At 49.8% G+C, this 250766-nt stretch overlaps 4 protein-coding genes across 12 annotated transcripts; 3 read left to right on the forward strand and 1 right to left on the reverse strand.

The window, feature by feature from the left end:
• Positions 1-5334: 5334 nt before the first annotated feature.
• On the reverse strand, positions 5335-100262 carry ST7 (suppression of tumorigenicity 7). Of its 4 annotated transcripts, none has more exons than XM_078876465.1 (17): positions 100080-100262; positions 71392-71474; positions 69764-69929; positions 67642-67696; positions 67018-67145; positions 62326-62418; positions 57272-57350; positions 56535-56597; positions 37127-37281; positions 36087-36184; positions 32699-32813; positions 31960-32032; positions 31205-31307; positions 17185-17335; positions 11312-11404; positions 8622-8761; positions 5335-5920 (listed from the first exon to the last, which is right to left on the reverse strand). In XM_078876465.1, the coding sequence occupies exons 1-17, from the start codon at positions 100228-100230 to the stop codon at positions 5825-5827; spliced, it is 1842 nt and encodes a 613-aa protein (XP_078732591.1). In that variant the 5' UTR covers positions 100231-100262; the 3' UTR covers positions 5335-5824. The 4 variants fall into 4 exon arrangements, with proteins under 4 accessions (XP_078732591.1, XP_078732593.1, XP_078732594.1 ...); XM_078876468.1 differs by lacking the exon at positions 100080-100262 and adding an exon at positions 82543-82806 and having other exon boundaries at positions 5336-5920; XM_078876466.1 differs by having other exon boundaries at positions 5337-5920; positions 67030-67145; positions 100080-100261.
• A 1518-nt stretch (positions 100263-101780) lies between these two features.
• On the forward strand, positions 101781-109604 carry LSM8 (LSM8 homolog, U6 small nuclear RNA associated). The gene is made up of 4 exons (XM_078876440.1): positions 101781-101885; positions 104757-104797; positions 106166-106293; positions 106987-109604. Exons 1-4 carry the CDS (start codon positions 101855-101857, stop codon positions 107075-107077), a joined length of 291 nt encoding a protein of 96 aa, XP_078732566.1. The 5' UTR covers positions 101781-101854; the 3' UTR covers positions 107078-109604.
• A 16390-nt stretch (positions 109605-125994) lies between these two features.
• On the forward strand, positions 125995-224523 carry LOC144947244 (protein kinase C delta type-like). Of its 6 annotated transcripts, none has more exons than XM_078876461.1 (19): positions 125995-126127; positions 139222-139277; positions 188565-188705; positions 193151-193350; positions 194189-194249; positions 201678-201828; positions 202905-202936; positions 203636-203721; positions 205390-205519; positions 209415-209524; positions 211009-211096; positions 212873-213027; positions 214131-214304; positions 215879-215970; positions 216859-216921; positions 217808-217946; positions 220687-220875; positions 223080-223208; positions 224292-224523. In XM_078876461.1, the coding sequence occupies exons 3-19, from the start codon at positions 188594-188596 to the stop codon at positions 224445-224447; spliced, it is 2067 nt and encodes a 688-aa protein (XP_078732587.1). In that variant the 5' UTR covers positions 125995-126127; positions 139222-139277; positions 188565-188593; the 3' UTR covers positions 224448-224523. The 6 variants fall into 6 exon arrangements, with proteins under 6 accessions (XP_078732587.1, XP_078732588.1, XP_078732589.1 ...); XM_078876462.1 differs by having other exon boundaries at positions 125995-126122; XM_078876463.1 differs by lacking the exon at positions 139222-139277.
• Positions 224524-233280: 8757 nt separating this feature from the next.
• On the forward strand, positions 233281-248291 carry RPN1 (ribophorin I). The gene is made up of 10 exons (XM_078876441.1): positions 233281-233607; positions 237557-237621; positions 238614-238920; positions 240219-240428; positions 241594-241786; positions 242028-242127; positions 243360-243498; positions 243970-244089; positions 244435-244680; positions 246568-248291. Exons 1-10 carry the CDS (start codon positions 233356-233358, stop codon positions 246748-246750), a joined length of 1815 nt encoding a protein of 604 aa, XP_078732567.1. The 5' UTR covers positions 233281-233355; the 3' UTR covers positions 246751-248291.
• Positions 248292-250766: the final 2475 nt, after the last annotated feature.

The following is a 250766-nucleotide window of genomic DNA, read 5'->3' on the forward strand; positions in this document are numbered from 1 at the left end:
TTAGGTTTTTTCGGTAAAGTCACGTAGGTAAAAATAAAAATAGTAAATAAAAATATAAATAATAGAACATTTTACGGCATTTCTAGGCTTAAAAAAAATTAAAATTAACATTTAAAAAAAAAAAGTTCTCACTTTTTTTCTCCCCTCGAATCATTTAACCACACACTTGTTGGTGAACATGCAAACAAAAAAACAAAAAACATGCTCGGATGCCATATATAATAATCAGAGCATGTATTTTTTTTAAACTGATTGGTCCACACTGGAGACAATGCCATATATAATAATCAGAGCATGTATTTTTTTTTTAAACTGATTGGTCCACACTGGAGACAATGCCATATATAATTATCAGAGGATGTATTTTTGTTTGCATGATCACCACAAAGGACTGTGTGTGGTTAATGCAGACAGGATTGGTTCTTTCGGTAAAATTAAAATAAATCATGACGTTTCGAACGCAACACAAGCGCTTGTCTTCAGGTGAAAATGGCTTAAACCACACAGAGGGACATCACACACAGAGCACACAGAGCACGGCAAACTCCACGGAAGGTTTCTGTTCGGTGTTTTAACATCTGAACACAAACTGTTTTCATTGCCAGAAAGGGGTTACACTTATACTGGTAGGAACCTCTTGGTTACACCAGCCCACAGGGGATTATTGTGTCCGTCCGTCCGTCGTGCATCTAAAAATGGGAGGGGTGGGGCTGGGTGGAGAGGGGAGGGTGGGGAGGGTGGGGCTGGGTGGGGCTGGGTGGGGAGGGCCTGGGCGGGGAGGGTGGGAAGGGGCTGGGTGGGGGGTGGGGCTGGGTGGGGAGGGGCTGGTCACCCCGTTGTGCCCATATAAAACTCAACGTTTAACCTACTCACGCCGGCTTGTGCCCGCCCTCACAGTCGGGCATATTTGCGGAATACACCACGCCGCCGTTGACCCTGCAGGCCATTGACGGAGCAACCCAACGTTCCTACCAGCTCCCTCCGCAGGAAAATGTGTTTGTTATATTTTGGGCGCGATTTTTCTATTTTTTTTTCTTTTACAGTGGGGGCGAGCGAGCTTTGTTGAATCGTGGTCACGTCCCCTTCAGGGCGGCATCTTAACGAAAGCCACCAGCAGTCACGCCGTCCCTCAGATAGATGCCGACCCAGTGGTTGCCACTCGCCGTTCCCTGCCCGTCGCTCCTCACCCACTACCCGCTTCACGAAACCTTTCCGCGACGCACCGCGACTCGGCCCTTGCACGCACTTTCCCCCCCTGTCATCTAAACTCATTCCAATTTTTTTGACATAAAACTTTCGTGACTGCGGGCTTCTTTAGTTGTTTCGGTGAAGCCACGTAGATAATACAAATAAAATAACCACATCAGCCTTTCCTGATGACGACCGCCTGTGTTGCGATCGAAACGTCGTGGTTTAAATTTTTGTTATTTTATTATAATTCTATTTTGTCACCGGTGGGTTTTTTTTTATACCAAATTTTAAAAACGACGTCGAGCAAACCTTTAGCGAAGGCGCGCTCCCGTAAAAACAAATTAAGATCAGGTTGTGTTATGCTGCCTGCCTAATTGTAACGTACGCACGCATGCGTGTTGAACTTCTTTCGCACCGTACGTAGCCTAACCGCGCTAATCGGAGATGCGGGGGAAGGACAAAAAACTAAACACAAACAGCAGCTCTAAATAAATGAGTTCTCAATGTAGTTTCGTGGAGTAGTGTATAGTGTAGTGCAGAGGTGTGGACTCGAGTCATGTGACTTGGACTCGAGTCAGACTCGAGTCATGAATTTGATGACTTGCGACTCGACTTGGACTTGCATAACAATGACTTTGTCCCACCTATGAGATGTGGACTCGAGTCATGTGACTTGGACTCGAGTCAGACTCGAGTCATGAATTTGATGACTTGCGACTCGACTTGGACTTGCATAACAATGACTTTGTCCCACCTCTGGTGTAGTGTATAGTAGTGTAGTGGATGCATGTTGAACTTCTTTCGCACCGTACACAGCCTAACCGCGCTAATCGGAGGTGTGGGAGCAGGGCAACAAAACTAAACACACACAAAACAAATAAACCACAAGAACCTGTGCAAAAGCACACGTCTCTTGAGCACGTTCCCTTCCTTGGCTGCCACTCGGTTGATATCCCCTTGCCCAGCAGACACCTCGTGCCTCGCAGTCGACGTCTCCTGCCCCGAATTTTGCTAAAATTTTGCCCAAATTGTGGCCACGCACTTGGAACTCCCCATAGGTGACACGGCATTCTGGTGGCGTGTGCGGCCATCCATCGGGACAGAGCCACTCGTCCACATCTCCGCGACATCCGAGGGCAATCGCAGTCCACCCAAGAGGGCCCAACGATTCGGGGCAGTACGTTGCCAGAGGACAGTCGAAACTACCAACTTAACGATGGGCGAACATTTAAGCCAAAATCTGCCCGAACCCACCGGGGTCTTAAAACTCAGATTTGCAATCTGAAGGTCGCTTCGAAAAGGAGGGCCCTCGGTTAGAAATGACGCAAGTCGCTGCAATCTGGCATGATCGATCACAGTTATTCTGAGCACCCCCGCTGGGATTTCGAGCTCATCTCCATGGTTCCCCCACGGTTTCTCCACGACCTCCTTTAACAGAGAACAACCATCCACTCTTTAATGGAGAACAACTGTTCACTCTTAAGCCGGGCAGATTAACCCAAAGCCACAAACCCTTCCTCGCCTCTTGCGTAATTGCTTGCAACAACCGTGCCGTCACTTGTTGCTCAAGCGAACACATTTAAAAATATATATATGAAGTTTAAAAAAAAGAGCAAATTTTTGTATTTGTCCGAACCAGTGACTCTTCTTTATGGTAATTTGTTAAAGTTGCCTCATACAAGTTGTTGTGAGGGTGAATCCTTGATAAAGTTGCCTCATAGAACTTGTTGTGAGGGTGAATCCTTGTTAAAGTTGCCTCATACAACTTGTTGTTGATGCATCCTTGTTAAAGTTGCTTCATACAACTTGTTGATGCATCCTTGTTAAAGTTGCCTCATGCAACTTGTTGTGAGGGTGAATCCTTGTTAAAGTTGCCTCATACAACTTGTTGTTGATGATGCATTCTTGTTAAAGTTGCCTCATACAACTTGTTGTTGATGCATCCTTGTTAAAGTTGCCTCATACAACTTGTTGTTGTTGATGCATCCTTGTTAAAGTTGCCTCATGCAACTTGTTGTTGATGCATTCTTGTTAAAGTTGCCTCATGCAACTTGTTGTTGATGCATCCTTGTTAAAGTTGCCTCACACAAGTTGTTGTTGATGCATCCTTGTTAAAGTTGCCTCAAAAAGTTGTTGATGCATCCTTGTTAAAGTTGCCTCATACAACTTGTTGTTGATGATGCATTCTTGTTAAAGTTGCCTCATACAACTTGTTGTTGATGATGCATCCTTGTTAAAGTTGCCTCGTACAACTTGTTGTGTTGATGCATCCTTGTTAAAGTTGCCTCATACAAGTTGTTGTTGATGCATCCTTGTTAAAGTTGCCTCACACAACTTGTTGTTGTTGATGCATCCTTGTTAAAGTTGCCTCATACAACTTGTTGTTGATGCATTCTTGTTAAAGTTGCCTCATACAACTTGTTGGTGATGCATCCTTGTTAAAGTTGCCTCATACAACTTGTTGTTGATGCATTCTTGTTAAAGTTGCCTCATACAACTTGTTGTTGATGCATTCTTGTTAAAGTTGCCTCATACAACTTGTTGTTGATGCATTCTTGTTAAAGTTGCCTCATACAACTTGTTGTTGATGCATTCTTGTTAAAGTTGCCTCATACAAGTTGTTGTTGATGCATCCTTGTTAAAGTTGCCTCGTACAAGTTGTTGGTGATGCATTCTTGTTAAAGTTGCCTCATACAACTTGTTGTTGTTGATGCATCCTTGTTAAAGTTGCCTCATACAACTTGTTGGTGATGCATCCTTGATAAAGTTGCCTCATACAACTTGTTGTTGTTGATGCATCCTTGTTAAAGTTGCCTCATACAACTTGTTGTTGTTGATGCATCCTTGTTAAAGTTGCCTCACACAACTTGTTGTTGTTGATGCATCCTTGTTAAAGTTGCCTCATACAACTTGTTGGTGATGCATCCTTGTTAAAGTTGCCTCATACAACTTGTTGTTGTTGATGCATCCTTGTTAAAGTTGCCTCATACAAGTTGTTGTTGATGCATCCTTGTTAAAGTTGCCTCGTACAAGTTGTTGGTGATGCATTCTTGTTAAAGTTGCCTCATACAACTTGTTGTTGTTGATGCATCCTTGTTAAAGTTGCCTCATACAACTTGTTGTTGTTGATGCATCCTTGTTAAAGTTGCCTCACACAACTTGTTGTTGTTGATGCATCCTTGTTAAAGTTGCCTCATACAACTTGTTGGTGATGCATCCTTGTTAAAGTTGCCTCATACAACTTGTTGTTGTTGATGCATCCTTGTTAAAGTTGCCTCACACAACTTGTTGTTGTTGATGCATCCTTGTTAAAGTTGCCTCACACAACTTGTTGTTGTTGATGCATCCTTGTTAAAGTTGCCTCATACAACTTGTTGTTGTTGATGCATCCTTGTTAAAGTTGCCTCATACAACTTGTTGTTGTTGATGCATCCTTGTTAAAGTTGCCTCATACAACTTGTTGTTGTTGATGCATCCTTGTTAAAGTTGCCTCACACAACTTGTTGTTGTTGATGCATCCTTGTTAAAGTTGCCTCATACCCCCTGTACCCTCACAGTTGAAGCCTCTCCACTCACGGTCCCATCGCTGGAGCTCCCTCAAGATAGCTTCTTTTGCTTCACCAGACGAGATCTCGGGAGACACAAGAGAGAGTGATTCCACAAGAGTGACTTGGGGCATGAATCTCCCCTTAGGAGGAGTGCGACGATTGCCCAAGCAGAAACTGCTGTGCGCTTGTGCGTTGATTTTTATTTTGCGCCGTACGTAGCCAACCTTGCTAACCGGAGGTGCCCGGATGTCAACAGTTGTTGACATGCCGGATGCGGTACACTCATTTTACGAATCTTAGAGTGGAAGATTGGGAGGAGGGGGGGACAGAGTAGTCTGCCACAGTACCATGTAACTAAATATGAGACCCTTGGGTGAATCTGATGGCTAAAGTGGTTCATGAGACTTGCATATGAAATAAAACGTGCGATAGGAAAGTTACTCAAAACTCCTACAGGGATGTTGATAAAAACGAACATTGCCGCGTTACTTATCAACTTAGTTTCTCTACTCGTGGAGACTGCACGCTAAAAAGCAAAAATAAAACCGGCCACCACAATCTTTAAAACAGTTTTTTAAGCAAATTTTATTTCAACATTTTCCAAGCTAGAGGTAACTTCAGAAGTAACCAATGTGTGTTTTAATTGTTTATTGTTGTAAGTTGTCCAAAGGTGAAGAAGCGGGTGGGGGGGGGGGGGTCAGAGGGGGGGGGGGGGGCACGTGTGGCAAGCCAGCCCAGTCTGAGAAGCTGCTGCATGCCCGGACCACCACCACCACCACCGGTTCCGTTCCAAGCTCGCTCGCCGGCGCCGCCATCACGGAAAGGAAGGGGGGGGGGGGGGGTCGCCGCCGCTGCCGTCGTCGTCGTTCATCTGCGTTGAGAAATTCTCCTCGTCGGTGGAGGCCGTTCACAAAACGTCCCAGGCGAGTGAGTGTGGTCACACAGATCGGGGGGCGGCCTGCCCCGTGGTCGCTGTCGCCAGGCCGGTTCGGGCCGGAGGGCCGCCCCCCACCCCAGCACCACCGCCCCCCCCCCCCGCCGCCTGACCCCTTCACCCCCCACGCGCCCCCCTCCCGCCTACGTCGTCAGATCCGAGTGAGATGGTGCCACAGGCTGGATGGAAGAAAGCTCTCGATCTTCTCCACCATGAAGTTGAACGGCGCGAATAATGTGCTGAAGAACTGCAACGAGACGAACGCACGCGGTCCCACCGGGCGTTTTCGCAAACCGCGCGCAAGAATGAGCACGCAGGGAACGCGCACCGCCAAAAAGTCGTGCAACATGTTGCTAATTATGATATCTATATATATATCTCAATCGGCTAAAGCCTCCAGTAATCAGGGGAATTTGTGTGTGTGTGTGGCCACACCCAATCCGAATCCTTCCACTCTCCCCGCCAACAGGAGACACTGCTTCCAGTACCAGAGTGAACTTAATAATAATAATACATTTTGCATTCAAATGGCACTTACACGCCTTAGCAATGCAATGCACCGGTCGTCAGATCTCATCGCAAACAATTCCAAGGGCACTCCTCCCCCCAAGCGGCAGATGTCCCTGTGCGGCGCAAGATGGCTCGGCACCGGCCTCAGTGCCGGATTATCCTAGTAGCAAAAGTAGCTACATATGTAGCTACTCATCTATATGTAGCTACACATGTATATGTAGCTACACATCTATATGTAGCTACACATGTATATGTAGCTACACATGTATATGTAGCTACTCATCTATATGTAGCTACACATGTATATGTAGCTACACATCTATATGTAGCTACACATGTATATGTAGCTACTCATCTATATGTAGCTACACATGTATATGTAGCTACACATGTATATGTAGCTACTCATCTATATGTAGCTACACATGTATATGTAGCTACTCATCTATATGTAGCTACACATGTATATGTAGCTACACATGTATATGTAGCTACTCATCTATATGTAGCTACACATGTATATGTAGCTACACATCTATATGTAGCTACACATGTATATGTAGCTACACATGTATATGTAGCTACTCATCTATATGTAGCTACACATGTATATGTAGCTACACATGTATATGTAGCTACACATGTATATGTAGCTACTCATCTATATGTAGCTACACATGTATATGTAGCTACACATCTATATGTAGCTACTCATCTATATGTAGCTACACATGTATATGTAGCTACTCATCTATATGTAGCTACACATGTATATGTAGCTACACATGTATATGTAGCTACACATCTATATGTAGCTACACATGTATATGTAGCTACTCATCTATATGTAGCTACACATGTATATGTAGCTACTCATCTATATGTAGCTACACATGTATATGTAGCTACTCATCTATATGTAGCTACACATGTATATGTAGCTACACATGTATATGTAGCTACACATGTATATGTAGCTACACATCTATATGTAGCTACTCATCTATATGTAGCTACACATGTATATGTAGCTACTCATCTATATGTAGCTACACATGTATATGTAGCTACACATGTATATGTAGCTACTCATCTATATGTAGCTACACATGTATATGTAGCTACTCATCTATATGTAGCTACTCATCTATATGTAGCTACACATGTATATGTAGCTACTCATCTATATGTAGCTACTCATCTATATGTAGCTACACATGTATATGTAGCTACACATGTATATGTAGCTACACATGTATATGTAGCTACACATGTATATGTAGCTATTTGTGGAGCTACACAAGTAGCTACAAATGCTACGGGGCCCGCACTTTCAAGGGCCCCGCGCTAAATGCTTTCAAGCTATCAATTCCGGTTCAGTGATTTTGCACTTGTTCTATTACTATAGTACTATACTGCCTTCAACTTTTATGAACGACTGGGTGTTTAAGGTGAGCGATTTGTCCTATTATCTGGCTGTATAGCTAATGAAACAATACAATTACTTTACAATGCAAGTAAAAAATGTGTTTTAATATTTACGTGTTTTTATTTTATTTAGGGCCCCTTTATAACATATGCTACAGGCCCCGTGCACTACCTTCATCCGGCACTGACCGGCCTGCGAGTGGACATTTGGTCTGCCTGTAAGGGGGGGCAGGGGAGGGGGGGCGACGACGATCGCCGTGTGCAATCCCACCCAAGCGGTCATTTTTTAATTCGGTAAATATGAACGACGCCGCCGCCGACGCACGGTGCACGTGTGCACGGTGAGCTAAAACTAAACAATAGCTCATTTTCTCACGAACATTTCTGGTTTAACAAATTTAAATTGTATGTCATTGATCCAAGGTTGCACAAAACCTAAAGGGGGGTAAGACATTTAGGTAGGTGAGGAATTGCAAACACAAAGCGGTTCTACACTCACGACTGCCAAACACCACCCGGCATGTACTACAACAACTCACCTCTGCATTCTAGCCTCATCAGAATTTGCAGCGGTGAAGGCTAATCTCAACCACTTGCGCTCTTGGGTCTGTTCGCTGGCGATGACGCTCGCCCTGTCGTGAATGTAAAACTAGAAACTATATTTTTATTTGACCAGGTAAGGCCCACTGAGCTATACAGCTCTTTTTTTCAAAAGCGACCAGGCTATCACCAATTATAGATCAACGAAGTGGGGGGACTTATCACGTGGAAATTTATAGCAGCCAAATAACGCTAAACGCACGTTTGTACACGTGGAGGGAAACACCGGAGGACCCGGAGTAAAATCCACGCGACCACAGGGAGAGAGAACACGCAAACTCCAAATATACAGCAGGCATCGGGGTCAATATCGAACCCACGACCTCCTGCATACCGGGCGAGGCGACTAACATCTCGCCACGCGCGAGGGGGCTACGCGCTGGTGGACGCGTGCCGGGAGGACTCACAGCCTTGGCGAACACTCCCATGAGGTCCGGAAACTGGTGGGTGAGCAGGGCGAGCATGGCGGTGAAGGAGCACAGCCCCGCTGTGAAGAGGATGAAGAACGGCAGCTCCTTCTTCGGGTAAACAGATACCTCGTGGAACACTGCAAGACACGCGGGGGCGCGGGCGGCAACGCACGCCCCACACGCACACACACACGCTTCATTGCGCTTCTCGCGAGGGCAGGAGCCACGCGTCTGGAGGCGTGCGTTCGCTCGCTCGAGAGTAACGTTTAATGCGCAGGAGGCTTATCGCGCCCGACGTTGTTCATGGTGAAGGTTTTTTGGGCCCTTCATTCGTCACGCAACGGCAGCGAAGGACCGTACCCTTCGTTCTTCACGAGGGTCCTGCATTGAGAGATGTTTGGCCAACAGGAATTACATTGTACTTTTTTTTTATAATTATTAATATTATTATCTGCAACGTGCTGGACATTCCCCCACCGTACCAGCTACTACTCATCTGAGGCGAGTCGACCTAGGGGAGGCAAAGGACCGCTTCAGATAATCGTCATTGGTGTTGGGCCGTGAGTGGGAATGGTGATGGCCGTGAGTGGGAATCGAACTCGGGTCACCAGGTTTGTAGCGAGTCGCGCTAACCGCTACACAACCGCTCCACACTGTTACTGTAAAACACAAACACAAACATAGGCAATCATACGAGGCCACACACGTGGAATTACGCGCAGACGCAGGCACAACAGAGCAGGCGCGATATGAAGCGATTGTGCGGTCAGCATCTGTGCGGATGAGCTGAAGATCGGGTTCTTGGGCTGAAGTTCATCGCCGGTTTAACGAGAGATTTACATCGATTTAAAGTGCATTTTGTTTAACGAGTGATTTTAAAGTGTATTGCGTTTAACGAGGCAAGGACTCGGGAGACCGGGGATAGGAGTCTCTTTTGCAGAAGCTGACCTGGGTCACCACAATGACGATAGCAAGGAACAAACAAAAACACAGTACGGCAAAAAAGTAAAGCAATCAGGTTTTTTCGGTAAAGTCACGTAGGTAAAAAATGTAAATTAATAAAAGTAAAATAAAACAAATTTTTTTTACCTACGTGACTTTACTGAAAAAACCTAAGAATATGAATCCTTGCAGTCACGAAAGCTTCAAATCTAGAATTAAAGCAATCAGAACAACAACAAAAACTGAATCAGACGAAAAAAGGAAGAAACCTCAAACATATATTCACGCTAAATCGCTGCTAAATGTTATAATTCCCTGCGGCGCAAATCGTCACCTTTCAAAGCCACGGCCACCCAGAACGAACTTGAATCTATCGGGGAAACTTAAACCCGAGACTCCTGCAATGCAATCGCGTAACATCTTGCTTGCGTGTAAAAGATGGCAGTCTCTGCTCAATGGAAAACTCCCCCTTGTGCCCACGCACATTTCCCCTGTACCGTTTGCACAAAACAGGAAGTTACCTGTAATTTAGAAATATAAGAATATAGGTGTTACCCTTTCTGGCAATAAAACAGGTGTTAATATGTTCAAACAAAGAAATAAGTCCCCATGACTTGTAGCTGCTCAATCCAAGCTATAAATGCTCTGACACTTGCAATGTCTTCGTAGTGTTCACCTTTTGGCATTCTCTGATCTAATTCTGGTGAGACTGGGCCATGAAGAAGGTTGTCTCTGGCGTAGGCCAATCAGTTTCAGAGACAATGCTTCTATTACCAGTGGGTGTTTGTTCGCCACAAGTACGTGTGGTTAACGCAGACTTGATGCCTCGCAAGAGGTTTCTATTTGGTGTTTGGACATTTTAACACGACTGTTTTCTTGCCAGAAAGTGTAAAAACCTATTCTCATTTTGCGTACTTTCATACTGGCAAAAAAAAAAATGCCCCACGATACCTGCCGTTTTGTTTGCGCGTAAAAGATGGCAGTCCATGCCCAATGGGAAAAAAAACGCCACACTCACGCGTGTCCCCCTGTGCCCACGCACATTTCCCCTGGACCGTTTGCCAAAGACGGGAAGTCACCTGTTCCTTGTTCGGAACGAACACGGCTGTTGGGCGAATAACAACGTTGACGTCTCCTGCCCTCCGCTCGCGTAGGCGGCAGTTTGACGCAAATTGTGACGGGGGGAGGGGGGTTATTTCCCTCGGGTTAACGGTGCGGGCAACATCCTGACAACTTGCAGCACCAGGTGCTGCAAGGTTACCTTTCGGGCAAGTTTAAAGTATATTTGTTTAAGCAGAGGTGACAACTCAAGTGACCAGGATTGAGTCTCACTTTGCAGAGGTTGACCTGCGTCAACATAACGACTAAAGCAGAAACAAACAAAATAAATAAAAGCTCGGCAATGAAACGAATTGGAGCAAACACAAGACTGCGTCCACGTGAGAAATTGAAAAATGCTGCACGAACCATGAATCAACGTTAAGTCAAAACATTCCCTGTAGCGTAAAAGTCGGCTCGGGCAGATTATGTTCGGATTGATTACGAGCACAATTACAATTAGAGGTCACGGAAACATTTAGTGGATATAGGGTTGGCTTTCAACGCATGTATCATTCGCGACCAATATTACGATTTCTTGATAGATCTTTGGGGTCAGTCCGTGCCAGTAAATTGGATTGCTCTCCAACATGCCGGTGGTGCTACTGAAGCAATGGCAACGGGCGCGAGGGACTTGCGGTGTTTACCTGGCAACAGCTCTCGGTCTGCACTCTCAGTGCAGCTGGGGTACGGGTAGAAGAGATGCCCCTTCTCCAGTGGGTAAGGAATCATTCGAAATGCTGCAAGAGACATTCAGATAATACAGAGAGTCAGAACAAATTACCATTGGGTGATGATGCTGCTGCTGCTGTGAATTTGCAGCGGTGCACAGGCACAATTAATATGATAAAAAAAGCTCAATACATTCGTCAATAATACGGATAGCATAAATTGTCAGCCCAGGGGTGTTGTGTCGTTTAAAAAAATATAATGTTAATGTAACGACAGTTACGTGAGGTCTCAATCACTTCGAATGCCTCCACCCAACACTCAAAACTCAGACACATGGGAACCCAGATTTCTGGCTGCCTTCGTAATAATTAAAATTGGCTTGGCATTGGCTGAAACCAGTGACGTAGCTGGAATCAATCGCACATCTTGACCTGTCAGTAAAAATAAACTTTTGTGCGCAGCAATAAAATTGGGCTACGTGGTTTTCCATTTTCTTCACTACACCGAATAACTCAACTTTGTGATGTGGATGAAAAAAAAATCCGGCATCATTTCTGTTTACAAACACATCAAGATGTTTTATTGAAATATAAAAAACAATTAAAGGAATGTGGGAGCTGCTGCTGCTGCTGCTACTCACTAATTGCTATGGGTCACACTGACAAAGACCCCCCATGTAGCCTTAACAGACTTTTGCGGCAAGTGCTGTTAGCGAGTAGCACCTATGAAAGCTGGAACGGCACGCAGTCGTCAGGGTCAGGAACGAGCCAACGACCTCCTGTATACCAGGCGAGGGAGTTAACATCTTGCCACAGTGGCGCCCACACACACACGCACACGTTATTACGCTTGTTTACCCAGCAACGCATCGCTGAGACTTGAGACATTTTCGGGAGGGTGCTGCCAAGTTTGACCGCAGTAGAGGAGGCTGACATGGCCGTGCGCAACCCAAATTGAATGATTCGCGTGTCATTTTGCAGCATCGGAATATTCTGGCCAATACCCGACAGAAAGCAATGCGGAACTAGGCGAGGACACACACGCGCACGCTCCCCACAGGGAAAGACGCTGGAAATCAAACTCAGGTGCATCTTGCCGCCGCTGCGAGACGTGCGAGCGTCAGCACCGCGCCGGCCGCCACCCACGCCTGCGTCCATCACGGCGGTTCGTGTCGAGGAACCGGAGGAGGCCACTGTTCAACCCCCACCCTGCGTTGCATCACCACGCCGCTGAAGCGCAACGCAATCTTCGGAGGGTGGGGGGGGGGGGCACCACGTTTTGGTTGGCAAGCGCCGCGCCGGGCCGGGTCAGCTTGCGGTGGGGTCACATATTTTTTAGGGAACGAGCTAAAAAAACAAAATGCAGGTAGTAACACCTGGGACGGCCGCCATCCCCGAGCGCACTTCTCACGCGTGTGTTAAGTGCTCGGCTCCGCCAGCGAACTCTGACCTCGGTAATGTGTGCACGGCCGGGGTGAGCTGTGGGTGAGGAGGCAGGGGAGAGGGGATGGAGTGCGCGGGCTGCTGGTGTATTTATCAGGTGTCGGCAGTCGGGAGGGGGTTTCAGGAGGCATGTGCACTGTGGCAGGCATGCATGGCCTGCGGCTGAGCCACCAGGAATGTTTGCCAAAGTCTTGTGCGATGAAGGACAAACTGGGCCGTGATGTGTAAAGAAAAGGTGATTTATGGGTATTATTAGTTTACAAACTTGAGGCTACAGACAGATGGGCACCGGCGGTAGCTCTCGGTACCATCGGCTGTGAAACTCAAACGGGGCCCACCTACCCCTGGGGGTGCCCAGAGCCTGAGTGCGGTAGAGGAACCGCACGGCAAACCACAGCGGCCACAAAGTGGGTTAATGCGCAATGAAAACATTGGCGCACGGAGTGGCGAGGCCAACCACGTAGACGGGCGGCTGTCGCCTGGCACAGTCACCCGCACGGCTGATTAACTGCGGAATATTTGGCAGCGGGAAGAAAAAAAAACGCCGCTCTTATTTTGCGGTTTACTGCCTGGGAATGACGACAACGATGGATGGAGGGCAAAACGGCACAAGAGTGGAACTAATACAACCGGTTGCTTCAGCTCCAAATGTGCACGGCAGAGTTTAGTGCGTGTCTGTCAACCACATGATGGAAGCAACCATAACGATATGAATTGTAGACACATGTAAAAAAAAAAACACACAATTAATGTATTCCGATGGCAAAATAAACACATATTTGTCAATTATATGACAGAAAATGTCTCCAAAAAGTTGCGATTTGAACGTCTTGATGGTAATTTGCATAACACACACGGCAAGTATGAAGACCCTGCGGATGCCACACAGCTACTCAGCAGTGCCCGACAAGTAGGGATGCACGTTGAACTTATTTCGCACCGCACGTAGCCGACCGTGCTATTCGGCGGTGCAGGGAATAACCCGAAGCACGCAACACAAGCCGCCCCCCGTCCACAGCAATGGGACGCACGCAGCCAGCGCCGTCGAGGGTAACCTTTGAAAGCACCGCTGCCCCGGCTGGGTTACTCGACGGCCTGCAATGGGGCAGCTCGCACAGGTGTGTGGTGTCCGACACGAGAGAGAACGCTCGCAAGCGCCCTGCTCGTACCGTGTCCACTGGAGGCGCAGCACGGGCAAGCCGCTCTCTTACCCCACCCCCCTCCCCGCGCCTTTCCTCGTTCCGACGAAGTCTGCAAGTTGCGGGGTGGTGGGTGCCCCCCCCGTTCATCGCCGAACGTCGGAACGCGCAAAGCGGCTCGGAGTTTAACTTCCTTCAGAGTAGGCGTAGTTGCGCCCGTTGTTTGTAAAGACGTTGTACTCACACCGCATGGCGGCACGACCGGCGCACGCCCTCCCACGTGGCATTTTACTTCCGATTCTGTTCCGATGACGCACGCGTACGTCCTCGCAACAGATTAGCCTCGTGCGATTTGGAACTGTACACGCGACTGACCCGCATCTACCGAAAATTCACTCGATCGTGAGGTTTGAATCCACTCATGTGCGGATACGCGCTACTCGGGACGGCAGCTATCTCGTGCGATGCATTATTTAAAATGGAAACGATTTTCATTTTTTATTTTACCAGCTCAGAGACGCGGCACGCAATGGTGATTGGTGGCAGCATCGACGATCACGAGAGAGGCACATGGCTGAGCACATCCGCCCTCGAGCGACACCTTACGTGAACATTCACGACGGACAACGCCAAACAGCGGCCTCAGTCGTGCGACAGGGCACCAACAGCCCTCCTGCGCACGGCTACAGCCACAAAGGGGCTGCGCTCGGGGAAATTAATTTCTCCGGTCAGCGTTCAAGTATGTAAACATGCATTCGGGCGGGCGGGCAGGTAGGTTTGACTTAACATGTCTGAAACAGGAGCTATGCATGACACGGAGACTGCAACAAGGGGGTTGTCGGACTCTCGCGTTCCGACCGAAGGCAACAGACTGATTAATTACTGCGCGACAAGTGGCAGACTGCCGGGGCGGGCATGGCCACCGTACTGACATGCTTAATTTAGTGGAAAGCGGAGGAGCACTCTGCCACACGGAGCCAGAGTGTCTTCTCCAGCCGAGCGCACAGAGTCGGGAGGAGCATGACGAGTGGTAAAGCCTCTCTTTTACAGACGTCCCAGTAGGGGCAGGTCAGAACGTCACAACCAAAAACAAAACAAAATCACGATAGGGGCGGCAAAGTATAGGAAAGGTAAGCAAATCTCTTTAAAATATATACAGATACAAACTAAACTGTCATTATCTTAGCAGGTAAAGCCTACTGAGTTATTCGCTTCTTTTTCCTTGCACATGTGTGCAGCTCTTTTTTGTGTTTAGTTTGTTGTCCTTCCCCCGCACCTCCGATGAGCACAGTTGGCTACGTACGGTGCGAAAGAATTTCAACACACACACACACACACATGGACACATCGAGCGATCTAACGCCCGGCTGTCCGTCATGCTCCACCGCTCGCCGAGTGGGCGACGGGGACGGGACCCCAGCGACAGCGGCCAACGAAACCCGGGGAGCGGGACGGGACGACGGAGGTCGGGAAAACACCGACCCCGTTCATTTTGACATCGCCAACAGCAACAGGGCAAAGCAAAAACAAACAAGGTCAAGGTTAAGAAGTCATCACGGCTCATGTCACAGATGCCACCACAACCAAACCCAACAGCTTTCTCACCCCCCCCCCCCCCATTGCCACATTCCACAACCTGACCACCTCCCAAGGGCCGCTCCTACAGGACCCCCACCAGTTGAGCTTGAGGGCTTCCCCCCTGGTCACTGAACTCTTGGCTGCCACTCCAACGCCCGTCTCGGTGGGCTGCCCCCCTCCTACCGCCATCCCCCCCCCCCCCCCCACAAACTCCTCTTGCACACGCGTCCCACCCGTCGCTGCCAACGTGCAATTACGCCTGCAATGTTGTCTTACCACCTTGTAATCCTCAACTCCCAGGTCGCTTAACTTGCCGGGCCGTGAAATTCCAAGTGTTCTCCGCGTGCACGCAGGGATACGCGCGCGCACGTGCCCATGTTTAAATGCCAGAAGCGGCTACGATAGCTGCTTTGTTGAGGTCAAGGTGTGTCCGGGTGTCTGACCCATCCAGTCACACGGCCGTTACTCCTGCCACAAGCATCCTCCTTTTGACACCAACATTGAGCTTTGTAGTCTTTCAAATTGATTAACATGGAGTAAGATCCTGTTGCCAAAGCACTGCCAGCTTCCAAGCCAGACCACCTAAAACTGCCAATAAGCTGCACTACCTCCTGCGAATGTCACAGCTAAAACAAAAAACCCCACGTCGCTTGCAAAAAAGAGGAGTGGTGACGCGTCACGAGAGGCTACCCCCCCCCACACCGTCCAAGAGTAATGCCTCCCCCCCCCCCATGTGCTTCTCAACAACATTTACGTCGACCTCGTGGCCACAAAAAAAACGTTCGATATTGCCGAATGATCCATCTCTTTATTTATTCGTGAGTGGGTGGGGTGGGTCGGTGGAGTTTGGAGAGATGCTGCGCCGAAGGGGTTCCGCGTCGTCACAGCCCTCGAGCGTCATCCACACGTGGCCCTCTGAAGGAGATGACCACCTCCCAACCGTCCAGTGGGATACGGGCGACCGACCGACCGAGTGGCCCCGGTCAGATGGCTGCTTACTGCCCCTCGGACGTGTGATTTGAGCTCGCGACCTCCTCTTTACAACCACGCTAGGGACCAAGGGGCCCGTTGCCAGAAACATCGCCTGTTGAGTATCTTTCGTCTGAAGACCACGGTGTTGTTGACGAATGTGTTGAGCTGCTCATAAACCTCCTGACCTTTACACCACACTGACAGTGCTCGCATTGGTGGAGGTGCGGCATTCGCTGCGGGCTGAGAGAGTGCATGGCAAAAGCGAGTCTAGCGGAGAGAGAGTGTGGCGGAGACAGATCGAGAGTGTGGCAAAGACAGAGAGAGCGTGGCGGAGACAGAGAGAGTGTGGCAGAGACAGAGAGAGTGTGGCAGAGAGAGAGAGTGTGGCAGAGAGAGAGAGAGAGTGGCAGAGAGAGAGAGTGTGGCAGAGAGAGAGAGAGTGTGGCAGAGAGAGAGCGTGGCAGAGACAGAGAGAGCGTGGCAGAGAGAGAGAGTGTGGCAGAGACAGATAGAAAATGTGGCGGAGGGAGAGAGCGAGTGTGGCGGAGGGAGAGTGAGTGTGGCAGAGACAGATAGAGAATGTGGCGGAGGGAGAGAGTGTGGCGGAGAGAGAGTGTGGCGGAGGGAGTGTGGCGGAGACAGATAGAGATTGTGGCGGAGGCAGATAGAGATTGTGGCGGAGGGAGAGAGCGAGTGTGGCGGAGGAGCGCTACTCACTGCCCTCCCACGTGCAGTGCAGTAGATTGAGCGCTCCCTCCACCCGCTTCCAGTGCTGCAGGTGGAAGAAGGCGTACGCGATGGCCTCACTGTCCCCGCGCTTCAGGATGTGCTCCGGTGGCAGGATGAGGCTCTTCATCTCCAGCAAATACTGCGCACCGGACACGGAGCAGCGGCGTGAACGTCAAGACGAGGCGGACCTGGTCGCGTGAAGCAGAGGTCGCAAACGGGTTTTGATTCCTTACCCGTACCCGGCCGCACCAGGGTCGCAAATGGGTACCCGTACCCGTATCCGGCCGGGTACGGGTACCCGTTCCCTACCCGTACCCGTACCCTACCCGAAATGAGTGACAAATGGTTACTCACCAGTGACTCACGGCCTACCCGTAACCGTACCCGGCCGCACCAGGGTCGCAAACGGGTACCCGTACCTGGCCGGGTACGGGTAGCCGGGTATTGGGTAGGGTACGGGTATCGGGTACCCGGTTGCGACCTCTGGCGTGAAGGAGTCGCGTGGCCCCGGCGGTTCGCGCCGCGTTCGCAGGCTCGTCGGCGCGGTTCGTGGTTCGAAACCGCGGAGGCGCCCACTACACGGGCCATCACCTGCGGGCAGCGCCGTCGGGCCCGCACGCCCCGCCCGCCCGCCCGCCCCCACCCCGCCCATCTGCCCGCTTCGTAGCGGACATTTTTTGATCAGCGGTTCTTAACCTTTACAGCAGCCTTGCACCCCCGCGGTTCTCAAGCGTAAAAAAAAAAATGTTTCGTGTTAATAAATACATAGGGCTTGATGAAACTAAGTAGTTGTTACTTACGTGCCAGTGATATACCTTTAAAAAAATGGCCGTGTCTCGCACCCCGAGAAAGGGCATCTCGTTCCCCCAGGGTGTGCGTGCACCTCGGGTTAAGAAGAAGAACCACTGGTTCAGACGATCCCCGGAACGTCGTCCGAAATGGAGAGGGCCATCAGCGTCGCGGCGTGAATTGGCGAGAGTAAAAAAAACTAAAAATTGTCCACGAATTTAAGCAACAAAGATTACGCACACACACACAGCAACATCGCCCCCCACGGGGACACACACACAGCAACATCGGGCCCCCCTCCCCCCTACTGGCATGGCTACAACACAGCGCCTTCCCTCACGCGCGCTAGAGAGAGAGCCCCGCGCTATACGGATGACGCAAATACCAAACGCGGTAAATTACTGAGACGGTCACGAACGCACGCCACGACCGCAAAGACAAAGTGAGCCCACGCCGCAAAACGCACTTTGTGCAAACAAGGCAGCGAGAGACGGACGACTGCGTCGCTCATTTTCTCACGAACATTTCTGGTTTAACTAATTTTAATTGTATGTCATTGATCCAAGGTTGCACAAAACCTAAAGGGGGGGGGGGGGGGGGGGGAAGACATTCAGGTAGGTGAGGAATTGCAAACACAAAGCGGTTCTACACTCACGACTGCCAAACACCACCCTGGCATGTACTACAACAACTCACCTCTGCATTCTCGCCTCATCAGAGTTTGCAGCGGTGAAGGCTAATCTCAACCACTTGCGCTCTTGGGTCTGTTCGCTGACGGTCACCCTGTTGTGAATGTAAAACTAGAAACTATATTTTAATTTTACCAGGTAAGGCCCCACTGGGCTATACGGCTCTCTTTCAGAGGCGACCTGCCCACCAATGACAGCTCGGCGAAGTGGCTTTTCAAGCGGAAATTTCTCGCAGCCAAATACTGGAAATGCATGTTTTCTTTGATGTGGAGGGGAAAAATCCACACGGCCACGGGGAGAACACGCAAACTCGAAATGTACAGGAGTCGGAGTCGGGATTGCACCCACGACCTCTTGCATACCAGGCGAGGCAGTGAACATCTCGCCACCGCGGCGAGGTTGAATCTGTCACATATTCGAATACGGTCCATGGTACGGTTATTACTACACAGGAGGTATGTACGTACGTACGTGTGGGAACTTCTTTCGCACTGTACGTAGCCGGCCATGCTAATCGGGAGGTACCCACGCTACGAATGGCCTAGTGTGTCGGCATGAGTGAAGTGTGAACAAATAAACTGCAACTCCGCCATGAAGAGAACAATTTTTTTAATATCACATGTTTCAGGCCACTGACCCTTCTTCATAGCGAACATCCGATGAAAGTCGCGGCGTTACTGACGAACGTGTTCAGTTTTTTTTTTACGTTGGCTGATTTTGTGCACCGCTGCCAATGTAGCGGCATCGCCAAATCATTTGTGAAGTGTTGTATCAGTGTGGTGTATATTAGTGTGTGGTATAGTGTAGTATTAAGGGAGTAGTATTAGTGTGGTGTAGTGTAGTATGAGTGTCGTGTGCCGTATTTGTCGCCAACACAGCAGGTAACACGGGATTCTATACAGCAGGCAACTCCTGGTGCAACCAAATTGATTGCCAGACTCAACACACAATTATGACGGTGTCAGCTGCTTCCAACAGCCATAGTAAAGCAGATAGAATTCAAAATTGTCATGACCTTAACTTTTTTATTTTAACACGGTTGGCTACGTACGGTGCGAAAGAAGTTCAACATATCCGGATACATTTCCCCCCAACAACTTTTAATTAAACGGCCTTGCACTGATCTTTACCAATGGTTTGTTTCCTGTTTAATACCGTACTTTATTTACAAGTTCAATTCTATGGTTGACGGTCGATTCAACCCATTATGGCGCCGGGCCAATAGTAGTAGTACTCATCCTGTGGATAGGCCAGGCCCTCGCCATGGGACTGTGGAGTTTCCACCACTGGAACAGGGAGAAGCGTGCCGCCGTGCATCCACACGAACTCTGTGACGCTTTTGACTTTGGGAATGATTTGTCCACCCTTCGCCCAAACAGAAATCAAGTCCCATGGCGAAGGAAGGTCCCACTTTGGAAATTTGGCAGGTGGAAAATTTACGTGCTTTGCCGCAGTCCAAGGATTGTGAAACCACGCGCCGTGCGCATTTTGCTGTGCCCTAAAGCCGCTTGAAAAATCGCTGTGTGGTGGTCCACTGCGCTGGTCATGCATTGAACAGAGAGACAAACACACACACCACACACAAGTATGGCTCAGATCCTGGGGGGTAGGCGTACGGCGAGGTGATTTTGTTTGCGCAGTCGTGAGCAAAGGTGCAACCATGCCCTCGACTCCCTTACCCACGCCGGACCTGACGGCGACCTTCTTCCCGAGGGGTCACCGAGAACTCAACCTCGGCTTGGTTAGCCAGGCCGCTGTTTAAAACTCCTCTTGTCACGCAAGCCGGGGGCTGACGTTTCTGTGCCGAGCGTCGTCACATCGTTGTTGTTGTTGTGTCGCTGTACGTGCAAGGAAATGCGCAATATGAAATTTGAAGGCTTTGATGTCTAACGATGACACAGTTGAAAGAAAGGGTTGTGACATTTTTGACGTATAGTTTTTCAAAACCAACACATGCCACTGCTACACGCTACATTGCTGGCAGGGGGACCGGTCTTAGTGTGACTTGGAGGTGGGAAAAAAATTACCGTGGAGACCGCCTCGCCAAGTTCCGTGATGAAAATCAAACCCCAGTTCGCTGTGGAACTTCCAACATGCAAAACCCGACGCACAAACCACGCAAGTTCAAATTGTCTCCACGCCCCACCGAGTCCGGGCGTGCTGCTCGTATCCGGCGGTGGCTCTCAGTCGGTGGTAGAAATTCAACATTCCTAAGGCAGGGGCCAAGTTTATTCCTAAGGCAGGGATGCCGCAGTGGCGAGTTCTTAACCACCTCGCCTGGTATGCAGGAGGTCGTGGGTTCGATCCCGACCCCGATGCCTGCTGTATATTTGGAGTTTGCGGTGTCTCTCTCACCGTGGTCGTGTGGATTTTTCTCCAGGTCCTCCGGTATTTCCCTCCACATTTAGAATGAGCGTGCGTTTGTGTGTGGGGAGCAGTAGTGTAGCGGTTAGCGAGCTGCGTTCCGAACCCGGCGACCCGAGTTAGATTCCCGCTCAGTGACGATTATCTGAACCGGTCCTGGTCGACTCAGCCCCTAATGAGTACCTGGTGCAACGTGTAAACATCAACACAAGGGAATAAAAGCGGCCGGGCGTGGTGTTGGCCACCCACCTCCCTTGTGTGCCGTGCCGGCCTAACAGCGCTTACCCCAACAGTCTGTTAAGGATACACGGGGGGGGGGGGGGGGGACCTTTGTGCGTGTCTAAAACCTCGTGTTACTCCGCCTGGTTTCATGAAGGGAGGCAGCTTCTGCCTGCCTGTACGCGTCCACCGTTGCCCACGCACGTGGACGTGCGACGCGAGGGAGGAATCTCGTGCCGTTTCCCAAAAAATAAGGGCCGGCCGGAAAAATCGGGGGGTGGCGGAGACCTTGGCCGAGTTTTACAGACAAACGTCTGCGACCGCGCTAATGGCAGATTTGGCAAAGGGAACGAAATATCCACCCAAGTCAGAAGTTAATGGGGGAAGGGGGGGGGGGCTGCTCAATCTCCAGCCATAAAACTGGCTTGACAGTGTTATGGTCCGGGAGAGACAGCGCCTGTTTGCCAACTGTAACAAACCTCATCTTGCGCAGACCACCAACAAGCAAAGCGACCATCCTCCTCCTCCTCTCAAAAAAAAAACCACAACTTGGAAATACGTTACATTTTTTTCTTGTTGCTTTGCACAAAGTTCCCGACCCGACAGTGGGAATCGTATTCTCATAACTCTTTGTTATGACAAATCGCCTGATTTGCTGAGCGTGGCCCGTCGCAGGGACAATGCCGTGAATCACGTCCTCAACCCAGATGTACCGCAACAGCGGGATCAACAGCTCACCCCCCGTGAGCGCTCTCGCATCTCTCTCAAGTGCAGGCAACCTACCCCCTACCACCCCGACGTCACATCGCAAGTGTTCGCACGGAGACGTTTCCTGCCACTCGTTAGGGAACCAGCTAGAACCCCCCCACCCCAGAGACAGCTCTATCTGGTGTGGACCATTCAGTTTCAAAGACAATGCATCATATACTACCAGAGCATGGTTTTTGCTTGCATTTTCACCACACGTATATGTGGTTAATGCAGATAATGATTCCTCGAACAAAGGTTTCAGTTCGGTGTTTAAACATCTTAACACAACTGTTTCATTGCCAGAAAGGCTAAGACCCAGTCTTAAATTTTGACACTGGCACGGGAGGTCCCGTGATGTACCCACAGAATTGTTCGCCGCGCGATCAGCTGGCGTGGGGTCCCGGGGTCCGGGGGGGGGGGGCTCTCTTATCGAAGCAAATCTGACACACAACACCGGAGATGTTGTCACGGGCACACACGCCCTCATACCCAACTCCGCACGTGTTTGCGGCGCACGCAGCGGTGCGCGCCCTCTCTGATACCATTCATCTTCCGCGGCATTTCGGAGGGCCGCCGACAAACCCCTCCCCTGTTGCGTGTGCAAGGGGCAGCAGCGTAGGAGCGTGAGAGAGCCTCGCGCGTGAACGCGACGCTTTCGGACCATGTGCCAGTGACGGCCGCGATGAAGATAATCAAATATGAAGATGAAGACCGACCCTTTGCTTAACTAGTTATAATAATGATGATGTGATCAAGGGGACGTTTCATAAGTCTACCCGACTGATTAATGATACATTTTCTGTATTGTCCATCCCCTCCCCACCCCTCCCCTCCCGCCATCCCATCCTGCCGTCCCATCCTGCGATCCGGCAAAAGGTTTGTTCGACTATAGTACACGATAAAACACTCAACACGTCCGTCCATAACACCGTGGCTTCGAAAGGTAACATACACAATTCCCGACTTATCAGGGGCAATGTCTCTTCTCCGTAGCACGCACGCGGAGAGGCCACAGAGAGATGAGTGGATAAGATTGGGAGACTGCCACTTGACACCATTCTCAGTTCTGCCATCTCCAAGTTGGCTCACATCGCCAGCAGGCTCGGATGTGACTCGGCTGTGATCCACCAACGCTCTCGCAGTGGGCTACGTGCGTACGCCAACGTGCCTGGCAACGCGAGCTCCCACCGAGGGTCTTTTAGAAATCGTAAGCATGTAATCATCTCTGTACATCTTTGACCCTGGTCACACCAATCCATGTTTCTGTATAGACAAAAAAAAACGTATTTTACTGGTGCCTGAAGTGTAAATAAAATGTTTAGTTTCCAACAACGGAACTGTTTATACTGTAGTAAATTACACGGCCAAAGGATATAGCTGCTTTATTAATGTATTACACTCGGTCGCAAACATATAACTAATTTATGAGCAACTTGACCAAACTTGTACACGCATATACTTGCCGTCAGGCCAGCAAATGCCCATGGCGATCATCGGCCGTGAACGATCAACGGTAACGTCGAGCGCTGAACGAAGACCTGAACACGGTGGCGTTGTTCACCTCCTTCGACCGACCGCCACTCTCGGTCATTGGCCTTGAATGGCAACACACCGGGCAAACTCCTCCGATGAGAAGAGAAAGCGCAGTTTCCACTGCCAGAACATTGTTTACCTTCATCCCGGGGCAGATACCAACTCCACCCTCCTTCAAAAGCTCTCCACTCCCCTCCCACCACACCCCGATCACCCCCCACATCCCCGCCCCAACATCAAAGTAACAGGTGTGACTTTTATTGTTTTAATGCACACATCTGCAAGAGGTCATTCCGTAAAAGCCATAGGCGTTTTGGTACTAAAGCGGAGCGAAATGTTAACGACCTCGCCTGGTTTGCAGGAGGTCATGGGTTCCGATTCCTGAACCCTGATGTATGCTGTATATTTGGAGTTTGCGTGTCTCTCTCTCTCTCCGTGGTGGCGTGGATTTTTATCCGGGTCCTCCGGTTTTAACCTCCACATTCGGAATCAACATCACGCGTTTAGAGCAAATTGGCTTCTGTAAATTTCCACGTGGTAAGCCACTTTGTTGAGCCATCATTTGTGGCCAGGTCACTTCTGAAAAAGAGCTATAAAAGCTAAGTGGGCCTCACCTGGTAAAAATAAAAAGTTGAGTTTAGTTTTATTTGGCGCTATTAAAGCTATGGTTCTCATAAACCATGCCAGCCAGCACAGACGTCAATTCCCCGGACGGTCCAGGTCAAACCCGGCCAGGGCTGCAACCTGAGAAACCCCGTTTGCAAATGCCAGTGCTTCACAGCAGGCATACGACCGTGTGCCATGGTCACCCACAGCATTTTTTGTCGTTGTAAATGGGCACTGGTGACTTCAGCTGCGCTGCTTGGGTGAAGACAGGCCATGTGGAGAACCGTGGGCAAGTTAAGACTCGTGTCAATAACGCATCCTCGAGGAGAGTGCTAGCAAACGTTACCATGGACGCCGTGGAGTGCGTGGGCCATCTGCATATGATGCACGGCGCGGCGAATGAGTGACCTGCGTGAAAGCTCTGCATATCCTTCAGAGCTCTGCAGCCATGCAAAACATATTTGTACGTGACAACGCGGACAAGCTGACATTTTTGTCTGGTTGCGTGGCACTGTGGTGGGGTAACGTGACCCACAATCCAGAAGGTGGAGTGTGTGCACGTAAGAAATCCTAGTTGGGGGCTCGATTCAGCTCATCATCTCTCTGCGGCGGTTCGATGAAGATAGAAAGCAGTTTGCGTGAAATCAACAGCGATTGTGCTACAGAGAGGCCGGTCCTGGCAATAGGAATGTGGAATTCCCACCAATGGATCAGAGCAGCCAACATAGGCATGGGTGCAACCTAATGCTGGCTGGAGCATGGATACAGGATACAGAATTTCTCTTATCTGCAAATACCACAGACCTGTGACTCGAAGTGTGGCAGACCAACTGGCCCCACCTGTGGATATGGGGAGGTTATATTGCAGTAATTATAAAAATAATTAAACTAGCCAGAGTAAATGCAAAAACATGAAATGTATAACCAGCTGAGAGGCCACCGAGACAGAAAAAGAGCTTCTTTTGAAAATAATTTTTTTTATTAAAAGCATAAATGCATTAGCCCTACTCTTTGGTTCTTTCGGTAAAGTCACGTAGGTATAAAATAAAATAAATCACGACGTTTCGGGCGCAACACAAGCGTCCGTCATCTGTGTCGTGATTTATTTTATTTTCTACCTACATGACTTGACCGAAAGAACCAAAGAGTATGGATTCCTGCAGTCACGAAAGCTTCAAATCAAGATTGCATTATCCCTGCCTGCCTCCTTCTCTGTCCGTACTTCTGTCTGCACAGGGGAATCACGGTAACTCTCGTGATGATGATGATGATGATTCCACAGGAATTCCATTTGATTGCAAAGCTGCGTTGCTAACAGGGGACTTACCCGACAGACAAGCGAGCAAAACGATTAATCGGGTGAAATGAGTACACACATCATAAATAAGGTATCACGCACAAATTGCATGCTCTGCATAATCTTCTCATTGTGCATGATGGGATGATGTTTTCTAAATAATTTGATCGATTGTAAACGTTCACGCGCTTGAGGCCTAGTGTCGCTGGCACCAGGCCTGGGGTGCCTGATTTGCCTGCCCAGGTTCCTGTGACTCCATGGGCAAGGGAATCTAGTCAAGGCTGGGATATGCCCAAGTCGTCATCGTCACCATCATGGGCCATGATCTATCCAGTTCTGAATGATGACCAATACAATGTCTAGTTTTTTTTCCTCATCCTCTTTCTGTCTCCCAGTGTACATTCCAAGCACGCATCTATCCAATCTTTCATCACATTGCCCATGCTCTATCCACTGCTGCATTACGAGCAAAATTAAGTCTCTAAAAACTTGTTCTGATCCACGTGTTCCTGTCTCTTTACCTCCCGATACAATTCCAGACATGCATCTCTACACGCTTCTGCACGCACTTTTAGCTTTTGTAAAATTTAAATTTATTACTGGTAGGAACCTCCTGGTTACACCAGCCCACAGGGGATTATTGTGTCCGTCGTGCAGGGAGGGGCTGGGTGGGGAGGGAGGGGCTGGGTGGGGAGGGGAGGGTGGGGAGGGGCTGGGTGGGGCTGGGTGGGGAGGGTGGGGAGGGGCTGGGTGGGGAGGATGGGAGGGGCTGGGTGGGCAGGGTGGGATGGGTGGGGCTGGGTGGGGAGGGGCTGGTCACCCCGTGGTGCCCTTATAAAACTCAACGTTTAACCTACTCACGCCGGCTTGTGCCCGCCCTCACAGTCGGGCATATTTGCGGAATACACCACGCCGCCATTGACCCTGGCCATTGACCGAGCAACCCAACGTTCCTACCAGCTCCCTCCGCAGGAATGTGTTTAAAAACTCTGCATTAAAACACATTGGTAAGGTAATATTTGAGTTCAGAATTCCAAAAAGGTACTCCGACACGCTCTGATCCACACTCTCCCTGTTTGATAATATTGATCCAGGTCCACCTTGAGCACCTGCCCTCGGCACACGCGGCCGCCGTGCGTTGTGTCCAGTCTACCCGATCAAATGCCACCGCCAGGGATGGAGCAGAGCATGAAGAATGAAACTAGCCACTAAACTCACGAACTTACGAGGACAATGACGTGTCGGAAAGTGTTACCGAATCCGTGCGTGTGCAAGGTTTTTCTTCCCCCCTGTTGATTATTTATCGCAGCTCGGCAACTGCGAGCTGTTTATGTCGGCGTGCACGGACGGCAAGGCTGTAGCAAATCACGCTTCGCTCAATTCGCGACTAGGCCCGTCAGCAGTCCCACCCCTCGCTCTCAGCTCTCCAGCGCCGGTCACGCTGCATACACCACTATTGATCTATCGCCCCTTCCAGTTTACTTAGAGAACTTCAAAATCCCCGCTGTGGCAATATAAATACACACTCAAGCGCACTCTCATACATGAACTGCAACAGCTGCCATTGCTATTAAGTTATTGTGATGTCACCATGACGACTGCGCCAGGCTAGGTGCATTTCGAGAGCACTTCAACTGCTGGAGAAGGCTAGTCGACAGGGATTCATAGAACAGAGGCAGGTATTATGGGTGGCTTCTTCCTTCTCGATTTCTTTCAAACGGCCGATGTAGATGCAGAGCGACGACTACAATTTCACATTCAGGTAGTCGAGCCAGATAACCGTGTCGGAAGCAGCGGAGGAGTGTATCATTGCTGCGATGTCTCCTCCGTTGTTTGCGGATCAATAATAATAATAGTTCAATTTGTAACGCGCGCAAATTTGCAGACGTAGTGGCCGCAACTCAGAGGCGCGGAGCCAAGCTCAGAGTCGCTCGAAAACACGTGGTTGTAGAGGTGAGTTTTAAAGTGTCTCTTGAAGGAGGCGATTAAGGTGATGCTGCAAATGTGCAGAGGGATACCGTTCCAGACTGTTGGGGCTGCCACCGAGAAGCGTCGCATAGACATGACCATCCTGGATCTTGGTATCAAGAGGAGGATCGGGGCATTGCGTCGTTATGCGTTGTGCTGCGGTCCGTTCTGGATGACCACAGTCGCACACTACTGCCGGAGAGTTTTTTACTTTCCATTTTCGCATCAGGTATCCGCGGCTGCCATGGTTCTTGCGGATGCCGTTTAAGGTGGACCATGAGCTTCGTGGAAGATCGCAACCCGGTAATCTTCCGCGTTGGGTCTGTCACAAGGGTCGCTGATCTCGAGCGAGCAGGAGCGACGCACCAGCTGCGCACGCCCCATATCAACTCTCCGTGTTCCATACACCACCACCAGTTGCCTCCGCTGGATTTTTACGAGCGTCGCTCCGCAGTCGCCCGTTGTGGCTCGAGAGGGACCGCCACTAAGGCCACCCAGGGGCATATCGTCATCCGCAAGCCTACGCCAGACGCCCAAGCTGACACCGCTGGTACCAACCAGTCTGCGGCAAGAACAACAGATGACGTTTCCCGGTAACCACAATTTGTCCAATCGCCATTGGTCGATGACCCACCTGTTTATTCGGTCCGCTCTTGTTCAATCGAACACAAGAGTCGTTTTGGCCATGCAATGGCTTGGCAAGCCGGCCTACACGGACCAGCCAAACGCAGTCTCACCTGTCTGAGGGGAGCCACAAGGATTTAGTGAAGAGCTCTCCTGTACTGTACCTTGAAACCGCTTGCACAATCGAAGTATCATGAACACAATACGCAGCATCGACCAAGCCTCAACGTTCCCGAAGCTGGTACGTACGTTCCCCCCATCCTCCTTCAAGGGAGCTCCGAGTTTCACACGCGAAACGAGGGCCATCGCTGCGGCCAAAGAGACCCGGGGAGTGGAACAACAAGCCGGGCAGCTTCCTCGCGGAGCGCGGCGTGAACACACGCACGCTCCCCCCGTGGTGACGAGGACACACGCACGCACACCCACACAAGCGCACGCACACGAACGTTAAGTCGTGAAAGCGACATAAACAGGCTTGACCAGAAATGTTTAGAGAAAGTGCCCTAAAAGAAGACAGCTTTACGGCTTCCCAGCCCCTCTTCATCACAAGTATGGCCCATAAAGCAGCAGAAAGATAAACTAGCCTTGCGGGGGCCTGCATGCAAGGCTACGGTCACGTGCTGCCCATGTCCCAGACCAGGTGGCCCAACGCAACCACGACACTTCCACTGTAACGACGGTGCATTCCTGGTACACCCCCTTGGTATGTAAAAAAAAATTATAATCTACCAAAAAAAATACATCTTACACCGACGCACGCGCGAGATACGACCGAACAAATGACCACCGAAGGAAGATGGTATTCCCATTTGACATAAGAGGCTCGTCTTCGGAATGTTTGACGAGAAAGACTGGGCTCTGAAAAATGCATCACCGTTACGGCATAGCCAACGCAATAAGGGAACTAAGACAAAACTGAGTGGCTGAGAGTAAAACGTGAAAATATGCGCACAAACAAAACAGGAGATAAGTTAACGACAAATATTTATCGTTACAAAAGACGTCCCTTTAAAAGCACCGTGACGTTGTTTTGAAGTGCAAATGCCATCGTACAGAGTGTACCAAAGGCAGCGTGACAAATGGCCAATGAGAAGCTGAGTGAAACACGACTTAGCAGTGACCTGCGATGGAAGTCGGACACTTCTTCCCATTTTAAAATACCTTTACGAAAATCTATATTCAGATCCCATTAGTGGGGGGGAGGGGGGTGGTGGTGGGGGGTACTGCCAGCAAAATCTCCTTTCGCACCGTACGTAGCCGACCGTGCTGATCGAAGGAGCGGGGGAACGACAACAAATAAAACACAAAAAGCACTTCCAAAGAAATGTGTTTTCATACAAGGTCCAATCAAGAACGGCGCGACTCAAAATTTCGTGGGCCAAGCGGAGACACGTGAGTAACGCTTGTTCTCCAATTCACAAGCCGGGAGGGGGGGAAAAAACGTGGAAAGATGTACTGTGTGTTTGACTAGGCCTGGATTTACCCATACCTGTACCAAAACAGGAGGGATTATATCCGTAAACACCATTAATTGCTGGGTAATATTTAGATCTTTCGAAAAAATTTAAAGCTTTGTTGTAAAAGTGACAGAGAACATTTTAAACACATTAACAAACAGTACAAAAAAACTAACTTTCAAGAGCTTACAGAAACAAGGCAATAACATTTTGGTAAAAAAAAAAACAGATAATAAAAACGTTTGGATCGAATATAAGTGTTGTTTTTTTTTGTTATTTGAGGACTTGAGGTCAAGAGGTCATTAATGGATTACCACCACACCTGAGCACTGCTTCTTTTCCCCCACTGCTATCCCCCCCCTCGTCCCCCCCCCACCGTATCCCTGGCCGTCCCCCCCATCATCCTCCTGCCCCCCACCGTCCCCCCCCACCATCCTCCTACCCCTCACCCCCCACCACCGTACCCCTGCCCCCCCCATCATCCGACCCCCCCCCAACCCCCCATCAACCGTCTCTTCTATACGGGATAGAATGTCGCCACGTGACGCGGGGGGGGGGGGGTTCTCTCCGTGTGCGCCGATGTCCTCTCACTCGCGCTTGTTCGTTGCCTGAAGTACATCGTAGTATATGTGTGTGGACAGAGGGTTGTCGGGCTTCGGGGCAACTGTCTGTATCGCCAGCTAACCCATCCTGGCTGCCATTGCATCTTGTCCGCGGCTCCTCAAGGGACCGTGACAGAGGCAATTTGCAATGAACGACGGCGACGCTGTATAACAGTAAAAACATTATTATATTGAACAATTTAAGGAGCAAATAGTGTGCGTTAGTGCACACAAGGCCACAGATGAATAAACACAGAACCATCTCTATGTTTAAAAATTTTTAATTCGGGCTATTATATAATAATTCTATTTTTTTTACATACCTTATTTTTGTTCAAATTGCCATTCAAGAACCCAGGATACTAAGTAGATTTCAGAAAGAGGGTGGAAACCAGCGAGTAACGTCTAACAAAAACTCGGCTCAATACATCCCCCTTTAAAGTACGGGATCGACTGGGGGACTCTGGGGCTCACCGCCCTCTCGCGGTCGTGGCAACGATCGGGAGCAGCGTGTTTCACGTACATTGCTGAGATGCAGTGACATGCAGAACACGTTGTTTCTGCGTATATATATTTTGTCATCCTTGTCGCCCCCCCCCCCCCAAAATCCCTCTCCTAAAATCACAAACCACTAAGCCACGTTGGAACTTTAGAGGATCGCTGACTGAAAGTGGTTCGCCAAATACCTAAATGAAGCTTCAAATCAAGTTTTTTAAAATTTACTTTACCAGGTAAGGCCCACTGAGCTATGTAGCTCTATTTCAGAAGCGACCTGGCCATCACAAATGATAGCTCAACGAAGTGGCTTTATAGCAGCCAAAGACCCGAAACGCTTGATGTTGTATCTAAATGCGGAGAGAGAAAAACCAGAGGACCTGGATAAAAATCCACACGACCACGGGGAGAGAGACACGCACGCTCCAAATATACAGGCGTCAGGGTCGGGATCTCTTGCATACCAGGCGAGGTAACATGAATATAAAGCCCGCCATGCTTAAAGAGAGTTGCTGGTGGCATTTGAATAGTTTGTCAAATGAAAAGCGATAGGAAACAAGGGCCACACCTAGCGCGCAACGGTGCGGTGAAGACCCCGACCAGACATCGGCTCACCTTGGGCACATGGGGGTTGAACTCCACAGCTCTGTGAATCGCCTCCACTGCGTTCATCTCTGCTGTGCTGAGCCCCCGCTTGGAGGCCGTCTCTGGGGAGAATCTGCACGGGAGGAGGGGGGGGCACACGGGGGGGGGGGGGGGCACACGGGGGGGGGGGGGCACACGGGGGGGGGGCAAGCGGGAGGAGTGCCGCACCATTACCGGCCGATCGAATCTTAATTCCTAGACTTCAGTGCACGGGCCGCGAGTCTTAGAAAATGCGTCCAGAAGGGCTGAGCCGTTGTCAGTTCTTTGCCGTTGTGAAAACAGAAAACTTTCCACAAAAAATGTTTTCCATAAAAAACTGATTTCGGAGAGTCAGATGGGACTCTACGAGCGAAACGAAGACGTTTTTAAACCACTCAGGGCTACAGAAACCGGCACGGCGGCTCTGTGTGTGCGAGTTCTACGCTTGGCGTGCGCCAACGCTCCTAGCACTGTCCTTACTACCAGTACTGCCCGCACTCGCAGCACAAGATGGAGGCATTGACGGTTGAGCACACAGTGGCAGGCGAGACACAGAAGCCATCGCAGCCGGCATCACCACCACCACCATCACAGCCAAGATCATCACCCACCACCACTATCACCATCACAGGTGGCATGACCATCACAGGTCGCATCACCACCGCCACCATCACAGCCAGCATAACCACTACCACCACAACAGCCGACACCACAACCACCACCGCCATCACATGCAAACTACTCACTTGTCGCAGACCGCCCTGGCTTTGAGCAGTGCTGCTGTGTAACATATTGTTGCTGACTTTGGCAAACTTATGTCTGCAACAAGAGGACAAAAACACAGACACACACAACAAAATTACAAAAAAATATACAACATTGCACGTGAAAGTAACTATATACACAGCAGCGTTAACGATCTGCATCGCGTATCAGCGTCAAGTCTACTCAAAACACAAACTGAACCCGGGTAGAATCCGCCAGGGAACCAGGCGTCAATGTAAGTCCGAGCGAAGAAGCCTTCAATAGCGAAAGGCGCGACAGAGATCCGTGTGGCAAGAGGCAGAATCGACGAGAGAGGCGTTGGTGGACGCTTGTTCCGGCCTTAACGCAACCACTCCTGAGACAGTGATGGCACGGAGAGCGACCCCCTTACCCGGTGAGCGACCCCCTCACTGCCCTCAGTCGCAGTGCCACACTCACTGCTGCCCTCACTGGCCTCAGTCTCAGGTTGAAGGTGCAGTGGCAGATGAGTGAGCCACACAGTGGCAGAGACACAGGAGTTAACACAGGCGGCATAATCACCATCATCAAAGCCGGTATCACCACCATCATCACAGCTGGCACCACCACCACCACCACCACAGCTAGCATCACCACCATCATCATCACGGCCATCACCACCACCACCACCATCATCACAGCCAGCCTCATCACTACCATCACCATCACAGCCGTCATCATCACCATCACAGCCGGCATTACCGTCATACTTGGCCAGCACGGCTTGCACATCTGCGTAGGCCTGTAGCTCCAGGAGAGCTTCCAGTAAATTTTCATGAATATTTAACACATTTGGTAGAGGGAACTCTTTCATGAGCTGCAAAAAAAGAAGCAAATATGCAATTCGAAACGTGAATTATGAACAACGATCGTTAAAGAACACCTCCCATTTATTTATAAACGTTTTATTTAATTATTGTAATTAATTTTTCGATTTAAAGCTTTCGTGACTGCAGTGATTCATCTTCTTGGTTCTTTCGGTAAAGTCACGTAGAAGGGAAGTAATAAAATAATAAAATAATTCTCACGAGGTTTCGGCCACAACGCAAGCAGCCGTCCTCAGGTGAAACCAGGTCTGTCGAGGCGACAGCCGTCGTGAGAATTATTTTATTATGTTTTATTTGTATTATTTTATTACTTCCCTTCTACGTGACTTTACCGAAAGAACCAAGAAGATATTGTAATTAATGTTTCTTTTTGTCTTTTTGTGCAACACAATTGCCGAACGCAGGCCCGAAAGGGCCCAGAATGTTAAACGGTCAGCAACTTAACATCATAAATAAATGTTGTCTTCTTGACATTGAGCAAGGTTAGTCTACGAGCTTAGGGATGGAAAGAGGATGGGAGAAAATTCCAAAGCGGAGCAGCGCACGAGAAGAAGCAGAAAGTGTTGAGACCTGCGGTGTGGTGAGTGGGTGTGGTGAGTGGGTGTGGTGAGTGGGTGTGGTGAGTGGGTGTGGTGAGTGGGTGTGGTGAGTGGGTTGTTGAGAGCGGTAGCCTAGCAGTTAGCGCGCTGCGCTATGAACCCGGCCACCTGGGTTCGATTCCTGCTCACGGTCGACACCAGTGACGATTATCTGAACCGGTCCTGGGCCTCCCCTAGGTCGACTCAGCCTCAAATGAGTACCTTGGTGCGGTGTGTAAACATCGCCACTAGAGAGACAAAGGTGGCCAGACGTGGTGCTGGCCACCCACCCGTGTGCTGTGCCGGCCTTCATCGGTGCTACTCGCTATGACCACTTGCCCCAACAGTCTGTTAAGGCTAAAGGAGGGGATTTTTATCGTTGTCTTGTGTGTTGCTGAGACCTGCAGTGTTGTTAGTGAGTGGGTGGGTGAATTGTTGTGAGCTGCAGTGTGGTGGCTGAACGCGCTGTGGATGAGACGGAGCGATCAGTCTGGTCGCGGGTGTACGGGTGTGTGGGTGTGCGGGTGTACGGGTGTGTGGGTGTGCGGGTGTACGATTGTGGGTGAGCGCAGATGTGCACACGCACTCAGAAATAAATAAGTGTGTGTACGCATTAACTGCTTGCCGTCAATGTAATGTAATACAGGCGGCCCTCGAACCGAAGTCAGGTTACCCTCCTAGAAAAAGTGCCGTACGTTGGAACGACGCTAAAAAACAATGATATAATAGGGCGTTACGTTCCCGATACAAACTGCATATTTAATCAACTACCAATCACGCAATGAGGTCATGAGCGTCACCCCACACTGCACCACCCTGCCCTCCCAGGTTCAACGTAAACGATGCAACGTCTGCGCCGACGTTCCGTACGTGCGCGCTGGGCATATACAGGGCGTCCGCGAAGGTACAGCCCACTACAGGAGGCAGGCATTATAATGAGAGAGGGGTCGGTAAAACTGTAAAACTGGAAATGAACAAAGACAAAGATCCCCCGTACAGACTGTTGGGGCAAGTGCTGTTCGCGAGCGCCAAACAAGCAAAGGCAACAGATAAGGCGATACACGGGGGATCTTTTTTTAAATCCTTTATATTAAGTTCACTTGCTTGCTTGCTTGCGCGCTTACGACCGTGCAAATCTTTCGGTCGTTTTTTTAACCCACTTCCCATGATCCAATCGAGCTGACATTTTGCACACAGACTCGTTGTGCGTGACAATTTATTTTCGTGAAAAAAAATTCCCAAATTTTCCACTTTTTAGGAAAAAAAAAATTTCATATTTTATTTAAAATACCAATGTGATAAAAATGAAACTCTTACTCAAGAAAAACAAAAATGAATAATAAAATAAAACCGATGCCACGCATATAAAGGATTTATAGTGAAAAACTTTGTTTTTACGGGTAAATTTTTTCTTTGTTTGTTAGGCGCTCGTTTGTGGGGAGGTGGTAGCGTAGCGGTGAGCGCTACGAACCTGGTGACCCGAGTTCGATTCCCGCTCACGGCTCACGCAGGCGTGAGCGCTCGGACAGTTGTGTGTTCGCGTGAGTCTGGTTCCTCTCAGCCCGCAGTCGTGCGGCCCTGCCGGCAGCGTGAGCGGCGGACGTCGACGTTTGACGCGATCGCACGTGTGCTCGCCAGACATGTCGCGAGCGTGCGGTCGTTTCAAATGCCTCTCGTTACGTGCTCTTGAAAATCACTCAAGCTTCTCATTTTTTGGCAAACTTTTCCGCCACATAAACCACAACATTCACCCAACGCCGTTCCAAACTGCTGTCGAATTATAATTCTTTAATAATAATGGATGAGATCTTCATGGATACCCTGTGTATATATATACAGTGTGTGAATACAAAAACAAATATCGTCTTCCTGGGCCCGTTCACTGACACAAGGCGATGCACCCCTTTCGTCGCATTGTGCTCCGAATGGTTCTTCTTTCTCGGATGATACGACACCGATAGCAGGAATGGAAGTGAATTGGGACCAAAAAGAAATAACTTATTAAAGGGTTTCTGATGGTAAAATATTATTTAAATGTAGATTCAGCACACCTTAAAGCCTCCATATATATCCCATTGAAGACCTAGGGCTGCCCAAAGCAAAACAAATTGTATTTCTAAGAATAGTCTGGGCTATAACCATTTGAAACCTAAGCTCTCTGGCCGATTTTCAACAAGAAAATTAAACGCATGCCAAGAACGAAGGAGAGAGATGCATGTTGGGAATTCAGGAGAGCGAGAGAGAGAGACAGAAAAAGGAGCGCATGGATCAAGGAAGTAACGCAAATGATAAACATTTAATAATCCAGGAGAGGACGCTTGGTAGCAGGACAAAAATAAAACATGCTTAAAAATCACGAGCAATGCACACAGAGGTTAAGAACCGGAGCGCCGTGCCGGCAGGCAGACCGACTGGCCGATGCATGAGAGACAATGGAGAAGTTCCGGAGGCAGACCGACTGGCTGAGGGAGACTGAATGTGGCATCGCAGGACTGCCATCGACGGCATCGACGTGACGAGGCCTTCACCCGGCATCAGCGCGCGCTGAAGGCCTCGCAAAAGCACGCCGCGCGCGCACCATGTGTGTGTGTGTGCACGTGGCGTCGAACTTCTTCCTTCGACGCGGGGTTCGAGCGACGCGGCGATGAGCATCCGCGCGCGGAGGGAGAGGCCCGCGTCACTTACGTCTCTCATCATTTTGACGGCCTCCCTCGTGCGGCCCAGCTTGCGAGCGCACATGGCGAGCCGCCGCTTAATGTACACCAGTACGTTGGTGTCCCGTCCTGCCACGGCACGCGCGCGCACAGGGAATCATCGTCAGCGCCTATCGCCCGCTTCACCACATTTATTCTTAATATTCTAATAAAGGTGCGTTTATAGAGTGCCTTTCCACAAAGTTGCTCACGGTGCTGTACATCACGATGAATACCAAAACCTGTCCGCCAACGGGAGGGAAGACAAAGACGTTTAGAAGCGAATTAAGAGAACCGTCAGCGAGAGAGAATCAATGCGTCTTGAGGTGGGGTTCAAACCACGCGGCCCTCGTCTCAGAACCGCAAACAACGCTGGGCAGGGCGCTGCACAGCCGGGGAGCAGCACAACCGTGCGGGGTTCTGGCAGCAGTGCTCCGACTTTGTAACGAGCGTAAACCACCACACTCGCCGTGCGCTCCACGCTCAGTGCGGAGTGCTGTGCGGAGCACCCTACACCACGCACTCTGTGCGGTTCACCCTATACCACACCCTCTGTGGGGTTCACCTTATACCACGCCCTCTGTGGGGTTCACCCTATACCACGCCCTCTGTGCGGTGCACCCTATACCACGCCCTCTGTGCGGTGCACCCTATACCACGCCCTCTGTGGGGTTCACCCTATACCACGCCCTCTGTGGCGTTCACCCTATACCACGCCCTCTGTGCCACGCGCTCTGTGCGGTGCACCCTATACCACGCCCTCTGTGCGGTGCACCCTATACCACGCCCTCTGTGGGGTGCGCTCTGTGCCACGTGCTCTGTGGGGTTCACCCTATATCACGCCCTCTGTGGGGTTCACCCTATATCACGCCCTCTGTGGGGTTCACCCTATATCACGCCCTCTGTGGGGTTCACCCTATACCACGCCCTCTGTGCGGTGCACCCAATACCACGCCCTCTGTGCGGTCGCTCTGTGCCACGTGCTCTGTGCCACGGTCTCCGTGCGGTGCGCTGTGTGCGGCGTGCGCTCACTGTGCTGCGCTTCGTGCTGCGTGCTGTGGTGCTGGAGTTGCTGGCTGCGCCTGTAGCACGATTCTCCGGCCTTGAGCGCCAGCTTGAAGAGCCGCTCCGCCTCGACGATGGTCGTGGCTTCTTCCTCCGCCAACAGGATGTAGGCGGAGGCGCACCTGGCGATCGCAGCACAGACACACGCCATCGACTCCAGCACGATGACCTCCAACCAGGCATCGCTGGTACACATTTGACAGCCCATCATACGGTGGCGAGATGTCAACTACCTCGCCCGGTATGCAGGAGGTCGTGGGTTCGATCCCGACCCTGACGCCTGCTGTTGTATATTTGGAGTTTGCGTGTCTCTCTCCTCGTGGTCGCGTGGAATTTTGATTTGACATTTAGAATCAACATCACGTGTTTAGAGCCGTCCCCTTCCATGCCCTCTGTCCCAGCAACCAGCGCAACCCGGGCAACTTTCGGTCAACCTCTGCCTCGAAAAGTTTGGAACTTCTCGTCTCCGGCCATTCAGTCCCAGCTTCTTTAATTATATGAAAGTCCAGGATTTAGACTTCCTTTCCCTCTGCTCTAATGAACGGACCTCAACTCTGCCCTGCTCGAGAAACTTTTCTCCAAACTACAAAAAAAAAACCTCCCTTACTCCCTCTTGCCCGACCAACGTGTTCCAGTTTCTCCCACTCTTCTACGGCGTCCGGAGAAAAATGTTCCCGATTTAGAAAACGGCGAGAAAGAGAGTTCCAAACGGTGACGTTGTTGGAATGTATTCACTTTTAAACCGATCGACATTGTCAACTCCACCATTGGAACCTCATTTGCCAGTAAAAAATATGATAATTGGTTAGAGCGCCTTTTGGCGTCATCTGATCCAACCCATGTGAGACTAGGCTCTAAGGAAAGCTGACTCGGGTGTGGACCAATCAACTTCAAGGACAGTGCATACATTATCAGAGTTATGACTTTTGTTTGCATTATGACTGCAGGTATTGTGGTCTATGCAAACATGACTCCTTGTAAAAAAGGTGTCAGTTGTGTTGCCAGATGGAAGGGTAAAAAAACAATTATCATTGTCAACTCCGTTCGGCTTCTCCGAGGACCTCCAGAAACCCGCGAGAAGGATGACGAGCCCACCACCAACGCACGAGGTGACGGCCGCAGGGCTCGCGGTGTTTAATGGCAACAAAACAAGGCGCAAGCGAATCGGATACAGACGGCGCAAAGGCATCGCGAGGAGGCGCCAGCAAACGTAAGCGCAGGTGCAAGTAAGCGCCATTTTTTGTCGTCTTATAAACGGTGACATGACGCGCACGCTGGTCGAAAGAGATGGCGCAAACGCGTGGGAGCAACGGGCGCCAGAAGAGAGTGGGGTGCAGGTGCAAGTAAGCCTCCGCGTTTTTGGTATAATAAAGAGGTGGGAAGGGGGCGCGCGCAAGCCGATCTACATCCATTCCTCATCGGCAGCCAAGCAAGGCGCACATTTGTTCTGGGAGCAGAGGCATCGCAAAAGTCAAAACTACCCCGAGCAAGGTCAGATACAAAAACCAACCGCGCACAACACACACAACAATGCTTAAAGTACAAACACATTTGAACCGTGTTAAAACGCGCCACGGATGATCTCTTTTTTCTCCGCGTTACAGAATAAACATTATTCGAATTTTTTCCCCCAATTTTTTTTTTGGTGGAAACTTCCAGAAATGCAACATTTGCGACGCTTTGTACTTTTTGACAGCAAGGACAATTTCATGGAACTTGACAGAGCCGCCGGAGAACCCGGGGCAATGACAGCGCCCGGATTAAGGTTCTTGTAGGCCCTAAGCACTTCTGTTTCGTTAGGCCTTTAGTGATAACTTTCTACAATTGGGACTGCTGCCCCATGTCACTACCGCGGTCGCTGTCACTCCGCTTGTTCCACGCGGTACTTCGTCCAGCCGCTGGACAGATGTCGTCCATCTACACACAACCATTTGAAGATGTTGCTGCTAATTTTTAAATGAAAAAAAATCTCGAAAAGTTAATCTCTGGTTGTTAATTTCTCGCATCTTATGAACAAATTTTTTTTTTATTTGGAAATACATTGTGCCTATCCTTGTTATATATATATAAAATACATTTACTTATCATACAAAAAACAAGGTCAACATTTTTTTTTCCTCGCCTGCAAGTGTTGCGATGGACGGCGCTCTGGGTGGAACAACGCAATAAACGGGGCCCTGGGTGGCACCGCCAGATCTGTTTTCAACACCCAACGCCGAGAAAGAACGCTCAGAGAAGACGATTCGTGTATTCGATGTTGAAGATTGTTGAATTTAGATAATTTGGCTGCATTGACAGGCCGACACTTTTTTGTTGAAATATCGTTTGTGGCCAGGTCACTTTTCGAAATAGAGCTATGTAGGCTCAGTGGGCCTTACGTGATGTAAAAAAAAAGCTTAGTTTAGTTTGATGTTTTTATTTGGCCAGTGATTGCGAGTGAAATTTTTGACCGGTCCTCTAACCTCACCCCACCACCCCCCCTTCCTGCCTCTTGACCAACCCTCACTGACAAGCGTGGTGAATTGTGGCCTAACCCAAATATCTGTAATCAACAATGAATACTTGATTGATAAAAAAAATCCACAGGTTAACTTACTTAAATGTAGCAACTTAACTGGAGTAAAATATTACTGTGTCTGTTCGGCAGAGGCTGACATGAAATTGCCACCATTGGCTCGGGACCACTAACATGGGCGACCACTGTACCGCGTGAGGGAAATGCTTATTATTATAATAACTATTTACAAGTGCCTTTTAAAATTAATATTTAAATGTTGTATTTTCAATTTCCAAGCACTGTATGTTTTGGGCGCCACGGTGGCAAGATGTTAACTACCTCGCCTGTTATGCAGGAGGTTGTGGAATCGATCCCAACCCTGACGCCTGCTGCATATTTTTGAGTTTTCACGTCTCTCTCTCCCCGTGGTTTCGTGGATTTTTTCTCCGGGTCCTCCGGTCATCCCTTCCACATTTAGAAACGTGCGTTTAAGAGTAGTTGGCTGCAAGACATTTCCACATCCCCTAAACTTTCAACAATCTGAGTTCATCTTCTTGGTTCTTTCGGTAAAGTTACGAAAGAACCAAGAATTCCTCTTGATATGCAAATTATTTTGTCAAGGCGCCCTTCACCCCTCCATCCCAGCTTAAATAGTCGCTCCAAGTCTGGAGTGTGTCATTCAGACTATCTCTCGACAGACCTGTTCTTCACCTAAGGACGGCTGCTTGCGTTGTGGCCGAAACGTCGTGAGAATTATTTTATTATGTTACATTTTTATTATTTTATTATTTCCATTCTACGTGACTTTACCGAAAGAACCAAGAAGATGAATCCCTGTAGTCACGAAAGCTTTAAATAGAAATCTGAGTTCAACCACCCCGATGAAGCTAGGAAAGCTGAATGGAGTCCAAAACAACTCACAAACACCACCTTGTGAAAGAACCAACGCAGAAGATCCCTGGGGGTTTGATCTTCCACAAAGCTCATGGTCCATCCTAAACCGCATCCACTGCACAAACCATGGCGGACGCAGACACCTGATGCACAAATGAATTAAAAACTCTCCGGCGTGCGACTGTGGTCATCCAGAACAGACCGTACAACGTATAACGCCGCAATGCCCGATCCACAAATACGAAGGAGACATCATTGCAATACACTAGGCCGCTGCTCTTGACGCAGTTATCTGGCTTGACCCCCTGAGCGTGACATTGTAGTCATTGCTCTGCATCTACATCAGCCGCACGAAAGAAGATTTCCACGCGATAAGCCACTACGTTGAGCCATCATTTGTGGCCAGGTCACTTCTGAAAAATAGCTATCTCGCCGAGTGAGCCTTAACCGGTAAAATAAAAATGATTTACCGGTTAATGTTTACGTGGGTACTGAAGTGTTGCCGGTTCTATAATGGTTTACATTGGCTCAAACAAAAGAAAAATGCAGAGATGAGCCGAGTGTAAATTCTGTTTCTCACTGTATATATATAGCCATTTCCGAATGTGACAAAACTTCCTCAATGTTTTCCCAACGCGGACACAAAATAAGGTAGCCAGCGGAGGCGATGTCTCTACATGGCGTCGGCAAGGTACTCATCTCCGCAGCATCACCCGGGAACATCATGAACGCTGCAAAGCATGTGCTGTCTGTCAGCAAACAGTATACCCCACCTGTCATCTCCAGCATGCCCCATGAGCAAGAAAATCATAACACACACTCATCTGCCTCCAGAGCAACAAGCACTCAAAAGTGGCTCTCTGTCCCGTCCCGCGAAGGAGGCCGCAAAAACGTTGTCAAAATACTGCCCCCCCCCGCCCCTCCCTCCCCCCCCCCGCGTCGGAAATGTGCGCACGGCACGGCACGCCACGCCAAATGGATCCAACGTGCGCGCTACCGCGCCGTGACGTGGCACAAACGGCTAATAATGTTCATTCCTGTTCCGGGCGACTTCACAACACAGACATTCCCGTGAGAATAGGCGTGCTACATTTATGAAACGCTCACCGGCTCCCAACCCAACGCCAATCCCTACCGCCCCCCCCGCCCCCCAAATCAGTCAACAAAGAGGTACCGGTGTGGTCAGGCCACGGCTCCAGGGGCCGGCTGCCACAGCTCACTGGCACCGCCACGGCGAGAGGCCTTGACGACCTCGTGCCGGCGCAACGACCGGCTCTCTCCACCGTGGAAAGACGGACAGCACGCACCCCACCACCACGCCACACACAACCACCCCACCACACACAACCACCACCACCCCACCACACACAACCACCACCACCAACCCACCACACACAACTACCTCATGCACCCCACCACCTCACACACCCCACCACGCACAACCACCACCCCACCACACACAACCACCACCACCACCAACCCACCACACACAACTACCTCATGCACCCCACCACCACCCCACTACGCATGCACCCCATCGCCACGCAACCCGCCACCACGCCACGCACCCCACCACCAAGCCACGCACCCCACCACCACCCCACTCACCCCCACCACCACACCACCACTATGCCATGCACCACATCGCCACGCACCCCACACACGCCACTTGCTCTTCATCTCGCCCTACCCCAACCGCCACCACCCCCCCCCGCCCTCCCTCCTTTTCTCATCTTCACTCTTTTTAAATACTTTTTGTGTTCAGTTTGTGATCCTTCCCTCCCGCCTCACCTCCGATTAGCGACGGTTGGTTGGCTACGTACGGTGCGAAATAAGTTCAACGTGCGTACGAAAGTGACGGCGGCATTTTAAATTTGTCATTGCCAACCCACGCACTGCATCTCGCCCGGCCGCCCGCGCGTAATGAATAACCGGGGCTCGAAATCCCGGAGATGACCACTCGAAGCCTGCGTCACATGTAGTAGGGGGGGGGGGGGGGGATCCCCGCAGGGGGAAAAAAATTAAGGGCTGATTAAAACCGTTCAATAGTCGGGAGTAAAACTGGAACCATTTCCAAAATGTTGGAGAGATTTTATTGAACACATTCTACAATAACACTGCCCTTTCCTTTCCAGGCCACACACTGCTGTTATTGACAAGTGTGTTGAGGTGTTGCTATTTGTGCTTGAGCACCGATGCCAACACAGCAGCAGCATCACCAAATAGCTTAGCTACATCTACAGCGCTCAGGAAGGGCTCTTGGTAAATGGAGCGCTACACGAAACAGCGTGATAGGTCACTACATTATGGTTCCAATGGAGATGCGTTACCGACAACGCTATAGGAAACAGCACTATAGGAGGTCACTATAACATGGTTCCAATGGAGATGCGCCCTCTTCGTAACTCCGTGGCAACCATGCATCGGACCCTCCGCCCGAACACTCAAGGTGTTGCCGATTAAACGTGCCAAGGATACGTGCCGCCCTTGGTCGCTCCGTCACACGTACGAGCCGCTGAGCAATTCATTACAGAGCATTGCGGTTAGAGGAAACGTCATCGGGAACGATGGGGTCGACGATTCGATGTTTCTCGTTCAACCGGCGCAGGGCACGGCCAAATTTAAACGCAGAATACGGTGGAATATGCTCAGCAATTAAAAATAAACTATCGATGAAGCCAACTTATTGCCAAGTATCAAGCACCACATCGTCTCTGTACGATTGCATGGATCCAGCCAATGGAAGTAGGAAAACCATAGCAATGGTTAACATGCCAAACGAGCTTAAAATACAGCCAAGCAATGCGCCAACTTAGTTATTGGCTTTTAAAAAAATCTATAAATTTGTGTTTAACAATCACCGTCACGACGTGGATGATGAAGTTGAACGAGCAGCAGGATGATTTTGTGCATGCAAAAGCCATCCCGTCAAATTAAGGCAAAAATAAATAATAATTCTGACCCACAACTTGTATTAACCTTCAACGCTTTGGCGGGGATAGAATGTGCCTGTGGACTACGCGCAACCGTGCAAGCTGTAATGGCAACCGCATGTCGAACGCCCTATGAATAAAGCCATCCCCTGTTTCAATGTTCCCACGGGGAGAAGGAGGTAACTGTTTGCCTTTCCGACATCGACTCCGCCGCTGCTTACGTGACTCCGTCCACCGAAAGCGCGTCAACGATCGCGGTCCCACAACAATTACCCGCGCAGCCTCGTGACAGCACGCGGCTTGTAAAGAGCTGCTCAGCTCAGTGGAGCTCGGCGGTTGAAGTCCGGTGATACGACGTGAAAAAACAACATCGCACACTGTTTTTTTTTAAATGTGTCAGGCTTTCACGAAACAATATTACGATTCGTAATCGGGGATTTGTTTTGTTATTTGGTTAGGTCGTGGAAGAAAAAAAGTGTCGGAATGCCCTCCTCCGACCCGACACGGCCACTGAAATAAAATTGTCACACGTGAAACAAACGTGGCCAAGAGTACGACCGCTTCAGCAGCACTCGGGGTTGTTCGTGTTGTTGTTGGACAGCGATCTCACAAACGCTTAAAATGGGTAATGATGTTTCGCTGGAGGTTACATCCAGAATCCTCCGGTTGTTAATAACAGGAGCTTCAGATCTCGAGATCGTACCGACCCAGTTAAAACACAGGGTGCTGCTGAAGCACTAACAAATCTGGCCACGCTTGATTCACGCGAGGTGCTTATTAATCGGCCGTGTCGGGTTGGAGGAGGCTTAACGACGCACGATTTTTTTTTTACACGACCTAACCCAATTAAAAATCCAACAATTGCACAAACTCCTCTCCGTGACTTGTGCCGTGATACCCACACAAGTCTTGTGCTGTACACATCAATAACGCTGTGACCTTAAAATAAAATATAAATAACAGTTAGATGTTTCGGGCAATGGCCCTTCTGTGGCATTCAGGAAGAAGCGATACACGATGAGATAATAAAAACGCTTGTGAATACATTTCTACATTTTTGTTTGTTTAATCCAACGGAACTCATTCTGTTGAAGACTTTGGCTATCGCGACCAATACCATCCATATAGGTTTTCTGGGTTAGAGCGTGTAAATTAACATGATCTAATTCATGCGATCTAACCCAAAAAAACCTATATCATGGGAACCCATTCTAGAACGAGCAACAATTCCGAAACCCACTTGAACGCGGCGTGAACAAGCGCAGCCTGCGAATCAAATCCACTCCCTCCTCTGGCCTCTCCAGTCACGTGTGACGGAGAAGGGTCGGCCATTGCCCGCAACGTTGCCCGTTGCACGTTCTCCCCCTTTGAGAGCACGGCGCCGCCGACGGACGCGTGGCGAGCTCCGCGTTTCATATCCGCGGCAGGTCCGCGTCACACGCTTAGCACGCAGCGGACAAGGCGAAGCATCGCGCCGAGGGCTGCCAACGTCGCTCTCCGTACTTGAAGGACGAGAGAAGGCCGATTTTGTAAAGTGAACGCGGCGATGAGAAGGCGGGTCATGTAGTTTGCGCACATACGCCAAGATGTTCTGATATATTCACGGAGCTGCAAAAGAATTCGAACTTACGGTCGAGCATCGATAATTATTCGGCGCGCGATATATCCGGCTTCCGACATAATCCAGCAGGTCTGGGCCGATCCGGCGAAACCGGCAAAATCACTCCAAAGGCTGTAACCTGTCTGGCGATCGGTACCGTGTGGGTGTCAAAAATTATATACAGTACATTATACACTACATACAAAATAAACAATGAAAATACTGCACGTATTTATACATTTTCACGACTAATAACTACGGTAATAAAAACTAAAAATACACAGTGCTATCCGGCGAGAAGTTGCGTTGTATAATTTGGCATTCGCCGGAGCACCAGTCTCAAGGCTGCATCAGTCCGGCGATCGTCAAACACATGTCGTTGAAACAAGAGCGTAGTAGAAGTGCTACGCACATCACCCCTTGCAGAGTCTTCGGGATTGGAGCGGTAAGTACGGTACAGTAAATACCGTAACTTTTATAATATGATGTTTATTGTTGCATATTTGTATGTTTATTTATGACAATTTCACTTCGTAAACACAACACCTAAAAACACGTCTTACAAGATGTGTAAAATATAAGCTATTTATAATAATGTCGTGATTATGCGGCTTTTTTGAAAATCCAGCGCCCCCTTCCCTTCCCCAAAGCCACTGGATTATAATCAATAATCTACTGTATATATAGAAAAGACAAAGGCCCCCTGTATAGCCTTAACAGACTGTAGGGGCAAGTGCCGTTCGCGAGCACCTATGAAGGCCGGCACGGCACACGAGGAAATGGGTTGCCAGCACCACGCCCGACTGCCTTTGTCTCCCTAGTGGCGATGTTTACACACCGCACCAGTGAGGTTGAGTCGACCTAGGGGAGGCCCACGACCGGTTCAGATAATCGTTATAGGTGTTGGCCATGAGCGGGAATCGAACCCAGATTGCTGGGTTCGAATCGCAGCGCGCTAACTGCTCCACTTCCCCTCTTTATATACACACACACACGTATAAAAAATACGAGTTAAATTAGCAGCCACTGTGCTTATTTGCGAGTGGTGCGGTGGTCACGAGTCGTTTGGAGGAATGAGAGACGGTGACAAAGCAACCGGCTTAAGAGGCAGGGCTCCGACGGACAGCGCTACTTAACGCGAGCCCCACAGGCCGACCGGGGTGTCACGCTCAGACGAGTGAGAGCTCGCGCTAATACGGGGCAAATGTCACTCCGATCAAGATGTGCACTGGCTTACGGTTGCCGAATGAGTACGTTGTGAGATGGCACTCATTACACACAAAGCGCTCGCCACAAATGAACCACAATAACTTGCCGATCTTGTCCAGGAGCATAAAAATAGCGAACTCCGGTCGCTCGCAGTGGCTTTTAGCTGGTCGAACAAAGACGGTCACCGCATCATGAGCTTTCAGATGCACTTCTGCGGCCGTCTGGAACGCTCTTCCCTCCGATATTAGGAAGCCACTTGAGCTATGCACTTTTAAATGATCTTAGATTGAAAACTCATTGCTTTAAAACTGCTTTTTCTGTTTAGTTTGTTGTCCTTCCCCCGCACCTCCAAATAGTACGGCTGGCTACGTACGGTGCGAAATAAGTTCAACATACGTACGCACGTGACAGCGGTATTTTCAATTTGTCATTCCCAACCCACGCCCTGCACCGCACCCCCTCGCCCACCCGCACGCCCACCCACCCACACGCCCGCCCCTCCCCCTGTGAAGATGTGAATTGTTTTTACACATACAACAGCATTATGGCAATTATAAAAGAGATGCTGACAATACTTTGGTACACTCGCCTACGCTGTCAAGCGATTTGTAAAGGATAAGTGCGCAGAGTAAGCCAGTAGTCCGTTACGGAGCCTCCTACGCAGCGTACCGCATCGTGTAACGACGAGGAAATGCCACCGAGGTGACCGAACACAAATGCCTCGGGTGTTGTAGAAGTTGGCTTCTGATTATACACAGATTTTGGGCATTAATTTAACAAGTTTTTGCACCAGCTGGCCAGGATTGGGCAAAAGCTAGCTCACGTTTCACCCAGGAAACTGGAGAGCACAGACTAAGTGATTAGTAATCTAACATGAACACTAACAAATTACATATTTAAGAATCACAACTGAAGAGACGAACAACATATACAGACTATAAATAATAATTATTAATTATTAAACTTAAAGTAATGTTTAAATTTTAAATCTTATTTACGTGTCCTCAAACCATCCGGGACACAGTTGGAGTGCCCCAACCAGTTTATTGTTATTAATAGCATCATCATTATTATATTATTCGTATCATTCTTTAATTGAAAACACCGCGAGAGCCACCGACTGAACGTCGCGAGGGAAGTATTTGCGATACAAAAGCAGTGACTTGAACGCCATGGGGCAAGTGGCCTGTATGTCCGCAAGTTCTCCGAGCTGCGGAAAGTCCAATTCATGAGGGGCGGTTTTTCTTGACGACGCTGCTGCCTCGGCAGTGGTGCGCAAAGCACGGCTAAGAAAAAAATAAAATACGATCTCTGCACGGTCGTCAATAACGCTGCGGCCTTCAAAAGGAGGACGATATAATCGTTGACGCTGTGAGGCGACGGGTCCCTCCTTCGTAGGGTTTACGTTTTCCTTTGAAGGCCAAACAGCATTTTTTTTTTGATTTAAAGCTTTCGTGACTGCAGGGATTCATCTTCTCGGTTCTGTCGGTAAAGTCACGTAGAAGGGAAATAATAAAATAATAAAAATAAAACATAATAAAATACAGTGAGAATTGTATTTTATAAAAAAAAACATAATAAAATACAGTGAGAATTGTATTTTATCATGTTTTATTTTTATTATTTTATTATTTCCCTTCTACGTGACTTTACCGAAAGAACCAAGAAAATTAAGTAAAATACAATTCTCACTGTATTTTATTATGTTTTATTTGTATTATTTCCCTTCTACGTGACTACCGAAAGAACCAAGCAAGAAGACCAAACAGCATTGTTGACGAATGTGTTGGGCATTTACATTTTCTTTGGCCGTCAATATTTGGTCGTTTCTGTGTTTACGAGCAGGCGAGTGTACGCACACCGCAGACACCGGCGAACGTCTCGCGAATGCGTGCGCGCGTCAGTAATTGCTACATTGAAGCCCGCGTGGGAACGCCAAAGCGTTAATGGGTTGCCTCTGCCGCAGAAACCTACTCCCCAACAACGCCGCGCGTTACGGCGATCATTTACAAAACACACCAAAGCCTGGAACGCGTACGCCCGTGGGATTCGCAACACCTGGCTGTGCACTCACAGAAGCCGCCCCTCTTAACAAGGCTCGCGCAGCGCTCTGCAGCGGCATGCTCTCCGTGCGTGCCACGGTGCGCTAAATAACGACCTTGGTAACGTGTGTGTGTTTGCACAGGTATGTATGGCAACTGTCAGGGGGAATTCCAGTCAGAGGAGGCCAACGCTGCTCACAGCTGCCAGGGAGCGACGATGGGCACCGCGTCGCTTTACCTCTCTGCTCGGCAGCCTTCTTTTAGTTTAAACACGTCGGCTTTCGCGACCAATGTCATCCATAATAGAGGTTTTGTTGAGTTAGAGCGCGTAAATATAAATGTGTCGTTCAACCCGCCACCACCCGGCACAGCCAATTAGTAATGTTTGTCACGTAGACAGAACTTGGCAATTCGTTACTAGTACAGCACATCGGCGTGTTGTGGATTTGTGTTGTGGAATGTTGAGGATTTGCTCTCCAACAATCACCTGTCAAATAAACAAAACTGGACTCGAATGTAAAACACATGTCCGAGAACGGGTACCTAGAGCCATGAAGATGGGTCTGGATCTCAGTGATGACATAACAGGTGTGGCTACATACATCCCGCCACGGTGGGGAGATGTTAACTCCCTCGCCCGGTACACAGGAGGTCGCTCCATCCCGAGCCCGACGCCTGCTGTATATTTGGAGTTTGCTCGTCTCTCTCCCCGTGGTGGCGTGGATTTTTCTCCGGGGTCCTCCCGGTTTTTCCTCCCACATTCACGATCAAAATGCATTTCGAGCATTTGGCAGCTGTAACATTCCCACGCGATGATAAGCCACCCTCGTCGAGCTCTCATTTGTGACTGCCAGGTTCGCTTCTGAAAAACAGCGACGCAGGCTCAGTCAGGGCCTCACCCGGTAAAATAAGATGGGCAGGAGGATCGGCCTCAGGCCCTCCGAGACGACCCTCTGCATTTCAAGCTCAAAAGAACGTGGGGGGGGGGGGGCTTTCCGATTGACCCAAGTGGTTTAGTCGCGTGCTGCTGTGTTGCGGACACGATCGGAGGTGCGGGCGTTTTCAATTGGCGGCATTTCTCAACGGTTTTGAGCGCGGTTGAACCTTTTGGCTTCACGGGTACCGGGGTCGTAGCAGCGTGGTCTTTGATGCACGTCACAAAAGCCACCGTTTGAAGAGGAGACGAGGAGGAGATTTTGTTTTGGAGAGACGGGTGTCAAAATATGGGCCCAAAAACGATGGGCTATAATGAAGTAGTAACAAAAAAAAAGTGGATCACCTGAGACTGTTGAGTGCACACAAAGGCTGGTGGGAATTTCATGGCGGGGGTTCGGGTATGCAATTTGTCAGTTTCGGAAAGAATGGGTGCGGTATTTTTTTTTTTTACTTAAGAGAAGCGTGGTCACCACATCTACGCCTCGATATAAGGAACGAAACAGGTGGACTTCCCCACGAATCTGGCTGTCGCCTGATGAAGCTAGTTGTAATTACTGGCGAAACGTCGTACTCGGATTGTAAATGTTGTGGCTTGGCTCTCCAACACACCGGTGTGCTGTACTAGTGACGAATTGGCCACGTTCTGTTTACGTGACAACCCTTACTAGTTGGCTGTGTCGGGTGGTGACGGGTTTAACGACACATTTATATATTTACGCGATCTAACCCAAAAAAACCTCCTATCATTATGGAAATTTGATTATGGAAAAATGAGATATCAAGGATTGGGGTGGGTTTGTTGTTGGGTGGTGGAGGAGGGCACAAGTTTTCAAATGCGCAATGGAGTGGATATATAAAGACAAAGATGCCCCCCCCACCCGCATAGCCTTAATCAACTTTTGGGGCAAGTTCGTTAAGCCAGCACCACGCTCGGCCGCCTTTTTCTCCCGAGTGGCGATGGTTAGACACCGTACCCGACACTCATTTGAGGCCGAGCCGACCTAGGAGAGGCTCAGAACCAGTTTGGAAAATCGTCACTGGTGTTGGCCGTGAGCAGGAATGGAACTCGGACGGCCGGGTTCGTAGCGCAGCGCGCTAACCGCTGAGCCAGCGCTCCCACACACCACACACACGCGCACGCACGCACGCACATTCTTTGAGCGTGTACAGGAAAGAAGCGATAGCATCGATGTAATTGCATATTACACAGAGGCTTACGCGGTGCATGTCAAAGCCGGGAAGTATTGGTACTCACCTGGAAAATCCAAACATCACACACACACAAAAAATAAAAGAGGGGGGGGGGTGGTGTGGGGGAGGAATTGCCCTGGGGTGACCTGATGCCTCTTCCCTGCCGGCGAAGCTCCACACTCGCCTCGCCATGGTCGGGGAGACGGGCGGCTCTCCTCCCCGTTACTTCTACGTTTGAGTTGTACTTTTTGAAAATAAATAAATCAAAAGCTCAATCACTTAACTTCCTCAAAAGGGATGTTCAAGCTCTTATGACTGTCGCCCCCCCCCCCACTCCCCCCAACTTGGCCCGCACGCTAAACGTTGCTTTGATGCGGCGAAGACTCAGCGGAGCGCCGGAGTGGGGGTTGTTGGTGTAGGGTACCGGGAGCCACCCCCCCCCTCGCTTTGTACGAGCGCTCGGTGTTTACTCTCGTGGAGACAAAGCGAGCTGCAACGTCGCGCTGTGTGTGTGTGTGCCCCCCCCCCAACCTAGCGCACCGCGCTACGACCACCGGCGACCCGAGTTCGATTCCCGCTCACGGCCATTCACCGGTGACGAATGTCTGAACCGGCCCTGGGCCTCCCCTACGTCGACTCAGCCTCAAATTAGTACTTGGTGCGGCGTGTAAAACGTCGCCGCTCTGGAGGCAAAGGTGGCCGGGCGTGGTGCCGCCCACCAACCCCGTGTACCGCGCCGGCCTTCATCGGTGCTCGCTCACAGCACTTGCCCCAACAGCCTGCTAAAGGCTATACGGGGGATCTTTGTCTTTGTGTGCCCACCCTAGCGGTGAGCACGCTGCGCTACGAACCCGGCGACCCGAGTTCGATTCTCGCTCACAACCGAGAACGGTGGCGAACATCTGAACCAATCCTGGGCCTCCCCTAGGTCGACTTGGCCTCAAACGAGCATCTGGTGCGGTGTGTAAACATCGACCGCTCGGGAGACAAAGGTGGCCGGGCGTGGCGCTGGCCACCCACCTCCTCCCGTGCCGTGCCCACCTTAATTAGGTGCGACACGCGAACAAGCACTTGCCCCCGACAGTCTGTTAAGGCTACACGGGGGACTTCTTTCTTTGTGATACTCGAGCGCCTTCTTCGCCGCCGCGCAGTCGAAGGTCCGACCGAAGCGGGAGAGGCGAGGTCGCCACGCTGGGGGCGCCGCGTCCCACGCGCCGCACCTCTACCATCACCCCGCCGCAGCGGCCTCGGATGACCCGCGGGCTTCCACTGCTGTCCCATGCACCACGCCCCGAGCCTCGTCCTTGTCACGTGGCGGCAGCGACGTCCGTCGCTCGTTGCAGGGGTCCGCGGCTCCAATTTGGCGGCGCGGTGGACGAGATGTTATCTACCTCGCCTGGTATGCAGGAGGTCGTGGGTTCAATCCTAACCCTGACCGTCTGTAATATTTTGACTTTGCGTCTCTCTCTCTCTCCTCGTGGTCGTGTGGATTTTCTCCCCGGGTCCTCCGGTTTTTCCCTCCACATTTAGAAACGTGGCGTGTAGAGTATTTGGCTGCTGTAAATGTCCACGTGATAAGCCGCTTCGTTGGGCTACCATCTGTGACCAGGTCACTTCTGAAAAAGAGCTATACAGCTCAGTGGGCCTTACCTGATAAAATAAAAACAGTTTCGTTTGGAATCCAGCAGGCCGCGCCGTTTCATGCTGCGGGTGGATTAACCCTGAAAATACTGTGTGCCGTCAACTTCACTGTGGACATTAAAGAACCCGGGAAATAATTCGCAAGAGGAGGCTGCCGCTGTGCATCGGCGCCACCTTCAAAATCCTACATTTAAATAAATAAAAGATTACCGCAACTTAATTGGGAGTAAATACAGCAATCATCATCCCCCCTACTGTGAAAACTTGGCAGGACCCTCCTGAGTCATGAGACTCAGCGAGGCATTGCTGGGTAAAGTGGAATGATAACAATAATAACACAAAAAGCAACGTGCTCATCCCACTGGCATAAAGTTGGTAACGGCATTTTGCAATCGCGTGAGTCATGAAAACCACCGATTACTCCTGCGTGGCGGTGCCCATCAATCCGACACAACACCCAGGATGTTATTGTTTGACTCAGACTAAGTAGAATCTTATCTCCATCCATGAGCCGCCGAAACTGGACATCTGCGGAAAATTTGCTTCATAGCTCGTCGGATTCCTCCGGTCTAAATAAATATTCTATTTCTTTTTTTGGGTCGGGACACACGACAGTTGTTTCATGCCAAAAAATCTAGTCATGAACCCCCCCCCACAACACTGACAAGATTGTCACGTTTACAATGCATCTACGTAGAACTTCTTTCGCGCCGTACGTAGTCAACCGTGCTAATCGGAGGTGCGGGGGTGAAGACAATAAACTATGGGTCTCGTGTGAGTTTATAGCAGAGGTCGCAACCGGGTACCCGATACCCGACTACCCTACCCGATACCCGACTACCCGTACCCGGCCAGGTACGGGTACCCGTTTGCGACCCTGGTGCGGCCGGGTACAGGTAGGCCGTGAGTCACTGGTGAGTAGCCGTTTGTCACTCATTTCGGGTAGGGTACGGGTAGGGAACGACCCTGGTGCGGCCGGGTATGGGTAAGGAATCAAAACCCGTTTGTGACCTCTGGTTTATAGGTCTCCGGACGAGTAGTCTATGTACGTAGGTTGAACTTCTTTCGCACTGCACGTAGCCAACCGTGCTAATCGGAAGTGTGGAGGGAAACACACCAAAACTAAACACAAGAAGCGGTTCTAAAGAAATGCGTTTTCAATATAGATGATTTAGAAGTGCATAGCTCCAGTGGCTTCTTAATATCGGAAGGAAGAGCGTTCCAGACGGCCGCAGAAGTACATTTGAAAGCTTGCGATGGGGTGACCACCTTTGTTCGACGGGCAGCCAAAACGGCCCACTGATATTATTTGTAGGTGGAAACGATCCCGCTGAACTGAATGGCAACTCAACAAATTATGATTCACCGTTACATAATGACACTCGCCTTGAGTTACTGGTACGAGTGTATGAATATGTAAGCTCAAAACTGGAGTATGAATCCGCGTTGAAGCTGCGCACAACCTTCGTGCCTTACGAGCAACGGCGCAAGAACGGGAAAGAAACACCACGTTTACGAATTTAACAACGGAGTAGGCTTTCGCGACCAATATTTTTCACAATCAAGGTTTTTGATTCAGATCACGTAAGTATAAATGTGTCGTAACCCTCCCAACCACCCGACAGCATCGTCGGGCAAATCGCCTGATGATGCTGGATGTAATTACCAGCGAAACGTCGCACTACTCAAATTGTAAAAGTTGTGGATTTACTCTCCAACACACCGGTGGGCTGAAGTAGTCTACTACACTACACACTACACTATACATTACCATATACACTACCCTATACACTATACACTACACTATACACTACGCTATACACTAAACTACACTATACACTACACTAAACACTACACTATACACTACACACTACACTATACTAGTAAACTAATTTGGCGCGTTTTGTTTACGTGATATAAACCAAAAAACCTTCATTATGAACGTTTACGAATGCTTAATCCGTTTAACACGTAGGCTTTGGCGACCAGTATCATCCATAAGAGCTTTTTTTGGGTTAGATCGCGTAAATATATAAATGTGTCGTTAAAACCCGCCATCACCGGACACAGCCAACTAATAAAGGTTGTCAAGTAAACGTTGACGCGATCTAACCCCAAAAAACCTCTCTTATGGATGCTTCATCCGTTTACAAAGTAGCTAATCGGGCTTACGAAAGTCCGATGCGTATATATATCAAAGAAAGCGCCGCGTTGCCAACAACCACCGTCCCCCCCCCGTACTGCCATGGACCACCACCGCCCCCTTCTGGGCGCATTGCGACGCACAGCCTCACGACACGTGGGAGCACGTTCATAATGCGGAAAATCCTCGACTTACGCGCACTCGACTTACGAACTTCCTCGAGATACGAACAAACCCGTTCCGCATGTCCAGTCGCCCGTTCGGACTGAGAATCGTAAGTTCAACCGCCGCGCAATAGAGGGCGGTGGTGGCATCTACATCTGCAGAACGTGAAGAACCAGTGGCATCTGCATCTGTAGAACACGAAGAACCAGTGGCATCTACATCTGTAGAACACGAAGAACCAGTGGCATCTATATCTGTAGAACACGAAGAACCAGTGGCATCTACATCTGCAGAACGTGAAGAACCAGTGGCATCTACATCTGCAGACTGTGAAGAATCAGTGGAATTTACATCTGCAGAACGTGAAAAACCAGTGGCATCTACATCTGTAGAACACGAAGAACCAGTGGCATCTACATCTAGAGGAGATGATACAACCTGGAGAGAACAAAGCGCGTGAGGGAACAACGCTCGATCCCCATGCGGATGGAAACAGACGGCGGTTTTTCCCTCCCTCTACATTTAGCAGCACGCGTTCAGATCATTTGGCTGCTTCTATAAATTGCACTATCACGCGTGGCCAGATTGCCTCTGATAACGAGCTAGGTAGCTAAGGTGTTTCCTTTGACATCGACAAGATCTGTAAGTCCCAGGCGATCCGCAGACCAAGGGAATGAACCGTGGATTAGAGGGGAGATGGATGAGAGGCGTTTCACTGCAATATGGAATAGCGAGTGTGTGCTTTCTCAGCAGCAACAGCAGCAGAACAGGAAGCAACAATGTGCTGATAGGTTTACGAAGCGCTCAGTGTGTTTAGAATGTCATCAAATATCTCACGAGCTGTGAGAGGGTAATCTAATAAAAAACTGACAGCATGCTGCATTCATCCAGCAGTGGATCGATCATTGTACTTAAGCACGAGCAGTCAATCTCCCTACGATCATTGCCACGTCCACTTCTGGCAGGAGAGCGCTTAACTCGACGAAGCAAAGACGACGCACACGTTTGCTTTACTGGAGAGGTTTTACCACTCTAGCCCAAGGTAAAGGCTTCAGACCCTGCAACACTTTACTAACAATCAGCGTGCATTCCGTCGACACTTGCCGAAGATGACGCGAAACCGAAGCCCGCTATTTTTAAATCCTTTATATTAAGTTCACTTGCTTGCGCGCTTACGACCGTGCAAATCTTTCGGTCGTTTTTTAACCCACTCCCCGTGATCCAATCGAGCTGACATTTTGCACACAGACTCGTTGTGCGTGACAATTTATTTTCGTGAAAAAAAATCTCCAAAATTTTCCGCTTTTTAGGAAAAAAAAGAATTTCACATTTAATTTAAAATACCAATGTGATGAAAATGAAACTCTTACTCAAGAAAAACAGAAATGAATAATAAAATAAAACCGATGCCACACATATAAAGGATTTATAGTGAAAAACTTTGTTTTTACGGGTAAATTTTTTCTCTTCGAGAGAGAGGACGCTGCACCACAGCGGAGTAACGGGAGAGCATCACCGGCAGTCTCGGTCGAGAGCAAGCCGGTTCCAACTCCATCGCCCGGACGCGGCAATCCAAGCAAATGAAGGGGGCATTGTCCACCGGGCAGTATAAATGGGTAACATTAATGCTGCCTGGTGGTCGATCAGCAGATCGTGTGTGGTGGGGTAAAGTGTGGGTACGGCCACCTTTTCCTCGACGTCCGGGCCAGCGTGTAAGAGAAGGCTTATCTGTTTTGTTCCTGAGAGTAAACTAAACGACAAACTATTGTTTTATTTGACCAGGTAAGGCCCACTGAGCTATATAGCTCTTTTGCAGAAGCGACCTGGTCACAAATTACAGCTCAACGTAGAGGCTTATCATCATGTGGAGCGGCGAAATATTCTGAACGCATGTCGATTTTAAATGTGGAGGGAAAAACCGGAGGACCCGGAGAAAAATCCACGCGACCACGGGGAGAGCGGGACACACAAACTCCAAATATACAGCAGCAGGCGTCAGGGTCTGGATCGAACCCACGACCACTTGCATACCAGGCGTAGTTGTTAAAATCTCGCAACCGTGGCACCCCACGTACATGCATGACCTTACCTTATCAGTGTGTACACGCGCGATCAATAACCTACCTGCTCCAATTGGTGTTTTCCGGTCCAGTTTTAGTGGCAGCTGTCTTTGTTCCACCCACCGATCTATGGCAAGTGGAACAAGACAAAGAGACTCAATGAGGCCCTTCAGAGATGATGCTCTACGCGCGAGCGTTGAATACCTGCAAAGTGGGCAAAGCAACCACTCCCGGTTGTCTCGCCCGAGTCTTAACCTCTCATCGCACTCCCATCTCCATCTCATGACTTTAACGCATCTCTGCCAATATTCCTCAAGTGCCCTGTATACTCGTTCTCTGCAAACGTCGACGTCTTTTTGTCACTGTTAGGTTGCTGTCGCCGCTCTGCTCACGCGGAGCCACGGATCTGCTGTTTAAAGTAGCCGGGCAACTGGCTAAAACGGGAACTACCTGTGCTCCAAGCCAAATAAAACTCAAACTTTGGCGTGCACGCAGCAACTCGGCACCCACGTGCACCCACGTGCGCCCACGTGTGCCCACGTGCGACCACTAGTGCCCACAACTGTGCCCACCTGAGCCCACGTGTGTTCACACCTGTGCCCACACCTGTGCCCACCTTGTGCCCACCTGTGCCCACCTTGTGCCCACCTTTGTCCACCTGTGCCCACACCTGTGCCCACCTTGTGCCCACCTTTGTCCACCTGTGCCCACACCTGTGCCCACCTTGTGCCCACGTGTGTCAACCTGCGCCCACCTGCGCAAGTGCGGGCACGGTGCGGGTGGAGCGTGCACGTGGCTTACTCGTTATTGAGTTCCAGCGCCTGGTGAGCGGCTTTAATCCGGGCCTGGGGGTTCCTCTCGCGCCACGCCTTCTGCATGGCTGCAGCACACAGGAAGAGGACGGAGGGGGGGGGGGCACGGTGTGTCTGCATTAGCAAGGCCCGGTGTAATCGGGACAATCCTATATCTTAATCGCCGCGTGCAACACGCTTGTCTATATACGATGGCGGCAACGCGCACTCCAGAATGCAACAAGAAGCTCGTGACGCAAACGCAAACACGATAAGTCTTAGCCCACAGTGCATAACGCCAGCACCCCAAATTTAAGAAAATAAACACATTTTGGTGGCGTGCGCACCCCGAATTTATGCCACAGCAGCCAGAGTGCCGTACCTTTGATTAGCACGGTTTAGCGAGGTATGGTGTGCGAAAGACGTTCAATATACATACATAATCATCTCAACGCCCAAACCAACCCAGTTGAGGATATCCACCCGCCACCCAATGCCAATCGCAAGGAGCGGATCAAGTCTACCCATGTGATTCCAACTCAAGCTTGTTCCGGAGTGATCAAAATTGCTTTCTGGATCAGGCCACGTAATGACGTAGCCACATATTTTATTATCGTGCGGAAATTCAAAGCGGCCAAATACTCGAAATGCGTGACGTCGATTCTAAATGTGGAGGGGAAAAACCGGGGGGGGGGGGAATCGGAGAAAAATCGACACCTCCACAGGGAGAACATGCAAACTCAAAATATACAGGCGTCAGGGTCGGGATCGAACCCACAACCTCCTGTGCTGTTTGCCGACAATATTGAACCATGTCCAAGCAGCCCACTGAGCCCCCATCTCCAAAGCAAAGCTACGTTTGGGCACACAGTCCTAGGTCCGTGTAAAAAATAAAACATCTCACAGCAGAATGTAGCGCGACACGCTTCAACGCACTGTAATAACAAACAAAAAGAACATTACAATGTATGCTCAAGTTTATTTTCCTTTCATCGCATGGGACCTTTAAAGTCAGCAGCCCATGATGCCATAACGATGCGCTCAAAATCGTTCCAACACGTGGGTCGAGTGCCCTCTCAAGTACCACGAATATGTTCGTAAAGAGTTGTTATTGTTATAAGCCTGCGATAGACGTAGAATAAAATTCCGATTCTTTAGGCAGCACCCATTCGACCACAGAGAAACAAAATCACTACCAGGACAAACAGCAGCAGCCACTAAGCGGCGGTGACATCACCATAGAGCTTGTGCCAGGCTAGGTGCACACTGAGGCCATGTGAAAGTGTTGGAAGGCCTCGCTGGCAGGAGGACACGGCACAGACGCAAGTGCTATGGCTCGACTGACCGAGATGGACTGGCAGATGCACCACCTGTACTCCCCCCCGCTGTGCCAAGTCGCTGCGTTTTAGCCGCCCGGCGCTCCGTGCTCGCTGATGTTAGCGTCGCTGCCGGTACCACGCACTCCATATGCGCCACAGCGGCCACACACAGCTGCCTTTCCAAATAAGATAATCACCTCGGGCATCCGCAGCGAGAGAAATAGTCCTCGCCAAACGTGTTCGAACGGTGGCCATGCAGCCGACTCAACAGCTTAGCCTCAAGTCAATAACAGAAGTGATTACAGCTTCGGCGAGTCACAGAGACCACCAACCGACATGGATTTGTGCATTTAGAAAACTCGGGCAACGTCAAAACCAGAGCCTCATAAAAGGAACGAGCCAAAAGAAAAAAGACGAATATCGCACGGATAAGGCAAGACCGATCAAAGAGGCGGCCATCTGCAAAGAGACCGCCCCTTGCAAGACAAATGAGTGCGAACCGGGGAGCTGCTGAAGACATCGTTGTGAAATAAAAACTCCGGGGAGGAGCTCCATCGCCCAAACCAAAAAAAAACCTCTTCTTGGTTCTTTCGGTAAAGTCACGTAGAAGGGAAGTAATAAAATAATAAAAATAAAACATAATAAAATAATTCTCACGACGTTTCGGCCACAACGCAATCAGCCGTCCTCAGGTGAAGACCAGGTCAGACGCTGTCTCCCCGACAGACCTGGTCTTCACCTGAGGACGGCTGCTTGCGTTGTGGCCGAAACGTCGTGAGAATGATTTTATTATGTTTTATTATTTTATTACTTCCCTTCTACGTGACTTTACCGAAAGAACCAAGAAGATGAATCCCTGCAGTCACGAAAGCTTTAAATCGAAACAAAAAAAACCTGCTCTGGATGTTCAATCATTTCGGATGGGCTGGGGGGAATGGTAGGATCCGCTTACCGACACACTACGACTACAACAACAATTGAAAAACCTCCCAAGCCGCCCTTATATACGCGCACACACACACACACACGTGCCAAGTTGGGAGCCAGCATCAATTCCGATTAAGATGTCTCCGAGCCTCCCGGATCCAAACGCAAAAAGCACCTCACCCGCCCTTGCAAGTCCCAAGCTGTCAAGGGTCAGGTTATTATCTGGAGATGAGAAGCAGACCGCCTTTCGCGTCGGTAGACTTGCAATGAATCGGCGATTGCTCAAAGCTGGTCCCTCCAAACCAGGGGTACAAAAAAAAAAAGTTTGACATCCAATAGCTCCTGGGCCCTGTCGGGAACGTCTACAACGACCCATTCACCTCCCTCGGTCTTTCTGCAGCGCTTTGAGAATCGGGGAAAGGCAGAAGGCAGGCAAGAGGATTGCCAAATTCATCAGAAGCAGCCCGTGGCCTCGACTGACAACAGGCCCTTTGCTGTTTCTCTTAAGGTCACGAATTGCTTCTCCAGAATCCCCTCGTTCCCAGAACAATATTCCCCATCTCACGATCACTTTCAGAAGAAGGCAAGATGATGACCAGAAAAAAACTGGTACGTCTTTCTTTTTTCTTCACACTCTGTCCTATTATTTCGCCAGGGCACCCCCTTCCAAAATAATAGTGTCGACCCCCACCAACGGTATTTGAGCTGGACCAACAGTCGGAAGGTTACGTGAGAAGAAGCGTCTCTCACAACGCGAGCCTTGCAGCCGCAAGTGCGGAAATCTGACACGAACGTAGTTTTTTGAGCGTGCCAACACACGTGACATTCATAGAAGACGACGTTCTATCACGGCATCTGCATGAATCTTGGTGGAACGGGTGGAATGGTTGCAAATTCTGTGCCTTTGGGGAGCGGTGGCGAAGCGGTTAGCGTGCTGAGCTGCGAACCCGGCGGCCCAAAAGTTCGATTCTCGCTCAAGGCCAACACCATTGACAATTATTTGAACCGGTCCTGGGCCTCCCCTAGGTCGACTGAGCTACGAATGAGTACCCGGTGCAATGTGTAAACATCGCCACTAGGCAGAGAAAGGCGGTCAGACGTGGGGCTTGACCATCCACCCCCTCGTGTGCCTTGCCAGCCTTCATAGGTGCTCGCTAACAGCACTTGCCCCTACAGTCTGTTTGGGCTATACCTTTCGTGACACAGAAATGAATAGGGTCATGGCAATGAGGCCCTAGAAATGAAAACGCTCTGCGGCATTCCGTTGCCATCCATGCCACCCAAACAGATATTCTTGGTTCTTTCGGTAAAGTCACGTAGAAGGGAAATAATAAAATAATAAAACTAAAACCAAAAATATGAATCCCTGCAGTCACGAAAGCTTTAAATCGAAACCCAAACACATGTTTGTTTTAAACGTCTCTCTTTTCTTATTCAAACACCCTTCATATACATTAATACACGTCATACATTATACCAGGCTTGCCACTGGCCAACATGAACCTCGCCTGATTATCCTCATGTAAGGCAGGTTAAAAGTTATCAACTGAAATGCAAAACATTTCATTATAAAGTGTGAATGCAGCATGCGGTCTCATTCTTTGTTCAGTGTCTATGCCTGTAAAGTTGTTCCATTACTGAAATAACCGCATTTGTGGTCTTCCCTAATTAAACTGGCAGATGCCTTAACAAAACAATGTCGATGCTTTCAAAAATTGGCATATGCACCGAAGGCAAAAGTAACTTCCTCGTTCCCTTACGGATTTGCAAACATCACATTAAGCGTGCAACTAACCCCTTATTGCTAACCACAGTAACACTGCAAACGGTGCTAACATTTTCGAGATCCGAATCTGGGAAGGTTCCACACATTTCTCTATATTCACAAATGTAGACCAGTAACCTCCACTAAGTGTGAATGGAGTTTGTGGTCTCGTTTTTTAGAATTGTCTATGCCCCTGCAGTTGTTCCATCATTGAAATAATCGCATTTGTGTTCTGCCCAAATAAAACTGGCAGATGCCCTAATAAATTTAGTAGATGCTTCAAAACAATTGGCATGTGCACCGAACGCAAACGCAACTTCCACGTTTGCTTAGGGATTTGCAAACATCACATTAAGCATGCAACTAACCCCTTGTTGCAAACCACAGTTACTGTACATTCTAAACGACGCTAACATTTTGAGATCCGAATATCGGAAGGCTCGACACATTTTTCTCTATTCACAAATATACACCGGTAACATCCACTGAAGAGTCCAATACTCCAATTCGGATTTGTCTTTTTTTTACCACGCACTTCTGCATCTTAAATTTCGATTTAAAGCTTTCGTGACTGCAGGGATTCATCTTCTTGGTTCTTTCGGTAAAGTCACGTAGAAGGGAAATAATAAAAGAAAAAAAATACAAAATAGAATAAAATAATATAATAAGATGTTTTATTTTTTATTTATTTTATTTTATTATTTCCCTTCTACGTGACTTTACCGAAAGAACCAAGAAGATTCTGCATCTTAATCACTGCCACGCGCGCGCAAAAAGCGTGGACCGAGTAACGCAGTGCTTTGGCACGCCATCGGCCCAAAGGCATTAAGTGAAGTTGATTAAAAGCATCGGCCGAGCGGGTCACGGCTCGAATAGCAGTGGCGACGTTTACGTTTATTAACAAGGGATGTGGTTCAGTAACGACGAGTGAAGAACGGAACGTCGACGCCGGCCGCGCTGTGTTTATAAACAAATGGAGAGTAACAACGGTGGTTGATTGGCGATCGCCAATCCGGGCCAGATGCATTCAAGCGAGGCCGTGTCCAGTCTGACCTTGCCAATCGCCCTTGGGGACAGGGGAAGAGGTAGAACTGCAAACTGAAGACTTCGCGTCCGGGGAACAATGATTGTGTCCATTGCCAGAGCCTGAGGGTCATACATATGGGTTCAAAGTTCAAGACGGGCGTGTAAAATAAGGGGGAGGGGAGCGCAGCCGTCCACAATCAGAGTGTAACATTCAACATTTTTAATAGACGTCAAAGTATAAAAAGTCTGAGCATTTCTCACCGCGCGCTCTTACGGGTGCAGTCCATCACGAGTGCGCGCTAATCACGCGTTGTAAACTCTTTGGAACAACAACGGTTTGATTCTCCTGCAGAGGTTTGAGGTTCGAATCCAACGGGTTGACCCCGATTAATGCTGTGGCGTGTATTAACCGCGACAATGCGAAGCGGTGGGCGTTAAAGATCCCACCACCCCCCCCCGACATGATTCTGAAGGATCGGTAATTAACAGACGGAGGATTTTTGCAAGCCGCTGATCGTGTTTGTTTGTGATCGCGTGCAGTGTGAAGAGTGGCCCGGCTGGTAAGACTAAAACAGTGGATTGATCTACCACAGCGCAGTGTTGCAGTTTGAAATCATGGTTATTGCATTTATTTTATACTATCTTAAGGTTTTGTTGCTGTTGTCGCTGCAACCAAATTAATCGGTAGAGAACTACTCATATAAATTCAAGTCGGTAATTGCCGGTGTATTCAAGGTATCGTAAGTCAAAAAAGCTCTCTCTGAAGTCAGTCAACACGTCCTGCATTCCATACCTCTTACTGGACTTCTGCCCTAAATAGCTACTTGCATATCATGCTGTTACATAACAAACCTCTCGGCTCCAACCTCACCATATTTAATGAAGTTCAAAGTTAAGCAATCAGGTTGAGCGACGGATCCAGCGATCGCCAATTTACCCGAGTAACTCAGTCGCTGGATCAGCAGTCGCCTCCTAGTCACTCTTCTATCGCTGCCACAACCACGGAGTCACCGTCGTTACAAATTAACTTCACTCACTGGCTCCTCCTCCTCCCTACGCAGAGTACTCGGCCTATCAGACGGACTATCGTCTCATCCGCGCCGTGTTCCACAACCACCGGCACGCATTGCGTGGGTTATCGACGCTGCTCCTTGTGCCTCCTCTCCTTGCCGCAGCTCGAGAGCGGGACCTCCCTCCCGTCGTCTCTGCCAGAGCTCTCTCCCAGTTGCCGTGCTCAACTCAAGAGACGTGGTCAACTCGTATCCGTGGCAACTTCCGCCGCGCTTGCGTTTGTCGCCGGCCGCTCGACATTTTGGGCCTAGTTTGGGCCTTTCGGGCCTGTGCCCGGCAACTTAATGCCGTGTGTTGGTATAACTGAACTACAAAAAAACTAAAATAATTATTTTTCATTTATTTTACCAGGTAAAGGCATCTAAGATATATAGTTCCTTTTGAGAAGCGACCTGGCCACAAATGATAGCTGAGTGGGGGGGGGGGGTGGTGGTGTATTGGGGTGAGTTGGGGGGGGTGTATTGGGGTGAGTAGGGGGGGCGGTAGATTGGGGTGAGTGGGGGGTGAGTGGGGGGTGAGTAGAGGGAGGGGGGGTGGTGGATTGGGGTGAGTTGGGGGGGGAGTTGTGGATTGGGGTGAGTGGGGGGGCGGTTGATTGGGGTGAGTAGAGGGGCGGTGGATTGGGGTGAGTTGGGGGGGGTGGTGGATTGGGGTGAGTGGGGGGTGAGTGGGGGAAGGGGGTGCGCGTCTCTCTGCTCGTGAAACTGAGCGTCTTCTCGTCCGTGGAGAGGGACGCTGCGTCGCGGTGTCAACCGTCACGGGAGAACGCACAGCGGCAGCATCTGGCGTTCGCTAAAGCCTCTAAACTAGCAGTCACAACCAGGCAGCATCGGTGTATCCGAAACATCCACTGCTGCTGTAAGATACCTAGCTTGAGTTCTAAGTACTAGGGTTGCAGCGATATCGATGGGATGCGATATCAATTTTCACGACGGGATGATTATCGCAACGTCGGTCTCAAGTATCTGTGTCGTTGTTTATCGCAGGCTTGTTGCACGGTTTTTGTGCCGTTCGCTGCCTCCCCGTGCAAATAAAAACCGCTTAATATCTCTTCAACTGCAGCTCACTCAACGTTAAGCCCCTGCCGGCTATCCATTCATTACAACTTGCGATCGTCATTTCCTTGTTATTTCTCTATTCATCTTACATTTTTTTTACTTGAAGTGAGTGTCGGGTTTGTTTTTGTTCCATCTGTGTTACGGGACTGGCTAGTCGATGTTGCGGCATTGTGGGATTGCACTTGCATGAATGACGCTATGTAAAATGTTTTTATTATTATTGTTACAATCGACAACACTGGGCGAAGACCCAGGACACGCTGGTGGGACGATGTTGCTCCGCTGGCCTGGGAATGCTTGGGAATTCCTAGGAAAAGCTAAAGTCTACGTATAGTAGTGTATAGTGTATAGTAGTGCAGTGTATATTCACTTTTTTATTTACAAATCATCAAATGAAGAGGTTAAAGTGCCATTCTTGGACAACTTTAATGAGCGAATTTGATGTGTCAGCGAGTAGAAAATGTCATACAAACTAAATGAACCACTAAGGCCTTGATATCGCAACACTTAGCAAGACAGACGATACGATTTTTCACAGATCGTATATTGCGCAATGTGTCACCGTACAAGCATATCATGGCAACCCTACAAATTAGAGACTCACTCCTGCCCAAACTGTGACGCCTCATCGAGACTAGCTGTGCTGTAATTCAGCAGACACTCTTCACAATTACAGTACAACCCCTGTTAACGACTAATCACTTAACGACGGGCCTCCATAGAGCCCAATGTGTAGTATCTAGTAGTGTATAGTGTAGTGTATAGTAGTGTAGTGTATAGTGTAGTGTAGAGTGTAGTGTATAGTGTAGTATATAGTAGTGTATAGTAGTGTAGTGTATAGTGTATAGTAGTGTAGTGTATAGTGTAGTGTATAGTGTAGTATATTGTAGTGTATAGTGTAGTGTATAGTGTAGTGTATAGTAGACGGGCCTCCATACAGCCCAATGTGTTAACATACCGACCATCCCCCGGTTAACGACGTGCTGTTGTAGGTACAGTAAATATTAATTGATGCATTGATGAACCGTCTTTATTCTAATAGTATGTGTTTATACTCTTTGATTATTTCGGTGAAGTCACGTACCTATGAAAACTTCAAATCAGTATGCGTTTAGAATGTTGTTAGCGTCTTTATGTATGAATATGCATTGTTTAAATATTATCAAGTACTCTTTTTGGGTGAAAAAGGGGGGTAACCTTCGATGCTATCGGAACGAATTAAGCCTTCAACATGCATTTCCTATACTCACTTAACGCGACCAAATCGCTTAGCGAACGGTTTCGTGGGAACCAATTACCGTCGCCAGGAGGAGGAGGCTTTCTACTCTACACTATTGGACATGAGGTATGCTGCTTATGACACATGTTGGACGAATATCGATACGTGAAACACCAAGCAACGGTTCGCCTTGTTAACGGTGCAACAATGAGCATAGCGTGGGGTATCCATGGGCTCACCGAATTCCACACGATAGGCAAGTACACAGTCTTAGAATTGCTTCTGCACAGACACTTATCAATTGTTTGGTATTTATTACGATGTTTGCGAAACTCTTTTAGACTTCCTAGTGCTGACAGGCGCGTCACAGATTTTGTACACATGATTAGCGGAGACATTTAACTACGCGGATTGACTACAGAATGCAAAACCCTACCTTGGGCAGTTTAATTATCGTGTATAATGTGCGCTCCGGTCAAATAACATTCCTCTTTTTGGAATATGTATGTAATTGCTTATTTATTTGGAGGCTTACCCCCAATTCCTCCTTCAAAAGATGTTACTGTAGATCAAAGCAAAATTGAAAATCAAAGAAAATCCCTGAACCATAATGTCACGTCGGTTTGTAAGCCTTTGAATTTTCATCTAAATTTTCACCAGACCATAATTCCCCAACAGAATTACACTGGTCAACACACTTTTTCTGGCATAAGGTATTCCAACGGTAGTAAGGTAATTTTGGGGTGCTGATTCCAAATCTGTCATCAGTTTTTGTCTATCACATCGGGTTTTTGAGATATCAAATATTGGATTTTCAATAAAAACTGCAGAAGAAAAATATTAAATAAATGTGGATATCTACATAAAATGATATTATAAACACACTATCCTAAAAATACAGCACCATATTTTAACACAAAAGAAGTCAGTGACTCGCAACAACTTGCAATCATAAGTGACAGAGTTAATTTCGCGAAAAATCAATGAAAATGGGGTATGCCGATAGCATAAAAATGAGACGTGATAGAGCAAATCTGAGATCAGATTTGGAATCAGCACCCTGAAATTAATCTAAAACAGCTGTAAAAGTCCAGGCCAGAAAAAAATGTTTTTTTTTGTTGACCAGTGTTATATTTCCAATGTAATGAACTTTAAAATCAATGCATTCATGTCAAAGATGTCCTTCCAATGATTTAAGGCTCCCGTGCGTGCGAGACTCTGGGGCTAAGGTGACGCCCATTAGAACGTGTCCAGAGCTGTTTCACGTTTCCCTACACGACCCATTCACGGCGCAGAAGGCAAACCGGCGTCCACAACACTTGAAAAAGCCCCACATCGCAGACCAAAAGGGATTGTATCAAGAATGCTCACCACAGTACTTACTACAATCAGCTGACCGAAGGTTGTCAGTCTCACAGGTAAAGAACGTCTGGTGGTCCTGTGCCGACAAGTTCATGTCATAGTAGGTCAGCGGCTCCCGCCCCGTCACCCACGTATACCTGGGAAACGAGAGGGGGGCGGCAGTGAGAGGGGGGGCGGCAGTGAGAGGGGGGGGGCAGTGAGAGGGGGGGGCCGGCAGTGAGGGGGGGGCGGCAGTAAGAGGGGGTCAGGAGATTTAGCGAAAGCTTGGCTCTCGTGTCAAAGAGCGAGCTGCCCGATTCGGGTCCTTAAAAAAAAAAGAAATCCCCATTACAGCGATAGTTTAAAATAACACAAAGACAGCAAAAATAATTACACTCGCAAATTCACGGCCGCAAAGCAAGAGGCGGGGGAAACGTGGCCTCAGTCGGCGTCGGGCGTCAACTTAAGTAGCGTCGCCATGACGCGGCGAATGCATCCACCTCCGCTCTGCGCAAGCGGGCCACTTCCATCGGCGTTGAAAGGGTGGCGACAGTGCTGTTCGTGGCTCCGAAACGAAGGTGCAAATTACACGTTTTATTACGTCTGGGGAATCAGTAAACGCTACAGGACAACCACCGTTGTCGAAATGCTTACCTGTTATATTCCGCACCTCTAAATAAATTCAGAGGATTTCGCCAGACCTTGCATTCTGAAATAAAAACATGAAACAATTACGCGAGAGTTCTCATTAATTTTTTTGACAATTGCCAGCGGAGAGATGGGGGAATTACGGATGGTGAAAGGTATACCTGGAGACACATCGTGCTCCCATCCTAACACGCCAATCACTGCCAAATAAATGTAACAATAATACCAAGTGTTCAAACTGTCCGCTGGAATACAAAGGACTTTTTTTCGTTATGAAACATGTCAGATATAAATGGGCGAGCGATAATAATGGTACGGCCGTATGGAACGCTCTTCCTTCCGATATGAGGAAGCCACTGGAGCTATGCACGTTTAAATCATCATCTCGATTGCAAACTCATTTCTTCAGAACAGTTTTTTTAGCGTTTAGTTTGTTGGCCTTCCCCCGCACCTCCGATTAGCACGGTTGGCTACGTACGGTGCAAAAGAAGTTCAACATACACACACGTAATGAGAAGTTGATTTTTTTAAAGAAAACTACAAAGACCACCGTGCGAAGAAAGTCACACGAAAATAAACCAAGTAAAGTGGTTTCCTTGCTTGAGCGCCCGTTAATGAAGAGAAGTAGATATATCTGGTTACAGCCATTAGCAAATGGTGAAAATTATTAATTCTTGTGATAAAAGTCAACAGCATGGAAATCGGCTTCTGTGGAGGAGGCTCGTGAAGGAAGCTGCTGGGCAGTTGGTGCCAGCCGCACTCCGGCAACAAGTTTATCCAACTGTTCTCATTGTCTGGAGAGGAACAGTTACAGGATATTACCAGATTTTCAAAGTTACAATGTTAAGACTTGGACAAGTGAGATACGCGAGAGAAAAACATGATTTGAACAGAACGTATCGAATCTAACTAGGCAAACCCAGCCAGGGCTCTGATGCGAGTTAGACATTTTATTTGTAACAGAAAGCATGAGAAAAAAACATTGCATTTAATTATTTTACTCCAATTGAGTGGAAATATTTATTAAATTATTTACATCTTTTGCCGATCACTGCTGTATGAAGGCCTTCCCCAAACACCACGGCGCAGGTCAGTGTGGGCTGGCAAAGAAGGTGGCCAGGATCAGTTCAGACATTACTCACCAAAGAGTTTAGCCATGACCAAAAAGCCAATTCGATTCGCCGGGTTCATAGGAGCAAAGCGCAAACCCTTGTATCACCGCTCCGCTACAAATTCTGTTTATGCGTTTAAAACTGTTGTATAAGTGTGAGTTTCCATCGACAGACTTGTTAACAGCGGCGCCACGGTGGCAAGATGTTAACTACCTCGCCTGGTATACAGGATATGTTGAGATCGATCCTGACCCCGACGCCTGCTGTATATTTGGAGTTTGCGTGTCTCTCTCCCCGTGGTCACGTGCATTTTTCTCGGGGCCCTCCCGTTTTTCCCTCCACATTTAGAAACGACATCACGCGTCTAGAGTATTTCGCTGCTATAAATGTCCAGACGATGATAAGCCACTTCGTTGAACTGTCATTTGCGATAACCAGGTCGCTTCTGAAAAACAACTACGTTGCTCAGCGGGCCTTACCTGGTAAAATAAAAATAGTTTTAAGTTAGTTACTTTAGACAGACTCAAACACCAATGTAAAAGCGAGCTCCACAACCAACCCTGCATGTATGTATGTTGAACTTAAATTTCGATTTAAAGCTTTCGTGACTGCAGGGATTCATCTTCTTGGCTCTTTCGGTAAAGTCACGTAGAAGGGAAATAAAATAATAATAAAAATAAAACATAATAAAATAATTCTCACGACGTTTCGGCCACAACGCAAGCAGCCGTCCTCAGGTGAAGACCAGACGCTGTCTCCCCGACAGACTCTGGTCTTCACCTGAGGACGGCTGCTTGCGTTGTGGCCGAAACGTCGTGATAATTATTTTATTATGTTTTATTTTTATTATTTTATTATTTCCCTTCTATGTTGAACTTCTTTCGCATCATGCATAGCCGACCACGCCAATCAGAGGTGTGGGCCCACATGCATTGCAGGGCCCCACACACCCCCCACCACCACCCCTCTCTGTGTGCGGTGCGTGACAGAGGGACGTTCGCAATAGGCGCACGCACCTGGCACGTTCTGCCGACTGGAGTCCGCATCGCCCCCGTTGCTGCTCGATGACGACCCTGGGGAGTTGTTGTTCTCCACGCCGCCCAGCAGAGGGCCCAAGTGGTTGACCGATACCTGCTCGATGAACGAAGTGCCATACTTGCGAAAGTACCACCACTCAAATATCTGTGGGATAACGCCGGGGAGAGGGGGGGGGGGTTAGAAAGTCAAAGACAATAGAACTCAGAATATTGAGTTTGCTACTTTTGCTGGCGTATATATATATGTGTAGTTTATCTATGAGAACGTCTTTTTGTTCACAACAGTAATTTTGCTGTGGCGGTTCCACCTGAAGACGGAGGCTTGTGTTGCTTCCGAAACGTCGCGATTTAATTTAGTTGTTTTAATTAAAATTTATTAAAAATTTTACCGACGTGACTTTACCGAAAAAACCAAAAAGTATGGATCCTTGCAGTCACGAAAACTTCTAATCTAGAATATGAGACCGTTGTTTTGCCAGCATCAAAATGATGATAAATATAAGAATAGGTCTTACCCGTTCTGGCAAGATGTTCAAACACCAAACACCTTTTGCAAGGCATCAAATCAGCACTAACCAGACGGACTTGTGGCAAAACACGCAAACTCTGATAATTTATGCTCAACCCGCGTTATAAATGCTCTGACAATTGCATTGTCTTTTTTTTTACTGTTCGCCTTTTGGCATTCTATGGTCTGACACTGGTCAGACAAGGCCATAAAGAAGGCCGTCTCTGGTGTAGGCCAATCAGTTTCGGAGACAACGCTTGCATTATTAGAGCGTGCTTGTTTGCATGTACTGTGTGCGGTTAATGCAGACTTGACACCCTGCAAAAGGTATCCGTTTGGTGTTGAAATATCTTAACACCTCCTGTTTTATTTGGCAGAAAGGGTAAAGCAGCCGATTCTTGCATCATAACGTGTAGTACGTTGGCATTTCATGCAGCACGTAGGTTTAATTAACATGTTATTATTAAATACATAGGCATGTTTACCCAGGAAATCCTCACCGAGTCTCAATACCCCTTTTTACAGAGAGAAGCCAAGTCTCTGTCCACCCAGCAGTATGGGTGCCACGGTGGCGAGATGTTAACTACCTCGCCTGGCCTGCAGGAGGTTGTGGGTTCCATCCCGACCCTGACGATGCCTATACATTTGGAGTTTGCATGCATGCGCCGTGGCCGCGTGGATTTTTTCCGGGTCCTCAGGTTTTTCCCTCCACACATTTAAGTTTTTGGCTGCTATAACATTCCACGTGATGAGCCACTTCGCTGAGCTATCATTTGTTGGACAGGTCATCTCTGAAAAAGACCTACATAGCTCAGTAGGCCTTACCTGGTATAATACAAATAAAACATTTTCCCATAAATTCAGATACCGTCTTGAGCCGATCGCAAGGTCACGCGCGGTGTATGCCGGCCGCATTCAACACGTCTGGACATCGTGGAGGAGTAGGCCATATACCCTCTCGAGTTCGATTTTGTGGAGGCCCTTTCACCGATCGTGGCGTGAGCGAGCAATTCCAGGGAACAACATTTAACCTTTTATAGTGTACTCGAGGAGGCGCATGAGAGATGTGTGTTATGGGGGGGGGGAGGAAATTACTTACCAGGATGAGGCCTGATATTAGCGAGGATGTGCCTGTCAGAGCCACGTAGAACTTGGGAGTCAGCGTATTGAGGAACATGGCCACTGCAGCACACACAGAAGTAAGAAGACACGTCAGAAACACGGCCGCCACCATCGCCAGCGCCACCACCACCGCCACCACCGCCATAATCCCACTTCACGATTCGTTACTGACCAATAGTTTACACAAAGCAGAACAACAGCACAATGCCGAATATGGGTAGCATAAAACGACAGTAAAGTAGTCTGTGGAGAGTTTAGCTTGATGAAATTAAAGTGGTTGCAAATCAATATAATTTATTATAATTGTTATATTATTTACCACAACAGGACATCGCTGCCGGTGGAATCGCCTCCGTTCGAGCGGACTCTAAGAGGGCCTTTGGCCTACTCTTTCACACTGACTCGACGCGATGGAAGAGATGGGCGTGCCCACATTTTAACCCACCACACGTGACCTGCCGATTGACCAACTGCTGCGGTTGTACCCATTTATACCGTTGGGTGGATAAAGGCGGGGGAGGTGAGGGGGAGGAGTGGGATTTGATATCTGTACCGTTGTTCCAAACTGCCATGCCTGGAGATGGAATCGAACCGGCAACCCTCTGGCTTGCAAGTGCAGCGCACTCACCATTTACACCAGGGCAGCTTGAAGTTGGCAACAACAACAAAAACAATTCCAATTCTCCATCCTATCTCGACCCTAACCCTGCCCCCTTTGGTTGGCGATTCTGAGGTCACATGAAGAATACGTACAATGCACTCGAATGTCAGGCTTGAAGTTGAGCAAGCAGTGAATTCCCACAGGCAATACGTACGGAACCACAACATTGCACAATGGGAGAGTGGAGAGTTTTACAATGTTTCGCATCGCAGTCATAACCAATCATTTTCTCCTTTCAAAGTGCCACAAGTCCTCTTCCCCCCCCCCTAATGTGTGCAGATACTAATGCCTACATTGTATGTAGGGTGTGTAGGCATATATACCTACACACCCTACAAATAGGGTGTGTAGGCATATATACCTACACACTCTACAAATAGGGTATGTGTTGCAACGTGCCCCCCCCCCCACAAACTGGACAGACCGATGCATGCGTGCCAGACGGCACCCGAGTCACGTTATGTCGCACAGGGCCAGCTGATGCTGGGGGTCCCCACTAGAAAGTTTGAGACTACTGCGGCGATTCCGGCCGGCGCGGTACATCCCACGCTTTCGTCATGAGTGAGCGGAACCCGGGTGATCCCTGGCGATTCACCACTGCCTCCGCTGTTGTATGTACGTATGTACGTATGTACGTATGTAGGAACTTCTTTCGCACCGTACGAAGACAACCGTGATAATTTATAATCGGAGGCGCGGGGAAAGGACAACAAACTAAACACAAAAAGCAGTTCTAAAGAAATTCGTTTTCAATCTCGCTCCAGTGGCTTCCAAATATTGGAAGGAAGAGCGTTCCAGACGGCCGCACCATTATTATCTCTCGCCCATTTATATCTGGCGTGTTCCATAACAAATAAAAGTCCTTTGTATTCCAGCTGACAGTTTGAACACTTGGTATTATTGTTATGTGTGTGTGTATGTTGAACTTATTTCGCACCGTACATCGCCAACCTTGCTAACACTGGTCTACAGCCACAATGTTTCTGAAATAAATATAATCAGCGGTGAGGGGGAAGAACAACAAACTGAACGCAAAAACCAGTTCTGAAGAAATTAGTTTTCAATCTAGATGATTTAAAAGTGCATAGCTCCAGTGGCTTCCGAATATCGTAAACGAGAGCGTTCCAGACGGCCACAGAAGAGAGAGGCTTGTGTCTGTCCATGTGTCTCCGTGTCTGTGTTTTGTCTCTCTCTCATGCCGACGCAAACACCCCCCGACCGACCTCCTGTATACCAGGCGAGGCAGTTAATATCTCGTCACCGCGGCACCCGGAGCATCACCCGTGGTGGAAGCCACATGGCCCCGGTGGGATCAAAACGCCCCTTTGCCGGGCAAACGGCCTGCCGAGCAGAGCTCGGGGCAAGCCGAGTGAGGAGCGGCCAGATAATCTCTTTATTTAGCAGCTTTGAATTTCCACGTGATAAGCCGCTTCGTTGAGCTATCATTTGTGACATCCAGGTCGCTTCGGAAAAAAATAACTAATAGCTCAGTGGGCTTTATAGGGTAAAAATAAAAATCGTTTAGTTTTCGTTTCAGTGATATCATTACCTTTCCTAAAATATGCACTCCTATCGTTTTTCCGGTATTGTTGTTGTAACTTGCAGAGCCATCCCGACTGGACATCTGTGAAAAGGTGCTTCATAGCACCATCGGATTTCTCCAAGATTAATAAAGATTATGATTTTGATATGTTTCTACAAAGAGAGAAAGTCAAAGCATCATATAATCACATCTTGGAGGATTATGCTTATATGTGAAAATGCGTGCGTCTCTTTTTGTGTGCGTCTCCGTGTCTTTGTTTGCTAGTGTAGCGGCTAAGGCGCTGCGCGCTTCAAACCCGGAGGCCCGAGTTCAATTCACCGCTCACGGCCAACAACAGTGACGATTATCTAAACCGGTCCTGGGCCTCCCCTAGGTAGACTCAGCCTCAAATGAGTACCAGGTGCAATGTGTAAACATCGCCACTAGGCAGAGAAAGGCGGTCGGACGTGGGGCTTGGCCACCCACCCCCTCGTGTACCGTGCCGGCCTTCATATGTGCTCGCTAACAGCACTTGCCCCAACAGTCTGCTGAGGCTGCACGGCGGTTCTTTCGTCTTGTGTGTAAGGACGATCGGTCCTGGAAGGAGCAGAGTTTGCTCTGACGCTGTGGCTAAGAAATGATGGCCGATGCTCTCGGTTCACAGCCATATGTTCCTGACAGCTGCCACACATGAGAATCACAATCACCGACAGCTTCAAACATTACCAGCACACACAGGAGGCCAAAGCCTCCCTCATTCTGTCTATGGGCCTGTCATAGGCTAATAGCCTAACGGTCACAGCAGTGACAAATGTAAAAGATCACGTCAAATTCGCCGCAGCAATGCATTGCACTTGTAGATGAAATGCTTCATCAATACAAACTCAATACAAGTAACCGGATTAAGCTGGAAACAATATAAATTGATGTACTGTACAGTACAACAAATGGAAAGGCTACCGGTCACTGCTGACTGTTTTTATCACGCGAAATTAAAGGAAGTTCCATAACCAAACAAATTTTAACTAAAACATAAATTTATCTAATTAATCATGATTAATTCCAGAGCTTATGTTTTTCAGTGTTACTTTTTAAAACGCTGCATGCAGTGGATTTCATAGTCATTTCCTTGCCTTTATATATTGCGTACTAGTCCATGGCGCTACTGTTTTAACATTCATGAGCAAATAATTCAGATATAAACTAAAAAAACAAGTTGCTTTAACCCTCCATAACAAGCGTTTTATTGGGTTAGATCGCGTCAATATAAATGCGTCTTTAACCCACCAACACCACCACCCACCACAGCCAAGTAGTAGGTAGTAAATGTTCGTAAATTAGTCAATGTTGTGGATTCACTCTCCAAAAAAAACCGGTGTGCTGTACTGGTGACGAATTGGCCACGTTCTGTTTACGTGACAAACCTTACTAATTGGCTGTGTCGGGTGGCGGGGGGTTCAACGACACATTTATATTCACGCGATATAACTCAAGAACCTCAATTATGTATACTGGTCGCGAAAGCCTACGTGTTAAACCAATTAGTAATGTGTGTCACGTAAACAAAACGTGCCAATTAGTTACTAGTTCGGCACACCGGTGTGTTGGAGAGTAAACCCGCTGCAAAATCTCTCATTTGATTACTGTGACGTTTCGCTGGTAACAAAATCCAGCACCATCGAGCGATTTGCCACATTTATACTTGATACTTGTTTTTATTTCATTGGAGATTAAAATTTAGCGAATCGCCTGTCGACAGGATTCATCAGAAATGTGAAGCGGTCCTCCAGTTTCCGGTCTTAATTCCGGCGCGTACAATGCAAGAGGCCAAGGTGAATCAACGCACGGTGAAACGAGTAGGCCAATAAATAGGTGGGCAGAAAAAAACCATGCTGTATAATTCACTCCGATTAGCCCCCATTAAGTTTGGATATTTATCCTCAACCTGCATTCACAGACGACGACAAGAGAGTTAATTCCGCATGCTCGGGTGGAGTCAATTAGAAATGTAGCGAGACGTCTATTTATTGATGACATCGATTCTTGCACTCGTGATACGCGGGCATCCGCTTGTATCTGTGGGAAACACATTATTTTGATTGCTATGCTGTAATCAATTCACATGACCCCTGTAACTATCAGAAAGCACGACATTCACTACACTGGTAAAAACAACAAGTGGGTCCCCCCCCCTTGACCCTTGAAGGGGTACGGAAGGCCACGGGGGTCAAAGGTAAAGGAGGGCAACTGAGAAGTCCGCGGGGGTTCTACGGAGGAAACGTTAAGTCCACGCCAACAGACCAGCAAAAGTATCCCTCTCCCCTCCGTTCACTTCCACGCGAGTACGCGTGCACGGTGTACGCTTTTACGGAATCTGTTCCTCTGTAAACGCGGTTGCAGTTTACGCGTTCCTGCAGGGCACCGCGTTACGGGGGGGGGGGGGGGGGGGAAATCGCGTTGCAATAAATAATGCAGAGGGTAAAGCACGGTCCGCGCTAACACGTGAGATGCTTAACGCAGGACGAACAAACACTGAGGCGCCGTGGGTAGCGTCTCGAAGCATCCAGCGGCGTCCCGCCCTGCGTGATGCTACGCCGAGGTAGCCGTCGCAACCGCGTACTCGCGCGACGCAGTTCTGTTCACTCGATCGCGTTACGTCCAATTCGCATATCCACGTGATAAGAAAACTTTTCCGCAAATGCATTTGTCGTGTTGTTGTCTCATTCGCGTTATTAAAACAACACGCGGCGTGAAAGGAGAACGGACTGCATGTAGAACTTCTTTCGCCCTGTACGCAGCCAACCGTGCCGACGCAAACACCACATCTCTCACTCTGGGGCTGATGATGATGTTGAATTGTAAATGTTGAAGGTTTACTCTCCAACACACCGGTGTGCTGTACTAGTAACCAATCGGCACGTTCTGTTTACGTGACAGACCTTACTATTTGGCTGTGTCGAGCGGTGACGCGTTTACGCGATCGAACCCATAAAACCTCTAATGTAAAATGCGTCACTCAGCATGTCTTTTCAATAATAATTAGACGGGGGGGGGGGGGGGATTGCCTACATGTATATAACGGGCACAGCGTGTGTGAGAGATGTAGGCAATTGAAACAATTCCCCCGAGTGGCGAGGCTCGGGCTGTGACGCACACACACGCACCTGCTAACGCTGTGTGCGCGCGTCACAGTGCAAAGCCTCACCGCCAGGATCTCACCCAGGGGACTCGGGGTGCTCCAGGAAGCCCGCACGGCGCCTTGCGCAACGAATAACAAGATGCGCAAGGGCACAATTCGCCTCCTTTATGCCCGTCCCTCCACGTTAAAATATAAATGTGCGTATTTTAACGGAAGCAGCTCAGCATACATGCATACAGTCGGTTCCCGCGTAACGCCGCCTGTTGTTTTGCGTGACGTGAATTGGTGACGACGCGATGGATGTATTTTTTTTACATAACGCGATCGTGCGAACGGAACGACGTCGCGGCGTGAGTCGGAATAAGCGGTCGTAACACGCAAGGCGGGATTGCTGCTGGCTGCTTCCAGATGCTACCCACGCGCCTCAGTCGTTGTCCGGCCTGCATACGCATCTCACGATGTTATCGCCGACTGTGCTTTACCCCCTATGTAATAGATCATTTATTAGAACGCGATTTTTCCACAACGCGGTGTTCATCAGGAACGCAATTGTCATCAGCTGCATGGGCCTTCCGGCAGCGCGTAAATTCAACAAGATTAGGCTCAGCAGAAAACAAACTCCGGACCGGTTTCGATATTCAGGGTCTCATCCGCAGTCTGGCCTGCTTGAGCAATGCTAACAGCGAGACGCTTAGCGAAGATGCAGGTCCAAATCAGCATCGCGCTTGCCTGGAAATATCGTTTATGCAGACCCAAGCAAAGCTTTTGCCCCAAATTATATCGCGACACACCGGGATTATTTTCAACACCCAATGATGGTACGGTTTGTAATCTGAAGAGATACGTCGTCGTAGAAAATTGCCAAATTCCGCTCCCTTTTCCACATTCCGGTTATGCTAATGAAACCAAAGCGATTGCCACGTTTGCCCAAGCGACAACTTCATTTGACCTGCCCTGTGGGGTCGTTGAGGGTTACCGTTGAACGCTGACATTAAAACCAACACGACGATCGGATCCCGAAATACATTTTCGAATGTAATATTGGTGACGAAAGACTGCGCGTGAAAGTAAAAGCGATACTCAATGGGCCAACAAGAAGTACACTCCCTTGGGAATTAGACCCAACGACGGTGACCGAGAACATGGGGACGCTTTCTCACAATGGACAAGAGACTTCATCTGTCAGTGCATTGGACCGCCTCACCCCCAACCCCCTTGTTGCCTTCAAGGAATCTACACCGGCAAAATCATCTATATTCGAGTTACGTTATGCTACTTTAATGCCTGAAAATCCCCACACTCTGAGGATGGCTTCCAGCCACCAAGTCATGTCCTCAGATTAACAAAAAAGAAGATTCGACTGAACAAAAGTGCCAAGGTTGCAGCTTTACTGGAAAATACCGCTCTTTAAAGCCAAGATGCCAATTAACAAACAAAAACGTGTTTCAAAAAAATGTAGTGAATACTTTCACTTATTTTATATCCATCCACCAATACGAGCTCAGAGGGATAGCGGACTCAGCTAAAAACAACAGACCCTTTCCCATAGATTTCAAAAGATGTATTTTCCGTCAACATAACCGTTCCTCTGAAACAAATCAGCACGTTTGTCAGCACCCCAACGATCGTTACACGGGCGCATGCTCATCCCAGTCGGTCGCTGCGTGCCATTGGTGGGATACCTGCACTGCTCTCACGGGGGCCTACCAGCGGTCTCTTGAAATGGAAATCACTGTCGACTTCCCACCGGAGTGGGCCCACTTGACATCAAGTCGTGGCGTAGATCACGGCCACGCTTGCCATTCACCAACGTCTCCGCTCATACGACCGCGACTGGGAGGACCGCTGCTGTCGTATCAAACGAGCTGCGCGCCGGATTTTTTAACGACAGGCGCATGTGTCGATTACATCACCGGGATATGGGTAAGAATTAGAACTAGCACGGTGCTCCAGACAAGGTATTGTCGCCGTTTCCCATAACGCCTAAATAGCTTCTTTGCATATGCACCGCTGCTGTGCTGCACTGTCAGCGCAACTGTATGCAAATATCATCTTCGTAAGAGGTTTTTGTGTTAGATCGCGTAAATATAAATGTGTCGTTAAACCCACAATCACCGGACGCCACCAATTAGTAAGGTTTGTCACGCAAACAAAACGTGCCAATTCGTTATCAGTACAGCACCCCAGTGTCTTGGAGAGTAAACCCACAATATTTACAACTTGAGTACGTTTCGCCAGTCATTACAACCAGCATTATCATTTGATCATCACGTAATCACTGGCGAAACGTCGCACTCGAATAGTAAATGTTGTGGGTTTACAATACAACACACCGGTGTGCTGTATCAGCCACGAACTGGTACGTTTTGTTTCCGTGACAAACCTTACTAATTGGCTGTGTTGGGTGGCAGGGGGTTTAACGACACATTTATATGTACGCGATACAACCCCAAAACACCCCCCTCTATTATGGATAATATTGGTCGTGAAAGCCTACGTGTTAAACTTCATACACCTGATGACATAAACACGAAAATATATCATATTCTTGGGTCTCTCGGTAAAGTCACGTAGATAGGTTCAAAGAAAATGACAAAAAATAACAAAAAAAACTACGACATCGCGAGTAACAAATGAGGTTATAAACAAATTGCAACCGAGACAGCCGTGGGCCTGGCCGTCAACCGCTGGACCGGAAGTATTGGCGACGATGCCGAGGTGCTACCGTGCGTTAACTTGTTAACTTGGTAACGCCACGGTGTGCGGTGCGACCGCTATTACGATGGGCAGCCACGGAGACGGGGATCTACCCTCACTCCGACGCACGCCCTCGTACAAGCCCTACCGCCATTCACAGCACCACACTGCCCCACTGTCCCTCTGAGATTGGTGTTGGCTTCATTGCACACAAAGTGCTTGCCGCAAATGAAGCACAATACCTTGCTGATCTCGTTAAGCAGCGTAAAAACCATCGCGCGAAATCCGGTCATGCTCGCCGTTGAACAAAGACGGTCACTGGCATCGCGAGCTTTCAGGCGCGCTTCTGCGGCCTTCTGGAACGCTCTTCCTTCCGATATTAGGAAGCCGCTGGAGCTATGCACCCTTGAAATCTAGATTGAAAACTCATTTCTTTAGAACCGATTTTTGTGTTTAGTTTGTTGTCCTTCCCCCCCACCTCCGATTAGCACGGTTGCCTACGTATGGTGCGAAAGAAGCTCAACATACATACGTGTTTGAACCTTTACCGATTCAGACATCACAAACCCACACGGCCCATCGTGGGTAAAGTAAAGTAAAACAATACCACACGGTCAACACAGTGCCGGGCGCCTGCTATTGAGCACTGGATCTGTAAATTGTTATTCGAATGCTCCCAAACAGCACCAAATGAGCATTTACAATCAAATGCCTCCCCGTGGAATCCAGAGACCCCAAACGAGAACATGAATTCACGTCGGTATAAAAAGGAACCTGTCAGCGGAGTACCACATCTTTGCATGCAATGTAAGCCGACGTGGAAGATTTGCCTGTGTCATTCACAGCACGCCGACCCAAACGAGGCCACAACGCACTCGTAATAATGAATAACAATTCAGGACATTCGCGATTCGTGCCGTGTCTGTGAAACAGAGAGAGCTCTGTGTTTCACAGACACGGTCTGCGGTAGTTTTGACAGCAGGGGGCGAGTTTTCGCCACGTGCAATCCCCAATTGAGCAATTTGCAGATCTTTCAAATCTGGCAAAATCTGGGCCATGACCACTATCTCACAATGGCCTACTCGTTTTGAATTGCGTCACTGCATCTTTGAGCGTCCACTGTGAAGCCCACCGAGCATGTTTTTACGGTTAACGCACACCGCAGCAGTGTTCATCGGGGGAGACGTGCCAGATTAGAACCGCGGAAACCTTTGCAAACGAGCGGCGAAACGGCGGTTACCCGCCGGGCAGCGCCGTCACGACCTCCGTCAGAACCACGGCGGCACTACTCTCGTTTCTCGAACAAACGGCTCGGCAAAAAGCACTTGAATGCACCCCCCCAACAGTGGCACAACGCACACACCGAGTGCGAGCACGAACGCGCGCCCACCGGCACCATTAACAGTTGGCAACGATCGTTAAGCTCAGCAGTCGGGGCCCGCCGAAGCCGTCCGGTGGGAAAGGGCGAGCGGGTGGGGCGAGGTGCGAGCGAGTGTGCACACCGCCGGCCCAGAGACGGGACCACAGGCCACGAGGGAGCAAGCCGAGGGGCTACACCTTGCTGGGTGATCGCGAGGCTGGTGGTCGTTAAAACAAATGAAGACCCTTGGTAAAACGGTGACTGGCGACAAAATGGCAACGTTTTGATTTCGGCGTTACTGCGGAGGAGACGCAGGGAGTATCCTGGGGGCGCGTAGAGATGGCCCAAGATGATGAAATAAAAGGGCCCAAGGCCGTCCATAGTAATGGCAGCAACTCGGCTGATTTGTTAAAACTGCATACGGGAGAGTGGTCTAGATATCATTTCAGGGATGCCGTATGCACAAACACGTGACAGCACGTCAATGGCTTTTGGGAATACGATGCTAAACGGATGCCTGTTTAGGTGAAATCCTTTACTTTCCTCTACACTGGAGTACGTTTGATGGGCTTATTATAAGAATAAGCTTTAAAACGAGGGACTTCAGAATAAGTTTATAATGAAGGTTTTGGTGACAATTCATATTTCGGTAGAAAAACGTTGCTGTTAGTGTGATATTTTTTTAACCGTAGATTTTTTTTTTAAGCACAAAATATCAAAGTGAGTTATTGCTCGAATGAGCACCCGGGCAAAGCTTGGCTCTTTGTTTACAGCCCTGAGCCAGGTGGTGGAAATTCAACATTCTTACGGCAGAGGTGAGTCTATCCACAGGGCAGCCACTTCATGGCTTCCTCATCAAGTGGTACCTATTTTATCAACCCCGGTCGGATGATGAGCCGAGTCAAACCACCAACCAAAATTCGAATTCGCAACCTTCAGATAGCGAGCGGGAAAACGCTGTTCCGCCCCGCCAGACAGACTCCATGTGCTCTAAAAACAAAAATACCGTAGAGGAACCTCGCTTTCACCTCCATCTAAATCACATCCAAATACATCAATAATATATTACCATGATCAATAGATTCGTGTCCAGTTCACGTAACACATACATTTCTGTCCAATGCGTGCGGTAGCGTAATACCACGAGACTGTCCACAAATGCCAGTGTGTGTGTGTGTGTGCCCCCCCCCAGTTTCATCTGACGAGACATTTACTCACCTCTGAAGGGGTAAAACGAAGAAAGCAACGGTACGATACGGAGCCAACCGTGAGCAGTGCAGCCGAGTATTTATAATATGGCGCACGCATCCCTTTCATTGACAGCACAAAGAATAGCAAAGCCACTTGGTTATTTATAATCAAAAGATCATGGCTGCTGTCATAGCGTGCCACGTCCTTAACCAAGCCAATTTAACGTCAACCGAGGATACGAAAATTAAGCAGCACAAATTAATCCGCGGCTCGACATCGTGGAGCAAAATATCATATTCCTAAGGCGTCAAAGGGACGACAGCGCACCACGGCCAAGTGCCTGCAACAGCAAAATAATCAATGGTCTATTGCAGCAGGCACGGCAAAAAATGTCACCGAAATATTCCCTCCATCATCGCAAGAACGGGACAAAATCGCCGAACGCTCGGCAGCGACCTAGAAAGTGCGAGTGCATGCAAGGCACATTAGGCGCAGACAAAGGCGGCGGCGCGGACAAAAGGGTGTTGCGGGAGGAGAGGAATAATAGAGTATACTGACGTGACGAGTCGGCGCTGAACATGGCTGCAGCAGCAGCAGCAGCAGAAGAAGAAGAAGCAGCCAAAAGCAGAATAGCGCGCGCACACGCCCACGATTTAACCCCACCAAGAGCTCCTCCTCGGGCAGACCAGCGACGGCTTCACAGGAAAAACCCGCCCGCGCTCCAACCGGCTGGCGCCACGCGTCGGATGCTCGCGACGACGGCGCCCGGGAGCCGGTCGTTGCCGCTCGCTGCAGACGGAGGCACCCACCCACCCCGCCCCGAACCCCCCCCGCGCCGAGCGTAGCGGCAGTATCGGCGGTGGCGGCGGCGGCGGCAGCTGCCGAGGGTTTGTGCGGTGCCACACAATGGAGGCCGTGCCTCAAAGAGGCCGTGACGTCAGAGCCTGTGCAGCCGAGATTGATTTCTCCTCCTTTATGACCACATGTGCGTCGTGCACCGTGTGTTTTGAAGGTTATACGCGATGGGATAATTCCTACGGACTTGACGGCACACCGCGTGATTATATAAATACCTGCGATTTTAATCACTGGCGAATCCAAATTTCCGTCAGAAGAATTTTTTGCTGGGTTCACAAAGTGCGGGCCAATGGGGTGAAGGATTGAAAAAGGTAGCAGGGAATAATTGGGTGCACGGTCTCCTTCCTTTGACGTGTGGTTCTCCATGGTTACCAACAATCGCTCTGATGCCACCCTAAATTGCGAAAGAAAAAAAAGATCAGATTGATGTACGTGCGCTAGCGGCTGCGCCAGTGCATCATCGACATTTACGTATGCACTGGGTATTTAAATGTACACAATTTCACGTAATTTTTTTTTTATTACAGGAATAAATATGTATAAATCACTACAAATCTCTATATATATATTTTAAAGCACATCACTGCACAGCTATTCCGTGTTAGTATATATTTATTTTTAAGGAAGAGATAATTTCATCGACATTGCATCTAACCGATTGTGCCCTCTTCAACATCAGCTGACTCAACGGTGGCGACGCAGCCCCGGCGGTGGCGCTGCGTTCGCCGCTCGTCACAGAGGTTCGAATCCAGCGGCTGCCCCTGGTTAACACTGCGGTGCAATAACGGTGATCACACCACGACGCGCCGTCTCCTTCACAGCACAGACGTTAAACATCGTCTGACGTCATTGGCAAGGGTGCGGGGGTGCCGCTGTCTGCCGCCGGCAGGGTAAAAATTTTGCCAAAATTCGCAAAATTACCCGAAAATTACTCAATTGGGATTACACGTGGTGGCAACCCATCGCCCCTTCGCAAATGACAAATTAATCCATCGTGGTCGCTGCGAGTCCTCGCGCCAGATTAAACAGAGCAAAACAACTTCGCGGGAAGTCAACGTTGGCTGTCCTATCAAAGGTCTGGGCCGTGACAGGAATGTGGAATTTCCGTCGCGAGCTCAAGGCCACCTTTGTAAATGACTGCCACCCCCACCGCCCCCCGTCGCATAGCACGGACAGGATTGTAGGAGGGATCTTAACGAGACCAGATTGCATTCACATCAAATTCGCGTAAATCGGGAGTCATCGTCGATTAATTATCCCGTCAATTGTGGGCACGGTCATCGGTGAAACTCTCCAATCATCTTTCTAAAGTATTATCCTTCCACCACACTGCCCCAGAAACTATAGAGAATGCAGCAGGAACCATTTGCCGTCGTGTTCTCTGCTGCAGTAGAGCAGTGCTCCGGCAAATACGTCTCCCGGTGATACGAACCGAGCCACCGCAACTTTTGCGTTAGGAGTGCATTTCGCTGAAACTTGATCTTCTCCGCTTGTGGTTAAACTAGGGTAGTTGAGTTGATGTTCTCAGCTCAGTCAGCAATGGCTGCACACACAAAAAAAACCTCATCGCATTAGATTTACATCCTTGGGACCTTTCTTGGCCAGTATCCATTCTTATTTTTCATCACATTAGATGTGTTTCTGCATGCAATTTGGCTAAATAGCAGCGCTTTAAAAATGAACTCCCGCTTTGACTGCCAAGAGACGAACGTCACTCTCACATGCAGAGTGGGCGGGAACATGATTCCGCTTCTCTCCTGTGCGGACTAAGTTGTCTTGTGGTTGTTGTTGTTTGACTTGCATCCCACTGGGATTTTTGCACACAGTGTTGGTGTACGGTGCTTTTTCTGCAATATTTTGCTGTCTTTTCTTGGATTTTCTGTTTGCACAAAGTCACTTTAAGATGTTTTCTTGTTCATGTTTTTAGTTTTTTTGTTTGTTGCGGTTGCACCCGATTCTAGAGCCGAATGGCTCACAGGGCTGTACCTAATAAATGAACTTGAAACTTGAAAACTTGACCAGAGAACACTCGAAGAGCTCTACGATATCTACTTTGTTGAAGCGTTCTCCAACACGAAAGCGCTGCACTGCACTGCGAGAGGTCCGAACGAAACACTTTAATACTCTTAGGCTTTTTCGGTAAAGTCACGTAGGTAAAAAATAAAATTAATAGAAGTAATAATTGAAATAAAATAATAAATGACGACGTTTCGGAGGCAACACAAGTCTCCGTCATCAGGTGGGACCGTCACATCCCCGAAACGTCGTCATTTATTATTTTATTTCTATTATTACTTCTATTAATTTTATTTTTAACCTACGTGACTTTACCGAAAAACCCTAAGAGTATGAATCCTTGCAGTCACGAAAGCTTCAAATCTAGAAAGAATCACTTTAATCTCACGACGTGACACCGAATTCAAGGTTGTGTTAAATTGCGGGAAAATGGCCTCAAAGAAAGAGAAAGGAGGAGGAGGAAGTCCACCAACAAATGGAGGCAACGAAATCCGCTCATGCGCAGGCGCTCGATAGATATTTTTGCATCGCCAAATCACGAGGTGGCGACGGACGCTTAGCGAGGCCTTTATCCAGTAATGGATTAATCATGACGGCTGTGGCTTCTGCTGCTGACGATGATGATGATGATGCTTTATACATTACTTAATTATTTACACTGTCACCCATCCCCCATAACCAGAAAGGCTCGCTCCCCAATGAGTCCAGCTTCAGGTTTTTTTTTTACTGCACCACTAAATCAGTGGGATGATAAAGTAGGTGACGATGACAACTATGATGACCAGACGACCACCGGCGATGAGTTACCGCGACAGTTCAGCCGAGACGCATGCGGCTCTGAGAATCAGAATCATGATTCAAGACTGGAGGAATCCGATGATCTACGAAGCTCTTTGTTCACAGATATCCAGTCGGGGCACGGGGTAAGAACGCTACAACAACAAACGGTACAAAAACACGATAGTAGTGCAAATTACAGTAAAACCTTGGATTGCGAGTAACTTGGTCTGCGAGTGTTTTGCAAGACGAGCAATTTTTTAAATAAATATTAATTTGATAAACGAGCGAGGTCTTGCAATACGAGTACTCTAGTACGTACAGTATGCGCTTTGTCTGCCGAGCGTCACGTGATCACAACTGAGCCAATGGTTCTTCTCTCTCTCTCGCTGCGGGATTGTGGGTAATCGTCTCCCATGCTCGGTCTCAGTCGGCATGCCTCACTCGTAAAGCCAACATCCGTGCGAGCGTACACTGTTTACTATAGTGTTGTGACCACGTGTGTGTGCGTAAAGCATTTTTTTTATTTTGTGTCCAAGTGTAGTGACTGTTCTTTAGTAACTGTACTGCAAGTGAAAGTCGTCCTACACAATAACCCTCCTCTCCTCTCTCTCGTCTCCCTCACACCAGCCACGATTAAATTTAATTAACACATTTGATTACTTTCTATTAAATTTAAGTATAAAAAATATTAAAAGGTATTTTGGATTAATCATTTTTATATGAATACAGTATTTTTGGGTTGTGGAACGAATCATCTGAGTTTCCATTCTTTCTTATGGGGAAATTCGCTTTGATATACGAGTGCTTTGGATTACGAACACGTTTGCGGAATGAATTGTGCTCGCAATCCAAGGTTTTAATGTACAAAAAAAGTAAACAAATCACCCAAACACATACAAATAAAACCAAACCATCCCTATCCTACCAGGGCTCATTGCGCTCTCTCCACTGTGCAATATCCCAAGCCTTGCCCTTGCCAATTAAGTCAAGGTCCGATTTAAAGCTTTCGTGGCTGCAGGGATTCATCTTCTTGGTTCTTTCGGTAAAGTCACGTAGAAGGGAAATAATAAAATAATAAAAATAAAACATAATAAAATAATTCTCACGACGTTTCGGCCACAACGCAAGCAGCCGTCCTCAGGTGAAGAACAAGTCTGTCGGGAAGACAGCGCTGCTTGCGTTGTGGCCGAAACGTCGTGAGAATTATTCAATGTTTTATTTTTATTATTTTATTATTTCCCTTCTACGTGACTTTACCGAAAGAACCAAGAAAATTAAGTCAGGGTTCGTCAGAGCTACATTTTCACCATTCTGGCGAATTGCCCGATGATGCTGGATGCAATTACCAGCGAAACGTCGTACTACTCAAAAAATTGCAAATGTTGTGGTTTCACGCTTCAACACCGGTGTGCTAAAGTAGTGAACTATTTTGTCTTTTTTCTACGTGACACTTTTTTTTGCTGAATGGCCGTGTCGGGTGGTGGAGGGTTATGACACATTTATAAATAACGCGATCTAACCCAAAAACGTTGATCATGAAGAGCTACATTTAAGTCCATCTTGAAAACTCGCCTCTTTAAACTGGCCTTTAAACCCCCACGCGCTGAGCCTGTTTACCCCAAATGTGCCCGTGCATGCTTTCCATGCACGGGCACATTTGGGATCTACGGATGAAACGCGCCCTACAAACGTACATTATCGTTATTATTATTAAAAGATTAACATTTACTACAGCACGCGTGAGTGTATTTGCAACGTTTTTACCGCGATCGTGTTTTTCACCGCAACTTGACAACAAAAATGATCCACTCACTTTTTGCTGGAATTGCCAATGAAAGAAATAAACGTGCAACTCTCTGGTTTCAAGATCGCCGTCAGCCGAACCAACGGCAAACGCCGGAGTCAAAGTGATTTTCCTGCTCAAATGAGCATTAAGGAATCGGTGCTTATCTTACAAGCGAGTTGGTGGAAATTACAAAGGCCTATGGTGGGCGGTGAGCTTTAATCTTATCTTCAGGACAACTTCTGTTGACTTCCCCCACGAAGTTGTATGTACAGTAGAACCCCGCTTAACGACCACCCCTGTTAACGACTAATCGCTTAACGACAGGCCCCCATAGAGCCCAATGTGTAGTATATAGTAGTGTATAGTGTAGTGTATAGTACTGATAGGAACCTCCTGGTTACACCAGCCCACAGGGGATTATTGTGTCCGTCCGTTGTGCAGGGAGGGAGGGGCTGGGTGGGGACGGGAGGGGTTGGGTGGGGAGGAGAGGGTGGAGAAGGGCTGGGTGGAGAGGGTGGGGAGGAGCTGGGTAGGGAGGGGAGGGGAGGGTGGGGAGGAGCTGGGTAGGGAGGGGAGGGTGGGGAGGGGCTGGGTGAGGAGGGTGGGGCTGGGTGGGGGGTGGGAGGGGTGGGGCTGGATGAGGAGGGGAGGGGCTGGTCACCCCGTGGTGCCCTTTTAAAACTCAACGTTTAACCTACTCACGCCGGCTTGTGCCCGCCCTCACAGTCGGCCATATTTGTGGAATACGCCACGCCGCCGTTGACCCTGGCCATTGACCGAGCAACCCAACGTTCCTACCAGCTCCCTCCGCAGGAATGTGTTTGTGTATAGTGTAGTGTATAGTGTAGTGTATAGTGTAGTGTATAGTGTAGTGTATAGTAGACGGGCCTCCATATAGCCCAATGTGTTCCCTTACTGACCATTCCCCTCTTAACGACGGGCTGTATTGTCCAGTAATTATTAATTAATGCATTGATTAACCGTGTTTCTTGTAATAGTTTGTGTTTATAATGTTGTTAGTATCTTTACGTATTGATATCCATCATTTTAATATTATAAAGTTAGTTTTTTGGGGTGAAAAAGGGGTAACTTTCGATGCCATCGGAACGAATGAAGCCTTTAACGTGTATTTCCTTTACTCGCTTAATGACCAACATCACTTAACGACCGTTTTCGTGTGAACCAATTACCGTCGTTAAGAAGAGGTTCTACTGCAAAAGCTGTCAACTCATCCAGTTTACCCGTATTCTTGTATCGACTAATTGAGTTTTCATGTCCATACGGCGTACAGCCCGTTTCAATACGGGCAAAAAACAATGTGTCTGCTTGTGTTTCTCCCTTGTGATGTAGGATGAACGTGGAGATTAATAAAGGGCACGGGGTGACCAATAAGCTCTGAATTGGTCTGTAAGAAGGTAGGGCACTGAGAAGGGGTTGACAGGTTTGTAGTGTCGTTCATCGGCTCAGGAGGATGTGAACTCGTAACCTTTCCAATGTGGAGCCGCTCGCTCCACCGTTGAACCGTCGAGCCGGCTACGTGGCAAGAGGCACTGCCGGCAGGTTCTGCTTAAATATGTTCTAAGTATATACAGAAGGCATTTCACTACCAGGCGCGTGACAGTTGTATAATTGATTTATTTACGTGTAACGATAAACATTACTGACTTCTGGGTATACAGTAAACTCGGGGGACGTGAATAACACCGGAGTTATAATGGAAAATGCGTGTGTGTGTCCGTACTCAATGCTACATTCATTCGTTCAAGCAAGCCTGACTGATGGGGAGCGGGAGCGAAACGGTTAGCCAGTTGCGCTACGAACCCGGCGACCCGAATGTGTGTCTTGTGTGTGTCTTGTGTGCGTCCTTGTGTGTCCGTGTGCATTCGTGTGCGTCCGTGTGCGGCTGTGTGCGTCCGTGTGTATCAGTGTGCGTACGCGTCTCCGCGCCCGCGTGCGAGTGTTACTCGTGTGCGTGCGTCCGCGTCTCTCTGTGCACGGTCCCCCTGGTTCGTTTCTCCAACTGAGCATTCGCAAACCGAGGCAGCGGAGAGGGCTGGGGGTGCCGCACTGTGCCGTGGCCAATGGACAAGGGGCGGGAGGTGGAGGCCTGGATCGCCCACTTAACGCGTCATTTGTGCGTGTTGTGTTTTTTTTCCCTCCGGGAGACATCGATTTGCATACCCGTCAACCCCTTATCAGCGCTGCCTACCGTATTACAGACCAATTCAGACCTTATTGGTCACCTCTTGCCCCTTATAAATCTCAACGTTCATTCAACAACGTCCCATCACAAGGAAGAAACACCAACAAATAGACAATTTTTTCGCTCCGTATTAAAACGGCTGTACGCCGTATGGACCTTCAAACTCAATTTCCCTGTACAAGAATACGGGGTAAACCATACCGTGTTGACAGGCGTGGATTTGCCCCTCAGTAGATTCGTGTGCCGTGTTAGATTGGCCTTCAACAACTGTATCATGCAAATCCTATTTGCACCACACGGTGTGATGTTTTCCCCATCTGTTCCCATTGAAACTAAACGTAATACTATACATTTTTAGTTTCTCCTGATAAGGAAGACACTTTTACCATCAATTTGAGGATTGACTATCCATTCTACAATTCTTTACACCTCTAACAATCGATGAGATGAAGTGATATATATCTTATACTCCTACCTAAAATCGGATCGAGGAATAGACATCCAACAATGCGTGAATCATTCAGTCCGACTGCTCTGCCAAAAATCCTGTCCACAATACCACACACACACACAGAAGCCACCTGCCCAGGTGATCTGCTGAATGCAAGCACCTAAACACGGTGTCTCCTGTGCAAGGCGCTGCGGCTCAACAAAATCTCTTTTGGTGCAGCAAACCAGCTGTCGACACAGCACATGTTCTGCACAATACAGCGTGCCACGACGAAGGAGGAGTTTTCGTTTACACATCTCATCGGCCGCACTTTTTTTACCAGGTAAGGCCCACTGAGCTGTTTTTTCAGAAGCGACCTGGCCAAGACAAATGATAGCTTGAGGAAGTAGCTTATCATCACGTGTACATTTATAGCAGCCAAATGCAGAGGGAAAAGCCGGATGACCCGGAGAAAAATCCACGCGACCACGGGGAGAGACACACGCAAACTCCACATATACAGTAGGCGTCAGGGTTGGAATCGAACCCACGACCTCCTGTATACCAGGCGAGGTAGTTAACATCTCGCCACCATGACACGGTCTTCTGGGAAGTGCATAATTTCAGCAGCATTGGTTCAACGCGCATGCAAACTGTCGGCCGGTTTCGACATGCAATGTCTCAATAGCGGAGTCAGCCTTCAGTAAACCAGAACGTCTGGTAGTCCACCAGCATCGGTCCTAGAAAGCCTGACTCTCCTGACGAGAGGCTGCAAGTTGAAATCGATCCAGAGTTTGATTGTGCGCTGAACCAACGCTGATGAAATTATGCATTCCCAGAAGCCCATGTGGCCGATGGCAGGGACAGATATGTGAAGGTGCATTGTCTCTTTCTGGTTGGCCCATTGCTCTTATTTAGTGGTTCTTAACCTTTACCGCAGCCTTGCACACCCACCCTTCGGTTCTGAATCGTAAAAAAATATATGTTAATAACTACGTAGGTTTGATGAAACAACGTAAGTTGTCACTTACGTACCCGTGCTTAATTTGTGTTTTTCGATGATTAACTAACGTTCTTTAAAAAAGAAAATCTGGCCATGTCTCGCACGCCCAGAGAAAGGGCATCTCGCACCCCCAGGCAAAGCACTAATGCTCTTATTCGATGCATTGTTTCATATTGTTGTGCAGTTTTACGCTTTTTTTCTCTCGCTTTGTGCAAAAATAAAAACCACCGCACAATGTTATCGTGTTTTTGTCTATCGTTTGTTGCTGTTATTATAATATTAATTTTATTATTTTTCTATCTACGTGGCTTTACCGAAAGACCCAAATAATATGAATTCCCACAGTCACAAAAGCTTTAAGTCAAGATTTAATGTTATGCTATCCTGCGCGATGAGCATAGGCGTGAGAGGACATGTTATAACGGGCGCGTGCTGCCACGCGTACCTTTCTTTGCACGGTCGAATGCCACCAAAAATAAACCGGCACACACACGTCACGAACACACGTTCGTAGAAAAATGGCAGGGCTGAACCGTTAAAGTGTCGAAAGTGAAAACTTGCATTCCAACCCCATATTGATCACATCCCAAAGACAAATAAATTAAAAGCAATAGTTTTTATACAGAATCAAAACATTGGTTTTCCCCCATACGATTGCGCCTGCAAATTGTCCAAGCCCTCATTGTACCACTCTTTTGACAACTGTGACGCTGCTACCATACAGGACCTGCCATTGTGACCTCTACTTAAATCTTGACTTCTACTTAAAATCCAATCTCACATCACTTGATGGAAGAAGAAATCTACATGGGTCACTGTTCATCTATAACATTCTTATTGGCAAAGCTGCGCTAGACTTAGCTAAATCATTAACCCCATTGGCAAACCCAAGAAACCTCAGATGTCCATCGAATTGCCTTTTAAACACATTCCTGCAGAGGGAGCTGGTAGGAACGTTGGGTTGCTCGGTCAGTGGCCAGGGTCAACGGCGGCGTGGTGTATTCCGCAAATATGGCTGACTGTGAGGGCAGGCACAAGCCGGCGTGAGTAGGTTAAACGTGGAGTTTTATAAGGGCACCACGGGGTGACCAGCCCCTCTCCACCAAGCCCCACCCCTCCCACCCCGCCCCTCCCCACCCTCCCCGCCCCTCCCTCCCCACCCAGCCCCTCCCCACCCAGCCTCTCCCTCCCCACCCAGCCCCTCTCTCCCCACCCAGCCACTCCCTCCCCACCCAGCCCCTCCCTCCCCACCCAGCCCTTCCCTCCCCACCCAGCCTTTCCCTCCCCACCCAGCCCCTCCCTGCACGACAGACGGACACAATAATCCCCTGTGGGCTGGTGTAACCAGGAGGTTCCTACCAGTACTATCCCAAGAACAAGAATAGGAATGGGTGACAACGCCTTTGCCGTTGCAGCACCAGCATTTTGGAACAACCTCGCGTCCTCCCTCAACATTGTAAATCTTCCTTAAAAATCTATCCTGAAACAGAAGATTAACACTGTGTGATATGACCGCATTTGCAAATGAGATTTGTAAAGTTTAATCCTTTCCCGTGTATCGATAGTTACATTTTTACGTGCAAGTGTACTGAGTGACTGCGTGTTGCGTTGGTGTGGTCTGAGACCGCTGTTGATTTGCTGCCTTGCCAAACCTTGGGAATTTGTGTACTTATGCAATTTAAACATATACAGTACTGGATCTATTTTTACGTATATATATATTTGTAATTTGCTTTCCTTTCCTGTATTTAGCACTCAGATAATTTTTTTTTGCCATCGTTTGTTGTTCTAACTTTATGACCTCCCTCTACTGGACATGTGCGAAAGGGAGCTTGAGAGCTCATGGGATCCCTCCAGGGAAGAAAAAATAAATATTCTGATTCTGAAGCTGCACTCACACCGACAGTGAATCCCTGGCAGGAGACGGAAGAGTGCTGCTCCCTTGAGCTGTCAGCGCGGCCCCGTACGCATGACACGGGTCGGGCAGAACAGCGCAGAGACCATGTGGCAACACGTCACAGGCAAGGGTCAAATGCTCCCTATACCCCCCCCCCCGCACCGTGTGCCTCCCCCGTATTTGAGGGCATGGCGCAGAGACCACCAGGTTATCAGAGCCCAATTCCGCTCTGGTGAAGAGCGAATGGCGCAAAGACCGCCAGGTTATCAGAGCCCAATTCCGCTCTGGTGAGGAGCGCATTGCGCAAAGACTGCCAGGTTATCAGAGCCCAATTCCGCTCTGGTGAAGAGCGAATGGCGCAAAGACCGCCAGGTTATCAGAGCCCAATTCCGCTCTGGTGAAGAGCGCATTGCGCAAAGACTGCCAGGTTATCAGAGCCCAATTCCGCTCTGGTGAAGAGCGAATGGCGCAAAGACCGCCAGGTTATCAGAGCCCAATTCCGCTCTGGTGAGGAGCGCATTGCGCAAAGACCGCCAGGTTATCAGAGCCCAATTCCGCTCTGGCGAAGAGCGCATTGCGCAGAGACCGCCAGGTTATCATAGCCCAAAGCCTCTCTAGTGCAGAGCGCATTGCGCAAAGATCGCCAAGTTCTCACAGCCCAATGCCTATGGTGCAGAGCACGTGGCACAGAGATTTCCAGGCTCTCACAGGCAAAACACACACACACACAAAGCTACGTGTGTAGCGTGCCCCCTCCAGCTGCTTCCTGGATTCTGCCCAAACAGCTCTGCAAGCACCTCCAATAGAGCTCCCTGCACAGCTGTGCATTCGTTTCCCAGGTATACAATGGGTGGCAGGGAGCCACTGACCTACTAAGACATGAACTTGTCAGCACAGGACCATCAGACGTTCTTTACTTGCGAGACTGACAACCTTCGGTCAGCTGATTATAGCAAGTACTGTGGCGATACACAATCCCTTTTGGTCTGCGATGTGGGGCTTTCTCAAGTGTTGTGGGGAGCGCGGGGTGACCGGCTGGTTTGCCTTCTGCGCCGTGAATGGATCGTGTAGGGAAACGTGAAACAGCTCCGGCCACGTTCTAATGAGAGTCACCATCTCTTAGCATCACAAGCACGGTGGCCTTTAAATCAGTGGAAGGACATCTATGCACCTCCGATTAGCACGGTTGGCTACGTACGATGGGAAAGAGGTTCAACGTGCATTCGCCAAAAATGTGCTACACGCTCCCGCAGCGCTATGGGGGATTGCACACCCGCGCCGACGCGCCAAACGTAATTCTGGAGGAGTGGAGATCTCGGGAGGTCAATCGTGAGATGCTCACGCAGAGGCGACGGCTTCCTTTCCGTAACACCGTGGATGAGCGGACGCTTTCCCCGTTGGAAGTTCACTAACGGATGTCCACTCAACCCCAACCTCCGCGGGCTGTCAGAAGCGCACTTACAAGGGTAATCTCACGGCAAAGGTTATAGAAGCCAAAACGGTGTGATTCTTGAATGAGATGGTCAGCCGAACAGACGCTTGCTGTTTGTGTTGAAAGTCAATGCAGGTTTGCTTTGCCAATAAAATGGCCCTACCATGGCAATGTGGAACTTTCATTTCTATTTCAGAGCTGTCAACGCATGCCAACAACGCCGATTGCTCAAACGAATACACTTTAAAGTTATAATAGATTTATAGCAAAGGTGTACTGCCAAACACTTCATATGCAAATTGAATTAAATGCAAGTTGTACAAGAATCGGCATTAGCAGTGGATTTCAAGGTACCTCCTCGCTTAACGAAATTCACAAAACACATTTTCGCTACAACGCCGATTCTTCCAATTAGGGAACGCTTTTCGAACAAATGCGGAAAGCGCCCTCCTTATAACGCGGAAGGCGCCCCGTTATAACGCGACCTCTCTGCGCGGTCGGCAATGGAACTACTTTCTCGAGCTGCGGGGCTGAACGGAATGAACAGTAACGCGGAATGATACAGTAGCGCACCGGCCTAACCTTATCTCAGTTCAATGCCCCGCCACGTTTTGACTTGCAGGCCGGGTTTACAGTGCAAGCTTACGATTCAGTAACTCGCAGGTTTTCGCCGAACGCGACACTTTTTAGAACCGCATCTACTGCTGCGTTAAACGAGGGAACTGCTGCATACATGTTCACGTGAGCAAGGGTCCACCAAACGGGGAAAGACAATCAGTGCAGCGTCTCCTGGTGCAGTGAAGGAGCATTATACATGCTTTATATTCGAACCCATGTGGAGTAGCATTAAGGACGGTCTCACGTTCAATTGAGATGTCAGCTGTGCTCAAGAACAGAAACCCGGTAACATTTTGAGCCGAGCAAAACAATAAAACTAAATGTTATATTTGTAAACAATCATAACAATGAGACACCCTCTGCTGTAAAAGGTTGTTTTCTAGATATTCGCGATGCAAGGGTCACACTCAGCAAGCGGTGCAAATGAACGATTTAGCAAGAGTGATTTGTGTTAAAATTGCATTGCATTTCGTTATAGCGGGAAAAGCACAGAAAGCAGGCTCAGATCGAGGTGATTAGAACTTCGCCCCATTTCTCTCGGACAATACCACGTGGACGGTGCCAAAGACAGCAACAGGCAAGATCAAGTTGATAGTCGAAACGCGTCGCACAGTCGAAAGTAGAACATAATTTTGAGTCGTGAGTGTTAAAACCCTCTTCTTAGGTTTTTTCGGTAAAGTCACGTAGAAAGTAAAAAAAAATCACGACGTTTCGGAGGCAACACAAGTCTCCGTAATCAGGTGGGACCGTCACAGCCAGATTAGCTGCATCAAGGTTAAAACCCTTCCCGTGGAAATTGGCAATAGCAACCACCAGATGACGGTGGTGGGTGGTGATTTTGTAGATAGTTTTTTAAGCAATCGGCATTATGCGCAATGTTTCAAGCTGTGGTTCTTCGTAACCTGGGGTGCACGAACTCACTGGTGGGATGTGAGATGCTCCTTTCTGGGGGAGGGGGGGGTGTGTGCGAGACGTGGGCAGATTTTTTTGTCAGAAGATAAATCATCGAAAACGCAAATTAAGCAACGGGCACGTAAGTAACAACTTACTTTGTTTCATCAAACACTATGTATTAATTAACATTACATTTTTTTTTAACGATTGACAACCAAAAGGGGTACAAGGCTGCAGCAAAGGTTTAAGAACCGCTGGCTTAACGCCTCGAGTCTTCGTGCGTGATCAGCGTTCACAAACCCTTAGATTCCACCCCCCCCCCCCCCGCTGTATTCCCTGTATTGGGACATATTTTTGGACATAATGTCTCCTGTCTCCGTATAAACCCTCTCTCTAGGTATTATATTAAATCCTCCCACTCGTTTACAAATACGCTTCCCCGTGTCCCCCACTCCTCCCGCCCTATCCAATGTGCCTGGGCTAGCTGCATCAATCGGGTCGTGTTCCTCTGCTGCTTGCCTTGCAGAGAGACAGAGAGAGAGACAGAGAGAGACAGAGAGTCAGAGAGAGAGACAGAGAGAGAGAGAGACAGAGAGAGAGACAGAGCGAGGGGTCGAGAAGGGCTGGGTGCAGATGCAGCACTTGTAAAAAAAAATTACATTAAAATTATAATTTTACAAATATTACATAGAAAACATAGGGGGAACATAGACATGGAGTAGGGAGAGAGGGGGTAGAGAGAAAGGGGGGGTAGATAGAGAGAGGGGGGTAGAGAGAGGGGGTAGAGAGAGAGAAAAGGGGTAAGGAGAGCAGAGCGTGAAATCTTTGTGAAATATTTCATTTAAAAAGGAGGGGTGGGTTTTACATAAAGCATTAAAAAAAACGAAATGATGAACGAAACAAAGTGCCGACTACACCGAGCATCTTCTTGTTTCCTCTGATCGTAAAAAAGAGAGAGGTCTTTTTGATTTAAAGCTTTCGCGACTGCAGGGATTCATATTCTTGGTTCTTTCGGTAAAGTCGAAACGTCGTGAGAATTTTACTGTTTTATATTTGTATTATTTCATTATTTCCCTTCTACGTGACTTTACCGAAAGAACCAATAATAAAAAAGAGAGGTCGTTCGAGTGTCTTGACTGTAAGCAAATATAAACTTGACGGGAAACCCTTGAATATCGCGGGTTTATCGTTCACGGGTGTCGACCAATCGCGGGCAACCAGCAAACCGGTTACTCCCCACACCACACACCACACATCCTCGTGGTTCAAGAAGCGCTGGGTGGGGACGTGGGGGGCGAGGTTGACGTTTCCCGGCTGATTACGGTATTCCTCGTGGCGTGCCCACAACCACCGCAGTGGTAAAGATGGGGGGTGGGTCTCTAATGGGCTGGTAACCCCTTACACACACAGAGCATTTCATTATCAAGGGGGCGGACTATCAAGGGGGCAATGAAGGAGTAGGTGGGGAATGGATGGTTGAACCTAAGTAAGAATGTGCCGGAGGCCCTAGACTCGAGAGATGCTGATCATTCAAATACTTTCTATGACCTCCCCAGGCATTGTCTCAAGTGGCATATGTTGTGATTAATGGTCTAGGCGGGGGTGAACTACAAATGATGATCACATAGCATTGTGGCTAATCAGCGTTGGACTACGCAAATACATCGTGGACGCTGATAGCGCTCCAATCCAAGGCATCTTCATCCAGGATATATCCGCTGCTAGATGACGATGCTGCCTTTTCCGTATTCGGCAGAGATCTGGCTCACGAAAACAACTCAATCGGCATTCGGGAGGCAAAATCGGCCTCCCAAGCAGCAAAGGCGGGTTGCGTGAGCGAGGCTCACAACAACGAGCAGAGCTGTGGGGCGGATAAAAAGAAAAACACACGGCACAACGTCGGCAGCAGTGATGGGAGCAAAATTAAAACCCATAACATCTGTGATGTGAGATCAGGACATAATCCTGGATCACCTCCCCGAGGTCGAATCAAACTGAAACGAGCGCGTTGCATAACACGGCCCTCCTCCTGGTGCGGTGTTGTAAAACTCTAGCGGCTGGGGAGACAAAGGCGGTCGGGCGTGGTAAGCGGCCACACCAACACAACGCGTGGTGGGGAACCATAGGGTTTTGTCTCTCCTACAGCAGCAGCAGGGGGGGGGGTTCTCCTACAGCCTGTGCATGCTACACAGCGGGATGATGTCTGTGTGATGATGATGATAGCGTGCCAAGTTAAAATTAATACCGAGGGGGTACGAAGCGCGTGGAAGTTGTTTAGGAAGCACGCGGAGTCGCCGGCACACGGGTGAAGACGTGCATGAGTGACAGTATATGAGTGACAGTATATGAGTGACAGTATGAGACAGTGTGTGTGTGAGAATGTGTTAGGGGAGCGGTGGTGCAGCGATACAAACCCGGCGACCCGGGTTCGATTCCCGCTCACGGCCAACATCAGTGACGATTATCTGAACCGGTCCTGGGCCTCCCCTAGGTCGACTCAGCCTCAAATGAGTACCTGGTGCGTGGTGTTGGCCATCCACCCCCTCGTGTGCCGTGCCGGACCGCATAGGTGCTCGCTAACAGCACTTGCCCCTACAGTCTAAGGCTACACGGGGGATCTTTGTATGTGCGGTAGTGCAGCGGTTACGAACCTCGGCGACTCGAGTTCGATTCCCGCTCACGGCCAATACCAACCTCAAATGAGGAGGTGCTCGCTAACAGCAGCTGCCCCAAGAAGCAAGTTTGAGTAAATGAATGAATGAATGTATGAGTGACAGCAGGTAAGAGTGAATGAGTGACAACAGCTATGAGTGTATGAATGAGAGCAGGTAAGAGTGAATGAGTGAGTGAATGAGTCACAGTAGATATGAGTGAATGAGTGACAGCAGGTATGAGTGAATGAGTGAGTGCATGCGTGAGTAAGTGACAGCAGGTATGAGTGAATGAGTATATGAATGAGAGCAGGAATGAGTGAATGTATGAGTGACATCAGGTATGAGTGAATGAGTGAGTGAATGAGGGACAGCAGGTATGAGTGAGAGAGCCAGTGAGAGTGAGTGTGTGTGAGAGAGCTGTATAAAGTGTATGAGTGTGAGAGAGCTAGACAGAGTGGGTTCGAGCCAGTGAGAGTGGTGTATGAGTGAGTTTGAGCCGGGGAAAGTTTTGCATGAGTAAGAGTCAGGGAGAGTGGTGCGTGAGTGAGACCCATGCAGAATGGTACACGAGTGTGTACCATTCTGCATGGTGAGTGAGAGTCAGGGTGAGTGGTGTATGAGTGAGTGAGAGTCAGGGTGAGAGTGGTACATGAGTGAGTGAGAGTCAGGGTGAGTGAGTGAGTGAGAGTCAGGGTGAGTGGTGAGTGAGTGAGAGTCAGGGTGAGTGGTGTATGAGTGAGTGAGAGTCAGGGTGAGTGGTGTATGAGTGATTGAGAGTCAGGGTGAGTGGTGTACGAGTGAGTGAGAGAGTGAGAGTCAGTGTGAGTGGTGTATGAGTAAGTGAGAGTCAGGGTGAGAGTGGTACATGAGTGAGTGAGAGTCAGGGTGAGTGAGTGAGTGAGAGTCAGGGTGAGTGGTGAGTGAGTGAGAGTCAGGGTGAGTGGTGTATGAGTGAGTGAGAGTCAGGGTGAGTGATGTATGAGTGAGTGAGTGAGACCCAGGGTGAGTGGTGTACGAGTGAGTGAGTCGGGGTTGTGAGTGTGCTAAGAGCTCTCAGTGTTGCCCGGACCGCGTCTCTCCTCGTGCGCGCTCCCTCGCTCCCTGTCTCTCTGTCTGTGTCTCTCTGTCTGTGTCTCTCTGTCTGTGCATCTCCCTGTCTCTCTGTCTCTGTCTCTCTCTGTGTCTCTGTCTCTCTCTGTCTCTCTGTGTGTGCGTCTCCCTGTCTGTCTCACTGTCTCTGTGTCTCTCTCCGTCTCTCTGTCTGTGCATCTCCCTGTCTCTCTGTCTCTCTGTGTCTCTCTGTGTCTCTGTGTCTCTCTCTGTCTCTGCGTCTCTCTCTCTGTGTGTGCGTCTCCCTGTCTCTGTCTCTCTGTGTCTCTCTGTCTCTGTGTCTCTCTCTGTCTCTCTGTCTGTGCGTCTCTCTGCTCACTCACGCGTGGAGGCGACCGAGAAAGACAACGCGCGAACGATCGAACGAGCGAGCGCGCGCGCGCGTGAGGCAAAGATCCACCCCGACGGACCCACCCGTGTTGATGTTCTCGTTGATCCTGAGCGGGGCTCTGAGGATGTAGACGAGCAGCAGCACCATGAGGAACCAGAGAGCCCACAGGTAGCTCCAGGACCACGCCAGCGTCGCCTTGGCGCGCTCCACCAGACTCGCGGCGCCCTCCGCCATCTCAGCGGGCGGCGCGCGGCACTGTGTGACGTCATCGCGGCGGTGGCGGCGGTGACGTCATCGCGGCGACGATTAATTTTGTCGTTGCAATGACGTCATCGCGGCGGCGATGAGGTTTTGTTGTCGCTGCGGTTGAAGTCGTCACGGCGGCGATGAGGTTTTGTTGTCGTTAACGCGGGGGGTGGGGGGTGGGGGGTTGCGGTGACGTCATCGAGGCGATGAGTTTTATTTTCGTTGCGGTGACGTCATCGCGGCGATGAGTTTTGTTGTCGTTAACGCGGGGGTTGCGGTGACGTCATCGCGGCGATGAGGTTTTGTTGTCGTTAAGACGAGGGTTTTTGTGACGTCATCGATGCGATGAATTTTTACATTAACGCGGGGGTTGCGGTGACGTCATCGCGCGTGATGAACACTCGCGCGGACGTCATCGCCAGAGGTTTGCACCGCGGCGACGTGGTGACGTCACCCACGAGTTTTGTTTCACGCCATGTCGGCGACGTCATCGCGCGTCGTTTGCAACCGCGCCGGCGCGATGACGTCACATCGCGAGAGTTGTCGGCGATGCCGATGCAGCTGTCACGTGCAGAAGCAGAACAACAACATCAACCACCACCATGTGCATCAATAATAACACCGCGCCCTATGAGGAAAAAATCTATATAATGCGACGTTTCGGGAGATATGCCCTTCGTCAAAGCACACGATGATGTGCTATTGAAGAAGGACCATCGCCTAAACCGTCGAGTGTTTGATGTGTTTTTTTGACCCAGTGGGATTTACACTTTGCTACAGTATATCCATCTAACAACTACAACCACACTTGACTTCCTCACACAGTGGTGCCGATTTTATCCGCCCCCGTGGGATGATGGGCTGAGTCAACCACCCCAACCAACATTCGAATCCGCAAACCCTACCGATTACAGCTGCTCGCTCGACATATCGAATCGATATCTATACCGCAGGAGGAATCCGATGAGCTATAACGATATTTTTCCAGTTGGGGTTGGTCAGAATGTTAACAACAGCAAACAATACAAAAACACGATAGGAGTGCAAAGTATAGGAAAAGTAAACAAAGCACTTTTAAAAAATATATGGAAATTAAACTAAATTTGTATCTTACCATATACACATTCGAATACAATAAAAAGTGTTCCTCGTGTTAGAACGTATTTAAGCACCGTTCAATACGGGCAACATTTTTATTTTATTTTATGTGTATTTGTTTGTGTTTCTCCCTTGCGATTGGACTTTGTAGGATGAACGTTGAGATTGATAAGGGGTCACCAATAAGGTCTGAATTGGTCTGTAATTGAATAAGCAGCACTGATAAGGGGTTGACGGGTATAGCATTGTGTTTGTTGTTGTAACGTCCTTACACCCCGTGCCCCTACTGAACAACCTGTGACAAACAGCTTCATAGCGCATCGGATTCCTCCTTCAATACAAGATTCAGAATTTTTTAAAACATAAACAATTCTCATCCCTTAGCAATATGGCGCTCGCCACGTGCGTCGCGCGACCGGGCTGACGTCACGGCCGCGTCACGGCGCGTCACGCCACGTGGGGTCACAGGGGTCGCGGTGCCGGGAGACGCGTGGTAGTGGAAGCAGCAGCTGTAATGGCCTCCGCTTTGGAGACGTACGTCAATCGTATCCTCATGCTCGCTGCTGCTGCTGTTGTTGTTGCTTCTCCTCCTCGCCCTCCTCTTGCGGGGAGACAGGGGGTGCACGTGGGGGGGGACAGGGAACGCGGGGACGATTGAGAGGGTAAAGGGGGTCGCATCGGAGTTCATCACAAAGAGCGCGGGTTGGAATAATTCGCCGTCGTTTGAGGGGTTTCGTTGCCTCTGCTTCGTTAACCCGCTCGCTGACCGGGCAGGGGTCAGCGAGGGGGTGGGGGGCGAGGGGATACTACTGCGACTATAGTCGGCTCTGTCCCGTGGTTGCCCGTCACCCGCCTGCTCACAGCCGGGGCTCGAACCCGGCTGTGGGCCTGGCAGAGCCTGGCAGGGGGCGGGGATGCGAAGAACGTAGAGCAGCTGTGGTGTGGGGTGTGGTGTGTTGTGGTGTGCAGTGGTGTGTTGTGGTGTGCTGAGGTGTGCTGTGGTGTAGTGTGGTGTGCAGTTGGGTGGTGTTGTTTGCTGTGGTGTGCTGTGTGTAGTGCTGTGGTGCAGTGTGTTGTGTTTTTGTGGTACTGTGTTGTGGTGTTGTGTGTTGTTGTGGTGCTGTGGTGTGTTGTGGTGTGCTGTGGTGTACTGTGGTGTGTGTTGTGTTGTGGTGCTGTGGTGTGGTGTACTATGAGGTGACCGAGACTCCTCGTAACCGCACGCAATACATCATTATAGACGCCTCGTGTGATCAGCCGGCGTACGGACAACTATTGAGAGGCGATGCTTGCGGATCGATGAGAAGATGAAATTGTCTGCGGGTTTTTGGAGAAACGACGATGTCCCTGTCAGCTTGGTGCAGAACTTGACTTGCCTCCGAGATGATATGTAGCAGTAACTTGGGGTACCGCATTCACGTCCCCAATATGCAGGCGCTGCAAGTGGCAGATTATCCCAGTAGCACAAGCGGCCACACGTGTGGCGGCCACACGCGTGGCGGCCACACGCGTGGCGGCCACACGCGTGGCGGCCACACGCGTGGCGGCCACACGCGTGGCGGCCACACGGGTGGCGGCCACACGGGTGGCGGCCACACGGGTGGCGGCCACACGGGTGGCGGCCACACGGGTGGCGGCCACACGGGTGGCGGCCACACGGGTGGCGGCCACACGGGTGGCGGCCACACGGGTGGCGGCCACACGGGTGGCGGCCACACGGGTGGCGGCCACACGGGTGGCGGCCACACGGGTGGCGGCCACACGGGTGGCGGCCACACGGGTGGCGGCCACACGGGTGGCGGCCACACGGGTGGCGGCCACACGGGTGGCGGCCACACGGGTGGCGGCCACACGGGTGGCGGCCACACGGGTGGCGGCCACACGGGTGGCGGCCACACGGGTGGCGGCCACACGGGTGGCGGCCACACGGGTGGCGGCCACACGGGTGGCGGCACTTTCAAGGGCCCCTGCACTTGCTCTATTACTATAGTACTATACCGTCTTAAAGTTTTACGAACGACGGGGTGTTTAAGGTTAGCGATTTGTCGTATTATCTGGGTGTATAGCAAATGGAAAAAAAACAATGACTTCACTGTGTAAGTTAAAAATGTATACTCTTTGATTTTTTCGGTAAAGTCACGTAGGTAAAAGTCAATAAAATAAATGAAAACAACACCTGATGAAGAAAGCTTGTGCTGTCTCCGAAACGTCGTGGTTTAATTTAGTTGTTTAAATTTAGTTTTCATTTATTTTATTGTTTTACCTACGTGACTTTACCGAAAAAAACAAAGAATACGAATCCTTGCAGTCACGAAAGCTTCAAATCTAGAATAAAAATGTATGTTTTGATATGTGTTTTTTTTTATTTAGGGCCCCTTTATAACATATGCTACAGGCCCCGCACTAGCTTCATCCGGCACAGAGGCACTGCGGCGTCCTCGTTGTGACGCGCCGGTAGAGCGAACGGTTGATGGCGAAACCACGTTGGCACGTTGGCTGCCACGAGGAAGTCTGGCATCATCCGATCTCGCGCAAAGGCCCGGTGCAGAGGGACAGGTTGGGCGATCTTGTGGTCTCCCCGTGTGAGTGTGTGTGCGTGTGTGGTAGAGGTCGCAACCGGGTACCCGATACCCGTACCCTACCCGATACCCGGCTACCCGTACCCAGTCGGGTACGGGTAGCCGTTTGCGACCCTGGTGCGGCCGGGTACGGGTAAGGAATCAAAACCCGTTTGCGACCTCTGCTGTGTGGTTGGTTTTGTTTACAGGTGTCCGCGTTGAGCGAAGGCATCATTCCGCGTTATAACGGAGCACGTTCCGCGTTGTACGAATATTGTTCCCTCATTTAATAACCGCGTTATAGCGAAATCGCGTTGTGTCCAACACCGGGCGTTGAGCGAGCGCTTGCCGTACCTATTCACCCGCCCTTCACGATTGTGTTGTACTATTGAAAACTGCATTGGCACGAAACCGGACACGATAAATGGGCGGTATGATTACGTTATTTCATATAACGTACTTATGTTGAACTTCTTTCGTACCGTACGTAGCCAACCGTGCTAATCGGAGGTGCGGGGGAAGGACAACATAAACACAAAAAGCAGTTCTAATGAAATTAGTTTTCAACTTCGATTTATAAGTGCACACAGCTCCCAGTGGCTTCTTCACATCTGGAAGGAAGAGCGTTCCAGACGGCCACAGAAGCGCATCCGAAAGTGCGCGATGCATTGACCGCTGCCTTTGTTCGATGGTCAGCCAAAAGCCGCCGCTGCGGAGGATTGTCGGAGTTGGCTTGACGCTTTATGTCCTGCCTTGATGCAGTTTTGTTAACACGTGGATTCACTTCGTTGCCAAGTCGAAAATGTGCAACTTACCCCTGGCTCCGCCAAGTTTGTCCTTAACTCTAGGATCCCACAGACACGGTCTCCGTCATCACTGCAGACGGGAGGATGATTGTGGTAAGCGGAGTTTGTGCTCGTTTTTTTTTAAATCTCGCTCGTCAAACGGTCCGCTAAGGAGTCTGCGCTTCCTGAGGAGAAAGCGCAGAAATCTGATGAAAATGTGTTCAAGTTTTGTCGTTGATTAAATATAATCCTGGAGTGCAGCGGCGGTGGCTACGCACGTGGCGTGTAATCCGCCACGGAGGGGAGGGTTGGCGGATCATGAACATGTTGCTTAAATAATCGCCATCTGTTTCCATCTGTATGGGCATAGAGTGTTGCCCCCTTGCACGCGCGCATGGGTTTTCTCGGGGTGCTCCAGTTTCCTTCCATTCGTATAACAATCGCGCGTATATTACGAGTCCATGAAGCCTGTCTTCGCCGGGAAAAAGTTTTCAATGAATAAGATTTTTGTTAACAATTGTTATCTACGATCAGACCACGAACAACTACTCCAAAAATGTGTTTTTCCGCAAAAAAAACAAAAATTGTTGATAGCTTGATTCAACTTCTTATATTTAAATACGTACCCATGGGAAACCACTCAATTTATAGATTCCGTTTTTTTAATGATAGAAAAAACTCATATTCACTAACTTAATAGTCTATGGGGGGAAGCTCTCCTATCTTTTACCGTTTTCGAATTATTCAGATTTGAACATCATAAAATGCGGATTTTTTTTATTGAAACGGAAAAATCTCAAAAACAATAAAAGATAGAACAATGTTTCTCGATTTAATTCTACTTGCTGTTTAACGCTCTTATCAACCGAAACAAAACGCAATCGTATATTTTCAACGGTTTCTGAATGACACCACGTGCACAAACATGTTTATGGGGCACTAAAAATCAAGATTTGGGGACGTTAAAATGTAAAAACCTCGTATTTTCATATCTTTCCTGTTGTTTGTGTCCTAAAAGCTACACGTGTACCACATTTTCAGCGTTCCACCTTGTCGGGAAGTACTCTAAGAGGTTTTTGAAACGGACATACAGATTAAGGTCTTTACTTATATAGAAGATTTCATGTGGTGCTGGGGGTGTGCGTGATATCGCGAGGAGATACACGAGACGATTCACCTGTGCGCACCAGCATTTCTAAAGCCCTACACTTACCCGTTGTATGGGATTCAGCAAACCAGCGACTAATGGATAATGCATTATAAGAAGTGATCAGCAGCAAAGGAAGATGCAGCAGCACTTAAGCCAAAGAGAGAGAGAGTGTGTTCATTGGTTTTTGGTTCTTTCGGTAAAGTCACGTAGAAGGGAAATAATAAATAAAATCAAGAGGATGGTGGTGGCGACGATGGTGAGCGAGCGACGGGTGTGAGTGTGGGGCGGTGATTGCTGGCGGACCGACCGGCGCTTGTGTGCGGCTGCGGCAGGGGACCCTCAAGGGCTTCGACCAGACCATCAACCTCATCCTGGACGAGAGCCACGAGCGCGTGTTCAGCTCGAGCCAGGGCGTGGAGCAGGTGGTGCTGGGCCTCTACATCGTGCGTGGAGACAACGTGTGAGTAGCCGCAACGCCGCGCACACACGACGCCACTTTTATACACACATAGACAAAGATCCACCGTGTAGCCTTAACGGACTGTAGGGGCAAGTGCTGTTAGCGAGCACCTTTAAAGGCCGGCACGGCACATGAGGGGGTGGGTGGCCAACACCATGCCCGGCCGCCTTTGTCTCCCTAGTGCGGCCGGGACGCTTCTTGAAAAAGATCCGCACAGCTCAGCGGGAACTTACCTGGCAAAATAAAAAATAGTTTAGGGGTATTTAGTTGAATGCATTCTTTCACACTGGCTGGGAAACACTTCCCCCCGTAGGTCACGGCGTATCATCCTTGCCGTTGCAGTGACCACTCGAGCTTGTCGCCTGACCCGTTCTGTGCAAACGCAGGTTCGATTTTGAGAGTGGGCGTTTGAGGGAGTGAACGAGGTTGCGTCCACTATTGGAACCTTTTGGCATCATCTGGTCCAACACCATGTGAGACTAGGCTCTAAGGAAAGCTGTCTCGGGTGTGGACCAATCAACTTCAAGGACAGTGCATACATTATCAGAGTTATGTTTTTTGTTTGCATTATGACTGCAGGTATTGTGGTCTATGCAAACATGACTCCTTGTAAAAAAAGGTGTCAGTTTTGTTGCCAGATAGAAGGGTAAAAAAAACAATTATCGAGGTTGCGTCCGTGTGCTGTGTGCGCAGGGCGGTGATTGGAGAGATTGATGACGACACGGACGGAGCGCTGGACTTGGGCAACATCCGCGCGGAGCCTCTCAACCCAATCATCCACTAGCCCTGTACCCCACCCCCCCCATTCCCTTCCATAACCCCTGACCCTATACACACGAAGATCCCCGTATAGCCTTTAACAGACTGATGGGGCTATAACTCTTTGGTCTGTTCGGTAAAGTCACGTAGGTAAAAATAAATGAATGAAAAAACAACGAAATTTTTCACTTATGCATTTTTACCTACGTGACTTTACCGAAAAAACCAAAGAGTATGAATCCTTGCAGTCACGAAAACTTCAAATCTAGAATAAATTATGGGGCTATACCCTATACACACACAGACAAAGATCCCCCCTATAGCCTTAACAGACCGATGGGGCTATACCCTATACACACACAGACAAAGATCCCCCAGTGTGTAGCCTTAACAGACCGTTGGGGCAAGTGCTGTTGGCGAGCACCTGCGAAGGCCGGCACGGCACACGACGGGGTGGGTGGCCAGCACCACGCCCGGCCGCCTTTGTCTCCCAAGTGGCGATGTCCCCACGTCGCGCGAGGCGCTCAATTGAAGCCGAGTCGACCGAGGATCGGTTCGGATAATCGTCACTGGTGCTGGCCATGAGCGGGAATCGAACTCTGGTGGCCAGGTTCGGTAGTGCAGCGCGCTAACCGCTACACCACCGCTCCCCACCGGATACACGGAGCACGCACGCACGCACACACACGCGCATTCTTAGCAAACCCTCGCACTCATTCTACACAAGACTCTCCTCGCATCCTCCTCGCCGGTCATCACTGCAGCCACACTCGCGCTGCCGCCCCCCCCCCCCTCCCCACAGCATCGCACGCTCGTCCCATTTGTCCGCTCACGTGGCTGTGAGCATCGGGAGCGGGGCGGGGAGGGGAGGCTCACGCGGAGATCTCTCCCCGCCCAGAGATCCGCCCCCGTCGCCCGCCACTCGTCGTGTTGTCGTTTTCATCATTTTCCCGGCCACGCTTTGGGATCGTGGGCAGAGGCGGCGTGCGGCCGTCCCGGGAAGTTGACCGTGCACGGCAGGCAGGGAGGAGACTCGCCTTGCGACCGAATGACCGTTTTCGTCGGTGCGCGGAAAAGCGCGGCGATCGACCAATCCCCGGTCCCGCGTTAAACGCGCGACAGGGAACAAACAAAAATACCGCGGTCTCAATTTTTGTATACGAATTTTTCTAAGGGGCATACAGCGCACACGGATGGCGTCAACGTGGAGAGTTAATGTCCGTCCTCAACCGTGAATACAAAACTCAATTTTGTCGTGGCAGGGAAGAAGAAAACGTCGCCGTTGATGGTCGAGTTTTGCCGGCCGCAGGAACGAACACCACGGCTGGTGGGCGGGCACGTGAACATCGCCTTTGGGAAGCGGTTTAGGTTGCGCAGAACAACTTGGGGTCTGCAACGCTTCTTGTTATTCCAGTTGTTGTCCATAATATACGGGGTTTTTTTTTGGGTTAGATCGCGTAAATATATAAATGTGTCGTTAAATCCGCCACCACCACCCGACACGGCCAACTAGTGAGGTTTGTCACGTAAACAGAACGTGGCCAATTCGTCACTAGCACAGCACGCCAGGTTTGTTGGCGTGCAAAGCCACAACATTTACAACCTGAGCACGACGTTTCGCCAGTAATTATAACGAGCTTCATCAGGCGACAAGCCAGTTTTTTTTTAAATTAGGAGCCTTTCATTCTCTCAAAGCCCTCGTCGTCGCCACTGCGCAGGCCGCGCGACTTGTTCGCGAGCGGATGCGGCGACGGACGCTCGACGTTCGAGGTCGCGAGGGCCAGAGCGGTCGACGTAGCCGGAGAGCGTTCGTCAAGCGTGGCGTGGGGAGTAGTCCGTACGACGATTCGTTCGACTCGGGACGTTTGGCGCAGAGTATGAAATGACCGCGGTGCGGTAAAGCGATTCCCACCGTGAGGCGGAATCTGTTGTGGGGAGGAAGGGCGACTGACGAGAAACCACGCCGCGCCCGCCCCCCCCTCCCATCGCAACGGAAACTTTTTGGCAACGCGCGAAAGTGTTGCGGCACTGCTTGTACGAACAGAACAAAAATCTCTCGGCCTTGTCCAAACCACCAGCTCGCAAAGAACTAAAACCTGCGGCCATGCTCGTCGGTGAGAACCACCGACTCGGAGCTCGGAAAATGTGGCTCCTCCCAACAGGCAGCAGCGGAACGACGACGTCAACCGTGGACCGGTTTCGCCTTCGACGAGACTCGTCAGCACAGCCCGCAAACGACAAAAAGGCCGCGTGTTGGCAGTTCTTTTGAGCTGGTGGTCTGGACGAGGCTAAGAGCTGTGATGATGCGTGCAGCGCTGGTCACCTTTGTGTTGGTCAATGTAGGTGTCGGCAGACTGCTTTGCTCTTGAGATATTCTGACTGCCCAAAGGTTTGCGTGTTATTTGCTAAGGCAGGCCTGCTACCAGGTGTGTTTTGAAATTAATTATATTTTTTTTAGACCTGTTATCCACGTTAACAAAAAGTACATTTGTGTTGTCTGGACATTTTAATTAATTTAGGGCTTTGTATTAAAGGTAGAAAAAAAAATCCCATTTAAATACTTTGCCGAGACTTTTGAAACTCCAGTGTGTGCGCGTGGCAATTGAAACACCAGTGTGTGTGTGTGTCAGTTGAAACACCAGTGTGTGTGTGTGTGTCAGTTGAAACACCAGTGTGTGTGTGTGTGTGTCAGTTGAAACACCAGTGTGTGTGTGTGTGTCAGTTGAAACACCAGTGTGTGTGTGTGTCAGTTGAAACACCAGTGTGTGTGTGTGTGTCAGTTGAAACACCAGTGTGTGTGTGTGTGTGTCAGTTGAAACACCAGTGTGTGTGTGTGTGTGTCAGTTGAAACACCAGTGTGTGTGTGTGTGTCAGTTGAAACACCAGTGTGTGTGTGTGTGTCAGTTGAAACACCAGTGTGTGTGTGTGTGTCAGTTGAAACACCAGTGTGTGTGTGTGTGTGTCAGTTGAAACACCAGTGTGTGTGTGTGTCAGTTGAAACACCAGTGTGTGTGTGTGTGTCAGTTGAAACACCAGTGTGTGTGTGTGTGTCAGTTGAAACACCAGTGTGTGTGTGTGTGTGTCAGTTGAAACACCAGTGTGTGTGTGTGTGTCAGTTGAAACACCAGTGTGTGTGTGTGTGTGTCAGTTGAAACACCAGTGTGTGTGTGTGTGTGTCAGTTGAAACACCAGTGTGTGTGTGTGTGTGTCAGTTGAAACACCAGTGTGTGTGTGTGTGTGTCAGTTGAAACACCAGTGTGTGTGTGTCAGTTGAAACACCAGTGTGTGTGTGTGTCAGTTGAAACACCAGTGTGTGTGTGTGTCAGTTGAAACACCAGTGTGTGTGTGTGTCAGTTGAAACACCAGTGTGTGTGTGTGTCAGTTGAAACACCAGTGTGTGTGTGTGTCAGTTGAAACACCAGTGTGTGTGCGCGTGGAGTAAAACGCGTGCGCTGCCTTACATACACATCGCAATCATCCCAAGCCCTCCTCCCCAACTTGCTTGATTCACCACAAGTTGATCGGCACAGCATTCACTCAACTCGGAGGAGGGGATGGCTCGCGATGCACGGGGGAACGACAGCCGGAAAGTGAATGCCCCAGGCCAGGCGAATTAGCCGGTGCCGAATTCCTCCCAAACTCTTGGAAGTCTTTACATTATGAGACCTCCTTTGACAGTAGCAAGATATAGTAATATGTTTTTATCCTTTTATCTGGCAACAAAACTGACACCTTTTTACAAGGGATCACGTTTGCATTAACCATAACACTTGCGGTCAAAATGCAAACAAAAAGACAACTCTGATAATATATGCACTGTCCTTGAAATTGATTGGTCCACAACCGAGACAGCTTTTCTTAGAGCCCAGTCTCACATGGTGTTGTACCAGATGACGCCAAAAGGCGCACAACTCAAAGACAACGCACCATCAGAGTATTGAGAGCTCGGGGTAAGCATTTACATTATGAGACCTACTTTGCCAGTAGCAAGATATAGTAATAGGTTTTTACCCTTTTAGCTGGCAACTCTGATAATGTACATTTTCAGATGTACATTTTCAGAGTTGTATTGCGACCCTGGTGCGGCCGGGTACGGGTAAGGAATCAAAACCCGTTTGCAACCTCTGATAGAGCGTCGCTGCCGCCGCTGTCTTCTGTGAATTGTTCGAACGAATCGATTAATGATGGTGTCGATGTAGTGGGTTGGTCGGTAGAGGGCAGTACAGCCCAATACATTGGACGGTGCGAGGCTTTGATGTCGAGTGGCATTCGCGAAATTCGCACGTGGCCATCCTGGTGGAGGGTCGGTCAAAGTCAGAGTTCTAGATTTGAAGCTTTCGTGACTGCAAGGATTCATACTCTTAGGGTTTTTTCGGTAAAGTCACGTAGGTAAAAATAAATAATACAAATAAAAGAAATAATAGTTTTTTTTTTAATAAATCACGGCGTTTCGGAGGCAACACAAGTCTCCGTCATCAGCTAAATTTACTGTATCACCTTGATACAGTAAATTTAGCTGTGACGGTCCCACCTGATGACGGAGGCTTGTGTTGCCTCCGAAACGTCGTGATATATTATTTGATTTCTATTATTTTTATTATTTATTTTTACCTACGTGACTTTACCGAAAAAACCGTACACCAACGCTGTGTGCAAAAATCCCAGTGGGATGCAAGTCAAACAACAACAACAACAATCACAAGACAACTTAGATTAAGGCCATCAGTCTAACTCTGTACTACAACAAACAAACATGGCTAAACCAAACAAACTGATCGAAAATCACCAAAATAAAGCCATGAAAGCAATGAAACAGTGATCATGGGAACTGATCATAGGAACTGGTCTGTCACTCTCACAAACCGCACCAAACCCAGAACTCCTTGCAGCTCTGCCCAGGAGTTTAATCTCCACGCCAGAGAGAGAGAGAGAGAGTCAAGGACCACGATCGCCACAGCGTCGTTTTCTACTTTGTCGGCCCCCTCTGCTACCTGAAACCACGCCATCCCACCATCAACAACAACAACAACCGCCATTCGCCACTAAGTGGCAGTGACGTCACCACGACGCTTGTGCCAGGCCAAGTGCACCTTGAGGCCACGTGAAGTGTCGAATGCCCGCTGGCAGGAGGTCACGGGGCAGACCCAGCAGGTGCCACGGGTCGACTGACTGAGATGACCGAGATGACTGGCTGATGCACCACCTGTGCCCCCTACTGTGCCAACTACCATCACCACCACCTCCACACTCGCATCTTTTTTTTTATCCATAATGGAGGTTGTTGGGTTAAATCGCGTAAATATATAAATGTGTCGTTAAAACCCGCCACCACCCGACACAGCCAACTAGTAAGGGTTGTCACGTAAACAGAACGTGGCCAATTCGTCACTAGTACAGCACAAATGTATAGTAGTGTAGTGTATAGTGTAGTATACTAGTACAGCAGTAGTGTATAGTTTAGTGTATAGTGTAGTATAGTACAGCACTAGTGTATAGTGTAGTGTATAGTGTAGTATACTAGTACAGCACTAGTGTATAGTGTAGTGTATAGTGTAGTGTATAGTGTAGTATACTATTACAGTAGTAGTGTATAGTGTAGTGTATAGTGTAGTACACTAGTACAGCACTAACCGGTGTGTTGGAGAGCCAAGCCACAACATTTACAATCTTGAGTACGACGTTTCGCCATTAATTACAACCAGCTTCATCAGGCGACAGCCAGATTTGTGGAGAAGTCTTACTGTTTCGTTCCCAAAAACCTCTGTTATGGATGATATTGGTCGCGAAAGCCTACGTGTTCAACTATTTTTTTTTATTTTACTTGAGCGCATCTCTCTGGGCTGGGCCTCACGTATCGGGGGGCAAGTGAGCATTGTGCGCGTTATAAATTAGCATTGTTATTATTATTAAAATTGATAAATTAATGGTTTGACGTTCTTCACCAAGTAACCGTCTTGTGTTCACATTCATTGCGGCTCTAGGAATATATATGCATTTTTTTAAACCGAATTATCGAATTAAAGGGCTCTTATTATTGTGTTTGCCAACTCCCCTGGGCCTTAGAAAAACACATTCCTACGGAGGGAGCTGGTAGGAACGTTGGGTTGCTCGGTCAATGGCCTGCAGGGTCAACGGCGGCGTGGTGTATTCCGCAAATATGCCCGACTGTGAGGGCGGGCACAAGCCGGCGTGAGTAGGTTAAACGTTGAGTTTTATAAGGGCACCACGAGGTGACCAGCCCCTCCCCACCCAGCCCCACCCCTCCCACCCCCCACCCAGCCCCACCCTCCCCACCCAGCCCCTCCCCACCCTACCCACCCAGCCCCTCCCCACCCTCCCCTCTCTACCCAGCCCCACCCCTTCCATTTTTGGATGCACGACGGACGGACGGACACAATAATCTCCTATTGGCTGGTGTAACCAGGAGGTTCCTACCTGTAAAAGTAACATCGCTCCTGGAGCCAGCCTCGCTGACGGCATTCAAACCCAAAAATATATATTTTTCCTGACCATAGGTGGCAGCAGCAGCAGCAGCATCATCATCCCTCCGAGAGGGTAAATTACAGCGGCGGTAAATTCTGCCCACCCCCCCGTTCGCATGCAGAGAGATACCAAGGTGGAGGCGAGGCCAATGCCGCAGGCACTTGGGAGGTAATTAACTGTGGTGTCGAGTTGCATTCGTATTGTAAATTAAAAAAAGGTAACATTTGGTTATGCTAATCATTCTTGAGATATTTAAAGTTGCAAAGGTCGTGTTTGGTTTTCTAAGTCTCCATCATCATCATCATCCTCACCAGCCATGATCAATCCACTGCTGCATCGGGGCTCTTGAAATCGCGGGTTTGTTTCTTTTATAGAATTCTAAAAAAAATGTCTCTTGTTGCCAAGCCCTGGACCGAGCCTGTTATTTTAAAGGTTAGTTTTACTCTCGTTTTCCGTTTCGTTATTCACGTGCTAAGTTTACCCATCCGTGTTGATTTTTCAGTTTTGTACCCCCATAATAATTGGCATTTGCTCTGGACAAATCGGTTGCCACCCAGATACAACAACACAACTACAATTACAGGGACTCCTCTACTTACGAACAATTTATGTTCCATAGGTCTGTTCGTAAGTCGGTTTGTTCGTAAGTCCCAACTTTGCTCCCGTCGATTCCAAACGCGTTGTATGGCGTGCACACTAAACACGGGGAATGGCTTTAAAAGTTGTATAATCTCCTGTAGATGTAGATGCAACCGGTTCTTCATGCTCTGCAGATGTAGATGCCACCACCGCCATCTATTGCGCGGGGCGATTGAACTCACGACTCTGGTTTGTTCGTATCTCTGAAAGTTCGTAAGTCGAATGCTCGCAAGTAGAGGGGTCCCTGCACACTGCTTTTTCTCCTGCCGTGCGTGCTACTCACTCCCCCTTGCCCCAATAACTCCTTCCATTTCTTGAGCCAACCTCACAGGCAACATTTCAAAATCATTCTATAGAGCCACGCGCGGTGGGACTTTCCACGTAACCACCCTACAGTTTTACAAAATATACGAATTGTTTAATGGAGCTAAGTCGGTGGTGTGACGTGTAACACACAACTGAAGGCACGGCCACCAATCCCATCCCGGATGAATGAGTCGGTTGTTCTCAGCGTGCCCTACGCTGTTTTATGACCGTTTATTGCCAAGAAAGGTGGACATTATGTTGAATATGAATCGCGGTTGACATTTCATGCTCGATTGAAGAGCCACTTAACGATTATGATAAAGATGTTGCCCACGAAAGCCGTGCAGGCGAGATGCTAACTGGCTTGCCATGGGACTCAGTATGGACCTGGTGATGTCCCGTTGTATATTTATATTCCGCGTGCCCCCCCGCCTCCACATTTAGAAACAACAAGCGCTTAAGCTTCAGAATCGTAATATTTAAACTGGAGGAATCTGATTAGCTAAAAAGCTTTTTTTTTCACAGATGTCCAGAAGGGGTGGGTACGAACGTTACAACAAGAAACGGTGCAACAACACGATTGTGGTGAAAAGTACAAGAAAGGTAAACAAATCACCCAAACATCAAATAAATAAAACGAAACCATCACCATTCTTACCAGGCAAAGCCCACTGAGGTATTCACTTATTGTTCAGAAGCGGGCCTGTCCACAAATGATAGCTCAACAAAGTGGCCCATCAATTGAACATTTATCGCACCTAAATAGTCTAAATAATCTGAATGCATGTTTATAAATGTGGAAGGAAAAACCGGAGGACCCGGAGAAAAAAAAATCCACGAGACCACGGAGAGAGAGACACGCAAACTCCAAATATACAACAGGCGTCAGTGTCCTCTACTCTCCCCCTAGGTCGACTCAGCCTCAAATGAGTACTTGGTGCATCGTGTAAATATCGCCACTAGGAAGACAAAGGCGGCTGGGCTTGGTGCTGGCCACCCACCCCCTCGTGTGCCGTGCGGCCTTAATAGGTTCTTGCTAACAGCACTTGCCCCCAACAGAATGTTAAGGCTACACGGGCGATCTTTGTCTTTGTTTTTGTTTCCTGGCGAGATAAGAGAAATGCAGAGGATGTGGTGAGCGACAGATCGAACTGTCGAGGAGAGATGACAGAAGGGAGATACAGGTGACAGAGATGTCACGACGGGAGAGATGTGTCGATCGAGAGACGTGGGGATGGGGACTGAATGGAAGTAGAGAGACAAAAAAACAAGATAAGCCAGTGAGAGATTAATTCGCTTTTTTGTTGTTTCGATTTGAATTCGAGGTGATGTTTGGTGCAGTCCTATTTTTTTTTTATGAATCCCTGGGTCCCTGAGTCAAGCCAATTGAGTTGACCTTGGTTTGAGTGTGCTAGATTTGAAGCTTTCGTGACTGCAGCTAATCTGGCTGTGACGGTCCCACCTGATGACGGAGACTTGTGTTGCCTCCGAAACGTCGTGATTTTTTTTATTTTATTTTCATTAATTTTGATGTTTTACCTACGTGACTTTACCGAAAAAACCTAAGAATAGAATTTGAGTGTGCTGTTTGTTTCTGCGTGGGGCCATATAAATATATTAGCTGTTGTACAGTGTCGCGAGATGAAGTTTCGCATGAACGTCGATATCGCCAGTGCGCTGTGCTAGTGACGAATTGGCCACGTTCTGTTTACGCGACAACCCTCACTCGTTGGCTGTGTCGGGTGGTGGCGGGTTTCAACGACACAACATTTATATATTCTTAGGTTTTTTCGATACAGCTATCGTGCTATGACTGTTCCACCTGAAGACGGAGGCTTGTGTTGCTTCCGAAACGTCGTGATTTTTTATTTTACTTTTATTAATTTTCATTTTTTTACCTACGTGACTTTACCGACAAAAACCTAAGAATATGAATCCTTGCAGTCACGAAAGCTTCAAATCTAAAACAACATTTATATATTTACGCGATCTAACCACCCCCCAAACCCCTCTGTTATGAACGTCGGGGGTTCTGTTATCAACGCCGTGCAGTGCATCGCTGCCACACAGCACCGCCACGTCACCTCGGTGGAAATCAATTCGTGCCACCGCCCGAACGAATACAACAACTGCCCGTTTTTCAGACCGTCCCGGGCCAAACCCGTGTCAGTTGTGAGTGGTTGTTCGGCCATACTTCACCACGGTGGTGAGTGGGATTTCGGCAAATGGGTGAGGGTGGGGTAGTTCCGATTCAGATATCACTTGCCACTGGGGTGGCAGCCAAAGGAAAGGACCACAACAACACAACAACCGCCATTCGACACTAAGTGGCGGTGACGTCACCACGACGCTTGTGCCAGGCCATGTGCACGTTGAGGCCACGTGAAGTGTCGAACACCAGCTGGCAGGAGGTCACGGGGCAGACCCAGGTGCCACGGGTCGACTGACTGTGATGACTGGCTGATGCACCACCTGTGCCCCCTACTGTGCCAACTTGCTGTGCTTTAGCCACCCGGCGCTCCGCTCGTTGTTGTGAGCGTCGCTCCTCCCCCCTCCGTTGTTGTTGGAGGGCGACTGCCTCCAACTGCCCAGTAGTAGAGTCCTTCACGAGCCTCCTCCACAGAGGCCGATCTTGACACCGCTGGTACCAGTCATCGGCAAGTCCACTCAGCTCCACGTCCTCCTGTACCACATCACTCCATCTCTTCTCTAGCCCGTGCCGCGCCCGTTTAGCCCCCTCGATCCGGCCGAACAAAGACAAAGATCCCCGTATAGCCTTAACAGACTGTTGGGACAAGTGCTGTTAGCGAGCACACACACACGGGTGCGCGGGAAAATTTTCAACCGCACATTTATTGATACGTTCGAGAACTCATGCGGGCCCGTTGAGAGATACGTAGGGGGGCTGTGGGTTTTGGCAAGGGGTGAGCAGTGATCAGTGAGGGTCTTGATTGAGGGCCCACCAAACCAAGACAGTTGAGAACCACTGAGCGAATGACATGGCATTGTGCTTCAGGTCACGTGCCACAATGGTGAGACGTTAACTAGCTCGCCTGGTATACAGGAGGTTGTGGGTTCAATCGCGACCCATGACGCCTGTTGCTGGATATTTGGGGTGTCTCTCTCTCTCCCCGTGTCATTTTTTTTCTCCGGGTCCTCCGGCTTATTCCCTCCACATTTAGAATCAGTATTTGTCTGCTGCTATAGATTTCCACATGATAAGCCTCCTCTTCGTTGAGAAATCATTTGTGGCGAGGTCGCTTCTGAAATAGAACTACCTGGTAAAATTGAATAAAAAATGTTTTTCAGGTCGTAAATGGCCAAAAAGGAAACGTAACATTGTGTATTATTCTTGGACCAGGTGGAGTGAGTCTGTTTTCCATCCGGGCTGTGTGGCATTTGTAACAAGAATCCCAAAAAATATAATCCCGTGAATTCTAATCATGACATTTGTTCTAACAGAGTGTTCCATCACACTGCGGACGCGGCCGAATATAGCGACGTGCTCGGTAACATTAAACCCTAAGCGGGATTATTAATGCAAGAAGCTTTATTGAGGCCTACGCGAGTCAAATTAGTCCCTGTGTCAATCCCACAGAGTATTCAATCACACTTTTGTTCCACACAGCAGCGGATTACTTACATTCTCGTTAGGAAAATGGAAATATAATTTTAAAAATTCAACCAGAATGACATTAAAGCAAGTACGGCACTCCATCTAATTTTGATGTCTGGGTTTTCTTAAATATATAGAATTTATGAACAGCAGTGCGTGTAATGCGGTATACACTACACGCTTCCTGACATTTTAAAAACATCCAAACAAAACTTATTAATGCTACACTCACACGTAGATCGCTGGACAACCACTTCACAGTCACGCCCAGTCCTGTGATGTAACATTTAAAGTTACACATCGATGGACTTGAATAACGACGCGCCTTAATTGTTGGTAAAATAAGATATAAAAAAAAAAATTTGTACAAATTTGCATAATTGTTGAGAATATAAAGTACAAGATAAATGGCCAGATCGCGCGTCTGAAATCTTTTCAGGAGGCTTCTTGTTAGCTCGCTTATTTCATAACTGTGCTTAACAACAATAACACCCTTTTGTACGTACATATGTACATTGAACTTCTTTCGCACCGTACGTAGCCAACCGCGCTTATCGGAGTTGCGGGGGTAAGGACAACATAGCTAAACACGTAAAGCTGTAAAAAAATATGTACATCGCCAGGTCTTGATTTTTTGGGGAAGCTGGCCATCTTTACGATGTAACGCGGTTCACACGGAGAAACAGTCGAATATATCGTTTGTTAGCCGTGCAATATTCCTTAAGGATCCTGCTGTACTCATTCTTTGCAATGCCTCTCTGCTCTGCTCACGCACCACGGATCTCCCGTGTACCAAATCGAAGTAAGCTCATGAAGCCTTGTTGCTAAGTGAGGTTGCTTAATTATCCATGATATAAAAATAATATAAATATTTTTTTTATTATTTCCCTTCTACGTGACTTTGCCGAAAGAACCAAGAATATGAATCCCTGCAGTCACGAAAGCTTTAAATCAAAAGATCATAACCATGATTATATTTTATTCGCAGTATTTCTATTTCACCCACTGAGCTACGAGCGCTTTGACCGGAGGCGACCTGGCCACACGTGATGAAAGCTCATCGCCGTGGCTGACATCATCACGCGTGGGAATGTATAGCAGCAGCGGCCAAATCATCTAAGCGCGCATTCCTTAACGTGGAGGGGATCAATAGAGGAGGTCGGAGAGAACAAAAAATCCACGCGACCACCACGGAAAAGGAAGAGAACTCCAAACTTACAACGCGATGGAAACCACGACCTCCTGCGCACGAGGCGAGGGAGATAACATTTTCATGCCACCAGGGCGCCCCGAGTATAAATACTGCGATGTATTTCAGTATGTTATCATCACCATGTGTCATATACAATCTCAATACGTTCGTTAATAAGAGTGTGTGGCTTTAATACATTTTTTTTTATGATAAGTCACATTACATGCAATGACCCTTCCTCGTAGCATATCATCTGGGCATGACCACCTGGATGTGAAATTATAGTTATTGCTCTGCGTCTACATCAGCCATACCAAAGAAGATTGCATGTACATGATATTACGATGTTATAATGCTTCATAATCTTACCTTATGAACGTCATTTTTTTGTCTGTCTGTATCGTCTGTCTGTCTGCGCACGCATATCCTTGCAACGCTTTTAGCGGACAAACCGGTGGGTTTACGTTTCAACAAAATGCACAGATACAACACACTAAGCCCCTGGACGAAAACGCGCTATTGGTTTTCCCCCTCGATCAAATGTAAACTAATACAATCGCACTTTATAACAATGAACGCTGATCGCGGCGCCAAAGCACGCATGCGCTAATAATAATATTCGGGCAAATCGCCCGATGATGCTGGATGCAATTACCGGCGAAACGTCGTTCTCAAATTGTAAATGTTGTGGATTCGCTCTCCAACACACAGGTGGGCTGAAGTAGTAAACTCATTGGCGCGTCTTATTCACGTGACAAATCCCTGACTTGCTGTGTCGGGGGGTTACGACACATTTGTACGTACGCGATATAACCCAAAAAGCTTGATACTGAACTATCATGATATAGCTATAATATTATAAGTTATATATTATAATTCGGATGGATATTTTTTTACACCATTGTCACATCGTATGCCAAGTATTTGCTTGCAGCATTTTGGCACGGAGAAAAAGCCCCCAAAATTCACGGGATTGAAATGTTTGTTCACAAACAGGGTTGACAGCCTCTTGCGATGGAAAATTCCGTTCCTGTGCTATAGTTACCGCAGATTGAATCAGAAATAAATAAACAAACATCTCTTTTTGGCCACCACAATGATCGTAAATTAGTTTTACCATCACGAGTCAATGTCGGGAAATCCCGCATTCCACTTGATGTAGAGAATACTCTATCTATACCTGTGCCATTCCCGATTACAACTTCAAATATAGATTACGGCAGAATCAGAATATTGATACTGTAGGATGAATCCGATGAGCTAGAAAGCTCTTTGTTCACAGATGCCCAGTTGGTGCACGGGGTAAGAACGTTACAACAACAAACATCACACAAACACGACACGAGTGCAAAGTACAAGAAATGTAAACAAATCGCACAAACAATTAAAACTAAACCATCCCCATACCACCAGACAAAGGCCAACTGAGGTATGAACTTCTTTTTCAAAAGCGACCTGGCTATCGCAAACGATAGCTCAGAAAAGTGGCCCATCGTTTTGACATTCATAGCACCAAAACAATCAAATTAAACCTCAACGCATGTTTCTAAATGCGGAGTTGCAACGTGACAACACTTTCACGGCTCACGCTTATATGTCCAGACGGTATCGATTTTCCCCTTCGCGTCAGGAGCATGCATCGCTTCAGTTTTGACATTAAAAGGGAAGGGCACACTTTAATAAAAAAATAAATAACAATAATTATTCTTTGGTTCTTTCGGTAAAGTCACGTATAAAGATAAAATAATAAATTAAATACTAGCATACGCCGTTTCGATTGCAACACTGTGATATCTGTCTACTTATATGTCTGTCTATATGTCTCTGCTTCTGTGTTTTATCTCTCTCTCTCAAATTTTGCATTCTCAGGAAGAACGTAATCAACCAGGTAGGGTGTTGACTGTTATGTTATCCGACTCTCTGTTGTATTACATTACATTTCTAAGTATACTAGATTTGTGTTTCTATTTCATTTGTACCTGATGATGATTGCTTGTGTTGCAATCGAAACGTCGTATGCTAGTATTGAATTTATTATTTTATCTTTATACGTGACTTTACCGAAAGAACCAAAGAGTAATTCCTGCAGTCACGAAAGCTACAAAATAACAATAATTATAACAATTAAACCGCTGCCAGGTTCCTCGTGACTTCATGGGACAAGTTGAAGGGGGTCACCCTTCGTCGCACGCATCGGACGTCGAGATCTCGAAGTAGAAACGACTTTGGTTGAACACCGAGCATGCAGGAGGGGCTTTCGCAGACCAATATTTTCCATAATAGAGGAGGTTTTTTTTGGGTTAGATCGCGTAGATATACAATGTGTCGTTAAACCCGCCATCGATTAGTAAGGTTTGTCACGTGAACAAAACGTGGCCAATTCGTTTACTAGTGCAGCACACCGGTGTGTTGGAGAGTAAAACCGCAACATTTAAGGCCACGAGATTTGTGAAAACCTGACTGACGCTTAATAATAATGATAGTTCAATTAATAACGCGCGCAAATTTGCGGATGTAATGGCCGCAACTCAGAGGCGCGGAGCCAAGCTCAGAGTCGCTCGAAAGCACGTGGTTGTAGAGGTGAGTTTTTAAGTGTCTCTTGAAGGAGGCGATTGAGGTGATGCTGCGAATGTGCAGAGGGATATCGTTCCAGACTGTTAGGGCTGCCACCGAGAAGCTGCGCTTGTAGATGGCAGTTGTAATTGCAGGCGAAACGTCGTACTCGAATTGTAAATGTTGCGTAACGATGACGTTTCTTCACCTGTAACGACTATATAACTATTTTTTTGATATATTTTATCCAAATTAGGCCCCACGGAGCTTTACAGCTTTTTTTTCACAACTGATACGCTAAACAAGTGGCTTATCATCATCATCGTCATCATCACGTGGGAATTTATAGCATGCAGCAGCCAAATAATCTAAACGCGCGACATCGATTCTAAATGCTAATGGGTCCGTGTCGTGTGACATCAGCAGACGTCGAGCTGACAAAGTCTAAACAACTCACGGTGGGACTTGTCTACACGGTCTCATTGACGCATGGCTGGCATTCCAGCAGCCTCACGCATCATCCACGTTGCGTAACGACGACGTCTATTCACCTGCAACTATTGCATAACCAACGTCAGCTTCCGTCTTCGAAACGTCGTGATTTAATGTATTTGTTTTATTTTTATTTTTGAACCTACGTGACTTTACCGAAAAAAAACAAAGAGTATGGATCCTTGCAGTCACGAAAACTTCAAATCTAAAAATAACCAACGTTGTTATATGTTACCCCAGTAAGGCCTCACTGAGCTAAAATCTTCTTGGTTCTTTCGGTAAAGTGACGTAGAAGGGAAGTAATAAAATAATAAAAATAAAACATAATAAATGAAAATAATATAATATTTTTATTATTTTATTACGTCCCTTCTACGTGACTTTACCGAAAGAACCAAGAAGATGAATTCCTGCAGTCACGAAAGCTTTAAATCGAAATTTGAGCTAAAATCGTTATTTTTTCAGAAGCGACCTGGCTATCACAACTGATAGCTCAACGAAGTTGATTATCATCATCATCATCACGTGGGATTGTATAACAGCAGCCAAGTACGCTAAACGCGGGGTGATGTTGATTCTAAATGTGGAGGGAATAAACCGGAGGGCCCGGAGAAAAATCCGACACCGCAAACTCGAAATATACAGCAGCAGGCGTCAAGGTCGTGGATCGAACCCATGACGTCCTGTATACCAGGCGAGGTAGTTAACATCTCCTAGCCACCGTGATGATGATGAGAGAGACACCGCAAACTCCAAATATACAGCAACAGGCGTCAGGGTCGGGATCGAACCCACGACGTCCTGTATACCAGGCGAGGGAGTTAACATCTCCTAGCCACCGTGATGATGATGAGAGACACCGCAAACTCCAAATATACAGCAGCAGGCGTCAGGGTCGGGATCGAACCCACGACGTCCTGTATACCAGGCGAGGTAGTTAACATCTCCTAGCCACCGTGGCGCCAAAGGGAGGCCCACATTTTTCCCTGGGGCTGCTCTTGGCACGCCGCACTGACGGTGACGTTTTTCCACATTGACGAATCCTAATTGGGGCTAAACCGGTCCTACAGTTGTCGATCGGTGCATCACTGCTGCCTCAATGCATTGCCTTGATGCTGAACTGAGATACGAGGGTCACAATGCACCTCTTGTGAATATTTGCATCATTCTCGAAGGCTGAGTGGTCCTTTTACACGTGTTATTGTGCATGTGTTTCGAAACTCACGGGGTTTTTTCGGGCCGGCACTTTTTTTCTTTGATGATGATGTTTCTTTCGTCATTTGCAAGAATGTTTTACCACATTTTCCACTGTGGCCCTAAACCCTCAGACATATTCTTCGGTCAGCCTGTGATCTGTCAAAACTGTACAGTTTACTCCACGCTGAACCGTCATGAGGTTCCACACAAAATCGCGATTGGATCTCGCTACTGATCAATTAATGCCACTCGAACACTGCAAACGCCAATTCGTGAACTGTCCGGGTCAAACCCTTGCAGGTGGCAAACCCTGGATAATAATACATCTACAGGAGTTGCTTTCCTACCGAGGGCCCCTTTTGTGAATTGTTGCAACATTTGACCCTTTTCACGAATTCATGTGCGCAAGTACATCCCACTGTTGAATGGATGCTGGTCGGGCGCGGGTTGGTGACGGCGGGTAGCATAGAAAGCACAGTACAACAAATGGATTTTTTTGCAGCTGAGCTCTCTGACGGCAACGGCCGTCACGATGCGTCTTCTTACACATCACGGCTGTAAATTGATAAAATGAGATTCAAAAAAATATCTCAACACAAACATCGCTCGCGCGCGTGTTCTCCAGGTTCCATATTATTTTGATGGAGTGGAACGTTGCGGATAAGGACTCGGCATTTATTAATCTCCTAAAACGCCACCGCGTCTCTTAAATGCCAACAGGAAAGTAGGAAACGCAGCGAGGCAACAGGAGGCGACGCGTATGTGATGCTCATTTTAAGAGGACACGGGAGACACTTTAAAGACAATGTGTTCGCGTTCGTGTGTATTGTCACGTACTTCACCGTGTATGGACAATTATAAAGGCTCTTCAGAATGAACTAGAAGCATCATAAATGGGGCTTTTAAGGGAGGAGCACTTTAATATTTCACAAGATGAGAATTACAAACGTGTTACGGTTAGCAGCAAGGGTACACAACACAACAACATTTATACCAATGTATAAGAATACATTACTGGAACCATAATCTTTGGATATTCCGGTAAAGTCACGTAGGTGAAAATCTAAATAATAAAATAAAAATGAAAATAACTAAATTAAATCACGACGTTTCGGGTGCAACACAAGCGTCCGTCATCAGGTGATTTAACTTAGTTATTTTCATTTGTATTTTATTATTATTTCTATCCTTTCATCGGTTGCATAACGCTGTGTGGAAGCTACCTGGTCTGTCGCTCCGCACGAAGCTTCGGGTCTTCTCGGCCACAGTCATTCCCTCCCTTCTCTACGCTTGCGAAACGTGGACCCCCCTAATGGAGCATCTTCACCGGTTGGAAACATTTAGGCTGGCCTGCCTACGATCCATCATGGGTTTAACCAGGCTGGATTTTGTGAGGAGCTCACAAATCCTTGAAAGATCTGGGCAAAGTCCCATCGGTGAGCTCCTCCGGCAGGCAAGGCTGCGTTGGCTGGGTCATGTAGCCCGCATGCCCAGCCACCGCATAGCCAAGCAGCTTCTGATTAGCCGGATCGAGGGGGCTTAACGGACGCGGCACGGGCTAGAGAAGAGATGGAGTGATGTGGTACAGGAGGACGTGGAGCTGAGTGGACTTGCCGACGACTGGTACCAGCGGTGTCAAGATCGGCCTCAGTGGAGGAGGCTCGTGAAGGACGCTACTAGGCAGTTGGAGGCAGTCGCCCTCCAACAACAACGGAGGGCGGAGGAGCGACGCTCACAACAACGAGCCGAGCGCCGGGTGGCTAAAGCACAGCAAGTTGGCACAGTAGGGGGCACACAGGTGGTGCATCAGCCAGTCATCTCGGTCATCTCGGTCAGTCGACCCATGGCATCTGGGTTTGCCCCGTGACCTCCTGCCAGCGGGCGTTCGACACTTCACGTGGCCTCAAGGTGCACATGGCCTGGCACAAGCGTCGTGGTGACGTCACCGCCACTTAGTGGCGAATGGCGGTTGTTGTTGTCTGTGTGTGTGTCTGTGTGTGTGGGGAGCGGTAGTGTAGCGCTTAGCGCACTGCGCTATGAACCTGACGACGCGGGTTCGATTCCAGCTCACGGCCAACACCGGTGACGATTATCTGAACCGGTCCTGGGCCCTCCCCTAGGTCGACTCAGCCTCAAGTGAGTACCTGGTGCGTTGTGTAAATAACACCACCAGGGAGACAAAGGCGGCCGGGCGTGTTGCTGGCCATATCCTTTGTTTCTTTCGGCAAAGAACCAACGAGTATGGATCCCTGCAGTCACGAAAGCTTCAAATCTAAATTTGACCATACTTCACCACTAGGGTCAATGCGTCGTCGGTGCAGGCAGGGGGCGCGTGCGCGCGCGCGCGCGCACGTTGTGACGTGTGGGCGGGGCCTCCGTGTTGTTGTATCCCTCCGCGGGAGCGACCCGCCGGCACAGCCCCCACCCACCCCCTCCTCCCCCCTCCCTCCGCCGTTGGTGGCGCGTGGCGGTGAAGAGGCGTCGCGTGTCCCTGCAGGAAAGTTACTTTGAGAGCTCCGCAAGGGAGGCAGCAGCAGGCGTCAAGGCACCGGGGGAGACGCGGATACTCGACCCAGCTGGACCCCTGGCACGGTGTGGTGAGCCGAGAACCACACACACCAACACTTACACACACACACCAACACTTACACACACACACACCGACACACACACACCGACACACACTCACACACACCTACACTTACACACTCCAACACTTACACACTCCAACACTTACACACACACCAACATTTACACACACCAACACACCTACACTTACACACTCCAACACTTACACACACACACCAACAACACCTACACACCAACACACACCAACACCTACACACACTCACTCACCTACACACACACCAACACATCAACCCACACACACCGCCACTTACACACCCCTAAACACACCAACACTTACACACACCTAAACACACCAACACTTACTCACCTACAAAGATCCCCCATATAGCCATAACAGACTGTAGGGGCAAGTGCTGTTAAGCGAGCACCTATGAAGGCCGGAACGGCACACGAGAGGGTGGGTGGCTAGCACCACGCCCGACCGCCTTTGTCTCCCTAGTGGCGATGTTTACACACCGCACCAGGTACTCGTTTCAGGCTGAGTCGACCTAGGGGAGGCCCAGGACCGGTTCAGATAATCGGCACTGATGTTGGCCATGAGCGGGAATCGAAGCCGGGTCGCCAGGTTCATAGCGCAGCGCGCTAACCGCTACACCACCGCTCCCCACACACACACACCTACACACACACACGTATAGACACACACCTACACACACCTCCACCTGGCATAGCTGTGTGTACACACTGTAGCGAGGTGCTGCAGGCAGCAGCCTCCTACAGACACAGAGACACGTGTCACCAGCAGCTCTGGGTGAGCCTGGCTGTACACAACATACACAAGGCTGTTTGTGTTCTGTGTGTATGCTGTAGTGTGGGTGCTGTGTGTGTGTACACGTGTTCACACAGCCTTTTTAGTATTCACAGACACACTGATACACGGATACAACAGCTGTTCTTGTACTCTGGTGAGCTTGGCAGTATATACACCTATAGAATCTATGAAGTGTGGTTCTCTTACAAGGCTGTTTGTATTCTGTGTGTACTGTAGTGTGGGATGCTGTGTACACGTGTTCACACAGCCTTTTAGTATTCACAGACACAGACACGGATACAACAGTTGTTCCTGTACTCTGGTGAGCTTTGTACATACACCTGTGGAGTCTATGAAGTGTGGTTCTCTTACAAGGCTGTTTGTATTCTGTGTGTATGCTGTAATGTGGGGTGCTGTGTGTGTACACGTGTTCACACACAGCCTTTCAGTATTCACAGACACAGAGACACGGATACAACAGCTGTTCTTGTACTCTGGTGAGCTTAGTACATACACCTGTGGAGTCTATGAAGTGTGGTTCTCTTACAAGGCTGTTTGTATTCTGTGTGTATGCTGTAGTGTGGGGTGCTGTGTGTGTGTGTGTACACGTGTTCACACACAGCCTTTCAGTATTCACAGACACAGACACTGATACAACAGCTGTCCCTGGCAGTATACACACCTTGATTATTGTCTGGTATAGAGTTGGTTCTACCCTGTACATTGTTTACAAGTGCTAACAATCTATAGCAATGATATGGTGTGTGCACGTGTGTACACAAGAACAAGTATGTGTTGTTATAGCAACAATTATGGGTACGTTCGTATGCTGTGATCTCCAGCATAGTCCAGGGTGTACCTGTGTGTGTGTGTGTTATTACATCCTGTGCCTCTGTAAAAATACAGATTAGCACAATAATGTAATATATCTGTACGTAATAATGGTACTGTGTGTACTCTGTGGTTCTTTCGGTAAAGTCACGTAGGTAGAAAACATTATAGATCATGACGTTTCGATCGCAACCCAAGCAACCGTCTTCAGGTGTAAAATAGATAGATACACTGTCAGCCTTGGTGTATACGGTATGATGATAATAATATCAAAGTATGTAGACTTGCCTAGTGTACATATATACTACAGTAAAAGTATGTTAACCTGTAATGTATATGCTCGTATAATACCCCCACACCCCCCCCGAGCATAGGTTTGTATTAACGTACACCACAATATGTGTTTACACATGTAAAGTGAATCTGTAAATGATTGTGCTATACGTGTAAGAATATTTCGATTTAAAGCTTTCGTGACTGCAGGGATTCATCTTCTTGGTTCTTTCGGTAAAGTCACGTAGAATGGAAATAATAAAATAATAAAAATAAAACATAATAAAATACAATTCTCACGACGTTTTGGCCACAACGCAAGCAGCCGTCGTGAGAATGTATTTAATTATTTTTTATTATTTACCGAAAGAACCAAGAAGACGTGTAAGCATACTTTCAGTCCTATGTCTCGATGCAGTACTATATTTCTACACGTGTAAAGTGCCATTTGTATACATAGAGGCTACATTGGTATCCATCAGTGAATAAATCACGGCTGGTGATGGTGAAACAGGCTGCGTATCTCACGTGCATACACAATTATTACATAAATAATGTACTTTACACCCTTAGTGTTAAACACGTAGGCTTTCGCGAACAATAGCCATGATATTAATTGTTTTTTTGGGGGGTTTAGATCGCGTAAATATATGACTGTGTCGTTGAACCCGCCACCACCCGGCACAGCCAATTAGTGAGGTTTGTTGGAGAGCAAATCCCACAACATTGCAGATCCACAACATTTAAAATGTAAACGTGGATTTAAAACACCCACAACATTTAAAATGTAAACGTGGATTTCAAACACCCACAACAATGTGGATTTCAAACACCCGCAACATTTAAAATGTTAACGTGGATTTCAAACACCCACAACATTTAAAATGTTAATGTGGATTTCAATCACCCGCAACATTTAAAATGTTAACGTGGATTTCAAACACCCGGAACATTTAAAATGTAAACGTGGATTTCAAACACCCACAACATTTAAAATGTTAACGTGGATTCCAAACACCCGCAACATTTAACATGTTAACGTGGATTTCAAACACCCACAACATTTAAAATGTTAACGTGGATTTCAAACACCCACAACATTTAAAATGTTAACGTGGATTTCAAACACCCACAACATTTAATATGTAAACGTGGATTTCAAACACCCGCAACATTTAATATGTAAACGTGGATTTCAAAAACGCACAACATTTAAAATGTAAACGTGGATTTCAAACACCCGCAACATTTAAAATGTTAACGTGGATTTCAAACACCCGCACCATTTAAAATGTAAACGTGGATTTCAAACACCCGCAACATTTAAAATGTTAACGTGGATTTCAAACACCCGCAACATTTAAAATGTTAACGTGGATTTCAAACACCCACAACATTTAATATGTAAACGTGGATTTCAAACACCCACAACATTTAAAATGTTATGGGATTTTCTCTCCAACAAACCTCACTAATTGGCTGCGCCGGGTGGTGGCGGGTTCAACGACACATTTATATATTTACACGCGATTAACCCCCCCCCCCCAAAAAAACACCCAAAATATGATGCGGACCCCTGCTTGTTGTTTACGTAACAGCACACGTGCAAGCCAATGCGGTTTTGTTCACATTTTTCACGTTTCAGTACAGGGCGATCCATTCATAGCCTACCCAGCACCCCAATTGAATTCGTATTTCTCTCAAAGGGGCTACGCTCCCACAGGTGATTGGACGCACACAACCTTGCAGAGGCACAATGCTGCGAGATTTTATATTTATATGGGGAGACAAAGGCGGTCGGGCGTGGTGCTGGCCACCCACCCCCTCGTGTGCCTTGCCGGCCTTCATAGGTGCTCGCTAACAGCACTTGCCACCTACAGTCTCACAAGGCTACACGGGAGATCTTTGTCTTTATCCTGTGTGTGTGTGGGGAGCGGTGGTGCAGCGGTTAGCGCGCTGCGCTACGAACCCGGCGACCCGAGTTCGATTCCCGCTCACGACCACCGCCACTGACGCTTTTTTGAACCGGTCCTGGTCCTCCCCTAGGTCGACTCAGCCTCAAACGAGAGTAACTGATGTGGTGTGTGAACATCGCCACTGGGGAGACAAAGGCGGCCGGGCGTGGTGACATTCCGTGTTGCAGCAATGTGGATGTATAACCACTACGCGGTTATAGGGGTTAGAGTGTCGATCCTATAATATGCACCTTTGGTAATGTGTGACAAAGTCGAGTGCACGCCTATAGTAGTGGTATTTTAGAAGTGGTGGTATTTTTTTTAGTAGTGGTGGTATTTATTTTTGGTATTATAGTAGTGGTGGTATTTTACCTACGGCATGCTCTGCGAAGCTGTAACGCCTACACACTATAAACTCACTCCATTGTATACCTATGGTCAACAGATACGCTTAAGACATTGTACAGTCGGTCACCTGGCTCATAGTCAAATGCTACGGTACCAATACCTAGGGTGTCTGCTGCAGTCCACTTCGCATATCCGTATGCTTTACAATGCTAGCAGGGTAGTTGAGTAAACATTGTGTGATGTTTACACAGCAGAGGTCTGTCTGTGATGTTTGCCGTTCAGTCTTTACAACTCTTTGCGGGGGCTGTGGGTCGTATGTGCATTGTACAATGTAGGTAGGGCTACATGATACTATATACTACCAGTCCAAGTGTGTTGTTGTTGTTGTTGTTTTCGTTGTCACTCAACAGCAACCGCCGTTCGCCCACCTTAAGTGGCGGTGACATCACCGGGGCGATTGTGCCAGGCTAGGTGCACTTTCGAGGCCCCACGTGAAGTGTCGAAGGCTATGCTATGTAAATCAAAACAACAATTTGCTGAACCTTGGCCTTCATATAAATCAATGCATAGATTTCTGTTTAGATGATTGTGGTTATGGTTGTACTTTATTAATCCCTAATCTCTGCCATGACATACAATGAAACAAGAAAAGGTAAAAAAATAAAAAACAGCAATGTAATATAATACACTATTAGACATTATTGTCATAAATAAAAAAAAGTCCATCCCAGGAAATCGCTGGAAAAGAGTTTTCATATTTAGATTTTTTTCTGGGGGGAGGGACCCCCAGACCCCCTGGAAGATTTGGTCCCCCCCAATGTTGACTCCATGGCTACATCCGTGTCTCACAGCACCATCGGATGCACGCGTGGTGAACTTACGCATTCACTTCCTTATCCACTCGTAAAGTTCTATCCCTGTCACCGCGTTTACTATCAACTGCTTCGCGGGGCACTGTACGTTACACACACACACGCACACACACCGATATTTGCATAGTGCAACGAGGAAGGGCCGTTGCCCGAAACGTCACCTATTGTTTATTTAGTGTCTCCTTTTTTTTACGGCCGCAGTGTTGTTGACGACGAATGTGTTGGGTGGGGGAGGTTGTTGTGGTTGTTGTGGTTGTTGTTATTGACGCCGGTGTACGACTGACTGTGAACCCAGCAGCAGCAGCAGCACCACCAAAGCATGTGATGTCACCTTGTGCGCCCTTACAGAGGGTCTCGTGCCTTGTTACGGTACAACAACACTTGTGTATCACGTTACAGTAGTAACCTCAGCTATGTTGGACTGCACTTCTATGCCACCCACGTGCGATACACCCTGTCCTCCTCCCGGCCCTTCACCAACATCCCATTGCTAGCACTGTGTGGGGAGGCGTTCATCCAGCAGTGGACTGACAGAGGGCCTGTCTGTACACGTACCTGTGCGTATGTACAGGTAGGTAGGTGTGTGTGTGTTGTGTCTTTGTCTTTGCAGTACTGTACGTGTGCAAGAGCTGAAGGGCGTGGTGCTGGCCACCCACCCCCTCGTGTGCTGTGCCGGCCTTCATAGGTGCTGCTCTCTAACAGCACTTGCCCCAACAGTCTGTCTAAGTTATACGGGGGATCTTTGTCTTTGGTGATGATGATGATGGTGGTGATGGTTGCGGTCTGGGTATAGTGCTGGCTACCCACCCCACCCCGTCGTGTGCCGTGCCGGCCTTCATAGGTGCTACTCTAACAGCACTTGCCCCAACAGTCTGTTAAATCAATGCGGGGGATCTTTGTCTTTGGTGATGATGATGGTGGTGATGGTTTCGGTCTGGGTATAGTGCTGGCCACCCACCCCAGCCTCTCGTGTGCCGTGCCGGCCTTCATAGGTGCTACTCATGTCATGAGAAAAAAACTTGTTTGGAAAAGCAGATTATGCAAGGCACAATAGGCGGTTCACGTGCACAAGGAAGACCAGGGATGACACGGACAGATAACATCAAATCATGGACGAGGCTCACGCTGGAACGGATAAGAGGATCGCAGAAGACAGAAGTGCGCGGCGAAGGATTTCCCATGGGAAACCCTCAGCACTTGCCCCAACAGACCATAATAATCATCATGCTTTTCTGCGTTTGTCAATCCGCTGCTGCTGGATGAAGGCCCTCCCCTATGTATTCATATTCTTAGGTTTTTTCGGTAAAGTCACGTAGGTAAAACATCAAAATTAATAAAAATAAAATAAAATAAAGATCACGACGTTTCGGAGGCAACACAAGTCTCCGTCATCAGGTGGGACCGTCACAGCCGGATTAGCTGCATCAAGTGATCTTAATTTTATTTTATTTTTATTAATTTTGATGTTTTACCTACGTGACTTTACCGAAAAAACCTAAGAATATGAATCCCTCCCCTATGCTGTGTTGGTCATGGGGATAGTTTGACCGGAACGTACTTCACCACGTTGGTCGGTGTGAATCTGTGCGGGAGGTGGAAGGCTGGGGGGGGGTGAGCGAGGCATTGGTGGATGCAGGAACTGGTTCGGACATCGACCCAGCCACCGATGTTATCCGCCGTTGGCAATTGAATTCAGGTCTCCGGGTTCATAGTGCAATGTGCTAACTACGGTTATCAAACCACGCCACCCACCCCTTCAGCGCCGCCGCTAAGGAACATATTTCGTCTTAGGTATGTTCCGTCTCCCCCCCCATGGCAAGCCAGATCTGCTATGATGACAAAGGTCATCACTCCGAATGAGTCATGTAATAGTAAGCGCTGCGTGATACAATTAAGTATTTTTTATCGTATTGTATGAGCAACAGAAAAACACTTTCGTCGATGAGGAAACCTGACGACCCCCGAATACGAGTAATTATTAAAAGAAACACAACCACCACAGCGGACGGGTTGTAAAAAATGTGCCGGAAATATATTTTTTATTATTTACCTACGCGGACCCTTTTTTGTTCACTTTCTTGCTGGTTGATCGCCTTAACCGCACCGCGTGGGTTGTGCGTGTGTCTGGGGGTCTGTTTGACGACACTTTACCACGTTCGTCAGTGTGGTTTGGTAAAGGTGGGGAGCATAGAAATGGGATCATAGTATAGTACAACAACGGATGTTGTTTCCCTGTCCTCTGCTGTCCACAGGGTAGTTCCCGCAGAAGCCTATACCGCCTGTTGTATGCATTAATGGACAACCCACCACCACGTGTGATAATATTGACCTTCAAACAAAAATACTCGAGTTAGAATCTTTTTTTATCCACACAAACATGACACATCCAAAAATATGTTTACATTCAGCTGCAGTATAGGATAAAAAATAACCTTTAAGGCGCACTCTGTTGGCAATCCTTTGGCCAAATCGCCCGGATTCCTCGGTGAACTTATCAGATCTCGGAAGCTCAGCCTGGATCATACGTGGATGAGTGACCTGCATGTGCATAACAGGTGTTATAGGCTGCTGCTGGACAGTGCCGGATTATCCGAGTAGCAAAAGTAGCAGATGCTATGGGCCCCGCACTTTCAAGGACCCCGCGCTAAATGCTTCCAAGCTATCAATTGCGGTTCAGTGATTCTGCACTTTCTCTATTACTATAGTACTATACTGCCTTCAACTTTTATGAACGGCTGGTTGTTTAAGGTTAGCGATTTGTCGTATTATCTGGCTGTATATCACGTGAAAAAATTCAGTTACTTTACTATGCAAGTTAAAAATTGGTGTCTAAATATTTGTGTTTTTTAAAAAATTTAGATCCCCTTTATAACATATGCTACAGGCACCGTACTAGCTTATTCTGGCACTGCTACTGGGCTACGTTGCGGTGGAGTATGGTTAAATAATCCCGACGACCCCGTTGTGTGGTTTTGACGAAAGGGCTGTACGCGTGCTGTAGTACGATACGGTGTTATGATCATGGAACTTCAGATGGAATCCTCTCGTTAATTCATTCGTGCAACTGTGACCTCGAAAAGCACATTTTGTTATCCTCTATAATATAAGTATTAGTTGGGTTGGAGCGTGTAAATATATAAATGTGTCGTTAAACCCGCCACCACCCGAAATAGCCAATTAATAAGGTTTGTCACGTAAACAAAACGTGCCAATTCGTTATTAGTACAGCACACCGGTGTGTGTCGGAGAGCTCTTTGCTTATTAAAAAACTAATGACCTTCATGTTTCACTATATGTGGTGAATCCTTACACCCCAAGGACAGCAGGAGGTGGCTTTAGGGTTTGCGATAATACATCTGCAAATCGCCCCAGCTCCTGTGCCTGTTATTACGGCTTTGGCAGAAATGGATGGAATAATGATGCGGCTCGTGTCTTCTCACGAATGCGTTTGGTCCCAGTTCCTCATTCGCAGTGCTCGTAACTGTACATACAGTGCGCGTTTGAACTGTTCCAATGTTTGATTGATGATTGAGAGAGTTTTGTGGCATTTGTCCCAGTTTCCAACCTTTTTGTTGGGAGGTGATGCGTAGGTGGCGGTGGTTAGCGCGCTGCACTGTGAACCCCGTGACCCGAGTTCAATTCATGCCCACGGCTAACATTTGTGGTGAGTGATACGTGAACCGGTCCTCGGCCTCCCCCCCCTCCCTGCCCTCCACCGCCTTCACCAACTCATGCTGACCATACCAGCACGGTGAAGTATGGTCAAGCAACCCCCCCATGATTCGCGCAGCAGGGCGAGGGCCGTGACTTATTGTGATTTTATAGCTGATTGTACATTTCCCTCGTCGGGCATAGTCCTACCCGCATGCAAAATGTGTCGCTTATCCTCCAAGTTCAACTTTTGTGTTGCAACTTGCAGTCATTTCCACGGTTGCCAGTAGAATGACGACGGCCTACGGCACAAGAACAATCCATTATTGGGACGTCAAAACGGATTTTAATTGCGCCTGCGGCAAGAACATGATGATCGCTCGTTAACTAATTGTGGATACATTCTGTGAGAGGTTAAGCTGGCCTGCGTTCGCGCACATATTTCCAACAACAATTTCAATTGGCGCTGCGCGCCTTTGACCATGTGATAACGTACGATATTTATATTGGAAAGTCTTGCCGAGTCTTATTTCAATTATTATTTTAATGAAGGTATTGTATTTGGGGATGCCTTGCCAAATCCAATTTTAAGGAGCGTTACGCACGTTCAAGAATACTGGATGACCTGGAAGTCAACAAATCCACACAAATGTATGAGTGGATAACATGCAAACATTGGCACAGACAGAGTCAAGGGACCCACTTGCTGTACTGCCATTGCACAGGCTACGTACAGCAGCCCAGTGACCCGCCCCGACTGGACACGTGTGAAAAAGAGCTTCATTGCTCGTCGGATTCCTCCAGGATAAATATTCAGTTCTTTTTCTGGGAGCAAGTCACCACAAATGCGAATCACCAACCCGTGGCTCCGACGTGCCGGGTCTCGCTCGTGTGCCACCGTCACGGCCTTTAAATGCCTAAAGGTGCCTTTAAACCATTGTCGTGGTTTGCGCTTCGCGATTCAAAGTCCAAGTGATTTTCCCGCTCGAATGAGCATTGTCGATGGCGCTCGATCACTGCCACAGCCGATGCACCCGTGGTGGAAATTCCACGTTTAACTGGAGCAGGAAAACCGCCGTTGGCTTTCCCGCAAAGCGGTGCTTGTTTTTGCTGTCAACCCCCCGGAGAGATGAAGAGGGGGCCGGGTCATCCCCCAGCCCCCCGGGAGTTCAAGTCGGCGGCCTTCAGTTTTGCGAGCCGCTCGCTCCACCTCTGGTTAGCGATTTGCAAGGCTTGCAATTTGAAATCCCGGTTAGGAGTCCAACTCGGTCCCTTAATTCCCCCTGCCCTGGCTCCTCCCCCCTGCCTCCCTTCAAGCGCAGATTGAAAACTCAGAGAGATGACTGCCTTTCTCCCTATAAAGTAAACATTTCCATTCTAAATGCGAAGCATCTTGAGCTGTGGTTGGTTGCACATCGACTATATAAATGTAAATGTTATCATGCAAGTCCCGAGTGGTTCTCTTGTGCATGCACCCGTTCTGTCCACAGGAATGTGGAATTTCCACCGCTGCCTCGGGGCTCCAAACAGCAGATAAAGTTCCATCCCAGGCTTTTTTGAGCAGGAAAGGGTTCTATTGACTATCTGTGGTGTAACGTAGTTTGTCATGCCTCAGTGATTAGCACGGTGCGAAAGAAGTTGAACATACGTGCGTATTCCTACTTGCCATTGTACGCACGGGTGGCTGACCGCTGGGAGCATAGACGTGGGCACATCGTACAGTCCAACAATACAATTTTGCTGAACTGCCCTCTGCGGCATAACATAACATAACAACCGCCATTCGCCGCTAAGTGGTGGTGACGTCACCTCGACAGACCTGGTTTTCACCTGAGGACGGCTGCTTGCGTTGTGGCCGAAACGTCGTGAGAATTAATTTATTATGTTTTATTTTTATTATTTTATTACTTCCCTTCTACGTGACTTTACCGAAAGAACCAAGAAGAAGGTCACCACGACGCTTGTGCCAGGCAATGTGCACCTTGAGGCCACGTGAAGTGTCGAACACCCGCTGGCAGGAGGTCACGGGGCAGACCCAGGTGCCACGGGTCGACTGACCAGCATGGTGAAGTATGGTCAAACGACCCTCACGGTCCGCTCGACACGGAGAGGCCCTCCTCATCCGGTAGTGGATTTCACAAAAGGACCGTAATGCATGTGCACTCATTGTACAGGGTGTTCCAGATTAAAACTATTAAACTAACATATCTATTTGTTATTTCACGAGGTCAGGCCCACTGAGCTATGGAGCTCTTTTTCAGAAGCGACCTGCCCACAGATGACGGCTCAACAAAGTGGCTTATTACGTGGACATTTATAGCAGCCAAATACTCTTAAACACGTAATGTTGATTCTAAATGTGGAGGGGAAAAAACCGGAGGACCCGGAGGAAAAAAAAAATCCACGCGTCGGGGTCGAGATCGCACCCACGACCTCCTGTATACCAGGCGAGGTAGTTAACATCTCCTAGCCACCGTGTCTTGTGACCCCTGTTTTAATTCGCTAAAACTTTATATATTTTTGTAACATCTGGGACTCCCTGTATATACGTATGGACTGCAGTATAATTAGGTCCCAAATTCGCCCACCTTAATTTCCGTTTTTATAGCTATATGTGGTTTTTTTTAATCTCGCGCTATTCTAGCCAAAACCATCGCTAGTCTCAAACATGTCTCGTGCCAGAGTGAGGAAACTGTGACGGTGCAGGGAGTGGTGGCGGTGGAGCGTGCCACGTGGTTCTGTAGATAGGGGATTTGTGTGTGTGTGGTACCTTCCGTATTCGCTCCCCACACACACACACCGCGTTGGAGTTGCGCAACGGCCACACGAAGTGGGCTGCCTCTGCTGCGGTTATACCGCTCCCACGGTGCAGCTGCTGCTCACGCCGAGCTATCGATGCTCCGATGCGTGGCATTGCCCTTGTACTGTGTGCGCCTTTTGGCGTTGTTCTCTGGTCTGACACCGGTGGTGAGACTGGGCCCTATAGAAGGCGTAGACCAATCAGTTTCAAAGACAATGCAGGGGTATTACCAGAGCGTGTTTGCATGCTCAACACAAGTTTGCGTGCGGTTCATGCGGACACGATTTCTTGCAAAAGGTTTCTGTTTGGTGTGTGTACGTCTTAACACAACCTCCTGTTTTACTGCCAGAAAGGGTAAACATATTCTTCTACACGATGTCTGTTATAGCGACACGCAAGGGGGCTTGCTTGCAAACGGCTGAAATGCCCCTTAACAACAAAAGAAGCCAGCTTTTCAAAGTTTTACAAGATTCGGCAGAAGCGGTCTTGAGCAAAGATCCCCCGTTTTGCTTTAACATACTGTAGGGGCAATTGCTGTTAGCGAGTAGCACCTATGAAGGCCGGCACGCCACACGATGGGGTGGGTGGCCAACACCTCGCTCGACCACCTTTGTCTCCCCAGTGGCGATGTTTTTTTACACATCGCACCAAGTACTCATTTGAGGCTGAGTCAACCTAGGGGAGGCCCAGGACCGGCTCAGACAATCGTCACCGGTGTTGGCCGTGAGCGGGAATCGAACTCGGGTCACCATCGTTCGTAGTGCAGCGTAGCGCTCAACTGCTACACTGCCGCTCCCCACTACCGCCAACACCACACACACACGCGCGCGTGTGTAACTATGGGAATTCATCACAATGTTGCACGTCTGAACGTCGCGTATCCGCTCTCGCATCAAAATTTATCAGCCGCCCTCGCCCCCCATTGCGGTGTTTGTGCGCTGTGAAATTGCCATTGTCTGTCTGTTCGCGTATCGGACGGGCCTTTTTTTTTCCACCGGTCTGCCCACACTTCAATTGCCTGTCGAGTCGGATATTTTTGACTGTTCAGGCTGTAATTTAAATTTGTAAGTCTTGACTTCAGTTCGCCCCCCACCCCGTTTGTTGTATATTTTCGTGCCTTTTTTTTACTTGCTACGGAATAGTTTTTTTATCCGTGAAAAAAAAATGCCCGTAGCCTTTATGGCATTTGTGCATTGCTCATATATTCGTAGCGTCAGCATCGTTCTACTGTTGTAGCAAACTATTTGTTAAATTCCTCTGTTGATATGTAAACTCCTTTGTCAAGGCTCTCTATTCCTCCCACCCAGCTTAAAATACGCTGCCAAGCTTAGCAGTGTTCATTAGGACGCTGTCTTTCCGACAGCCATGATCTTCACCTGAGGACGGCTGCTTGCATTGTGGCCGAAACGTCGTGAGAATTTAATGTGTATTATTTTATTATTTTATTATTTCCCTTCTACGTGACTTTACCGAAAAAACCAAGAATATGAATCCCTGCAGTCACGAAAGCTTTACATCGAAAACAACTATTTGTTTTGTTACCCCCCCCCTGCCCCAACAGGCTATAACCGTGCTGAAGAGGGTCAATCTCGTCGAAGGCAGACAAAAAGGTTGCATGTAAGTACGTATGTATGTGTTTTAAAAAAAAAAACCTCTTGTGGATGATATTGGTCGCGAAAGCCTACGTATTAAATGTACATGTGTTTGCGTCCTTTGAAGTTTGCGCTGATTGTTAAGTGCTGGATAATTCAAATGCTGCCAATACACTCCAGGGTGATGGCTTTTCCCCCTCGCCGTGTTCGTACTTGGGGGGGTTGTTTTGACCATACTTCACCATGCCGGTTGGTGAGTGAGGGGGCTGGGGGGGGGAGTCAAACACGCGTTTGACGAAGTGTGCTCATCGTTTGCCTGTAGGCGAATTCTTTTGTTGTCCTGTGCTGCGTCTGCATTACTTTTCTTTAACGATTGCTGTGCTTTGCTTGGTGCAATGTAGTCGTTGATTGATTGGCGCTTTTTGTTACTTAATAAAAAAAAATAATTGCTGATTTAAATTTTAAATTCAGTGTATCTTGGTAAACAGTGTGTTTGACCATGGGCACTTTTTACATCGAACCGTGCACTCTTTAGATTTTTGATTCCTTAATTTAATACCTTTGTATTCTTAATTTATTTTTCTCCGTTGTGTTACGTCTGTCACGGAAGCGTCGTGCGGTTGTTATTGGTGAAACCTGCACTGAAGAGTTTCTAAGCTCACAGGGTTATTTGAAACTAAACTGAACAGAGTTCAGATGTCACTCAAAATCAAGTTCATTTATTAGGTATAGCCCTGTGAGCCATTCGGCTCTTGAATCGGGTGCAACCGCAACAAACAAAAAACAAAAACATGAACAAAAAACATCTTAAAGTGAATATGTGACTAAGTGCAAACACAAAATCCAAGAAAAGACAGCAAAATATTGCAGAAAAAACACCGTACACCAACGCTGTGTGCGAAAATCCCAGTGGGATGCAAGTCAAACAACAACAACAACATGGCGCTGAATTGAACTCGGGTGGCCTTGTCCGCAGTGCAGTGTGCGCTAGCCACCGATCCAGCGTCACCGCCACCGCCAAACACTTTAGTCAGCAAATTTCGATTTAAAGCTTTCGTGACTGCAGGGATTCATCTTCTTGGTTCTTCTCGACAGACCTGTTCTCCACCTGAGGACGGCTGCTTGCGTTGTGGCCGAAACGTCGTGAGAATTATTTTATTATGTTGTATTTTTTATTATTTTATTATTTCCATTCTATGTGACTTTACCGAAAGAACCAAGAAGACTTTAGTCAGCATTTTAGATATTAATCCGGGTAAGGCTTTTTATGTTTTGTCGCTTAATGTATTATTTCCGTCGTGTTCGATGACGACGTTGTTGTTGTTGTCATTGTCAGACGTGGCATTTGATTTTGATTATTTTTGTTCGGTTTGAGAACGCTCCACTTGCCGTGCTCTCTCCGTTGGTTCAATACATAAATTGGTTGCTAATGATTCCTAAGCTCACAATAACATGCATCGCATTGAATTGCATGTGTAAGAGTGGACGGTTTTTTTCTTCCAAATTCGTAAATCAATCCAGCGGGTTCGTCTGACACCCGACATTGACCGTACATTTTTTAAAATAAATAAAAATCAATCCTTAAATCGAACTGCAGCTCTAAATCGTCACGGATCTCTGGAACGCACCAGTGGGGTCGGTGGGTGGGCGATTCGGAGTCAATGGAATTTTAAACAAAGAATAAAAATCACGCGTGTGCATTCTTTTAATTGACGACGATTCCGTGAGCTTTCGATTAGCAAAAAACGAGATCGCACACGCACATACACACGCACACACGCACGGTGACGTAGTATTTGAGCCCAGCAATGCATTGCCAAGTGGATTTTGTGCCTTGGTTACAAGGTACACGTATTTTTTTTTGCTCAACCCTTTAATCAATTTGTCCGTGTTTTTTTTTCTTCTTACAGTGTAAGTACCTAATAGTAAAAGCGACTCAAAATTTCGGTTGGATTGGATCATGCTTCCAGGAGTGTTATTATGCCCCCCCCCCGCTCCCCCCCCCGTTACACACGGACAGACAATTGGAGCTCGTGCATTAATCCTTTTCAGCCTTAGCTGGGAGAATGTAAAAACAAGAATAATACAAGAATAATAATCAACCATTAACACATTCACTGGATAATGCATTGTGTAAGAGTCGGGGGGGGGGGGCAGGTGGGCAATCTAAGATGCATATCCTGGCTGAGAGCATGTCACCGTGTCCCTAATAAATGACCTCGGCTCATTCGTAATTCCTGCCTTCCAAAGTTCTGCTTGTCAATCGGTGACATTAGCGCGCACTTTGCCGGCATCGGCCAATGGGAAGGTGACCGTAACGGTGCCGGGAATGCACTGGGGGGGGGGAGGGGGGGGGCGGCCTGCGTTTTGGCGCGCGCTCTCACGGTGCCACGGGGTGGTAAACGGTAAGAGATGGCAGCCGGAATGTTGTGCCGTGGGGGGGAGCGGTGTTGTTCTGGTTTAGCGCGCTGCGCTCTGTCGAACGCAATTTTGCCGAGTTGACCTTTTCTCTTGCGACCCAACGTCGGTGGCCGAATATCCGAACCGGTCCTGGGTCCCTGCCCCTAGGTCGACTCAGCCTTTAAACGAGTACCTGGTGCGGTGCGTAAATATTAGAACTGGGAGATGAACGGTGGCCGGGAGAGTTTTTGCCGACCACACGCCCCCATCCATCCACCGTGCATAGTGTCGGCCTCAATAGATTCTCGGTAACAGCACTTCCTGGAACAGTATGAAAAAAGCTACGCGGGAGGGATCTTTGTCTCCGTGAAACAATGGTTACAGAGGTGCTTGTGGGTATACTCTTTGGTTCTTTCGGTAAAGTCACGTAGGTATAAAACTAAATAAATTTAATCACGACGTTTCGGGCGCAACGCAAGCGTCCGTCATCAGGTGGGACAACCACAGCAAGAAACAATAGTGGGGGTAGCCAGTATTCTGATTTGATTATTAAGGAACGAAACGGGAGGATTTCTCCACAAATCTGGCTGTCGCCTGATGATGCCGGTTGTAATTACTGGTGAAACGTTACGGTACTCGGATTGTAAATGTTGTGGATTTGCTCTCCAGCTGTACTAGTCAGAGGTGGGACAAAGTCATTGTTATGCAAGTCCAAGTCGAGTCGCAAGTCATCAAATTCATGACTCGAGTCTGACTCGAGTCCAAGTCACATGACTCGAGTCCACATCTCATAGGTGGGACAAAGTCATTGTTATGCAAGTCCAAGTCGAGTCGCAAGTCATCAAATTCATGACTCGAGTCTGACTCGAGTCCAAGTCACATGACTCGAGTCCACATCTCATAGGTGGGACAAAGTCATTGTTATGCAAGTCCAAGTCGAGTCGCAAGTCATCAAATTCATGACTCGAGTCTGACTCGAGTCCAAGTCACATGACTCGAGTCCACACCTCTGGTACTAGTAACGAATTTGCATGTCTTGTTTACGCGACAAACCTTACTAATTGGCTTTGTCGGGTGGTGGCGGGTCTCACGACACATTTATATTTACGTGATCTAACCTAAAAAATAAAAATCTCTATTAAGGTTGAGTTCATCATTTGCCATGAGGTTCACGGATCTTAAATCACATCAAGACGTATTATAAAACTGCTGTGCATTTATGGTTCCGGCGCAGCCACCTGCACTTCTGCTTATGATCATAACAACAACTTGGTAATGTGTGTGTGTATATTTCGATATGTAAAATCAACACAACCGTCTTTTCATTATATTGCTGGATGAGAGCATCGCCACACTATCGTCGGTCTGGGAGGGGGGGAGGGGGGGTTTGACCATGCTATGCCATGAAGGTGGGGAGCATAGACCTTGGAATGTTGTACAGTACAACGATTGATATTGCTGCACTTTCATCGATCGACAAGGCAGCTCCATGCCTCCCAGTTAGCGCATTGTGGTCACCCATGCAACCCTGCCCTTAGCTTCCGACATCTGACAAATATTGGGTGCATTTCGGGTGATTTGGTTGTTGCCGAATCATAATAATAATAGCAAACATTTATTTCATAGATTACAGTGCCCCATGGGCCACTTGAGAAGTTGCACCTCTTTGTAATGTATGCGTGTTGTTGAACTTATTTCGCACCCTACGTAGCCAACCGTGCTAATCGAAAGGCAGTTCTAAAGAAATGTAATTTTCAATCTAGATGATTCAAAATTGCACAGCTCCGGTGGCTTCCCAATATCGGAAGGAGGAGCGTTCCAGACGGCCGCAGAAGCGTGCGATGCAGTGACCGCCTTTGTTCAATGGGCTGGCCAAGAGCCACCGCCATCGCTGCTGCTGCTGCCGCCGCTGCTGCTGCTGCTGCCGCCGCTGCCGCTGCTGCTGCCGCTGCTGCTGCCGCTGCCGCTGCTGCTGCTGCGAGGATGACCGAGGGAGACCGGGGAAGAGTCCACGAGGTGCAAGGTTACGACGTGACAGCGCGGTGCCGTTATTGCTCGCAACGCGACGGTGCCGTTAGACGTCGCTCGGTCGAGGACTTTGCACGGTGGGAAAGGGATATTGTTTTCATTAGCCGTGAATAATTCACCGGATCTCTCCCTCGCTCTTCGGCCGTGTTCCAGTTAGATTGCAATAAGTGCTCTAGGACACGGTGATGAAGGCCTTCGCGAGGGGGGGGCAGGCATTATCTCCGCAGGCTTGTATTTATATACACCTCCGGGTACGCAGGAGGTCGTGGGTTCAATCCCGACCCTGGTGCCTGCTGCATAATTTGAGTTGGCGTCTCCCTCTCTCTCTCCCCGCGGTGGTCGCGTAGATTTTTCTCCGGTGTCCTCCGGTTGTACCCTCCACGTTTCGAATCGATGTCACGCGTTGATTCTAAATCGCCTCTGCTTGATCACAGACACAATTATTCAAAATCACAGCTCGATCGCTGCTTGATCAATGCTCGATCATATAGACACAGGTAATGGGCGCGACACATTGGTGGGATGTTAACTACCTCGCCTGGTATACAGGAGGTTGGGGATTCGATCACCAACCCGGAGTTTGCGTGTTTTCCTTATGGTCGTGTGCATTTTTGTCTGGGTCCTCCGGTTGTTCACTCACGTTTAGAGTCAACATGCGTTTAGAATAATTGTCTGCAATACATTTTCCACGTGATAAGCCACTTCGTAGAGCTGTAATTCACGGCCTTGTTGTATAGCTTGGTGGGCCTTACCTGGTAAAATAAACAAAATAGTTTCAAAGAGAGACTCGATGAGCTCACGAAGCCCAAGCTTCGAGTACTGAAATTTTCCCCCACGTGTAAACGGTCATTAATTGACCAACGCCTTCATATATAGAGGATCGCAGAGCTTAGGGGTGAGGGGGTTGGTGTGGAATTTGGTGCTGGTTCACTGCCTGGCTCCTGCCTTTCCTGTGTAGTCTTCATCGTCCGTCTGGAGTCGTCCTCCACATTTGTGAAGTGAACGACTACCCGTGTGGCGCTTTGCAAGTTGAAATTCGAATCGTAATATATTATTATTATCGTGTCAATCTCGCAAGTACAGCCCCGCCGCATTGTGCGCGCGCACACCCGAGAGACGGGCCTTCGCGCTCTTCGCGCACAATTGTAGAGCATCGTCGATGCGTATCGGGGGAAATTATTTGTCGGAGGGGGCGGCCGCTGTCATTATCGTACACCTGCTGGCCCGGGGTTGTGACGCTGTCGGATGCGAGGGCTGTGCAACGCGTGACAAAACTGAATAACAATGCGAAGACAACCGGGTCCGCTTAGGCGGTGTCTGCTTCGCTGCCATTCGCCGTCGCGCTTAATCGTAGTCCCACGTCTTTTTTAATCCGATCGAAGGCCAATTTTTATTTAGCGAACGCCATTCATTTTTTTGTTTTGTTCGGCTTTTCCGCCTGTTCGGTTTTTCCGCCGAGCGCCGTTCGCCGACTTGTCAGCACGCGGCTTGAAAAGCGAAAGGTGACGCGGTGGTTAGCGAGCGCACCGCAGTGCGAACCCAGCGGCGCGAGTTCAAATTCCGCGCTCCGTGGCCAATGGCGGGTGGCGAATATTTGCACCGCTCCTGGGCCTCTTCCGCCACCCCCCCCCCACACACAGGCTTTAGATGAGTGTATCTGGTGTGCTGTGCTAAGATATAAACACGGGGGAAGACAAAGGCGGCCTCGAACATTGAATTCTCAGCGGCTAATGCCGCAGCGTATGTGACAACTTTCGCGCTGTGACTCAGGCCGTACGCCGGTGCGGATTTCCATTGCAATCGGTGACGGCACCGGCGGTGCTGCTAGCAGCGGCGTAATGATGGGCAGACGCGGGATATCTGGTGGAGAGATTACAGGTTCGGCAGATTTTTTTGTTTGTTTTCAAATCTAAACTTTTTTTTTTAAACCCCAGCAGTCCTGTGTCTCATCGCGTTTCGGTTATCGCTCGAACACTGTATTCCCCAGTTTTGCTCCGCGACTCTTGAAACAGGTTTTCGGGGCCTGAATTGTAACAACAACCAAAAAAATATTCCCCCGTGGCAGCAGCAGCAGCGCGCTCGCTTGATGGCAAGCTCAGATTGGAGTGATGTCCATTTCCTGACAGGCTGGGGCTTGTTTGGTGAATGCACGTGCTCCAGTTTCTCTCCTTTATCCTCTGTTCCGGTTGTATTTTCATTTGAATACCTGCAATGCTTTCTCTCCGCGGAAAGTGCATCTGCCTTATTTTCTGTGTTGTATTGACACACGAGCGAGCGCGCGAGCGTGCGAGCGCGCGAGCGCGCGCGCACGCACGCACATGCACTGTGTTTTCTCCTCTTTGTATTTTAAAATCAAAAGTTGGGCAGCGCGCGCGCACGGGCTTTGTGTCTTTGTGTTTTGCGAGCGGCAGTGTAGTCGCGGGTCAGCGCTCTTTGTTACGAACCCGGCGACCCGAGTTCGATTCCTGCTCACCGACCAACAACAGTGACTATTATCCGAACCGCTCCTGGGCCTCCCCTAGGTCAACTCGGCCTCAAAAATTAGTCCCTGGTGCGATGTCTAAACATCGCCACTGGGGGAGACAAAGGCGGCCGGGAGTGGTGTTGACCACCCACCCCCTCGTGTACCGTGCCGCCCTTCGTGGGTGCTCGCTAACAGCACTTGCCCCAAAAGTATGTTAAGGCTATACGGGGGGATCTTTGTCTTTGTTTTGTGAGCCAGTCACCCCACAACGCTTGGGTCTGTCCCCCGTAACCTCCTGCCACACGTCACGTGATGGCCTACAGGTGCACCTAGCCTGGCACAGCCGACGTGGTGACATCACTGCCACTTAGTGGCGAATGGCGGCCGTTGTGTGCAAGATGAGATCTGTTTGCATTTACTGACACCAGACACATTTTTTGGAGTCTGTCTCACTTTTTTTCTTTATGATCCACACAATATGGCAGTCACCTGTGAGGTGAGTTTCGTTAGGAGTGGCGGCGCAGCAGTTAGCGCGCTGCGCTCACCCGAGTTCGATTTACAGCCCCACTGGCTTGGGTCACGTCTGCAGTCAGTCCTGGGGGGGCAACCGTCTTCACCAACCGCCATTGACCTGATTGGTGAAGTATGGTCAGACAGCTTCCATGACGATGGCAGCCCGTGGCGGGAGGCCTTAATCCTACAGTGGATTGACAAAGCGCTGTACATTGTTAATTTATCTTTGGCTGGCCATCGAACAAAGACGGCCACTGCATCGCACGGCGCTGTCAGATGCCCTTCTGCGGCCGTCTGGAACGCTCTTCGGATATTAGAAAGCTGCTGGAGCGATGCACTTTTAAATCGTCTCGGTTGGAAACTCGTTTCTTTGAAACAGCTTTTTGTGTTTCGTTTGTTGTCCTTCCCCCCCCGTACCTTCGATTAGCACGGTTGGCTACGTAGGGTGCGAAAGAAGTTTAACATACATTGTATAGATATTATGATGTATATAAATGTATGTACGTATGTGTAGACCCCTTTCCAATGCATTGGTTGTGGGGTAATGCAACCCATGTGTCGCCATGCTACATACAGATTCACGGTTAATTTAAAAACACCTTTTCAAGGTGAAATAGACACTGTAAAAATATCCAATTCATCGGCCGGGGGGGGGGGGGGTAGGAGTAGGGGAGGGGGGCTGTGTGTGTGGGAAATTATAAAATTATTGAAAGTATTTGGTCGATAATTTGACCTTTATTCATTTACACCGCACGGGGTGGCTGCTGGAGCGGTCTCGCTGTGAGAGGCAAGCGCGCAGGCTTAGTGGTCGGCTGTAGGTGAGACATTGTGTGTGTGTGTGGGGATGGGGGGGGGGCACTGAGAGCTAAGCGGGGGGCCGGAGAGAGTAGAGGTCAACCGTTGGGAACGTTCGTACGAACTTCTTTCACGCGCCGTACGTAGCCGTCCGTGCTAATCGGAGGTACGGGGGAAGCATGTGTACGTACGTTCAATTTATTTTTTCGCACCGTACGTAGCCGACCGTGCGTTTTCCAACCCTTGATAAAGCCGCTTCCTTGAGCTACCATTTGCGATAGGTCGATTCTGAAAAAGAGCTGCGTAAGTTCAGGTGGGGGGGGGGGGGCTTACCCGGTGAAATAAAATAAAAACAGCTCCGTTTAGCCGCTGTCACTCGAGGTATCGTGATGCAACATTTCGTCTGGCTCATGCACTCAAGGCCTCTTTCATCGCTCCATCTCCGCAGCGCTCGTAACCTCTCCTCAAACACGTAGTAGGAGGCTTTTCGCGACCACTATCATCCATAATATAGTTTTTTTTTAGGTTAGATCGCGTAAATATATAAATGTGTCGTTAAACTTGCCACCACCACACGACAAGGTCAACTAGTAAGGGTTGTCACGTAAACAGAACGTGGCCAATTCATCACTAGTACAGCTGTACTAGTGACGAATTGGCATGTTCTGTTTGCAGCTGTACTAGTTCTGTTTGCAGCTGTACTAGTAACGAATTGCCATGTTCTGTTTACGTGACAACCCTTACTAGTTGGCTGTGGCGGGTTTTAACGACACATTTATATAATTACGCGATCTAACCCAAAAACCTCCTAGTATTGGTCGCGAAAGCCTACGTGTTAAACAGGTTTTTTGGGTTAGCCTTCTTTATGGCTTAGTCTCACCATCGGTGTCGGACCAGAGAACGACACCAAAAGGCGGACAGCACAAGCACAATGCCACACGTATCAGAGCATTTAGAGCTCGGGCTGAGCAGCAGCTATACCATGGGATGCGTTTTTTGCTGGTATCAAAGTATGAAAAATAAGAAAGGATTTTACCCTTTCTGGGAATAAAAAAATCGCGCGTGTGACGACGATCGATTGGTTCTTTGAAAAAAAAAAAACTCAAACTTACGTTCGTGGTACGTTTGGGCAAATAAAATAAAAACCGAACAGCCACAACCACGGAATGGAAGAGTAAAACGGGTTCCGAAAATAATCGCGAGCCCTGGATCGTCGTGAAAGCTCGTCAAATCGACGCGGGAATGGTGTTTGTTGGGGGAGCGGCGGTTAATCTTTACACGCAGAGTTAATGTGTCGTATACAGCTCGTCGGCCTTGTGCATGAAAGTGAACGGGTTTTCACTCGTTGCGCGCCGCGTGGGTTTTCGCACCGATTACCACGCCCGGCGTTTATTGTCGCCGTGCGTCAGATTTGGCGACGGCTGGCGTGGAGCGGTGGGAATGGTCGCGGTCTCGCGGCACGACGGGTTTGGGTTCAATCCACCCGAGGTTTGGGCGCCTTTCTGCGTGCGGCGTTTGTCGTCGTGTGCGGTGTTTGTCGTTGTTGTTCTGCGTTCTCTCCCCCCCCGCGCCTGCGATGGGTGTCCTGGTGGCTTCTCCAGTTGCCCCCCCCCCAATATGTTGAGAAAGTAAAAAGGCTGTGACTGGTATTGCCCAAAAACATCCCAATGCTGAAGAAACCCTCCCGTAAAATAGTCTGGAGACTCGGTGAGGCTTTCCTGGGAAAAGAGGCGGTGATTAAACAAGGTTTTATTAATAATTCTGTCTTCAATGTTTACCCCATTGACTCATCATGCTGAGTGTTGCCCGCAAGGGATGGTGGTGACACAGTGACAATGAGCGATAATTTGCGATGCCGATGATGACGATGACGATAATGACATCGATCCCCGCCCACCCCAACATCAAAGCGGACCTTATTTAATGAAATGTTTAAAATATCACCCTTAGTAGTATTAGACGCGTTAACGACGTTAGAGTGATTTAGATGGCAAGGGGCAGTGCAACGGGCCGACGGACGAGTGACCGTTAGAGAGGGCACACGTGGGGGTCACGGAAGAGATACCGGGGAGGGATGGGACTGAGTGGGGGGGGGCGAGGGGAGGGAAGAGGAAGGGAATGGGCGATGGAGAAGAGGAGGGAGGGGCTTTGGGAGAGGAACGGAAGGAGGTTGAGGAGAGAGAGAGAGGGGGGGGGGCTGCTCAATGTGCGGATATTGAAATGTTCAGATATTTTTGTGTTTATTAAATAGACCAGCACACGGGTTGACAAACTTGCGGCTCTGCAGCTGCGTGCGGTGGCTCTTTCGGATTGCAGCGCGCGGCTCTTGAATTTCACTCTTCTTGTTATTATGGTTGCCGACCCCTGACCTTGGATGTCCAAGTTCACCACGAGATTCCAGTTCACCATGAGAGTCCAGTTTACCATGGAAGTCCAGTTCACCATGGAAGTCCAGTTCACCATGGAAGTCCAGTTTACCAAGGAAGTCTAGTTCACCTTGGAACTCCAGTTCACCATGGAAGTCCAGTTCACCATGGAAGTCCAGTTCACCATGGAAGTCCAGTTCACCATGGAAGTCTAGTTCACTATGGAAGTCCAATTTCACCATGGAAGTCTAGTTCACCATGGAAGTCCAGTTCACCATGGAAGTCCAGTTCACCATGGAAGTCCAGTTCACCATGGAAGTCCAGTTCACCATGGAAGTCCAGTTCACTATGGAAGTCCAGTTCACAATGAGAGTCCAATTTCACCATGGAAGTCCAGTTCACCATGGAAGTTCAGTTCACCATGGAAGTCCAGTTCACCATGGAAGTCCAGTTCACCATGAGAGTCCTGTTTACCATGGAAGTGTCCTTTGCACATTTCGTAAATTTTTTCCCACTTTCTTCTTGTGCCAACATGTTCAACTAAGTGGCCACGTGTTTTTGCCACCAATGTTTCTATGCCGTCGTCAAGTCATCCTCTGTTAGGTCTTCCTCTCTCTCCGCTTACTTCCATTTCCCCCCGAACAACGCGCTTGTCATTTTCCTGCTGTTGTCCATCCTAATACCGGCTGCTAAAGCAATCAACGCGCCGTGGTGGCTAAATGTCGCCTACCTCGCCTGGTATACAGGTGGTCGTTGGTTAGATACCAGCCCTGACGCCAGCTGTATATTTGGAGTTTGCGGTGTCTCTCTCTCTCATCATCATCACGGTGGCTAGGAGATGTTAACTCCCTCGCCTGGTATACAGGTGGTCGTGGGTGCAATACCAACCCTGACACCTGCGTGGTGGTTGTGTGGATTTTTTTCCGGATCCTCCGGTCCCCCCCCCCCTCCGCATTTAGAATCGACATCACGCATTTTTGAGTTATTTGTCATGCTATAAACGTTCACGTGATGATGATGACAAGCCACTTTTGTCGAGTTAATATTTGCGATAGCCGGGTCGCTCCTTAATAAGAGCTATGCAGTATAGCTCAGTGGGCCCTACCTGGCTAAAAAAACTGAATAGTTTAGTTTTAGCAGTGCTGAGGAACGCGTTTGTTCAGTGTGCGCTGCCGGGTGTTGTTGTTATTGCTGCTCGGTGGGGGGGGCGGTGGACACTGGTGGTGGGAGGTGCCTGTCGGGGCCGGGTAAGCCGTGCGCTCGAATGGGAACACTAAAACTATATATATAAAAAAAGCTATTTTAATTTTACCAGGTAAGGCCAACTGAGCTATGTAGTGCTTTATCAGAAGCGACCTGGCCATCGAAAATGATAACTCAACCAAGTGGCCTATCGTCGCGTGGAAATTCGAAGCAGCCAAACAGTCTCGACGCGTGACGTTCATTCTGAATGTGGGGGGGGGGGGGGGTGGGAGGAAAACCGGTGGGCACCGGGGAAAAATCCACGCGACCACGGGGAGAATGCGCAAACTCCAAATATACAGCGGGCGTCGGGGTCGAGATCGAACCCACGAGTTCTCGCAGGATTCGAGCCCTCGATAATCGACACGTTTTGTCGCTCGCTTCTTCTCTGCGGTAGATGTTTCCCCCTCTGCTGCCACTCACGACCTCCTGCATATCAGGCGAGGTGGTTAACATCTCGCCATCAATGCGCTCCATTTCTCAGCTGCCATTCCCGTCGTCGTCGTCTCTTCTAGGGACGTGTGCTGCCCAAGGCCAACTTGCCAACTTGCGTTTCTTTGCAGTCTGAATAAATGTCTTTGACCTGCGGTACGTTCTCTAATTTGTGCGTCGTGCCCCCACCGTGTCCCTCAATGTAATTCCAAGCACGCATCGCTCCAGGCTTGTCCTGTGCACTTTTTCATTTTTTCTTTAATTCTTTAAATGTGCCCCGTTTCTGAACTATTAAATAGCAGGTAGCATGCACTTTACCAAGCATGCGTTCTCCCCCGTGCCCTCCTGTGTGCGCACTTTTTCCCAAGTTTTGTAAAAAAAAAGTATTATGATGGGTAATGACGAACAGAGAGACCAAGCACCGTGCTGAGAAATCGATTTGCTGTGTCCTTTGGACGGTGGTCTCCCTCCGCTCGCTGTCCTCCCCCCACCTGTTTTATATTATTATATTATTTTATTATGTTTTATTTTTATTATTTTATTATTTTCCTTCTACGTGACTTTACCGAAAGGAACCAAGAAGACGACGACGATGCCCAAAGCACGACCGCTTTATAAATCGAAAAGCTTTATAAATATATAAAGCGGTCATTACAGGACCCACGGCTTGCTCTAAGGTCGTGGGTTTGTCTGGGTAGGATGGAGATGGTCTCATTGTATCTGTTTGTGAGTTTGGGTGATTTGTTTACCTTTCTTGAACTTTGCACTCCTATTGTGCTGTTTTGTGATCACGTTCTGGCCCCGTGCCCCGACTGAGCTTTGTAGCTCTTCGGATTCCACCTGCAGTATAAACACATTCTGAGTCTGTATCAAGTCTCTCTCTCTCCACGCGTGCATCCAGGCCCCCATGTGAATCGCGTGCAGACGGAGTCTCGATCGGCAAAAAAATTTAATTGTGACGACGTGCAGCTTGGACATCCGTGAAAAAAAAAAATCTTCGTAGCTCATCGCATTCCTCCAGTCTCAATACGTGTTCTGATAATCTGATGGTGTTTTCGTCAAAACTGACCGCTGTGCTGCCACGTCGGCATCTTGGGAAATATGAAATGTATAACGGCGAGGCTTACCGTGAGAAGTCCTTATCAACACCTCGTAGTAGTAGCAGTAAGGCTTTCGCGACCAATTTATCCATGATAGAGGTTTTTTTTGGGTTAGATCGCGTGAATATAAATGTGTCGTTAAACCCGCCACCGCCCGCCACGGCAAATCGGCAAGGTTTGTCACGTATACAAAACGAAGCCAAATCATTACTAGTCCAGCACGCCGGTGGTGTGGTGGAGAGTAAACACCAATTGTAACCCAAAAGCGCTATCGTGGTGAAGTTCTTATTCCACTACCGTACTGTAAATAACATACCGCCGCCACGAGCAAGCCGGAAGGTAACAGCCAGGTGGTGGGCCGGCCGTCGTTACAAACGTTTGCCCCAGCTCTGGAGTCCTCAACATATATTAACAAATTAACGAGTGTTTTCTACATGTGGCAGGCAACTGGATCACCCGGAGAAAACCCAGCGGTGCAAGGGGGCAACGCTCGATATCCCATAGAGAATGGGCCGATGATATTAGTCCGCACTCTGCTGTTGCCGGCCTTCTCCTGGCGAGCCAGGATATGGCACCCATCATAAGTAAGACATGGGAAGGGAGTTTTTGGCAAAATCGGTGCGGTGATCCACCAACCCTCGACCCCGCCACGGTGCTGGATTACAGGCCACGTGCATAGCCACCACACCAGTTCGTCACCCTCCCCTCCCCCCTGGAATTGAAAGCGAAGGTTGGGGAGTGAGTCCTTATCATCATCATTGGGTGGGTGCACGTGACAAGGCCCGATATTTGGGGTGCATCTCACATTCCCAGAGCTTCTTTTCGCGCGGAGAACTCTGATTATAATAATTACGGCTGGAAGCACATTCGGCGTTCGCGCCGTTCGTACAGCCCCGCAGACTTTGCAGAACATTTCCTGACCCGAGCTTGCTGCGGCTTTTACGGAACGGGCTTTTACGGCGATTTCAATCGTGGACAGGTGACCGGCCACGAATTCCACGTGGGATGGGGTGAGGGTGAGCGCGTGGCGGGGGGCGGAGGTGGTGGGTCGTGGACCGTGCTAGTGGAGCAGGTGGCTGGTTGGGTGGCTGAGCAGGTAGGCGAGTGGGGTGGGTGGTTATGGGTAGGTGAGTGGGGTGGGTGGTCATGGGTAGGTGAGTGGGGTGGGTGGTCATGGGTAGGTGAGTGGGGTGGGTGGTCATGGGTAGGTGAGTGGGGTGGGTGGATATGGGTAGGTGAGTGGGGTGGGTGGTTATGGGTAGGTGAGTGGGGTGGGTGGTTATGGGTAGGTGAGTGGGGTGGGTGGTTATGGGTAGGTGAGTGGGGTGGGTGGTTATGGGTAGGTGAGTGGGGTGGGTGGTCATGGGTAGGTGAGTGGGGTGGGTGGTCATGGGTAGGTGAGTGGGGTGGGTGGTCATGGGTAGGTGAGTGGGGTGGGTGGATATGGGTAGGTGAGTGGGGTGGGTGGTTATGGGTAGGTGAGTGGGGTGGGTGGTTATGGGTAGGGGAGTGGGGTAGGTGGTTATGGGTAGGTGAGTGGGGTAGGTGGTTATGGGTAGGTGAGTGGGGTGGGTGGTCATGGGTAGGTGAGTGGGGTGGGTGGTCATGGGTAGGTGAGTGGGGTGGGTGGTCATGGGTAGGTGAGTGGGGTAGGTGGTTATGGGTAGGTGAGTGGGGTAGGTGGTTATGGGTAGGCGAGCGGGCGTGTTCAGTAGTTAACTCGTACTTCGTCCGTATCGGCCAGATACGGACGGTGCAGATTGTTGCGGTTTGAAGCGGTGAACTTTTACTGAAAAGTGGTTGTAGGGGGGTGGGTGCGAGGTGTGAGTGGGTGAGGGTGTCTTGGAGTGTGGTGGGTGTGGGGGTGTGAGTGTGTGGGTGAGTGTGAGTGTGGGTGAGTGTGAGTGTGGGTGAGTGTGAGTGTGGGTGGGTGTGAGTGTGGGTGGGTGTGAGTGTGGGTGGGTGTGTGTGAGTGTGGGTGGGTGAGTGTGTAAGGGATGAATGTTCTTATTGTTCACGGCGGCGGCGCAGTCGAGATGGCTCGGCACGTCTCGCCGCCGCCGCTGCTGCTGCCCGCGTGCGTGCGTGCCGGTGCCGGTGTGTGTGTGTGTGTGGGGGGGTGTGTGAGAGTGTGTGGGGGTGTGTGAGTGTGTGTGGGGGTGTGTGTGTGAGAGTGTGTGGGGGTGTGTGAGTGTGTGCGTGCCGGTGCGTGTGTGTGTGTGGGGGGGTGTGTGAGTGTGTGTTGCTGTGTGTGAGATTGTGTGGGGGGTGTGAGTGTGTGCGTGCCGGTGTGTGTGTGTGTGTTGCTGTGTGTGAGAGTGTGTGGGGGTGTGTGAGTGTGTGCGTGCCGGTGCGTGTGTGTGCTGGATTGTGTGAGGAGCTCACAAGTCCTTGAAAGATCTGGGCAAAGTCGTCCCATCAGTGAGCTCCTCCGGCAGGCAAGGCTGCGTTGGCTGGGTCATGTAGCCCGCATGCCCAGCCACCGCATGCCGAAACAGCTTTTGTTCGGCCGGATCGAGGGGGCTAAACGGGCGCGGCACGGGCTAGAGAAGATATGGAGTGATGTGGTACAGGAGGACGTGGAGCTGAGTGGACTTGCCGATGACTGGTACCAGCGGTGTCAAGATCGGCCTCAGTGGAGGAGGCTCGTGAAGGACGCTACTGGGCAGTTGGAGGCAGTCGCCCTCCAACAACAACGGAGGGTGGAGGAGCGACGCTCACAACAACGAGCGGAGCGCCGGGTGGCTAAAGCACAGCAAGTTGGTACAGTTGGGGGCACAGGTGGTGCATCAGCCAGTCATTACGGTCATCTCGGTCAGTCGACCCGTGGCACCTGGGTCTGCCCCGTGACCTCCTGCCAGCGGGCGTTCGACACTTCACGTGGCCTCAAGGTGCACATGGCCTGGCACAAGCGTCGTGGTGACGTCACCGCCACTTAGTGGCGAATGGCGGTTGTTGTTGTTGTTGTGTGAGTGTGTGTGAGAGTGTGTGGGGGGTGTGAGTGTGTGCTTGCCGGTGCGTGTGTGTGGGGGTGTGTGAATGTATGCGTGCCGGTGTCGGCTCGTGTAACCGGTCCGCCGAGTTTGGGGCCCCCTCCACCCCCTTCCCTCCCCGAGGGGTTATCTCGCGCCTTCACTGTGCACCTGGGAATGTCTACCTAGGCTCCACCCTGCCTCAATACATAGCAGGGGGCGACACGGTGGTGGTGGTGGGGAGGACACGGTGGTGGTGGTGGGGAGGACACGGTGGTGGTGGTGGTGGTGGGGAGGACACGGTGGTGGTGGTGGTGGTGGGGAGGACACGGTGGTGGTGGTGGTGGTGGGGAGGACACGGTGGTGGTGGTGGGGAGGACACGGTGGTGGTGGTGGGGAGGACACGGTGGTGGTGGTGGGGGAGGACACGGTGGTGGTGGTGGGGAGGACACGGTGGTGGTGGTGGGGAGGACACGGTGGTGGTGGTGGGGACACGGTGGAGGTGGTGTTACCGGTGGTACCGACACGGTGGTGGTGATGTTAGCGACACGGTGGTGGTGGTGATGTGGTGTTGGCTCCTCCGGGTTTTTCCCTCCATTTATGACAGCGGGGGGGGGGGGGTGCTTCTGAACGAGCTGTGCAGCTCAGTGAGGGCCTCACCTGGTAAAAAAAAACTCGTCAATAGTTGAAAAAGAAAAAACATCAACAGAACTCTTCTGCCACGCGAGTCGTCACACGTCTTGTAAGACGTAAGTCGAATCCACAGTTTACCCGACTGCCCACACACGACCTTCTGACCTCCACCCCCCCCCCGCCGCCGACGCCCCCCAAACTTCTTGGGTGGAGCAGAGAGGGCATCGTGGGATTTTAAGAAACTTCGCCCCGTCGTTGTTGTTGTTCGACTGCCACGCCTTGCAAGACGGGAATCTTAACCCGCGACTCCTTCTTCTCCTTCGTCTTCCTCCTCTTCTGTGTTGGCCGAAGTGCCGCCGCAAACCATGATGCGACCGAGCGCAGCTGTTTGCGAGCAACAAATCGTGGCACGAGTATCGGACGGCGACTGTGCGCCGTGTCTTCATGCTGGGACAAGAGAGCAGCCGGCTTGGTGGGGTAGAAGTCTCGCTTTTTTAAAAAATCCTTTATATTAAGTTCGCTTGCTTGCTTAGGACCTTGCAAATCTTTCGGTCGTTTTTTAACCCACTTCCCGTGATCCAATCAAGCTGACATTTTCCACACAGACTCGTTGAGCGTGACAATTAATGTTCGTGAAATTTTTTTCCAAAATTTTACACTTTTTAGGACCAAAATATTATATTTAATTACCAATTGCTTTATGGTGCCATGCAATCATCTGACCCATAGGTGGCAGCCATCTCAAGCCAGAGGACGAGAGGACTCTAGCCGCCACGCATATAAAGGATTTATAGTGAAAAGCTTTGTTTTTACGGGTTATACTTGTTCGAGATGCGGGGGCGCAGTAGTGTAGCGTGGCCGGTATGGGTCTCCTTTCATCTGGCCCCGGGAGTTCCTGGAGTTCCCCCCCACCACCACCACCAACCCCACCCCCCGGAGTTGTCCCCGTGTTCTTTTTGTGTTGGTCCCAGATCTTCCATTTGCTTCATTTGCTGTGCTTGTCGTTATTTGTTTTGCTTTTTTGTGTGGTTTTGGTGACTCCCTGGGGTTCTCGCAAATGAGACTCATCCGCACCCCTTCCCCGGTTGTCTTTGACTTCTTGCCTGGTTCAATAAAATGAACCGGAGGGGAGGACCCCCCTCGGGGAGGGGATTCCCCCCCCCAGGGCCCCCCCCCAGGGCCCCCCCCCCCCATTCCTTAGCTACGGTGGATTAGAGTATTTGGCTGCTATAAATGTGAAGATGATAAGCCACTTCGTTGAGCTCTCATTTGTGTTAAGGTCGCTTCTGAAAAAGTGCCACATAGCTCAGTGGGCCGTACCTGGTAAAAAAAACAATTCTAGTTTAGATTACTTTGAAAGCTCTGTGAGTCATTAGCCCAAAGCGCTTGCGGGTCGCACACAAAATGTAAATATTTGTTCAATGGCAGTAAAAAAAAACCCCGAGAAAATCGACTAATCTGTAAACAGTTCCGCGGACAACTTCCCCACAGGGCCTCGTAGGCCACCAGCGGTTCCACGGGGGTGGGGGGGGGCACAGTTCGCGAGGCACCACCGCTGGGCAGCTTTATGGAAGGCACCACCCGCCACGCCACCACGTGCGTGGTGAGCCTCTCGATGGCGTTGTCGGGTTGAAGTGCGCGTCGTTCGCCGTTGTGACCGACAGTTGCCGCCAGTTGCTGCCCGACGTTATACCGCCTTGCCCTCCCCTCACCTCACCCTCCTCCTCCCCCTCCACCGTTTCAAATGTCTCCTGACTCAGAATGCACCGTTCCGCTGCTTGCACCCCCACCCAGCCCCCGTGTGCTTGTTGTTTACTCTTCGCGTTCCCTAGGCAGTCGTCGTTTTTTTGCTTTGTTCCCCTCGATCGCGTTCCCTCCGCCTCCCGTTCATCAGCTCGCCCCTTGTTTTTGATGCGGTGCGCCGGTATATTTTGTCCCAATGTCGCCGTGTTTGCGCGCACGGCCGATCGCGTTCCGTCGATCCCCGTTTCCCGCCGTACGGAATCGCTCGGATGTTGTCGCGCTGTTGCTCTCGTTCTGCGCCGATGGCACCGCGGGGATCTCCCTCGCGAAGTAAAGCTGGGCCACTACATCAAATGTGATTCATTTTGGGGGCAAAGTAATTTATTTTGGACTTTAGCGTGTCAATTAAAGTGTGTGTATTGAAAAACTCGCTTTTACCTATTTTTTTTACGTGACAGGATGTTAAATTTGCGTCGGGTTCATGCTAGAGCCCGTAATGTGTATACTGCAGACTTCACTTGCTAACCCTATTGCGATATAAAAACATTTTTTAAAGCAAATATTCATTGAAAATCTATCTTTGGCTGTCATGTTTGCCGAGTACAGGCCCAAAACGCAGGCAGCAACAGGCGGCACTATTAGAGTTCATAGGTTAGAGTTAATCCTGTGCACTTCCTGAAATGAACAAGGTTGTTATGAGAACCCTGGGAACGGAGGTGACTGGACGGACTTCGAAAAGCCGAGCGGTGCGTGGGAAGACGCGCAGAGAGGAGTGGTTCGTGATGAGGGTTAAAAACCCTCCGCGGTTACGAAGCCCTGCGCTACAAACCCTGCAGGGTGCGTCGCTTAAATTGCTGGGGTTGGCAGGTATGCAAAGAAGGGATCATGACGGCGATAACGACGCGGATGCAGGGTCCCTTGGACTCTGGGCCTGCATTCGAGGGTTACGACCACCCTCGCTGGCCCGTATCTTACCCAGGGAATAACCCTCATCACGTGATGAGTGCAGCAGTGTGGTATGCGGGAGGCGGCCACGTCGCTTCTGGCTTCGATCCCGAACCTGACTGCGACACCTGTATACTTGGAGTTTGTGCGTCTCTTCCCGTGGTCACGTGGGGAAAAGCCACTTCGTTGAGCAGTCATTTGTGGCCAGGTAGCTTCTGAAAATAAGGGCTCTAGCTCGGTGAACTTTACCTGGTAAAATATAAAATAGTTTAGTTAATGGGTTTGTTTTCTCTAAGCCACATCGTTGAGCTATTATATGTGGCCAGGTCGCTTCTAAAAAGGAAGAAGCTAATAGCTCGGTGGGTTTTACCTGGTTAAACAAAATCTTCTTGGTTTTTTCGGTAAAGTCACGTAGAAGGGAAATAAAAGAATAAAAATAAAACATAATACAATAATTCTCACGACGTTTCGGCCACAACGCAAGCAGCCGTCCTCAGGTGAAGACCAGGTCTGTCGGGGAGACAGCGTCTGAATCTAATATAAACAAAATCTATCGATTTGTTTACCTCTCCTATACGTTGCACTCCCGTCGTGTGTTGGTACCGTTTGTTGCTGTAACGTTCTGACCCGCCCCCTTACCTGGAACGTCTGTAAAGAAGAGCTTCATAGCTCATCGGATTCCTCCTGCAGCATGAATAAATATTCTTACCAGCCACGGTAAGAACGTAGCGTTGTGGATTCCCACGGTGACATGCGGGGCGTTACGCCTCCTGGCCCTTGCCGTAAATGTGGTCTCGCGTTCGCGGAATTACCTTCGCCGATGTTTTAATTCACGCTGCGTGCATTAGCGGCTGAGATGGTGGGATGGGGGGGGGGGGTGATATGCGCACGATGTGCATGCCGGGATGAGAAATATTGACGACGTGACGTACCAGCAAGCTGGAGAGAACATCGATTTTAGTTGCAGTGCGTTAATGTATGTACAGTTGTGTATTTTAATTGCGGTAGAGTGCCGCTCTGTGGCATTGTGGGTGTAGTTTAAATCCACTGGATGGTTGTGCTGTGTGTGTGTGTCTGTACAGCCTCGTTTTGTTAACCCGTTGCTGAGTGAGGGGAGGGGGGGGTCTCTGCGTGCCCTGAGGGTCTGTGAGGGATATTTGACCATACTTCACCACGCTGGTCAATGCGTGTTGGTGACGTTACTGGTGGTTGGGGGGGGGGGGTGGCGGCAGGGGTAGTGCAGAACAAGCGGTGATTTTTTGCCGCACCACCATCCACTGCCCACGGCGCTCACCGACACCACCGCTACCACCACTAGCACAGCCGCCACCGGCACCACCACCACTACCACCGGCGCCACCACCAGCACCAACACCACCCCGTGCCCCTTCTCTGTGCGATTGGCGGTCGCCCACGCAAGCGCTTGCCAAGCACACCCCCCCACCAACCTCGCTTAGCTCCTGAGCTCTGAAGGGACGGAGCGCATTCCGGGTGATTTTTGCTGACGTAGCAAGCGGTGGATATTAAATGCACTCGGGGAAACTGTGTACGCGATATGCATGCGGTGTACAGGGTGGCCCAGAAGAAAAGTCATGGCACGTAGGGTTGTTATATTGACTTCAACAAATCAATTAGGGGCTGTTTAATTCGTTTTTTTGACACATTTTCAAACGGACTTTCATCACACGGTCATGCTTGACGCGTGAATTGTCATTTGAAATTAATTCGGGACTTTTTTTTCCTTCTTAAGATTGCCGGGGCGTAATCTTTGCACGTTCCATCAATTCTGTTTTGCCGTCTTCATTCATTCACCCGGGGGGGGGGGGAGGGTTATTAAAACGACGGATCTGAGGTGGGCCCACAGGAAAACGAGAAATAGATGTGAATAATGATAATAGATGCAATACCGACCTAAATAATAAGACAATCAACATGGTTTAACGCAGGCGTTAAAATTAAATAACCCGACGTGCCCTGACTTTTGAGCCACTCCGTATAATAACGCAAGAGAATTAAACGCGCTTTGTGTGCGGAATTTGTTTTCCTTTCGGTGCAGTTCCTGCTGTGTGTGTGTGTGCACGTGTGTGTGTGTGAATGTGTGTGTGTGTGAATGTAGTTTAGTGGTGGTTAATTGAAGGTGGAGGGGTTACCAGCCCCTCGCACCCGTCCAGAGCCCCCGATTAGCCACTGTGGTGGTCACAGACGCCATGAGGGGAGAGGCCAATGGGCATTGGCCCTCCCCCCACAGCACTGCCCACGACAGTGTTGCCCGTCCGGCACCGCGAGGAGGTAGGAGGTTGTTTTGCCGGAATGTGTGTGGGGAGCGGTAGTGTAGCGGTTAGCGCGCTGCGCTATGAACCTGGCGACCCGGGTTCGATTCCCGCTCACAGCCAACACCAGTGACGATTATCTGAACCGGTTCTGGGCCTCCCCTAGGTCGACTCAGCCTTAAATGAGTACCTGGTGCGGTGCGTAAACATCGCCACTGGGGAGACAAAGGCGGTCGGGCGTGGTGCTGGCCACCCACCCCCTCGTGTACCGTTCCGGCCTTCATAGGTGCTCGCTAACAGCACTTGCCCCTACATTCTGTTAAGGCTATACGGGGGATCTTTGTTGTGAATGTGTGTGTGTGTGAATGTGTACGTGTGTGTGTACCGGTGAGGAGCGGTGGTGTAGCGGTTAGCGCTACGCTGCGCTACGAACCCTGCGATTCTCGCTCATGTCCACCAACACCGGTGGCGATTATCTGGACAGTTTTTGGGCCTCCTCTAGGTGGACTCGGCCTCAAACGAGTACTTGCCCCGAAAGTTTTAAGGCCATATGGGGGGGATCTTTTGTCATGTCATCATCATCATCACGATGGGTGAAATGTGCATGTGTCCTTTGCACATTTCGTCATTTTTTTCCACTCACCTCTTTCCTCTTGTGGCAACATGCTAAGTGGCCACGTGTTTTTGCCACCAATCTCTTTATGCTGTCGTCAAGTCGTCCTCTGTTTGGTCTTCCTCTCTCTCTCCGCTTACTTCCATTTTTTTCCCCGAACAACGCACTTGTCATTTTCCTGCTGTTGTCCATCCTAATACCGTCTGCTAAAGCTGTCAACGCGCCGCGGTGGTGAGATGTCGACTACCTCGCCTGGTATACAGGTGGTCGTGGGTTTGATCCCGACCCTGACGCCTGCTGTAAATTTGGAGTTGGCTTGTTCTCCGAGTGGTCGCGTGGATTTTTTTTCTCCGGGTCCTTTGGTTTTTTCCCTCCACGTCTAGATTCAACATCACGCGTTTAGAGTGTTTGGCTGCTACTATAAATCTCCGCGTTATATAAGCCACTTCATTGGGCTATCATTTGTGGCCAGGTCGCTTCTGAAAAAGAACTGCATAGCTCAGTGGGCCTTACCTGGTGAAATATAAATAAGTTAATTAGAACGTTTATTTGTTGTTAAATATTGTGGTGTGGTGCGTGGCAATTCCTCCCCCCCGCCACCCCCATTATCGTCCGTCAGGTCAGCCAATCGGTAACGTCAACACATTCCTGCGGAGGGAGCTGGTAGGAACGTTGGGTTGCTCGGTCAATGGCCAGGGTCAACGGCGGCGTGGTGTATTCCGCAAATATGCCCGACTGTGAGGGCGGGCACAAGCCGGCGTGAGTAGGTTAAACGTTGAGTTTTATAAGGGCACCACGGGGGTGACCAGCCCCTCCCCACCCAGCCCCTCCCCACCCTCCCCTCCCCACCCAGCTCCTCCCTCCCCACCCAGCCCCTCCCCACCCTCCCCACCCTCCCCACCCAGACCCTCCCTGCACGACAGACGGACACAATAATCCCCTGTGGGCTGGTGTAACCAGGAGGTTCCTACCAGTAAAATCTATCTTTGTGTATGGTCCACGTAGAGTAGGAACTGGCCGATTACCACGTTTGGCCTTCCCTCGGTGTGCACACTGTGGTCTCGAAATAGCGTTGCTGAATCATCTTGGCCTGCGTCTTCATTCCAGACTCTCTCGGTGGTTAAATTCATCTCGTCGAGAGTCCGTGTCATGCTTTTTGGTCTCCTCTTTTTTTTTACACGCTTTCATTTAACTCACTCTGTCTGTTGTTGTCGTTGTTGTATCTTCAAATCTTGTAACTCAATTTTAACCCACTTCCCAATGTGGTATCGACTGCAAACTTGGTATACTTATGTCATACTGATGGCAATACGATATTCTATCATAAAAAATAAAAAAATAATTTTAAACAATCTTTTTTACATGTTATGTTTCGGCTTGGGTATAATTGTCCACGCTCAACTAACGTTGGCTGTAATTGACCACGGTTCCTTGCGTTATGGCAAGCTTCGGGGCCACTTCCTGGAGTCGTGGAGTTCTTCCATTACTAGCACATTTCACAAAGTCGTGTTTAAAAAATTGTTTTTTTAAATATTACTTATTTAAGTCCGCGAACCCAGAGAAGATATCTCACTCTGCCGTGGTTGGTTACCTCGCAGCAATGTGTGGCATAGCTTTTTCGTGTTTCCAGTTTCTTGACGTGCCCAATGGTCGATGATGATATGCGACAACCGTTTGAAACGAGTGAGCGGGCGCTATCCAACCAATTTCGCTCAAATTAGCCGAACGAAACAGATCGGAGCAGCTTAAGTTTTTTTAAATTCCTTAAGTGCTCCCAATTTCTGCACTGGCCCCCGCCGGGACAAAATAGCTCGGGGCAATCCTCGTCGTCGTCACGCGCGTAGAATGTTTTTGTCGGTACGTTGGTGTCCCCACGCGTAAAGGTGTCGTCGACTTCAAACGGGATGCTTCCGCTGCTTCGTTTTGTTTCACGCTTTGAGCAACCGGGCCTGTGGCAGCCCCCCCCCCTGCCCCGACCACTTCCACTTGAGATCGCTCTGCTGCTTTGCTCCGTCACTCCGCCACCCCGACACGGTTAACGTTGAAATGCTTACCCCGAGCTCTGATACTCTGATGGTGCATTGTCTTTGAGTTGTGCGCATTTTGGCGTCATCTGGTTCAACACCATGTGAGACTAGGCTCTAAGGAAAGCCGTTTCGGGTGTGGACCAATCAACTTCAAGGACAGTGCATACATTATCAGAGTTATGTTTTTTGTTTGCATTATGGCTGCAGGTATTGTGGTCTATGCAAACATGACTCCTTGTAAAAAAAGGTGTCAGTTTTGTTGCCAGATCTTCTTCTTCTTTAGTGCTGCCTAACGGCGTGTGCGACTTCACGATGATATTGGTCCTGGTCTAGCACGGCGTGTAGAGTTTGTGCTGTTGTTAATTGTAGCCATGTTTTGATGTTACTGAGCCATGTCGTTTTTGGCCGTCCTGGTCGTTTTTTCCCTTCGATTTTTCCTTCCAGGATTAGCTTTAATAGCTGGTATTTGTGGTCGTTTCGGGCAATGTGGCCTAGGTAGTAACACTTCCTGCTAAGGATGGTCTTCAGCAGTTGCCTGTCAGTGCCCATATCTTGCAGAACTTGTGTATTGGTGGTTTTGGCTGTCCATGGGATTTTCAGCATTCTTCGATACAGCCACATCTCGAAAGCTTCAAGCCTTTTTGTTGCTATTGTTGTCAATGTCCACGTCTCTACTCCGTACAGCAAAATTGACCAGATGTAGCATTTCAGTGTGCGCAGTTTCAGTGATGTACTCAAGTTGCGGTCTGCAAGGAGTGTTTTCCATTTAATAAATGCTTGCCTTGCTTGTTCAATTCTGCTCTTGATTTCGACTTCATGGTTCAACTGATCGTCAATGATTACACCAAGGTATTTAAATCGGTGTACTTGTTCCAATTTTTCGCTGCCAAGCTTGATTGTTATTTCGCTTGTAGTTCGGCTGACCTTCATAACCTTTGTTTTCTTTTTATTAATTCGTAAGCCCCATATTTGACTCTCTGTGGCAACCTCGTCCAAGATTTGTTGTAGGTCTTGTTCCGAATCGGCCAGCAGTGCAGTGTCGTCGGCATACCTGATGTTGTTGATGTATTGTCCATTGACTTTAATACCAATGTTTTTATCTGCTAGTGTTCGATCAAAAATCTGCTCCGAGTAGATGTTGAAAAGACTGGGTGAAAGTGGGCAGCCTTGTCGTACACCTTTTTGTATTGGTGTTGGATCTGTCAATTGTTGCCAGATAGAAGGGTAAAAAAACAATTATCACGGTTACGTTGTTGAGAATTGTGTCGGCGGGCGGCTCGGCATTGGCCGTGGGGTGAGGGTGGGGGGGGGTAAGTGCTGAACCAGTTTTTTTGACAGACGTCTTTTTGCGGTCGGAGCGTTTTAAGGTGCCCCCCCCTCTCTCCGGAGCTACATGAGCTCAGCCGTGGCACTGTACACGGCGTTCGCGAGGGCGCAGCTTTCGGTGCAGAGTCCGTTCCACGGTTTTGGTGGATTAACAGCGGCGCCGGACGCACTTACTGAACGGTCGCGCGTGCAAAAGTGGAAAACAAATGTGCACGCGTCATTCGGGATTTTCGAGTGTCGTCTTTGCACGCCGGGTTTATAGCGCCGCGGGGTACGTTTCGGCGTGCCTAGGCGGCACCCCCGAATCTGTGCGGAGACCTAATTGTCGTCAATCTCGCTCGAGTCCGGCTGGCGGGGGACCCTCCGTGGCTGGTAGAGGGAAGGACACGGGCCCGAAGGCCGTCCGGCAGTGGCGGCGGTACTTGCAGGAGCCCCCCGCGCAGGTTGGGAGTGGAGGGAATGTGCAAACTGGCAAACGCAAACAAAAAAAACTACAAGAGCTGTTCTTTACGTGATGCGATCCACTGCTGGGATGAGGGGTTCCCCTCCATGCCATGCGGATCGGTGTGGGGGTGGGGGGGTGGAAGTTATTTTACCGTGCGTTTTCCCAAGCTGGCTGGTAATGGACTCTGGTGAAACACCCAAGACGTTGGTGCAAAGTACAAGTGCAGCAGTCCAATTTGCCGCACCGTCCTCTGCTGCCTGCGGCGTGCCACAAAGGGGCCTTTGCCCAAAAAAACGTCGCCTACTACTGCAGCAGACTCTCGATTTTCCGCGCTAATGACGGAGAGGACGGCCGCGGACAATTATAAATTGCGGATAATCCAAAATCGCGGATAATCCAAAAATGTTACCATTTCCAGCGGATTCTCTGTGCCAAAAACCGCTAATATCGGTGTATAAATGATGTTTTAAGCAAAACAAAAATTTGTAGTAAAGAATGTATTGATCTTATTTTATTACATCGGCACGCCAATCGACATCAATCAAACTCCGCCCACTGTTGTAAAGATATGGCAACGACTGTACTGTAGAGCCGATCACGTGGATTTCGGATTAACTGGAGCGCATATTTGTTCGCTTTAAGCACGCAACTTCTCGTAAACGTTTGCAAGAATTACAATCTGTGACCGTGTGTAGATTATTCATTTGGGCTTAAGGGAAAATCCACGAGTTGTTAATTGGTGTCAAAATCTCAGGTGCACGGTTAATCCACAAATCGGGATAAACTGCACGCGGATAATCGAGAGCGTACTGTACGTATATATATTTTTCCCTTTTTGATGCCACACGCACACACAGTGGGTGCCATTGGCGAATGTGTTGAAGTTTTTACTGTTGTTGTTTGTGCACCACTGCCAAAGGCGGCGACGGCGGCATCAGCGGCGGCACGTCACGAAGTTATTTATTTTGTTTTTATAAAAGTTTACAACACAACGCTGCTGCGGTGGGGGAGCGAGCGTGTGGTGTGCGGGGAGCGGTGGTGCAGCAGCGGTTAGCGCTACGAACCCGGCCACCTCCGTTCGATTCCCGCTCACGGCCGATGCCGGTGACAATTGTGCTGGCCACCCACCCCCCTGGCATGCCGTTCCGGTCTTCATAGGTGCTCACGAACAGCTATAAGGAGGATCTTTGTCTTTGTGGTGTGTGAATGTGCAAGTGTGGCTTCCTGCCAATTTGCAAAACTGTACAGTGTTGAATGGTCGCAGATGTTGGTGAAACGCCCAATTGTTTTATTTACCAGGTAAGGCCCGCTGAGCTAGATATCTCCTTTTTCAAAAGCGACCTGGCTATCACAAATGATTGCTCAACGAAGTGGGCTCATAATTACGCGGAAATGTATAGCGTAGCCAAATACTCTGAACGCACGTCAATTCTAAAATGTGGTGGGAAAAAAACCGGAGGACCCAGAGAAAAATCCACGCGACCACAGGGAGAGACACCGCAAGCTACAAATATACAGCAGCAGGCGTCACGGTCGGTGATGTAACCCACGACCTCCTGCATACCAGGCGAGGTGGTTAACATCTCCTAACCACCGTGATGATGATAAGAGAGAGAGACACGCAAACTCCAAATATACAGCAGCAGGCGTCACGGTCGGTGATGTAACCCACGACCTCCTGCATACCAGGCGAGGGAGTTAACATCTCCTAGCCACCGTGGTAGAGCACGCACACATGGGGGTGGTGGTGGGCGGCGGGGGGGGGGGGTGCCACGGACGTGAAAGGTCCTTAAACAGGCTCAACAGCTGTTTCGCGTGAATAATTCACGTGTGCGCCGCCCAGTCATTTTGACACCCCTCGCCTCCCTTCCCCCTCGAGTCAAAACAAAAAGGAATATGTAAGTTGGCTGAAGCGTCCCGATTGTCGGTCGTTTGCGAATCTTTGCCGTCGCCTTTACGCAACACGTGCAACATCAAAGCGCCCCTCGCTTTGGCGACGGCTTCTCCCTGTTGTTGCCGCTGCGTTGCGCTTTTGGTGTCGGGGAACGTGAGCGCTGAGCCCGGCCGCATCTTGTCGCGGTGCTGCCCGCGACGGTTCGGGCTGCAGCCGTGCGGTTCGTCTTACAGGGCGGTCGAGTTTCACGAGAGACCTCGGGGCGCATCATTTCCCACGCGCTTGCACGCAGTCCGCCCTCCTTCCGAGTGCCCTACTCCATAATGCACGGCTGTCGCTGTTTCATCCTCCGGGTTGCGCTGTAACGTTTTGTGGTTCGGCCCCCCCCCCTCCGTTCAGAGAGCAGTGCAGCGCTGCAGATACATTCGTAGGTGTGTTATCTCCTCGACGACACGGGAGCTACCTTTTCGAAAAGGAGACTTTGATCTCTCGTCCCCAGCGAGTTCACAGTCGGTCACCGCGTCGCGCGCTTTCAGTTCGCTGCTTCTGCGGCCGTCTGGAACGCTCTTCCTGCCGATGTTCGGAAGCCGTTGGAGCTGTGCGCTATTGAATCCATTTCTTTAGAGCTGCTTTTTGCGTTTAGCTTATTGACTTGCCCCTCGCACACCTCCGATTAGCGCGGTTGGCTATGTACGCTGCGAAAGAAGTTCAACTTACGCACGTACAGTAGCAGCCTGAACAAACAGCTCCGAGTTCTGCCTTGCATAATTATTCAAAATAATGATTCATAACACCCCTCAATGCTGCATGAAGGCCTCCCCATGCCATGTCACTCATGAGGGTTTGTTTGGCCATACTTCACCACGCTGGTCATTGCAGCTTTGTGATATCGCTTGCCACTGGTATCACTGTGTACGTGTGTATGTCGAACTCCTTTCAGTACCGTACGTAGCTAACCGTGCTAATCAGAGGGACAATAAACTAAACACAAAAAGTAGTTCGAAAGAAATTAGTTTTCATTCTAGATGATTTAAAAGTGCATAGCTCCCAGTGACCTCCTAACATCGGAAGGAAGATCGCTCCAGAGGGCCGCAGAAGCGCATCCGAAAGCGCCACGCGATGCGGTGACCGCCTTTGTTCGATGACCGAGCCAAACGCCGCCGCTGCGTGATTTTTCTGCTCCTTGACGAGAAACGGCAAGGCATTGTGGTTAATTTGTGGCGAGCACTTTGTGTGTAATGAAAGTCACGTGGTGTGCCGCACTGCACTACGAACCCGGGAGGCACACCTGAGTTTGATTTCCGGCCACGTAGTTCGTTGGTCAGAACGGGAATTGTACCCACACACACAGACCAGCGCGGTGAAGTCGGATCAAACATACCCGTCCATGAAAGACGTGCCGTGGGTGGGTGGGGACATCTTCATTGAGTAATGGACAAAGGTGAGAGCCGTAACATTATCATTCATTGCCTTAGAAGAATGTATCCTTTTCGAATGGTAATTCTGGAAATTGCTTTAATTGAATGCAATGGGGGGGGGGGGGGGGGGTGATTTTCAGGTTTATTGGACAGAATAAATACAACGTTATTAAGTTGCCCGTTGGGAGCAGTTTCAAAGAAATGGTTCAGAAGGGAAATTGTAAATCATCCATAGTAGAGGGTTTTTTTGGGTTAGATTGCATAAATGTTAATGTGTCGTTAAACCTGCCACCACCCAACATAATCAATTAGTAAGGTTTGCCACGTTAACAAAACGTTCCAATTAGTTTGTCTACATGACAAACCTTACTAAGTGGCTCTGTCGGGTGGTGGCAGATTTAAAGACACGTTTATATTTACGCGATCTAACCCCAAAAAACCCTCTTATGGATAATATTGGTCACGAAAGCCCTACTACTACCACGTGTTGATCTCCCAAATGTTGATCGGTTCCTCCGAATGTGGGATTTTTGTTGTTGTTGTTGGTTTTACGTAGCCACATTTTGCATCAAACGGCTTCTGCCGAGCCAAGCATTTTCTGTGGTGACCAAACCACGTTGGGCGCACTGGGAGATTGCGTTGTGTTGTCATTTGGCACAACAAATATAAAGAACCACTTCCTCAGCCTTCACGTACAAATAAAATAAATGTTTAGTCCATCAACCTTGGCTTTCCAGAAGCAGTATTACACAGAACCAATTATTTGCGTGTCTCTCTCTCTCCTTCCCCGCGGTCGCGTGGATTTTTCTCCGGGTCCTCCGGTTTTTCCCTCCACATTTTAGAACCGACGTGCTGTCGTAGAGTATTTGCCCGATATACAATTCCGCGTGATAAGCCACTTCGTGAGCTATCGTTTTGTGGCCAGGTCGTTTGTTGAAAAATAACTATAAAGCTCAGCGAGCCTTTATCTGGTTAAAATAAAAATAGCTTAGTTTTAGTTTAGTTTAAATAAAACCTGTCCCCCCCCCCCCCCTGCGAAAATTTGGCAGGACCCTCCTGAAAAACAGCGTATTCAGCGTAAACATAGCATATGTTGAACTTTTTTTGCACCGTACGTAGCTAACCGTGCTAAAACTCGTCAGTTTCTGACGTACGCACCTCCGATTAGCAACATTTTAACTCGTTCCGGCTTTATTTATACGGCCCGAAAAAAAAGTCAATTATTTGATAACCCCCAACTCGTTTCATTTGGTTATTGCATAATTCGCTGCTGTAGGCCGCCGCATCGGGAAATTGAAACCGCTCAAGTGGTGCCCCACGACACGCGCCTTCCATTTCGCACGGTTGGCTACGCTCGAATGCAAAATAAGTTCCATATATATTCGTACATGCTTGTGGTGGTGGTGGTTGCAGACCGGAGAAATTCTGACACCGCTCAAAAGTCACGGAAGGCTGTGATCTACGCTCGCTTCAGCCACAGGGCGCTGCTGCTTCTCAATGTCGATGGATCTGCATCTCGGTTGTGGGGAAAAAAACAAAAATCTATTTTAATTTGCCCAGCGCAAACTTGACGGTGCGTGGCAACGTCGTTTGAAGCCGTGAACGGAACGCGAAGGCGTCTCTCTCGAGACCTCTGCAACTGTTGGGATAGACTGTGAAGCGAAACGAAAGGAGAGACGTGAAATCAACAACAACAAAAAAGCGTAGACCGACATTAAGCGTGGCTTTTTGTTGTTGTTGTTGTGATACATTTGCTGAGCACAGGCCCAAAAATTCACGATTTGTCTCGCGGGCAGCAACAACAAATCTGCAGCGTAAGAGTCGAGCAAGTTTAGAAGAGGCCCGGATTCGGGGGACATTCGAAACCCGAGCGGTGCGCGACAGAAGATGCAGAGAGAGAGAGAAGTGCAGTTTCCTGCAGTGTTTGGCGATGGTTGAACACTCTGTGTGGGTGAGTCAATGTATGGTTTGTGTGAGCGCGCGACGAGTTGCAGTAAGTAGGCAGGCAGAATGAAGAGACGTCTCATATTCTTGGTTCTTTAGGTAAAGTCACGTAGAAGGGAAATAATAAAAATAAAACAATAAAATTCTCACCACGTTTCGATTGCAACACAATCAATCGTCATCAGGTGTGAAAACCACAGCAATGATTTTTTTTCACATTTTTCAAATTTTCTTGCTGTGGTTTTCACACCTGATGATGACGATTGTGTTACAATCGAAACGTCGTGAGAATTGTATTGTAATTTGTATTATTATTTCATTATTTCCCTTCTACGTGACTTTACCGAAAGAACCAAGAACATGAATCCCTTCAGTCACGAAAGCTTTAAATCGAAAAAGAGACGTCTCCTGTCGATGTTTCTAAGTGGAAGGGAAGCAGGAGTTGTCATCTGCTGGTTTGACCGGGACTGTGCTCGTTTTCTTGAAAGACTCCTCCAAAATGTTTTTTTGCGAAAAGAAAAACCAATTAAATCTGGATTATTTTGCTCAGGCCATTGAACATTTCGTGGTCACATGCTCGACACGCGCCAAGTGGGCGGGGCTACCCGAGTAGTGGGCGGGGCTAACAGGTGAGTAGGCGGGTCCTCATGTCGGCATCCTTTGCATGTGGGCTCGCGGCCAAGTGGGCGGGGCTACCAGAGTAGTGGGCGGGGCTACCCGTGTAGTGGGCGGGGCTACCCATTAGTGGGCGGGGCTACCCGAGTAGTGGGCGGGGCTACCCGAGTAGGGGGCGGGGCTAGCCGAGTAGTGGGCGGGGCTAGCCGAGTAGTGGGCGGGGCTAGCCGAGTAGTGGGCGGGGCTAGCCGAGTAGTGGGCGGGGCTAACAGGTGAGTAGGCGGGTACTCATGCGGGCAGCCTTTGGATCTGGGCTCGCGGCCAAGTAGGCGTGGCCATATACGAAGTGGGCGGAGCCATATATGAAGTGGGCGGAGTGAGCAAATTGTGAACCTTGGAGCCTGTAACCTGAGCTGTAAACAGACCAGTTTTGCAACACTTGTTAATTAAATGTTCATCGGTTATATATTTCCGTTTACACTTGATGATTCGTAATGTGCTAGACACTTCTTTAGGGCTCCTCTTGCGTTTTTATTGAAGTTGCGTGTTCATTTGCACTTTGCTCACCGAGCGAACAGTTGTGGAGATTTTACGAATTGCCACGATTGCGGGTGACGGTTCGATTCGAGGATCCGTTCCTCTTTAAAAAAAAAAATACACTTGGTGAATGTAGCAGCCACTGTTGGCCGCACGTGTGATCATTAAACCCATTGCATGCAATATATACACGTACGGCACTTTGTCACATCTGTGCGTTATTAGACCGCACCACAGCGTGGGTCGCTGGGGCCTCGAAGCGTAGACGCGGGACCGTAGGAAGCACAGTACAACAATGAACATCGCCGCACTGCCCTCTGCCGCCCCACCGATCGACAAACGGGGGGCGATCCTCGGCCGCGCGCGCCGTGGAATCGTTCAATATCGAGGGGGTTTCGCCACGAGCCGGTGCGTCGTTTTACACCTCCCGCCATTCAACAAGCTCGCCGTGAAACGTTTGCTCTCGACCCAGACCCCGCTCATCTCGTTGCCATGTGCCGCTCATCTCGTTACCGTGTGCCGCCCACGGCCGCTGGCCGCCGCCGTGGTGTCGCCACGGGCGTGCGCGCTCTCTGGCCCGGGACGCAACTTAATTCCACCTGCAGTACATTTCGTAAACCGTGTTACGTCGCCCCGGCAACGCGCTTGTGAGGCAGAGGTCGCAATCGGGTACCCGATACCCGTACCCTACCCGATTCCCGGCTACCCGTACCCGGCCGGGTACGGGTACCTGTTTGCGACCCTGGTGCGGCCGGGTACGGGTAGGCCGTGAGTCACTGGTGAGTAACCGTTTGTCACTCATTTCGGGTAGGGTACGGGTACGGAACGGGTACTCGTACACGGCCGGGTACGGGTACCCATTTGCGACCCTGGTGCGGCCCGGTACGGGTGAGGAATCAAAACCCGTTTGCGACCTCTGTTGTGAGGCCAGGGCCGGTGCGAGCTTCCAAGTGAATTCGTTTTCAACAGAGGGTGGAAAAAGGGATTTCGGGAAAAGGAGAGCGCCAGCCTAAGGGAAAGCGGCTTTTGTCGTCGTGATGAATAATGCCTCCCACACTCCCCTCTTCTCCACCAAAGTTGTATCATCTATTTACAGTTTAACACGGAGGCTTTTATTTTATTAACTTTTTTTTTAGTCTATTTACAATGACATCTTTACCAAATTCCCCTCCACTTGGGGCTTCTCCATGGCAGAGAATGGGGAAAAAGCCGCGGGAAGTACAACTGGAGTGGAGGTGTAAAATGCGGTCCGTTGAATGCGTCGGCTTTCTTGGCCACGGTCACGATTTAATTATTTGTGTTTTTTCGCGTCGGTTCGAGCGATTACTGTAAAATGCCCCGAGTGCAGGCCGTTGACGTGGCAACCTTGCTCGGTCGTGTCGGGTGGAGGAGGGTTTTGCGACACACGTGCATTTTTACTGGCACGGTGATCCGGCCCCACACAAAATCTATTTATAAATTGTAAACGTCATTGTTTTTACACTGTTTTAATCGACTGCTGGATGAAGGCCTCTGCCCGCACTCCACCACTCTGGTGCGCGTGCGACGACATCGGCTCTCACGTGCCGGAGCGAGGTGTCTTTCATCCAGCAGCGGATGGACCATGGCTGGCGATGGTTAAAAAGGAACAATTCCACGGTGATATTTCTTATCCAGGTAAGGGTTTTAGGCTGAATTTCGATTTAAAGCTTTCGTGACTGCAGGGATTCATCTTCTTGGTTCTTTCGGTAAAGTCACGTAGAATGGAAATAATAAAATAATAAAAATAAACCATTATAAAATAAATGAAGTAATATATGTTTTATTTTTATTATTTTATTATTTCCATTCTACGTGACTTTACCGAAAGAACCAAGAAGGTTTTGGGCTGGTACGGCAGAAGCCTGATATTTGGACACCGCAAACACCCCCTTGTGAGCAAGGCCCCTTGAGAGTAGAACTGTGCTCGTAACATCAATTTTAAACCCTTTTTTTGCCTTTGCCCACAAGTGTACTGCGTGAGCCACGCTGGTACGGCGCACGAGGACAAGGCGTGCTTACGTGCGGCGTTTGGTGCACTCAGTTTCGTCTCTGTCCGCATTGGGATTCTCGTGCGGGCGTGCGGTCGGTCGGGCGAGCGAGCACTCACAAGGCGATCGTGCGTCATCCATTAGTGTGTGATCATTGTGAATTCGTATGTCTCCACACGTGGAGCGGGTGGGGGTCAAGGGAGGTACGAGTAAGTGGAGTTGGTGGGTGGGTGAGTGGTGGGGGGGTGGGTGGGTGGCTGGTGGGGGTGAGTGGCTGAACTATGAAATAATTAAATGTCACAGATCGAGATCTAATATCGGTGCGTGTGTCGTGGCGTGTAAATTTGGCGCTGTGTACACGGTGCAAGTCGTTGAGATAAATCAACAATAAATACAAAAAATATATAAACAACTCGCGCATGAATGCGTTGGCCGAATGAAAGCGCTGGGGCCACTGGACAATTGGCTCATGCAAAAACACAAACCGACACTGAATTCATATTTACTCCATTTAGGCTTGAATAGAATTGGATAAAAAACAAATTACGAACGGGGCTATCTGTGCTGGTTTGTGTTTCAGGAATTGTCATCCTCGTTTGTGGTTTGGCAGGAGGGGGAGCCGATCTTTAGCAAAATCAAGCTAAGGGGAAATTACTTTTTTTTTCCCTCTTCATTTCCATTGCGAGATCAACGTTCATTTTTTTTTGGGGCAAAGGAAAATTGACAAAAGCCGCCGGATTTTCAATCCAATAATGCCGGGAACTTTTAACTTACTAGGGTTCGTCTCGCCGTTTGCGTCATTGATTAATCCGCTATGCTGCTTACGATGAATTTTCTAAAGTGACCTGACTGTCAGTCGTCGTTGCTTCTCCAATTGCTCTTTCGGTCTTTATTGTCCAGAGACCCCCGTCAGAGACCCATCCTCTGACAGTCGTGTTGTCTCAGGACTCCATCGGAGACCGCCCCTGCCAGTCCACCGTCAAATGAACGCACCTGTCAGCCTATTTGTCTGAAATTCCCTGGACGATACTCGAGATGAAAACAAGAGTGAAATTTACCACGACAATATTTATTTTTCACCGCCCTGGCGTTTTTTTTTTGCTCGACGTTTAAAAAAATATATATATTAACGTGGGTTCGAGTGCAAAATGTGACGAGTGGACACGCCGACGAGTCAAGAGTGCCCCCCCCCCCGTTTGCACGAGCACGCGATCGCGAAAAGCCATGCGCTGTAGGAGGCTTAGTCACAGGAGAGAGACGGTGGATGAATGAATCCGTGCTCCTGTTGAGGCGGCGGGGGGGGGGGGCGGTCGGATGTGACTCACCAGCTCTCAACGGAGGAGAGCGTGTGTACGTGCACAGCCCCCGTCGCCTGCTGGATGTGGCCTCCTCCGAGCTCCTTGTCGATTTATTGCGTGGATTATTTGATGGTACACGTGCCGCTCGATGCGGGCTCGTGAAGGTGGTGGGCGGGGGGGCATGACCTGCTTGCGTATTGGCTATCAACGGTGCCCGGTTCACCCCCTCCCTCCCACCCACCGTGACCCACTGATGGAACTTGTGAATCTCTACTTGTGTGACGAAAGTTCTCCAGCACGGTATCCCCCCCCACCACAGATTTAGCGCTGTGGGCTAAGTATGGTACGAAAGAAGTTCAACATACATACATGTACGGATGCATGTTGAACTTCTTTCGCACCGTACGTAGCCAACCGCGCTAATCGGAGGTGCTGGGGAAGGACAACAAAACTGAACGCCCAAAAAGCAGTTTTAAAGAAATGAGTTTTCAATCGAGATTGAAATCGACAATGCTTGGTACTCATGTTGGCCACGGACAGAATTCTAACTCTGGTCGTCGGGTTCACGGCGCTGTACGCTGTGGCGACCAAAGGCTTTCTGTCGAGGCCCCCAGCCAACGCTCATTTCTTCTCTGCTGCCTCCCGTAATTTGGAACTCCCTTCTCTCCCCCCCGCCATCCGTGCCGTCGGATCGCTGACCCCGCCGTTCAAGTTGAGTCTCGGGTCAAATCCTCTTTATTTCCTTTTGCTGCACGCATGCACATTGTATTGTACTGTTAAGGTCCGAAGCCTTCGCATCGCCAAAACCTCGGGCCCTTTAAATGAACGGCTTCGGCCTTTGATTTGAAAGCCAATGCGTGAGACTGTTTGGCCTTTGGGGAGGAAGTGAAGTACGATTTTAAGGAAATAATGCCAGATGGGAAACGCAGAGGCAATGCCTCCTGACCTTTAAACAAACACAACGGGGCTTTTTATCTATTTATACTGTAAAGAAAATTCTGGCTGTCGCAGGCAATGCCGTGTCACGTTGGCTTCTCAAACATTCCGCCTCTTGCTTCACAGTGCCCTGCGTGGAAGGAAGTTATTCTTGAGACACGGCTCGCTTCAAAACACTTAAGCGCTGCCGACGCGAGGAGGAGTTGAGCAATTTCGGGATTCCTGTTTCAACAGCGCGGTGGTGGGCGGGGGGAGAGGGTCACTTTGGAACGGCGCGTGAATCTCGTCCTGCAAATCTTGCTTTTTACAGCGGAGGTGTTCTCTATGATTGTATAATTGTCCCGCCCATGCGCCGCTACGTCTTTTTAAATCCCTTTTTTCCATATTCTTAGGTTTTTTCGTTAAAGTCACGTAGGTAAAAATGTTTTTAATTAAAATTAATAAAAGTAAAATAAAAACAAAATAAAAATAAAAAATAAAATAAAAATCACGACATTTCGGAGGCAACACAAGCTTCCGTCTTCAGGTGGAACCGTCGCAGCGCGATTGCTGTATCAAGTGAGAGAAATTCCAAGAAAACCGTCCTTGTATATATACTGGTTGAGGGTGGGAGGAGCCAAGGCAGGCCCCTGGATATTATTATTATTGTGAGCTTGCTCAGCGAACCCCAACCTCTCACTCGAGGGGATATCCCCTCGCCCCCCGCATTTCCATCGGGAAGATATTTTTTTCCGCGTGCGTGCGCGCAACATTAATTAAAAGCCAATGTATCCATGCTCCCCGTGAACATTGATTACTCCGCGTGATCACATGGTAGCGGGAGGGACCCCGCGATTTCGCCGCGACGTTCCCAACTCGGTAAAGGCGCAGCCCTGCAATTTGCTCACTCGCGCCACTGCCAGCGGAAGGGCCTCCACGAGAGGGAGTTTTGGAGAGTGCCCCCCCCCCCACACTGGAGCAGTGGCTATAAACTGTGCCCGTGTCGCCACCGAAGACCACCCCTATAGCCATCGCAGACTCTGTGAGCAAGTGCTCATACCCACCCTGACCCCACCGATGGCACTTGAAAATCTCCTATTGTTGTCGTGATGAGGTTCCTCCTGCATGGAGTCCATGCCCACAGCCTGCCCTTCTTTCCCCGAAAAGGCCTCCACAACCCCCCACGAGATTGGATGTTTTTGGACAAACTCTTCCACGTCGGTCGGACGCGTTGGAAAGAGGTGGGCGTGTTGTGAACGCACCCACGCTTTACCCCGCCGCACGGCCACCGGCTGACCGGCTGACAGCGGTGTTACGCATTCATGCGGCCGAGTGCGGGGCAGGAATCGAGAAGGCGTGCCACGTTGATTCGTCGGGGCACGCTGGACGATAGAAGGTGGAATGGAGTTGGCAACTTTGGGGATTTCCAAACCCTTGTGGTGTGATGACCCACGCGCTGTGGGAGCCATCACCGAATGATAATTAGAATTTCGCCGCTATAAAATTTCCGGGTGATAATTTGGCCGCTATAAATTTTCCGGGTGACAATGCCACTTCGTTGAGCCATCGTTTTTGGCCAGATCACTTCTGTGGGCTTTACCTGGTAAAATAAAAAAAATTGTAAAGTATGAACAGGAGGGAACGCTGTTCCTTATGGCGGTGATGACGTCTCACTGATTTCCCAAATAAGAGGCCACATTTTTGACGTCGTTCACAACACCTGTAATTTTTAATAGTCCTTTGTCAATCCACTGCTGGATGAGGACTCGTCAAGCCTTGCCAGTCATGGGGTGCTGTTTGACCAATCGTGCCGGTCGGTGTGAGTTGGGGAAGGGAAGACCAAGGAACAGTTCGGAGATCACTCGCCACTTCTGTCATCCGTGGCTAGAAATCGAACTCGGGTCACCGGATTCATAGCTCAGTGCGCTGAACCACTGCGCCACCGCTCCCTCTCACACCCGCCCGTTTACCTGTGGTTAATAAGCATGGGGCGGACGTTAAACAAAAGTTATTTTGTTGGGGTAAATGTCGGATTATTCACATTTACAAAGAGTCTGGTCTAACTTGAAGCCGGGTTTGTCATACAGCATCCTGTTAATCTGTCCTGTCAATGGATTCGGATTGTGTGTGTGTGTGCGCGTTTATAAATTCATTCATTAATTCTGGTTGCTCCGCATTTTTATTCTTCCAATTCCGCTGTGACAATCCATTACATTCACTGCTGCTGGATGACCGCCTCTTTCGCTCTCCTGTTTCAGTCATACGTGGATTGGGGGGGGTGGGGGTGACGGTTGACCATACTTTACCGTAATGGTCAGTTGTGGGCGGGGGGGTTGAAGGTTGGAGGCGCGGTGGCCAGGAATATCTCTTCGCACGTCACTCGCCGCCGACGCGAGCCGTGGCTGGGGGAATTGAAGTCGAGGCCACCGGGGCCGAGAGCTGGTTGAGTTGAAGTGGCTGAGCGGCGAACAGCGCTGGATTCGCAATCATTTGTCCGCTGCGTTGGCTCATCGGCGATGATGGGTTACGGTGCAACTTCCGCCCCTGTGTCTCTTTCCCGAGCCCGCGTTCCTGCTCCGTTCTCCCTCGCTCCTCGCTCTCATCCTTCCCTTGCTCCGACGCCATCTCTCCGGCTGGCTCTCTGTCTCTTCCTCCTCTGCCCCTCTATCAATCCTTCCACTTTTGTTGTGCAAAATGAACACGGCACACGATGAACGGGGGGGTCATGGGGTTCGTGGTGGCCGAGCTGCTGCCACTGACGCTCGCCATCACGCAAACCCCCGTTGAGCAAAGACGGATTGCCGGCATCGCGCGCTTTGGGATGTGCTTCTGCGGCCATCTGGAACGCTCTTCCTTCCGATAATGAAAGCGGTACACTTTAAAATCGTCTGTATTGAAAACTCATATCCTTGGAACCGCTTTTTGTTTTTAGTTTCTTGTGCTTACCCTCCGATTAGCACGGTTGGCTACGTGCGGTGCGAAAGAAGTTCAGCACGCGTCCGTACACGCACGTATGTTGAACTTCTTTCGCGCTGATCGGTGGTACGGGGGGGGGTCACCGTGCAGGAGAACCATCATCGCGCAAATCGAGATTCAACGGCGCACAATGAAACGGTGGCAAACGTTTCCCGTCTCCTGCGCGTGAGTGCATGCACATGAGTAAATATGGCATCGCCCGGAGGGTTTGTAGGGTGCTTCTCAAGTGGGTGCGTCACTATGTTGTCCGGCAGTCGGGAATAATAACGTCCTTACCATGTTGGATCGTTGGGCAGTTGCGCAGTGTGCTGCTGGTGCTGCTGCTGTGTGTGTTTATCACTTGAGAATGCATGGCGTTGGAGGGGAAGGCTTCATCTGTTTAACACCTCGTAGGGTTTTCGCGACAAATATTATTCATAATGTTGTACTCTAATTGTAAATGTTGTGGATTTGCTCTCCAACGCGCCGACGTGATGTACTAGGAACGAATTGGCACGTTCTGTTTTTACGTGACAAACCATACTAATTGGCTCTGGCGGGTTTAACGGCACATTTGTATTTACGCGATCTAACCCAAAAAAAAAACCTGTATTATGGAGGTTTCATCTGTTGGTGGATTGAGAATGGCTGGGATTTGTGTTTTGCATCAAAATTTTTGTGCAATTTACTCAAACAGCCAAATCTTATCTGGAGCACTGACTCTCTATATTTTGCAATAGATATGTGGATACATATAGTGACATACGCGTACGGGTAACTTTACCAAAATGTCAAGAACTTCTCTTCGTACCACAACAAAGAAACCCTGCAATTCCTGGTAAAATATTTATTTATTTTGTTTAAACTCTGCTCGCTGAAAGTGAACAATGCGACGACGCGGCTTATCGCTATCTTGGTCGGCAACATTGCGGCCCACGCATCGCATCGATTGCCTCTCGGTCGACGCGTTTTGATTTTAGATTTGGAGTGCGTATGAACTTAAGCGCGCGCGCGTACCTGTGATGAAACCAGGGGGCTTACGGAAACCCCTTTTTTGTTCCATGACTCGTCGTGACACACGCGCGCTCTTCAGCGATTACGTAAAAAATTCGACGGTTTCGTAATTTTTGGCAAAGGTGACACTGATTGCCATCCGCCACGCCGGCGGCGCGTCTGACGTAACCCTGCCCACAGCGAGTGTCAATCTGGTGGTTGTTACACATTTCACCCAGCTGGGGCTCGCGTGTGTTTTCGCGAAGAATGAATGGTGAACGGAGCTTGTCTCGGTCTTCCGCGGTCGTGCACCGGCTACTGCCGCTACCGCGAAGCTCTCCGGTGTGTTTTGGGGGTCGTAACCGCGCGCCCTCGTTCGGCACGATGTGCGACGTTTCGCTCCCGCGCGCCGGGAACGTCTTCGGGAGCTGACTTCGCATCAGAGACCTCGTGAGCCACGACCCAAAATTTTATTGTAATGTAATAATCCGATGATTTTTTCAGGGTTATCCCCTTCATTGCGGTGTTGATTTTTTCCCGGGCACTCCCGGACGGCTCTCTGCACGCAAAGAAAATGTACTGATGTAGGAATTGGCCAAGATATCCTGAGCGGGACTGTGACGAAAGAGGCTTGGCTGAGGCTTTGCTGGGTAAACAAGTAAATTACTGTAATAACATTGACGGCGGACCCTGGCGTAATCGTCACCCGTGTTTTTTTGCAGTTTTGGCAGGAGTCAACCGTGTATCCACAACACCCCCTTAGTAATGCCGCGCGCCTTGGCCATCGCAGACACCGGTGTTCGGTGACCAGCGTGGCAAAGCACGTGGAATGATAAATAACTGTAACAAAAAAAATACATGTTTTTCCCCCCACGGTTATCCACACGGAGACCTTTGACCAAGTCACCCGGACTACATGCGGCCTATCTCGGAAGCTAAGCGGGGTTGCGCCTCGGGCAGCGCATGCGTAGAGCGCCCTGGACTTCCACGCTTTCCACGCTTTCCACGCTCCCTCCGTCTTCGGCCAAAACAAAACCCGCCGCCGACCGAACGCGGTGAAGTACAGATCGGCGCGACGGAGGGCCCCGATCCGGGCGGTGGATTTGACCGAAGCAAAAACATGCGCGCCGTTCGTGCGCGTACGCGTACGTGTGCCTTCGCACGCCGTTGTCGTGAGCGTTTTACCCAGACAAAGGTCCCCCCCCCCGCCTCCCTCCCCGGTGGGGAACGGAACGCACCCCCCTTGTGTGCATCAAGAGGGGTAGAGGAGTCACGTGGTCACGGGGTGAGTGTCCCCGTTAATGCGCACGAAGCGACGGGAGGATGAAATTTGTCGTTTTGCTTTGCTGCACAAGTCGCTCGGCCCCCGCCCCGCCGCCGCTCGTGGTGGGGGCGGTATTAGTCACCGCCTCGCACGCACGCGCACGCACATGTACGCATGCACGTGTACGCACGCACGTGTACGCACGCACGTGTACAAGCGGGAGCGCACAATTGTCAACCCCGAGGGTCGCCAGACGCGTGTGACAGAGAGTGACCTTGTACGGGTCTCTTCCTTGCGCCCGTTTTTCACTCCTGCACCTTGCCTTGGATGCCCGCTGCAGCGATTTGCCATGGCCAAGTGAGAAGTGGTAGTGCGCGGGGGTTAGCGCTGCGCTACGAACCCGGCGACCCAAGTTTGTCCCCGCTCACGGCCAACGCCGATGACGAATATCTGAACCGGTCATGGGCCTCCCCTAGCCCGACTCGGCCTCAAATGAGTACCTGGTGCGATGTGTAAACATTGACCCAGACCAGACATTTCACTCGTCAGTACTACCTAAGGTGGTGTTACTTTCGTGGTTATGATTTCCTTGTGGCCAATACCGGTGAATTTTGCGATTTGTTTTTTTAACTATGTTGAATGAGTGGGATATCAAATAATTTACTCTTATCAGCCATCAGGAAGCCACTGAAAACGAATTTCTTTCAAACTGACTTTTGTGTTTTATATTCTTTGGGTCTTTTGGTAAAGCCACGTAGATAGAAAAATAATATCAATAAAATATAAAAAAACGGTAGGGGGCACAGACGGTGTATCCGCCAGTCACCTCAGACGGTCAACCCATGGCACGCTGGGTCTGTCCCGTGACCTCCTGTGAGCGAGCCTTCGGCACTTCACGTTGCCTCAAAGCGCACCTTGCCTGGAACAGGTGCTGTGGTGACTGTCACCTGTCACTTCGTGGCGAGTGGCAACTGTTGTTGGTGTGTGGCCCTGGTACCTGCATCCTACCCCCCCCCTTTCAATTTACCCTCTCCCACTCTTCATAACCTGGCACCTGAGCTCCCCCCTGCCCTATGGATTTTTCCGGTGAATTTGCGCCGCTTTGTAACAGCAGCCGATAGCTGCGTCAACCGGGGCCTGCTTAGCCGGCCGGGCCCAGCGTCCGCAGGCGCAAGCCGCCAGCGTGCACCGAATTTTGACGACAGAATTGTTTTGCCCGGTTGCCAGGGGCTCCGTGTTTTCAGAGTACATTTTAATTTGCAAGCAAATTGAGATGCAGTGGCTCGGTTGAGTGGTGCTGCTGCTGCTGCGTTTTACCTCTCATTAATGGGTAAACACAAAACGCACTTTGCGGCACTTAAGTGACCAACATTTTAATTGGCCGTCCGATGGAAGTGTAAATTAGCGTTCAAATGGATGAATGCGAAAAAGTGGCACGTACCTGGTTTTGGACGGCTGTAATTATAATTACAATAATTGACCTTTTTACAAGGCCACTGGTCTTCCACGGGAAGTGTAGGCCTGCAGGCGAAAACAGGCGAGTCTTGAAAAGAATGCCTAAACAGAGCGAGTGACTTCGAGTGGGTCTCGATCTCTGTGGGCCTCTTTGTATCTCTATGGGTCTCTATGGGTTTACTTATACGGTCCATGGTTTTGGTTGCTTGGCCACAGTCGTACTACTGTGGCCTGTCTGTAATTTTCCATTCATGAAGGAGATGTGAGCATCGGCCTGTTGATGTTTCATCCGTTCTGTGTGGCCGTCCATCTGGCCGTTAGCCATTGCAGTTAGAGTAAAACGCTAAATCAGGGACTCACCCTATGGAAAATTTCACTCTTGTGCCATGAAGGAGGACCATCGCCCCAAACGTTGCCTCTTCTGTACATTTCCTCGTAAGGTCACAGTGCTATTGATGCGTGTTTAGATTTTTTTTTGTTTGCGATAAAAAAAAATCTATCAACTTTGACCAAAGGCTTTACCCAAAAACCTTGAGACACAAACCAGTGCTAAAAAGTCTCCCCCCCCGCCCCCTTCAGCATCCCAGCCCTGCCTGCCGAGGTGTGTCCTCGCGGGCAGAGCCGCTAGGCCAGCCCCCTAGTCCCTTCGCGGCCTATGGGCGCACCGCTGCCTGGCACCGCCTTTATTATTATCATCGCGAATGCATCGCTTCCTTGGACAGGCACGTGCGGGAAAGCGCTATCGTAATTCTCACGTGACCCTGATTTTTCCTATTGATGCTTTATTGTTTCCCGCCATCCCCGCCTGCCCTTTTTCTCTTCTCTCGGCAGAAGTTTAACGTCCACCACGCGACTGTGATCTTGCAACCGTCGGATGGCTAACTAAGGCTGCCGGGATACTCGGAGCATGAACAGGGGGTGGGTTGGGGATTCACATTTGTGAGCCTGCGTTGTTATTATTATTAATATCGCACTCGCCCATATTCACAGCACAAAGAGAGCGGTGATGGTAATTAACCTTTCCCGCAGTGTTGGTTGACTCAATCATGCGGATTTAATAATGCCATTAGTTAAAAATCACTGTAGAATATCGTGCATTATTCATTGCTGGGTGACGCAGCCTGTTAGCGCCTCGCGCCGTTAAACGCTAACGATACCTGGGTTCGATTCCTGGGCCCGTAGCCAACGTGAGTGGCGGGTCGTCGGTATCCCCAACGGCGGTTCACGGACCTGTGTAACGGAACGGCGTTATGAGGTGTGGTGGAACAATCCCTGCGACTGACGTGGCGTGCACGGGGGCCTTGATCCAGCACTGGATCGACCAAAAGCTGTAAATAGTTACACCGAGTTGTGAGCCAGTAGGCCCTCAGGAGTTGAGTTGCACTGAGAAGAAGTCAACCACTGGGCCGTGATGCCGAGCGTGTAGCTGCGTCCATGTTTTTTTGTGCGCAGTTTTTTTTTGCTTTTGTTCGATTTTCTTAGCCAGGTGTAGTGTTTTTTTTACTCCTTTCCCTGTAAGCTACTGCTGTACCGTTACTCTAGTGAGCGCTGCCAGAACGTTATACAGGCAATTTGGAACAGGAAAAATTGGCGAAGAATAATGTTTCGTGTTTTTGCCATGGAGTTCAGGCTTGCGCACTGCACCAGCTGACGCGCAAGGCAAAGCAGGTTCGAAACAAAAATGACGCACACGTATGGATTGCGTGCATTGACGCTATCCAAGCATGTGTTGTCTCGGAATTAAAATATTTAGCGGGCGCGGAAGCTGTCGGGGCAAAGCGCGTCTGTTATGCTTGCAACGAGTGAATTTTTTGCTGCGGATTTTGCGTATTCCAAGTGTGTCTTTTTTTTGTTAACAACTCCTCTGATCAATTTTTTCCACTTTTCAATCGGGGTTGGTCCCATCATTCGCAACACAAGCTTCACACGAGAGTGGTGCGTGCGCTGCGATTTGGGGGATCCGTACATACCGCAGCGGAGTGCCGACCGCAGCGCCGCCAATCCGCTCTTTTGATAGCTCGCCACCAAAAGGCCCCCCCCCCCCACCTCGATGCGCCGGTGACATTTGAGTGAAAATTTTTTAAACGCCGTAGTAAAAGCGGTCCGCCAAAATTGTGTGTGGATGGGCGGCGGATGCGCTTCGCACGCCATTTAGGGAATGCTCCGGTGGTCCTGTGGCGCTCCGATATCGACGCAATTAATCCTCCAGAGTGTTTTCATGCTGATAGACATTGCAATTAAGGTCGGTCCGTTGTCACGGCATCACGACCCTTCCAAGTTTGATTGTCCCCCGCACGCCGAAGACCCACCGTGTGCTTGTATCAGCGGTAGAATACATTTGCGGGCCGATAGCCTTTGGCCGTTGTTTAATTTTTGATATCGGGAAATTAAATGTCAGTGGTAAAAAAAATAATAATAATAATAATGTTCATTGTGACTGCGAGCCAGAGGAGAATAATGTCATTTCCATGGAAGCCTGAGGCTGCCTAGATTAACTCGGGGAGGTGAGTTTGGGCGAGTATGCTTTGTTTGTACGTGCGTGCGCGTGTGCAAGACGTGCGTTGCCAAGCTACCCACGAGGTCGCCGTTAATTACGCTTCGGGGCGACAATAGCCGCCCATTGTTGGGCATTGGTAAATTTTGTGGCGGAGAGTCGAAACGGGAACGCGACGGGGACCCCGGGGAGGTTCGTTTCCTCTTCCCTGCGTTGGTGGTTGCCCCGCGGTTGCTGCTCAAATTACGGAAGTCCCCGTCAGCTGCGGCCGCTGAAGATAATGGGGAAAAATGTTGCCCAACCGTGAATATTGAAGCCTCCGTTTCGGTATAACGGCGGTTGATTTTGGCTTTTTGTGCGCAGCAGTTGGCATGCTTCGATACGAACCCAGCGAGTTCGATTCCAGGCCGTGGCTGACGCGAGCGGGTATCTGAAACTTCTCCTGGGAACCCACCCACCCACCAAACCCACCCAACCACAACCAACCCACCCCCTCCTTCACGAACACACTGACCAGCGTGGTGAAGTATGATGAGTCAAATGACTGGCGTGGCGAGACCTTGATCCAGAAATGGATTAACAAAAGGGCTGTCATGCAAAAAAAGTTAGTGCTGCATTCAGACTTCAAACCGCATTATCTCTACGGTTGTAGGGTGTTGCGTTTATAATACAGCGATGACATTTGCGATAGCTCGAAGTAATTACGTCATTGAGTGCAATGGGAGCGTAATTTGCATATTTATTCAGAGTCGCGTGCATCAGCTGGCAAAGAATTCTGGTCCAAAAGGTCATTTGGTTTCGTGGGCCTTGCCGTGTGACTGGTACTTTAAGCGGCACAGTTGTGCAACGGTTTGCAACCTTTAACCTCCTGCAAAACTACGTTTGTAGTTTCCACGCAAGCGCGTGAGGGTTCTGAGATGCGCTCGTGTTTCCGCCAAAGCAAAATCGTTTGCGCACTTGTGGAAGTAGTTCCGTCAAGTCGTCTTGACGGAACTACTGGTCGCTGCGAAAGCCTCGATGGATTATTACTTAACTTTTCGATTTGGCACCAGGAGTGCAAATTGAAAATGTCTGGGGCGAAAATCAAAAATGAACTTTTTTTTAATCCTTAAACCGATTCACTCGGATTGCGTCCACTCTCGGCAGCAGTTCTCAGAAATTGATCATGGGGAGACAAAAGAGGCTGGTGATGGCCAACCACCCCCTCATGTGCTGTGTTGCCCTTCATAGGTGCTTGCTAACAGCACTTGCCCCGACAGTCTGTTAAGGCTATACGGGGGATCTTTGTCTTTGGTGGTAATGTTGGTGGTGGTGATAGTTGTGGTCCGCGCGTGGTGCTGGCCACCCACCCCCTCGTGTTCCGTGCCGGCCTTCATAGGTGCTGCTCGCTAACAGCACTTGCCCCGACAGTCTGCTAAGGCTACACGGGGGAGATTTTTGTTTTTGTATTTTTTTGCACGTTGAGCTTATCTTGCACCGTACGTAGCCATGGACTGGGCGCGGTGGGCGGCGGTTGGGTGGATGAATGGATGGGTGGGTGTGACGTACGTACGTACGGACGGACGACAGACGCACACAGCTGGCTGACCATGGTGTTTCCATAGCTGACCCTGCTGGAGGTGTGAGGGTGGGGGCGGGCTCGGCAACGGTTGCGTCCGAGCACTTCCATACAATTGCCAATAGCCATGGCAACCGCACTCTCAGCGTAGCGAGATGCGTGCGGCCAATTTGACCCGCCATTTACCGTGGAGGTGTAGTACCAAAGAAAATGGGACGAAAGTAAGTAAGGGGTTGGGGGGGACGGGGGGGGGGGGTGATAAAAGTGAAAAGAGCCAAAATGAAAAATAAACACGCAGCGGGGTAAAGATGATGATGGTGAAGTAATATTTGGAGCGGCGGGAGGATGAGGGTGTTGGGGGGGGGCGAGTCCCATTTACCGCTTGTCCCTGATGCACAATTTGCCAGCCAGTACCCTGCCATTACCGCAGTAAGGTTTGGGCAAATATGTGGTGTCCCGAAGCCATCGCCGCCGCTGCGAAGCGCCTTCTGTTTGCGACGCTGGCGTCCGGAAGGAGGTGAACGGGGTGGCTATGAGATGTTAACTGCATCGCCTGGTATGCAGGCGGTCGTGGGGTCTGATCCCCGACACCCTTGACGCCTGCTGTATATTTGGAGTTTGCGGTGTCTTTCATCTCGTGGATGCGTGGATTTTTCTCCGGGTCCTCCGGTTTTTCCAGCCACATTTAGAATCGACGTGCATATTTGTCTGCTGCTAGAAATTTCGACGAGACGATGATGAGCCACTTCGTTGGGCTATCATGTTCGGCCGCCAGGTCGCTTATGAATAAAAGGCTATACAGCTCAGTGGGGTCTTGCATGGTAAAAAATGAAAAAAAATTAGCTCACTGGCGCTGTCAAGTTTGGTTCCCCGCCGATAACACGAGTGGTGATTGACATCTGAACCGGTCCTGGGTATCATAGTATTAATTATAATAATTATGGCATTTATAACGCGCCAAATTTTGCAGACAAGGCAACAACTCGGAGGCGCGGAGCCAAGCTCAGGGCTGCTCGGAAAGCCCTGACCCAACGCAGATAAAGAGGGCCTTGAGATGTTTCTTGAATGTTTTGCAAAGGGGTAGAGTACATTTGCATATCATGTAAATGTATTTTTGCATTACATGCAAATGTATCATATTTCTTAGAATTTATCAGTTTGACAAAGCTGCCCTTTTTTTTGAACAATTACAAACTTCGTAGCACTGCCCCGTACGGGCATTTAAATCCGGTGCATCGTTGTGTTCCGACTTACGACTGGGGCCTCGGGAACGAAGTGTGTCCTTATATATATGCTCCAAGCACGTGTGCTGTTTCATTCAGACGCTGTCGCCTCGACAGACCTGGTTTTCACCTGAGGACGGCTGCTTGCGTTGTGGCCGAAACGTCGTGAGAATTGTTTTATTATGTTTTATTTTTATTATTTTATTACTTCCCTTCTGCGTGACTTTACCGAAAGAACCAAGAAGATGTGTCCTTCCGTCGAGGACTGCCCCGTGCGGTAAAATAACCGCCACGACCCGCACCGCGTGGAGTGGCAGGCCGTGGATCGACGGCGGGAGCCGCGAGCGTGCGGCCAGTTGAGGCTTGGAGGATCTTTGGTTGGTAACGCGACGGCCCTGTGTCCCGCGTCGTTCTCGTCTCTTGCAGAGACAGGCAATCGGTCGCGAGTGGAGGCCATGGCGCCCTTCCTGAGGATAACCCTGTCCAAGTACGACCTGGGCACTGCCAGCCAAGAGGATGGAGGACAACCTTTCTGCTCGGTCAACATCAAGGAGTCATTGGACACAGGTGCGTGTGTGCGTGCGTGCGTGTGTGTGTGCGTGCGCGCGTGCGCACTTGACAGTTCTCCGGCTTTCGAATCATCTTGTCGAGATGAGGAAAGACCAATCGAGAACGGAGAAACGGTGCGGGCCCGGAAAAAAAAAAACCCACATGCAACATTAGTTATTCACACTTTTGGGGGGTTCTTACCCCCAGGGGGCAGGGGGGGGGCGGGGGAGGGGCAGGAGAGGCCCCACCACTACCACACGTGGTCCCTCCGCCATCTGAGCTCAGTGCCACGTGGGTTTTTTTTTCGAGGCTGGACCCCTCGAGTAGTATTTTATTTTTATAGGACTCTCCAACTGGGGCTGTTTGCGGTAGGGGGGTGGGGTGGGGTTAAACCTCTTAACAGAAAAAAATAGTGCAGGCCAAAAGATAATTTTTTTGTACAAGTTCCCCAGCTTCCAGATAAAGGATTCCTCTTTAGCTTTCAGTTGGCCTTGCAATTCCACAGATTTGGATAATTCACCGTACGACTTTACGGTGGGAATGACACGAGGCTGTAAGAGGCCCTCCGAAATCGAGTGTCGCCTTTGCTACAAGTGCGGCATGGAGCGGAAGGGAGCAAGCAATGGTTGTGCTGTTTGGTGGCACTGGACATGGTGACCTCTTGACCTAGACCAAATGCATTACGTTTTCAGATTTCGGGCAGTGCCTTCTCGGCTTGAGAGCTCCCACATGTGCCTTGCGATGTTAGGGAGTCATTTCTGAATGTAAGTGCACCGACCCTCTGGTTTTTTGTTTTGCTGGGCGAGCTAAGCGAGGCTTGCCTTGGTCACGTGACAACGCCTGTAGTTTTCCCCAGTGAATTCGTTCCACGTTAAACGAGCCACTCCTTGCGGGGCCACGCGACCGTGGAGACTGTTCGCGTCAGGAAGGTGGATGTTTTAGAGTGAGAAGAGTGACTGCGTTACGGCAATCGCTAGTCTCGACAGCCGTCGGCACCGACAAAATCAGAATTTTAAGTGGGTCCCTTTTTCCGCAAATGACTTTCGCATTGGGCTGTCGGTGTGCAAACGGAAAATAATGTGTACCCGGCTGGTATTAACCTTCATAGACACGTCTGACCGTGTGTTTAGGATCTGAAATGTAGAGGGCAGTGAGTACATACTAGTCCAGACAACCTTAACGCACTTATTTCATGATTTATTTTTTAGTTTTTGCTTCTTTAAACATGCCTGGTCATTCGGTTTTGCCGTATTACTCGAGCAGGCGGAAAGCAAGACTCTTGCGCGACAGTTCCATGGCAAATTGGCAAGTGGGCCCGGTAGCACAGGGACAGCAGCCCACTACCGGACCCAGGATACAGTGTGGCTCACTCCGGCCCACGTCAACTCATTGGCGTCACTACTGCTTCCGAGGCTAGCCTGGGTGAAAGCGTGCAAGCGTCTGATATAAAAATGAGAGTGCGCCTAACACCAGGCAACCTCTTTCTTTTTTTTACTTACCACTTTTCCCACCATGCACGCCGAACCGCGCGCCGGGTGCTGTGCCGAGCCGGTCCGGCGCAAGCCTGGGAGGGCAGCACCAGCTTGGGTTTTTTCCACTGCAGAAACCGAGCCGTGCTGCCGGCATCGCACCCCTCACACACATCAAGTCGAAACGGCGTGGATTGACTCGGACCCTGGCCCCTGCTTGATGCCGATTGCTCGTGAGGCCGTCGTCGCACGGGTTGCCCCTGGCTCAGCTTGGCAAATAGTCGGTGGAAAACCACCCACACACCACGAAGGAGCGCCCTCTCCACCCCCCACCACGCCGGGCACGGCTCGGATGTGTCGGCGGGAAAGGGGTTAACGTGGTGCCAGGCTGACCCCGGTTGGGAGGCTTTTTATGTACCTCGGACCAGAGCCGCCTGCCAGCCCGGTTGGTGCGCCGTAGCGCTCGTGAGAACGCGGCATTATCTGCTGCCGTCCGTTCGTTGACATTCGTCGTCTTTTGTTTCAAATTTACGATTCTTACTCACGCGGGGTGGCGGGGCGCACGAGGTGTGGGGGGGGGGTCCCAGTGACTCGAGCCACCAGATGTGGGGTGGGCCGACTGAACCGCCCGTTGGGCACGCTTGATCATCGCGTGACGCACCGACGCTTTGTCGGATCGCGCGCAACAAGAGGGGCGGCGAGCGCACGCTTTGGGTGGTCGCGGGATGATCGCTGCCCCCCTCCCCACCGACACTTCGGGGGTGGGCTGGGTGCTTAGTCAACGAGGTTTCAAGCGACGGGGGGGGGGGGGGGGGCGCCCTCCCGCGCTGCTGCCACGACCTTCCTCGCTCAAACAAATGCGGGCCGAGTAAGACGATGCTCTTTGCGTGCCGTGCAAAGTGCGTGCGTGTTGTCATCTCGCCGCCCGCCGCAGCCCGGCCAACACATTCCCCCACCCTCAGCGAGTCCTATTAATGAATCAACATGCTTTTCTTCTCCCAATTATATTTTGGGCCTGCCGTGTTCCCAGAAGCAACCGTGACTCGTAAATGAAAAACGCCAAGCATGTGTCGCATTGCTGCCAACTTCTGGCGACCTCGGCCCAAGTCCACAGCATTCACTATTCACAGGAAGCGTCTTGTCTGAGAAACTAACCAGGCTCCAGCCGGATTAGCTTCCCAGGTCCGACAAGATCTTAGGCATCACGGTGGCTAGGAGATGTTAACTACCTCGCCTGGTATACAGGAGGTCGTGGGTTCGATCCAAACCCTTTGGCTTGATGTAGTTTGCATATTCACCCGGTGGTCGCGTACATTTTCTCCGGGTCCTCTGGTTTTTCACTCGACATTGAGAATCAACGTGCGTTTAGATTATTTGGCTGCAATACATTTCCACATGATAAGCCGCTTCGCTGATCTATCACTTGCGATAGCCAGGTGGCTTCTGAAATAGCGCTACATAGCTCGGTTGCGCCTTACTTGGTAAATTAAAAATAGTGTCGTCTGTAAGAGTGTAAAGGAGGAAGCATGTTCATGAGAATATTCACCACAGAGATTGTGCGATAATATCAGCTTTATTGCAGAAGCTATAGATGCATTGTAGCTTCACAGGCCCCTGGGTAGATGGCAACGGCTTGGACAGGCCTTCATCCAGCAGTGGATCGAACTTGTCTGACGGATGAAATAGAATGTATGTGTATTGATGATCCACGTATTTATAGTGTTGAACGGTACACTGATGATCATGATCAGGAATGTGTTAGGATGTCCTGGCTTGGGTTGTTTGGCCAGGCTCTCTTCGTGCCTTCGTTTTGCATCCAAGTAGTCGAGTCGTGGTGCTGGCAGCTGAAGGAAAGCATTCATTCCTTCAATTAACTCATTACTTACAACAAATAAAAAAAATCCACGATGACTCAAAGCCGCCATGCTTGCACTGCATTGGAGACAAAACAATTACCATTATAAGGAGCAAAACCGCATGACGGTACAAGGTAGAACCGAGTCACGTGCGACACGACAAGTTGACTTACGCCCACCAGTGAGTCAATTCGCAATGCACTCCTCCTTCATTCTCCATTCTATGGTGAAGGAGTCGTGTTTGAAAAATGGCGACGCCGCGTGGAGTCGCGATGGAGTTGGCCAAGCGTCCCAGTGTCGGGCCACAGAGCTTGGGCAATGTTTTATTTGGTGGCGCCGGCTCCGGCTGCCTCCACCCCAGCGCTTCCGTGCGAAAGAAACTGCGTCACATTCTTCTGCAGACTTTTGAGATGCACTTCATGACATTAATGACATGTAAATAATAATAATGCAAATGTATTTGTTGTTATTGCGAATGGCTTTCCTGTCTGAAAACGAATTGGGCCGTCAAGCCACCCGAACACGAATTCTCCAGTTCGTCCGTTGGGATTTTCGTTTTTAAAAAGTTTTCATTGCCCTCCAACTACGGTCGAAAAACGGTAACGTGCACTCGCGCGATATCCCGACCGACCGTCCGTCCGTCTGTTGCGTGGCTATTCGGGGCGCTGCCCTTTGTTAAAACAAAAAACCTGGCCGATTTGGTCAAAGGGTCGCCCAAAACTTTAAAGAACCGACGCTTAAAGCGTCGAGCCTTGCTCACAAAGATGGTGACACATTGCGTGCGACGCCATCCTGCGTCATCCACGTGCGACGCCATCTCTTTGCCCGCACCTCCGGTTAGCCACGGGTGGCTACGTACGGTGCGAAAGAAGTTCAACGTACGTACGTACTTACATCTTGTCACACGGCCCGGAACAAAATTAGTTTTTCTCTCTAATCTTGACACACCGGATTTCGAACGCACGTCGAAAAGCGTCGCGGGACAACAGCAACAACTGCAACAACTACAACCACAACAACCACAACAACCACAACAACCACAACAACAACAACAAACGGGCAGGCCCGCACGCGCATGGGAAATTAATTTTTCCCCCTTCGTATATTTCTCGCCGCCCCCCCCCCCCCTCCATGGCAGATCGCGGGAAGACTCTGGTGCAGAAGAAACCCACGATGCACCCCGAATGGAACAGTAGCTTCGACGCCCACATCTACGACGGGCGCGTGATGCAGTTTGTGCTCATGGTGACGCCTGAGAGGGCCCTCTCTGACACCACCCTGGGCGTCGCCTCGCTCGCCGAGAAGTGCAAGAAGGGCAGCGGCCGCACGGAATTCTGGGTAAGGCTTCGGTGCGATGGGGCGGCGAACGTGGGGCGGCGCTCTGTCGCGACGTCTCCTCGCGAGCCGCGTCTCGTGTTGCCCGCCGCCGCTCGCGGCTCGCGAAATGATCCTCTAGGATCTGTGAGTAAGGGCTCCCCCCCCACACCCCCCATTCGCCTCGTTTATTTGTGAGGTTGACCGGACGGCTCGAAGGTCGGAGCCCTGAGCCGTGGCACCGCTGAGCGTTCTGGGTTCTAATCTGGATTTCAGCCACAGCCCGTGATTTAATCCGGGCTCTCAAGTGCCAAGCCAGTTCAATGGTGCTTAGAGTCATATTAATTATTGCACCAAAAAAAACACCGCATCAAATTTGAGCTTCATTTAGCCGAATGCTCGCGCTGAGAACTGTTTCGGTTGGACTGTTGTGCGTCGAACAGTACCGTCACGTGGCAGTGTGGGCGCGAGAGCTCCGCTCCTGTACTGACTTTGGAGAATGCTTGGAGGTAGCTCGGTGATATCCACCGCTTTTGTGAGATTGCGACTGGATTTTTCGTCTCGTGGCGCGCTAGCGATTGTGCATTCGGGAGAAAATTAGGAAGAAAAAAACCAAACTTGTTTATTTGTAGATAAGATGAGTCACCCCGAAAGTAGTCTTCCACAAGCACTGAATTCATCCTGTTATCCACCAGCCCTCTTTGTGGACAAGCAGAAGTCATCCGGGACGGGTAGAAAAACCATGCCATGTGTGTGGCGCAAACGTCTCCTGTGTGCCGGGTTACAGGCCACGTGCAGTGTAACCGCCGCTGCCGCGGCCGCCCGGCTATGCTAAGCGTGCCTTTTTTTTTATTTCCCGCAGCTGGACCTCAAGCCACAGGGCAGGATCTACCTCGTCGTCAAGTACTTTGTGGAAGAAGCAGGTGAGCCGAACGTGTTTACGAGCCTCTAAACCATTTCTACCACAATGTGTGTGTGTACGTACGTACGTTGAACTTCTTTTGCACCGTACGTAGCCAACCGCGCTAATCGGAGGTGTGTGCGATCGGGGAAGGACAACAAGCTAAACACAACGAGCATTTCTAAAGAGCTGAGTTTTCAATCTAGATTTAAAAGTGCGTAGCTCTAGCGGCTTGCTAATATCGGAAGAAATAAGTGAAGAATCTGAAGTTTGATTCCCGAGTAAAGGCCAGTGAGCTTAAGAAGATCTTTTTTTTCAAAGGCAGATGACATTGGCACGCATGGCTACGTGCGGCGCGAAGGAAGTTCAACATACACACATACGACCGCTTCAAGCCACGCGCACGCTGCAGCAGCTGCAGCAGCAGTATGGAGACCATCAATGGACCTTGCTTGTGAACGGCTTTGGCAGCCTCTGCTTGGGATCAATGTTCCCTTGAGCCGAGAGTGCGGAACCTGTCCATTACCAAGATCCAAATTGAACTTCGAAATACCCTTTGGCAGGCAAGCGCACATTAACAACAACCGCCATTCTCCATTAAGTAGCGGTGGCCTCACCACGGCACTTGTGCCAGGCCATGTGCCCTTTCATGCTACGTGAAGTGTCGAAGGCTCACTGACAGGAGGTCATGGGTTGACTGACGTGGGATGGCTGGTAAATGCATCGCCTGTGCCCTCTACTATGCTAACTTGCTGTGTTTTAGCCGCCCGACGCTCCGCTCGTTGTTGTGAGCGTCGCTCCTCTGCCCTCCGCTGTTGTTGGATGGCGCTTGCCTCCACGGTAACACACAGCCTGAACAGACTGTTGCGGCAAGTGCTGTTAGCGAGCACCTAACACAAAAACAACCGCCATTTGCCACTAAGTGGTGGTGACGTCACCACGACGCTCGTGCCAGGCCACGTGCACCTTGAGGCCACGTGAAGTGTCGAACGCCCGCTGGAAGGAGGTCACGGGGCAGACCCGGGTGCCACGGGTCGACTGACCGAGATGACCGAGATGACTGGCTGATGCACCACCTGTGCCCCCTACTGTGCCAACTTGCTGTGCTTTATCCACCCGGCGCTCCGCTCGTTGTTGTGAGCGTCGCTCCTCCGCCGTCCGTTGTTGTTGGAGGGCGACTGCCTCCAACTGCCCAGTAGCGTCCTTCACGAGCCTCCTCCACAGAGGCCGATCTTGACACCGCTGGTACCAGTCATCGGCAAGTCCACTCAGCTCCACGTCCTCCTGTACCAAATCACTCCATCTCTTCTCTAGCCCATGCCACGCCCGTTTAGCCCCCTCGATCCGGCCGAACTAAAGCTGTTTAGGCATGCGGTGGCTGGGCATGCGGGCTACATGACCCAGCCAACGCAGCCTTGCCTGCCGGAGGAGCTCACCGATGGGATTTTGCCCAGATCTTTCAAGTATTTGTGAGCTCCTCACACAATCCAGCCTGGTGAAACCCAGGATGGATCGTAGGCAGGACAGCCTAAATGTTTCTAACCGGCGAACACACACACACACACGTGCGCACGCACCTCGCGTCATCCAATAAATATCGCGACAACGCAACGTTGCACGTCGACCGAGTGTCAAGACGGTGACGGACGCGACCGAGTGTGGCGCTTAAAAGGTGCCGAAGCGCGGCGTTGCTGCCAGATTGCGGGCGCGTTCTCCTCCAGTGCCCCATGAGTCCGGCGGTGACGGGTGAGCGCCGTGTCGCCTTGCTCGCTCTCGTGTGGCGGCGGGGGCCGTGTGAAGCAGAGGTCGCAACCGGGTACCCGATACCCGTACCCTACCCGATACCCGGCTACCCGTACCCGGCCGGGTACGGGTATGGTACGGGTACGGCCGGGCACGGGTACCCGTTTGCGACCTTGGTGCGGCCGGGTACGGGTACGGGTACGGGTAAGGAATCAAACCCGTTTGCGACCTCTGCTGTGAAGTGGAGGCCGCGTGCTCTCGGCGAGCTGTCGCTCCGCTGGCATCGCTCGAGTGTTCCCGCGGTCAAGTCGCTCGCACCTGCTGCTCGGGCGAAACGATTACCGCGGAGAGAGAGAGAGAAATTTAAGTGGCAGGAGCTGCTCTCTCGCTTGCACTCTCTCTCCTCCTCACTCCCGTCAATCAAGTGAAATGGGTGTTCGCGCTGCTCTTCTCGCGCGAAGGCGATGATGAAGGCGCCGTTTCGCTGCCTGGCTGTGGAGTTTTCACCAAATGAAGTGAATTTGCGAAGTAATTATTTTCCAATTTGTCAAATTTCGGGGACCGTGGTCTTGGGCAGCACTTAGCAATGCTCGTTTCGGAAAACATGGCACGGAATTTACCTGGGTGCCCATCGACCCTCGAACCTGGCCACACGTGACAATGGCTCGTCAAAGCGGCTTATGTCATCACACGTGGGGAATTTATATCAGCGTCCAAATAATCTTAAGCGCGGCGTTGTTTCTAAATGTGGAGGGGGGGGGGGGTGGGGATGGGTGGGCGACAAAACCGGAGGAACCCGGAGAATAATCCACGCTACCACCACGGGGAGAGAGAGGGAGAGAAGGAGAAAATACGCAGACTCCAAATATGCTCAAACAACAGGCGTCACCAGGGTCCGGAATCGAACCCAGCGACCTCCAGCTTAGCAGGCCCGAGGGAGTTAATGTCTCTGCCGTGCCGGCTGACGCCGCCCTCTTAAGCCGAGTGAATTTGCCGCTCCCGGCCACGGATTGCGCTCGTTACCCCGTCGAGTGCGCTTTGGGCGTTTTTCTGCTTTTTCTCATTGGCCCCTCGACTGACTCGGCAGGGTGGAACGGCAATAGCGCCGCTCGGGCTAGGTCACGGCGTCCCACAGGGCGCGCGAGCGGGAGGGGAGCCAGAGCGGGGCGGCGATTGGCCCCCCCCCCTACCCATTAATTCTAGATTTGAAGCTTTCGTGACTGCAAGGATTCATACTCTTAGGTTTTTTTCGGTAAAGTTACGTAGGCGGAAAATAAATATCATCCTCTTGGTGCTTTCGGTAAAGTCACGTAGAAATAATTCTCGCCGAGTCACGTATAAATAATTCTCACTGAGAATTATTCAATAAGGTTTTATTTTTATTATTTTATTATTTCCATTCTACGTGACTTTACCGAAAGAACCAAGAAGATGAATCCCTGCAGTCACGAAAGCTTTAAACCGAAAATTAAATAAATAATAAAATTAATCACGACGTTTCGGAGGCAACACAAGTCTCTGACATCAGGTAGGACCGTCACAGCAATTGAAAAAAATATATATTTATTTATTTTTTACCTACGTGACTTTACCGAAAAAACCTAAGAGTATGAATCATTGCAGTCACGAAAACTTCAAATCTAGAATTAACACCCTCTACGGGGAGGAATTTCCTCACTTGCTACAGTAAATCTGGCTGTGACGGTCCCACCTGATGACGGAGACTTGTGTTGCCTCCGAAACGTCGAGAACTATTTCATTATTTATTTATTTTTCCCCTACGTTACTTTACCGTGCTGCCGTGCGGGGGTCACGCTGGTTCACACGGTCAACTCGCGGCGGGCTCGAGTTGGGGCAGAAATCTTTCGTGCAAAATATTTTATTTTTCGGTATCTTTTCCTCGGATTGCAATCCCTCATTTGGACCGCTGTAAGTGCTGCGATGACACGTTGGGCTGCTCTAAGTGTTGCGGCGACACGGAGCAATTCATTCGGATCTCTCGCAGGCCAGGCACTGGAACCACCCCTCCCCCCCCCAGGGATGGGCGCTCGTTAGCATTGTGCACCGGCTCCATGACCCCAGTGACCTCACGGGCAAGGGGCTGGAACTCGATGTTACGAATGGTGACGTAGCACTGGGCGAACACCCCGGGGCACGGCACAAGACACGCTGGCGGGACTGTGTCGCTCGGCTAGCCTGGGAACTCTAGATTTGAAGCTTTCGTGACTGCAAGGATTCATATTCTTAGGTTTTTTCGATAAAGTCACGTAGGTAAAAAATCTAGCCTGGGAACGCCTGGGAATTCCCAAGGAAGAGCGAGAGTATGCGTATAGTGTATAGTGTAGTGTGTAGTGTATAGTGTAGTCGTGCTGGTGTCTGTCGCCAGGGAAAGGGAGGTTTGGACCGCCACTAATCAACACGCCGACGTCGCGACTCTCACCGGGACAAGCGGACTGAGAAACGAACCGACGAGCGAACGCAGCAAGGGCTTCTGCAGCGCGTAGAGAGGGAGGGGGGAAGAAACTCTGCACAATAGTTGCCGCGAGAACGTCGCTACCTACGCGGCCGCGTGCGCACGTCGGAGATGGCAGCCGCGCCCCCCTGCCCCTGAGCATTCAAGCTCGCATGCGGATCACCGCCGCTAATTGTAATCAATTTCCAATTGCCTTCAAATCAGCGCTCTTTCAGTGCAGGGGGGGGGGGGGGGGGGCCGCACGCCATGATTGCGGCGAGCGTGTGCACCTGCACGAGCAAAGTGCCTGGAGTCGGGGCGGCGCGGCTCTTCAAGAGTGCCGGCTGGGGGCTCGCGGTGTGGGTATCTGTCGGGGGGGGGGGGGTGGAGGGGGCGATTTTGAGTCGCGCTAACGCTGAAAACCATCGGCGGACGGACAAACGGACAACGGGAGAGGGATGGGGGGGGGGCCACGCGGGCAGACACAGCAGGCGGCCCGTGCGGTTGGTTGCGCGGTTCTAAGACCGGTGGGGGGGTGGGTGGGTTTGGGTACGTAGCTGCGCTACAAACCTGGCGACACGAGTTCCATTCCCGCTCACGGCCAACATCGGTGACGATTATCTGAACCAGTCCTGGGCCTCCCCTTAGATCGACTCAGCCTCATGAGTACTTGGTGCGTTGTGTAAACACATCGCCATTTTATGTATGCCGATGATCTGGTGATTGCTGCTCACTCAAAGGAGGAGTTGAAGGTGCTGCTGATGAGCTTGGAGTATGCCACTAAGCGGTGGGGTCTTACCATTAGCCGCACTAAAACGAAGCACCTGCCTGGATATTTTGAGCCATTAAACATTCCACCCCCTCAACTCCCCATTGGTAATGGAGCAGTTGTGGAGAGTGTTCAATACCGAGGCAGTGTGCTTCTGACCTGCTCCGGTTTTACAGCAGAGGTCTCACTCCGAATCAGTCGGGCGGCATTATCTTTTCATCGGTTGCGTCATTTTGCGTGGCAGCTACCTGCTCTGTCGCTCCACACGAAGCTTCGGATATTCTCGGCCACAGTCATGCCCTTTCTTCTCTATGCTTCTGAAACGTGGACCCCTCTCATGGAACATCTGCGCCAGTTAGAAACGTTCAGGCTAGCCTGCCTACGATCTGTGAGCTCCTCTGGCAGGTAAAGCTGCGTTGGCTGAGTCATGTAGCCCATGTGACCAGCCACCTCATGCCCAAGCAGCTTTTGTTCGGCCGGATAGAGGGGGCTAAACGGGAACAACATGGGCTGGAGAAGAGATGGACTGATTCGGTACAGGAGGATGTGAAGCTGAGTGGACTTGCCAAAGACTGGTACCAGCGGTGTCAATATTAGCCTCTATGGAGGAGGCTCGTGAAGAATGCTTCTGGCCAGTTGGAGGCTGTTGGAGGGCAGAGGAGTGACTGCTCACAACACCAACGAGTAGTGTCGGGTAGATAAAATGCAGCAAGTTGCATAGTAGGGGGCACAGCTGGTACATCTGCCAGTCATCTCAGTCAGTCAACCCATGGCACCTGGGTCTGTCCCGTAGCCTGTCGGCAATCCTTTGACACTTCACGTGGCCTCAAAGTGCACCTGGCCTGGCACAGGCGTCGGCGCCATGGTGATGTCACCGCCACTTAGTGCTGAATGGCGGCTGTTGTTGTTATATACATGCAAAGAGACGCAGAGGCAACCCGCATTAGCAATCCTCTACAGTTCGGGGCGTGGCTGATGCAGTTTGAATGAATAATGCAACGTGTTCAACTATTTGCCCGAACCCGTTCTGAACACACCCGCTGTTGGCGAACTGGAAAACCCTGTTTGTCTTATTTGGTGACTCGGGTAGATGTCGTTTTAATCCCTAACACAGGTTTATTTGGGTTGGATTGCGGCAATAAAATGTGTCGTTAAACCCGCCACCGTTCTGTAATGTTGAGCAACATTACAGAACGAACCTACTGAGACATATCCTGACAACCTGTCGGTTTGAATTGCAATTGTGTCAAAGAGAAGAAAAAAAATCTGTTGCCAGAATTGAATCGTGATGCCAAATTGTGACATTTCATAATTTTTTTTTTATATAACTATACACTTTTTTTATTTTACCAGGTAAGGCCCAATTATCTAGATATCACTTTATCAATAAGCGACCTGGCCACAAATTATAGCTCAAAGAAGTGGCTTATCACGTGGAAATGTATAGGCCGCCAAATACCTTAAATGCACATTGGAGGGAAAAATTTAAGGACACGGAGAAAAATTAATGCGACCACGGGGAAAACACGCAAACTCTAAATATATAGAGCAGGCGTCGGTGTCGGGATTGAACCCACGACCTCCTGTTTACCAGGCGAGGTAGTTAACATCTTTCCACCGTGACGCTGGGGCAGGCAGAATTGTTACATGCCTGGTATGCGCATGCTTCTTTGCGAGTGCAGTTACGTACTTGCCAATAAGCGTGCACTTAAGTGCTTGTATACTTTACGAGTCAAACAACCCCTACGACTTAACACAGTGCCCGGGGTGGGGGAGGGAGGAGATAGTCCCTGTATCCAGTTAGGGATTCACATGCACGTGCCAACGTGCACGCTGTCAAGTGGCCCCGTCGTCATCGCCATTAGAATCGCAGGGTCGACGAGGACCTTTGCGTCTGGCCGCGCGTGTGAATGCGTTCGAAAGGTCGCACTCCTGACACGCCAAGTGCTAGCCACAAATTAACCGCGGTACCGTTGCGATCTCGTGGAGGAGCGTCAACCGTCACGCGAACTTTGGTCAGCCTCGCGGCGGCAGCGGCTTCTTGGCTGGCTGTCCAACAAAGACGGTGGTCGACGCATCGTGCACATTCAGATGCGGCCGTCTGGAGCGCTCTTCTTTCCGGATATTAGGAAGCCACTGGAGCTATGCACTTTTAAATCTCGATTAGAAACTCACTCGTCCTTCCCGCGCACCTCCGATTAGCATGGTTGTGCGAAAGAAGTTCAACGTACGTACAGGCAGCGGCGGCGGCGACATCCAGCGAGCCGACGTTTGAGCGAACCTGTCGTACTCGCGACGGCACGAAGGAAGAAGTGACGGACACGGCACCTGGCCTTTCATCCGTCAATCCAGTGGGACCGACAAAACACCCGGCCGATCAAGTCGGACAAAAGTACGGCGGCACGTCCGTACACCCACCCCCCCTAATCCCGCTCTCTCGTGTCGTTCACGAACCCTTGACCCCCCCCACCCCCTTCCTCCCGCAGACCTGATGTCCCCCATGGCCGAGTTGGCGACACTGAACAAGAGGCGCGGGGCCTTCAAGCTGCCCAAGGTGCACGAGGTCAAGGGCCACGAGTTCGTGGCCACGTTCTTCCGGCAGCCGACGTTCTGCTCCGTGTGTCGCGACTTTGTGTGGTGCGTACACTCCCACCCCCCGCACCCCCTGGATCGATGTTAAAAGGCTAATTTGCGCATACGCGCACATCATTCTCCCGCGTGCGTGCGTAACGTACAGACGTCCAGGGCTATATAAAGCGAGAAGGAATAATGGTGACGGCTAAGGGATAGGCGTGGGGATTCCTGGACGCGTGGACGTGACGTGTATCTGTGTGTGTTGTTTGGGAATGTGTGTGTGTGTTTGTCATGGGACCTCCCTTGGCAGTATCAACATATAAGAATAGGTTTTACCCTTTCTGGCAATAGCACAGTTGTGTTAAGATGTTAAAACACCCAACTGAAACCTTTTGCAAGGAGTCATGTCTGCTTTAACCACAGATACTTGTGGTGAACATGCAAACACAACAAAAACATGCTCTGGTTGTACATGATGATGCATTGTCTTTGAAACTGATTGGTCCACACCAGAGCCGGCTTTCTTTAGAGCCTAGCCTCAAACAGTGTTAGACCAGAGGACGCCAATGCAGATACTACCAGAGCATTTCACAATATTTTTGTGCTTTTGTGTTGTTACGAACACCCATGTGACCTCATCCAACCAATCGCAGCAACTCTTGCATGTGAGAACAACAAATTGGTTCCTCAGAGTCGCAGACCCACGTACAACAGCAACAGAGACGGAATCTATTGTCAGAATCTCTGCTTAGACCAGACGAATACGATGAGCCACGTGAAGCTCTTTCACGAACGTTGCAGGAAATCTATGACACGTGTCTGCAGCTTATAATGTCTTGGATAAGATATTGTTTGCAAGCACCGATTTGCGAGATGCATTGCTCATGAATGAGTGATAGGGACGAGCACCGCCCACGCCTAACCACGTTTTTTTTCTTCAATCACCAGGGACCATTCCAACCTCGTTACGCCACTTATGTGGGTCCGCGAAACACACAATTGACGTATTCTTTGGTTCTCCGTGACTTTACCGAAAGAACCAAAGAATATGAATTTCTGCAGTCACGAAAGTTTTGAAAAAAAAATTACACAATTAAGCTCTTGTGTTTGTTGTTGTTGTTGTTTGTTGTGTTGCGTAGGGGACTCAACAAACAAGGCTACCAGTGTCGACGTAAGTAGCTGTAATCCACAATTGGTCGCTATCTTTAAGTTGTTGTTAAGAGGAGTTGAGCGGCAGTGCTATTGCTAGCGCGCTGCACTATGAACTCCGGTCATGTTCGCAACGGCTTTTGGCTAATCATCGAACAAAGACGTTCACTGCATCGCGAGCTTTCAGATGTGCTTCTGCGGCCGTCTGGAACGCTCTTCCTTCCGATGTTAGGAAGCCACCGGAATTATGCACTTTTAAATCATCTATATTGAAAACTAATTTATTTAAAACTGTTTTTTGTGGAAAGTTTGTTGTCCATCCCCCACTCCTCTGATTTGCACGGTTGGCTTACGTACGTTGCGAAAGAAGTTCAACATACGTATACAACCTGTGTTCGATTCCCAGCCACGGCTCATGTGAGCGGCGAGCCTGACAGACCAGCTCGGTGAAGTATGTTCAAGCAACCCACGTGGCCAAATCGAAAAGGGGCTGTAAATGATGATTCTTGAATACATTGTCATTATTATCGCCACAGATATTTTACACAATATGTGAGTGTTGAGACATCCTCCGCTTTATTGAAGATCTTGAGCCATTGCCGGGATTTCCACGTTTCTTAGGGCAGGGGCAGCTCACCCTCAACTTTGACTACGTTGGCACCCCTTGAAAGTTACGCTCGTTGTGTTTTTGTCGTTGTGTTTTTGTTATCTTTGTGTGCAGAGTGCAATGCCGTCATTCACAAAAAGTGCATCGACCTTGTCATCGCAAAGTGCACCGGCTCGGCCAAGAACAGCCGCGACACGCTGGTACGTGTTACGCGTTCGCACGCGCTTTTCCTTTGTGCGCACGTATACGTGACACGATCCTTCATAAGGGATGTCGTCACTTTGTTTTGACTTGAACCCCGGTGGTTCCAAACTTGCGGCACCGCAACACCATCGTGTATTTTTATTTTTATACTGCATGGTTGTCCGCCGAACAATTCCGAGGTTTCGGTCCGCAGGTTCAGAAAGGGTTGTGAGCTACCGCCGGTTTTGCCTGCCGTTCGTAGCAGCCTCCCGCTCGCACCGACCATATTCCGACGGACCCGTCTCTCTCATTTTAATAGCTCGCTGTTCCTTACGTGTGCCGTTGCCGCCAATTTACTCCGCGATAATGAGCGTGGCGTTTTGCGCGCGAGCTGCGAGGCGTGTTGCTCAGAACTCCTTGAGCGTTTCGTTTTAGTGCCGGTTATTTTTCGAGAGGTGGGCCCAGGTGGCTGGGAGCTCCCGTGGCTCTCGGCCGCCAGTTGCCGTGAGAATCCTTGGCTTTGAGCCCAGCGTTCAGCCACCTGTGTAATTAAACCTGGGCTCCCAGGTGTGACAAGATGGTGTTCTCGGCCCGATCGGCAACTATGATTATCGTGGTGCGCTGTTTCGGGTAATTTCTCGCCATCGAAATTGGCGGGTTGCTCATTTGAAACCAGCTTTGCAACAACAAAAAATATCCGGCCAGGTGTCTTCAGCGGTAGGGCGAGCGGCTCGCCGTCGGAAGGTCCGTGAGTTAAAATCCTGGTTGGGCGGTTGACTCGGTCAATCATTCTCACGGGGGGTCCATAAAATAGGTACCACTTTGTGAGGGAAATCAACAGTGGTAGTTCCTGGGATTGACTTGCCTCATTATGGGAATTTGGAATTTTAACCCTTGGCTCTGCATGGCTGTGAACGGGACACGCGCAACAACTTGATGCTCGTTTGAGCAGGAAATCAGATAGACGTTTAGACTCTGTGTGCGGCGAGATGTTAACTACCTCGCCTGGTATACAGGAGGTCGTGGGTTCGATCCCGACCCTGATGCCTGCTGGAAATGTGGAGTTTGTATGTTCTCCCTGTGGTCTCGTGGATTTTTCTACGGGCCCTCCAGTTTTTCCCTCTACATTTAGAATCAACATGCGTTTAGAGTATTTGGCTGCTGTACTTTTCCACGTGATAAGCAACTTCATTGAGCTATAATTTGTGGCCAGGTCGCTTCTGAAAAAGAGCTACATAGCTCAGTGGGCCTTACCTGATAAAAAAAAAATTGTACATATCATGAAATAAACACGTTTAAAGTAAAAAAATCACTCTAATGTTGCGTTCAAATATTGAAAATGCTTGAAATCTATTTTATCCTAAGAATGAGAAATAAATTGGGTGGCCGGGTGCCGCGGAGGTCTGAGCACCGAACTGGCACAGCTGAGATCCTGTTTGGAATCCAGGCGACCGCTTAATCCAGGTTGTCAAGTGTCACAAAGTCTTGTATGGAGCAAGGGGGGTCAGGTGCGCTTACATCCGTAGCAGTGCGCTCGTATCGACAGCTTCCCCTCGCCTTCAGCCCCGAGCAGTGCCATGATGAAAGCGTTGCACTGCTTTGCACCAGAACTACGCTCGTGCGAGGCGTGCCCCAGAACCAGCTCCGTCCGCGGTAACCGATTCTTCCCCCGCGGCCTCCCGCAGTTCCACAAGGAGCGGTTCAAGATCGACATGCCGCACCGCTTCGATGTGAAGAACTACATGAGCCCCACGTTCTGCGACCACTGCGGGACGCTGCTGTGGGGACTCGTCCGGCAGGGCCTGCAGTGCGCAGGTCAGACGGCCTCTGGGGTCCCCCGGGGTCCGCGCGCTCGCTCGACAAAGGGGTCTCATCGTAGCTGGGTGGCACTCACGGTGAAAGCGCGCAAGGGTGTTAAGGTTCAGTCCTCTCTCGTGCCGCTGGCAGTGTTGAGAAATGGGCCTTCTGTGCTTGCCCAAATCATCCACGTGTCGACCTCCCTTCCCTTCTGAAGAAGATTTAGTCATTCCTCGCGAGCGATGTCCCCCTCCTTTCCACCCCACCCCCCCCCAACATCCCAGATATGTAGGTAAAGAGAGGTGAAGGGGCGGCCCTGCAATTTCCTGCTCACGCCAGGTCGGTCACTCTCGCATGCAAGAGTGACTGACCTGGTTCGCTAAAGTTACAAAAATTTAATAAAAGATTGCCACGGAGTCTTTCGCACCTGATTGCCCCCCAAGTGATGACATCACGTTTACCGTGCTCTGTTTAAGACCGATACAGGAGGAGGATTTCTCAACGACTCTGGCTGTCGCCTGATGAGGCTGGTTGTTGTTGTAATTACCGGCGAAACGTCACCGTACCCGAATTGTCAATGTTGTTGTGGGTTTACTCTCAACACACAACCGGTGTATGGAACTAAGCAACTAATTAGTACGTTTTGTTTACGTGACAAACCTTACCAATTGGCGGTGGCGGGTTTAACGACACTTTTATATTTACGCGATCTAACCCAAACAAAATCTCTTCTGGATATTAAGGCAAAAAACAAAAGAAACGACTGTGTCACGTGAGAGAGAGAGAGGAGTTGAAAACATCACGAAAATACAAATCGATATCGAAAAACGAATTAGCCATGGCGCAAGTCAGCTTGTACAGACCACTTTTAGACTGATCGGAGCGTAGTGCAGTCATGACTTTCAGTCGCCTGGGCTCAGAGTCAAACTGGTCACGCGAGGGCCATGAGATCAATTTCTTCCTCCCCCGGGGGAATTGAACCCAGAGCCATGAGATAAATTATCCGCGTTTTTATTTTATTTATAGCAAAGGCGTAGCGGTGGGGTGGGTGGGGGAGTGTTAAGTACCCAAGAACCCAGAGAGTCACGGTCTCGGTGCCCTCTAGATGTGACCCAGAGGTTGCAACCGGGTACCCAATACCCGTACCCTACCTGATACCCGGCTACCCGTACCCAGCCGGGTACGGGTACGGGTACCTGTTTGCGACCCTGGTGCGGCCGGGTACGGGTAGGCCGTGAGTCACTGGTGAGTAACTGTGTGTCACTCATTTCCCAACGTCTTGTCTCTTCTCACAATTCAAGTTCCTAAAATCAACCCACCCGCACCTGCAACATGGCTTCATCCCAGAGGTCGCAATCAGGTACCCGATACCCGTACCCTACCCGTACCCGGCCGGGTACGGGTAGGGTACGGGTACGGCCAGGTACGGGTACCCGTTTGCGACCCTGGTGCGGCCGAATACGGGTACGAGTAAGGAATCAAACCCGTTTGCGACCTCTGACGTGACCCCGGCAGACGAACGTGAAGTGGGACCCGGGGACTGGCTAGGGCTCCCTCACGGCGGCCGCCCCCCTCCCCCCGTTGTGACTTTTTCGTTTTGCGCTGCGTTGATCGATACGGAGCGCTTGCCTCCGCGACTCAGAGTCGGAAGGACATGAATGGATACAATGATCTCGCGTTACAGCCAGGCAACTTTGGTCAATGCATATAGACAGCCTTGCATTCATATTGCATCATTACCATGTGAATATGTTGTTGTTGTTATTATTATTCGCGAGAAATGGCTTAGGATGCGAAACCTTTTAAAGCCCAGTGAAATAATGAAATGAAATATTTTAATGAATTTACAGCCCACCATTGCGCATCGCACGCCGTGTCAGTGATGGAGGTTGTTTGACCATACTTCACCACGCTGGTCAGTGTGGGGGTGGGGAACGATTGGTTCATAAAATCATTCGCCACTGATGTCAGCCAGGAACGGGATGGTCACTTTTTATAGCGGCAGTGCGCTAATCGTTGTGCAACTTGGTCCGCTCCAATAATGATTGTTTAAATGTATAAATGCCCCTTAAACATTCGTTCTCATTACACTACAACAATGTAATGCCCCTTAATCTCTCGGGCAAAAGCCTCACCGAGTCTCAAAATTCGTTCACGAGGGTCCTGCTTATGGGATGTTCAGCTTCTGGGAGGAAATCTTCAGCACCCAGACTTCTCAAATCTCGGAAAAATTCGTGAACTCGTTGCCGTTTCAAGTTTTATTTTGTCTAACCAGGGCGAGAACTCGATACCAGGATAGGGGTCTCATCTGCAAGTGCGGCGGCACCCTGTGTCACCGAAATGAGGCCGGCAGAACAAACGAAACTAAAGCACAGCAATGGACCAAACATAAATTGGAGCAAAACCAACTACGTGATAGAAGAAATAGGGAATAGTGCACGCACGTAAGCAATAATAAATTCCAAAAAACAAAAAGTTTGCTTGGACAAATTACTTTTAAAAAACATCAGTGTAAAATTTTGTTCAAGAATCACCATCATCATAGGTTCATGGTGATCGTTGCACTCGTATGTAAACTGACAAGGATACGCAGGAGAACTCCTCTCATCCGCTTTGCTATGGGGACGGATATCGTGCATCCTATTACCCGTGGCGTTATCCACGAGTTCACTCCTCTTGTTCACGGGGGTGACTGCTCTTATCCGCGGGAATAATGGCGATTTGTGAGGGAGACCTCTTGCTGTGCATTGTGGGTGAAGTCGTGGATAGCCGTGGATAGTCAGACTAAATAGAACCACCGAGTTTTGGTGGACCCTACAGCTACCACGGATAATCGCGGTTGCCCGTGATATGACCGCAGATAAGAGGAGTTCCGTATTATAAATACCTAAACTATTTCAAACAAATCTGTTTTTATTTTACCAGGTAAGGCCCACTGAGCTGTATAGCTGTTCTTCTTGGTTCTTTCGGTAAAGTCACGTAGAAGGGAAATAATAAAAATAAAACATAATAAAATTATATTATTTTATTATGTTTTATGAATCCCTGCAGTCACGAAAGCTTTAAATCGAAACTGTATAGCTCTTTTTCAGAAGCGACCTGGCCACAAATGATTGCTCAACGAAGTGGCTTATCACGTGTAAACATGTATCGCAGCCAAATACTCTTAAATGCATGTTTCTCAATGTGGAGGGGAAAAAGCGGAGGACCAAGAGAAAAATCCCAGCGACCACCGGGAGAGAGAGAGAGATAGAGACACGCAAACTCCACATATACAGGCGTTAGGGTCGGAATCGAACCCAGGACCTCCTGTATACCAGGCAAGGTAGTTAACATCTCCTAGCCACTGCAAGCGATGTTGTACTGCCATCTACTGGGCACTTTACAGCCTGGGCCTACGACATCTCCTTGTTAATCCCGGGCAATCTGCCATCCAAGCGTGAAAACCGTCAGGTTCTGTCAACCCTTTGCTTGGCTTATAAGTTCTGACGAGAGGGGGCCACGATCAGTGGGGAGGAGAGGGATTGGTTTAGATGTGTGTGTGTGTGCGCGCTGCCCGCGTCGTGGGCAGTGGTAATGTTGCGGTTAGCACGCTGCGCTACAAACCCGGCGACCCAGGTTCGATTCCTGTCCAACCATAATCTGAACCGGTTCTGGGCCTCCCCTAGGTCGACTCAGCCTCAATCGAGTTCCTGCTGCGGCGTGTAAGCATCGCCACTCGGGAAATAAAAGGCGGCCGGGCGTGGCGCTGGCCACCCACCCCCTCGTGTATTGTGCCGGCCTTCATAGGCCCTCTCTAACAGCACTTGCCCCAACAGTCTGTTAAGGCTACACGGGGTATCTTTGTCTTCTGTTGCCTCGTCGTGGCCACGGCGCCCCTGTGTAAACGTCGCTGCGTCGCTGTGCTCCGCAGAGTGCTCCATGAATGTTCACCACAAGTGTCAGAAGAAGGTGGCCAACCTGTGTGGCATCAACCAGAAGCTCATGGCCGAAGCGTTGGCTCAGATTGAGAGCGCTCATTCGGTAAATATTTTGGTGTGTGTGTTCGCGTATGCAAATGTGTATACGTGTGAGCGGACCCACGTGTTGTGAATATGTATCGGGGAGCGGGAAGTGTAGTGGTTAGCACGCAGCGTTACGAACCCGGTGACTATTATCTGAACCGGTCCTGGGCCTTCCCTAGGTTGACTCGGCCTCGATGAGTACCTGGTGCGATGTGTAAACATCGCCACTGGGGAGACAAATGCGTGGTGCTGGCCACCCACTCTCTCGTGTGCCGTGCCGGCCTTCATAGGTGCTTGCTAATAGCACTTGCCCCAACAGTCTGTTAAGGCTATACAGGGAATCTTTGTCTTTGTGTATGTATGGACATATGAAGTATTATGTATGTTCGCATGTATGTACCCACATGTTTTGGCCCTTTTGTCAAACCACTGCTGGATGAGGCTTTCCCCACACCTACGTGACTTTACCGACAAAACCTAAGAATAGGAATCCTTGCAGTCACGAAAGCTTCAAATCTAGAATGTCCCCACACCGTACGTGTTGTGGCAGCTATTCGACCATACTTCGCCAGACTGGTAAGTACCGGTTGATGAAGGCGGGGAGCAATAGACGAAGGAGAATGCAGATTTTTTTTCGCCTTGCAATACCCTCTGCTGACAACGTATGTCTCCAGCGGCCTACAGCACCTATTCTACGTGCGGTGGTGGTCACCCATCTAAGCATTATCCAGGCTCAAGCCTGCTTAGATGCTGCGACGTTACGAGATCGGGGCGACTTTGTTTGAGTCGCTCCTACGAGGATGAACAAAATCGAATAACGAGACACGCCGGGGTGACGCGTGGCGATTTTTTTGCACGGCTTGAGACAAATCTCAGGTCTCGCGGGGTTCCGCGGTTGTCGAATGTAAAAGGTGCAACCCTGAAATTTCTCCCTCGCGCCACCGTTGGCGGAAAGTCCTCCCGCTACAGGGCGCTCTGAGGGAGAGGGTATATTAGCCGTACCCTTCCACAACGGCCAGGCGTCTTGTAAGACGTGGAAGTTTTTTGTTCCCACTGCCAGCTCCCCCTAACGCGCCCTCGTTGGTGACGTGGCCCCCAGCGCCTCTCGTCGCAGAGGCCTCGCGGTTTCGAATCGGCACACGGGGGCCGCCTTCGTTGACGCTGCGGGTGTCGTAGCCCGTGATGATACTTGGCACCGCTCTTCGCTCGGAATGGACGTTCACGGTCCCCTGGAGGTCGTTCGCGACAGTAGGCCAATTGTGTGCCGGCGTCGGGCTCGAAAATTTACGAAAATTCGATACAAATTGTACACCGCAACTTACTCCATTGGCACGACATGTGGCAAGTGTCACCTCTATCGGCAACTGAGGCTCGTTCCCGTCTCTTTGAGTTCTCAGCCGGTTCAATATAGTTAATTGGGATCCTAGGATGGAAGAAAGCGCATTATAAATCTGAATTATCGTTGTGATTAACTTGAAACTGAATCTCCGCTCTTTCCCAAAGGTCCGATCCCAAAGGGACAGAGAGAAGACGGCCCGGGATCCCACCGTGGATATTTACCAGGGCACGGAAACCAAACGCCTCAGTGCGGGTGAGTGTGGGGGGGGCAGAGTCTCCCATTGGATCTCTGAGCAGAGTACCTCTGTCGTTACGTACGTATGTTGAACTGCTCTTGCGCACCATATGTAGCCAACTATGCTAATTATGATAATCAGCAGCAGCAACATAAGCATCATCATTCATCAGCAGAAGCAGCAACAGATATATCATTGTTGTCAACAACAGCAGCAGCAACGGGTATTATGATCAGCAGCATTTTAACACGTCGGAGGGATATCAGTATCAGCAGCAGAAGTATCATCATCATCATCATGAGCAGCATCGTTATTATCATCTATCATCATTATCGTCAGTCAGGTTCCGTCCACATCCGGACGAGAGAGACCCCCCCCCCCTGCCGTGTTGATGTTCACCGTCCCTGGCGGTCGCGTGATGCCACGATCCGTCTCCCTCCTTGCCCGCGTGAGACCACCTCGTCGCTGTGCGGGCGCCCTGAAAGCTTCTGGCTGCCAATTCCCTTTCGCCAGTCTCGTGCGTCGGCCACTCTCTCCACCAGCAATTGGTCCCCCTGGCCATGCCCGTCTAACCGTTGATCAACGACAGTCTATACGACGTCTCTGGTTGGCTACCTCGCTTGTGTGTGCAGGAGGTTTGCGTGTCTCACTCTCTCTCTCTCGCCGTGGTCGCGTGGGTTTTTCTCCGGGTCCTCCGGTTTTTTTCTCCCCCCACATTTAGAATCGACATGCGATCAGAGTTTTTTTTGGCCGCTATAAATGTTCACGTGATGAAGCCACCTCGTTGAGCTGTTCGTGATGATAGCCGGGGTCACGTTCGAAAAAGAGCTTGACAGCTCAAGTGGACCTTCCCTGGTAAAACTAAAAATAGTTTAGTTAAAAAAAAGTTTTTTCTTTTGTCCTCTGATTCCGTGCGCTTTCCTCGTTCTGATTCTCAGTGTAATTCCGCCACGCTTTTTTTAATCAACTGCGGTGCCGTGCGTCCTTTCTCCGAGGCTGCGTTTTCCGATCTGCGTGTCGTGGCAGATGGGAAGAGATGATTGCAACTTTCTCGGTGTTTTTGCGCTTAAATTCTCAAATTACTTTTCCCAGCCAGCGCTTGACCCTGCTGTGCCCGCTCACTCACTCGTTCATTGAGTCCCGTTGATTACAGTTTTCATTCAAGCAATGCCCTCTGTACTCAAATCAATTGCCCTCTATACTCTAATTAATTGCCCTCTATAGTTTAATCAACTGGCAAATACAACATTGTACATTCCAGTTCTGCCCGTCCAACAATCGATTCGCGTATTTCGTGGAAATGCATTTCTCCCGGCTGTTTTTTCAGAGGAAGATCCTCCGTATCGCTGCCCTTTGCTGCCGGTTCGGTCATTTTTCTCCTGAAAATTGTCAGAACGCTGCAATCCGGACGGTTAATCCATCACGCGCACATGGCGCCTTTTTTTCTCTTTTAATTGACGTGACCGCAGTGTTCCGCTGACGCTGAGCAATCTGAGCAAATCCGGGGGGGGGATTGACGAGCATCCAAAAATAAAACCGCGCAGCTCGTCGCGGCTCTGCCGTCGGCGTCGTCGCAGTTTTTCGAGCACGGCGCCCAGACTCTCTTTCGCTCCGCGTGCCCCCGCGAGCTTCCGTTGGGTTCCTGAAGGACGCGCGACTCGGAAATACATCGGACGGATGAAATAGAATTGAATAGACGGCACTGACGTGAGCGGTGCGAGCGAGGAAACGGGGAAAAGACCCCCGCGGGTTGAACCCATTGCTAAATGCGTGCGTGCATTTCCTGTGTTTAGTAGACGGGCACTATGAGAAGGCGTGGGACTCGCACACCGACCCGCGCGCCCCCGTGCCGCCCAGCCGCGTCGCGAGCCTCCGCAAGGATCTGCGCAGGGTCACCCTCAACGACTTTGTGATGCTCAAAGTCCTGGGCAAGGGCAGCTTCGGCAAGGTGTGTGGACCCCCGTGGCGTCTATATGTACTCATTATTTGCACCCACCCCCGTGCTCCACGCAGAAACCCGCGCACCGCTCCTGCGCCCTTCGCTTCCTGCCACCCCATGCCGCCCGCCACGGCCGCACCGCTCGCTCGCCACGCCGTTTTCACGCCACCGCTCCACTCCCCCTCCGCTTTCCCGGTTGAAACCCAATGCTGCCCGCCACACAATTAACATGCCATGCAGATTCACGCACCGGACTCCACACACCACACACCACACCGCTCGCGATCCAATGCTGCGCGCCGCACCGCTCGCGTGCCACGCCAGTCCCCGCACCGCCGCTCCATTCCACTCGCTGATGCCTCGCTCTGCTCGCCCCGCCACTCGCACGTCACGACAATGCCGCTCCAGGCCCATGCCCCTATCGCTGCAAATGACGATGCGCCGCGGCGCGCCACGTAACTGCAGCGAGCGATACAGCCTCACTGGGCGGTATCTGATTTATTCCACCGGCGTGGTGGTGGTGATGATGGGTTGATTAGACCCTTGAATGTGTGTGCGTGCGTGCATCTCTGTTAATGTGCATAAGCTTGCTTATGTGCCATTTTGCACATTGTACGTTCCATTTTTGGGGAGCGGTGGTGCAGCGGCTAGCGGACATCACTGCACTACGAACCCGCCGACCCGAGTTCAATCCCCGCTCACGGTCACCAACACCCGTGACGATTATCTGAACCGGTCGTGGGCCGTCCCCTAGATCGACTACACGCCGCAACAGGTTCTCAAATGAGTACCTGGTGCGGTGTGCAAACATCGCCACTAAGGGAGACAAAGGCGGCCGGCCGTGGTGCTGGCCACTCGCCCTCCCTATCGTGTGCCGTGCCGGCCTTCATAAAGTGCTACTCGCTAACGGCACTTGCCCCAACAGTCTGTTGAGGCTATACGGGGGAATCTTTCTCTTCGCGTGCGTATGGACATATGAAAAGCTTGTATGTTTGTTTTGTATGTATGTATGTACATCCGTGCGCGTACACACGTATGGCCACTCGCCAAACGGCACTCCCCCGAACAACGGTCTCGTGCCCCCCCCCCCCCCTGCCTTTGTTCCATGCCAGGTGATGCTGGCAGAGCTGAAGGGCCGCCAGCAGTACTTTGCGGTGAAGGCGCTCAAGAAGGCCGTGGTGCTGATGGACGACGACGTGGAGTGCACCATGGTGGAGAAGCGCGTCCTCTCCTTGGCCTGGTCTCACCCCTTCCTCACGCACCTCTTCTGCGCCTTCCAGAGCGAGGTGCGAGGTGTCTCCCACCCCCCCCCCACCCCCCCGTCACGAAGACAAAGGTTGCTCCCGTACAGCCTGTAACAGACTGTTGGGGCGAGTGCTGTTTGCGCGTAGCACTTGTGCGAAGGCCCGGCACGGCGTGCGAGGGTGTGGGGTGGCCAGCACCACGCCCGGCCGCCTTTGTCTCACCGGTGGCGATGTTTACACGGCGCACCAGATACTCATTTGAGGCTGGGTTGACCTAGGGAAGGCCCAGGACCGTCAGTGGTGTTGACCGTGAGCGGGAATCGAACTCTGGTCCCCGGGTTCGTAGCGCAGCATGCTAAACGCCACACTACGGCTCCCTCCTCCACCCACATAGCCGCACCTCCCATTAGCACGGTTGGCTACGTACGGTGCGAAAGAAGTTCAGCTACGTACATGCGTACAAAAGACAAAAGATCCCCCGTGTAGCCTTTCCCTGTTGGGGCGAGTGCCTGTGAAGGAAGGCTGGCACGGCACACGTACAGCCACGTATAGACGCATGTAGCCACAGAATCAGCATCTGTATTCAATCTGCAGGAGGAATCCGATGAGCTATGAAGCTCTTCTTCACAGACGTCCAGTAAGGGGGCGGGTCAGAACGTTGCAGCAACAAACGGTACAAACACACGATAGGAGCGCAAAGTATAGGAAAGGTAAACAAATCACGTAGACGTGTGGAAACATATGGACAAGACACGCCTTGTATCATTGCCACATACAGGCACCAATACAGATGCGTATGGATGCAAATGGACACATACAGCCACATGCAAGCCTCATACAGCCGCATCTATACACATGCAGCCACATACAAAGACAAAGAATCCTTACATATATAGACTGTTGGGGCGAGTGCTGTTAGCGGGCACCGATGAAGGCCGGCACGGCGCACAAAACTTGCCCCACGATTTAATTTTAACCGCCGGCGGCCACCGCATTACAAGTCGAACGCGCTAACCATTACACTGCGGCAGCCCTCGGTTTAACTTGAGGTGGTTTATTTCTCTAGAAGTTGGGTCACCATAAAAAAAAAATCTGATTTGAATCGCAGGCGGCCCAAACCCAGATATGAAGCCAGGATATCGCCGAGAGCTACTTCAGGGCCAGTTTTTTTTTCGAGTTATCTTGCCAGGAAATCGGGGCGGAAAAGCCACGCGTGGGATATATAACTAGGATTGACACACGCGTTCTGTGGGCCGCCACGGTGACTAGGAGATGTTGACTCCCTCGCCTGGTATACATGAGGTTGTGGATTTGATCCCGACCCTGACGCCTGCTGTATGTGTCGGAGTTTTTCGTGTTCTTCCCGTCGTTCTCGTGGATTTTTCTCTGGGTTCTCCAGTTTTTCCCTCCAACCAACCTGCGCTTAGAGTATTTGGCTGCTGTACATTCCCACGCGATAAGCCACTTCGTTGGGCTATCGTTTCGGGGGCGCCTGTCACGTCTGAAAAAGAGCCGCATAGCACGGTGGCCCTTACCTTGTAATATAAAAATAAAAAAGTTTTGTTTGGTTTCTAAACGACTGTGACCTCGCTGTGTGTTGCGTGCCGTGTGTGTAGGAGCACCTGTTCTTCGTGATGGAGTTCCTGAACGGAGGAGACTTGATGTTCCACATTCAGGAGAAGGGTAGATTTGACATCGCCCGAGCCACGTACGTGCGGTTGCCGTGTGTGTGTGTGTGTGGCAATAGTCGGGCTTATCAATCGGTTTGCTTTTTTGCTGGCACCGCGGTGGAGCGTGGCAGCCTCCAGGACGTGCCAGTTGGTTGCTGGTACAGCACATCGGTGTGTTGGGAGAGCAAAGCCACAACATTTACAATCTGAGTATGATGTTTTGCCGGTAATTACAACCAGCTTCATCAGGCGACAGCCAGATTTGTGGAGAAAGCCTTCCTAGAGGGAGAGATGTGATGACGTCACTTGTATTATGGATGCCCCCGTGCAGCCTTCCAAAGGCCGTTAGGGCAAGTGCTGTTCACGAAGTAGCAACTACGAATTCGAAAGTCGATTCTCACACACGCGCTGTTTGATACTTGCACCGTGAGATTTAGAAACAATTTTAATCGATGCATAGTTGGTTACCTACCCCTATGCACAACAGGTCTGTCTTAAAACAGATGCTGCTCAGCTCTTTTAATGAGCTCGTATGATAATAATAATAATGTGTGTATGTTGAACTTCTTTCGCGCACCGTATGTGACCAACCGTGCTAATCGGAGGTTGGGAGACACGGGAGACACACGGGAGACACACGGGAGACACACGGGAGACACACGGGAGACACACGGGGAGAGAACAAAAGATATTTAGCTCGTGAGCCATGTGAATCTCAAGGCATGGTGGGGGGGGGGGGTTGAGCCGTCGGTTCCTGTTGTGCCTTTCACTGTCTCTTCAAATTACCCGTGTGTGCGTCTGTGAATTCGCCCCTCGCTCGTGCGCGTTGCGAGTCCGATCCCGTTCCGTACGATGACGCACGTGCGCGCATCTCGTCACCCTACGGAAGGCGTCATCATTTGTTTCCGCTTCTTCTCCACTTGCAGCTTCTATGGAGCGGAGATCGTGTCGGGGCTCCAGTTCCTGCACCTACATCGCGTGATCTATCGGTAAAGCTCAGAATGTTCCGCCCTGCAGTAGTGACGCCACGAGCGTGTGCCACCGCTTAGGTTTCAACGCGCGCGGGACGATGGTTGCGTCGGCTAGCCGGACGCTGTGATCGATTTAATGCCGTCAGTTTGGCCGATTTGCGTCGGCGTGATTGCGGCTCGTGACAGCTCATATCGTCGTCGTCGTCATTTATTGCAAAATTCACGGCAGAGGGTTCGGGCGGGGAGGGGGGAAGAAAAAAACGACAGTTGACAGAACGATAACGGAATAATGCCCCACCTAAAAATAGGTTCGAATTTATATTTTGAAAATATATATGTGAGAAGAAAAAAAAGTGGTAAAATAACCTTTTAAAAGTCCCACTAAACTAAAACGATGATGAAAACCAACCGAGTGACTGAAGTGATTTTCTTACAGTTTGAATCTGAATACAGTACGAGGTGACCACTTTGCATTGGCACCACCATATACCCCCCCCCACCCCCCATTGCACCAACGCACCGTCCTCGCATTCTCTTTTGAAGAAAATAAATGAAGCGCCCAATCTAATCTTTCGGAAGCCATTTGCGTATTCCTGATGGACTGGACTCCATAAGAGTGCGCATTAACAAATTTTCTTACTTACCCTTACCGACTAAATTTGCAATATTTCGCTGATTTTATTCAAAGTTCGCGATTCTCACGACCACCGTAGCGTTACTCGGCACTGCTCGTGGTGGGTTGACTGTCCATGACAGCTTGTGGTCGTTCATGAATGACTCGTGAAAACTCGTGACTCGTTGGGGTGGTTCGTGACAGCTTGTGACTGCTTCGGGTGACTCGTGAAGGTTTGTGAACGCTCGCTTGAACTTGAACTTGATGCCAATGCGTCCCCCTATCCCACAGCGACCTGAAGCTCGACAACATTCTGCTGGACCGAGACGGCCACGTCAAGATCGCCGACTTCGGCATGTGCAAGGAGAACATCAGCGGAGAGCTCAAGACGGGCACGTTCTGTGGGACGCCGGACTACATCGCCCCCGAGGTGCTGATCTCTCCACCACTGGCCGCACGACACACCGGCACAACCGCCAGCATGACCACCGCAGCCGCCGCCAACACCGCCAACACCGCCAACACCGCCAACACCGCCACCAGAATGATCGCCACAACCACCGGCATCGCTCGTATTGCCCCAACGATGACGGCCGCTGGTCAACATCATCGCCACCGAAAAGGCGAAGATCCCCTGTGTAGCCTAAACAGACTGTAGGGGCAAGTGCTGTTGGCGAGTAGCAGCTATTAAGGCCGACACGGTACACGAGGGGGTGGGTGGCCAGCACCATTCCCGGCCGCCTTTGTCTCCCCAGTGGCGATGTTTACACACCGCACCAGGTACTCGCTTGAGGCTGAGTCGACCTAGGGGAGAACCAGGACTGGGTTCAGATAATCGTCACTGGGTGTTGGCCGTGAGCGAGAATCGATCGAGGGTCAGCGGGTTTGGAGCGCAGCGCTGTCACCGCTAGCGCTGTCACCACTAACACTCTGCCTCCCCACTCCCACACACGACAGAGCTCCCCCGTGTAGCCTTTAATAGACTGTTGGCGCAAGTGCTGTTGGCGCGTTGTTCACGTGACAAACCTCACTGGCTGTGGTCTGGTGGTGGAGGGTGCCGACACATTTATACTTACGCGATCTAACCCAAAAAAACCTTGATTATGAAGAAACAATAAGAGCAAAATATAAAAAATTAATCAGAGGCAGCGAGGATTTTTTGTATTTTTACGCTTTCAATGGGGAAACCATTCACAAATTGTTCTAATTCTCTTACGTGGACATTAACCGAAGAGCCATAGCGCACCTTTGAGTGCCGCCCCCCCCCCCCCCCCCCGAATCGCGAATGCAATGCGGATTGAGAACTCCTTCTGAAAAAGCCTTGGGTGGGCAACCACAATGTAGTTCGGCCCATGCTACGGGGACTATTTTGTCAGCAGAGGGGAGTTTTTGTCAAGTAACCCCCCTCCCCACCAACTCGCATGCACAATCATTATTATTACTACAACACAGAGTTGTTGGAAGACTCGATTCTCAACCGTAAGAAGCTTGGGCGAGCTTGTGAAATCTCACTACGGAGACATTATGTGTGTATGTTGAACTTCTTTCGCACTGTACGTAGCCAACCGTGCTAATCGGAGGTGCGGTAGGAAGGACAAGGAGCTAAAAACAAGAAGCAGTTCTAAAGAAATGAGTTTTCAATCTAGATGATTTAAAAGTGCATAGCTCCAGTGGCTTCCTCATTTCGGAAGCAAGAGCGTTCCAGACGGCCGCAGAAGCTCATCTGAAAGCGCGCGATGCGGTCACCGTCTTGGTTCAATGGTTATCCAAAAGCCGCTGCGAGGATGACCGGAGTTCGCGTGATGTTTGATGCTCCTTGACGAGATCAGCAAGGTATTGTGGTTAATTTCACAAAGTGCTTGCCATATTAAAAGCGAAACAAATCTTTGAAAATATCGATCCGTAGGTAGCGCGACATTTATTTGCATGGCAGCATTCTCTCCACGCGATTTTCGAATCCACCTGTTCGAAAATGTACCGCGGTTGTTTATTTTACAAATTCTGCGTGCGCACGGACCACACGAGTCGCGTGGGCGTGCAGCGGAGCGGCAGCAGCTGCCGCTCCACTGTCTGTTTTGGCGCTTATCTTTTGTGGTCCGCTCTCACTTCCGCACCGCGGTCTTGTGCTAGGCGTTCGTTGGCCGTTGCCCAACCACAACCTTTGACCTTTGCCACCGGCCGAATCGTACTGTACAGCGCAAACGCCACTCGTCCACTCGCCGTGACGCCGCCACTTAGTGCCAAAACGACCGTCGGATCGATTCGGCGACTCGCGTTCGCAATGAATTCGAAGCTCCCCCCCCCCCGCCCCCCGCCTTCACCAAACTGCAATTGACCAGCATGGTGAAGTATGGTCACGTTGTTTCCATGATCGACAAGCGAGTCGTCGTGGCAGTAACGCAGGACGTGTTCCTACAGTGTAGCCCCAAAGCAGCCTGGTGGTCACCCATCCGAGGAATATCCAGCCCCGGCCTTTTATCTTCGGAAGGTGCGATGAGATTGGGCGCGTCGCGGGCAAATCCGCCTGAAGCGTGGCAGCTATTCGAGCACAAATCAAACGCCGTACCTCTGTTGTTTGGCAGGGCCAATTCCGGCAACGTTAGCGTTGCTGTTTGTGCACTTAGTTGGCCCGGAGGTGGTGTTCGTATCCGACATTTTCAGGGCCTGTAGCTCATTCGGAGGTCGGTTTAATGCGTAGGCGTTCACGTCCAATAAAAAGATGTATATCCATATATTAATCGCTCCCCCCCCCCCCCCCCCCGGCCTTCGCACCTGATTTACTCACAAGTGACGACATCACATTGACCACCCCCTCTATTTAAGACCGAAAGAGGAGGATTTCTCCACAACTCTGTGGCTGTCGCCTGATGATGCTGGTTGTTGTAATTATCGGTGAAACGTCACGGTACACGAATAGTAAATGTTGTTGGTTTATTCTCCAGCACCGGTGTGCTGTACTAGTAACGAGTTGGCACGTTTTGTTTACGTGACAAACCTTACTGATTGGCTGTCGGCTGGTGGCAGGTTTAACGACACATTTATATTTATGCGATCCCACCCAAAAACCTCTTTTATTGATCATTCGGAGATATCCCCTCTGTGTCTTCTGCCTCCCCTCCCTCCTGGTTCTCATGACCTCTCTCTCTCTCTCTCGCTGCCGTGGGCGACAGATCCTGGCGGGGAACAAGTACGGCACGTCGGTGGACTGGTGGTCGTTTGGCGTGCTGCTCTTTGAGATGCTCATCGGGCAGTCGCCCTTCCACGGCGACGACGAGGACGAACTGTTCGAATCGATCCGCACCGACGTGCCGCACTACCCGCGCTGGATCACCAGCGACTCGCGCGGCATCCTCGAGAAGGTGGGGCGCACACGCACGCACGCATGCACGCACGCACGTACGCACTCACGCGCTTGCGCTCGTACAGCGGAACAGCCGTGAGGGTTGTCACTCGATCGAGGCAGTTTTCCGACGGACGAGTTGTGATCGACGGCTTTTCTTTTTGTGGCCGATCGCCCGAGCCTTATTCAAAATGACACTGCCGCCTCTATGTCCGATCCCGACCCTGACGCCTGCTGTGTATGTGGAGTTTGTATGTTTTCCCCGTGGTCGCGTGGATTTTTCCGTCCACTTTCAGAACCAAGCATGCGCTCAGAGTATTTTGGCTGCGGTAAATTTCCACTCGATAAGCCACTTCGTTAAGCTATCATTTGTGGCCAGGTCGCTCTTGAAAAATAGTTCTATAGCTCAGTGGGCCTTACCTGGTAAAATAGAAAAATACAAAAAAATGTCCCACCTGCCTCCACAAGGCGGAAACCCCCAACAAGTCTTGCGTCGTGATGCCCGATGGCACATTCGGGATAAAGTTGTTGAGGGAGAGACCAAATAGTTTTTTACCTACCAAATTTAGTTTGTCACTTTGGCCAACTGCAACTCTTAAAGATAAAACGCGTCTTGAGCCAGGTCAAGTTTAATTTGTTTAACCGGGTGAGAACTCTGAAGAGACCAGGATGAGTCTCATTTGCAGGAATGGGCCTGGGTTATACCACAGATCACACGGCTATTAAAGTGACTCTTCGAAACAACAGTTCTGCAGAATGGTACAGCTGCTTCTGCTTCTTCCTCCTAACTACGATCTGCCACACAGGACAGCGAGCCGAAGAGAGAGGTGAGGTAGGAAGGAAGAGGGGAGCTAAAAGTGAGAAAGACAAAGCAATAGCGAGAAAGATGAAGAGTGGGAGAAAGGACAGAATCAGAGGGTATACGAAGAGGGATGTCGAGGGAGGGCGTTTTCCCGAGCCATTCGCTGACACAGACGGTGATATGCTGCTCACTGTGGCAGTTCCAAATGGAAATGTAGCGTGAATTTTAATATAATTTGGGGAATTGGAAGCCAAAAAGGTTTTTTTTTAATGAAAGGGATGAATGTGTTTTACTTGCCGAAGCGAGACCAGCGTCTCTGTGGAAATCACGTTGGGACGATGGGAGTGCAAATGAGTGTCTTCATGGGCCAAGAACATCAGGGGCCACGCGTCGGCCACATTTGCATCCGTAAGCTTTGTGTGTGTCTCTTTCCCAGTGGTCGAAATGTGCCAGTGATGCCGGAGCATAGAAGTCAGTGCACAAACGGCGTGTTTCTGCGCTGCCCTTCAGCAGCCGACAATGTTTGTGTCGCGCGCGGTGAGGGGAGCGGTAGCGCAGCGGTTAGCGTGCTGTGCTACGAACCCGGCGACCCGAGTTCGATTCCCGCTCTCGGCCAACACCCAGTGACGATTATCTGAACCGGTCCTGGGTATCCTCTAGGTCGACTCAGCCTCGAATGATTACCTGGTGCGGTGTGTAAACATCGCCACTACGGAGACAAAGGCGGCCGGGCGTGGTGCTGGCCACCCACCCCCTGGCGTTCCGTTCCGACCTTCATAGGTGCTCGCTAACAGCACTTGCACTTGCCCCAACAGTCTGTTACAGGCTATATGGGGATCTTTGTCTTTGTTCCGCCAATCCCAACGCTCTATCAGGCTCCACACGGCCTGGCTATTAAGATCAAACGAGATCAGGGTAATTTGGTCAGAGGCACATACAAAGATAGAGATCCCCCGTATAGCCTGTAACGGACTGTTGAGGCAAGTGCTCTAACGAGCAGCACCTATTAAACTAAAAACAAAACTGTTTTTATTCCACCAGGTTAGGCCCACTGAGTCATACAGCTCTTTTTCAGTTCAACGACGTGGCTTATCATGTGGAGATTTATAGTCGCAGCCAAATAATCTAAACGCACGTTTCTAAATATGGAGAGGAAAACTGGAGGACCCGGACAAAAATCGACACGACCATGGGGAGAACACGCTAACTCCAAATATACAGCAGGCTTCAGGGTCGAGATCGAACCCACGACCTCCTGCATACCAGGCGAGGTAGTTAACATCTCGCCAAGTAATTAAGTAAGAACCCCGTGGCTGACTCCATCCTTCTCCCTTCTGTGCGATTCCTCCTCCCCTGCTACTCCTTACCCCCCCCCCCCCTCCTCCACCGAACGTTGAAACTGCTGCTGCTGCTACCGACAGCTGTTCGAGAGGGACCCTCAGAAGCGACTGGGAATCGTCGGAGACATCCGCGCGCAACCGTTCTTCAAGACCATCGACTGGACCGCCCTGGAAAAGAAACAGATCACTCCTCCGTTCAAGCCGAAAGTGGTGAGTGTCGTGGATTAAACGGGGGCATCGTCTTTTGATCGCTGTGCCACTTTAGTTCTTTATTCCGTCCGTTGTGTACAGAGGTCGCCGGCTCGTTTTTCCCGGCAAAGCCGGCTGAAAGAGCGATCGATCGATCGGGTTAACCACCCAGGGCACGGAGCTTGTACAATGGCACTGATATTCGTTTGCTCACGCAACTGCTGGTGGAAGGGCCTCCACTAACACATTCAAAGATCCTCCGTAAATCCTTCAACAGACGGTTTGGGGCAAGTGCTGTTAGCGAGCAGCACCTACGAAGGCCGGAACGGCGCATGAGGGCGTTGGGTAGCCAGCACCACGCCCGGCCGACCTTGTCGTCGCTGGTGGTTTACACACCGCGCTCTCGAGGGTATTTGGTTTATTCTTCCATGCTGGCCGGACGTGTGGGATGTGGTGGGCGTACCCACACTTTATGCCACAACACGCAACCTGCCGACTTCATTAACTGTGGTTGGACACATTTACACAGAGACAGACGGTGTTTGGGGGTGGGGGAGTGATTTTAGAAACTCGCACCGTTGTTTTAACTGCCTCGCCGGGAGATGGAATCGAACCGGCGACCTCCAGATTGTAAGTCCAGCATGCTGCCCGTTAAAGCAACCACAGCATATGAGTGGCTGACACAGGTACATCTTTATAACCAGGCGAGAGCCCGTGGAAAATGTACGTTTGTATGTTGAACTTGGTACGTCGCCAACCCTGCTAATCGGAGGTGCGGGAGAATAAATATCTCTTATTCCCAAGCGAGAGCCGCTGTCCAAAAGGCCCAACACAGCAGTCCAGTTGGACCAAATAAAAAAAAAGGTCACAAAAATACGACAACTCGCGTTAAAATATCAACATTGCCCCGGCAGTCGCGCCGCTCGTACACCGCACACCTCTCGCGAAGGGCGCCGCGCACTTCCCGGACGTAGCCTGCGCGTGTGCGCAGCTCTGCTCTTGCGCCGTACGTTGTCTGCCGCCACCGCCGCTCGTCGGCCGATCCGCGCCCCCCGCCCTCCACCCTCGCTCGACCGTTGACCCCCCTTTGCCTCCCCCGCGCAGAAATCTGCGGGCGACTACAGCAACTTCGACAAGGAGTTCATCAGCGAGAAGGCCAGGCTGTCCCTGGACGAGAAGCGCCTCGTGCAGTCCATGGACCAGTCGGTGTTCAGCGAGTTCACCTTCATCAACCCGGAGTTCAGCCGCCTGCTCAAGTAGCAGCGTGACCGCTCTTGGGGGGATGGTCCCACCACCCGCCCGATCGTTTAACCCGCTGGCTTGACGCCGGAGTTCACGCTCGGGGAAGGTTTTCGGGGGGGGGGGGGGGGGGTCGTGGTGGAAGGGAGTAGGGGAGGGGGGGGAGGGCAGGAGGCGTGGAAATGCGAGAGGTGGTTTGTCCGTGCGACTACGGGGTTATCCACCTGAATTTTTCATCGGATGCCCACATTGGCGTCCGCATTGATAATTGGCACGTCGTACACAATTGGGGCAAACCTCGTTTTTCAAAAAAAACGTACGTGTGTGTGGGGGGGGGATTATTTCCACATTCTGTGCGATTCCTATAATAAGGTGGCTCCGATGCCACACGCTCGCGATCTGGGCCACTCGGAGGCAGGGTTGGTGGATTTTCAGAGGTGTGAGGCAGGGTGTGGCCTGTGTGTCGCTCACAAGGTGGTACTGCGTGTGTGCGTGCGTGCGTGTGTAAGGCGCTGCAGCAAAGTCTGTTCGACAGCAGATTATTTTGCGCGTGGAGTTTGAGTGTTGTCCTGTGCTCGACTGTGCGCCTTTCTGCCCCTAACTCAAAAGTATTAAATTGTCCAAATCGTCCCAAAGGGGAAGAACCTCTTGAAAAAACACCCAGTGAAGCCCTCTGCTCACGAAAGATTAAAAAAAGATTTGTTCTCGTTTTAACATTTATATCGGCGATGGATAACATTTTATATTCCTCTGTAGCCCTGGTACCCTTCTCGGCTTCTTAAATGTTGACGGCTTAAAAAAAGAAAAGTGAATGCAGTTGGGGAACTGTTGTTGTTTTTTTTTCATAGTGGAATTCACCATAGTCCCTGGAGTCTTGTACCATCAAAACCCAACCTGTTCAGCTATGGCGTAATTATTATTAATATGAAATGATCATAAGAAACGCGTGCATTTTTTTTTTCTTCTGCAGGTATTTTTTTTTTTTCAGCTTAAAAAAAAAGTTTGCGACGAAAGGAGGGGGCCCATCGAGGATGGGTAAAAGCTGGGGCCGGCATTTGTTTTACAATAGGCTCATTTTGTGAAATCGCGTTATTTAGCAAAAAATGTTTTAAAAACGTTGCCGTGTTGTAGTTTCAGAACCATCGTGCCGTATTATTCCAAAAGTTTTTTTGTTTCGCACGAAATTGGGAAACGCGCTGCCTATCCCAACTGGCATGTAACGCCCCACTCGGCGAGGTTTCGTCATGATGGTCGTGAAAACATTTTCAATTTTATGGCTGTCAATGCATGGATCCTGGCTTTGGTACAGAAAATACAAAAAAAAAAACTCCATGGCAGTAGAGAGGCACGTCGCAAAAGTAGCCCAAGAGCAAAGTGAAGTTGGTACGGACATAACACGCGGTCCTCGGAGCGGGGAAATATTCGTTGTTTTATTTTAAAAAATCATAACGAATAGGTAAAACGTTCGACGGGTACGATTGTGTTTTTATTTTTGCCGTATCGGTGTCGGCGCCGGCGTCGTGATGACAGCCTGACTCGGAAGAGAAGTAAAAATCGCGTAGCAGCAAACTTACAAACAGGCAAGTCAGACGTATTTTTTAGGTGTTTTACCACCTCAAATAGACAGACGAGAGGGACATTTAATTCCAGAAAAAACTTGAGTTAAGTATGGTTTTCTAATTGTTTTGGCTGGTCATTGTATTATGAGGATAATTATAACGTAAGTATGTTGACGGCGACAACGATGATGATGATGATCTTCTTTTATATGGCATGTTAGCAACAGTTTGTACAGATATCATAGTGGAATGTCAAGGTACTTCAACCAATCCAAGGTGGCAGTAGTTGCTGTATGGATTGCAGCGATGATGATGATATATAACAGATTTACTAATTTGCTTAATTACGTTCAAATCGAATCTTGTGCTTGTGATACACGTGTTGAACCGAACGAGAGTAGCATTCCGTCTTCATCCATTCACGTCGATTTTACGCACACTTTCCCTTCAGACCAAACGTTACGACGAATGAGATGTAATATCAACCAGAGAGAGACCTTGCAGACGAGATGGAGCCGTAGAGAGTGGGAGATTGTTTTGTCACATGCCCAGTGAAGATCTCCACGCTGTGGAATTCCTTCTGCAGTCGGGTGTTGTTGTCAGTGGGAGCCGATGCAAGAGTGAAAGCTTGTAGAAGACCCAACGCAGAACATCCCTGGCTTTGATCATCCACAAAGCTCACAGTTTAAACCACATCCACCGCACAAATCATGGCGGATTGGCAAGCCTGACACACAAATGGAAAATGTTATGCGACTGTGGTCATCCAGAACAGACCGTAGCACAACGTATAACGACGCAATGGCCCAATCCACAAATACGACGGAGACATCGCAGCGATACTCTACTCCGCTAATCCTGACGCGGTTATCTGGCTTGACCACCTGAATGCGAAATTGTAATTATTGCTTGGCATCTACATCGGCCATACAAAAGAAAGACAGGAGAAAAAGCCACGCGCCCCCAGGTTTGATCTACCGGCGTGGCAGTCGAAACAATGGGCTGGCTTCTTAACTCTCCCTTCAACCGCTTCTGTCAATGCGGCAGTGACGTGAGCAAGTGCTGTATTCCCTCGTTATTCGCGAGGGATGCCTTTCCGAGATGCTCGTGAATAGGAAATTTCGCGAATGATATTGGCCGACGAAACCGACCTGTTATGGCTTCGAGAAGTTCCCCCCCGTCTCTCTCATCTCTTTATCTCATCCCTTTTTCTGTCATCAGTTTCTCATCACTGTTATCTCCACTTTCTCTTTCGTCACGTTCTCTCCCAGCACATTATATCTCGTCACTTTCTCTCTTATCACTTTATATCTCATCACTTTCTTTCTCTCTCTCTCTCTCTCGATGCAGCAGTCGTGTAGAGAGTTTCAGATGCGATTCGCGGACAGCCAAAATCGCGAATGGCAAGTTCGTGAATAACGAGGGAAAGCCGACCCTCGCCGGCAGCAAGTCCGCGAATAACAAGGGAATAGTGTAATTGCTGGGCCTGCACCTTTTACCTTGACCAGGAGCAGATGCTCGCTCCGTCCCGATCGTTAATGAACGAAAGCACGTGGGCACTCAAGAGGTCGGTGGTGAGCAAACAGCAGCTGTTCATGTAACAGTAAGAACCGAATGGCATCGGTTCACATTATTTGTAGGATAGCGCCGCCTGGTGTGGTGGTTTGGGGGAGGGGGGAAAGCGGGAATGGATTATTTTGTTTTGGTGCTCCCACGTGTTACACCGTACACACTCGAGGCACATATGGCACACATTGTACAATGATTAGTTTTATTGTTGTTATGATAAACGTACTTGGGAATTGTATCTCCCGTGAGGTATGCAAGTGAAAACTGTGGTAGGTTATAGTGCTTTTTTTGGATAGCTTGTGTAAGTGTGCCCTGTGGCATGTTTAATGTGCTTTGGTGATTTGGTGTGCGTGTTTGTGAGATGTTAGGTAATAGTCATTAAACACTGTCTATTAAAGCCTCATATTTTATTCCCACAGAGCAGTCCCACTCAATTGATCACTTTTGAATCATGTTATTATTGCTTTGTGGACCATTGTATTTTGTAACACTTTCAGTCTGTTACTATTCGCAATGTTTTAAAAATCACACGCTGTTTTTTTAATTGTACGGGAGGGGGGGGGGGACTTTGTGCGTAACTAACGTTGCCTGGTTTAAACGGAAAATGTGCATGTCTAGCAGCCGTTGTGAATTGCATCCGAACGCAAGTGTGTGTGTTTTTTTTTTTAGAACGTTTATAGCATTAAAGTCTGAAGTTTATCGGTACGGTGTTGGATAAACAAGCGACGAGCTTATCGGTTGCCCTCTCGTAGTTGGGGAGCCACTCGCGGTGGGAGAATTTATAAATCTCAGGATGGAGAGAACCAAGGGGCGGGAAATGTTTTGGTGTCGGTGTGTTATGTAGACGAATATCTTGGACGAAAGCAGGTACAAACATTTTACTTAGGATTCCTCGTATCGTACTTGTGTTAAATATTCCACCACCACCCGCCCCTCAACCAAAAAAGTTTTACGAAGCTGAGATATTTTCAGAGGTTCGTGTTTTACCAATGTTTTATTGCTACTCATTTCACCGTTTCACCATTGAGGGCCAAGAAATGCCGGAATATAAATTTTTTTTTGCAAATCTGTAAATTATTATTGCAACATCAAATGAAAGTGTGCACGTTTTTGGTCACGCTCAAAACCATTCTGACGTTATTTCTGTCAAAATTAATAAAATCCGATGAATATTCTGTCAAATTCCATATATATATAACGTAGGGGTCTTTGAAATGAAAACTAAATACCAAAATGTGTAAACTCTTATCTGAGCTTTTAAAAATAACAAAAATGTGGCATTTTAACGAATTATTCACGTCAAACCGGGAAACTCGCGTGTTTTCCTGCCTGAAACGTCACCCTTCCCCATAATCCTTTATGCAACCATTACCGTATTCTCTGGATAATAAGACCCGCTGGAAAAACGCACCCAAATCTTGTGCCCGTGTGTCAATCCACAAAGTTATACAAATGTGGGACCATTAATTCTAGATTTGAAGCTTTCGTGACTGCAAGGAATCATCTTCTTAGGTTTTTTCGGTAAAGTCACGTAGAAAGTAAAATAAAATAAAAACAAAAATCACGACGTTTCGGAGGCAACACAAGTCTCCGTCAGAAGAACCAAGAAGAATCTAATCTGGCTGTGACGGTCCCACCTGATGACGGAGACTTGTGTTGCCTCCGAAACGTCGTGATTTTTGTTTTTATTTTATTTTACTTTCTACGTGACTTTACCGAAAAAACCTAAGAAGAAAATGTGGTACCAATAGACCTACCGGTTGATGAGACACGCCAATAGAACGTCACTGTACTTTCAAATGTTTTGTTGTAAAGTTTGGAGAATACGGCAGTCTCCCCAGCGCTTGCCACCACGTGCAAGAGATGTGTGTCCATTGTCAGTGAAGTGCCGTTCCGTGTGCAAGCTTTTACGACTGATGCGTCATGTCACTCCACCCGGGCACGTAATTGTAGCAGAGCTTCTTCTTGGTTCTTTCGGTAAAGTCACGTAGAATGGAAATAATACAAATAAAACGTAATAAAATAATTCTCACGACGTTTCGGCCACAACGCAAGCAGCCGTCCTCAGGTGGAGAGCAGGTCTGTCGTCCTCAGGTGAAGAACAGGTCTGTCGTCCTCAGGTGGAGAGCAGGTCTGTCGACAGACCTGCTCTCCACCTGAGGACGGCTGCATGCGTTGTGGCCGAAACGTCGTGAGAATTATTTTATTACGTTTTATTTTTATTATTTCCATTCTACGTGACGTTACCGAAAGAACCAAGAAGATGAATCCCTGCGGTCACGAAAGCTTTTAATCGAAATGTAGCAGAGCTGCCTCATGGTGTCGCCGTGGCTTTGAGCGGCTGCGTTACGCTGTACACGCGTGTATTATAATTATACCATTTTGATTTTCGCAGTTGTTGGTTACCTAAGGCCAGTTTGGTGGTGGTGGTGGGGTTGAATGTATTTCTCGTGCTTTTTTAGCCATTGGTGTACTTGACCTTCGTTGGGCGTAAAACGTACGTTCACGTGTATCGTCTTGAGAAGCAAAATAATAAGAAGAAAAAAACATGCTTATTGTGACGGGATGAATCCGTTCTGCCGGACCGATTCCGTGAGTCAGCCCTCCCCCCCCCCACTCCAAGTCGCCGGTTGCACGCAACATGTCGCGAGCGACTTGCGTTGCCTTTGTCGCGAACTGTTAACTGCGTGAACGTGACAAACCAAAAGGGGAGGTTCTATCTTCAAGAGTTGGCGCTGTGGTGTCTGTCACCATCCAGAACGCACCCGATCTCTCGTCAGATCCTGAAGGCTCGGAGGGCGTGAGCCTTGGATGGTTGCTTGAAAATCGCAACAGATGTTGTCGTGGTACTGCTGGGGGAGGTATGCTGTGGGTAGCAGAGAGACGGGTGCGGCAAATCCCATTGTTGGTGCGGTGTATCTGTGCTGTGAGGCGTCTGCTCTCTCCCCAGCCAAAAAAAAACCCACCACAACGAAGAGAGCGGCGGATTTTCAAAGTGTATCCAGGGACTCCCCTACTTACTAACATTCGACTTGTGAACTTTCAGAGATACGAACAAACCTGTCCGTATGTCCAGTCGCCCGTTCGGACCGAGAGTCGTAAGTTCAACCGCCGCTGTGGTGGCATCTACATTTGCAGAACGCCAAGAACCGGTGGCATCTAGATATCCATGATATATAATTTTTAAAACCATTCCCCATGTTTCGTGTAGATGCCGCCTACAATGTTTGAAATCGACAGGAGTAAAGTTGGACTTAGGGACAGACCTCTGGAACCGCGCTCGTTCGTAAGTAGAGGAGTCTCTGGATGCACATGGGCCTCCTGGCTTTGACAGCTCAAGGCTCTAGAGCTCCCTCTAGTGGGGAAAGCCCTCACCCCAGCACATTGGCGGGCAGTGGCCGTGACAGTAACCTTCGACCTCCAGCCCGGGATCGCGACGCCTGGTGGTGGAAGATTGTAACGAAGCAGGTGGCGCCCGTTGAGATGGATGTTGGCAAAAAGCAAAGCTCCACGGAACGAGAATGTGTGTAGTTGGCTTTTTTTGGTGGTGAATGTGGGGGGATTATTTTTTTGGGGGGAGGGGGGGTGGAACTAAATCTGCTGTAATGTTTAGCCGTGGCATTGTTCATTGCATGTTGCTCCTTGGGGTTTTGCATCGAGGCTTGTGTCCGTGAATGTTGTCGGCATTATATTTTCTATATGGTGGCTGGGACAAGGTGCTTTATGTTAACGCGTACTTCGTTGGGACATTGAAGCCCTCCATTATCATCTACAATAGTAATAATAATCGGATTGCGTGCGCATTTTCCGGTGACGCAGCATTCATGCCCTTGTAAATACGCAAGTTACATTGTTTGTGGTGGTGTAATTGGGATTGTCATGGTACGGTGATGTCAAAATGTATCCGTTTTTATAACGTAGATATACAGTTCTATTAAATGAATGTACAACTTTCCTTGCCGTTCTCTGAATGCGTTAATTCATTCGCAAAAGTCGTATCTAAGTATTTTCATTTATCGCGGAGGTCGGGTCGGGGTCAAGAGGGGTTCGAACCGTGGCAGGCACCGCCCGTGATAAAACTGTGCAGTCAGTCGATCGTCTCAGCCCGGTCATACATGACTGCCTGGTTAACACGGAGGCTTTCTCGAAGCAATATTATCCACAATATAGCTTTTTGAGTTAGATCGCATAATTGGCGTACATAATTCACATAACGTAATGCACATTATATATGTTGATAATATACAGAATGCACATTTCGATTTAAAGCTTTCGTGACTGCAGGGATTCATCTTCTTGGTTCTTTCGGTAAAGTCACGTAGAAGGGAAGTAATAAAATAATAAAAATAAAACATCAAATCAAATAATAGAATATAATAAAATAAATTTATTATGTTTTATTTTTATTATTTTATTACTTCCCTTCTACGTGACTTTACCGAAAGAACCAAGAAGAAGAATGCACATTATGTATGTTGATCACCCAATAAATAACCCAACCGGTAATGGTGACCATTATAATTTATATGAAAACATTAGCCTCCCCCACCCCCTCTGGTCTTCGCACCTGATTGGCTCACGAGTGACTACGTCACATTTACCCCTCTCGTTAAGACCCAAGGAGGAGCATTTCTCCAGAACTCTGGCTGTCGCCTGATGATGCTGGTTGTATTTACCGGAACATCTGGAATTATAGATGTGGGTTTACTCTCCAACACAACAGTAGAACTGGTAACGAATTGCCATGTTGTGTTTACGTGACAAACCTTACTAATTGGCCGTGTCGGGTGGTGGCGTGTTTAACGACGCATCTATATATAAGCGATCTAACCCAAAACGACCGCCTGCCAAAAAAAACCTCCCCATCACATTAATTTTGGCTGTGCACTTGGTGTGGCTAAATTTCCAGCTCTTACGAGAATCTAAATAGAATATTGTATTGGTGGTACTGTCACGTGGCAAACATTTCTCTCTGCAGTAGAGCGGTTGGGGAAGGTGCTGCTCTCACTACTGCGTGGACCGGAAGGTCACTTGAATTGATCTCGTGGGGTAGAGCTCTGATATCAACTTTTGTGCGCCAGTTGCACAAGTAGCTAAATATGCTACGGGCCCTGCACTTGCAAGGGCCCCGAGCTAAATGCTTTCAAGCTATCAATTCCGGTTCAGTGATTCTGCACTTGCTCAATTACTATAGTACTATACCGCCTTTAACTTTTATGAACGACTGGGTGTTTAAAGGTAGCGATTTGCCGTATTATCTGGCTGTGTAGCAAATGAAAAATTACTATGCAAATAAAAATGTCTTTTAATATTTGTTTTTTCTTATTTAGGGCCCCTTTATAACATATGCTACAGGCCCCGCACTAGCTTAATCCGGCACTTCTTTCAGGAGTGGAGTGGGGGGTGCATTGATTGAAAATTATGGGGGATCATTTTGGAATTTCAAATTTGGACCGTGACGCCTGGCACGCAGTGACCTACTCTCACGTCGCTTGCTAATACGTCCACTATGAAATTACCAAGAAGAAGAATCTTCGATAATTTTCCGAAACTTTTTTTTAAATAATCGATTAATTCGAATCAATCCGGGTTATCGATACAAAAAAACTTAAGCCCCGCCCTGTGCCGCTCCCACCCACCCCGCACCTCAGTCGTGCGTTCCCATTGGTCGGGAGCCTCGTCACGTGGCACGCTCTCCCGGAACTTGCCCCCGCCCACGTGTCGACGTCGCCACGTGGGCGGTCGTGAGTGGCTGACGGAGCTTCCTGAGCAACAAGCGGCGACGGAGTGAAGCTGCGACAATGGCTACGGCGACTCTCGCGACGCGAGGCTTCGTGCTCTGCTCCTGGGCTCTCCTCCTGGCCGCCGCCGTCAGTCGGGCCGAGGAGACGCTGGTGAACGAGGAGGTTCGCAGGCTGCTCGACCTGTCGACGCACGTGGCCAAGTCGACGGCGGACGTGACTTTGCTGAACCGAGGCGGGGAGGCGGCGTCTCACTTCTTCCTCGTCTTCGACGCCGAGATCGCTCCGCATCTCGCCTTCGTGGGCGCCAAGGCACGGGCGCGCTGTGTGTCTCTGTGTGTGTCTCTCTCATGTCTGCCGCTCACACCTCCCCCCCACGGTGTCTCTCGCGGGGTCGGAGAATTCAAGTCGTTGATGACGGCCATGAATGAATTTGCAACTCGAAAAAAGGCCGCAAAGTTTTTTGGGGGGAGGAGAGTGGGGGGAGGTGATCGGGCCCCTCTGCTTGACGTTTTCCGTGTGTGTCCACGTCGTTCTGTGTGATGTCTTGTGTTTGCTACCCGTGGGTTTGTTCCGAGTCCTATAGCGAACGGGTTACAGCTCAATGAGCTTTGACCGCGATCGCCTGATTTGCGATGCCGTGGTTCACAAAGCTCGTCTTTCCCGGGCCTCCCCTGCAGCTCGCATTGACCAACGTGGCGCGTGGCGACGTATAATAATACAACACATAAGATACACAATGCAAAATACATAAATAATACTGCCTTCGGGGGGGGGGGGGGGAGGGTGGTAATGCAAGCGACGTTTCGGGCAATGACCCTTGCGCATCGCCCAATAATTTGACACGCTAGACGCGTCGCAGGTGAGGTCTTCATGGAGCGACCCTGGGCGTTGACCCTCTGTGGACATTGTACGGACAGGTTCGAGAGGACGTCTTAGTCGGCATCTCTCTCTGCCTTGTCCCCCCCTCCACACTCAAGCCTGCTGCGTCTTGTATCTGCCCCGATATTGTGGGTGCCTTCCGTTCTCTGCCCTCTCCCTCGTCTTAACGGTGGATACTAAGGCTGTAAAACGCGAGAGTTTATAGTATAAAACCCATAATCCCGTATCGCCCCCCTCCCTCCCTCCCATTCATTGCCTCTGCTGCTGCTGCCGCTGGGCCCGCCATGGCTTTCGCTTTGGAACGTCCTCGGCCTCGGTATAGATTTGGTAGCGCGGATAGGAGTCGGGTGGCGCGGTGCCGCGCTCCCATTGGCTGGGCTGCCTCGACCCCCTCCTCCCTCACCTCCCCCCCCGTTCCGCTCCTCCCTTCTCTTCCCCCCCTCCTCTCCCCACCCCTGCCCCCCCTCCCTCCTCCTCCACCCCCCCTCCCCACCCCCGCCCCCCACCCCCTCCCTCCCCACCCCTGCCCCCCTCCCTCCCCACCCCTGCCCCCCTCCCTCCCCACCCCTGCCCCCCCTCCCCACCCCTGCCCCCCTCCCTCCCCACCCCTGCCCCCCCTCCCTCCCCTCCCTCCCCACCCTCCCTCCCCTCCCTCCCCACCCTCCCTCCCCTCCCTCCCCACCCTCCCTCCCCACCCTCCCCTCCCTGCCCCCCTCCCCACCCCTGCCCCCCTCCCCACCCCTGACCCCCCACCCCTGCCCCCCCTCCCCACCCTCCACCCCTGCCCCCCCTCCCGCCCCCTCCGTTCCCCCCTCCCTCCTCTCCCTCCCGCTCTTCTCCCTCCGCTCCTCCTTTCTCCCTCCTCTCATCCCCCCGCCCCCCGGATGCGTCTCCACCAATGGGAAAGCCGCGCAGTCGTCGCGGTCTCGGCCAATGGGATGGCCGCCTTAACCTCCCCCCCACGCGGGTGCCTATGCGCTGTAGGGAATTGCGCCGCAGGCCGATTGACACGTAGGCAGCGGTCACGCTCGATCCACTGCTCGATGGATGACTTCTCTGTGGGACCCATTCGCGTCTTCACCCCGTGTCCCTGTACAGGGAAATTAGAGTTTGCACGTCCATACGGCGTTAACAGCCGTTTCAATACGGGCAGAAAGTGTCTTGTCTGTTGGTGTCCTCTCCCTTGTGATGGGATTTTGTAGGATGAACGCTGAGATTTACAAGGGCACGGTGTGACCACTAAGCTCTGAGTTGGTCTGTGATAAGATAGGCAACACTGCTAAGGGGTTGACAGGTTTGTAGTAGTGGGTGTAGTGGTAAGTGTATTCGTGGTGAGTGTCGTAGTGGTTATTGTCTATTTGTTTGAGTTTCTTCCTTGTGATGGGATTTTGTCGGATGAACGTTGAGATTTTTTAAGGGGCACTGGGTGACCAATAAGCTCCGAGTTGGTTTGTAATAGGGCAAGCAACACCGCTAAGGGGTTGACAGGTTTGCGAAGGCCTTAAGCGCACGCTGGCAGTCACGCTCGATCCACCGCTCGATGAAGGCCTGAAAGTTCTAGCTGGCCTCTTTAGAGGTCGATGGTTTGGTATTCGTGGCCACACTTTTGATGCCCCATTTGTGGCACTATTAATCCACACGAAAGAGGCCAGCTACAGAGGCCAGCTGTAATCGCACGCCCGAGTCATAATTGACGTGGGCAAAACAAAAAAAACTTACAATAATAATTCGCACGCGTCAAATGTTGCTTGTGGTCGGGCCCCATATTTTCACCGCTCCGGCCGGTGCGGTGGTAGACCATCACCAGAATCGGGACCGGGCCATGCGGCCGATGCGGCTGATGCGGCCGGGCGATGCCACAAATAGGGCATCAAAAGTGCGGCCATGAATCCCAAACCATCGACCCGCATCGTAAACACTCCGCCGCTGATGCTGCTCCTGTCCCTTCACTCCTGCAAAGGAGGGAACGGACGAAATCCACTCTTTTGCTTCTGAACAGACAATTGCGTGGATAACAGCATATACAATTACATCTTTAATCTGCCGCTATTAATCCGCACGAAAGCGGAAGAGTGCGGTGATTTTACTGAACGGTGATCGCGGGTGGCAGATTTATTTTTATAATCGCTCGCCACTGATGTAGTGCCGTGGAATCGAGCGTGGATATCTGGGTTTGGTAGCACTGGTGTGCTAACCATTCTGCCACCGCTCTGCCCACTCCCCTCCTTTATTAACCTCATCAATTGCTACATTAGCTACCCACAACTTGGCCTGTTATAACCCCTCCTCTTGTCTTTGCACCTGATAGAACCACAGCGGCAGATTTATATTTATACCATCTAACCCAAAAAACCTCTCTCTTGGCCTGTTATATTCAGAATTCAGAGTCAGAATTCAGGTAACTTGTGTGTTCCTGCATGTGCTCCCCTCCCCCCCGCCTTCACAAACCCGTACGGACCAGCGTGGTGAAGCATGGTCAAACGATGTGCACTGCATGGAGAGACACCAAGAATATGAATTGCATAATTTGTGGCGATATCCTGTAAAAAAAAAACACTTGACGATTCACATTTTACTCGGTGGTAGAGCGAAGCGGGTTTAAATCTCGGTGAGGGCTGGGAGGGGCGGTGGAGTTGACTCAGCACATCATCTCTCCAGGCTCGATAAAGTAGGTACCAGTACCACTTTGTATGGATGGCCTTAAGAATGTAGAATTTATGAGACCGGTTCAGGGCCTATTAACGGTGGATGAGCATTGGCTTAATGCAAATTCGAGCAAGCAGCGGATTTATTTTGCCATTTCACTGAAATGATAACACGTGCTGCCCTCGTTTAAACACTTGGTGGTAGTCCCCTTTAGATCGATTTTGCTGCACATGCAACGAATTTGATAACGATAAAAATCACTCGCTGCAACCGCTTGCTTCTCAACAAGGACCTTCCGTGGGTTATCAAGGTTTTGTTTTCCATGGCAGACCCTCAGTCGGGAACTCGACAGCTTTTTTTTTCATTGGCAAAAAAATGAATCCAGCACACTCTTCTCGGTTTCCACAAAGTGTGACACGTGCATTGGAAATCGGAGTCATTTGGAGAAGCGTTTACTGTCGCGTCGCCCCATCAACGTGTACTTTTTTTTTCACAAAGCACTTCGCTGCATAAAGGCATACAACCGTGCTAAATAATAACTAAAAGTTTTGCTGGCTGGGACAAGAAAACGGATGGATAGCCACGTCCAAAGACTGGTTTATCTGAAAATGCTTTGTGTAAAAAAAAAAAATGTCTTGACATACTGTTACAAAGCTGCAATAATGAAAGGTTGTGCACGTTTAATTCGTTGACGCGCTTGTTAATTCTTTCTTGACACGCTTGTCTTTTACAGTTAAAATCCAGTGACGATGATGACCCCTCTCTCCTTATCTCGGAAACGACCATCAAGGGACACAGGTAACCCGTGCAGGTCACCACCTATATCCCCCCGTATGTTTTTCACGAGTACAACGGCACACCCCCTGTATCTGTTCAATGTGTTCTGCAACTCACTTTGCGGCAAAGGATTTATTATTTAACATATATTTAAGTTTGTGAAATAATTAACACTTTTATGTTACGGTGGCCTTTGTTCTTATTTCTATTTGCTTCATTGATTTACGTAATTTTGTTTGTGTTGCCTTCGTAATTTTTGGTGGCCCAGGGCACGATTGCAAATTGCGTCTATATCCTGGTCTCTCTTTGAGTTCTCACCGGATTAAACAAATATCGGTACTTCCCTTTGAATATTTCATATTCACTTCCGTCACTTGCACACTGGTGGTCAGTCGCCTCCTCATCACTCTTCTATCGCTGCTACTACTATCACGGGTTTCTGTCCCTGTGAATTTGCCAGAGGTGGGAGACCGTTCATTTCCTTGGGCAAAACGGGGACCTTCAGGTACCATCGTGGGGCCACCCATTACTTCTGTCACTGCAAGGGGCTCTTAGAGTGCAGCAAGGTGGAAAAACAATACAACGGTAATGCGAAATGCAATCGTTAAGTTGTGGAAAATTGATGTCGCAATAATTGTCATGTCGTGAAATTTGAAATGGAATCATTATGACAAGCAATATCGCGGCAAGCCAACTCGTTACATGCTTGCTCCTCCTTTTACCGAATGCATCAAAGAGGGAATGAAACGACATGCGCATGTTCATTTAGTAAATGGATTCTTCAAATATATTCATACAACAATTTATGCCCAGCGCTTTGAGATCCTTGATGAAAAGCGATATATAAATGGAATTATTATTGCGTGTGCGTCTCTCTCCGTCGCGTGGTGCTATCCACCCACCCCCTCGTATGCCGTGTACCGTCCCTTCGTAGGTGCCCGCTTAACAGCACTTGCCCCAAAAGTCTGTTAAAGCTGTACCAAGGGGGATCTTTGTCTTTGTCTCGCCCACAGTGGCCCGGCGTACAAGGTTCACCTGGCGTCTCCGCTTGGCCCCGGCGAGCGCGTGACGGTGGCGACGGAGACCGTGTTCTCGCACTCGCTCTCCCCGTTCCCGTCGAAGATCGCGCAGACCGAACGGCAGCTGGTCGTCTTCGAGGGCAACCACTACTTCTACTCGCCCTACACGACGCTCACGCAGAACACGCGCGTGCGCCTCGCCTCCAAGACCGTGGAGTCCTACTCCAAGCTGCAGACCACCACCAAGACGGACGACAGCATCGAGTACGGCCCCTACACCGACGTGGCACCCTTCAGCTACGTGAGTCGCACTTCCCTTGACCTCACCAACTGCCCCCGCTCCCCCCCCCACTTTTTGGTGGACGTGTGTGTCGGGGTTGGGTAGCGCCACGGGGGGTGGGGGGGAAGGTTTTGCGTTATGAGTGTTTTAACTTCCCCGGAGATAGATTCTTGGTTGCAGCGTTACTAAACTGAAGACAACGCTTGCACGATTTGAAGCTATATGTATCTCAAGTTTCATTTATTAGGTATAGCCCTGTGAGCCATTTAGGGTGCAACCGCAACAAACAAAAAAACATGAACAAGAAAACATCTTAAAGTGACTATGTGCAAACAGAAAATCCAAGAAAAGACAGCAAAATATTGCAGAAAAAGCACCGTACACCAACGCTGTGTGCAAAAATCCAACGTTTTTATAGTGAACGTAGGATTGTTGTTATTTGTAAGTAGCCCAATTGTTACACGCCTGCCGTCATTCTTTCTCTGCTCTGCAGCATTTTTAGAAATGTAATTCTCCTCGGGCCCCATGGTACGATGTGCAGTCTCCCAACTCTCATTATCCCCATAATAAAGGTTTTTGGGTCAGATCGCGTTATTTATGAATGTGTTGTAACCCTCCACCACTCGACACGGCCTACCAGTAAAAAATGTGTCACTTTTTCAAAGGACAAAATAATTCACTTCTTTAGCCCACCGTTGTGCTGAAGAGAGATTCAACAGCATTTTAAAATTTGCGTGCGACGTTTCGCTGGTAGTTACAATCAGCTTCATCGGGCCAGAATGGTGAAGCTCTCATATTGCTTCCGGTCTTAAATAAAACAGCATCTCATTATCCCCTCCATCCGGAATCTTGTTTGCCGTGAAGAACGGCCTCTGCTAGATACGTCACCCGTCAAGGCCACAGTGTCAATGACGAACGCTTTGTGCGATGTCACTTGTCCTTGTGCGCCACTGCCTACCCAGCGGTAGTAGCAGCAAATGCGCCGCCGCCGCCAAATCAACGTTTTGCTCTAATCAGTGGTTTTTAACATTTTCTGCAGCCTTGCTGCACCCCTTTGGTTATCAATCGTAACAAAAAAAATTACAGTGTCAATAAATACATAGGTTTAATGAAACAAAGTAAGTTGTTAGTTACGTGCCCGTGCTTAATTTGTGTTTCGATGATTTACCTCCTAAAAAAAATCTGACCATGTCTCGTCACCCCCAGAAAGGGCATCTCGCACCCCCAGGGAGTGCGTGCACCCCAGGTTAAGAACCACCGCTCTAATCGTTCACGGTCACCGCCCCGACCCCGGTTGTCTCGCCGCGCGATCGCGACAGGACCCGCTGCGCGTGCACTACGAGAACAACTCTCCCTTCCTGACGGTGACGCGGCTGACGCGCGTCATCGAGGTGTCGCACTGGGGCAACATCGCCGTGGAGGAGACGCTCGACCTGCGCCACTCGGGAGCCGTCCTGCAGGGGCCCTTCTCGCGCTACGACTACCAGCGGCAGCCCGACAGCGGCGTCTCCTCCATCAAGTCCTTCAAGGTGCCGCCCCCCCCCCACCCCCCCCACCACCACCACCCATTCAAGTTACGACGCCTGGGACGGAGTAGAGTTGGGCCTTCCCGATTACAAGAAGGATCCCGTGTTTTGACGCGTTGGTAGTAGAGACGCCGCGCTGGGCGAACGGCGCGTTCAGCAGAAACGTTTTGTCCATAAATCACGTAAGCGAACGCGAGTCTGTGGGTCTATAATAATTTGCATATCTTGATATGCAAATTATTTTGTCAAGGCGCTCTTCTTCCCCCTCCAACCCAGCTTAAATATACGCTCCAAGCTTGGTGGTGTTTCATTCTTCACCTGAGGACGACAGCTGCTTGCGTTGTGGCCGAAACGTCGTGAGAATTATTTTATTATGTTTTATTTTTATTATTTCCCTTCTACGTGACTTTACCGAAAGAACCAAGAAGATGAATTCCTGCAGTCACGAAAGCTTTAAATCGCGTTGGTAGTAGAGACGCCGCGCTGGGCGAACGGCGCGTTCAGCAGAAACATTTTGTCCATAAATAACGTAAGCGAACGCGAGTCTGTGGGTCTCTACGTTGGCCTGTGGATTTTCTGTGCGAAGACAGTGGATGTGACTAGGCAAGTGGCGTGGAATATAGAAGCACATGGAGAGAGAGAATATGAGCATGTAGCAGAGTAATGAGAGCTCGGGGTGAGCTTTGTTGCCAGAAAAAAGGGGTGCGTTGTCTTTGAACTGTGCGCCTTTTGGCGTCATCTGGTCGAACACCATATGAGACTAGGCTCTAAAGAAAGCTGTCTCTGATGTGGACAAATTTAGTTTCAAAGACAACGCATAAATTATCAGAGTATTGTTTTTTGTTTGCATTTCACTGCAAGTATTGTGGTTAATGGAAGCATGATTCCTTGCAAAAGGTGTCAGTTTTGTTGCCAGAAAAAAGGGGCAAAACCCTATTAGTAAGAAACATTTTGTCCATAAATCACGTAAGCGAACGCGAGTCTGTGGGTCTCTACGTTGGCCTGTGGATTTTCTGTGCGAAGGCAGTGGATGTGACTAGGCGAGTGGCGTGGAATATAGACGCACATGGAGAGAGAGAATATGAGCATGTGACAATCGGGCTTCTGGATTTGAAGACTGCGACGACGATGACGACGACGATGACGACGACCGCCGTTTCCTTGGCAGACGATCCTCCCCGCGGCTGCCCAAGACGTCTACTACCGCGACGAGATCGGAAACATCTCGACGAGCAACCTGCTGGTGCTTGACGACTCGGTGGAGATGGAGGTGCGGCCTCGCTTCCCGCTGTTTGGCGGCTGGAAGACTCACTACTACATCGGCTACAACCTGCCCAGCTACGAGTACCTCTTCCACCACGGTACGATGGGGCCTGCAACCCCCCGGCTACCCCCCCTCCCAAGCACGAAAATGGGGTTCGCCACACTTTTCGAGCAACGTCACGGGATCGGTAAAATACCGGCGGGTATTCCCACCCCCCCCTCCACTGCCCCCCCCCTCCCCCCGTCTGTAACGACCGCTCATCGTCTTCTCCCCCCCGCCCCACTTACCGCCCACACACCCCCCACCACCACCCCCCCCCCCCTCTGCTCGTCGCCCAGGCGAGCAGTACGCGCTCAAGATGCGCTTTGTCGACCACGTCTTCGACGACCAAGTGATCGATGATCTGACGGTCAAGATCATCCTGCCCGAGGGGGCCAAGTACGTTGCGTTTGATATTTAATACTTATTTCTCACTCTCTGTCTGTCAAAGTCGCATGCGCCCGTCGTTTTTCTCTGCGAGCACAGCTGCTACGAGACCCCCTCCCCCGTCACGCATGCGGTCAGCAGTTAGCTCGGGCTCCCTCCAGGACGTGTAGGGTTGCTGCCGCTGCCCCGTGGGGTGTTAACGGACGGCACGCTCGACTCGCGAATCCCGAGGTCGCCGCTTCGGTTCAAACTCCGCGGGGGCTTCGACAGTCCTTCCGTCTGGGTGCTGCCGGCGGCTGGGAGATGTTAACTACCTCGCCTGGTATTACAGGAGGTCGTGGGTTCGATCCCGACCCTGACGCCTGCTGCTGTATATTTGGAGTTTGCGTGTCTATCTCTCATCATCACGGCGGCTGGGAGATGTTAACTACCTCGCCTGGTATAGAGAAGGTCGTGTGTTCGATCCCGACCCTGACGCCTGTTGTATATGTGAAGTCTGCGTGTTTCTCCCCGTGGGTCACGTTAATTTTTCTCCGGCGCCTCCAGTTTTTCCCCGCAACATTTATAAACAACATCCTTTTACAGTATTTGGTTACTGCTATCAATTTCCACACGATAAGTCACTTCGTTGAGCTATCATTTGTGGCCAGGTCGCTTCTGAAAGAGACCTACGTAGCTCAGTGGGCCTTACCTGGGAAAAAAATAGTTGCGATGCACACCGCCTCTGTCCACCCAGCAGATATAAATGGGTACACTGCAAGTTACTCGATTGGTAGGTCTCGTGTGATGGTGATGGGATAAAGCGCGCGGGTATTAACGCCTCGTACAAGAAGTCTGGCGGGCGTGGAAGAGTAGGCCAAAAATACCCTCTTTAACAGCTCTTTCTAGAGCTCCCGCAGGTGGACGCCCTTCTGCCAGGAGTGGAGTCGGCAAGAAATTTCAGGGCGACGCCGTTAAAAACGTTTACCGGCCACGTCGCCGTTCGAATATTAAGCATCTGCCGATGACGCTTCTGCAGTACATTTGCTTTGACCGGTGTCATGAAAGCATCGCTTCATTGTATTACGAGTCTCAGGGAGGGGGGCGAATGATGGTTGAGGGGATCGATGCCTCGCCGAGGGAGAGGAGGGCGCAACGCGCGTAACGTGCGCGCGTAACGTGCGCGCGTAACGTGCGCGCGTAACGTGCGCGCGTAACGTGCGCGCGTAACGTGCGCGCGTAACGTCCGCACCGTTGGCGCGCAGGAACATCGAGGTGCAGCCGCCGTACTCCGTGTCGCGCTCGCCCGACGAGCAGCACTTCACCTACCTGGACACGTTCGGGCGGCCCGTCATCGTGGCCCACAAGAGCAACCTCGTGGAGAACCACATCCAGGACTTTGTGGTGCGTTACGCCTGCCCGGTCCCCCTTGTTTTTTTTTGTAAAAAGAAAAAATCAGCAGTCTGCGAATTTTATCCGGATTTGTGGCCGTGGTTACCGTTACCGTGAACTTCGCATGCGGTTGACTACGTACGGTACGAAAAAGGTTCAACGTACGTACACGCTGCGTTCAACCACCACCACACTGCACGCCACAACAGCTCGCTCACACACTGACCCACCCACTCACCCACCCCTTCACTCACTCGATCACCCGCCTACTCGCCCACCCACTGACCACACCGGAGGTCAAACACTTAATGTCGGTCAAGTCAAATGACAACGTCGCACACTTTTCAGTGTTTCGGAGTGGTGGAGGCCGAGAGATTCTGGTTCTGAAAATAGTTTTAATTTTGTCCAGTCGTCTATACCGCCGATCGAACCAACACGGCGGTGATGCTGGCGTGTGCATGTCCCCTCCCTGCGTGCCCACAGCTCTACTACACCTTCAACAAGGTGCTCATGCTGCAGGAGCCACTGCTCGTCGTCGCCGCTTTCTACATCCTCTTCTTCACTGTCATCGTCTACGTGCGTCTCGACTTCTCCATCACCAAGGTGACGGCCCCCGCCTCGCTCCAAATGCCCCAGTGCCACGGGAGGAGGGGGGGCTGCCCCTCCTGCCCCCCCTTGCCCCTCCTGCCCCCCCCCTGCCCCGCCTACCCCACCCGCCCTCTCTTAGAGAGGCTCTCGAGCGCTCAACAGTGGAGGCCCTCGCTCCAGGAGTGGAGCCAGCAAAGCACTTGCAGGGCTGCACCTTTACCTTTTTAAACGTATAGGGGGCTGGCCCTGGCTCCTGCTTCGTCGTCCGTAAATGTTTTTTTTCTTGTTTATTTCCGGCCTTCCCGCTCCCCCTCTCCACCACCCACCACCCCCCACCCCCCCCACGACCCTGCCGCGCAGGACCCGGCAGTGGAGACGCGCATGAAGGTGGCGTCGATCGTGGAGCAGACGGTGGGGCTGGTGTCGCGCCGCCTCGCCGCCTACCGCACCTTCGACGAGGCCGTGAGCCGCTACAAGTCGGCCAAGGAGACGGCCGTGCTGGCGGCCGCGCGCAAGCAGCTGGACGCCGAGCACCGCTCGCTCACCAACGAGATCGCCGGCCTGCAGTCCCGCCTCAAGACCGAGGGCTCCGACGCCGCCGAAAAGGTGCGTAGGCCCGCGCGGCGAAGTACGGACGAGCGACTTCCACCCCCACCGCCCCCCCCCGCCTCCCCGCCACGAGCGACGCGTTGCGGGCGTGTGGTGACGATGTCCCCGCAGTCCCACGTGACCGAAAGCTTCGCTGAGTGAGCGCGCCGAGTTGAACGTCGTTATGCCGACGGACTACGGGGACCTGTGTAAAGTGGTACGAGCATCGATGGTTTTTTTTTTCCGCCCGACCACCGGGATGACCCAAGTGCCCCCTACAACAGACTCTGGGTCACAGCACTGCGTCGGCAGCGATGCGATTAGTCTTCCTGTAAGAAGCGCAACGCGTGAGTGGCTCTTCATCACCTTGGTGTGGGTTAGGTTGGTCGGTAGTTGGTGTTGTTCATGGACAGCCCTTGGAGTCAATCCGCTGCTAGATGGGGGCCATCCCCCACGCACCATGTTGCTGATGTGTGTACACAAGCGAGGATAAATGTCAAATCTATGCAAAGTTATCCTAGAGAATGACAACATTCGCATTGCACGAATTCGGACTTTGTTTACCCCAATACCATTAAATTTGGCAGCACAAAAAGAAACTAAGCACCTTTACAAAGGACGACAAATCATTGTTATTCGTATCTTAATCCTTTATTCTCCCCAGGGTCTCCCTTCGCAAAAAAGGAGTGGGTTAAAATGGGGGCTCTTGCCTGGTTTCAGTTGGAAGTTTTTTCGATTCGTACGTGAAGGCGCTCCACATCTGCGCGCGTGCATGCGGTTCGACTGGCATACGGAGATAGAGATGGAGAGGAAACCTCTCTGGAGTGTTTCCTGGGCAGCCGCGTTGCTCTCTCTTTACGTGAATCGTGCTGAGATTCTTCCCAGCCCCACCCACCACCACCCCCCGCCGCTTTCGGAGAGCCACCCGGCCGATGTGTGATGGGTAATCGTGCGGAGCGTTGAAAAGGTCTTCGCGTAATTAGACCACGGAGATGGGCCCTCTGTGCCTCGACACTAGGGGACTCTACCCCTTGCGTGTGTGCGAATGAAGAGAGTGTCCAGGTTTGGTGCTTTAATTAGACAAGGACCTTTTGAGTGAGTAATTGCTCGTAACAGTCCGGTGATTTTTTTTGTTTTCAAGGGAACAGAATCCAGAGCGGTGATCAAGCGCCCGCCCGGCTGTGTTTGATAGCGCGGCGTTGTTGTTAATTCGGGTTGTTTCGCGCTTTGAGAGATTTTAGAGTTGGCGATGTCGTAGGAATTCGATTTTATCCCGGCTTTGCGTGCGGTTCACAACGGCGACAACAAAACGCGACGCATTCGGCGGGAACGTGGCTTTCAAAGAAACCGTGTGGAAGTCGGTGACGGTTTTGGGCGATGGAGCTTCTTCATAGCACCGCTCTGTGTGGCGGCGGTGGTGGTGGTGGTGGTGGTAGTGGTCGTAGATGAGTTCCAAAAAAACGGACGCACAAAGCAAAACCGCACGAGGAGACGGCTGCCTGCCGAGTAGCGCGCACAGTACACACGCACACACGGTACACGCACACACGGTACACGCGCACACGGTACACGCACGGTACACGAACACGCACGGTACACGCGCGGTACATGAACACGCAGGGTACAAGGCACACACGGTCAACGCACAACACGGTACAAGCACACGGTACACGCGCACACGGTACACGCACACACGGTACACGCACACACTGTACACGCGCACACGGTACACGCACACACGGTACACGCACAACGTTGTTCCACGTCTCTACCTCATAACCGCATGTAGAGTGAGAGGTCTTGCCCCGTATGGTAAGCGAGATCGCGCGAGCGAGGGTGGGAGAGAGGGACATCGAAACGTAACATTTGCCCGGCGGTGCGTCACCTCCCCGCCCACCCCCCCAGGTGGCGGAGCTGCAGCGCTTGGACTCGGGCCTGCGCGAGCTCGTCAACAAAGCGGGCCAAGACGCGGAACGCCTCGTGCAGTCCAAGCTCGCCAAGCAGCCGTACCTGGAGGCCGAGAAGCTGAACACGGCCAAGCGCCAGGAGGTGGTGCTCAAAATCGACGGAATCCTGGACGCGCTGTGATGATGTCACTCCGCTTTCCCCCCCCCCCCACCACCTCTCGCTTGACTCGCGGGAGCCGGTCCGGCCCTAAAATCCTCGCGTTTCTTTACTCGCCCGCTCACCCGCTTGCCGGTCGACGCGGCGCTCATGGTTAATGGGGGGGGGGGGGGGGCGGCGTGTTTTGTTCAGAGGCCCCTCGTTTGGGTTGAGCGTCGCGCCGCTTGCCCGCCGGCTTTCTCTGAAACTGCGGCGTCTGCAAGGGGAACCTTTCTTTACGCGGGCGCGTGTGGGGGGGGAATGGGGGCCAGGCGTCTGAATTGCGAGCGCTTAAAATTTGCGATGTACGTTCTTTCGTTTGCGATCGATTATTTTAACGTGGTGAAATTCGTATCCAAATTGCACGAGACGCAGTTGAATCGGTCGTTTGAGTCCACGATGAGGTACTTCGGTCATTTGCGGTTTGAATGTGCGTTGCCCCTCTCTGCGTCGAAGGCCGGTTAAGTCGTCGCGAGGTGCAGTGACGAGATGGTGAGTGAGCGTGCGGAGTGCGGGGGCGTGATCCTGGATTTGTTTTTTTTATTTTAGTTTTCTTGAAAATATTTTTTTTGTATCCTTTCCCACAATTTTGTTACGATTGTGCCGTTGGCATCGTAACCACAAGACGAATAAACCTTGTCACGATACCAAGAAATATCCGTTCCGATCTCTTGCAGCGAGCAGTGCATCACCCTGTGTCAGAGAATGACCCCCCCCACCCCACCCCGCCCTGCAAGATGACTTCGGAGAACTTCTGTTTATTAAGCTCTTTTTTTATCCACGTTCGCTCACGGTTTAGTCTTGCTGAATTTAGTGAGAACTCGAGACCAGGATGCGTCTCGTTTGCGAGAGTGAACGAGTGTCACGGCGAAAGATTTCTTTTTTCCGGACTCCTGCAACAGAGGTGTGCGTGCTTGTTCTATATCGCTCACGCGTGACGTTTCTCACTGTATCTTTCCACAACTCACCCTTCGCCCTCTCCCCAAGCCCCAAACTCAGACACGTGGTGCCGGCAGTTGTGCCTCAGTGCTCCAGCTCAACACGCCCTGTTGACCGAACCGCCGTTGGCCCGCCCGCCCGCCCACTCGCGCTGTGCGGCCGACGGCCCACCGCCGTCGACGCGTTCCCTCCTCGCTTTCTCGAACCGCGACACGCAAAAAAGTACCGTTTGAAAAAGAAACAAAAAAAATCATCGCCCTTTCGTTTGACGTTGACGCCGGCGGAAACAACGCCGTCGTTCGGCGCTGCCGCACGAGCGACGGCGTCTCGTAAAGCCGCACTTTTCACTTGCGCCGAGACTCGTTTTCATCTCGTTAACCAGCGGCGGCGCGCACGGTGTTCCGGTCTTCGCAGTGAATGTCGCACGCGCCCAAGTTTTTCTCGCGCGGCGAGCTGTGTCACAGGTGTGCATTGGTTGCAGCGCCCCCCTCCCCTTCCTTTACCCCCTCCTCCACCACCACTTCAGCGACTCGATGATTTGTCAAGGTATCGTCGTCGTCACAATTGGATTAAAGAATCGATTCTTATTGTCATTGTGCGTGTGTGTGTGTATACACAAGCCCTCCGAGTGGCTGCAGGGTTCACATGTTTCAATCGTGCAGCCTGTTTTAGACGGTGACCAACATCCATACTAGAGATAATAGTGTGTTTTTGTAAATGTTGTGGGTTTACTCGCCAAAACACCGGTTAGTGCCGAACTAGTAACGAATTGTCCATGTTTTGTTTACGTGACGAACCTTACTTAATTGTCTGTGTCGGGTGGTGGCGGGTTTAACGACACATTCATATTTACCCGATCTAACCCAAAAAAAACCTATTATGACCAGCCCTTGGTGTGAACGGAGGCAGTCAAATGCCGTGTCGGGCCAGGAGGGGCCGATTGACCATAGACCAGCTTTAACATGTAGTAGGCTTTCGCGACCAATATCATCCATAAGACGTTTTTTGGGTTAGATCGCGTAAATATATAAATGTGTCGTTAAACCCGCCACCACCCTAGTGAGGGTTGTCACGTAAACGGAGAACGTGGCCAATTCGGCACTAGTACAGCACACCGGTTGTGTGTTGTGGCTTGGCTCTCCAACACAGCCATAGGCTGGGTGGGGATTCGAACTTGGGTTGCCGTGTCCGTAGCACAGTGGGCTAACGACTGCACCACCACTCCACCCCCAGGGTGCGGGGAAGAGTTCTCTGCACGTATCGCGAGCACAATATTCGATGTCGGTCTCTTTTTTTTGTACGTGCCGAGCTAACGCGTTGCGCCGGCGATGCACTGTGTGGTAAATGCGAGACGGTGGCCTCCTTACTAAATGACGTCGCGAAGCAGCAGGCCTTTTAAAGCGCCGCCTCGTACATCTCCGGATCCGCAGGTTGCCGCGACCTCCCCTGGTTATTACCAACGCACCGTTTTGTCCCCCGCTAGCCAAGTGCATGCACAATAACGAGGTGGCCCACGAGGGGAAATTTCCGTAGATGTTATGTTGTGCTAATTGGTTCTTTCGGTAAAGTCACGTAGAAGGGAAATAATAAAATGATAAAAATAAAACATAAATTCTCACGACGTTTCGGCCACAACGCAAGCAGCCGTCCTCTTGCGTTGTGGCCGAAACGTTGTGAGAATTGTATCTTATGTTTTATTTTTATTATTTTATTATTTCCCTTCTACGTGACTTTACCATAAGAACCAAGACAATGAATCCCTGCAGTCACGAAAGCTTTAAATCGAAAAATGTTATGTTGTCGCGGGAATTGAACGGACGTGTTGCTTTCGCGTCGTTTAAGGCACTCGTCCCAACGCAGCGTGCTCTCCGGCAATTCGGGCTAAATTTATTTCCAAATAACCAGCTGATAAGAGACGGAACTATTGAAAGCCGTTTGTTGGCTTGCTACAATCAAAAGTACTTTGCATCCCGCCGATACGGGCTCCTTCAATTGAAAAGGCGTGTAGTTCAGCTTTTAGTAGTTTTGTTTATTATTTTTGACTGCATCATTTCGCCTGCGCTGTGTTTGCAGCTACAGATTTTTGAAAAGATTTTTTGTGGGTTTAAAAAAAAAAAATTCTTAACCAAAGTGTAAATGTGTATTGACCAATTCCAAAACTCTTGTGATCAATGACTGTCCCATGCCCGATTGGACGTTTTGATGTTTTGTATTTTCCCAAGTTATTTTCCAATTGTGCTGTTTGTTGGCATCACGTCATTGGAACGAAGAAAATACCTCAATTCGGGACTCGAGCAGAGCAGTGCATCCACTCCCGTAATCCAGAAGGGCTTCCGGAAGGAGATGTCACACAACTACATCTGAGATGCACTCAACCGATCATCTCCACACGAGCTGCACTTTTCGACACAACCCCTGCCCATTGGAACCTCATTTGCCAGTAAAAATATGATAATTGTTTTTTTACCCTTCTATCTGGCAACAAAACTGACACCTTGTTTTTACAAGGAGTCATGTTTACATAGACCACAATACCTGCAGTCATAATGCAAACAAAAAAAATATAACTCTGATAATGTATGCACTGTCCTTGAAGTTGATTGGTCCACACCCGAGACAGCTTTCCTTAGAGCCTAGTCTCACATGGGTTGGACCAGATGACGTCACGTGTCGAACTGAAATTTCTATATATCCATCATCACAGCTGGAATTTTCATGCGTTCACTGAAAATCCAAATTTAATATGATGCTTTTTTTTCGCGCGCGGACATCGGTGACGAGACCACCGACTCTCCACTTGAGAGCCCGGTTTAATTACAAAAGGTGGTTTTAAACAGATTTTTTTTTCCGCCCCGGATTTTATCAGGACCCATACTCAACCAGTGGTGTGATTCCGCCGTCAGATGACCGCGGCCCACCTTGTCTGCGTTTCGTTGCGAGGCTGCTTCGAAGTCAAGATTTGGGCATCGATCGTTCGCCAGTTGCCCCTCATTGAGTGTTCCCTTTACCCCACGTGAAGAAGAACATTGAAAACCAGCAGAGGTTGATTCCTGCCAAGCGTC

The sequence above is a fragment of the Lampetra fluviatilis genome, chromosome 44 (genome assembly GCF_964198595.1).
Source record: "Lampetra fluviatilis chromosome 44, kcLamFluv1.1, whole genome shotgun sequence".
NCBI lineage: Eukaryota > Metazoa > Chordata > Hyperoartia > Petromyzontiformes > Petromyzontidae > Lampetra > Lampetra fluviatilis.

Bases quoted from the DNA above. Each gene is read 5' to 3' on its own strand.
- LSM8 (XM_078876440.1), top strand. From the start codon at position 101,855: ATGGCCTCCGCTTTGGAGACGTACGTCAATC. The intron at 101,886-104,756 runs GTATCCTCATGC...AGGATCCCACAG, and splicing joins TTTGGAGACGTACGTCAATC to ACACGGTCTCCGTCATCACT. The intron at 104,798-106,165 runs GTAAGCGGAGTT...CGGCTGCGGCAG, and splicing joins CAGACGGGAGGATGATTGTG to GGGACCCTCAAGGGCTTCGA.
- LOC144947244 (XM_078876459.1), top strand. From the start codon at position 158,723: ATGAGGGTTAAAAACCCTCCGCGGTTACGAAGCCCTGCGCTACAAACC. The intron at 188,706-193,150 runs GTGCGTGTGTGC...CCTCCATGGCAG, and splicing joins CAAGGAGTCATTGGACACAG to ATCGCGGGAAGACTCTGGTG. The intron at 216,922-217,807 runs GTAAAGCTCAGA...CCTATCCCACAG, and splicing joins CTACATCGCGTGATCTATCG to CGACCTGAAGCTCGACAACA.
- ST7 (XM_078876465.1), bottom strand. From the start codon at position 100,230: ATGGCGGAGGGCGCCGCGAGTCTGGTGGAGCGCGCCAAGGCGACGCTG. The intron at 56,598-57,271 runs GTAAGCCACGTG...CACTTGCCATAG, and splicing joins GCGCTGGAACTCAATAACGA to ATCGGTGGGTGGAACAAAGA. The intron at 5,921-8,621 runs GTGAGTCCTCCC...GTCTCGTTGCAG, and splicing joins TGGGAGTGTTCGCCAAGGCT to TTCTTCAGCACATTATTCGC.
- RPN1 (XM_078876441.1), top strand. From the start codon at position 233,356: ATGGCTACGGCGACTCTCGCGACGCGAGGCTTCGTGCTCTGCTCCTGG. The intron at 238,921-240,218 runs GTGAGTCGCACT...CGATCGCGACAG, and splicing joins ACGTGGCACCCTTCAGCTAC to GACCCGCTGCGCGTGCACTA. The intron at 243,499-243,969 runs GTGCGTTACGCC...GCGTGCCCACAG, and splicing joins ACCACATCCAGGACTTTGTG to CTCTACTACACCTTCAACAA.